The sequence below is a fragment of the Canis lupus genome, chromosome 1 (assembly GCF_011100685.1).
Source record: "Canis lupus familiaris isolate Mischka breed German Shepherd chromosome 1, alternate assembly UU_Cfam_GSD_1.0, whole genome shotgun sequence".
NCBI classification, from domain to species: domain Eukaryota; kingdom Metazoa; phylum Chordata; class Mammalia; order Carnivora; family Canidae; genus Canis; species Canis lupus.
In genome coordinates, this window is record NC_049222.1 from 17,147,192 (window position 1) to 17,424,966 (window position 277,775).

At 45.6% G+C, this 277,775-nt stretch overlaps 2 protein-coding genes across 10 annotated transcripts; both read right to left on the reverse strand.

Annotated features, from left to right (window-relative positions):
- Positions 1-21,758: 21,758 nt before the first annotated feature.
- LOC610160 (O-acyltransferase like protein) lies at positions 21,759-98,149 on the reverse strand. Of its 2 annotated transcripts, none has more exons than XM_038525884.1 (15): positions 97,949-98,148; positions 79,324-79,463; positions 77,915-77,993; positions 67,729-67,870; positions 66,356-66,564; positions 62,177-62,356; positions 61,098-61,200; positions 54,401-54,502; positions 48,373-48,538; positions 46,675-46,754; positions 32,651-32,764; positions 30,582-30,714; positions 27,486-27,672; positions 22,878-23,020; positions 21,759-22,597 (listed from the first exon to the last, which is right to left on the reverse strand). In XM_038525884.1, the coding sequence occupies exons 1-15, from the start codon at positions 98,103-98,105 to the stop codon at positions 22,472-22,474; spliced, it is 2,061 nt and encodes a 686-aa protein (XP_038381812.1). In that variant the 5' UTR covers positions 98,106-98,148; the 3' UTR covers positions 21,759-22,471. The 2 variants fall into 2 exon arrangements, with proteins under 2 accessions (XP_038381812.1, XP_038381813.1); XM_038525885.1 differs by having other exon boundaries at positions 22,457-22,663; positions 97,949-98,149.
- An 8,852-nt stretch (positions 98,150-107,001) lies between these two features.
- ZNF532 (zinc finger protein 532) lies at positions 107,002-213,580 on the reverse strand. 8 transcript variants are annotated; one of them, XM_038525889.1, is made up of 10 exons: positions 213,224-213,580; positions 212,549-212,616; positions 163,023-165,385; positions 150,115-150,296; positions 145,801-145,977; positions 139,239-139,401; positions 135,323-135,604; positions 112,809-112,921; positions 110,587-110,734; positions 107,002-109,070 (listed from the first exon to the last, which is right to left on the reverse strand). In XM_038525889.1, exons 3-10 carry the CDS (start codon positions 165,366-165,368, stop codon positions 108,576-108,578), a joined length of 3,906 nt encoding a protein of 1,301 aa, XP_038381817.1. In that variant the 5' UTR covers positions 165,369-165,385; positions 212,549-212,616; positions 213,224-213,580; the 3' UTR covers positions 107,002-108,575. The 8 variants fall into 8 exon arrangements, with proteins under 8 accessions (XP_038381817.1, XP_038381815.1, XP_038381816.1 ...); XM_038525887.1 differs by having other exon boundaries at positions 212,549-212,658; positions 212,743-213,580; XM_038525888.1 differs by lacking the exons at positions 212,549-212,616; positions 213,224-213,580 and adding an exon at positions 187,749-187,890.
- Between the last annotated feature and the right edge of the window lie 64,195 nt (positions 213,581-277,775).

The window sequence follows — 277,775 nt, forward strand, 5'->3', positions numbered from 1 at the left end:
CCAGGGGGCAGAATTAGGTGACTTGTGTCCTGTGTATGCAGAGAGAGCATTTGTCCGCTTTAAGAGGACATGGTATAGAAGTAATGTGAGCAAGCCCGACAGCCGGGGAAGCACTGGGAATTTGCCTTCTCTCGGAGCTGGTTTGCATCTGAATTCAGTCCAGTAACTGAGAGGAGATGAGATCAATATTGCTGAATTCATAAGCAGCCAGCAAGTCTCTGCCTACAGGGCCAGCCATCAGGGAGCCTCTGCCTGGATTTTTTAGGGCAAACACGTCTGTCTCTAATTGTTGAGTCAGGAATACAAAATAGGGATATTGGCACGTATATTAAATAAACAGACATGAATTTCCAGTAAACTATATTAAAGGGCTTTTTTTAGATAGCAACTTTTTCTTATATGCATGCCATTACTGAGGGATTTTTTTTTCTTTTTTAGGTGAACTCATAGGCATCTTTTTCCCAAATGCCAAAGCAAAAATTTTTATCATGTGCTTTCAGGGTTATCATCGGTAACGTAAAAATCAACAATGGCAACATGGATATATTGAGACACAAAATGATAAAGCTACTTTGGAAGCCAATTTAAATAGGTATTTAAACTTCTGTAGAGGGAAAAGTGAATGTGTACTTAGGAAAAAAAAAATTCTGGAAGTTTATACCCTATAATGTGAACATTTTCTTCCCTGCTTGGGGAAGTAGAATCTGGAGTGATTTTCCTTCTTTGTTTCATTTCTTTTTCTTTCCCCTGTTGGTCTAAGTTGTCCGAGTTGAGAATGTGTGTTGCTTCTTTTAGAGGACTTTATGAGGGCAGTTTCGGATTCACAGCAACGTTGAGTGAAGCTACAGAGACTTCCCATGTGCTTCTTCCCCTACACATGTATAACCTCCGCCATCAGGAATGCCCCCCACCAGGGGGGAGCACTGGTTCGTTGATGAACCTGCAGCAACACATCATTAGCACCCAAAGTCCATGGTTTGGATGATGGTTCACTCTTGGTGTTGTGCATTCTCTGGGTTTAACAAATGTGTAATGACATTTTTCTACCATTAAGGCATCATATAGGGTAGATTCACCTCTCAAAAAAAAAAAAAAAATCCTCTGTGATCCACCTATCCATCCTTCCCTGCCCAATAACTCCTGGAAACTACTGACCTTTTTGCTGTCTCCATAGCCTTGCCTTTTCCAGAATGTCATATAGTTGGAATCATACAGTCTGTAGCCTTTTCGGATTGGCTTCTTTGACTTTGCAACATGCATTTAAGATTTCTCCATGTCGTTTCATAGCTTGATAGCTCATTTCTTTTTGGCACTGAGTAATTTCCATTGTCTGGATGGGCCACAATTTATCCATTCATCCACTGAAAGACATCTTGCACGCTTCCAAATTTTGGCAATTATGAATAAAGTGGCTATAAACACCCATGTGCAGGTTTTGTGTGGGCATAAGTTTTCAGCTCTGTTGGGTAAATACCAAGGAGCTCAATTGCTGGAATGTATGATAAGAGTGTGTTTAGTTTTATAAGAAACCATTGTAGTTATACTGTTATGCCATTTTGCTTTCCCACCTGCAATGAATGAGAGTTCCTATGGCTCCAAATTCTCCCCAGCAGTTGGCGTTGTCAGCATTCCAGATTTCAGCCGTTCTGATACGCATGTAGTGGTATCTCACTGTTGTTTTAATTTGCATTTCCCTGGTGACATAAGCTGTGGGGCATCTCTTCCTCTGCTTATTTGCTCTCTGCATATCTTCTTTGGTAAGGTGTCTCTTAAGTCTTTGGCCTATTTTTTAATCATATTGTTTTCTTCTTATTGAGTTTTTAAAAAGATTTTGTTTGTTTGTTTATTTATTTATTTGGGGCAGCGGGGAGGGGCAGAGGGAGAGGCAGAGAATCTCGAGCAGACTTTGTGTGGACCCTGCTGTGGGGCTCCATCATACAAGCCTGAGATCATGACCTGAGCTGAAACCAAGAGTTGGACACTTAACTGACTGACCCACTCAGGCACCCCTCTTCTTATTGAGTTTTAAGACTTCTTTGTATAGTTTAGATAATAGTCCTTTATCAGATGTGTGTTTTGCAAATATTGAGTCTCCTTCTGTGGCTTGACTTCTCATTCTCTTGACAGTATCTTTCATAGAGCAGGAATTTTTCATTTCAATGAAGTCCAGTTTATCAACTATTTCTTTCATGGGTTGTGCCTTTGGTGTTGTATCTAAAAAGTCATCACTAGGAGCACCTGGGTGGCTCAGTTGGTTAAGCCTCTGACTCTTGGTTTCAGCTCAGGTCATGATCTTGTGGCATCAAGCCCTGTATTGGGCTCCATGCTCAGCTCAGAGTCTGCTTGAGGATTCTCTCTCCTTCTGCCCCTTCCTGTGAGCATGCCAGTGCTTGCTCTCTCTCTTTCTCTAAAATAAATAAGTAAATCTTAAAAGTCATCACTGAACTTAAAGTCAGATTTTTTACTATGTTATCTTCTGGGAGGTTTATAGTTTTGTACTTTACATTTAGGTCTGTGATTCACTTTGAGATAATTTTTATAAAGTGTATAAGGTTTATCTAGATTCACTTTTTTACCAGTGGAAATCCAGGTGTTCCAGCACCATTTGCTGAAGAGACCGTCTTTGCTCCATTGTAGTGCCTCTGCTCCTTTGTCAAACATCAGTTGACTATATTTACATGGATCTATTTCTGGACTCTCTATTCTGTCCCAATGATCTATTTATCTAATCTTTCACCAATATCATGGTCTTGATTACTGCAGATTTATAGAAAGTCTCAGAGAGCATCAGTGCTCCAACTTTGTTCTCCTTCAAAACAGTGCTGGTTAGGGGCGCCTGGGTGGCTCAGCAGTTGAGCATCTGCCTTTGGCTCAGGGCATGACCCGGGGGTCCTGGGAATGAGTCCCACAAGGAGTTCCCTGCAGGGAGCCTGCTTCTCCCTCTGCCTATGTCTCTGCCTCTTTCTCTATGTCTCTCATGAATAAATAAATAAAATCTTTAAATATAAAACTGCTGGCTCTTCTGGATCTTTTACCTCTCCATGTGAACTTTAGAATCTATTTGTCAGTTATGTCTGTGAGGAGCTGTGAACGGTAGTGATTTCTCAGCCCCCAGCCCTCAAACTGCAGGCCTGGACTCCCCAGCCCAAGAGGAGTAGAAAGGGCAAGAGAGAAAGAGGTGATTTGAGCACAGGGCATGGAGAGACCTAACGTAAGTGATCAGTAAATACCTCCAATCATTAATAGTCCTCTTCTAGCACGGTGAAATCAATAAGTAAATAATAGTGCAAACAACACACACACACATATGTCAGTGTGTTCTTACCCACAAAATAACTTACTGGGATTCGGGGAGTTGTGTTGAAGCTATAGATCAAGTTGGGAAGAACTGACACCTCAAAAATACCAGAATCTTCCTATGCACAGACATGGAATACCTCTCCATTTATTTACTTCTTTGATTTCCTTCACCAAAGTTTTATAGTTTTCCTCATATAGATCTTGCACATACTTGGTTAGATTTACACCTAAGTATTTCATTTTTCTGGATGCTAACATAAGTGGTTTGGTGTTTTTAATTTTAAATTTCATTTGCCCATTGTCGCTACACTGGAAAATAATTTAATTTTGTATATTAACCTTATATCCCGCAACCCCATTAGAATTGCTTATTAAAAAAAAAAGAATTGCTTATTAATTCCAGTGTTTCTTTTATAATTAGAAAAAAATTATTTTTAACAGTTCTTTGAGAATGATCTTCTGAGAGGGAAATAACGAGGCTCACAGTCTCTGACCTTTCTGTTAATTAAGGGAAAGAGAATCCCCGTGTGTATGTGATTGTCAAGAAGTCCCAAGTAGAGTTGCTTATAGAACCTTGCAGGGGGATGGAAGGTGAAAATGGAAAAGAGAGAAGAGTGTGAAGAGGTAAGAGGACATGACGAGGGGGACAGCTGTACTCACTAGGACTATGCAAGGCTACTGTAGCAGAGACTCAGCAATAGAATATTTTATTTTATTTTTTAAGAGATTTTATTTATTCACAAGAGACACAGAGGTAGAGGGAGAAGCAGCTCCCTGTGGGGATCCTGGTGCAGGACTCAATCCCAGGACCCTGGGGGGTCACAACCTGAGCCAAAGGCAGACGCTGCTCAACCACTGAGTCACCTGGGTGCCCAGTGATGGAATGTTCTAAAGGACAGAAAAGTTTCTCTCGCTTTCATGTGAATGGCTGCAGGAAGGCTCCCCTCTGTATCTCCGACGGTCCTGTCATTCCACGGATAGTCAAGGGTGGGTCTTCGCTAAGTCCGGGTTCCAGGTTACAGGAAGAAGGAAGAGCCCAGGAAACAAGCACACCAGATGTGACACACACCTCGTGGCGGCACTTGGCACCTCTACTCATCTACTGGTGGGAGCGTGGTCACTCGGCTCTACCTGCAAGGGAGGCTGGAAATGGCCTCCACATGGGCAGCCACGTGCCTAGCTATTAAGTGTCTGCTATTACGAACACAGGAGAAAGTGGATGTGGACAAATAGCAGGCTCTCTCATAAAGAGGAGGGAAAAAGTGTGTAGATAGGGGCACCTGGGTGGCTCAGTCGGTTGGGCGTCTGCCTCTTGATTTTGGCTCAGGTCATGATCTCAGTGTCATGACCTCGAGGCCCGTGTGGGGTTCTGCTCAGTTGCCGCTGTGTGGCATCGGGCTCTGGTTGTTGCTCTGCTATTGGGGTTTTGGGGGTCTGTGACTCAGCGGGGAAGGGGCAGCCCGTCCGATTGCTCTGTCTCACCAGCCTGCACTTGCAGCTCATCCTGTGGCCGCTGTCTGTGAGCTGGTGCATCAGACTTTTAAAAATCATCTTCCTCTTGTTCCCTCCTATTAGACCACTTTGATGCAGTCATCTGATGAGACAACTTGAACGGTACGAGTGGCTGGACAGGGAGGATGGGATGTGGGGTTTCCTACCAGCTTTGAAAAAAACACAGCACGCTTCCTTCCCTTTTCATAAGGTTTAACAAAGTTTCTCACAGATGCTGTCTCATGTCCTTCTTATAACGAAACTGCAAGGTGGGAAGAGCCAGTGTTAATAATGACACTCGCTGAGGGCACAGCCTCAGGGTCAGATGCCTGAGATGAACCCCAGCTTGGTCATTTGCTAGCTGTGTGATCTTGGGGAGCTCACTCAACTCCTCTGAACCTCACTTCCACCAACTAGGATGGATATTAGGAGTGTCTACTTCAAAGGGATGTCTACTACCTAGGTCAAAGGGTTGTTGTGAGGATTAGGGAGGTAATCCTGTCCGGCAGGTGGTAAACACTTTACAGATGGGGAAACTGAGGCTCAACTCAGGTGGCTTGCTTAGGGATTGAAACCCGGGTCTTCTGACTTCCAAATCTGTACCTCAAGGCATAGATTTCATGGGGTTCAAACAAGTGGGGCAAGTAGCTCGCTGGATTGAAAATTAAGGTTGTGAAACACAACACATGTGGATTAGAGCAGGAAGTTCAAGGAGTGGAGGTGACCGTGACACAGGACAGAGCAAGGGGGGCGATGAGAGAAGAGAGAAGGAACAGAGACGAGCAGAATGGCAGAGGCAACTGAGGCCCTGAGGTTCTCATTGTTCAGAAAGGGAAACTGAGGCCCGATGAAGTAACGCGCACCTCCCGCAGCTGGAGCTGCAGAAGTCTGGAAGGGATCACTCCGTGCGGGAGACCTTTCTCATTCTGGGGAGAACTGCTGAGCAACCATCTGCATCAGCTTCAGCCTCCTGGGCTCATGGTGATATTTTCTGGAATGATCTGATTCTTCCCCCCGGCTGCCCACGCCGTGGTCGGACGGGCACGGCGCACTGAGGGACGACAGCACACAACACACATCACGATGTGTTCTTCTCTCTTTTGTCTTAGTCTAATCCCTCTAGGAACAGGACCCAGATAACCTTTCAATAATCCGAAAAACCAATAAAAAGAGACTCTCTCTGAAAAGCACACAGTGTTTGGGAGGCTTTAGTACTGAGTAGACTTTAAGGATTTTCATCTTTTCTGCAATTTCTCTGTGTGCTTTGCAGGCAGCAAGGGGAGTAATATTAGCCGAATAAAAGGTCACTCCCACAAAAGTCGTTTTTAGCCACATCAGTTTGACATAGTAGAGTGGAAAGCTCTAGACAGACACCTGACAATACCCTGCGGCAGGTGGGACTAGCGTTCCTCACCCACCCCGGAGGGTAGGAGAAGCCCTGCCATTCCACGTGTGCTTGGAACTGTTTTTTTTCTTCTTCTTCTTTTTTTTTTTTTTTAAGATTTTATTTATTTATTCATGAGAAACAGAGACAGAAGCAGAGACACAGGCGGAGGGAGAAGCAGGCCACATGCAGGGAGCCCGACGTAGGACTTGATCCCCGGACCCCAGGATCACACCTGGGCCAAAGGCAGATGCTCAACAGCTGAGCCACCCAGGGATCCCCTCTTCTGTTTTTCTTCTTGTTCTATGTTTTCTCTCGGTTTCCTCCATAATTTACTTCAAGCGTCACCTGGCTTTGCAACCATGAACATCACCACTGAAATACTGCTCTGCTGGCTCTCAAAGTTGAGTGTGCATCAGAACTCTCTGGAAGCCCTGCTAAAGCCCTGCGGGCTGAGGCCCATCCCCCAAGTCTCTGATGCTGCTGGTCTGGGTGGACACTGAGAATTTGCATTTCTAGTAAGTCCCCAGGTGCAGTCGCTGCTGCTGGTCTGGGCTCAGCCTCCCCTGGGGTCTGCACTCAGACCTTCCCTCGCTCCCAAGGGGGCTCCAGGTGTGTCCTTAGGTTCCTGCTATCTCTGGGCTGGCCCCACAGTCAGATGAGATCACAGGTCCTAAAACCCTGAGAGCAGCTTGGGGCTGAGCAGTCCTCCCAGCTGCCCTTTCCATCACCAAAGAGCCAGCGTGGGTGCAGGAGAGGAGAGGGCACCTCTGAGTGTTTGATGTGCTGCGTATCAAAGATCCAGGAACTCCAGGGGCACCTGGGTGGCCCAGCAGTTGAGCATCTGCCTTCAGCCCAGGGTGTGATCCTGGGGTTCTGGGATCGAGTCCCGTATCGGGTTCCCTGCAGGGAGCCTGCTTCTCCCTCTACCTGTGTCTCTGCCTCTCTCTGTGTGTCTCACACGAATAAATAAATAAAATCTTAAAAAAAAAAAAAAGATCCAGGAACTCTGAGGTCAGGTGTGACAGGCCGTCCTCATCTTAACAACTGAAAAAAAATACATGAAACATCAGCTTCATTTCAACTTCTTCAGAAAAAAAGGCAGTGGAAATCACTGAGAAGATTAGAAGTTGTTTTCAGTTGAAAAATAACAGATTAGATTAGAAATGACAGATGCATTTCCAAAAGGATTCAGTGGGAACCTTACTCCGGCCCTTGCGATGATGATCTAAGTTTCCCAGTAAACTGGCCATTTGAGAGGCGACCATGGATCCTCTGACCCCTCTAAGGAGTGGTGGGCAAGGCTAGTTTTCCTAGGAAGCTTCTGGTTCATTCCCCCAAGGCAGAGGGACCCGCACGGCTGTTCAGGCGCTGCCCTCTGGTGGCCGCCCGGACACACGCAGACGGAGGCTTGGGGCCCGGCCCCTCCAAGTGGGGGAGCCCAGACCAGGCCTGACCTCTCTCTCCAAGGGGGGAGGGTGGCAGAAGCCTGCCACCCACAGAGGTTTCCAGAAGTCTGAAACTCTTGCCATGGCTGTGGCTTCCTGATGTTTTGTGCACCAAGGAGGTGCCAGAGCATCCTCCAGGCAGCGCCCACCGATTTCCCTGGACTTTGTTAACAGGACATTTGCAAGGTAGGGAGGGGACGTGAAGGTGTGCTGCTGTGCATCCGTGGGGGAGCAGGTGCAGGGAGACAGGGAGACACCGAGGGGTTTGTCTGGCCCTCGGGGCCCCTCCTACAGGGAGCAGGATGACTGCTGTGTGAACCGGGTGGGTCCCAACCTCTCTGGGCCTCAGCCGCCTCGCTGGCAGCTGCCATCGGAGAGTGGCCAAAGCCCCTTCCTCTTCCAGATTCCGAAATGACTTAAAAGAAAATGGAAGAGAAACCCCTGGTCTTCGCTCAAGTTCAGACGCCCCAGCTGTTGCGCGTTGTGTCCCCTTTGCCTTGCTTCCTTGCCGCCTCTCCCCACGTCCCCCAGCCACACGCTCCTGCTGCTGTCATTCTGGCTTAGTAAAGTGCCGTCCTCTTTCTGAGATTTTCAGTATTATATAGGAAAGTTCCATTTTTTCTTGTTTGAATCTCACTTAAGGGTATTCCGATGGTCTTGTCTCTGCTTTTCTCTTCCCTCTTTTCACACTCCCCTAAAACTTCCATGTGGGCCTCACCGCGCCCTGCCCTTCCTTAGAAATTCCTGCAGGAGCTGCTGGGGTCAGGCTTCACCTAGGAGCTTCTCCGTTAGGCAGGTGATACTCCAGGCCTTTGCTTTAATTTACATACTACCTTAGGGCAGTGATCCTCAAAGTATAATTAGGGTACCCCCCTTCCCAATACCCCAAAGTCCCCAAGAGCCTCCCAGGGAACCCACAAGGTCAAAACTATTTTCATAATACTGAGACATTATTCCCCCCACCTTTTTTTTTTTTTTTACCCTCTCATTCCTTCATGGGTATACGCTGGAGATTTCCAGAATCCACGTGATGTGTAATATTGCAGCAGGCTGAAAGCAGCAGCAGATATAAGAAGCAGATATAGCAAGCTGGACATTAAAAAGATTTCAAAACTGTAACACAATGACATCCCTCTTACTATGATTCTTTGGTTTTGGAAATATATTTTCCATTAAAATATGCTACACTAGCATGTAATAGATTTAGTTATGTTCAAATACATTAAAATGTGTTTATGGACAGCCCCGGTAGCACAGCGGTTTAGCACCGCCTGCAGCCCAGGGTGTGATCCTGGAGACCTGGGATCGAGTCCCACATCGGGCTCCCTGTGTGGAGCCTGCCTCTCCCTCTGCCTGTGTCTCAGCCTCTCTCTCTGTGTCTCTCATGAATAAATAAATAATTTTTTAAAATTAAAGAAAACATTAATACGTGTTTAAAATTTCCTTCAGTTTTATCTCACACTGTAAACGCACACGAAGGCTCTGTGGGGGTCGCAAATAGTTTGGAAGGTGTAAAGGGGTCCTGAGACCAAAAACCAGGAGAGTAATAGTATCAACTTCGAAGAGAAGAGAAGTTTGAGGGACCTTGGGACGGGGGATGCGCCTGGAGCCCGGTCAGTGCAATCTCACATGTGAGGGGAGGCTAACAGTGGTTACCAAGCCACCGGCCTAGTTCCAAAGGGTGGAGAAGGAAGATTGACTTCAACACCTTTAAGCCAGAAGGATTTTCTTAGGTGGCATTAAACTTTCCCTGAGCCCAGGAAGAATGAGGCTGCTTTGCATTACATCTGTGCGGATCTGAAAAAGCTGAGGCTCCGGGGAAGATGCACACGTGCGAGGCTGCACAAGGTGTCCTGGTGCGACTGCAGGGCTCTCTGGCTGAGGGCCCCTGACAGAGCGCCTCCTGCCAGCAGCTGCAGGTGGGATGCGGGGGATTGGCCCAGAATTATCCCTCTCCTCCTCCAACCACTGCTCTGTAGAGTCTAGGAAGCCAAACGTTACCTTCCTCAGATTCATTTGCAGCTAGTGTCCTTGTAGGGGCTGAATTATGCTCCCAAGAATTCACAGGTTGAAGCCCTAACCCCCTAGTGTGACTGTATTGGAGGACAGGGCTTTAAGGAGGTAATTAAGCTTGCATGGGGTCCTCAGGGCGGGGCCCCCATCCAATAGAATTAGTGTCCTTATCAGAAGAGGGAGACAGGCCAGAGGCCCAGAGGGGAGCACACACAGAGAAAGGCCAGGTGGCACAGCAAGGTGGCCACTGATAAGCCATAGCGGGAGAGAGGCCCCGGGAGAAAGCAGACCTGCTGGCCCTTCCATCTTGAATTTCCAGCTTCCAGAACTGTGAGAAAATACATGTCTGTTACTATATTGAATAGTTGAGAATTGCTAAGCGAGGAGATCCTTAAAATAAAAAGTTCTCTCCACCAGGGGAGCGCCCAGGTGGCTCAGTCGGTTAAGCATCCAACTCTTGGTTTCGGCTCAGGTCCCAGTCTTGGAGGTCATGAGATCGAGCCTGGCATCCGGCTTTGTGCTCGGCATGGAGTCTGCTTGAAATTCTCTCTCCCTCTCCCCACCCACCTCCCGTTCTCTAAATAAATAAATAAATAAATAAATAAATAAATAAATACATCTTTAAAAACAAGTTCTCACCACAAGAAAAAATATGTAACTATGTGAGGAGGTAGTTGTTAACTAGGTTCATTGCGGTGATCATTTCACAATATAGACAAATATCGAATCTCTATGTGGTACACCTGAAACTAATATTCCTCAATTTAAAAAAAATAAGTAAAAAATAAACGTCTGTTGTTAACCCTACCCCCAACCCCCGCCCCAGTCTTTGGTATTTAGTTATGGCAGCCCTCGCAGACTAACACAGGTAGTGACTGAGATTTAGATTCGGTCAAATAGGCATTCCTGTGAGGTTTGGAAGGCAGAAGGGAGGTAGACACAAAACCTCTGCTGAGTCTGTAGTATCTGCTGGAAACCCTCTTGGACGTGCCTGGTTCTTCTGCGAAGCTTCCTGGCCATGGCTGTTTCTGATGTCTTGGTTTCCTGATCACGGCAGGTTCCTAGCTACGCTGGCTTCCAAAATATGGCGACAGAAGCATGGCATTGGGATTAGCAGCTGCTAGGCTGAGTACCCATACTGACAGGTGACTTTCTGGTCACAGAAGAGGAAGTAGCTCTCATGGTACCGAAGTGTGTCTTTGAGAACTATTCCTGAATGTTCTGAGCAAGAGAAGGCTCTCCAGGGATCTGGCTTGCCAATTGGCGCCCGTCACCCAGCTGACATGATGGTATTCCAAGGGCCTGGGGCAGCTCAAGGTGCTCTGTGGAGCCCGTGACAAGCCCTCATGGGACCCAGAGGTCAAGGATCAAAGCCAAGCTCTCTCTGGCTCTGCATCTTCTCCTCTTGAGAAACAGCTCCTAACTTACTACCGGTGAAGATAGAGTCCCTGGCCATGGGACGTCGGTGGCCACGTGCTTTAAGCCATCCATCATGAATTGCCTGTGCCTGACCCAGTACGTCATAAGGTTGGGTGCTTGCAGAGGCACCCCATCACTGAGTGGAAATGGAATAAATGAGCAGGTCCTGGGGCAGAGTTAAGTTGCTGGCACACCTTCTGCCGCATTGCGACCTGCCTTCTACCCTTGGCTACGACCTCATGGGCCAATGGTGGGATCCCTTGGACCAGCTGACTAAGAGGTTGAGTCTGGTCTTCAGAAGGTTCTGCACAATAGTCTGTGAGGCAGAAGACTATACCCACTGAGGAGCAGCCCATAGGGCAGAGGAATCCTTGCAACGAGCAGGACTTTGGGTTCCTGAAGGGAGATGTGGCCAGACACCTGGCTCTTCACTAGGTCTTGGGTGGAGCTAATGATCTGGCTGGGTGGCTAGAAGCTCGGAAGGAGTGAGACTAAGGGAGCTATTGACACTTCTGGGGAAAAGTTCTACGGAAGGTCCTCGCAGAATGAGTCCCAAGGGTGACAATAATTGCATCCCATGTGACTGTCCCCAAACAGCACATATGAAGCTCTTAATGGTCAGGGGAGCAAGATGGCACATTCTGTGGATGTCAGCCAGCCTCTCGCTGGGCAGCCAGCACGCCACCTTGCTGTTGACTTTGTTGCTGAGCCAGCACCGAGCGGCTAGAGAAAGAGGTGGAAGCAAGGCAACCTCGAGCTTTTGGTCCTGCTGCGGCTCGGGTAGCAGGTGCCATTGGTGGAGGTACCTGGCTGTGACCTCTGCTTCGGGCCGGTAGCCCCACCACCCGCAAGGAGAGCCATATGCCGGGTGAGCGTGGCCTCAGGCTTCCTATGGGAAAGAGTCCCAAGAACAGACTGGGCTGTGCCCTCAGAGCATCCTCTCTATCATCCCAGAAGTTATCACGCTGATGAAGAAGGCAGGCAGCTGGGGAACAGAAGGCTGGAGGAGATCTCGTATTAGCAGGCGCTCCTCCCCGAGGAGACAGAGGGGCCGCGGCTCCTAGACTCCCAGCCGGGAAGGCGCAGTGGGGGGAGAGAAGGCCTCCACTGCAAACCCTCTTCCAAAGTGGAGAAAGCGTCCACCTGTTCCCTCCGGTCTCAGCCAACTGCACGGCTTCCTGCAGCCACGCAGGCAGACGCTGCTGCCGCCCTTCCCATCTGGTCCCTCTGTCACCACCTTCCACCTCCCCCCACCCCCGCCCCGAGGAAACTGCTGATACCTGCCTGTACCTAGATATGCTCCATCTCTTTATCCTCCTCCATGCGATCACTACACCTGCTTACCTGCCTTGCACCAAATAGTAACTCGCGAATCACATTTCAGGAACTGGGGATAGTTAACTTCACCAACCAAGTGTCTCTCCATCAGGCCTGTGATGGAGCACAATATTTGGGATTTTTTTAAAAGAGATTTTATTTATTTATTTATTCATGAGAGACAGAGAGAGAGAGAGAGGCAGAGACACAGGCAGAGGGAGAAGCAGGCTCCATGCAGGGAGCCCGATATGGGACCCGATCCCAGGTCTCCAGGATCATGCCCTGGGCCTGAGCCACTCAGGCATCCCAATATTTGGGATTTTTAAAATTTAGCTAATGACTGATGTATTTCTCCCACATTCCCAAGAGCAAGCACCAAAGGGTAAAATATCGAGACACTTCACAGGCTCCTTGTAACATCTCTCCTAGAGGTTTTAGGAAGTGAAATCGTGGAGTGTGATTTCCTTTCCAATGCAGAGATGGTAATAGGCATCCATTCAGAATAAAGATGCTCCCTCATAAGACTTGGTTGGATCACTCATGTGGGACACTGATTTGCTGTGTGACCTGAAGCACGTTTGTCTCGGGTCATTCTCTGGAAATTAAGACATTTCCCAAGAAGGGGCATCTCCATGTTTCAGAAGGCTTCATGAGGCCAAGAGCTTCATTTGATGCCACGGGAAGAATTAGCGGCTCTCCTTGTACAGGTCCATTCCATTCCCAGCGTGTATCTGGAAATCACAGGCCACCAACCTCTGGAAGGGTCTCCATGGCTTCTGGCCCAGATCTGTGAAGCCCCTGAGCATGTCTGCAGAATGTGGAGGGAGCAAGGGAGCCCTCCAGGGAGACGTAGGGAGCCTGAGCTGCGGAGAAGCAGCACATTAGAAAGAGGAACTTCCTCTCCTCATCCTGAAAGCCCCAGAATGTTGTAGCTGAGAGTGTGGGCTCTGGACTCCAATCTTTCGGGCTTATATCTTGGTGGCCCCACCTGGCTGTGGCCTTGGGCAAATGACTTATTCTGTGCCTCAGTGTCTTTGTAAGTGAGGATGAGAACAGTCCTCCCCTCAGAGCGCTGAGGTTTCTACAAAGTGCCCAGAACAGTCTGTGGCATGTTATAGCCCTTGAGAAACACAGTTGTTATTGTCTTTCAAATCCTAGCTTGAGGCTAGTTTCCCAGAAATGCCTTCCGTGGCCTCCCAGTTAGTCAGGCTTTCATAGGTCTCACCTAAGTTGTAATTAGGGAATTGTGGTGGTGTTTATTATTACCCTCACCTGGGATACCATAAGATCAAAGAGTGGACGTTGCTTCTGTGTTTGTCAACACTGTATTCCCACTGTTTAGCACAGTGCCTGACACATGACAGGAGCAAATAAACATTTGTTGAACATATAATTCCCAAAGGAATGGGTGAGTGAATGAGTGAGTGCCCACTTGCATCTGAGCATGAATGGAGGCTGCCTCAGGGAGCCAGTGCCCCAGATCCCTTGCTAAACTCACTATAGAAGACATCTTTTGGCCAAAGGATACCTGATAGCCTGATGGATTGACTATGACTCCATGGGGAGCCTTGTAGAGTGTCCCCTTGGGCACGAGAAAGCTAACTTTGAGCCAAAGATTGTGCATGCCTTGGAGAAGTTGCTATTTGCACATGAGTGTCATTAATTCAGACTCTGTGGCATAGAACAAATCCCATCACTCATTGAGTCTGATGGTTCAGAAACACAGTTGGCTACTTACTAGAATCATTTAGGAATTTTCGAGAGTATAGATTTCTGAGTCCGACCCCCCACCCCCACCCCGGCAAATCCCCCAGAGTTTGTCCTGGGGGCCTGCATTTGTTCAAAGCTCCTCAGGTGTTTCTGCAGCCTGCACAGACCAGCATTTGAGAACTTCTCATCTTGCCAAATGTCATCATTGTACAGAGAAAGAAACAGAGACACACTGACACCATGCCAAGATTGATAGCATGATTTTTTTTAATGAACTACAAAGAAAACATAATTTAGTTGGGACCAGAAAATATGGGGTGCCTTTTGAAACAGAGCATGATGCAAATAGTGCTCGTTGGGGTTCATCAGCATGGCAATAAGGCCCTGAGGAGAAAGCCTGGGCAGCACCCTTTCTCCCTCCTATTGTGATCTGAGCAAGGATATCAGGTTGTCTGGCAGACTCGGTCAAGTTTCCTCCAGTAGACTTGGTACACTTGGCTGGGGTGTATTTGCCAAGTTCAACACAGAATGACCCAGTGTTACCTGGCTAAGTGTTGGTGGCCCCGGACACCATGCCAAGTCCCTCCATGTAGGGACTCTGCACCTGAGAGTTCCTGGTTTTGAGAACATAGCAATCAAAGCAATCATTCCAAACTCAGAGTTTTGCAACCTGCGCACTATTGACTTTTATCAGATAATTCTTTAACGAGGGAAGAAGTAGCTATCCCATGCATTGTAGTATGTTTGGTTTTTCTGGAGTTTGTTTTGTTGTGGGTTTTTTTGTTTGTTTTGTTGTGGGTTTTTTTGTTTGTTTTTTATTTAAATTCAATTTGTCAACATATAGTACATCATTAGTTTCAGATGTAGTTTTCAATAATTCATCAGTTGTGTATAACACTCGGTGCTCATCACATCACATGCCCTCCTTAATGCTGGTCAACTAGTTACCCTATCTCCCCCCACCTCCATGTCTGTTTGGTTTTTTTAAGTAGGCTCCACACCCATTGTAAAGCCCATTGTGGGGCTTGAACTCACAACCCTGAGATAGAGACCCGAGCTGACATCAAGAATTGGACACTTAACTGACTGAGCCAACCAGCTGCATCTGCATTATAGTATATTGAACAACATCCATGGCTTCTGCCCACTAAATAACAACAAGAACGTCTGCAGACATTGCCATATCTCCCCTGGAAAGACAAAATCATCCCCTCTGCCCCACTAAGCACTATTTATTTATTTAACCTTACGAATGTATTACATTATATACCTAACCTTACAATGAATCAAAGGACTTGTAGCATGAGATCAGGAATTTTTACTGGAGCCTTTTTCCCCATGGAGAAAATATTTTTAAAAATATTTCTGTGAAAAAAAAATATTTCTGTGGATTTCATGAACAAAACCCAAAAATGTACAAGCCAAAAGGAAAAGAAGAGGCAGCCCAGGTAGCTCAGCAGTTTAGCGCCTGCCTTTTAGTCCAGGGCATGATCCTGGAGATCCGGGATCGAGTCCCAAGTCAGGCTCCCTGCATGGAGCCTGCTTCTCCCTCTGCCTGTGTCTGTCCCCCCACCCCTCATGAATAAATAAGTAAAATCTTTAAAAAACAAAACAAAAAACAAAAGGAAAAGGGGTAATTTTGCCTGCATTAAGAGGTAAAGTTCTTCTCATTTACAATGTTGCCACAGATTGGGAGAAAGTATTTGCAGCACAATTAATCCACAAAAGATTAGTCTCTGGGATGAATAAAGGACATCTTAGAATCAATAATAAGAAAAACACTCAGTAGAAGAACAGGCAAAGGATATGGCAGGCAGTCTCTGAAAGAGAAGCTCCAAAGGGCCATTACACACATGGAAACACTCAACCCCGCTAGTAAACAGGGAAATGCAAATTGAAGTAATCAGACGCCACCCCACATTCCTCAGGGATTTAATAGTAAATTAACAGGTGGATAGAACCGAGCCTTGGGGAGGGTCTTGACTAATGGCATCCACTCCCCTCCTCCACTAGTGGCAGCTTAAATTGGCAAAATCACTTTGGAAAGCTGTGTAGTGTGATCAGGAAAGGTTGAATGTACATATACCTTTTCACCCTGCAATTACTCTCCTGACACTACACCCTGGACAACTAACATATCTCCATTAAGAAACACATGTGAGGAGTTTGTTACAACTCTGTATGCAAAAATAAAGAACTGGAAACAGCAAATGCCTACCTACTATCTGGTGAATGGATAAATATGTAAATATGTAAGGCACACGTGCACTCCGTAAAACCCTATGAACATGAGAAATGAATTGCCAGCTAGACGGACCATGTTTAATGGGGAAAAATCATATTTCAAAAGGATATTACAGTATAGATCCAATTATATCGTGCTTAAAAACAACATACTGTATAACATTTATAGACATATGTGTGTTATTAGTAAAAATATAAAAACATGGATGAAACTTGGATAAGAAGGGAGGAAGGAAATGGGATGCAGGAGGTCTACAGTTGCGTTTTATTTTTTAAATAAAAAGAAACACATTTAAAAGAAAAATGGCAAAATGTTAAGCCTGTGTTTATTAGGGATGATGGATGTGTGGGCTGTCAACTGTTTCACTTCTTTAGACTTGTTGGAATGTTTGAAATATTTATTTTTTAAAATTAAACTTCAAAAGATAAATATATCTGGAAAAGGCAGAACTACAGGGATGGGAAATAGATATTGTGAAGGGCTGGGGGTGAGTATAGATGTTGACTCTAAAGGAGCCCCAGAAATTTTGAGAGGTGATGGAATTCTATATCCTGCCTATGGTGGTGACAATATATGGATTTGTCAAAACTCAGAAAAGTGTACACTTTTTAAAAAGTGGATTTTATTGTATATAAATCATACTTTAATTTTAAAAAAGAAAAAGAGGGACACCTGGGTGGCTCAGCCATTGAGCACCTGCCTTCAGCCCAGGGCATGATCCTGGGGTCCCGGGATCAAGTCACGCATCAGGCTTCCTGCATGGAGCCTGCTTCTCCCTCTGTTTGTGTCTCTGCCTCTCTCTCTGCGTGTCTCTCATGAATAGGTAAATAAAATCTTTAAAAAAAATTTTTAAAAATATTTATTTATTCATGAGAGACAGAGAGAGAGAGAGAGGCAGAAACACAGGCAGAGGGAGAAGCAGGCTCCATGCAGGGAGCCCGACGTGGGACTCGATCCCGGGTCTCCAGGATCATGCCCTGAGCCGAAGGCAGGCACCAAACCGCTGAGCCACCCAGGGATCCCCTTAAAAATTTTTTAAAAAGAAAAAATTAATCTAATAAATGTAGGAACAAAAAGGTGAAGAATTCGACATTTTGTGAGCTGATCTAATAAAAACAAAATACTACATAAAATTCCATTGTTACTTGAAAGCCTATATTAATACATTCCTAATCATAATCAATAAATTCTTAAAATTTAATTGACATTTTTAGTAATAAAAACATACAGACCTATCTTGACTGTACTGCACAGTATGCTAAAATACCCAGCACTTTGTCCTTTCCTTAATCCAAAGCAAAATGCAGCCCCAGGCCATTCTTCCCTGCTCTGGCCGGCCTAGGAGATGAAAGTTCCTTCAAAACAGGATTTCTGATATTCACATGAATAGTCTTAAAGTCCTTATAAAGACGTGGTTATTAGAAATATTTGGTTTTGGGGGCACCTGGGTGGCTTGGTGGTTGAGTGTGTTCAGCTCAGGTCATGAACCTGGAGTCCTGGGATCGAGTCCCGCATCAGACTCCCTGCATGGAGCCTGCTTCTCCCTCTGCCTATGTCTCTGCCTCTCTCTCTCTCTCTCTCTCTCTCTCTCTGTGTTTCATGAATAAATAAATAAAACTTAAAATAAAAAAAAAGAAATATTTGGTCATTGACTGAATGACTAAATAAAAGAAAGAAGGATCACGTCTTTGTCTCCACATCTTTACTGGAGGCAGTATCTTCTCTCATCTCTTCTCATCTCTTCAAGGACAGTGATGGTTCTGGTAGCTTTTCTTTTTTCCTATGTAACCTCTTCCCTCCAAATTCTTTTGCTTTGTGTGTGTTCATTTTAGACTCAGTCTTCCAGATGTTAAAGACTTTTCGTAGGTTCGTGGGAACCTTGTTTGTTCCGCTCATGGTTAAGAGTGAGGAGCTAACAAGCTGACAGAGGGCCACCTGGGTGGTTCATTCAGCTAAGCGTGCAGCTCTGGATTTTGCTCAGGCCACGATCTCAGGGTGGAGTGATGGGAACCCGCCTGGGGCTCTGCATCAGCACAGAGTCTGCTTGGGATTCTCTGCCTCTCCTTCTCCCTCTACCCCTCCCTCCTCTCTCTTGCTCATTCTCTCCCTCTCTCTCTCTCTGGAGTAAATAAAATCTTAAAAATAAATAAATCAGGGCAGCCCCTGTGGCTCAGTGGTTTAGTGCCTGCCTTTGGCCCAGGGTGTGACCCTGGAGTCCCAGAATCAAGTCCCACATCGGGCTCCCTGCAGGGAACCTGCTTCTCCCTCTCCCTATGTCTCTGCCTCTCTCTCTCTCTCTTTCTCTGTGTCTCTCATAAATTAAATTAAATAAAAACAAAAAAAAAAACAAAAAAAAAACACTGACTGCATCCAAGACCTGGTGGAGAGGTGCCTGCCTGTATGCATGAGAAGCCTCCTGTGCAAGAATTCACTCCCCAAAAAAGAAGTAGTTGATTCCACACTGTGCCAGCTGCCATTTATCAAACACCTACTGGGTGCCGGCCATGGTGGTCAGGGCTAGTGGTGAACAGGATGCAAATGTAAAGAGGAAGCAATTGTCACTCTGAGCGCCCATAAACTCGCAGTGCACCCAAGGGAGAATGACCTCTATTAGAATAAGGCAAATCTGCAAGAGCAGTTTCTATAAAAATGTGCTGAGCAGCTGAGCACTTAGCAGCACTGCATCAAAGCCTGAATGAGAAAGCACAGGTGGCATAAGGGGGGACAGAGGGGACTTAACAGCTTGTGGTATTTGTGGAGATCATTTGTGCTCTGAATGGACACAGTGGCCTGAGCACCAAACTAGCCCAGCCCACCAGCTGCCCAGAGAAGTCAGAGGAGGAGGTGGCATGCTTTGGAGAGTGGAGTGGGGATAGCAGGTGTAGGGGGCACTGACCCCACTGGCAGGTCTCAGCAATCCAAGGGCAGGACTTGGGGAGGGGACAGCTCTGAGGAGACCCAGCCCCATTAAAAAAGGAACTAGGAGGGATCCCTGGGTGGCGCAGCGGTTTGGCGCCTGCCTTTGGCTCAGGGCGCGATCCTGGAGACCCGGGATCGAATCCCACGTCGGGCTCCCGGTGCATGGAGCCTGCGTCTCCCTCTGCCTGTGTCTCTGCCTCTCTCTCTCTCTCTCTCTGTGACTATCATGAATAAATAAAAATTTAAAAAAAAAAAAAAAAAGGAACTAGGAGGGTCCAGGTGTTTATAAGACAAGCAAGATATCTCTAGATGCTCCCAAGACCAGCCGGAAGGAACTTAAGGAGGACTGGAGTTCCTTTAGATCTGCTGGGAACGACTATACTGTCAGTGTGACCTGTTCTATCCATGGGTTGGTACCTGGGGACGAACATGGATTTCAAAATTTAGGAAGAATTAGAGGAGGCACCTATCAATTGAGTCTTACTCTATGCTGATGTTGCTGCCTCTATAAATTTGCTCTAGTTTATTATTTGCTTGAGTTTATTATATACAAAATTAGAAAAAAAACAGTATAATAAGGTCCCACGTACCCATCACCCAACTTCAAAAATTATCACGACATGCCCAGTCTTGTTTCGTCTATCCCACTTCCTCCCGATATTATTTTGAGGTAAATACGAAATTTTTATCATTTTGTCCATAAATATTTCACTATGCATCTAAAACATAAGAGCTGTTAAACATGACCGCAATACCAATATCAGATTAAAAAATTAATAAGTCCTTAATATGATCAAATATACAGGCAGTGTTCAAATTTCCAGCTGTCTCATAAATGTCATGTGCTTTTTTACAGCTTGTTTTGGAATCCAAAGAAGGTCCCCCTATTCTATAAATCTTAAACTCCTAGGGATTTCCCCGATCGAAACAAAAGCCAGAGCAAAATTGGATTTCTCTGTCCCTACTTTATATTTTATGAAATTGCAGTAGTGGAGAGGGTATTTTTTTTTTCCTTATTAAGAAAACTTACAGAGGCGATGTTGCTAGCAGTTATGAAAGCTATTTCTACGGGCCCCAGGTTTCTAGCCTCATAACTAGAAGCACTTGGCAATTTGACTGCCCAGCAGTGTTGGTAGGCCAGTCATTTCCCACGGGGTCCGTCCAGATTGCAGTGTTCCTCCTGTAAATGCCACGGGCCCTCCTCTGAGGCCTAATGAAGTCGGAGGGGTCAGGTGCCACATCAGCCACCAGGGGGCTCCCAAGGAACTCCATGAACCTTGGGGTTCCCCAAAGAGCCCACGTGGTGTGTTCTATCTAATACAGATACTGAACCTGGCAGCAGGGACCTGCCTCCTCGCTTACCTCAGGTTCTTTCAGCAGAATAGATCAGGCCTCTGGGAGATATGGCTCCCCAAGGCGAGCTAGAAAAGGACAAGATTAGCTGTCAAGTGCTCTTTCAAAGGATTGGAAGTTAGCAGCCCCCCCTACCCCCAATGGTCCTCTTAGCAGATCCACTTGGAGAGAAGTAGTGCCTAAGAGATGGGGAGCATTCCGTGCTAATTAGCTCCTTGTAGCCTCATGATTGTTAATAAATCCTTTGATTCTTAAGTACACAAAGAGAGTGTTGTTGTAAGTGATGTTAAGCATATGTGAGTAGGGATTTTTTTTTTTTTTTTAGATTTTATTTATTTATTCCTGAGAGACACACAGAGAGAGAGAGGCAGAGACACAGGCAGAGGGAGAAGCAGGCTCCATGCAGGGAGCCCGATGCAGGACTCGATCCCAGGACTCCGGGGTCACGCCCTGGGCCGAAGGCAGCCGCTCAGCCGTGGAGCCACCCAAGCGTCCCATGAGTAGGGATGGTTAATGTGAAATCACACACCCAGGAAGGAATACAAGCCTGAAAGCCTGGACAGCCTGGCTTTATAAATCTCTCCGTTTCTAGGCCTCGCTGCTGGAAATCAAGGGGCGGGATGGAAGCCACTCACTAGGGTCTCATCCTTCTCCACTGGGAGTTTTGTTGACCAACTGTATTCCTTTGCCGGGGCTGCTATAACAAAGCAACACAAACTAGCTGATTTACAACCACAGATATGCACCATCTCACTGTTCTGGAAGGCTGGAAGTCCTAACTCAAGGTGTCGGCAGGCCTATGCTCCCTCAGAGGGCTCCAGGGGAGGGTCCTTCCTCGCCTCGTCTAGCTCTGTGTCTGCTGGCAATCCTTGGTGTTCCTTGGCTGGCAGGTGGCTTCCTTATTCCTGTACATTTTCACATCTTCCATCTGTGCAAATCTGTCTCTATGTTCAGATTTTCCCTTCTTATGAGGATACCAGTCATATTGGATTAGGGCCACCTCCCCCCATGAACTCACATTAACTTGATTACCTCTGGGGCACCTGGGTGGCTCAGTGGGTTAAGTGTCTACCTTCAGCTCAGGTCATGATCAGAGTCCTGGGATCAAGCCCTGCATTGGGCTTCTTGCTCAGTGTGGGGTCTGCTTCTCCTCCCTTTGCTCCTCCCCCTGCTCATGCTCTCTTTCTCAAATAAATAAATACAATCTTTAAAAATAATAATAACTTGATTACCTCTGTAAAACCCTGACCCCCAAAGAGGTCACATTCTAAGGTACTATAGGATTAGGACTTTATATCTTTTTCAGTGACACATTCAACCCCTCCCAGGGACCACGCCGTAAAACAGATAATGTTTGGAAGGCCTGTAACAACGCACCCGTGAATTGTACACGCCAATGGGTCATAGGATCCTAGGCTCCAGGATAAAGTTACAGGTCTACAAATAATAACACAAAGACAATTATGATGTGAAAAACTGCATGCTGTGATTTTTACCAAGAGAAGTGAACACTGTAACCTAAATTTCATTCAATTTGCTAAGTTTGATGTTTTCCTATGATCATTGGTATAGAAAATACATGTAGGATGAGACCCCAGAAATCCAGGTTGGTTTTTCTTTTTCCTGAAAAGGTTCATCAGAGGTGATTATTGTGCTACTACAATAGGCTGTCACAGAATTCTTTTATATAGTAAACACTCAACACTCTTATATATTGAGCACAGAGAAGTTGTGTATCTTAAACATTCACAAAATTGGATTCACACCCCTTGTCAGAGGAGCACACATTCATTACAGAAATGAAGCCATGCTGGCTTTTACTCATCACCGACAGAACAAACCCATCCATTCTTGCAGGTTTTACCAGAACCTTCATGGCCCCGCAGGCAACGGTCCCAGCAGGTACCGCTTCAGTTCCTGACATGGTTTCTCAATGCACAGCGTCAGGGCCAGCCCAGTGACGAAGGTCAGCAAACAGTGTCCAAAGAAAAGATAGAACTGGAGAGAAACAGGGGCAGAGTGGACACGATCTTGCTACCGGATTCCTGGCTATAGGATATCGATCTGCAAGACCAACAGCCCCAAACATTAAATATAAGATAAATAAAATCAAAGAAAGCTACTATCCCGAAGTCTTCCCTCAAATAAGGCAAAGGACAGTAGGCTCCTAGCCACACCAACGCAACAAGCTTCTCGCCAGGCCGGTGGGCGGCTTGGTGGCTCCAGCAGAGAAGGGACAGTAGAGGCACAGCAGAGCCAAGAGCGGGGACTCACTCACCATGTTGGTGTCGGTGTAGTGAATGGGCGTTTCCTGCAGCCCGTTGTAGAGCAGGATGAGGATGGGATGTACCAAGTAGCAGGCGTAACTGATGCTGGCCGGGAAGGTCCAGATACGGCAAGAAAGCAGCCGGTTCACCGGGCCTGGAGGGAACAGGCAGTGTGGTTCCTGGGGGCACGGGGTCCTCCCTGGCTCCCCGGGCCCGTCACTGCGGCCTCTGGGCCCCACTGCCTAAGTGTGTAAACTTCCCCTAGGAAGATCTTTATTCCAATTTTTAAGAGAATGTGCCAAAAAAGAAAAAAATAATAAATAAACAGAAAGCGCTTCCCTTTGCAGGAGTAGGGAAAAAATAAGAGAGGCTAACAGGAGTCTACAGTCGGTTTACTTAGCACATGGCAAGCCCGGAGCGCGAAACATGCCACAGGTAAAACCAGGTGCACAGGCCCGGTGCCAGCTGCAGTTCCGGCTCTGGGTGCAGCACAGGGGCTGCTCACTGGGCCTCAGGATGAGGTGGTGGCATGGCCAGGCTGCTGACTTGTCATCTGCTAGGGACCGGCTTGCACTGGGGCTTCTAGGTCCCTTTCAGGACAAAAATTCTGTAACTTGGTGTAACTTCTAGAACTGTGCTGTCCCACATGATAGCCACAGCCCACTTCAGGCTGTTTAATTAATGAAAAGAGGGGTGCCTGGGTGGCTCAGCGGTTGGGCATCTGCCTTTAGCTCAGAACGTGATCCCAGGGTCCTGGGATCGAGTCCCACATTGGGCTCCTCTCCCCGCAGGGAGCTTGTTTCTCCCTCTGTCTGTGTCTTTGCCTTTCTCTCTGTCTCTGTCTCTCACAAATAGGTAAATAAAATCTTTTTTAAAAATTAAAAAAGAAAAAATTCATTTAATAAATGTAAGAACAAAAAGTGCAGAATTCGATTTTTTATGAGCTGATCTAAAAAACACAAAATACTACATAAAAAATTCCATTGTTACTTGAAAGCCTATATTAATACATTCTTAATCATAATCAATAAATTTTTAAAATTTAATTGACATTTTTAGTAATAAAAACATACAGATCTACCCAAACTGCCCTGCACAATATGCTAAAATATCCAGCACTTTGTCCTTTCCTTAATCCAAAGCAAAATGCAGCCCCAGGCCATTCTTCCCTGCTCTGGCCGGCCTAGGAGATGAAAGTTCCTTCAAAACAGGATTTCTGATATTCACATGAATAGTCTTAAAGTCCTTATAAAGACATGGTTATTAGAAATATTTGGTTTTGGGGGCACCTGGGTGGTTTGGTTGTTGAGTGTGTTCAGCCCTGTCAGGTCATGATCCTGGAGTCCTGGGATTGAGTCCCGCATCAGACTCCCTGCATGGAGCCTGCTTCTCCCTCTGCCTGTGTCTCTGCCTCTCTCTCTGTGCGTGTCTCTCATGAATAAATAAATAAAATCTTTTAAAAATAAACTAAAAATTAATTAAAATAAAGCACGGTGAGAAATCCCTCTCTGCACAGGACTTTCTGCTGATCTCTGTAGTGGGTGGAATAGGGCCCTCCCAAAAGCTGTGTCCGCCTAGAACCCTGCTCTATTTGGAATGAGGGTCTCTGCAGATGGAATGAAGGTAAGGAACTCGAGATGAGATTATCCAGGGTTACAGTGGGCCTCAAATCCAAAAATGAGGGTCCTTATAAGAGACAGAAAAAGAGACACAGACACACGGAGGAGACACATGGGACGAAGGCCATGTGGAGACGGAGACAGAGATTGGAGAGATGCACGCACGGGCCAGGAAAGTCGGGTCTTGCTGGCAGTCACGGGGTGGGGGTGGGAGGGTGGGCAGGAGAGAGCTCGGAACAGATCCCCCCAGGGCTTCTAGAAGGACCTTGCCAACACTTTGATTTTGGGTTTCTTCAGAATGATGAGAGAATCAATTTCTGTTGTCTTAAGCCACAAAAGAAAGAAAGAAGAGAAAGAGAGAGGGAAAAAAAAAAGTAAAAAACTTCCGTCTCTCCTTTCCAAGAGTCCCAGCTCAGGTATCATGTTGTTTCAGTTGCTCAGGACAAAAATCTTTGGCGCCATCCCTGATTCTGTTCTTCCTCCCGTATCCCACAGAGTGCTGCCAATCTATCCTTAAAAATATCTATCGCAAATCAGACCATTTCTCCCCATCTCCTCCACTAACCCCCCACCCCATTGATTCCACCATGGGTTCCTCCTCCATGGGCCTGTACCGTAGCTTCCTCGCAGATCTGTTGGACTCTCTGTTTCGTCCTTGTCACCCTATAGACCCCATGCAAAATCCAGAGCAATCTTTTTTAACCATAGGTCAAATTATGTTACGTGACATTTAAAATAAGATTGTATTTTTAACTAATCTCCACACCCAACCTGGGACTCAAACTTCAAAACCCCAAGAACAAGAGTCACATGCTTTACTGACTGAGCCAGCCAGGTGCTCCATTTATATGGTTACTTTATAAATTTGTTTTGGCTTTATAAATTCATGTGTTATAAACATAAAAATTTGTGTCTAGGCTTATGCTTTCTCATGCTTAGGTAAAATTAGAATTAAAATTTAATTTAAGCCAATAATACTAAAGATCTAAAACACTTCTTGTTCCTTTGGAATGGGTCCATATGGTATTAAAGCTTGAGGATTGCTGTAGGAGAGTGGGCCCAGCACTGAAAGGTTTTAACTGGAGGAGTAACATGCCCGAAGATGCCTCTGGCAACTCAACAGAACACGACTTTGCACAGACCCAGACCCACATGGTCTACACTGGTCCCGATTGAGATGACGACAGAGGATTCGAGCCATGGGGATCCCTTCTCTCCCTGAGAGCCTCCATGAAACACTTCTTCTTCAAGTGTTCCTTTATAGATGTACTTTTCTGAAGGTCATCAGGTAGACACATATTTTCTAGAATTGTATCTTGTACATTCATTCACTTACTACCCAATCTTGATACCTGAAAATAGTGTTGGAGATGCAAACCTAGAACATCAGTCACACCTAGATAATTGTGATTGGCTAATGACAACACATTTAGAAAAGCTGTATCACTCAAGAACAACCAAAGGGCTGGTCTGTCGCCTGGATTAATAGAGGTCTCATCCATACTCAGCCTGATGATTGATAGCACTGACTAGCTCCACTGTAACAGTAATGCCGCAAATTCGATTAGTCTTCTAACTTGACCGAAGTCACTCCCTCTAGCAGGTTAGTTCTTCATTTAGCATGACTCTCCACATCAGACGGGAGTACTGTGGTGTTTGCCACCCCATCGTGGGCCAGGGGGAGTAGCTGTTTATATTCTGAGGCTCTAGGGACAGTTTAGAGTCATTGTCACCGTGTGGAAGCAGTGTTGGGGTGTGGTCATGTGATTCAACAGCTGCCCAGAAATGCAAATACCTCAGTCAGAGAGAATGCAGCTCATTTCTTCCTTAATGTCATTTCTCCATATAAAGAAAAGCTTATAAATTTGAAATATTAAAGAACAAATCGTTCATCACCAAATTCAAAAACAACTTTACCAATCAAATGTCTGAGAAGGGTACTGTTGCACAGAAATGAAGATCATGGGCTTTGGGCATCGCTTTGCGCTTGGTCTGGGATTCATTTTCTAGCTCAGTGACTACTGCACTGCGTGACCTTCACACGTTACCTCATCTCCAGGCACCATCTTTCTCACAGAGAAACAGCTCCTGATAGCTCTACCCATGGGGGCTGTGGCCAGTGTCACCCGGGATCCTCTGGGTGAAGTTCTCCATGGGGCCTGGCATAAGCCTGCGCTCAGTCAACAGGAATTGTGATCATTTTTATCATTTTTCTCTTTAAACCATGATTTCCAAACACCTTCGCTGAGGCTACCTGGGTGGCGTTCACAGGCCCAGGTGTAAACTCACCCTGATTATTTCCCTAGGGTCTCAAGGTGTCATGGCTGCACCTGGCTGTACAGCCATCACTTCGGAGCTTCTGGGCACTGTGGGGCCAGAACTTTTTCTAGATGATTCTTGCCAGGCTTTCTCCTGTCATTTTCTGACACCTCAAGTACCCAGTTCTTACCTCATGCCAAGTGGGAAAGAAAAGGAAAGAGTGTCAGGTGACTTGGATAGACATTTCTAATCTGGAGAAAATTCCTTCCTTTCCATTTCAGCTCTTTTCTTGACCTTTCCACACACTGAAAACCAGCTCAATAGAAATGGTTTTTCCCAGATCAAAGGGCCAAAGGGGATCTTGGGAACTACTCTGTCTACACCCTCAGATAAGGAAACCGAGGCCCAGGCTGAGTGTGACCAGAATTCTGTCCCTGGCACTGGTATTTTGTTTTTACCATAAGCCCCTGCCTGTTCTCCTCCAGCTTCTGAACTAGCTTCACTGGAGAGACTGCAGATTTTTCTTTCAGAACCTGCATTTGTACGTAAACCAGGGTAAAAAATCTTAAACAGAATATGTGGCCAGTTCCCACCCACCCCCAAGATAGAAGCAAATTGATGTCATTCACCAAACACTCCAGCAAACAAAAAAGCCCCTCTGTGTACACCGTGTTCTCACATTCTTTGCCCTTAAAGGGACACAGTGTGAGCCCATGAGCAGCACCCCGTGCTGCGCCGTACCTCCGTAGCCCTCCTGACACGCTAGCATGATCCAGCCCACGCCTGCCGCCCACAGGGTCCGGTGGAGAGCCTGGTACAGAGCCACAGCAGGTGAAGAGGTGGCAAAGGTGTCATCCACCACGTACGCCAGAGCGACCACTGTGAACAGGGTAGACAGGCAGCAAATCCACCCCAGCACAGCCTGCGCCTACAGGGAGAGGAGAGACCTGGGTCAAGCCCATTTTGGACATCTACTTTCTTTTACAGTAATTCACTTTTCTGTGTTACTATTGTCACTTTAGGTATCGATTTGTAAACCCCAATTGGCGCCCAAGTTTGACTAAAATAGAAGGTTCAGACTAGTGGTTATGAGAGGTTAGGGCGGGGTAGGAGGGGGGGGAGTGTGGCCAACAAGAGGTAGCACAAGGGAGCTCTTTGCTGTGACAGCAGAGCTCTGTGCCTCATTTTTGGTGGTGGTTATGCAAATCTCCACGTGCTGAAATTACACAAAACTATATACACGCACGAATGAGTGCACATAAAACTAGTGGACCTGAGGCCTGTGGATTGTGCCAGTGTCAATGTCTTGGCTGTGATCATTTGCCATAGTTCTGTAGCATGTTGCCAGCGAAAGAACCTGGGTCATGGGCACACAAGACCTTCTGTGCTGTTTTTGCAACTTGCCGTGAACCTCGAATACTTATGAAATGAAAGTTAAAAGGGAAGAAAGAAAGATAATGTTCTAACCCACTCCTGACCTCCCATTCTGTTCCTTGACCTAATAAGGCTCCTTGACTGGTTCTGTGTCTCCCAACAACGCACACGGTCTCTACCTGGGCTGAACCCTTGTCCTTGGGGTCATAAAATAGTGGAAGAGCGAGAGAATGGAGAACTCTTCAGCTCAGAGAACAGCCCCGTGGGTTGAATTCTATTATGGGCTCAGTTCAAGATCTTAGATCTTTATGTCACCTAATTGACCGTTTAGACCCAGACCTGTCTTCCAAGAATCTTTCTAGCTTGTTCCAATTTCAAAGTTGCTATGATGACCTCTCCATTGAACTGAATTAGCATCTTATCAGTCCACCATCTAGTCTCCAGAGAGAAGCTCTCTCCTCCTTGGCCTCAGATTCCTGCACTAAGCTCTGGCTGTATGAGAAGAAAGGTCTGTCCTCGGGAGCTCCCCACAAGCCCTCTCTTTTAGGCTAGGGTCCCCTTCACTCTTTCACTGAGCATGCCCCGTCTCATCTCATTCCTAGCATATGGCATAGGCCCCAGCTGCCTCCAGCGTGGTCTCTGTGTCCATCTTTCCTGGCTTCTAGAGGTTTGACTTTGGTCTACCCATCCCTTCTACCTTGTATCTCCAGCTCAGCCTGACTTGTGTTCTGGCTCCAAACTCCCTGATCCTGACTCAACCCCTGGAAGATTCGCAAATGCTCTGTCCACGTCTTAAGTCCCCCCACTGTTCCCTGGGTACCATGGAGCCCGGGTGACACTGAAGCATGTCTTTAATGGCATTCTGTTTTAATCTACAACTGGATTATGCGACTTCAGGGGATCAGCATAACTCCAGCCTACAGGAAAAGTCACGCAGCCTTTGTGTATCCATTCTGTCTTGTGAAGCTCTATCTCCTGTTCCTGCCATGAGCAACACAAGATTTTCCAAGGACAGAGGCCTCTTCACTGGAGCATCTAGGTGAGGCACACACAAGACTAGGTAAACAAAGGTAGGGCCTAGCAGAGGAGATTTGGGGCTATCACTGTACTCTAATAGTGCAAAGAAATTTTTGGCCTTTTGCCCATTGAAAAGCAAATTAACCTTCATTCATTCATTTATTAAGTGCTTTCAGTGATTTCAGAATCAGATGTTGGTAATTCAGTGGTAAGTCAGACCTCAAGGTCTTAAGGGTCAATGAAAGCCACATGAAGAGCTTTTGTACAGTTCAAGAGCAACACCAAAGTAGAGTTTTAAATAGGTTGGCCCAAGGGTGGATTATGAGAGGGACAAGACAAGAAGTCAAGGCAAGAGATGAGAAGAGCTTCAGCGAGGTTAGTTAGGCCAAGAGAGGACAGCAGAAGAAACAATAACGGGGGGCCTGGTGGACATTTGCATGGGAGGAGTGGTCAATGAGGAGGACATGTCCAAGATAAACCCAGGCTTCTGGCTTGAGTAATAAGCCTGAGTGGCAAACCAGAACAATTACCCATTTTTTACCTGGGAAGCAATTTTACCTGGAAGACAAAGCAACAGCTTGTTTCCCCTTAGACATCTTGATTCCCAGATGGAACCATTGAATTTGACCAAGAATCCTATCTATAGAAACCAAGGAGTTTGTGCTACTAAAAGGTAACTATGCCCTTCCAGGGACGCCTGGGTGGCTCAGCAGTTAAGCATCTGACTTGGGCTCAGGTCCTGATCCTGGAGTCCCCGGATCGAGTCCCACATCGGGCTCCCTGCATGGAGCCTGCTTCTCCCTCTGCCTATGTCTGTGCCTCTCTGTGTGTGTGTCTCTCATGAATAAATAAATAAAATCTTTAAAAAAAAAAATAACTAGGGATGCCTGGGTGGCTCAGTGGTTGAGAGCCTGCCTTGGGCCCAGGGCATGATCCTGGAGACCCGGGATCGAGTCCCACGTCGGGCTCCCTGCATGGAGCCTGCTTCTCCCTCTGCCTGTGTCTCTGCCCCTCTCTCTCTCTCTCTCTCTGTCTCTCATGATTAAATAAATAAAAATCTAAAAAATAATAATAATAATAATAATAAAAAAAATAACTATGCCTATCCAGAAGAGAGCCTTGCCACTGCAAATTCACTAGGTGTGTTTTTCCTATAGCAGTGAGTTCTCCGGGTCTGTACTAAGGCTCCAATGGGTGAAACACCACAGGGGGTCAATTTTGGAGCTTTCTTAAAGGAACTCAGTGAGGAAAGCAGAGAATCAGGATCCGGCAGGAAGATAAGGTCTCTCTTATTCTCTAGAGCCAAGAAACATTGCTAACATACCACAGCACAATAAAGTACTGAGCAGTCTGATTCCTGCCCATGGCTTGTGACGAGCCTGGCCAAATGGGCCACTCCAGTCCCAAGCCGACCCCGCCTTACAGCGAGGTAGGGGGCAGGCTTACCTTGGTTTTAAGAATGTTTGCCTGGTGGTTTTGGTGCATGAAAATGCTCAGAAAGAGGCCCACGAGGAATGGCCCATATCTGCAGTAGGGCTTAGTGTAGTACTCCGAGAAATACAACACGGTCGCATTTTCACTGAAAAACACAAAAACGGAAGGCAAAAGTTTCTTTTTGATCTGGACCTGAGAAAGGGAATCTCTCAGATGTCCATTGGTACAGTCAGCAAATCCAAAGGAAAATTTGGGGTACATTTGTTCATTTCCTCAGTAATGATCCCCAAACAATAATCTCATGATCTTGCCTTAGAGACACAGCTGACTTGCTAAAATTCCAGATTTCCCTGGGCAACCCCACCTTGGCTCCCAAGGAAATATGAAGACTGCATCCATTTTTTAGGGAGTTGTTTCTGGTAGCTGGTATGCCAGGCTAGCTCTAGAAACGTGGTTCTCAGGACTGCACCTCTTCGTGGAAGCTCTTACAGAATTTGGTTGCTTGGGCCACACCCCTGGAGATTGCGATTCAGGTGGTCTGAGGCGGCGCTGGCTGGAAGCAGCGGTGGATTTCAAATCTCCCCAGGTGACTCTCTGTGCTTCCAGAGTTGAGAACCCCTGGGCAGGTGGGAATGAGCCTCTTCCTCAGTCACCTGGCAATGCCCACAGAGGCTGGTGACGTGAGGAGAAGGGCATGGTGCTCCCAGGTCACAAAACCTGGGATGTCTTCCTTCCTTCCTTCCCTCCTTCCCTCCTCCTTCCTTCCTCTTTCTTCTTCTTTCTTTTTGTCGGGAGGGAGGGAGGGGGTGTGGGAGGTGTGGGATTAGGTAGGGGAAGGGAAGGAAGGAAGGAAGGAAGGAGGAGAGGGCGAGGAGGTAGGGGGGCGGGAGATGTTAGGGAGGAGCGTGTGTGTTATGTGAGTGGTGGATTGTGATACTCAGCATACGACGACATACCTCCTCTCCTCCTTCTTCGCTTCTTCTTCTTCTTCTTCTTCTTCTTCTTTGTTTCTTCTTCTTCTTCTCTTCTTCTTCTCTTATTCTTCTTTCTTCTTCTTCCTCCTTCCTTCCTTCCTTCCTTCCTTCCTTCCTTCCTTCCTTCCTTCCTTCCTTCCCCTCACAAACAGAGTGCACACTGTGCACAGAATGCCAGATAAGGTTCAGGGCTATTTTACATCGGGAGGTCAGTGAAGGCCGCTCTGAGAACCGCTGTTTGCACCGACACCTACAGGAAATGAAGGCGCAAGCCCTGCCACGATCTGGATTCTAAAGGAAAGGCATTCTGTGTGGGAGAACAGCAGGTGCAAGGGCCTGTGGAGGAAGGAACATGCTTGGCGTGTGGACGTTAAAAGGCTAGTCTGACTGGTCCAGAGCCAGCAGGTGGGGGAGTGACAGGTGAGGTCAAGCAGGAATTCCACTTTCGAGAGCAACCGGCGCCGTGGGAGGAATTGGAGCAGGTGACTGAGAAGATGGGGGCTCCATCTGCCCCACTCGGCTGCTCGGAGAGCAGATCCGCGAGGAATGGTCCCACGTTCCCCATGTGACAGGCAGGCTGGTTATAAGGGAGAAGGGCTGCACGTCCCCCCCCCCGGGGGGGGAGCACAATGGCACAGCGGGTAGGGCCGCGGGTTCCACTCCCTCGTCCTTGCGTGGCAGCCTCTCCATCCCCAGCGGGCCGCGGAGGAGAACCCCCGGCAGCCACGTGGGGGCGCTCTCTTCCACCGAGAAGCACTCGCACGGGGCGGCCCCTTTCAGGCGGGACAGCCCCCCACCCCCCACCCCCATCCCCGTCCCCATCCCCATCCCCGTCCCCGTCCCCATCCCCACCCTCATCCCCATCCCCCATCCCCGTCCCCATCCCCGTCCCCATCTCCCCCATCCCCATCCCCCCATCCCCACCCCCATCCCCATCCCCCCTAGTGCACGTGGGAAGGCTCTCGAGTTTGGCCGCAAGGCCGTCTGCGGGCTGGGCCGCTCCGGGGCTGCCCGGTGCCGCCTCCGCCCGGCCGCCGCCCGCCGCCCCCTGCGAGCCCCGCCCCCCGGCCGCCCGGCCCCCGCCCGCGCTCACCTGCCCGCGCTCACCTGGCTTCGCTGACCGCCGCGACCGGGAGGCTGTGCGCGCGAGTGAGCAGGGCCGCGGCGGCGGCAGGTGCCAGGAGGAGCGCGGCCCCGAGGAGCGCGAGGACCCGCCTACTTCTGCGGAGACAGGGACGGGAAGGTGCGCGGCCGCCAGGCACCTGCCGCCTGTGGGCCCCGGGCCGCGCACCTGGCCCTTTGCAGGCCTGGGACCCGAGGCTGCATCTCCTGGCTCGCCCCGGAAATTCCCGCTGCAGCCCCAAGGGACGCCAGGCGTGGAGGTCCCCTGCCGCCCACCAGGCACTACAGGGACGTCGTGGGGGGTGACCTGGGGAGAGGTGACTGCCAGGCACAGGGGGACAAGGGGCAGCGCAAGAGGGGGGTCCCGGGGTTCTTCCCCCACCCGGATGCAATCTGAGACAAATATCCGGGTGCTGGTAGTCGATAGGGGGTTGGGAATGAGGGATGGGGTGTGAAGCGGGAGGCAGGGCAAGCTAATACAAGGATGCTGCCCGTCCAGGTGGCTGATGCTCAGCTCTTCCAGAATGCTCTATGGAGCCTCAGGCAATGTGCCCGAATACTGTTCTTGAGAGACGAAAGAAAGAAGCCTTTTCTAGTGTCTTCTATCCATCCCCTGTGAGTCAAGGGTGGCCCCACAAAAACTCATTCTCCCTCACTTTTGTGACTAAAGACAAAAGGAGTCCTGAAGGAGTCTCAGCTGTAGGAGGTTCTGGGGCAGGAAATGAGACTTAGAGACACAGGCTCAGAGCGAGGCAATGTCTGGTTGTACCTGCTCAGAATCATGAGGGCCCGAACCCAAGTGATCTGCAGTGGCACAGGTGCAATGTGAAGCACAGGTGCGAGGCTGTCCAGGCACAGCCCGGCAGGGAGGATGCCTCTGACAATCCCATGCCGCTGCTTGAAGCTGCCCTTGGTTATTCACGCAGAGGGGATAAGGTACCATCCCTATATGGTGAGGGAAGCAGGGAGCAAACCATCTTCCTCCAGAGTCCCAGTCCTGCTTGGAACGGAGGAGTGGTAGCTCGGTGGTGCTGTGATGGATTAGTCATGTCTGCTGTGAGCGTGGGCTTGGAAGTTATGACAACAATGCTGTCCACTCACTGTGCCTTTTTGCCAGACCATCTAGCACTGCCCTCCTTGAATTACTGGCATTCCATACGAGTGGGTTCTCCAAAGAAAAAAGCCCTACCTTTCATACCTCCCACCATTTATTTTATTTTTATTTTTATTTTTATTATTTTTTTAAATTTATGATAGTCACACACAGAGAGAGAGAGAGAGGCAGAGACACAGGCAGGGGGAGAAGCAGGCTCCATGCAGGGAGCCCGATATGGGACTCAATCCCAGGTCTCCAGGATCACACCCTGGGCTGAAGGCAGTACTAAACTGCTGAGCCACCCGGGCTGCCCACCTCCCACCATTTAGAAGCTTAAATGTAGTTGTACGGCCACAAGCTTGGAGAGTGCTGGTTTTTTCTTTTCTTTTCTTTTCTTTTCTTTTTTTAAGATTTTATTTATTCATGAAAGACACAGAGAGAGAGAGAGAGAGAGAGAGGCAGAGACACAGGCAGAGGGAGAAGCGGGCTCTACACAGGGAGCCCAACGTGGGACTCGATCCCGAGTCTCCAGGATCACACCCCAGGCCCAAGGCAGTGCTAAACCGCTGAGCCACCAGGGCTGCCCGAGAGTGCTGGTTTCTAGCTGAGGGATTGAAATCTGCCTTCCAGGACAGCCTCCAGGGAAGATGCTGATATTGGGGCCAGGGCTCCTGAGTCACAAGGCCACTCAAGTAGGTCCCCACCAGGTCTAGAGTTGGGAGGTACTAAGACCTCATTGTCTCAGGTGGGTGGTAAACCATCCAGTCAGGCCATCCAATAAAAACCCACATTCACCCAAGTAAATATTTGTCTAACTCCCCAGGGGACTTGAGCCCAGTGCACAGCACCTCCTCTCAGGAGTCCGACGGGTCTCCACTGGCCAGCCGCTGCTATAATAAAACTAATAAAGCCTCCTAAACAGACTATTATGGCTGGATGGTGTACCCCCCAAATTCTAACATCCAGAACCTCCGAATGTGAGTCTAAATGTGAGTCTATCCGGAGACAACATCTTTAAAGAGATAATTAAGGTGAAATGAGCTCATTGGGATGGGCCCTCATCCAATCTGAATGATACCTTCCTTTTTTTTTTTTTTTTTTTTTTTTTTTTTTTTTTTTTATTTTATTTTATTTTATTTTATTTTTTTTTATTGGTGTTCAATTTACTAACATACAGAATAATACCCAGTGCCCGTCACCCATTCACTCCCACCCCCCGCCCTCCTCCCCTTCTACCACCCCTAGTTCGTTTCCCAGAGTTAGCAGTCTTTACGTTCTGTCTCCCTTTCTGATATTTCCCACACATTTCTTCTCCCTTCCCTTATTTTCCCTTTCACTATTATTTATATTCCCCAAATGAATGAGAACATATAATGTTTGTCCTTCTCCGACTGACTTACTTCACTCAGCATAATACCCTCCAGTTCCATCCACGTTGAAGCAAATGGTGGGTATTTGTCATTTCTAATAGCTGAGTAATATTCCATTGTATACATAAACCACATCTTCTTTATCCATTCATCTTTCGTTGGACACCGAGGCTCCTTCCACAGTTTGGCTATAGTGGCCATTGCTGCTAGAAACATCGGGGTGCAGGTGTCCCGGCGTTTCATTGCATTTGTATCTTTGGGGTAAATCCCCAACAGTGCAATTGCTGGGTCGTAGGGCAGGTATATTTTTAACTGTTTGAGGAACCTCCACACAGTTTTCCAGAGTGGCTGCACCAGTTCACATTCCCACCAACAGTGGAAGAGGGTTCCCTTTTCTCCGCATCCTCTCCAACATTTGTGGTTTCCTGCCTTGTTAATTTTCCCCATTCTCACTGGTGTGAGGTGGTATCTCATTGTAGTTTTGATTTGTATTTCCCTGATGGCAAGTGATGCAGAGCATTTTCTCATATGCATGTTGGCCATGTCTATGTCTTCCTCTGTGAGATTTCTGTTCATGTCTTTTGCCCATTTCATGATTGGATTGTTTGTTTCTTTGGTGTTGAGTTTAATAAGTTCTTTATAGATCTTGGAAACTAGCCCTTTATCTGATATGTCATTTGCAAATATCTTCTCCCATTCTGTAGGTTGTCTTTGAGTTTTGTTGACTGTATCCTTTGCTGTGCAAAAGCTTCTTATCTTGATGAAGTCCCAATAGTTCATTTTTGCTTTTGTTTCTTTTGCCTTCGTGGATGTATCTTGCAAGAAGTTACTATGGCCGAGTTCAAAAAGGGTGTTGCCTGTGTTCTTCTCTAGGATTTTGATGGAATCTTGTCTCACATTTAGATCTTTCATCCATTTTGAGTTTATCTTTGTGTATGGTGAAAGAGAGTGGTCTAGTTTCATTCTTCTGCATGTGGATGTCCAATTTTCCCAGCACCATTTATTGAAGAGACTGTCTTTCTTCCAATGGATAGTCTTTCCTCCTTTATCGAATATTAGTTGCCCATAAAGTTCAGGGTCCACTTCTGGATTCTCTATTCTGTTCCACTGATCTATGTGTCTGTTTTTGTGCCAGTACCACACTGTCTTGATGACCACAGCTTTGTAGTACAACCTGAAATCTGGCATTGTGATGCCCCCAGATATGGTTTTCTTTTTTAAAATTCCCCTGGCTATTCGGGGTCTTTTCTGATTCCACACAAATCTTAAAATAATTTGTTCTAACTCTCTGAAGAAAGTCCATGGTATTTTGATAGGGATTGCATTAAACGTGTATATTGCCCTGGGTAACATTGACATTTTCACAATATTAATTCTGCCAATCCATGAGCATGGAATATTTTTCCATCTCTTTGTGTCTTCCTCAATTTCTTTCAGAAGTGTTCTATAGTTTTGAGGGTATAGATCCTTTACATCTTTGGTGAGGTTTATTCCTAGGTATCTTATGCTTTTGGGTGCAATTGTGAATGGGATTGACTCCTTAATTTCTCTTTCTTCAGTCTCATTGTTAGTGTATAGAAATGCCACTGACTTCTGGGCATTGATTTTGTATCCTGCCACGCTACCGAATTGCTGTATGAGTTCTAGCAATCTTGGGGTGGAGACTTTTGGGTTTTCTATGTAGAGTATCATGTCATCGGCGAAGAGAGAGAGTTTGACTTCTTCTTTGCCAATTTGAATGCCTTTAATGTCTTTTTGTTGTCTGATTGCTGAGGCTAGGACTTCCAGTACTATGTTGAATAGCAGTGGTGAGAGTGGACATCCCTGTCTTGTTCCTGATCTTAGGGGAAAGGCTCCCAGTGCTTCCCCATTGAGAATGATATTTGCTGTGGGCTTTTCATAGATGGCTTTTAAGATGTCGAGGAATGTTCCCTCTATCCCTACACTCTGAAGAGTTTTAATCAGGAATGGATGCTGTATTTTGTCAAATGCTTTCTCTGCATCCAATGAGAGGATCATATGGTTCTTGGTTTTTCTCTTGCTGATATGATGAATCACATTGATTGTTTTACGGGTGTTGAACCAGCCTTGTGTCCCAGGGATAAATCCTACTTGGTCATGGTGAATAATTTTCTTAATGTACTGTTGGATCCTATTGGCCAGTATCTTGTTGAGAATTTTTGCATCCATGTTCATCAGGGATATTGGTCTGTAATTCTCCTTTTTGGCGGGGTCTTTGTCTGGCTTTGGAATTAAGGTGATGCTGGCTTCATAGAACGAATTTGGAAGTACTCCATCTCTTTCTATCTTTCCAAACAGCTTTAGGAGAATAGGTATGATTTCTTCTTTAAACGTTTGATAAAATTCTCCTGGGAAGCCATCTGGCCCTGGACTCTTGTGTCTTGGGAGGTTTTTGATGACTGCTTCAATTTCCTCCCTGGTTATTGGCCTGTTTAGGTTTTCTATTTCTTCCTGTTCCAGTTTTGGTAGTTTGTGGCTTTCCAGGAATGCGTCCATTTCTTCTAGATTGCCTAATTTATTGGCGTATAGCTGTTCATAATATGTTTTTAAAATCGTTTGTATTTCCTTGGTGTTGGTAGTGATCTCTCCTTTCTCATTCATGATTTTATTAATTTGAGTCTTCTCTCTCTTCTTTTTAATAAGGCTGGCTAATGGTTTATCTATCTTATTAATTCTTTCAAAGAACCAACTCCTGGTTCTGTTGATCTGTTCCACAGTTCTTCTGGTCTCGATTTCGTTGAGTTCTGCTCGAATCTTTATTAACTCCCTTCTTCTCTTGGGTGTAGGATCTATTTGCTGTTTTTTCTCTAGCTCCTTTATGTGTAAGGTTAGCTTTTGTATTTGAGTTCTTTCCAGTTTTTGAATGGATGCTTGTATTGCGATGTATTTCCCCCTTAGGACTGCTTTTGCTGCATCCCAAAGATTTTGAACGGTTGTATCTTCATTCTCATTAGTTTCCATGAATCTTTTTAATTCTTCCTTAATTTCCTGGTTGACCCTTTTATCTTTTAGCAGGATGGTCCTTAACCTCCACGTGTTTGAGGTCCTTCCAAACTTCTTGTTGTGATTTAGTTCTAATTTCAAGGCATTATGGTCCGAGAATATGCAGGGGACAATCCCAATCTTTTGGTATCGGTTCAGACCCGATTTGTGACCCAATATGTGGTCTATTCTGGAGAAAGTTCCATGTGCGCTTGAGAAGAATGTGTATTCAGTTGAGTTTGGATGTAAAGTTCTGTAGATATCTGTGAAATCCATCTGGTCCAGTGTATCATTTAAAGCTCTCGTTTCTTTGGAGATGTTTTGCTTAGAAGACCTATCGAGTATAGAAAGAGCTAGATTGAAGTCACCAAGTATAAGTGTATTATTATCTAAGTATTTCTTCACTTTGGTTAATAATTGATTTATATATTTGGCAGCTCCCACATTCGGAGCATATATATTGAGGATTGTTAAGTCCTCTTGTTGAATAGATCCTTTAAGTATGATATAGTGTCCCTCTTCATCTCTCACTACAGTCTTCAGGGTAAATTTTAGTTTATCTGATATAAGGATGGCTACCCCTGCTTTCTTTTGAGGACCATTCGAATGGTAAATGGTTCTCCAACCTTTTATTTTCAGGCTGTAGGTGTCCTTCTGTCTAAAATGAGTCTCTTGTAGACAGCAAATAGATGGGTCCTGCTTTTTTATCCAGTCTGAAACCCTGCGCCTTTTGATGGGGTCATTAAGCCCGTTCACATTCAGAGTTACTATTGAGAGATACGAGTTTAGTGTCATCATGATATCTATTCAGTCTTTGTTTTTGTGGACTGTTCCACTGAACTTCTTCTTAAAGGGGAATTTTAAGAGGCCCCCTTAAAATTTCTTGCAGAGCTGGTTTGGAGGTCACATATTCTTTTAGTTGCTGCCTGTCTCGGAAGCTCTTTATCTCTCCTTCCATTTTGAATGAGAGCCTTGCTGGATAAAGTATTCTTGGTTGCATGTTCTTCTCATTTAGGACCCTGAATATATCCTGCCAGCCCTTTCTGGCGTGCCAGGTCTCTGTGGAGAGGTCTGCTGTTACCCTAATATTCCTCCCCATAAAAGTCAGGGATTTCTTGTCTCTTGCTGCTTTAAGGATCTTCTCCTTATCTTTGGAATTTGCAAGCTTCACAATTAAATGTCGAGGTGTTGAACGGTTTTTATTGATTTTAGGGGGGGATCTCTCTATTTCCTGGATCTGAATGCCTGTTTCCCTTCCCAGATTAGGAAAGTTTTCAGCTAGAATTTGTTCAAATACATATTCTGGCCCTCTGTCCCTTTCGGCGCCCTCGGGAACCCCAATTAAACGTAGGTTTTTCTTCCTCAGGCTGTCGTTTATTTCCCTTAATCTATCTTCATGGTCTTTTAATTGTTTGTCTCTTTTTTCCTCAGTTTCCCTCTTTGCTATCAACTTGTCTTCTAGGTCACTCACTCGTTCTTCCACCTCGTTAACCCTCGTCGTTAGGACTTCTAGTTTGGATTGCATCTCATTCAATTGATTTTTAATTTCTGCCTGATTAGCTCTAAATTCTGCAGTCATGAAGTCTCTTGAGTCCTTTATACTTTTTTCTAGAGCCACCAGTAGCTGTATAATAGTGCTTCTGAATTGGCTTTCTGACATTGAATTGTAATCCAGATTTTGTAACTCTGTGGGAGAGGGGACTGTTTCTGATTCTTTCTTTTGAGGTGAGGTTTTCCTTCTAGTCATTTTGCTCAGTGCAGAGTGGCCAAAAGCAAGTTGTATTGGGAAAAAGAGAAAAAGAGAGGAGAGAAAGAAGGAAAGAAAAGAGAAAGAGAGAAAAAAAAAGGGAAGAAAAAGAAAAAAAAAACGAAAAAAAAAAAAAGAAGAAAAAGAGAAAGAAAAAGAAAGGAGAAAAAAAAGGGGGTGGGGGAAGGAAACAAATCAAAAAGCAAAACAAAACAAAAACAAAAACAAAAACAAACAAACAAAAAAAGAACCACCGGGGAGTATCTTCTGATTCTGTGTACTTTAAGTCCCTTGGCTTCTCCTGGAAGTTGTCCGTCTAGCTGGTGTTCTGGGGGAGGGGCCTGTTGTGCTGATTTTCAGGTGTTAGCACTTGGGGGAGCTGCTGTGCCCCTGCCTGGTGCAGGGCTCGGTGGGGGTTGTTTACCCCGTGAGGCCGCAGGAGGAACAGCCCCAGTGGCGGGGCAGCTCTGGAAACCTGGATTCAGCTCCGGCAGGAACTCCGTCTGCAGGGCCTGGAGGCTCCGGGGCGGGGCCGCTGATGTGCTCAGCTGGGGCAGGAGCGTCCTTGCTGTCCTGGGCCCTCCCGGCCTCTGCCTGTCCCGGGGGAGGCGGGATCCTGGGCTGTGTCCCGGCGCCCTGTGCTCCGGAGCCTGCGCTGTTGGATTCGCGCTCTCGGGCCGCAGCCCCCTCCGCGGAGCCGCCGCCCGAGCCCCTCCGAGCTGCTCCTGGAACCGCGCAGCCCCCTCCGCACGGAGCCTCTTCCTCTGCCCGAGCCCCTCCGAGCTGCTCCCGGGGCCGCGCAGCCCCCTCCGCGGAGCCGCCGCCCGAGCCCCTTCAGCTGCTCCGGGTCCCGCCGGGTTCCGCCGTGCGCGCTGCAGCCCTTAGGGAGCTCGGCGCACTCTCCTGGGTGCGCAGTTGCTGTTACTGTCCCCGGGAGCCTGAGGGCATCCCCGCCCTCCTGGGTCCTGCTCCACCTCCCCGCGAGCCCCTCTCCGCCCGGTAAGGTCGGTGCAGCTCCTGCTCCTCCGGGACGGGGCTCTCCTGTCCTGGGGACACTCGCCCCGGCCTCAGCCCGGCTCCTCGCGGGGCCCCTCCCCCTTGGAGGCCTTTGTTTCTTTACTTCTTTTTCCCCGTCTTCCTACCTTGATAGAAGCGCGAACTCTTCTCACTGTAGCATTCCAGCTGGTCTTTCTTTAAATCTCAGGCCGAATTCATAGATTTTCAGGATAATTTGAAGGTTTTCTAGGTAGTTTGGTGGAGACAGGTGATTTGGAGACCCTACTCTTCCGCCATCTTGCTCCTCCCCCGCCTGAATGATACCTTCCTGAGAAGAGGAGATTAAGCTCGGACAGCCCGGACGCCTGGGTGGCTCAGTGGTTGAGCATCTGCCTTTGGCTCAGGGCATGATTCTGGGGGCCTGGGATCAAGTCCCGCATCAGGCTCCCCGTGGGGAACCTGTTTCTCTCTCTGCCTTTCTCTCTGTGTCTCTCATGAATAAAAAAAAAAAAAAAAAAGACTCGGACAACCACACGGGGAAGACCATGTGAAGGCATGGGGAGAACCTCAGAAGAAACCAAACCTACTGACACCTTGATCTTAGACGTTTACTCTCCAGAGCCACGAGGAAATGAATTTCTGTTGTGTCAGCCCCTTCATGTATGGCACCTTGTCACGCAGCCCGAGCCAGCGAATGCACGTAGGTACCAGGACAGACAGACAGGGACACGGTGCCCTGTGCCCCGCCTTACGTCCTGTGAGTCCCGTCCTCCTGGGCCCCTGAGCCCACAGCACAAATGGCCCAGTGCCAAAGGGCTCCCCTGCCACCTCAGGTCAGCAGTTATATTTTCTGGCTTTTTGAGGGAACTAGTCCTGTGACCATGGGATGGAGAAAACCCCAGAGCTTCAGGCGCCGACCACCATCCTCATTCTCTCCAGAGGTTGGTCCCTCAACAAGGTCCATTGAGGGGCCATAGCCCAAGAGGAAGGAATAGCGTAGTGTCTCCTGAAAAGTAGTTGTGTCTGAGAAGATCCCAGTCTTCCTTGCAAGCTGTCAGCCCCCAGCGTCCTGGCCAGGATCCCCTACAGGATTTCTCTCGCTCTTTCTTCACAAATACCTGGAGCAGCAATCAGCACGTCCTGCTGCAAATGCCACCTCCGAGGAAACCTGCAGAGGCTTGCCCTTCCTCCCCTGCCAGGGCTGCCGGGCCTGCTGAGGCCTCGCACCTCACGCACCTGTTCCCACAGGCACTTGCCAAGGTCTCCAGAGCCCTTGGAGCAGCCGTAACCCTCAGGGAGCCGATGCCTGTGACAGCTCCCCAGAACTGGTCCGCCTGGCTCTGCTGGGCCCAGCAGCTCCCCCTCCCCTAGAGAGCTCTCAGGGTTCACTGTCTTGTAGGAGGGAGAATCCACCTCTGTGGGCCTGAGGCCTCTCTGCTCCTGTTCAGGCAGCAGGAGAGATCAGCGACTCAGGAGCACCCCAGGAATCAGCCTGCCCTCTCAAAGGGGCCTGGGGGCGGGGGGTTGGTCAGCATCCCAGAGCTATCTCTACCACCTATCTTGAATTTCCTTGTCCATCCTTGTGAGGGTGAGGGTAGGAGATCACACTAATCCCTAATTCCCAGCACTCTTGGGGATTTCATCCTGGGACGTGTGAGTATAAATTAAGCAGGCATCCAGTGGTAGGTCTTTCTTCTACCAAAGGATGTTCAGAGCTATTTTTTTTAAATCTCTGTTTCCAAAATAAATAGCAGTGTAATTATTAGATCTCATTTCCATCTTATTACCAGATTTTCTTTCTCTCCTCTTTTCTTTTCTTTTCTTTTTTTTCTTTTCTTTTCTTTTCTTTTCTTTTCTTTTCTTTTTTTTCTTTTCTTTTCTTTTCTTTTCTTTCTTTTTAAAAGATTTTATTTATTTGAGAGAGAGAGAGCACAAGCAGTGGGGGAGGCAGAGGGAAAGGGAGAAGCAGAGTCTCCACCGAGCAGGGAGCCATAAGACTCGATCCCAGGACCCTGAGATCATGACCTGTGCCAAAGGCAGATGCTCAACCAACTGAGCCACTCAGGTGCCTCTCTTTTATTTTAAGATTTTATTTATTTATTCATGAGAGACACAGAGAAAGAGGCAGAGACACAGGCAGAGGGAGAAGCAGGCTCCCCACAGGGAGCCTGATGTGGGACTCGATCCCAGGATCCCAGGATCACACCCTGAGCCAAAGGCAGATGCTCAACCACTGAACCACCCAGGCGTCCCTACCAGGTTTTATTTCAGTCTCATATGCTTTTCTCAGTTCTGTTATGCTATCAAAAAGTATACTCCCTGCCCCTGAACCTCCCCTCTGAGAAAATAAACCATTTGAATTCAGATGCTTTTGTTTCAGGAGACTGGGTAAGGGAGAACTTGGACCTCCTCGCTCTCCCCACAGCAATCACACAGAGGCCGACACCCCCCAGCACCGGGCACTGGTTCGGGTCTCCACACAGGCTCACCTACCTCAGAGGAGTGGAATGAAAAAGGGGTGAAGCGGCAAGTGTATGGGAAGGGGTGAGGCTGAGAAGAGGAATGCAGACCTTTCAATCTGGGAAGCCTTCATTAAGAACTGCTCCACATCAGCACCTTCTGGAAAGGGTGTTTTGAGAAAAAGCCAAGGAAGGGGACCAATTGCCCAGATAAGGCGACCCTTTGTGGAATAGGGATGGTGCAGAGAAAATAGGGAGATGGCCACTCCTGAATGGGTTTAGTGAAGCAGATGCTCACAGTGGCTTATCCAGCCACCCTTCCCCCACCTCCCTGTGCGACTGGGAGGGGCAAAGGGCTGCCCCAGCTTGGGGACAGCAGCTGGGGACAATGGTGATCACATGGAATCTCAAATAATAGGTAGCTGAGTGACATGTGGTTGCACATTACTGACAGGCAAGCCCTGTGCTGGTTCCCATGTGTATGATTTGCTTTGTCCTCCAACCCCGACCTGAAGCACCACCATCTCCATTTTATGGACATGAAAGCTGAAGATGAGAGTCTCACAACTTACCCCGGGGTCCCCTCGCCAGTGATTTACCAGTCATAATTTGAACCCATGTCTTCTGACTTAAACTCACTATACCAGCAAACTGCCTTTGTGCTTAGTGGGAGCCATGGAACTTTTTTTTTTTTTAATTTATTTTTTAATTTATTTTTTTTAAATTTTTTTCTTTTTTTTTCTTTTTTTTTTTCATGGAACTTTTTTTAATGACTTAGTAAACAAACAAACAAAACACCTCTTTACATTGAAAGTTAGAAAGCATTGTGTGTCTAAGATATGTGAAGAAGCAGATTTTCCTTTTTTTTTTTTAGGTGTTTAATTCTTAGATTAAATGAAAATTAGGATGCTCTAAAATAAATAAAATCTTTTTTAAAAAAGATTTTATTTATTTATTCATGAGAGACACAGAGAGAGAGGCAGAGACACAGGCAGAGGGAGAAGCAGGCTCCATGCAGGGACCCTGATGTGGGACTCGATCCCAGGACTCCAGAATCATGCCCTGGGCCGAAGGCAGCTGCTCAATCACTGAGCCCCCGAGGCATCCCATAAATAAATAAATCTTTAAAAAAATTAGGATGCATTTCCCTTGCCCAGGATGCTTGAATGTTTGCATGTGGCTGGAATGGGCAACATCGTGGGTCAGCCTGTGATTTAAAAATCTGTCCTGCAGGGGCAGCCTGGGTGGCTCAGCAGTTTAGCACTGCTAAACCCGGGATCGAGTCCCACGTCAGGCTCCTTGCATGGCACCTGCTTCTCCCTCTGCCTGTGTCTCTGCTTCTCTCTCTCCTCTCTGTATATTCTCAGAAATAAATAAATGAAGTCTTTTTTAAAAAAAAAAAAGTCTCTCCTTCAAAGAGCATTAACAGGTAACCGTGATGCAGAGCTGGTCAACACATATTTGGAACTTAGCTGCACCGCTACTAAGTGAAGACTTGGAAGTCAGATGTGAAAAATGACTGTTTCTTACATATCAAAATAGCAAGGTTTGTATTTTGTTTTGTATTAGTATTGACATTCCATACTGGCAACAGTGTAATTAGATGGCCAGAGGACTGAATATTGATAGACCTTTAAGGGAAGTGATTTGTCTTTATGCTTCAAGAGCCTAGAAGCCATTCATGCTCCTTTGACCCAGTAATTCCCCTTAAAGATATGCATTCTAAAGAAATACCAGAATTGGAGACAAACCATTACCATGAAAATATTTATCAGACTATTATTGATAAAAGCATAAAATTGGAAATAATCCAAGTATTTAATGATAGGGGAAGATTTGACTAAATTAGAGTTCATTCATGGAATGGAGTGTTATGCAGACATTAAAATTATGTTTACTTAGAAGTAAAATAATCTAGGAAATTGCTTATGTCATAAAACTATTAAAAGAAAGATATTAGTTGAAAAAAAAAGAAAAGAAAGATATTAGTGTAGAGATACAGATTCCTTTCACGTATAAGAAGTTGTGCAGGAGGTGGGGGTGACTGGGTGGCGGGCACTGAGGTGGGCACTTGACGGGATGAGCACTGGGTGTTATTCTGTATGTTGACAAATTGAACACCAATAAAAAATAAGTTTATTAAAAAAAAAAAGAAGTTACTATATCCTAATTGCAACCAATAATAGTGTTATTGAAACTTACCCCAGTGTCTTGGGACTTCTGAGGTGACCTGCCACAGTGAGGCCAGTGCATATCTCCAAGTTCACATAGAGCTTGTTCTTTAAAATTAATTTTTTTATACACTACTAGTGGTATTTCCCTTGGAATACTGATCTTGGTTTTCTATATCCTAAAAATACTGGGGACCACTACTTACTAACCATGATTTTCATATTGTTAAGTCCGTTTTTACCCCTCCATTTCAATTATTTAAAAACAGTTCTTTTTGGGTTTTGTTTTTTAAACCATGAAATAAAGGCTTTTTCTCCCTAAAAAAAAAAAATAAATAAGTTGTGCAGGAAAAGATCAGAAAGATAAACACAAAGATATTTACAGAGAGTCCTTTCCTTGCGTGAGGAACGGATCAAGGGTGATAGGGTTTTCCCCTCTCTTCATCCCATTCTCTTCCCGTGTTTCTTAAATTGAACAAGTATTTGAACAACAACAAAAAAGAGATATCTTTTAAAATATGGCATGGGTAACTCATAAGCTAGAAGTCTCCTTGTGTATTATTGAGGCCTTAGAGCTTTTCTAGAACTAACAAAAATTAAGCTAATAAATATCGGATATGGGGAACAGGTACACTGATGCATTGCTTGGGGCGCTATAAATGACCTCATTCTTTCTGGAGAATAACCACACAATTTGTCACAAGTGCCACAAAATCGTTCCTACCCTTTGACCTAGTAATTCCCCTTGGAAATAGGACCCCAAGGAAATGAATGAGGGAAAAGTAGCACAAAGACAGTATTGGGGTGTCGTTTGGAGTCACGAAAAATTGGAACTAATCTAGATGGCCAACCACAAAAATGGCACAGAACTCCTAAAATTGAGAAGTAGGCAGATGGCTATGTGGAAATGTTTACAAGGACCATTAAGTGGGAAAAGCAGAGGCTATTAGTGCCCACTGGTGATAACTCTGCAAGAACACAGAGGCAGTTGTGTAGGACAAAGATCAGAGGAGGATGCAGAGAAAGGTAAACAGGAGCATTCGGTGTCTGAACTGTTCTAAAAGGTTCGTCTCCTACATCATAAAAGCTGCCCTTTTACTGCAGCGCTTGCTGAGAGGTCAGGTCAGACATCCCACGGGGTGACACACCTGTCGCAGGGACACTCACTTTCTGTGGATGAGGACGATCGCCGGCGTGGTGAGATGGAACTGAAAGTCATTGGCGAGGTACCACGTCCAACCATTACACTGAAATGAGAGGAGCCGAGGTTACTCCTGCCCCTGGCGCCCGGGGCCGCCCCACATTGTCTCACCTGTCGGGAGCTGGTTGGAGGAGGAATCCACAGGGCACCTGTGGGTGGAGGGTGGGGTGCTTCCATGGAAAGACAAAGGAATTTGGGGTTACAGGTATTTCACGTACCTCACTCATTTACTCATTTAACAAGCCTGCGTGGTGGGGATGATCATTGCCAGCTTACAGGATGGAAATGCAGACAAGTTTTTCCTCTTGTTGGAAAAAGCAGTAATAGCTAAGCTCCCAGGATGGTTGTGGGAGCTCAGTGCTCTCCCATGACACGAATGTTAGGAGCAGTCATCGTTTTGGTGCCATCGGGGTGGGAAGGGTCCATGCTGCTCCCTCTTCCCGGCCTTGCCAGCCCTCCCCAACTGCAGGGGAGAGGCATGCTCATTTAGGATGGAGGCCTGGCCCCATCCAGCTTTCTGTGGGAAGCCCCAGGGTGCCCACGCATGCCTGACAGGTGATCCGCTGGCTGAAGCCCCATCGGTCCGCTGGCTGCCTGTGTTTGTGTGAAGCGAGGCAGTTACCTGTATTTCTTCAATCTCTCCAGGGCTTCAGAGATAAAAGGCTCCTTTTGCATCCGATCCACCCCCACCCCCCCACTCCAAGGGAGACCAGACTCATCTGCTGGAAGGGACAGCTTTCCTTGTCCCAGTTAGGAAGAAGTTCTCTTGAAGGGGAAATTTGTGAATACTCAAGGCCTGACGGCCCTCACATCCACTCTCAGGGGCCCACGGTGGGCTGGCTCACATCCTTGCCACCGATTCCCACCTATGGGCCAAGCCAGTGTGCATCTGGGCCAACAGCCAGCCTGTCCTCCCGGGGCCCTGTCGCAGACCCACCCGAAGGCAGTTAGACTGTGATGTGCGCCCTGCCCGAGCTGCTGGGCACCTGCTCACGGAAGGCAGCCACCTGCTTGGTAAGTTGTCACGTGCAGGGATTAGCCACACTTTAGTGGTTCTCTCTGCAGCCTTGCTTTCAAGGCATATGCAAAAGTCAGTGACGTGATCTAATCAGAATGATTTCCCTTCCGTTTACTCCAGCGTCATCACGAGGCTGGGAGGGCCCTGGGGAAGCCACAACCAACGTGCGCAGATGTGGTGGCCCTGCCACATCTGGCTGGAAGCGGAAAAGAACTCATCACAGGGAAGGTGCAGTGCGACGTTCCGTCCCAGTGACAGGCCATCTGCATGGAGGTGGAGAAAGTGTCCTATCTCGACGGGGTGACACAAACTGGAACCCAGCGGAGCCAGGCCGCTGCATCCGGGACGTGCACCCAGAGGGCTGGGCCCTAGATGCCCACTGCTCTGCTCCGTCCCTCTCTCCCGCTGCTTTTCACAGCAGCTGCACCTGCCCAGACGGTTTGGTTGCAGTCACCCATCCTGGGAGGCTAGTCTCCCTGCCCGCAGCCCACCCTCCCGTGGCTTCACTGTTACTCCAGAGAATGTGCCAGAAGAAAGGGCATCAGACTAGGGCTGGCCCCGGGAAAGCTCACCAAACCGGGTGAAGTGAGGCTCCGGGCTTGCTCACGGCCCCCGGCCTGGCCCCAGCCGAGAACCTGGGACTCACCGCATTCCCGACGGACAGGAAATTGTTGAGCAGCAGCAGATTTGTCCACCATGCGTGCCGGCAGTTATCCAGGTGGGACTTGGGCACCTCCCAGACGGGCCCCCAGGGGGCCAGAGAGAACAATCCAACCAACAAGCACACGGAATACATGTGCAGAGGCTGTAACCTGGCAGGGGAGAGCGGGGGTGGGGGCCGGGGAGGGTGACTCTCCGCGCTGGTCCCACTCCGTCCCCTGGGTGAGCCACAGAGAGGCTCCAAAGCACATTGTGCGGGTGGGAGGCCAGCAACCCACCCACGCCTCGAGGCTCCTCCGTTCATGGGTAAAGCATCGTGGGCTCACACATGAGCCACCTCTGGGGCCGCGATGCAAAAAATACTCTCAATCATTGAGCAAGGGGCCACCGCACTAGGGCTTCTCAGATGCCTCTACGCCTCGGAAGGCTCCTGGCAGGGACATAGTACCTCTGCTCTACTGATGGGGACACTAGAGCTCTGAGAACTGTGGCCACTTGGCCAAGGTGGCCCGGCCATACAGCAGAGCTGAGATGGGACATGCGGTCCTCTCTGCCCCGGCGCCAGGACAATACCTTTCCTCCCTCCCTCTGTCTTTTCCTCTCTCCCTTCATTGCTTTATTTCTCCCTCCCTTCCTTCATACCCTACCCCCTTCCAAGCAGGACTTGAAGCAGCTACAAAGATGATGGGGGGGAAAAAAAGCACAGGTGTCCTTTAGAAACAGAAGAGCCACACCTGCCACCTGGTTTTTACTTTCTAGCAGCCGCATTTGTCAGTGGAAAAAAATAGCTACAACGAATTTTAATAATATACTTTATGTGGCCCAATGAATCCAAAATATTGTCATTTCAATAAGTAATCAATCTAAAAAATTACTGAGCTGCTTTATATCCTTTCTTCTTTGATTAAGAATCCGGTGTGTAAACTGCATTCTCGCCGCACGTTGCCATGGGCCACGTGTCTGGTGGGTACTTACTGGACAACACTGGTGTCCAGTTTAGAAGTGAGGTTGGGACACAGTCCTGGCATTCTGGGTGAGCTATGATCCCAGCCATCTTGTAAAAGAACACATGTCAAAATTCAGGGTACAGCATGTGGCCCAGCAGCATCTCCGAACATCTCAGGGGGCGCGTCAGGGCCTAGGGTGGGTGGTGACAGATGGGAAGGGCAGGACTGCTGCAGGCGCACCCCCCAGCAGAGTCATAGGGCAGCACCCAGCCTCCACTTGGTCCCAGGCCCCAGACCTGGTGGCCTCCTGTCCTCCCCACAACGATAACATCCTGGCATGTGTTTGGTAGGCCGGAGGGCTGGGGGCATGCAGGGAGCAGGCTGGAGTTGCAGATCACAGTCAGACAGAAAGGGCCACCGACTGTGCCAAGACGCGTCTCCCCAGATCGGCTCAGACAGCGACCTCAGAGCCCTCCCTGGGCCTGGGCCCTGCCACATTAGCCATCTGACCGTGCTGCCCCGCAGCTGCTCCTACAGGCCTGGGCTCCGCTTCCCAAGCCTCTCTCCCCACCATCTGTCACCTCCCTCGGGGAGAGTAAGTCAACCCCCTGCTCCCCTCAGAGCCAGAGTTCAGGTCAGATGCCCTCGGGAAGGAACAGGGTAGGGGCACTGGCCTCCCTGACGGGCAGCCTCTGGAGTGGGGCCTGTGCAGGCAGGAGAGCTGCTGGGGTGGGCCCCATCTTGAGGAGCAAGGCTCCAGAGATGTGTGCTCTAGTTTTGTCTAAATTTTCACATTGAGAAAATTACAGGACTTCTCTCTTTCACCTGGAGAGGAAATGGGGGGATGATAATCCTTCAGATTGGGGGGATCCCTGGGTGGCTCGGCGGTTTAGCGCCGCCTTCGGCCCAGGGCGTGACCCTGGAGACCCAGGATCGAGTCCCATGTCGGGCTCCCTGCGAGGAGCCTGCTTCTCCCTCTGCTTGTGTCTCTGCCTCTCTTTCTCTCTGTGTCTCTCATGAATAAATAAATAAAATCTTTAAAAAAAAACACTTTCAGAAAAGTGCACAAAAATGTATAGACATTGTATTATTGTCTAAGATAGCAAAAAACTTGGAAGTTCCGCCATGCCCATTAATAGTGACAGGTGGAGCTCCCAATGGCCCACCCACATGGCACCTTCCCAAGCAACCTTTCAAGTCAGTAAGGTGGGTCCTTTCTTTCTTCTTCTTCTTCTTTTTTTTTTTTTTTGGTGGGTCCTCTCATGCAGAGACATACCAACAACCAACTTTCAATTATTAAGTGAAAAAAAAAAAGCTACATACAAAATAGAACAGCATATAATGAGAAAAAAAACCAATGTATATAAATACATGGAAAGCATCTGCAAGAATTCACAAGAAGCTGTTAACAGAGGTGGCCTGCGGGGAGTGAGACGGGATTGGGTGTCCTTACTTTTAGTGCATAACCTTCTGTTACAGACATTTTTATCAGAAATTTTTTACTTACATAAAAAAAAAGAACCTCCTGACTTTTATTTTATTTTATTTTATTTTATTTTATTTTACCTCCTGACTTTTAAAATGTGGCTCCTGGTTGGAATAATCACACAGTTTTAAGGGTCAGGAACATCTACTTCCCTCATTTCCAGTTACATAATCTTTGTTCTCATTTGCCCCTGGAAGCTGGGTTTTGCATTTTCTTATAGCTGCAAAAGCTCCCAGCTGCCTCCCCTCCCTGCCTCTGTCCCTCACTATCTAGTCTCAGAGTGATTCTTGGAAAATGTAAATCTGACCGTGCCACTCCCCTCCTGGAACCCTCCAAAGCCTTCTTGTCTCCAAATAAAATAGAAAGTCCTTAAGGCAGCTAAGAGGTCCGGAATGACCCAACCCGGGCCCTGGAGCCCACGCCCACCTTCCTGACCCCACTTCCTTCTGTTCTCCAAGTGCTGCTCGCTCCACTCTGGTGGGCTCTCTGGGGTTGTGTGTTTCTTTTTTTTTTTTTTTTTTTTAGATTATTTATTTATTTATTCATGAGACACACAGAGAGAGGCAGAGACACAGGCAGAGGGAGAAGCAGGCTCCCTGCAGGGAGCCCGACAGGGGACTCAATTCTGGGACTCCAAGATCATGCCCTGGGTCAAAGGCAGATGCTCAACTGCTGAGTCACCCAGGCGTCCCCTCTCAAAGACATCAACCGTGTTCCCTTCTCTGCACCCACTCCTCACATAGGCCCTTCTTCCATCACAGCCTTCTCTTTGCATAGAACCTTCTTTTAAGGGATCCCTGGGTGGCTCAGCGGTTGAGCGCCTGCCTTCAGCCCACAGGGCGTGATCCTGGAGTCCCAGGATCGAGCCCACGTTGGGCTCCCTACATGGCCCGCAGGGAGACGAGTTCAAATTTGACTCCGTTGCCTCTGCCTGTGTCTCTGCCTCTCTCTGTGTGTCTCTCATGAATAAATAAATAAAATATTAAAAAAAAAGAACCTTCTTTTATTTCCTTTGACAAATGTCACCTTCCCTGACTACCCTTCCAGAGGAAGACCGCATCATGCCTCCCTCTCCACATTAGCCCTGTGTGACACTTCTCATCACTGACCTGTAATAAATGTATTTGCACGTTGCAACTTAATGTTGCCTGTTTATTTGTTGACTGCCTGTCTCTATTCACTAGAATGTAACCCTCAGGCTGCTGAGTCCCCAGGGCTTACAACAGCGCCTGGCACACGGTGTGGGGCCTCAAATACAGAGGAGAGAGTGAACAAATGATCTTACTTCCAGTCCTCTTGGAGGTAAGTAGGCAAGCAATCCATCGTAAGTGAATAATAACAAGAATGAGAATATCAAACAGGCTAGGAGCGTGGCTGCTTTCTCACTGGGTTTACCTCACAGAGTGAGTTCAAACTCAGTTGGTGGTGCTTCTTCTAATTTTTCTTTTCTTTTCTTTTTTTGGTTTTTAAAGATTTTACTTATTTATTCATGAGAGACACAGAGAGAGGCAGAGACGCAGGCAGAGGCAGAGATACAGGCAGAGGGAGAAACAGGGCCCATGCAGGGAGCCCGATTAGGACCTATCCCGAGACTCCAGGATCACCCTGAGCCAAAGGCAGACGCTCAACCACTGAGACACCCAGGCATCCCTACTTCCTCTAATTTTTCAACAAAATTTTGTCCTAGGTTGAACTCTTTCTTCCTGGCTCCTGTCTGCTACCTTCCCAGAGCTCCCTATCTCAAGAGCATCACCACCATCCACCACGTTGTTCAGGCTAGAAAATTTGAGTGTTCCTGACTTGCCCTCTCTCCATTCCCAATGCCAACACCAGTCCAGATCTGCTGTCCAGCCCAGATATGGCAACAATTTAATTATGGGATCCTCACCGCCATCTTGCCCCATGAGGCCTCACACACACACACACACACACACACACACTCTCTCTCTCTCTTTCTCTCTCTGCCCCCACTACTGCTGTATCTGCCGGCTAAAACACTTCCCACTCTTCAGTCCCCCGCTCTAGGACTTTCCTTCTGATGCAGGTTTCCCAGCCAGAACCCAGTGTGCCATTGGATCCCACGCCCCACCCCTAACAACCCATCAACATCCCCCACTAAGAAACTCCAGTCTGAATGCCGGTCCCTCTACAGAAGACCCCAGGGTAGAATAAGCTAAACCCAGTGCCAAGGACCCAAAAGATATTGAAAGACTAAGCACTCTGCCAAGTGTCCAGGTCAAGGGGCTGGATTTAATAGCATTTGGAAGAAACCACAAAGGTCATAGTGAAAAGAAATCAGTAGAGGTCTATTCTTAGCTCAGACTCATTCTTACCTCATTTACCAGAAAAGTTACAAGGTGCAAGTAGCAACCACAATAATGATGGCAGCTTGTACTTATGGAAGGCTTACTGGGTGTCACACATTTTTTCTAAGTTCTTAGCACACGTTCTCTCATTTAATCCTCACGAGAATCCAATGGCATGAATGCCATTATTCTTCCCATTTTTTGAGATGAGAAAACTCCAACACAGAAAGGTGGAGCCACTTTCTCGAGGTCACACAGCTGGTGGGGGATTGAGCAGAGTCAGATCTTACCTACTGCATTTTACTAGGTCAGAAGACTGTCCCCCCTTCCTGTTTCGTGACAGTGAAGCGTAGCAGGAGAGGCATGGACCATAAGTAACGAGAGCTGGTCCAGCTCGGCCGGCAACATCCCATGACTTAGAGAATGTACAAAAGGGTTGAGTTGAAGTCTCCTCTTCTCCCTACACTCTGTGGGTCTGATTGCATCACTACCTGTCTGCCACCCAGGGACTCCATCCTCCGTCCTGATATCGCATCCCCTCCCGCCCCAACCACCCACACATTGGTGAAGAGGACCATGTCCTCCCTGCCTCGCTCCAAGCAGAAGGACCACCGTCTCAAGCTTCACCTGCCCCTCTCCTTGTTCGATCTTATTTTATTTTTTATCATTACCATTAGTACTCTGACTTATAGGACCCATTACTACCAATTTAGAGGAGCCATGCACATTCCCCTGTTGAATACACATTCCAGGGAAAACTGACAGTACATTTATTGAAATCTGCTGCCCGTCAGCTGAGGAATAAGGCTGTTTTAATATAGCTCAAATTCTCCTAGGACAAATAGCAGGAAAATTGGAATCTTCCACTGGCAAAAGCCATTAAGCCAGCAAAAATCAATTTTATGAAGAAAACTATGTCTCTCGGTTTCTCTTTGAAAATTATTTCAAAAGAGGGCTAAATACCAAAAAGTAATAAATTGTTACACAGTAATAATGAATTAAGAGATTATACAGGGTGCCTGGGTGACTCAGTCGGTTGAGCGTCTGCCTTCGGCTCAGGTCATGACCCCAGGGTCGTGGGATCGAGTCCTGCATCGGGGTCCCTGCTCTTCGGGGGGCCTACTTCTCCCTCTCCCTCTGCCTGCAGCTCCCCCTGCTTACACTCTCTCTCTCTCTCTCTCTCTCTCTCTCTCTCTCAAATAAATAAATAAATAAATAAATAAATAAATAAATAAATAATCTTTTTTTAAAAAGAGATTATACAAAGAGACCTACCTTGTAAGGCGGCTGAGGACATATCTGAGTATGACGCTGAGGGTTCTTCCTTGGTCTGAATCCTGGTGTATCTTTAAAAATGACCTTGCACTTAACCAGCCACTGAGAGAGAGAGAGAAGACCAGTCACAGAAGGAACTTACCAGTGATGCAGTTCACCGGATGGTTAACTTGGCTCTCTATCAGGGTACAGTAAGTTATGCTGTAGTAACAAGATACCTCCAATACTAAAACCATAGGTTTTTATCGTGCTTAGGCCGCATGCCCATGGCCAGATGCTTGAGGTCAGCATCTTCCTCACCAGGAGACCCAGGCTGAGGGAGCAGTCACTATCCAAAAGGTCACCAGCAACCAGGGCAGAGAACAAGAGCGTGCGAGAGGGCTTCAAACCAGCAATGGAAGCTTCTAGCCCAGGGACACCTGGGTGGCTCAACTCTTGAGCATCTGCCTTCAGCTCAGGTCGTGATCCTATGGTCCTGGGATCAAGTCCCATGTCAGGTACCCTGCATGGAGCTTGCTTCTCCCTCTGCCTGTGTCTCTGCTTCTCTGTGTGCCTCTCATGAATAAATAAATAAATCTTTAAAAAAATAAAAATAAATAAATGTTCTAGCCCAGAAGTGACATGTTTAAAGCCCTTTAGCATACTGGCAACACCAGGTACCCATCATCGGCCAGACCTCATTCCCACCCAACTGCAGTGGGACCGGGAGTAGTAGACTGTTATCAAGGGCCTAGAAGAAAGAGAACCAGAAATATTTGGTGAACCACTCTAAGAGCTACCACATTAGCCTTTTGAAGTAATAACATCCAAAGCCCTCTACTTCTATAGTGCCACATCGTTTGTTTGTTTTTTTTAAGATTTTATTTATTTATTCATGAGAGGCACAGAGAGAGAGAGAAGAGGCAGAGACACAGGCAGAGGGAGAAGCAGGCTCCCTGCAGGGAGCCCAGTGCTGGACTCCATCCCAGGACCCGGGGATCACGCCCTGAGCTGAAGGCGGATGCTCACCCGCTGAGCCACCCAGGCGTCCCAGTGCCACTCATTTTCAAAGTACTTTCACTAATGGTGTTGCTTTTGCTTCTAGGGCAATACCAAACTACTTGGCAATAAATGTTTGTTGAGTGAGTGATTGGTAAAAGGGAAGATATTACGATCCCTGCTTACCTTGTAGGGCAATAGAGGCTCAAAGACTCAGTGAGGTTGCCCAAGATTCTCAACCAACACATCCTGATGACAAATGTGTTCCCCAGAATGTTCAGCTAAAGAAACAGGCTATGTCTCTTGAGTGCCAACTTGATGACAAGCAAGTTTGTGAGTGAGTTTCCTGACCTTTCGACATTCATGCCAATGATCCTTGTGGGTGTTTCCCTAAGGAACGAATGCATTTCCTATTGCGAAAGAAGGCTGTGTGTGTGTGTTGGAAGGGATCAGGGAGGGTGAGAGAATGTTTTTGTTCTCTGCCAGCATGATTTTCTTTTGAAACGCAGCAAGTTGGGTTCACTATAATAGGAACACAATTGATAGAGACATGTTGAAGGGAGCACTGGGATGTGGAAGTAGGACAGCCAATTCCAATTCTGGCCTCCTCTTCATTTCAGGAAAGAATGAATCGGGGTCCCTCTCTGCGGGCATGCACCATCCAGCCGTTCAGTTCATCCGGAGGACAAAGAGGAAGGCTGGCAGGAAACAGGCTGTGAGCAGAAGTCGCTATAGGATGCCGGGAAGACCCAGAGACCTGACCCCACTGGGGAAGAGTACAATCCCGCAGTAGAGATGCGCGAAGTCAGCTCGAGGGCTAGAAAGGGTCCCCCCAGCTGTCACCAGGGAGAGTCAGAAGTCTTTAGTTGTACTACGTAAACATATGAGTGACATGGTGGGTAAGACACGCTTCGGACACAAAACAGACATTATGCTTCCGTTCTGACTCTCGCTTTCCTAGCTGGGGGGACTGGGGCAAGTTATTTCATCTCTGCACATCAACTTTCCCAGCTGTAAAAACGGGCATGATATTCATTCCAACCTCCTGGGTTTAGTAAATGGAATAAAAAAAAAAAATCGTAGGCTCTTAGCGTGATGGCAATACGAGGAATCACTCAGTAATATGTCCATTGTCCAAATGAAAATTTTATTTAAGAGAATATGTGCACTTTCTTTTTTACTTTCTATTTGTTAAAGTTTATTTATTTAAGTCATCTCTACCCGCCCCCCAATGTGGGGCTTGAACTCACGACCCTGAGATCAAGAGTCACCTGCTCTTCCGATTGAGCCACACTGGCACCTCCAATGTGCACTTTCTAAGTAAAAAAAAAAAAAAAAAAAGAATACTGAAGGGGGGAAAAAACAGTTCCTGAGCCAGGCTATGAGAAAGAGAAAAGGGAAAAGAGACAGTTGCCTTGATCTCTTAGGCTGGGTCAGGAGCTGCTGGTTTCCACTCTGCCTTCCTCAGCTCCTCACACCATGGTTCGCAGACTTGAGCAGATGGCAGCAGCACCCCAAGGGCTTCTTACAGCCCAGACTGTATGATTCAGTGGGTCTGGGACGGGGCCCGAGAATCTGCATTTCTAACAGCCTTCCAGACGATGCTGGAACAACTGCATTGGGGCTATATTCTGAGAACCAATAAAAGGCCCGGCACTTCCCAGGCCCCAGAGCGAGCCAGGAGTCAGATATGTAGTCTTTACAATAAAGGGGTGCATATTTGTCATTTTCTTGAACATCTGAAATTTCAGGGCCCTGGCCTGTGTTTTGGGATTCTCAGGGCTGACCCAATGGCGTCCCTGTCGTCTCAGAGATTCGCACCATAGTCCAGGCATGACCAGTGGCTTTTCAGGCCTTCATTCTTCCCTCCTGGTGGCAGTCCTCCAGCTTGAGTTTTGGCTTTGCTTCCAGCCATCCCGATCCGTCCTTGCCAGCCTCCCTCCCACGGCTTGGAGCTGTGCCACTCAGTCCCATCCAGCATTTGGTGTCTTGTTTTGCCTTGTTCTTACAGTCGTCTTGCAGGGAACAGAGGTCCAGACTTTGAAAGCTGTCTCCGGGGCAGACCTCCCCACCCACCAGGTCCCTGCAGTTGGGTTTTGCCTGCCTGGTTAGACTCAGCTGTGCCCCCTTGGAAAGTCTGGTGCCTAGTGGTTCCCATATCACTGCAGACAGTGGCCTCTGACCCTTGCCTGTGTGGGCCATTCTACTGTCACCCTGGCCACCTCCTAGCATGAGCTGCTGCCCTGGTGGCCCGGTCTCAGCTCGTTCTGTACCCTACTTTTTCTCCATTAACCCCAAGAAACTATCACACCAGAATCTAGGGCTAAAACAATTAAGAAATCATTTCCAAAACAAAAAAGGAAAGAAGGAAAATAATTTTAACAGCTACTTATTGAGCAATACACTTGACACTGATTTAAGGCACCAATGTCAGCAGGACACAAAGCAGAAAAAGTCCTACCTTATGTTCCAGTGGGGAGACACGGATGATTAATACGAAGTAATAAGTAAGTGGCATCTCTGAGCATGTATGATAAAGAGAAAAAATAAATCAGGCAAAATGAAGCTAAGAGTGCTGGTGGGTCCGTTTCCAACAAGGAGGACAATCAAGGCGTCGTTGGGAAGGGAACGTTTGGGCGAACGTCTGGAGGAGGACAGGGAGCAAGCCACCCAGTAGGTAAGTGCTGCAGAAACTGGTGGTCAGTAGGCCCCCTCCTGACGCTCCGCCCTGTTTGTGGGCTAGCTCCCTCCTAGTCTGGTGGCTCGTACACTTTGGAATTTCATAGACCTTTTTTTTTTTTAAGATTTTATTTATTTATTCATGAGACACACACACACAGAGGCAGAGACACAGGCAGAGGGAGAAGCAGGCTCCATGCAGGGAGCACGACATGGGACTCGATCCCGGGACTCCAGGATCATGCCCTGCGCCAAAGGCAGAGACTCAACTGCTGAGCCACCCAGGCGTCCCAAGAATATCATAGACTAAAATTTTTAAACTTTTTTTTTAATTAAAAAAAAAAAAAGCCAACTACGAGGCCCTTACCAGAAGCTGGCTGCGAGACCCTCTGGCCAGCACCACTGTGCAGCTGCGCGGTGCTTCCCTTGGGTCCTTCCCAGCATGTGATGCAGGTATGTGGTGGGGTCCCCTGTCTTTCCTGGGACCCTCCCCACACACGGCGCGACACCCCTGCCACGGTCAGTGCCTCCACGCCACGCCGTCCTTGCTGCACCTGCCAGGCGGCCACCCCTGGGCCCCATACGGGGACCCCAGCAGCCTCCACCCCAGAGCCATACACAGAGGTCGCCTCTGTGCACAGTCAATGCCTGTCCTGCGGGCCTGTTGATGACGCCCATCCTTCGTGAACCACTTTCCTGTCTTGGCTCCCTGGTGCCTGCAGCGTCGCACTTGTCCTCACATTTCACCGGTCACTCCTTCTCAGACTCCCTAGGGAGCCTGCAGGCCGGGCGGCAGAGGCCTTGGCACCCAGGCCTGACCCGCCGTTCCGCTCTCCATCCGGCACAATCTGCCCAGCTCTGTGGCCTCCACGCTGCCCGTAACCCAAGGGCTCCAAGGTCGCCCTCTCCGGCCTCGACATTCCCACTGAGCTCCAGGTTGCAGAGCCCTGCCGACACCTCGACGTGGACTCCCTTTATCTTCACTTGGTCGGGACCGTTCGATTCCAGCAGAAAGCCTGAGTCTCCTTCCAGACCCGGCTTCTCCTCCAGGCTCTCCACTCAGGGAGTGTCACCTCCGTGACCTCGGTCACCCAGCCACACCAGAAATCCCTCTCCAGTCCCCTTTGTCTCACACATCTTGTCCGATGAGCAATAGGCCTGCTTCTGCCTCTAGAGCCTATCTTGACCGTGACCTTCTCCCTCTGTCCCTCACCCCTCCTCCGTCCCCTTATTGTTTCTCATCCAAAGCACAGCCAAGGTCACCCAATTGACCTCCCTACTTCCATCCCGGCCTTTATCCTTAGGCCTGTGACTAACACAGGAGCCAGAGTGATCGCTTTTCAAATGTCAGATGATACGGCTTCTCAAAGGAGACTGTCCAACCACTTCTTGTCCCACCAAGTCAAAGCCCAAACTCCTGAGTCTCACTACACGGTCCCCTGGGGTCTGGCCCTGCCTGGCTTGCTCTTCCCTCTCCTCCCTCTCTCCCCACCTTCGCTATGCTTCAGCCTTCTTTCTGCTCCTTTAACAAGACACACATGTTCTCTCTCTCTCTCCCTCCTTAGCCCTTCTGCACTAGTGGCTCCCTTTGCCTGAAACCTTCTCATCCTGGATTTTCCCGTGTCCAGCTCCCCTTGCCACTTAGATCCAGTAGCCCCTTCTCTGATGAGTCGAAATAGTTACTCTACAACCATTGTTCTATTCTTTCCTAGTATTTATTACTAAAACATTTTTTCTTGTTTATTTGCTTGCTTATTGCTGGACACACACACACACACACACACACACACACACATTACTGGAAACCCCATAAGAAGTCCCTGTTTGTTTTATCCATTGTTGTCTCCCTGAGCGGCTAGAACGATGCCCCGCAAACAGGGACTCAGAAGATCATGGTTGATGGATGAATGCTTAGCATTTGATAAAAACAGCTGCCACCTACTATCACCATCTCCCTGTGAAGGAAGAGGCATTTATTCCCAAAGAGATCAAGGCACATCAGCGTGGGGACTAAGAATATGGACTCTAGAGTCAGATTGCCTGGGTTTGGATAGCGAGTCCACACCAGGACCATCTCCCTCAGTCTCAGAGGTCTTACCTTGGAGGTAGAGATTTTGTAGTCTATCCATACAATGGAATATTATTTGGTCGTGAAAAGGAATGAAGTGTTGATACGTGCCACGATGTACCTGAGTGTCCGGAACATCATGCTAAATAAAGGAAGCCAGGCACAGAAAGGCCAAGCATTACGTGGCCCATTGGTACAAAATATCTAGAAGAGGTAAATGCACGGATTCAGAGAGCATATTTCTAGGAACTGGGGTGGGGAGTGGGTTAGGAAGTAACTGCTGAATGGGTTTGAGGTTTCCTTTGGGGATGTTGAAAGTGTGTTGGAACGAGTTAGAAGGGGTGGTTGTGCAATCCTGGAGATGTACAAGATGCCACTGAATTGTTCACTTGAGGAGCTTAATTTTGTTATGTGAATTTCACCTTGGCAACAAAAAGAGAAGAAAATGGGGATTTTAACAGTGGCCCCCACCCCCCCACTGTATGGGGACATCGTTAGGATTAAGCGAGGTAACGCTGCAGCCCTCAACACGGTGCCTGATATTTATCACACAATTAAGAAGATGTACCTCCTAGTAGTTAAATTAAATAAAGATAGCTTCATGAAATGTCACATCATCTTTGTTCACACTTCACTCTAGTGAGAACTGTCAACTTTATCACGGATTTTCATCAGTCCACGGGCCGGAATTTGAGAACCACTGAAATAATCAATTTTGATTCAAATAAAACCACCTTTTGGAAAAAAAAAATTCAGAGAGCCATTCTAACTCATTTAATAAACTGAAGATACAAAAGAGAGGAGCTTATGACAGCAGTACTATCCACAGTGGGACAGAAGCAAAGGCCAGGTGAGGAAATAAATAGGAGTCATTCCGTTTTTCTCACTAAAGTGATAATGGCATCCCAGACATGCACCTGTCCCCCGACAAACAGAGACACGTACAGTAGCAGAGAAAACACCCTAGTTTACCTGATCAGGAAAAACGTGTCAACCCCAAGATAGAACGGGCCACTCCGAGAATAAAGGTACAGTGGGTTTTTAAGCACTCTGGTCTTCCACTCGAGCACATTATCTGCAACAAACATAAAAACAGTGTCTTGGTTTCACGGAAGAAAGTCATGTGATTTATGTTTTCAAAAAACCAAGAGGAATGCCTTCAGCTTTCACAGCATCAAGGGGATTTTGGGCAACCCCACAACTTAAGAGGATAAGGTAGGGGCACCTGAGTGGCCAGTTGGTTAGACAGTTGCCTTCGGCTTGGGTCGTGATCCCGGGGTCCTGGGATCGAGGCCCGAGTCGGGCTCCCTGCTCAGTGGGGAGTCGCCTGCTTCTCCCTCTCCCTCTGCCTGCAGCTCCCCCTACTAGTGCTCCCTCTTGTCAAATAAGTAAATAAAATCTTATAAAAAAAAAAAAAAAAAGAGGAGGAGAAGGTAGATTGGCATTGGAGGTGGTGACAGGGGCACCGTGGAACCGTGACCAAGGCTTCAAGCTGCTTCCTGCTCTCACGGTGCCCACGGCCACTCGGGGGCCCCAGCTGCATCGCCTGCCCACAGACTGGGTGCCGATCCCCCACGGGGTCCTTCGAGCCCCCCCAGGCTGGCCTTCCCCTCAACGCTGACCACGCTTACGCAGGGTTGCTGCTGCTGGCGGCCTTCCACCAGGGAGGCAACTGGCAGAGGGCCGAGAAACGCTCGTGTAACACCAGCGCACAATCCTTATTTATGCCTATTTTTCCAGGAGAAGGAAGCGTTCGTTTCTGGCCTCGTTAATCATCACTAGAAGGAACCCAGCTCTCTGGACAACGAACCTACAATCCTCAGGCATCACTGCTCACCTGGTAATCAGGTGCCTGGTTCACACTCGGGGGGAGGTAATGCAACCACGGGCACCGGCCTGTTGGCCTGGAAAACTCACTCGTGGGCGGGCACGGCTCTGTCTCTAAAACCGGGGAAGGCTGCAGCCTCGCGTCCCGTGGCCCAACGTGCTCCCCTCACTTGAGAGCGTCTCTCTTCCTCGACTGCTCACAAAGACCCATCAGTCCTCCTCACCCAAAGACAGCCACGCAGTCATCTGACTGGTGTGCCCCGACATGATCCAGAGGAGGCTCAGAACTCGGATGCCATTCAGTGCGGAGCACGTGCTTCCTGGCGTCCTTGCGGTCCAGATGGCCAGCACGTTCTTCTGCCAAGAAAAGCATGTCAGCGCACGCCCCGTGGCTCCTAAAAACCCTGGACAAGAGCACAGGTGTTACAGGCCACGCTGAGAGCCAGCCCAGCCCACACGCTGGCCCGCAAACAGGAGTCCAAACACACACACACCAGTGATCCTGGCTGTCACACGGACACTCCTTTGCTGTGACCCTGGACTGCTCCACCCCATTCTCCACGGCCCCCTCTTGATGTATCTGTGCACCTTTGGGTGTGTTCTCCCTCCTTTTCCCTAACGTGCCCGATTTGACGTTGGTGTCCACGCTGCCACGCACAGAATATGCTAACCGAGCTCAGGCCCCCGGGATGCCAACACCTGACCCCAGTCCTGTTGGACAAAAGTGGCGGGTTGGAGGAGGGTGGGGAAGAGAACGTAGGCATCCTTCAGAAACCACATGCTCCATAAAGCCAGCATTTCACTTGACAATGGCATTTCTTCCATCCTCTCAAGAACGCACTACTTGCAAACAGCATCCCTACCTGTCAAGTACAGGTGTGAGAACAGGGGCAGGTGGTGCAGCAGCTAAGGATGCTGGCTTTATAGTTGGCTGCTCGTGGCTCTGACTCTGGCTGTCCTTTGTTGGATGCTCTGTAACCTCTGGCAAGTGAGTCAAATTCTCCAGCCTATGTTTCCACATCTACAAAACGGGAATCGACGTAGATCTTACAACCGTAGGAATATCGTGAAGAACAAACGAGATGCTAGCACACCTGCTCGGCTCACTACATTAAGCCCTGCTGCTCTAATCCCTTCTCCTTAACTCATGTCTTCTCATTTAAAAAAATTTAATTGGATGCATTTAGATCAATTCCAAATAGCTGGAATCATGAGCCAGCACCTCCGAAGGAAGGCTTGAGTGAGCTGCTCCGAGAGACTCCTATTTTCCTCTTGGATGTAGCTTTGGTGCTTAAACATTGCAGGTGCAAGGGTGTAGAATTGAGACTTCTTTACAAATGAGATCTGGCTTGTCACGGGGCGCCAATTTCTTAAATGGGAGGATGAAATTGCCCAGTTCTGCCCATTTCTGAGGTTCCAGCTGTCCGTAGGAGTCTCTCCACTGGGGTCACTCCCACCATGGGCCTGCCCGGAGGCTCGGAGCTCACCCCGTCGGCTGGAGGCATTTGCGCTCACTGGCACCTGGCCCGGCCCTGAGAAGCCACCTGCCACAGCGGAGAGACGTGGTCGGGCTCTCTCTGCCCGGCCCCACCTCACTCTTCACCTCTCAGGACCCCTTCCCTCACCTTTAAGCTGAGCGCGCTCTTTGGCGGTGCTGCTGTGAGCCTTTGAGCACGTCTGTCAAACATCTGGCCTGATGCCCACCTTGGCAAGCAAGCACTGAATACGTTTTGCTACCATTTGACTTTTTTCTATCTAAATTCTACTTGTGGGTGAACTTAACTAGTAGCAGCTTCTAACATTGTCTGAAAATAACTGGTCCTGTGGGGAGGATGGCCTCTGGGCCCCATGTACCCATTCGTAGATGGAAAGGATGAGCCAAAGGGGCGTGGGGAGAATGTGGTCGGTGGTTCTCAAAGTGAGGGCTCGCCAGTCCAGCAGCTTCAGCATCACCTGGGGACCTGTTAGAAAGGCACAGTCCCAGGTCTCATCCCAGACCTACTGTCTCAGAATCTTCGAGGACCAGGCCCAGCAATCTGTGCTGTGATGTGCTGAAGCCCTCCAGGTGCTTCCGATGCTCCCCAAAGTTTGAGAACCGTGGGGTGTGCCGGTGCTTTGGGAAGCCTGGTGGCCCTTTTGGATTTTCTCAGTGATTATTACTTGAGGTGAGCCCACCTCAAGCAAAGGACCACAGACCAAGAGCCCTGTTCCAAGGGCTGAAATCCACAGCTATTTACTTCATGGAAACTTCCTCAAACACGAACTCATATTTTTGTCATCTAAGTAGGAAAGGACAGGCTCATGTAACAGGAAACCGCCCTAAGCGAATGCAATGATTATTTGGAGGATAAAGAACCAGGAATCTGAAATACCCAATTTAGCTCTGAACTTCGAGAAGACACGGTAGTCTTACGTTGATTTGACTCGCTGGTGAGTGTAAACGTGGAGAGGGAAAATGATGCCGACCCTAGGGCTCTCTCTGCCTTGATTTTTATTTCCAACCGTTCAAGATGTGATATTTTACTCTGATGGTATTAAATACAAAAAAAAAAAAATTGCTACAGCAACAGAACACAGAAGACACCGCCCCCCAATATGCCTTTTTGAAGCCACACTTAAATGTGGCTGCTGAAAAAGCTAACATGACCCTCCTGCCCCCATCACAGACAGTCCTATTTTGGATTAAAACCCTAACGTCTCAGAGGCTCATTCCTGACACCATACCAGGTGTGCCTGCCTGAAATCCTGCAATCTGGCCTTAGAACATCAGGTTCTGAGGCTCAGCCTTCCCCTGAATATTAGCCGAGGGTGAATCTTGGTGACTGTAGGCTCACCCCCAGTCTGACAACCAGAAGCATGTGGCAGGTGCCCGGGACCCAGCTGACCTCAGCAAGGTCAGTGTTAGTGAGAGGTCTTGGCCAATTAAAGCTGCTACCCTTTCCTCCTTCTGGCTTAAGGGAAGAGAATGAAGAAATGAGCAATGAATCAGGAGGAGGACAGCTCACATTATCTCATTTACTTCCTTCAGCAAATCCCAGCGTATGCCCCTGTTTTATGCACGTGGACACTGAGTTCCTAGAGGTCAAACAACCTGACCAAGGGCAGAGTTAGAAACCAAGGCAGGTTTGACCAAGGGGTGGGGGGGTCACTCAGCATGTGCTGGTTGTGCCATGCCCATGGAACCTTCTAGGTGGCAGCCGGGGAGCCGAGTTCTTGAGCCATGTCACATGAGGAGTGAGCAGGGAACTCTGAGACGTGGCGGGGGCCCATCATATCAGTCCCCGGTATCTGATGTGATGGAGTAAAAATAGGGCAAAACGAGGGCCGGTGGGTAGGAATTACGAAGCAGCCCAGGGACTGACCCCCGTGCAGGAGCCGAACAATGAACACTTCCCTTGAGGACAATGGGTGCCGGGGACCCACCAGGCCCCTGGGCGCCCTCGGACACGCGAAGGAGGGCGAGCATTCTCAGCTCTTCTATTATGTCATCCTGACACAAAGCGTGCTTTGTGTTGCTTTCCTTGTTGGGAGTTTGTGGTGGTGTTAACATTCGCTTTTGTCTTTGCCTGAAGATCCAAAGGATCTGATCAAATCATCACTGTGCCCTCCATTGTGCAGGTGGACATGCTGCCTGAAGCTGCTCGATCACATAGTCATAATCTGTTGGCCTGGTCACTGAAGTTGTGTCTTTTTTATCCTCTTAGTTGGAGTAAGGGAAGGTCAGCTACGTGCCCCTCCAGGGGCTCTGCTGGACGTGATTCCCCATATTCTAAAGATGTTCGCACGGGGACGCTATTCTTATTTCAGAGGGGGGGTGTGGTCTCTGCCTCGCCATATGGGCAGGCAGAAATGAAGGAAATGCACTTGACTTTTAACCTCAACCCAACGCAAGGCGGCCACCTGCTCACTGGGGTCCAGCTCACCCTTCGTTAAGTGGGTTGGTTATCTTGTCCTGGCTCAGCTGCCCCTGCCAGGCTCTAACCGGTTGCACAATGACTCCCTGGCTTCGATTGACACGTAAATCCTTTACCTTAGTGATGCCAGGAAGGTTCTGTGAGTCATCTGCGTAGCTGTGACACTGCAAATAGGCACTGGGATCATGGGATTGTCCTTTAAAGGATTACTCCAGTGAAACCCAAGCTCTGTTCCGACCTAGTCGTTGGGGAGCACAAAGGACACTGGATAATTGTACCCAAGAAAGAAAGCAGCATTTTTAGTGACCTCGCCTCAACACTTTGACAGCAAACAAAGATGGGATTGTAAAGAGCAGAGACCCAACCTCCACACTGGCATTTGGAAGCTGCTGGGCTTTCACTAGATTCCAGCACCGAAGGATTTATTTTCTGACTGCAACTCGTCTGAGTCACCTCTCGTGAGTGGCCTTAGGTTCTTAGAATGCCTACCTTTTCCTCTGCTTGGGGTTCCTGATAGTGAGAGCTGGGCTAGGCACCCCGCTCCGTGTCTCGGTTCAGTCCTCTGCATCTCTCTCAAAGGCAGACTCGGGTCGGTGGCCGGAGGCAGTGGGGAGGCCCGGCCGTCAGACCCCCTCCGCCTGGCTGCCTCGTAGACAGTCCCGGCCAGGGGCAGGGCCAGGCCCAGCGCGGTGAGGCATCTGCAGGGAGAAGACTCGTGTGAGCAAAGCCTCATCACGCCAGCACCAAGGAACATGCAGAGAAAACAGCCCAGTGACACCCAAACCACTACACCCTCACTAAAATACAGATAAATACCTAACAGTTTTAAGGGGGGGGGGGTGGCATTCGAGAATAAATAATGAAAAATGATAAAGTCAAAGATGAATGGATTTAACTAAATTCTGTATTATAATTGTAAAGAAAGATCATAAGCCAAAGCACCCTAAACACCGGGGAAGATACTTGCAGCTGAGAGGACTAAGGATTCCTATCTTTAATCTACATTATATGGGTTCAAAATCAGTAGGAACCCAACTCATACACACATGGGGAAAGAGGAATGAAAGGTAGGAATCAGATAAACTTGGGGGAGAAAACTCTTTGTTATCATTTTTTTAAATGTTAGTTAAACCAATTTATTTAACCTACCTAATTGGTAACCAGTTGTAATAAAGGTGGCTTTTTTGTGTTTTGTTTTGTTTTGTTTTGAGATTTTTCTTATTTATTCATGAGGGACACACAGAGAGAGGTAGAGACATATGCAGAGGGAGAAGCAGCTCCCCATCGAGACTCGATCCCAGGACCCCGGGATCACACCCTGAGCCAAAGGCAGATGCTTAGCCACTGGGCCCTCCAGGGGCCCCTAAAGGTAACTTTTGATGCGGGTGATGGGGTGGTGGTATAGACGTGGATGTCTCCGAGGGGGCAGTCACATAAGTGAGGTTTTCTTACCAACAATTCCAGCTACGGGCCAATTCTATCCATGTATCCTGAGGACCAAGGTGTGATGCAAACAAAAAGTAACAGGCGGGACGGGGGAGGGCTTGTGGGAGAAGCCCTGCCTCAGACAAAAGAAATTAATCTTCAGAGGTCACATGACAGGAGCAGGAGTATTTTGGGACGGGAGACATTTCTCAGTGACTCTGAAATTCAATCACATATGGGTGTGGCCAGCCTTCCCCTCCGACACTTCCAAATTTTCTGGGTTAAGGTACAAGGTGACCTGCCACGGAGCACGTGGCCAGACATCAATCAGGAATAAAAAGTAAAGGACTCCACGTAGTTGGCAAGTGGCAGTTGATGACACGGCCCGGACACAAACCTCCCAACCAGGTACCTCGGATGCACGTGACTATACTCACAGACACACGGCAGCAAAGGTGTCGAGGGGGAACATTCCAGCAGCACATCTAGCCACACCGGTGCCAGATGAGGAGGAAGGCTTTCTTGTGAAGAGGGAGAGAGAAGGGGCCAAAAATGAAGTGTTTCTGATTCTTAAAATATCTACGAAGGGGGGAGAAAAAGAGAGATCGTGTTAATAATACGATAAATAGACTTTTCCAAGAGCCTTAAGTCTATTATTTCAAAACAAAACTTTGATATTAAAAGGGCAGTTGGCTTTTCATAAATCTAATGTACAGATGGGGAAAATAAGGCACGAAAATGCTGAGATTCACAGAAGGAGGAACCCAGCCCAGCACTTGGTGTGGCCCGAGCCCCCCAGAATTCTTAGCCCAGACTCCCGCATCCTCCCCCGGCACAGCGCTGGGAAGGATGATCCAAAAGGCACCATTGCCAGCTCAAATCTGTTTGTAAACAAGCTCCTACAAGAGGGAGAGAAATGCAATAGGAGATGAAAAAAATGCAATGGGAGCCCCCAGGCCGGTGAAAGGTGCTCCCTAAAACTGAAGCTTAGAAGCACCAACCCAGGGCATGTCTAATTGTCATTGCAAGTAGTACGGAGGGACATTAGTGGTAAAAGGAGGGCAGTGGTCCCAAACTTTCGAGTGCTCCAGAATCATGTGGATGATTTGGAGTGCTCCAAATCATCCATTTGCCGCTCCATCCAGGGCTCCCTGTCTCCCCTCCCCTGTAGGCTGATGCAGTAGGTCTGGGGTGGGGCCTGAGAATTTTCTAAGCAGACACCCAGGTGCTCATGTTGCTGACCAGGGCGCACACACTGAGAACTGCACGACCAGCAAACTTGCGAAGCTTCAGCAAAGGTTGGGGGGACACAGTGTGGCTTCATCAAACAGCTAATCTGATTATAAATAGCAACAAAAAATAAAATAAAATATTAAGCGCCCACTGGGTATGAAACGTGTTTCAGTCATTACCTTTAATCCATCAAAAACCTACAAGGATCTATTATTTACCTTATCTTACAGACGGGGAAAGTTCTCCTCGGGTTAAGTTCACGCACTTAAGCATAGTAGCTGAGAATACAGGTTCTGCAGTTTTGCGAGCCTGCATCTACCCTTTATAATATGACCATGGACAAGTTACTTCGTTGCTCTGTGCCTCAGTTTCCCCCTTTGCAAAACAGAGATAACGGTTCCTTACAAGGTCGTTGCGAAAACCAAATGTAGCAATAACTGTAAAGCACTTAGCAAACGCCTGGTACAGTCAGAGCTCAATAAACGTCAGCTGTCTCTCTTATTGCTGCTACGTGGCCGGGACAAAACTCACCCAGGTCTGTATGAACCTGAAGAGCGTGGTCCTCAGGCTACCTCGGTTCACCACAACGCATTGCCTAGACTGGCACTCAGGAGGCTCGGGTTTGAGCCAGCTTGCTGTGTGACCCTGGGTAAGTTACTTCACCTCTCTGGGTCTCGAGTCCCCCTCTGGGTAATGAGGAAGTGTAGGTGGGACACACTGTCTTCTAATGTCCCTTCTACCTCCAACACCCATCGTTGCCATGAGTGTGACCAGAGGGTTTCTGAATTGTGCCAATAGGTCACTACAAGATTAATAATATGTATTAACCGTGATTCTTAATTGTAACCTGCTAAGGGTGAAGGTAGGAAGGAAGGCGGAGCTGTCCAGGTGTCCCCGGCACTGGCCAAGGGGGGGTGCTCCATCACGCAGGTCCCCAGAGGGGGACACAGCAGCAGACTCCTCGGTATCTGATTCCATTTGCTCGGAGTCCACGCCCCCGCCCAGCTGCTGCCTGGCTGTACTTGAATTTACCAGACTCTTCCACTGACACACAAGCGTGCGCACCAGCCGCCCTGTCTGTCCCCGTTGGAAGCTTTCTGTCTAATTTTAAAAGGAATCAACTGGCAATCTGTTCGATCCATGAAGCACTCGGGAGCCTCTGGGGAGGCTGTAGCAGGCCCTCCGGCCTGACTCCGGACGCACTGGGAGCCTCCTGGACCTACAAAGCAAAGCCCTGCTCCGTCCCTGTGGTGACCAGCAAGCATCCTCGGAGGCCACAACAACCAGAACCTTCCTTTGTCAGCTCGAACTGCGCAGCACGTGCTGGAGGCCACAGAGAAATCCAAAACCGAGGTGTTACAAAGCCTTGTAGCTCATACTCTTAAAAATCTTTTAAAAAAAATTTTTTTTTTAATCCAGGAGGCCCTGGACATAATGAGAACCACAAGACCACGGAATTAGGAATTAAATGATAAAGTGTACATCTGTCTGGGCTGCCAGACTAAACTTCCTTCCTTCGTCTTCCATTGTTTTTAAAACTCTGCTTCTCGGGGATCCCTGGTGGCTCAGCAGTTTAGCGCCTGCCTTTGGCCCAGGGCATGATCCTGGAGTCCCAGGATCGAGTCCTGCATTGGGCTCCCGGCATGGAGCCTGCTTCTCCCTCCTCCTGTGTCTCTGCCTCTCTCTCTCTCTGTCTATCATAAATAAATAAAATAAATAAATAAATCTTTTTTTAAAAAAATAAAAGTCTGCTTCTCCTGAGACCTGCAGCTTCCCGTCTCCAGGGGCACAGGCTGCAGGAGGCTGGAACACGCTTGCGTCATCTCAGATGATGGTCTTCCTTTTTTTTTTTTTACAAATTTATTTTTTATTGGTGTTCAATTTGCCAACATATAGAATAACACCCAGTGCTCATCCCATCTAGTGCCCCCCTCAGTGCCCATCACCCAATCACCCTGTCACCCCATCCCCCTACCCACTTCCCCTTCCATCACCCCTAGTTCATTTCCCAGAGTTAGGAGTCTCTCATGTTCTGTCTCCCTCACTGATATTTCCCACTAATTTTTTCTCCTTTCCCCTTTATTCCCTTTCACTATTATTTATATTCCCCAAATGAATGAGAACATACAATGTTTGTCCTTCTCCGATTGACTTACTTCACTCAGCATAATACCCTCCAGGTCCATCCACGTCGAAGTAAATGGTGGGTATTTGTCATTTCTAATGGCTGAGGAATATCCCATTGTGTACATAGACTACATCTTCTTCATCCATTAGATGATGGTCTCCCTGCATCCCCGTCATGGGGAGTCTGCACAGGCCCCGAGGCCCATGAAAGCCGCTTACAACCCACGTTGCCTCAGTCTCCCCGGGGGAATCTCTCCCGGAGGTCAGCAGTCGCCCCTGGATGAAATCTAAAGGGCTGAGCAACAGTGTCCAGACCTGGACAGCCAGAAGCGGGATGACCCTGCCCACCACCGTGACCCCAAACATACTCCAGGCTGTTGGACACCAACCATTAGAGCACTAGGCATCCCTGGGCCAGCCCAAGAAGCCAGAACAATGTGGCGTGTGTGTGTGTGTTGGGGGACGTAGCAGAAAGGGTTGACCTGGGTCGCACTGAAATGGTCATCAGCTTTGGCCTCCAGACACTCGGGCCCCTCCTCATTCCCACGGGGCAAGAACACAAGTGGGGGGCTCTGCGGGACGCCCCCACCAGCTCCCACCCCACCACTTTTCTCTTCCCACCTTCTCCCTGTTCCAAACCACTAAGTTCCTTACCTGTGGAGTGTGGACAACCTAAGCCCCATCTCCCTACCCACCACCCATAGCCCCCCCCCTACTTAAGCAGGGGCTGGAAGCCAGCTGGGCAGGGAATTCTGGGGTTCCAGATGCCCAGAGTGTGACTAGAAGAGGAGAGAAGGTGGGCATGGCCCCGCAGACACCTCATCCCATGGGGAGGACACAGCGAGAGGAAGGCCGGAGGGGTGGCCCTTAAAGTGTGGGGTCGAGGGCCGAGGGCTGCACTGCAGACAGCACCCCTCTCCCAGCCTCCAAGGCACTCACCCTCCTCTCAGGCCAATCCCAGGGCATCAGGGAGCCCAAGGGTCAGGAGAGGAAGAGAGTGAGTAGAACAGAATGGAAGGGACCCTAAAATCAAAGGGACTCCCAGAAGAGACTGTTACAGACTGAATCGTGTCCCCCCCTGTGCCCCCAAATTCCTGCTGTAGCCCTAACCACCAGGACCTCAGATTGCGGCTGGAGGTAGGGCCTCTGGAGAGGGGACTGGGTGAAAGGGATCTGGTCCAGCTGGGGTCCTTATATGAGACGAAGCTTGGACACACGCGCGCACACACACACACACACACACACACACACACGTGGGCACACATGCAGCCAGCGAGCCCGGCAGAGAGGCCTCAGGAGAAGCCAACCCTGCCGACACCCGGGCCCTGGACCCCGGATCCCCAGAACCCGAGAGGTGCATTTCTGTTGCTGAGTGCCCCGGCCTGTGGTATTTTGTCGGGGCAGCTCTGGCCAACAATCCGGAGACTCGCCCCATATCTACACTCGATTAGTGGACACTCGGGCCAGGGTGGGTGGACAGTTGGTTTTCCTGGGCTCGCCCACCCTCCCCAAGGGTCCGGAGTCAACGTCCTCAGTCCTAGCAGCATTGAGAAGAAGCGCCAAGTCCCGTGCTAAACCCTGCCGCCAGAATAAGCCCAACCGGCGGCCTGTGCACCTCCAGTGGAAGTGTCTACACTGCCAGATTCTAGGTCTCTACAGGGGGAACAGGAGAGCTCTGTTTGCTCTGTTTCCCACCAATATCTCTCCACGCACCATCTGCAGCCCCTTCAGGAACACAGGGCAGCTCTGCCCCACACGCCCCTTCACCCTAACCACCCTGGTTCTCTCCCGGCAGCCCCGCGGCACCCCAGAGCACCCCAGAGCACCCCAGAGCCCCTCTGCTCGGCTGCCCGACCCGAGCCCTCGGTGGGAGCTCCAGCGCCGACTGCCCCGCAGCCTTCTGCTCCAGGCACACACCTCCCCCACTACCTAGATTGTAGGGTCCCCCAAATGAGCGCCTCCCAAGTCCTTTGATTCTCCCTCTCCCGGTGCACACAGGTGACAGCACACAAAGGCCAGACGGGAAGAGGCCAAGGAATATTTTCTGGATTAAACTGAGAAACTGGTATTCCGAGAAACGTTTCGGATGCCTTTTGAGTCCTACTGAGGCGCTCGTGTGGGTGATGCCGGAGACGCTATTAAAATAGCTCCATTTTCTCAATCAGAGCTCAGGGACTCCCTGAGAGACAGTGGGGGCAGGGGGAGAAGTCACCCCTCGACGTGCCAGCGCCGTCGGTCTATAGAGGCTCCTAGTCTTGATTACACGAGGCAGGGAGGGATAAACCAGCCTAAGGGAGCCCGGGAGAGAGGACGCGTGTCAGGGACGGTCACACATTGAGGGTCGGCAGCCCGGTTCTCATTGCTTTGGGCCACTGACAACAGAGACGCAGTGGCCACCATATAATGTCATAAAGTTTCCGTGAAGGGGGCACCTGGGTGGCTCCATGGGTCAGGCCTCTGCCTTCGGCTCAGGCCAGGATCCCAGGGTCCCGGGATCGGGCCCCGCATCGGGCTCCCTGCTCAGTGGGGAGCCTGCTTCTCCCTCTGCCTGCCTCTCGCCCTGCTTGTGCTCTCTAGCAAATAAATAAATAAAATCTTTTAAAAAATAATAATAAAATAGGGGCACCTGGGCGGCTCAGTGGTTAAGCATCTGCCTTCGGCTCAGGGCGTGATCCTGGAGACCCGGAATCGAGTCCTGCATGGGGCTCCCTGCATGGAGCCTGCGTCTCCCTCTGCCTGTGTCTCTGCCTCTCTGTGTCTCATGAATAAAAAAACAAAACCTTTAAAAATAAAGTAAAATAAAATAAAATTTCCATGAGACAGGAGACTGAGAGTGAGTCCCCAAGAATGGAAATATGTAGCCCTTCAAAGTGGAGTCTGGATAAAATTTGCTAACTCGAGCTTACAGACCCTTCCCCCAAGGCCCCTGCTTCTCCAGCTCTGTGCTCCCCCGTTACACTCCAGGCCGATTTGCCCACCTTGTATCAAGCACCTTCTAAGTGCAGGGCCCCAGGGTTTGTGGCTGTGAGTCACTGTGTTCCCGACAACCTGTGGCATTTAAGGGACCTCAGGGATGGAGGCAAACTAGGAACTAGGCATTGGGTAGCCTTCTGGGTTGAAAATAGTCCTGCTTGAATTGTGTTTCTCCCCCCCCCCCCCCCCCGCCCCCTCCCAGCTCCCTAACCCCTCGGGGCTATGACTGTGGCCTTGGGGGAAACAGGGTCTTTGTGGATACCATCAACTTAAGATGTGGTCCTCCCTGGTTAGGATGTGAGTGGTCCCTAAATCCTGGGCCCTCAGACACAGAGGGGAATTTGGTAGCAGAGAGACAGGGAGGAAAGCCATGTAACCAGGGAGGTAAAGACAGGAGGGATGTGCCACCTGGCCTGTGGCACTTTGTTCCAGGACCCAAGCGGGCCAGGCCGGGGGCGCTCAGGGGGCTGAGCCATCACCCGGGCCATCACCGGGTTTGAGCTCCTCACCCCCAAATTCTATCTGGACCCTCGTGCCGGAGGTGACTGTCAGCCTCCTCGACCCTCTCCAGCGACTTCTAGGAGATGCCAGAACCGGAAAGCCAGTTTAGCGGAGGCACCCAGGCTCTATTTTGGAACAGATATGATAGAAATAGAATGTATTTTTTTTTTAAGATTTTATTTATTTGAGAGAGAGCAGGTGAGCGAGAGAGCAGGTGAGCGAGCATGAGCAGGAGGGAGCAGCAGAGGGAGAGGGAGAAGCCGGCTCCCCACTGAGCAGGGGGCCCACCCTGGGACTCGATCCCAGTGAGTTAGGGACAAGTGGGGCAAGGCAGGGCTAGGCAGGGGGGCACGGAAGCAGGCTCACAAAAACCCCAAAAATGCTGAGGTATAAGGAAACTGGAGATAGAGGAACAAGCCAGGCCACCCTGCCCAAAGGGGTGGGTGGGGAGGGTGCCCTGTTAGAACAGCTACTTGCGACCAACAAGGAGTAACCCAGACCCCAAAGAAGAAGTGAGCCATTAAAGATGGTGTCACTAGTCCTTACTCAGTGGTGATGCCAACAGATAACGTTAAAGGGATTTAGGTTCCCCGATTAGGCTCTCATAAAAGGCCAACCCTACAAACCCTCAGGGGCAGCCCTGCGAGGACCCCGCTCACTTCTGAGAGCTTTCCCTGGACCTTGACTTAATAAACCTCTAACCCTTCACTCACTCCCCCGTGTCCGCAAGATTCATTCCTCGACTCCGTGAGACCAGAGCCAAGCTCTCCCGGGTCACCAGGACCAGAGATCATGACCGGAGCCGAAGGCAGACACCCAGCCGACTGAGCCACCCAGGTGCCCCAGAAATCGAGTAAGACGACTTAAGGGTCTTTCACGTGTCTGCGTGGAAATGAGAAAACCTTTACTTTTATGACCAAACAAATCATGCCTTGTGACTCACACATATTTGGGGAACCGCTTGCGGGCGTGGGTCCCCCTTTTACTGCCTGTATAGACTCCCCTGCAGCTACAGGCTTCGGAGCTGCTCTTCAGGACAACCTGGGCCACAGTCCTCAGGGAGACCACGAACAAAGGGTTTGCTAACCCACTTGGCTTGGCCTTCTGTGGGTCCACACGCTCAGCACCCTGGTGTGACATACTTTCCTTCTCCAGAGCTCGCACAAAGTCAGGTAGCTGAAATGTTAGAATATCCTACGCCAACCACGCTGTGCAGTTTTTTGTTTTTGTTTTTGTTTTTTTGCCTGGAAGCAATACACTGTGCCCTGTCCAGAACCTTCTTCCCTCTCTCTGCAGTCTCGGGCTCATTTCTTCTTGGCTTGTCCATATGGTCCCCACACGTGAACTCCCTGCTCTCCTGCTCTGGGTGAGCGAGGCCTGCGTAGACAGCTACCTACGGGCGCCACTGCTCAGCTGGCTGCCCCCACATCTGTAAAGGGAATATTGGCTACTCCAGCAAAAAGCTTTGAGGGACAGCCAACGAATCCTTTCCGGACAGAGACCGTTTTTTCCTGGGCAAAAAAAGCTCCCATTTCTACCTGTTGCCTCTGTGCAGAAGCTGGCGACCCCCTCGGTGGTAAGAGGAAGCTCCCCGTTATATCCACCACCCTCCCCCCAACCACCCCAGAGCAGGGCCCTTCCTCTGCCCAGTTCCTCAAAAGGTAATCATCAAGGTATCTTTGTATTGATAATAGCGGCTCACCTTCCACTTGATTCTAATGTCAACTCCAGCTAATCAGCTAAGCATTTGCCAGAAAAACTAGGCTAATTGATAAATCTCTTAAATAATAATGAACATTAACTCAGACTTAGTGAGCCATTTATTCACTTGAAATGCTAATCTAATAACAACCCCCTGTGCATTCATCTTCGTTGCTAGGATATTGATGGCCTCGCCAACCAGAACTGAAATTGAAATTTAATTCTTCACAATTGGTTTTCTTTTTAACAGCACATAAAATATTGGCCTAGATAGACAGATACTCGACCTGAATCTGTAGGGAAGATCATAAATTCAGAGGACGGTGTCAGGTCATTGAAAACTAACTGCAGGATGAACACTTAAAAGAAGATGTTTAATAAGCGTGCGATATTGTGATATAATAAGAAATCTATATTCGGTCTTCGTGCCGGGTCTACATGCTCTGGCCCAGAGCTCGTAAAGCCCTTGGAATTTCCTGAGCAGCAGGGGTGGGAGGAGTGCGTCCTCTTATGCACAATAAGGCCCTTTCAACCAGACTTGAGTTGATGCTAACAAGATGACTCCAGGAGGAAGGGGCTGTGATTACAGGATTGGAACCTTCCAGCCCATCTCCCACTTCCGGGAGGGATGGAGGCTGAGTTCATCACTAATGGCCTGTGACTTAATCAAGTGTGTCTACATAATGGGACTTCCATGAAAACCCCACACAAAAGGGCTCGGAGAGCTTCAAGGTTGGTGAACACATGGGTACCGGGTTGGGGGGTACCCTGTGAGGGCGGGGAAGCTCCACACCCCTTTCCCAATGCCTTGCCCTGGGCATCTCTTCCATCTGGTTATTCCTTTATAATAAGCCAGTTGTAGTAAAGCGTCTGAGCCATGAGAGCAAATGATCAAACCTGAGGAGGACACCATGGGAACCCCGGATTTGTAGGCACATCAGACAGGAGTGTGGGTAACCCCGGGACCCCCTCCTTGGCACTGGTGACTGAAGCTGGGGGGATAGTCTTGTGGGAGAGAACGAGCCCTTCACCTGTGGGATCAGCACTGTCTCCAGGTAGGTAGCGTCAGGGTTGTGCAAGGTGACTGGGGAAACACACGCATTTGGGGTCAGAAGTGTTCCGTGAATAGAGAAAGAGGGTCTTCCTTTGAATGTGTTGTGTGAGCTCCTATTTGTAAAACCGTAATAAATACAGAAGACCCTAGCAATCAAAGCCCTGGGCTTTAAAACTCTCCATTTGAAAATTCTAGAAGAGTTGGAACTGAAATATGTTCATCCCAAGAGGCTAAGGCCAGAAGAGCCTGTGAGGCTGCAGCGAGATGGAGCCTCACTGAGCTTCGTTGGCTCCCTTCTCCCTGCAGAGGAAGTGGCTGGAACCCCAGGAGATTAAGTGATTTGCCCCAGACCGGATCGCACAGCTGGGGAGGCCACCCCGGGACCAGACTGGGGCCTCCTAGTGCTAATCCATCACAACACAGCGGCTCCCCAGCATCCGGGTCCGGAATGGCCTGGATCTGCCAGGGGACAGATTCCCACCCCTGGGCCCCGGCACAGAAGGCTCACCACAGAGAACCAGGCCCAACCGGGCGCTGTGGGGGACGGGAGATCGTTTACATTAAAAATTTCATTGTGTCGGGGCACTTGGGGGGCTCAGTGGTTGCGCATCTGGCTTCGGCCCAGGTAGTGATCCTGGAGACTTGGGATCGAGTCCCACGTCGGGCTCCCTGCATGGAGCCTGCTTCTCCCTCAGCCTGTGTCTCTGCCTCTCTCTCTCTCTCTCTCTCTCTCTCATGAATAAATAAAGAAAATCTTTTTAAAAATCAAATAAAATTTGATTGTGTCAAATTTTAGCCTTTGCCTTCTCATTATTCTTTCTCCCCCTTCCTACCTACTCCCTTCCCCTCCCACCACCTCCATTCCCAAATCCCCCAAAAGCCATTATTCTCCATTTCTTGGACTGAACAGGATGAAAGGTTGGCACATTCCTGAAGGAATGGCCTTTCCTGGCTCCAAGGAGTTGGGGGGCGGGGGGTGCCTTTCAAACTTTAACGCTGCGACCATAGTTTCCCCGGTTATCTTTCAGACCTACCCAACTGGGACATCACGGTCACATCCTCTTCAGTGCAAGAATCAGGGACACACACGCCCACGCTGTATTCGGTTCCATCCTGGAAAACGCAATGTCACAACGTGCTCAGCCTACGTGCACCGTCACCTCTAAGGCCGCTGTTGAGCGCTGCCCGAGAATTAAGATTGGGGTGAGGAGAGAAGGGGACTGAAGGAAGTTTGCTGACATCTGGGAGATGGCTTTCCCATCACAGAGTGGTTTGAGTAAATTCACAGAGGATCAGATGCTGCGCTCATATTTAAATCAAAGTACGCAGATTACCTAAAAAGCCACCCCCCTGCTTCGTGGGACAATCTGCCCGGGAGAACCTGTCCCCCACAGGACAGGTCACGGTAAGGTCCGACAGTCCTACAGTTTTCAACAGAATCGCCAAGTTGCAATTTCTTTGGACACAACATACCAAGCAAAGATTTTGCTAATCAATCAAGCCCATGACTTGAAGGCCCGTCCCAATCAAGAAAAGATCAAATCACAACTAAAGCATTTCCAGAATGCTTCTTCTAAACGTGTAACTTATATGACTGCCTATGCCTGACCTTTTGGCCTGACATCAAAACCATTAATCTGCTTCAAAAATAAGATATGACATTTGTACCCTCTGATCAAACCCTCAAGTCATCACCCTCAGTGGGATAAGGGGAGCTGGGTGCTAATTTCTTTCTCTCTAATTAGTAACCAGTGCAAGACCGTTCTACAGCATTAGAGCTTGGATTTCTTATAGCTCTTTTATATGGCTGTTTTTAGCCAGCCTGTTATTTTTTTGTTTGTGTCGTGTGACATCATAAAATCTATTTTTGTATTTGACAGGAGGCCATGTTGTTCCCGGTTTTATTTTTCAGCAGCAGAAGAATTAACGTGCTTTGGAGCTGGTGAGCCCTGTGACCTCAGTCACAGACCTCAGTCAGATGTAGGGATGTTTTCATAGAAGTTCTGGCCCATCTGCTAAAATAACCTCAAATTCTTAGCTCAGAGCTCTGTTTCTGGGACAAGATTTTAGGTAATGGGAAGGCCGGCCTCCTTTTGGTATTTCCAAAAACAGATGGTGAGTCAGGAGTTAATGCCCAGAGACATGGGCTGGGACTTGCCCTTGGATTCCGCATGAAGGTTGTCCAGAAGTCTTGCCCCATACACTGTGGCGGGAAGAATGTCTGAAGGCCTATGCGGTTTGTGGACAACTGCCCCTTAGAATGTTCCACACTCAGAACATGCAAGTGCAGCTGTTTGCAATTTAGTTTTAACTTTCTGCAAAACATCTTAATAGTTTTGGGGCTTTTTTTATTAAGAAAAGCAACTGATGGTGTTGTATGGGGCTCCCTATCATGAAGTTCAGTTGTCCTCCGAGAGCATGCGTGCAGACCCCCCAAGCTCACCTGCAGGAAACGAAGCTTGCAGTACTGCCCTTGGAAACTCCCCGAGGGAGCCCGGCTGGAGAGGCATTCACTGTAGGATCCCAGCCTGTCCACATTTCCGTTAAGAACATTGCTCCCAAGCTTCCCAGCGGAGTCATACACTGAATTTCAAAGCAAAAGAAGTAGGCGAGGTTAGCTTTGTGGTGTTACTTTCAGATGAATTTATAGGCCCTCGGTTCCACCTTCGCAAGCAATCGGTCTGAGCTGACCGCAGAGAGGCAGGTGCATTCAGAGGCCATCCTTAGAGGCTGCATCTTGGATCCGCAGCCCCTGTCGTCACTGAGGGAGAACGATGATGTATGTTCTCGATTCGGTTGCATGGTCTGTTGCTGGGGGAAAAACTTAGGAATTTGAATTCTTTTAAATAATAAATGTGGGCGCCTGGGTGGCTCAGGGGGTCTAAGTGTCAGCCTTCAGCTCAGGTCATGATCCCGGGACCCTGGGGTCAAGTCCCACATCAGGCTCCCTGCTCCATGGGGGAGTCTGCTTCTCCCTCTCCCTCTGCTGCTCCCCCTCCTGATGCTCTCTGTCTCTCTCTTTCTGTCAAGAAAATAAATAAAACCTTTTTAAAAAAGAAAAAAACGAATTTATTAAAAAAATAAATAAATGCTTTGAGGGAGTAAAAAAAAGATGCAGGAATAAAACTTGGTAGATTTTCTTTCTCCTCCATATAGCCAGGAGAAAATACACAGTCTTTAACATTTTTTTTATCCAGTTTTATGGGAACTTATTTTAGACTATTTATTTGTTTATTTATTTATTTATTTGAGAGAGAGAGAGAAAGAAAGCACAAGCAGGGGGAGGAGGAGAGGGAGAGGGAGAAGCAGACTCCCCCCTGAGCTGGGAGCCCAATGTAGGGCTCGATCCCAGGACCCCAGGGTGTGACCTGAGCCAAAGGCAGACACTTAACCAACTGAGCCACCGGGGCACCCCTACTTTTTTTAAAACCCTCAAGAGCAGAGCAGTCATCAGGCTCTACTGCTAATGGCACTTTTCACTCTGGTCCAGCAAATCCCTTCTTGTTTGCTTTGTGCTCATTTATGTCCTTGTACCCTTCGGTTTAAATAATTCATTTCCTTTCATTTTTCTTCATCTCTCCCTTCCTCTCTCCCTTCATCACTACCCCCACCCCATACATTTGACGTCCGTCCTCTCATTCATAGGTGTTCTTGTTTTGTGTAAGTGAATTTACAATTCATATAAAGGATTTTGTGCTTCAAATCTCCTGTTTCTATACAAGTCACTCAGTGCTATGTTTGTAGTATTATTCATGTTATATTTATGGTGTTACTGTGCTCTCACAGTCCAGACCTTCTAACTACCTGTACTAATTCATCAGAATCTTAGACTTAGGGGATCCCTAGGTGGCTCAGCGGTTTGGCACCTGCCTTTGGCCCAGGGCGCGATCCTGGAGTCCCAGGATCGAGTCCCACATCAGGCTCCCGGCATGGAGCCTGCTTCTCCCTCCTCCTGTGTCTCTGCCTCTCTCTCTCTCTCTGTGTCTATCATATAAATAAATAAATAAATAAATAAATAAATAAATAAATAAATCTTAAAAAAAAAAAGAATCTTAGACTTAGCTATTCCCTGGGTGACAGAGATGATCTCTAACCCACAGAAACACCCAGAGTGTCCCCATACAGACCTATGCGAGGCTTTAGCTCTTGAGCATATGATTCTTGATCTCAGGGTCATGAGTTAAAGATCCATGTTGAGTGTAGAGTGTGTTGGTGGGGCGGGGGGGAAGATAGCTAAAATGTTATCCGGGGGTACCTGGGTGGCTCAGGCAGTTAAGCATCTGATTTCATCTCAGGTCATGATCTCAGGGTCCTGGGATCAATTCCTGCATCACATTGGGCTGCCTGCTCAGTGGGGAATCTGCTTCTCCTTCTCCCTCTGCCTCTGCCCCTCCCTCCACTGATGCTCCCTCTAATAAAAAAATAAAATCATTCTAAAAAATTAAAATTAAATGCTATCCAGTTGTTGTTTTGATTTTCATGTCTCTAATATAAAGAAATTGGGATATTTTTGTCAGCCGCCCATTTAAGTCTTGTCTTCTGTGAAGTACTATTTGTATCCTTGGCCCATTTTTAATAGATTTGCTCTTTGATGTGTAAGAGCTCCTTCTTACTCTATCTACTTGTCCTTGTCTACACGAGTCACTGAAAACATTCAGACTCATCTGCAGGTTCCTTACCCATGGCGTCCTCTGTTGGACAGAAATCCATTCTTCCAAGTCTGCACTCTCTGTTCCAGGCTTTCAACAATCTTTGTTCTGCTCAAGTCTGGCTACGTAATTGTTAGGGCTAATGCAGAATGAAAATGCAGGGCTTCCGGTTTAAAAATTATTAAGAATGTTGAGATGGTGACAACAAATTATACCTAAAGCAAGCATGGGACTCTTTTACACGTGGGGCCTTGTGTAACTGCAAAGGTCACCTGTCTTGGACACCAGTCCTGGTTCCAAAACCAGAACCATATGGTTTTTGTTAATATGGATTTGTAGTATGTTACGTATCTGCCTTTAGTCTTCTTTTCAAAGTTGAGCTAATTTGTAGGCCATTAAGCATTCATACAAATTTCGGAAACTTTGTATTCAGAAAATATCAGAAAAAGTGTATTGAGCTCCTTGAAACATCTAACTAGAATACTGATTGAAATTGCTTCAAATTTATAGATGATGTGGGGGTAAGTTGACACCATTTTTGTATTAAGGCATCATTGGGTGTCATGCAATTTACTCCAGTCCTCTTATGTGTTCTAACATGAAATTTTACATCTTTCCTTGGTAATCTTAAAACAGATTGTATAAACAATTCCTAGATGGTGTATAGTTGGTTGTTTTCCTTGATGTTCTATTTTCTTTTTTTTTTTTTTTAATTTTTTATTTATTTATGATAGTCACACAGAGAGAGAGAGAGAGAGAGAGGCAGAGACACAGGCAGAGGGAGAAGCAGGCTCCATGCACCAGGAGCCCGACATGGGATTCGATCCCGGGTCTCCAGGATCGCACCCTGGGCCAAAGGCAGGCGCCAAACCGCTGCGCCACCCAGGGATCCCTGATGTTCTATTTTCAATTATATTTTCCAATCGATTGTCGCTGGTGTGGAAAAATGCCATTGATTTTTGTAATGGGTTCTGGCATCTGGCACATTTGCTGAACATTCTTATTAGTTTCACAATCTTATTTCTTCCTCGTCAATTCTTATACCACTTCCCCCCCCCCTTTTCTAGTTTTGGAATTGAAATTATAATCAAATTTATAAAGTGCATTGGGCAGCTTTCATACTTCGTAGTTTCTGGAACAACCATAATTAATACTGGTTGCTAAGAGTTGGTAATAGTAGAAGGAGGGGTTACACACATCAGCAACATGAAGGAGATCTTCGTGGTGATAGATAGTTCGGTGCCCTGACTGTGGTGTGGGTCACACAATCTGCACATGTGCTCAAATGACAGAGCTATCCACACACATGGTTCCCGTGGCAATTTTTTTTATATTGTACTATAATAACGTTCGAAGCAACCATTGGGAAGAACTGGAGGAAAGACATGGGGCCCCTCTTATTCCATGTTTTCCTAGATTCTGTATTTTTTCCCTTGGCATCCTTTTATCACGGGGCCAGTTTTTGAATTAACCACATTTTCTTATTTTTTGTATTTGTGATGCTCTGACATTTGTTGCCTCCCTGGCTGGGGAGAGACTACCCTTCCTACGGTTACCCAATTCTTAGAGCAAATGCTTCCCCACATGGTCCCTCGACACGCATGGCATGCCCCCACCTTGGGAAATAGAAGTAATAAAAATCTTCCAATGGCATTGACCTCTTCATGTTGTCACTCAGTCACCTCCAAAAATTAAAGCCTAAAATAAATCAAGGCACAACTGATATTCTTCTATACGATTTTTGCAACTTCCTGTAAATCTATCATTCTTTAAAAATAAAAAGGTAGGGCAGCCCTGGTGGCGCGGCGGTTTAGCGCCGCCTGCAGCTCAGGGCGTGATCTGGGGACCCTGGATCAAGTCCCACGTCGAGCTCTCTGCATGGAGCCTGCTTCTCCCTCTGCCTGTGTCTCTGCCTCTTTCTCTCTCTCTCTGCATCTCTATGAATAAATAAAATCTTTTAAAAATAAATAAATAAATAAATAAATAAATAAATAAATAAATAAATAAATAAATAAAAAGGTATTTTAGGGATCCCTGGGTGGCACAGCGGTTTGGCACCCGTCTTTGGCCCAGGGCGCGATCCTGGAGACCCAGGATCGAATCCCACATCGGGCTCCCGGTGCATGGAGCCTGCTTCTCCCTCTGCCTGTGTCTCTGCCTCTCTCTCTCTCTGTGACTATCATAAATAAATAAAAATTAAAAAAAATAAAAAATAAAAAAAATAAAAAGGTATTTTAAAAAGTAAGTGTTGAGCGGCTTTTACCTTTTCAGAGTTTTTAATTTTGAAACCTGGGGTTTTCATGGTCATTCAGTGTTCTAAGTGTTTTGTAAACATGTTTGTTTTTAATCTTCCACTACGGTGTCTTTTTGTGACCCAAGGGCTCTCTAGTAACATGTTACTCGGTTTCCATACATGTAGGGTTTCTCTTTTAGCTCTGCTTTTGTCATTTCAAAGTCAAGTAACTGATTATCTTTCTTTCTGGAAATTTTCACAATTTCCTCATTGTTTCTCATGTTCTCAATTCTAGGTCTGTCCTGATGTGTACGCTGATGTGAATTTTCCTTATCAGTCTGGTTTGGCGATCTGTAAACCATTACAGTCTGACATTTTTTATCTTCTAATTCTGGAGAAAATATTGCTATTATTTGTTAAACATTTCCTTCCTTCTGCTTGTTTTGTTACATTTCTCCTTCTGATGGCATTTCTGACCTCAAAATCTCTTAGTGTTTTGTTTCCCAACTCATTATCCCCTCTGGCTACATTTTGAGAGTCGTCTTAAATGGATCATCCAGCTCCTGGTGTTCCTTGGCCTCAATGTACCTTACTATTTATCCCATCTATTGTGCTATTTATCTATTTCAACTATTGTTACTCTAATAGTCCCTCTTGATTTTAGGATCCTTTTTTTTAAAAAAAGATCGATTTATTTATTTATTTATTTATTTATTTGAGAGAATTTGCACGTGAGTGGGGGAAGGAGCAGATGGCCAGGGAGAGAATCTTAAAGGAGGCTCCCCATTGAGCAGGGAGCCCCATGCAGGGCTCGATCCCAGCACCCTGAGATCATGACCTGCACTGAAATCAAGAGTCAGATACTTAACCAGCTGAGCCACCCAGGCAGCCCTTGACTTTATGATTTCTTATTCATATTTTATATTACCAGTATTCTTCATTAGCTCTGATTATATTTATTGTGTTCGTTTTTTTTTTTAAGATTTATTTATTTATTTGAGAAAGAAAGAAGAGGGAGGCAGAGGGAGAAGGAGATGAAGAGAATCCCAAGCAGACTCCCCTCTGAGCACAGAGCTCAATGCGGGGCTCAATCTCTTGATCATGAGATCATGACCAGAGTGGAAATCAAGAGTAAGATGCTCAACTGACTGAGCCATCCAGGTGCCCCTACTGTGTTTATTTTAAATCTTTGATGACATATCTGTTCCAATAATTCAGCTTCATATTTGTTCAATTCATAGTCATTAGCTTCAAGAATATAGTAAATATGATATAGTTGGATTTTCTTTTAAGCTTGATTAATAGGATTCAGTTAATCACTTTCCCTTAAAATTACTTGGTATTTTATAATCCTCACATTATGCCAACAATAATCAACATATGGAGCCTATTATGTGCCAGGCGCTGTTTTGAATGCCTTCTATGCATTTTCTCATTTACCCTGCACACAATCCAATGAGATTATGAGTAATCATTTTCCTGTCCATTTTACAGATTTATAAACTGAGGCAAAAGATGTAAACAACAACATGAATCTGCCCCTTCTTAACTGCTCACAAGAATTAGAGCTGGGTGTTTAGCTAGTAAGGATCAGAGCCGTGTATTCAAATCCATCTTGACCTGAACCCATAGACTCTCGCCCTCCGAAGTACCCCAAAATACTCTGTTTTTGTCAATTATATAAGTTCTTATATATATAACTGAAGATAATGATATTCCTTAGGATGAGTGGGGAATAAAACCCCACCTACAGCTTGGCAAATTATGCACCTCTTCTTGCATTTCTGCCTTTGTCTTTACTAATAATTGGGTTTCTGAGAGTTAACCTAAGAATCAAATTGAAGGAACTCTATCTTGCTTACCATGCTGTGCTTTAAAAAAAAAAAAAAAAAAAAAAAAAAAAAAAAAAAAAACAACCTATACATTACTTTAAAAATCTCCTAGCCAGAACTGGGCAAATAGTCCTTGATGAGCAATCCAGGCTTTCGCCAGGAGCTCAAGCCACTTGGGCTGAGCCAGCAGGTGTCTGTTATCACTGGCCTCTTTAAATGATTCTAACTATTCCAGGTTGTTGCTATAATGACAATAGCTGACCCTCCCTTATTCCCCCCTCTCTAATCTCTGACCACTCCGAATTTTAGAGCTGGCATCCATCTGGTCATCTGTAGCCAGCAATCATCTTTTAAGCTAAACTGTCTGAATTACAAGACTGACCATGTCCCGCCCCTCGTCACAATTGTTTCCAGACACTATGAATAAAGTTAAAAGGTAACTTTCAGAAAAGAGGACATATTTACCGTATCAATAACTTGGACAAAGTGTTGTATTCAGATTATATAAAGAACCCTTACAAATCAATTATTTTTTAAAAGTCAAAGAAGCTAACTTAAAATCTGCAAAGGATATGAACAGGCAACTCTTGGAGAAGGAAATCCCAGTGACCAAAAAACATGAGAAAATTGTTCAGTCTCACCAGCAAACCACAATTAGACACCATTCTTTTCTACCCATCTGATGGCTTAAAAATTTATAAGGTTGACGGAATTAAATGTTAGTAATAATATGAAGAATTAGTTCTATCAGTTTGGCCTCCTAGAAGCTATTCTCCCCGCTAACAGCAACTAGGTGCTTGGACAATTACCACTCCCCTACTGTGTACACTTTTTTTTTTTTTTTTTTAGTTTATTTATGATAGTCACAGAGAGAGAGAGAGAGAGGCAGAGACATAGGCAGAGAGAGAAGCAGGCTCCATGCACTGGGAGTCCAATGTGGGATTCGACCCCGGGTCTCCAGGATCGCGCCCTGGGCCAAAGGCAGGCGCCAAACCGCTGCGCCACCCAGGGATTCCCTGTGTACAGTCTTGACAATCAAAGTGCTCTTTCCTGTCACTAGTAGCCAGTGGGGTCCCTGGTAGCTGCTGTCACTCTACCCTCCCATTCCCTGTGACATGAGGTCAACCGGCGCTAGTGTGGAGTAAAGTCAAGGCCCAAGGCAAAGCTTGGGCTTTGTTCATCTACCAGTGGTCGGCTGGGAGGCTGCAGACTGGGCACGGCCATGGTAAGTATTGGCACAGTTCTGAGCTCAGCAGGTCATTGGGCTTCCTCACCATCCTGTGAGCTGCCTCGTGGTCTGCCAATAAACTCCCCTTTTTGCTGACACTTCTCAGAGTTGGCATCTGTGGTTGAACCAAAGACTCCTTCCTAACTGATAGCCCCAGTGATCCAGCAAGCTGATCCAGCAAATGATTCAGCAGCTCAGGATCTGCCCCAGGGAAACACATACGAGCATGCAACTGCAAGATGGTTGTGGCAGTAATGTCCATAAAGGCAAAGAAAAGATAGACACAAACTATTAGGTTGGACCATATGAAAAGTCCATTTTGTGGGACAAGAACTGTTTAATGTCAGAAATTTCAAATTTCAATTTGCTCTGTCAAGCAAAGGTGCAATGAACTATGTATGGTACTTTCATATTTTATAATGCTCTGCAACAACTAAAATAAGATAGATCTCTATTTGTTGCTATAGGAAATGCTCCAAGAGATACTATTCTGATGGGAAAAAGTTCAGGAACAATAAATGTAGGGGCACCTGGGTGGCTTAGTTGGTTAAGTGGTCAACTCCTGATTTCACCTCTCTCTGGTCATGATCTTAGGGTCATGAGATGGAGTCCCATGTTGGGCTCTATGCTCAGTGGAGAGTCTGCTTGAGGATTCTCTCTCTACCCTTCTTCCTTTGCCCCACTCCCTGCTCGCATGCTCTCTCTCTCAAATAATCTCATCTTTTAAAAAATACTTTTTAATTTTACAAAACAATATGATATCTTCCTAGTAGATATATAGACCCAAAAATACAAGGAGAAGGTTCTAGAAAGTTCTAGAAGGATAGATACCTATTGATAACAGCTGGGGACTGAGAATTAAATAAGGAAACAAGAAACTGCTTAAACTTGGTCTGTACTAGGGGTACCTGGGTGGCTCAGTCAGTTAAGTATCTGCCTTTGGCTCAGGCCATTTTCTCAGAGTCCTGGGATCGAGCCCCACCTCAGGCTCCCTACTGAGGGGGGAGTCTGTTTCTCCCCCTCCTTCTCCCTTTGCCTTTCCCCCTGCTCGTGCTTTCTATCTCAAATAAATAAATAAAAATCTTAAAAAAAAAAAGGTCTGTATTTTTTTGATTCCTTTACAGCGAGAATAGATACATATATTATTTAGTAAATATGATATATAAACAATAAAATATGTTTTAAAAATTTTAATCAATATATATATATATTAAATTCTTCAGTGGTATTTCATTATGTAGAGTTAGGAGCTGGCACACTGTGGCCCTGTTTTTTGTAAGTAAACTTTTATAGGAATACAGCATCTCGCATGTTTCCACGTTGTTAACACTGCTTTCTAGAGATACAGGCAGGGTTCAGTAGCTGCAACAAAGGCTTCCCACAAAAGGGAAATATTTACTATCTGGTCATTCAGGGGGATACTGCAGACCTCTTCTCCAGAGCTGGGATTCTGAAGCCTGCATAGACACTGGAATCTCCTGCGGTATCTTTAAAAAATACTAAGACCCAGGCTTCACCCTCACAAAGAATGAGCTCCGAGTGTGGCTTGGGCATTAACTGGGCATTAATTTTTAAATTTTCCCAGGTGATACTCTGTGCAGCCAGGCTGGATGGCTCTGATCTTTAGGATTAATTCTAGACTCCTCAGGGTGGTTTAAAAGGCCCTTCATGACCTAACCTGCCTCTCCAGGCTCATCCTCCCACACCCACACCCATTTCCTCTGCTCCATTATACAGAACTCACCAGGCCTGCACTTGTCTGTTTTTCTGCCTGGAATGCCCTTCCTTCCTGTCTGCCTGGCAAATGCTGAATCATCCTTTGGGTCTTGGCAGAAAGGTGGTCTCCCCTGGGATGGAGTCTAGACCCTTGCTTGGTGTATCACACTAAAAGGCGTGTAATGGTTCACCTGTCTGTCTCCCATGTGAGGGAAGGGTTGTGTTTCCACTAATGGATATCTCAGAGGAGGAGTTCAAAAAAACATTTGCTGAGATGAATTAAACTTTCAAAAAATAAAATTTAAATGCCAAAAATCCAGCTCCATGAATATATTTTGAAGTCCTCCATGTGTCAAGAAAACCAGCAATAATTTTTTAATATTGGATATATTTATTAGAGATAAGCTAAATGATTCCCTGGTTTCATTCTCTATCACTGAGTATCTCAAACACTGTAGCTGGAAGTTTAAGGAACTGGAACTAATAAGAGTCCAAGGAGATTAAAACAAGAGAGATGCCGATACCAAGCCTGACTTTACCCTTACATAAAACTCTAAAGGATTAATAGAGAGGGGTACCTAATTATTCAGTTGAAAAGATCAAATTCCGCCTTTTTTTTTCTTGTTGGGGTTCTGCTTTGTAAACTCATTGGATTTATGGCTTTCTGGCTGAGGTTATTTTGAATGCTATGCAAATTTCCAATTGCATTTGCTTCCTTTCTGATTATGAACTCAATCGGACAAGTTGCCCTTTCCCTGCCTCCTGCTTAATTGGTTTTTGTCAGGAAGCTGAGATGCTGGGCCATAGGCACCATCCAAATAAAAATACAAAGTGATTGTCTTGGGAGGGAGGCAAAGGATAAACTAATGATTAATCCCACCTGCTACTTCAAATCACATGGCAGTTGTTTCAAATTTTCATCTCCAAAAGATGAAAAACAACTCGTTTCCATTCTGCCAGAATGGAAATGCTAATTGGCAGACAGATTTGCTTTCTCACATGGTGGTGATGATATGCAGATATTAAAATATAGAGCTGATTAATTTCTGAGTTTGAAAGGAGGAAAGAAAGACCCTGGTCCAGTGGTCTTATATTTTAAAATATGAATGCACTTATACCATGAAGCTGAAGGCAGCAGAAGCTTCTAGAATGCCAAACCACAAATAAATTCTGAAATTATCATCTACAGCATTAACAGCAAATATTTATTATGCACCCACCAGATCACTGTGTTACACTGGAGAATTTTAAAAACTAGAATTGAATAGTCCTTGCACTATAGAGGATGATACAAGGCATACACATAAAATACTAGCCCTCTGTTGCCAGAGACCTCCTTGGTAGTAAGAAAGAGATCTGAAGGTGTTAATCAATTTGATATCCAAAGTTCCTAAAGCAGCTTTTTACAAACACCTTCTGGTAGTCCCCCTTGTGTCTGGTCACTATTAATCTTGGACTTGGAGAATACAAATAGCAGGTATATTCGTTTTCTGTGACTATTACAAATTCCTACAAAATTGGTGGCTTAAAACCACAGGTATTTGTTCTCTCACAATTTTGGAGGCCAGAAGTCCAAAATCAGTATCACTGGGCAGAAATCGAGATGTCAGCAGAGTCGCACTCCTTCTGGAGGATCCCCGAGAAAACCCATTTTTTGCCCTTTCCAGCCTTTTTTTTTTTTTTTTTTTAAGATTTTATCCATTTATTCATGAAGAGACACACAGAGAGGGAGGAAGAGACACAGGCAGAGGGAGAAGCAGGCTCCATGCAGGGAGTCTGATGTGGGACTCAATTCCGGGATTCCAGGATAACGCCCTGAGGTAAAGGCAGATGCTCAACCGCTGAGCCACCCAGGCGTCCCTGTCCCTTCCAGCTTCTAACGACTGCTGGCACCCCTTGGCTTGTGGCCACATCACTCTAATGTCTGCCTCTGTGGCTGTATCACCTACTCCTCTGTGTGTCAAATCTCCCTGTGCCTCCCACTTCTAAGGGTACATGTGATTGCATTTAGGGCCCATCTGGATAATCCAGGATAATCTCTCCTCAAGATCTCAAGATCTTTAACTTAATCTCACGGGCAAAATCTTGTTTCCATATGAGGTAACATTCACAGGTCTCAGGAATGAGAATGTTGAAATCACTTGCGTGGCTGTGTTTCAACCTACCACAGCATGGATGTGTCTGAAATTCAGCTAATCCAGAGATGTCAGTGGATGCCACTGTGTCACCCTTTCTCTATTAAAAGATTTTATTTGTTTAAGCATTTTTTCTATTCCTAGTTCCAGCATGAGTGGAGGGGCTGGCCTTGAGTAAAACAGCCTCCAGACTGACAGTCAGATGGGAAAAGAGGCAACGTCTGAGAATCCAAACCAAGTTGATGGTCAGTCCTCCAATGATAACAAGAGAACAAAGGCTCAGCTGGGATCAGTGACCAGCTAGCCCAGTGAGCACCTACCTACAGCTTGCCTCCTGAAACAGGGTATAAACCATGGGCCTTCCCTTCCAGGAAAGAAGATGAGACACACAGGGAGGAGAGAGGAAATAATCATTCCAAGAGATGAAAGATAAAGGAAGGAAGGAAGGAAAGAAAGAAAGAGAGAGATGAAGCCTAAGCGAGTAAGTTATCAAAGAAGGAAGCTCAGTAACCCTCCCCCCACCCCCACCCCCCGGGTCAGGGAGGGCTGAGAAACTTGACACAGGGACCAGGGACTTAAAGGGTTAAAGATTTTTAAAGCACAAATAGCTTCTTGGGGAAGATTTCAAGGATGTTATGAGATTAGAGAAAACAGGAAATGAAAAGCCCTGCAGACTACTTGGGAACCAGAGGCCCCCCCGCCCCGATTCCATCCCTGAGGAATAAAGCGCAGGAACATGCAGACGTCGTGTGAACCCACGGGGCCTCGCTATGCTCAGCACAGTTCTAATTCCACATAAACAGCATCCCCTGAAAGGCCTCTACTGCAGATGGGGGTATAAATGGTCCGAGTGGATTTTATGAAATGGGCGTGGGTGAGCCCAGTACATCCCAAAGAAAATGAGTTCCAGGACCTACCTGAGACTGCATATTTTGTTTGTTTTGTTTTTCATCTCAGAAATAGAGGCAAATGTTTTTTACTCTGGAGGGTGTGTTTGGGAGCCCATAGTTTTCTGGGTTTTTCATGGTGCTCTCCTAATTTCCACAAACTGGGTGGCTTATAACAAGAGAAATGTATTGTGCCACAGTTCTGGAGATCAGAAGTCTGAAATCAAGAGGTCAGCAGGGTTGGTTCCTTTTGGAGACTCTGAGGGAGAATCTGTTTATGCCTCTCCCCTAAATTCTGGTGGTTGCTGGCAATCATTGGCGTTCCTTAGCTTGTAGATGCATCACTCTGATCTCTGTCTCTATCCTTATATGGCAATTCTCCCTGTGGGTCTCTGTGTATAAATTTCCCTCTTACAAAAACACCAGCCATTGTCTTAGGGTTCCCCGTGACCCAGCATGATCTCATCCTCACTTGAGCCCATCCGTGAAGATCCTATTTCCAAATAGGATCACCTTCACGGGTACCAGGGTTAGGGGATCAGCATATCTTTTTGGAGGACACAATTAAACCCACAGCACTTCCCAGTTGGGTATTCTAATCCAAACCAAAGATGTTTGTGTGACTTGGTTGGGGATGCTGAGGGCCTGGAGGCAAGAAGCAGCCATGTGCTCAGGGTAGGTGTGATAAGTTTATAAAGAGATACGATCCCAGGATAATGGATGTTGGAGAACCTGGTGGGCCATGGGAAAAGATCTGCAGAAACAGCCAATCAGGTGTCTCCTAGGACCAAAGAAACATAACACAACTTCAACATCTCCTTTTAGTAGTTTCTATCATGCATTCTGGTCATCTGCTCATTAAATTATGTAAATATGGGGATCCCTGGGTGGCTCAGAAGTTTAGCGCCTGCCTTCTGATCCTGGAATCCGGGGATCAAGTCCCATGTCGGGCTCCCTGCATGAAGCCTGCTTCTCCCTCTGCCTCTCTCTCTCTCTCTCTCTCTCTCTCTCTCTCATGAATAAATAAATAAATAAATTTTTTTTTTTTTTTTTTTTTATTTATTTACGATAGTCACAGAGAGAGAGAGAGAGAGAGGCAGAGACACAGGCAGAGGGAGAAGCAGGCTCCATGCACCGGGAGCCCGACGTGGGATTCGATCCCGGGTCTCCAGGATCGCGCCCTGGGCCAAAGGCAGGCGCCAAACCGCTGCGCCACCCAGGGATCCCAATAAATAAATTTTTTAAAACTATGTACATATATACCAAGTGCCTATGGAGATATAGCTCAGGGGTAGAACATATAACTGCATTTATTGCCAAATGCCTATATATAAGGGCATAAACTACAGGCCTTTGCTTCCAGGAGCCCTTTCTCCAGAGAAAAGACAAGACAGAACAAAACCCATGAAATCACTATTTTAGAACATATACAAAGCCCAAAGGAGTAAGTCCCCAAATAGAACAACCCAATGGGATATATGGATGTATGGATATATCTCCATCCTTATCTATAAATTAATAAGGATTTATTCACTAAATGCTACAGTTAGGACATAGTCACTAAATTCTATAAATTTATCATTCCACATTATGGCCAATATTCAAAACACAGCAAGAAAAACAACATGTGGGAGCATAGAATGGAAGGTGGTCATAGAACAAAAGGATAGGCATGTGGTCACTGAGCTGTGTGGCCAAAATCATAAAAGTGAGCTTCCTGTGTAAATCTGTAGGAGTTTCCTACAGCTGCTATAACAAATTATCAGAACTCTGTGGCTTAGAACAACATAAATTTATTACCTTATAGTTCTGGAGTTTAGAAGTCTAACATGGGCTTTACAGGGTGTTATGGGCTGAACTGAATATTTCCTCCAATATTTATTTGGTACCCTAACCTTCAGTATCTCAGCCTGTGACTCTCCTTGGAGTTAGGGTCTTGAAAAAAGGTGAAGGCCACCTCGGTGACTCAGTCAGTTAAGGTTTGACTCTTGATTTTGGTTCAGGTCATGATCCCAGGTCATGGGATCGAGCCCCATGTCAGGGTCTGAGCTGAACGTGGAGCCTGCTTCAGATTCTCTCTTTGAGTCCCTCTGCACCTCCAATCTCTCTCTCTCTCTCAAAATCATAATGAAATTAAAAAGGTGATTAAGTGAAAACAAGTCTGTTAGGATGGGGCCTAATCCCCTCTGACTGGTGTCCATAGACAAGCATATTTGTACATACAGAGTGACACCAAGGACAAGGTGTCATCAGCCATCTGCAAGCAAGGACGGAAGTCTCAGAGGAAACCAGCCTTTCCAGCACCTTGGTCCTCAACTTCCAGCCTCCAGAACTGTGAGAAAATTGATTTCTCTTGCTTAAGTCCCCCAACTATGACAGCAGCCCCAACAAGCTAATATGAAGGGGTTGGGTTTTGTGTCTACTTTTGGTAACTTGTCTGACTTATATTTTTACCAGTAACTACCAGAAAATGTCCCTATTTTCATCTAACCATCACAATTATCAAAATTCACAAGAGGCTGAAATTGAAATTCAGATTCTTAGGTCCAGCTCCTAAGGGCTCAGCTAGCAGCTGGATGGGGCTTTGGCAGTGGTGGTCCATGTCTCGTAAGCTGCTCTCTACCCAAATTGAGAATATATATATATTCCGAATATATATATATTCCACATCATCATTCCACATTATGTTTTATATTTCCACATTATTATATATTTTATATATATATAAAAAACTTTATATATATATAAAATAGGAAGATTATCATTAGTTATACTGATATAAAAGATGTATAGCACACTATATTAATGTGCTCAGGCTGCCATGACAAAACACCACAGATGAGGTGGCTTAAAACAATGGAGATGGATTTTCTCCCAGTCCTGGAGTTGAAGTCCAAGATTTAGGTGTCAACAGGGTTGATTTCTTCTGTGTCCTCTCTCCTTGATTATAGATAGCCATCATCTCCCTGTGTCTTCATCTGGTCCTTCTCGTGAGTATCATGTCCTCATCTCTTCTTCCCATAAGGGCACCAGTCAGATGGGATTAGGACCCATTCTCATCACCTCATTTTACCTCATTTAGGATCTCCTGAAAGACCTACCTCCAAATAGAGTCACATTCTGAAATAAAGTACTAGGGTTAGAACCTCAACAAGTGAATTTTGGAGAACACAATTCAGCCCATAAACCACACAAATTACAAATAATAATGAAATCAACAAAACTTATTATAAATTCCACATATAACCAACTGATTCTCACAGAAGGAGTCCCGGGACCGAGTCCAACATCGGGCTCCATACTTGGAACCTGCTTCTCCCTTGGCCTATGTCTCTGCCTCTCTCTCTGTGTCTCTCATGAATAAAAAAAAATAAAATCATTAAAAAGAAAAGAGAGAAATAGATGCATTTAAGGAGGAAGGCAGATAATGCCATAGTGGTCATGGAAAAAGGTAATTGAGAGGCAGAAAAATGATTATCCAGGAGGGAGGAGGCCAGAGGTCTTTGAGGGGGCCACGTTTGTATGTGATGTGAAACTGAATGTAGATTGCAGTGGATCATGGAGTTTAAAAGCAGAACAAGAAACAAAAAACCAAGAACTTTAGCAACAAAGGAGGCATAAAAACCAGATGGTGACCCGAGAGGGTGGCAAAATCAAGGCACACAAATAGTGTTTGATTGCTTTTGTTCCCTTTGAGATGATGGATGTGTGTTGGAAAGCAACTGGAAAGAGATGGTGCAAAGAAAGAAATGGAACTCCAGTTTGGAGTCCCAGCACCATACTCGTCCCTCTAGTCATGTCTATACTCCTTAATGCATTCTCCATTCCACCCCCCACCCTCTGCTCCCCCTGACCCCCCTCACCCTCCACACCCTGACCTACCCCCTCACCCACCCCCACCCCACCCCCCACCGCAGCTGGCTGGTATCTGGCTCTAATGTCAGTCTCTCCCCGCCCCAACCAACCACGACTCCAGCTCCCTCCTGCAAGACCATTCCTGCCTGGGTTTCCCCTGAACTCTCACGAACCCTCTTTCCCCACTGTGTTCCTCAGACCCTCGCCCATTATCAGAGATCCTGCTGCTGTCATCTCAGTGCTTTGGCTTGGGGATGGAGCTTTAACACATGATTATGTGACATTTAATATGTTAAAAGGCATAAAGACGAAAATAAGAAACACCTATGTTCCTACTGCCCAAGTTAAGAAATGAAACATGACTCATCATTTGACATCTGAGGGGACCTCAGTCACACCCTTGGCCTGAGCAGCTCTCACTCCGAGGCCACGTCTAACTCAGTTTGGAGATCATCATCCTCATGCATCTCTTCCACTGTCTGTCTGACACATACATGTCTCCCTGAGCCACACAGCACCTTATTTTGCATGTTTGGCACCTTTACATCCCCTCATTCTTCTACAACTTTCTTTCTTGCTGTTCCTTCTGCATATTCCCCTTACATGTGGTTCTGCTGTATTCCTTTTTGCCATGTTTTTTCTCGTCTCTCTCATTGCTTATTTTAGGCAGAGATTGAAAGTGCAAGCTTGGGGGGCTCAGTCAGTTGAGGATCTGCCTTCGGCTCAGGTCATGATCCCAGGGTATTGGGATCAAGCCCCACATTGGGCTCCCTGCTCCACAGGGAGCCTGCTTCTCCCTCTCTCTCTCTGCCTCTCCCCTCTGCTCTCGTTCTCTCTCTCTCTCTCAAATGAATAAATAAAATCTTAAAAAAAAAATAAAGCGGAAGCTTGGGAATCTGATGACCTGGGCTCAAATCCTATCTCTACCACTTATTTCCGGCAAGATACTTTACATCTCTGCAGCTACATTTTCTCGTTTATAAAACAGAGAAAACTCCCTGCTCGTGGTGGGGCAGGTAGGACTCTGTAGGACAACCCTCTCACAGGCTGGGAACTGTCCTCCATGTAAAAGTGCTCTCTAAATACTGAACACATCATTTTTCCATCCACATGACTGTCAGGAAAACCATATCGAGAAGGAAGGTCAGAACCATGCTCTGTGCTCAAAACTCTCAGACAACATGTCAAAGCAACAATGTCAAGTATTCTCTGGTACGGTAGACAGCAAATCAATTAAAACAACTACAGATGGTATTCCTCTAGTAAATTAAGTAATGGTCATCTATCACCATGTATACAAATCATCCGATTCTTTCTTGGACCATTCACCTTGGGAAACTTTTTTTTAGTGAAAGAATTTCCAGGCCCCTACAGATGGAATATTGTTGGAACGTGACCAGGAGTAACTTGTAAGGCAAAGAAAGTGTCAACACAGCTGGGTGACTAACAATGACAACATGTGCCACCACCTCATCACCGCCGGTCTCAGCCAATCCCTGTACCTTCCGGGATTTTCTTGGCGAGCGTGTTTGGCCCAGGTTTGTCAGAATGTTCCCTGTTGGTTTCAGTAAGTGTTGTAACAATTCTAAAATGGGATTTGAAGATGGCCCTTGAATTAGTTAGATTTATATATTTTCCAATGTTTTATTAAATATCAGGACATACAATCCAGTGTAGAATGGCAACTGCTTCCAATCGTGTGCTACTCTGAATTCCCCAATACTAGAGAAAAACTTTTATCTTTACGATGTGTATTTGCTACTGTTTTCCAATACAAAATAAATCAGTCGTGTTTAAATGCAAATGGAAATTGCCATGATAGTTTTGGAGAGAATGGAGTTTCTATGTTTCTCCTTGTTAGTGGTTTCCTTTAGCATCAACAATGAATCATTCTCCAGGAGGTGACCCCACTGAAAAAGAATCGGATTTCCTGCCCCTTTCTGGCAGGAAGGTATGTGTCCCTTTACTTGTGAGAATAATTTTGAGAAACTAACAAAAAATAAATGACGGTGGCCTGAGTCTGCCCCTACCACATGCAAAGAGCTTTGGCTACAGTCAATCTTCTCCCAGCATGGGTCAGTCCAGCCTTCACCAACAAGCTCCTCAGAATTTATTGTCACATACATAATGGGCAAAACTGGTTCCCTAAGCAATGAGGTAATTCATGATCAAAAACAGACTAAATGTCTAGAAAAACAAAGTTTCTCATATGACAGTAAAATGCTACCAACTTCAATATTAGTAAACAGCACCTTACAGTTCATAAACAGTTCTCATCTTATTAAGAGGCTGGTCCTCATGAGATTCCTTCTGGCTAGAATTAAATACCACTTCCTCTATTGCCCTTATGCAATAAAAAAAAATTCCTCCTCCCTCCTTGGTTCCTGGAGCAATTCGTAAATGGAGGCTCATCTTGCCTTCCATCTATGGTTCTGTGTTTTTAATTATCAAGTTTTTCCAGAATCCTCCCAGCACAAACCTCAGATTGCCCTGTGTTCACCTACCCAACAGGACAGAAAAAAACCCTACTTACTTCTTAGAGCGTATTCTTTGGGCTCCACTGAATTCAAATCAGAAAGGAATTCATCAGTGTCTTGCCTGCATTTGAGAGAGATGTTTCCTGCAGGAAACACAAAAGGTAATTGAAACAGAAAAGAGAAAAGACAAAATAATAAAGTCGGGACCATCATTGTCCCTTAACTGGTCAGGATAAAACTCCCCTCTTGGACAAAGAGTCTTATATGTATGAAACCCCAGTCTCTAATATGGTGGGGGGAAATGTGACATTGTCATATTGCTCACTCCTTAACATGCAGAGACAAGCTGTGTGTCCTCAGCCACCTGCAAAGCAGCTGAGATGAACAAACCATGGAAACCGATTTATACACAACTTGTTATTGTTCACTAAACTCAGCGCTGTGGATGTGGGGGCCGCTGACCACCTGGCTCCCTTTAGCGACGCAGATTAACACTGCCAGCTAACATGGATAGGCCAGATTTCCCCCAGCCAGATGCTCTTGTAAATGTCTCTGGGTTTAAAAAAAAAAAATCTATGGCGGATGTTAAGTGGCAATATTTGTGTTTTTTTTTTTTTACCCCAGGAATGATTATGAATCCGACCTCTAAGACACTGAGATTAAGTCACAAGCGAAGAAGGGCTTCTTCATGATCATCTGGATATCTCATGCATCTGTGAATGTGTCTGCCGGACTTGAGAGCGATGTAGGTGTGGGAGGAATAAACTCCCCCACGGAAAGAGACGGCCCTGCAGTAGGACAAATAAGCTCCTGCTTCCTCATGTGGGGGCTCAGACACACATCCTGGGGAGGAAATGATGCTGACAAAAGGCCATGGTAATGATGTTCATCTACTTTAGGAAAACATCAAATGTGTGAATCTGGATTTCTCATGCTGTCAATATTCTCTTTCCAGAAAGGCTTTCTTTAAATAGTAACCTCCCTAACTACATTTAAAATGTGATGCAAACCTTGTTTACACAGCCAGAACACATCCACCCGTGTGGGTGGCCGTGACTCAGTTGTACTTTCAGCTCGTTGGCTTCAGGGCAGCCTCTAGCATCCCAGACCGCTACCCTTTGTCTGAGTCTGTTGGGGCCATTCTAACAAAACACCCCAGACTGGGTGGCTTATAAACAGCAAAAATTCATCTCTCACAGTTCTCCAGGCTGGGAAGTCCAAGATCAAGGCTCTAACCCGATCACATCCTGGTGAAGAACTTCTTCCAGGGCCACGGCCATGTGCCCTCACAGGGTGAAGCAGGGGAAGGAGCTTTCTGGAGTCTCTTCTATAAAGACACAAATTGCATTCATGAAGCCTCCACCCTCTGACCCTAATCACTTCCACAAAACCCCACCCCCAAATACCACCATCTTTGGGGCTTAGGATTTCAACATATGGATGTGGGGGTAGACGCAAACATTCAGACCAGAGCACTCTCCCTCACACATGCTCCACTGTCTTTCACCTCTGTTCCTTTGCTCATGCTATGCCCTAGGTCCCTGGTACGCCTCTCCAAGCCCACCACCTCCTAGGCATTACCTTACCACTCCTAAGGTATTGGCTCTTCCAGGAGTCCTCCTGGGCTTCTCCGTAGGTGAGGAGAGGTGCCTGTTCTCTGTGCTGCCCCATTGCCTTTGTAGACTCCCTTCACTCCCTCACACTGGAGTATGTCTTCCTCTGTGTTCCCCTCTCCCATAGCCTGGAAGCTCCATGTAGGCAGAGACTGCGCTCTTTTCGTTCCCCTGTGCCTTTCTGAGAGGGGATTTATATCACAGCTAAGAGCAAAGTTAACATTTGTGTCCAGGGCAGTCTCTGCTCATTTACTTCCCCTGGAAAATTAAGATCACAATAGTCTCAACCTCTTGGAGTTATTTTGCAATTTAAATAAAACATTTAAGATACTAAGAGAACATCTGGCCTATCATGAATACTTGAGATGTATTAGCTATTATGTTTATATTCTAAATGCCCCTTGCACACATGGCAGATGATAGTATATACACCAGACACCCAGATAATGTATACACAAGGGGACTTTACAGTGGCTGACCCATAGTAGACCCTTAATAGACAATAACTATTGTGACAACTTACTATTATTCTTTGTCATTGTTATTGGACTAAAGAAAAAAGGATTCAGGTACACAGGCCAAGTAGTTCCTTGAAAAAATAGATCATCAGATCTAATACTACAAAGGGACAGTCTTTTTTTTTTTTTTTAAGATTTTATTTATTTATTTGAGAGAGAGAGAGAGCATGAGCAGAGGAGAGAGAGGAAGAAGCAGACTCCCTGGTAAGCAGGGAGTCCGATGAGGGGCTAGATCCCAGGACCCTGAGATCATGACCTGAGCCAAAGGCAGATACTCAAATGACTGAGCCCTTTAGGCACCCTGGGACTTAAAACAATAAAAAAGAACTTTCTAGTAGCCAAAACTACCCAAAGATGAACTGGTCTCTTTCAAATGGCACAGAACTCTCCAACCTTGGAAGTGCTCAAGTAGTGGAGGAACACTGGATCGTGGTGTTAGAGAAGAGATCCAGCATCAAATGGTTCTTATACAAACAACCTTGAAAGTCTTCTCTGACCTTGAAACCCTTGGAGTCTTCCTTCAAAATTATTTCCCGCCATTAATGCATTAGTTTGTCACCACACACTCTACAGTTGTACTTAAATTGATGCAGAAATGGAAAGTTCAATGCAAAAAAAAAAAAAAAATGAAAGATTAAGATCCAACCTGGAGCTATATAGAGAATGCAGCAATGTCCACTAAAAAGGAGATTTAATTTAGCACCAGAAACAAGGGTTAAGTGGTTGACTTCTTCAGTTTCCCCATCTGTGAAATTATAAAACCATCCTCCCTCACACAGTTGTTTCTTAAGATTAAATGAGAGCTCTTGAGTCCTAAACGAATAGGATTCAACTGAGAGTTTTTGAGCTCTCAGTTCCAAATGTATCTCCTGGGCTTAACTATCTTCCTATGTTAAAAAAAAGGGGGGGGGGGTCCCCACATTAGAGGTGTAGATGATTTGCATATTTAGGAATAACTAAACAGGGGTGCCTGGCTGGCTCAGTTCATGGAGCATGCGACTCTTGATCTCAGGGCTGTAGGTTCAAGCCCCACATTGGGTGTAGAGATTACTTAAAAAAAAAAAAAGAATGAGCAAAAAAACCTCTGATTCCTGCATCAATTTCCAACTCCATTGTCAATGGGTCTATAGTCACTGAAACTAGGACTGGTACAGCTCTTAGAATTCAGTGTTAAATACTCCCATCTTTTGTTATCTGGGGGAAAATACATAATGAGCGGAACACACATCCACGTTTCAATCATTAGTAATAAAAATAATCTAAAATGATTTTTAAAATACCACCCATGTAAAAGGAAAAAGAGAATCTTACTTTTGGGCAATTAATAGCTCAGGACCCTTCTAGTGTTTGTCCCAAACCCTGAGAAATAAAATCATGACCGGTGGAGGTTCACGGAGACTTGGTTGTTTAACGAAGACATTGTAGGCACCTGCTTCATGCAAGGCAATGCGTTGGGCATAAAAATAGGACGTGAAAGTAAATTATGCATTCCCTTCCTGAAAGCAGGGCTTCATCATTTCCCGAGGCAGCAGCAATCAGCTGATGCTGTTATTAATGCCACGGTCATTTTGTTCAAGTAAGTAGCTCTCCAGGAAAGAGCACTCAGCCGCTCTTCCTCTGGCACTGACTTTGAGGGAACAAGCATTTGTCTTTGCCAACAAGAGTAAGGATCAACCTGATGAGGAAAAAGAGAACGTTCTAGAACCTGCTGCTTTCAGGCTGTGCCTCTTCTGATGAGAGGGAATGGCAACCACAGATTACAAAGCAGGTAGAGCTCATGCAGAAGCTCAGCACATGTATCCAGAGGACAGACAGCTGACAAGTGAGCATGTACCGGGGCTGCTAAATACCACAAGGGGTGTGTGCTGCTAGCAGAGGGGGACCTGGTCCCGCAAGGGGACCTGGAAAGGCTCTCCGAGAAGGTGACTTTGGAACCAACCAGAAAAAAAGGAAGAGGCCCATGTGGGAATAACAACTGAGCAAAGAGCATTCCGGGCGGAGGTAACAGCCAGTGCCAGGCCCTGGGAAGGGAATGGGAACAGGGTGTGACAGGAACAACTCGGGTTGGGGGGGCAGGATGTGGGGACAGGTCTGCTGGGGTCTACATGGCTATTGATGGCACACATTTGTTTACCTTGGTTGAGTCTCTTCTAAAATAACCAATACCGGGGCATCTGGGTGGCTCAGATGGTTAAGCATCTGCCTTCTGCTCAGGTCATGTTCCCAGGGTCCTGGGACCGACCCCCACGTCAGGCTCTCTGCTTGGCGAGGAGTCTGTTCTCCCTCTTTCTCTGCCTCTCCCCCTGCTTGTGCTCTCTCAAATGAACAAATAAAAAATCATTAAAAAAAATAACCAATACTGTCATGCTGCTTCCATGGTGTCTTACACAGAGGGAAGCGGGAGCCTAAGCTTTGAATGTCCCACCATGATGTTGGCACCGTCTGGATCCCGAACGGTTCAGTGGTTCCTTGAAGGCCGACCGATGGCCTGCTAACAGAGATGCTGAGCAATGTCATTGCCACCATGCCACCGGAATGAGTGAATTCAAAGCGTCCCATCTTTTTTATGTCTTGCACTTGAAAGTCAAAGCAGAAGCATCATTTTGGCCAAGTGGTGGCCAACCCATGCCTGAGGTTCGGCTGCTGGGGGTTAGAGTGACCTTCTGGTTTCAGGAGGAGGAGGCAAGACCCATCTCCTGCTGAGATTCAAGCCATGGCACATTCCCCAACCCCGGGAAGGGGTCCGATGCAGAACTGACAAGAGCAAGGATAGATGTCCATTATCCCTACTGAGAGACACTCTTCTGCCCTAAGACACATGCAGCTCTGCCTTCTCCCGACTTGTCAACATCACACCATCCTCTCCAGTCAGCGGATCTCTGTTTTCCTTGTTCTTTAAAAAAAAAAAAAAAAAAAAAGTTTATTCTTCAGAAATAACCAATCCAACTTGACTTGACCTGGAGGTCAGAAAATTACTCTTGGACTAAACCCACACTTTCTGGAACTGAGTTGGAAGTGTGATAGTGGACTGTAATTATAGAGCTCCCCTAAATACATAGTCTTGCAAAGGACTGTTTTAGAAACAGAACTGCCACAGTAGTGTGATTTACAATTATAAGAAAAGCTCCAGGATAAGCAGCTCGCAATAAAATAGCAAAGCAAATTGAATAATCAGTTCCTTTGAATGCTGCGAAACATTATAAATAGTACTGTTTGGAGTCAGAACTAACCTCGCAAATTGAATTGGAAACTAGCAAAGAATATTTTCTGGGAAACGCTATTCTGTTTCCTTAGGTAAAAATAACCACTAAGGAAAGGGTATAATTCCAGGATAAACCTGGAGAAGTAATTAGAAAGAAAAAGCCAATGTGGAACCCAAAGTACCCTGACGCAGCTAACAGCAAGCCTATAGGGGATAAACTGCATGTGGACAATAAAACAAGTATATGGCAGGTGCTTCCAAAAGTACATGCTCGGTGTCTCCAATTATTAGGTCTCTCCACCCAGATCCTTCATGTGTCCTTCTCTGTCCTGCTCTGTGCCCAGCACACTGATATAAGAGATTACGGAGCCTTGCTTGTTCTCTTGCTTTTATTTGGCTTTGACCAATGGGAGCAGAAGACAGATCCTTAAGTGTCTCAGCAGCCTCCCTATAATTTCCATCCTACACTCTTCTAGCTTTGCCAGGGCTCTGATCAAGGCCCTGTTCCATGGCTCTAGACCCACCCCGGCTCAGCAGGCCTGAAGGAGGTGAGGGCTCCCCACCATTGCTAAGTCCCCGAGTGCCTTGCTATCTATCACCTGTTCCAGCCCGCACTTCTGTAATAGTCCCTTCCTTAATTTCTTTAAAGTGAAACTTTTCTCTGTGCGCTGGCTGTGTCCTGCTAAGACCCTATTCATAAAGGATCTAATGCTGGGGACTCCCAGATCTACCTTTCCAATGAAGGCAGTGAATATAAATGAACACATTCCTAGAAAAACAGGCTAATATGATGAAACTTTTATCATCCAGTATTTTGAGTCCACTAAAGTGTTCATCAAAATCTACTGGGACAGTAGAAGGCAAAAATGGATATGAAAAGACAATGTTCTGTTTTATAGGGAAGACTGGCAGTAGCCAAGTTTCAGATTGAGCTTCAAAGCCGACTCATGTGGACCAAGGCGGGGCTACTCAATCAAGATCAGAGGCTTGGGAGTACTGCTAACGATAGAATTACAACTGGCTAGTCTAGAAGCTCCTAGGTCTCTCCTTTGCAGAGACCTAAGTTCACACTGTCCTATCCCAAAGGTTTACAATAAACGCTGGAGGGACAGGAGGTTTGTTAACTGCAAGAAGAAACTTAAAGTAAAGAAGAGTCAAGGGTCCATTTAGGCAAGGAGAGAATTGTATAGATTAGGAGCCACGTATTTAAGGTAACGACACCTACGTTCCTTGTGTAGGAAATGTACGTTAGGCTGAAGAGCTCCAACAGGGGACCCTTTCATCATGTTTCCCAAGTGACTGTGGTTTTTTTGTGTGTAACATTTATAAATGCCACAAGCAGCTCTCCACATTTAGCACATCCCTCATCATTCTCAGACCATTTGGGATAGACGAATGGTTCCATTAAGTCCTATTTTACTTAATTCTTCAAACACATTTTCCTTTTTCCCCCCTTCCACTTCGGCATTAAAAGAAAAAAAGTCACAGTGCTCACAGGATGATGAACACATTAACATGAAATGATATATTAATCTTGGCCAAAGATTCCAACAGTCAATTTTCCTGTTGGTCAAAGATCCTGGGACATAAATCACTAGCCCGCTGACCCAGAGAGACGCCCACCGGAGCTTTGGATGGAACAGTTGTTCTTTGGAATACTTACTGGAGTAGGAGCCAAGAATTGGCAGGAAATGTGTCTGGGAGGAAGTGGTCTACACCATGTAGTCTAAGCCAACATCTTCCTTCTCATTTTCTTAATCTTCATCCCCTTGTTGGTGTTCTTCTTTATGCATTACTGTTACTCAATTATTGATAAAATAAAATCATCCAACCACACCTTCAGCAAAAACGTATCTTGTATTGTCGAAAGTGCCAACTTCCCCATATCTAGCTATCATTTTGACTTTCATATTTCTATTTATGTCATCTAAACCTTGCAAAAAAAAAAAAAATCTAAGAAGTCACCCAAGTAAGTCAGACTTCTCTTCCCTTCCTCTGTGCCCCACAGCATGGAATCCTCTTGGTACTACCTCTGAAATGCCGCCTGCAACCACAGCCTCTTTCCAGGCCTACTCTCACCACCTCGGGTTAAGTCCTCATGACCATGGCTGGGCTAGCACCATGCCTATGCCAATTACTGTGATGGCCATTTATGGTGTTCAAACGTGTGCAGCCTTCTGCCTTCTGGGCACACAGGATCGTACTTCCAGCCTCCTTGTGAGGAGGTAGGATCACGGGACCAGTTTTGGCCAGTGAACCTTGAAGAATGACATCTCTCACTTCTGGGCCAGAACATTGGCACTTTCCCTTTGTCAAAGGGGATTTGGAGCTATGTCCCTAGTCAACCAACAACGAACATCAAATGTGACCAAGAACAAGCCTTGCTGTTTTAAGACACTAAGATTTAGGACTGTTAACCATTGCATAATCTAACCTATCCTTATTGATAAGCTCCTCCATCTTCCACCCTAAATGCAGCCACTGACTAGTCTGGCTCTATCACTCCTCTGTCCAAAAAACTCATCTCTGTCGGAGTACAAATTCTAGTCCATCATTCAAGGCTTTTTACATGTTGGCCTGAACCTACGCTATAAGCCTCAGCTCCACTTCCCCAACCAACAGAGGACATGGGCTTCCTAAGAATTCATGGAGCACGCCTCAGTTTCTGCCTTTGGCCTGAACATACCGTTTCTCAAGTGCTCACATCCACAACTTCATCCAAATCCGCCACTAATGACAAACGGGTAGAGCTCACAAGTTTCACTCTGGATTTCTGCTCAGTGTTCGCTGTGTTAACTCAAGTATTCTTGTCTTTAATGGCTAAAAATTTTCCACACAGGTCCTTCCCAATTCTGTTCCCTCTTTCTGGAACTCCTACCAACTATGTAATTTTGTCCTTTTGGCTTCTAATCTCTTCTATAGATTTCATCTCCTTACCTCGGTGTATTCCAGGTAATTTCATCATGACTGATCTTCCGGTTCACCAATTCTCTTTTCAGTTGAGCCATCTGGGTTCCCTCCCAGGGCTCCAGGCTTCTGTGCTGTTTTTCTACTCTGGATTTCAATTTCGTCTTCATTTCGGATCTCAGGGCATTTTTTTTAAAACTTTCTTGGATGCTCAACTAGGCATTTATAGATGCTTACTTTACAGCTGCAAGCACTTCTGGGTATTGAAGAGTAGAGACTTCCACTTTCTTATAAGAGCCATAGTGCCACAAACAAAAATTCTAGTATCGTGTTTTGCACATACTTTTTATTTGTTGAATAAGTGAATATTTGTCAATATGTACCATAAACACAGAGAGCGAGCACTAAGATTTAGAGCAAGAATATCTGGGTTCTAATATGCAAAGCCACTTACCAGCTGTGAGGGCTTAGGCAAAGAACGGAATCTGAGCTCAGCTTCCTCAAACTGTAAAACTAGATTATTAGGACCCGTGCAGCCCACCACACAGGTTTATTGCAAGGTTCAAATGCAGAAACACATGAAAAGTGCTATGAATACAACTTAGAGCAATACAAGTATAAATATAACAAGTAACAGCAATTGAATTTCAAGTGTAGGAATACTTAATCCCGCCCTGGCATTATACCCATGAGTTGATGGAGTCAACGAGGAAGTGACAAAAGAGCTGATTGCTAATGAGAACGAATATGCCACTCCTCTGAGGGGGAAGAAATCTACAATATCCTGTAGTCTGTCCCTGCAATTAATCACTTCCTAACCTTCATGAAGATGTCAGAGACCCACCATCAATAACTCTCTCACAGAAGCACAAGGGCCAATGTCCCACGTTTATTTACATATGAAATGTGTTTAATACAGTTATGATGGATGTAGTGCATAACACCTGACAGCAGCAAGACCTTTTGAGGAACCGAACGTTGACTACAGTATATCATGCAAGTATCTATATATACACAAACGCATTTCTTTTCTTTAAAAAAAAAAAAAAAAGGTACAAAACATGTTTAGGGATAAATACAAGATATAAAATGCAAAAGAAAACACAGAAACAAAAACTGAAAAATAGAACTCTCCCAGAGAACTATAAACGGAAGGGACAGAGGAATACCCCTGCTGCACTTCGATGAAGCGGAACTGCTGATATTGTAAAGACGCCTATCGAAACGACCGAACTGAAGCCCAGTGGCTCCGGTGCGTAACCGCAAGGCCAATCGCGACACGCACTTCGCTGCATTGATAGGTCGGTGGTGGAAGTTGTACATCCCAACTCCAAGTACCAGAACATTTGGCAGTAGCACCCAGAACAGGAAATGCCAACTCTTTAGATAGCAAAGGGTTAAGTCGACTGTGATTTGTTTTTTTCCTGTCAAGAGCCAGAGAAATACTTGATATTTTTAGTTGTGTCTTTGTAATAGTTAATAAATTACATGACAAAAAACTCGACTATATAAATCTATTGGTCTAACTACATGTGTGTAACTTTTACAGTAGTCCAGCCCTTTTGTGACGTGACCTCCTTGTGCTCTTCCAGCCAGCCGTGCAAACCTAGATGCCCAGAGAACCGCCAGCCTCTGGTGCTCCCTTGCTTCTGCATTCTACAGTGGAATTAAGGAAATCCACGCTCCTACGGGAGTTCTGGCTCAAGTTTGGTTTTTTTTGTTTGTTTTTGTTTTTTTAATCCGCCACTGGGGAAGAAGCTACCGGCAGGGCTGCTTTAGACACCGTGTGGCGTGGCCTGGAAGACGATGCCACACGCCAGAGTGCAGTTACACGCGAAAAGGTGCACTCGCTGACTCAGAGCAGGCACGTTGAGGGTAGTGCTAAGACACTTAAAAGTCTCTAGTGTTTTTGAGACCCACAATACCTACAATTTATGTAGTGAATTCTAAAAATTAAAAACACTAAAAAAGGCCTTATCTTAGCCTGTAATTAGTTAACCCATTCAAATCGGTAACATACAAAATGGTTTATTTGAATTCAGGAACTGCCCCTGTTACTAAGAACTCTGTGTCAAAGGAACAGTACAAAAAAAAGAAAAAAATTCTAACCCAAAATAAAAACCCAAAAGAACAAAAACAAGAACAAAAACAAAAAAGAAAACAATAAAACCTCAAAACATTTTCCACTAAATACTGATACAAACATGTAACAAAGAGTATAAAAAGTTATTCATTTAAATATATACAAACTCTTTTAAACTCAAATACTGTTTTAATACTTATCGAGGATATACACGACGAGGTGAGGAAGGTACACTCAAAGAGAATATATTGCAACAGCCTAGACAGTACTGTTAACTCTATTATACTGCAAACTTTTTGTAACAAAAATGTCTCTTTTATTCCAATGTGGACAGGGATTTTCCTTACGGAAGGGCTGTGGCTATTTCTCAGCTGAATTCACTCTTTTGGATTTAATGAAGGCCATGCCGTGTGTCCGCATGTGAGCATTTAAGGCAGCTTCAGTTTCGAACGTTTTTGCGCACACCTTGCACTTTCGGTCTGACACAGCGCCGTCGGGCGACTCGTCCTCGTGGCTGGGCTTGTTCTCCTGCTGGTTCTCCTCCCCGGCCCCGTTCTGTTTGGACACGGGCTGCGGTTCCTTCAGCTTGTGCACGATGAACAGGTGCCTGGACAGGGAGACGTGCGACGTGTAGCAGAGGCCGCACTCCCGGCACTGGTAGGAGGAGCCGTCCGACTTGTGCTGAGGGATGTGTTCGTGGAACTGCAGCAGATTCTCGGTGGTGAAGCCGCACACGGCACATTTGTGGACCTTAAAAACATTTATCTTTAGCTTTTTCAGTGGTTGGGTAATGGCCCCTCTGGGAGGTCTGAACTCTAAAACTGGCTCTTCCAACTTCCGCTTGGGACTGGGAACCTTTGAGAAAAAACAAAGTGGATGACACGAGTGAAAATCGTTCTGCCCCACACGTTCTGACAAATGCCCCATTCTCCAGGCCCTCCGAGTTGCGAGGGCAACCAGTACTATGGGTTTCGGGATTCGGAGTTTCCTACAGCGGTGTGTCTGCACCCCCTCCCCAACCCCTGCTCCCCACAAGTCTAGCGCCTTTCATCCACTCCACACGGGGGACCCGAGCTCCTATGTCACCAGGCACCACCCCAGCCACTGGGCCCAACAAGTCCCTGCCTCCACGGAATGGGGGCTCCCGTAGAGCAGGACAGAAAACCACAAGCCAGGAGGTCGACAGTGTGTCAGACCCCAGGGAAACAAAGCAGGGCATGGGATGGGGATGGGAAGCAGGGGAGCAGGAGGGGTGGCCCAGTGACAGGGATACTTGAAGGCAAGGGTCCAGGCACGGGGAACCGAGGCAGGAGGTACAGAGAGGAGGCCAGGGGCAGGCTGAGAAAACATCAAGGCTTTGCCTTTTCTGTGACTGGCATAGAGGCCCTGGAGGCCCCAGCTGGTCTAGCACTCGAGCTTCCCTGCACACTCACCTTCCCTGCACGTTCACCTTCGCCTCACGGCTGACCCTTGGCCCATGCTTTTCTCCTTCCTTTCGGCTTTCTAAATCCCACCCACATTCAACCCCCTCACTTCCAGCTCCCCAAAAGTCCAAGCCAGAGGGCCATTCCCTGCTCAGTGGCCCGTCTTTTCTGCCGTGTGGACAAGGCACCACTCACATACACCGTTGACCTGAAGCTGCCCCTGCACGTAGATTCATTCCATCCCAACCTCCACCAACCCCATCACTTGAGGGGAGAAAAGATTACCACTGAATGCGACTCTTGTCTGACTTGTATTCTGATTAGGATTTACTCAATGATTAACTCCCTGAACGCACACACAGGCTGTTACCCAGGTACATTCCAGACGCAGCCCAGTGCCAAAGACAGCAGAACCTCCCTAATGTCTGCCGAACTGCTCCGTCCTCGAACAGCACTTTGGCACACACATGCCTGATGCACAGATTAGTATATATGCTGATTCAAGTTCACTATCCGCTGAACTAAGGACAACGCAGAGATGTGTGATTTTTTCCCTTTACTATTACAAAGTAAAACTAAAAACAAAACAAAACAAAAAAACCTCTTCCTTCTTACCAGGTACCTTTCACAACCGATAGATTGCCAACGAGAAGGAATCTAGCTCCCTACATTCCTCCTGGCTAAGAGACCGTGTATGTGAGTCCGCACAAAATTCTGTAGCTTCTATTCGTAAGTGGGTCCCTAAAGCTGTTGCTGGACAGATGCAGAAGGAACTTAATACCTTTTTGGAACAAGATGAAAGATCAGAATGGGTGTACAGGGAGATGACCTATCACTTTATACCTTCGTGCAGAGTCTTGGATTTAGAAAAATTTAAATGAAGACAATGAATGGAAAGAGCAAGTCAACACAACGTCACTGTAAAGAGAACATCTGCAATGTTTGACCTTGGTATCTTCTTTTATTTCTGTTTCCTCCTCATTGGTGGCTTCTGTCATTTCTTTCAAGTCAGGATCCTTAATACCGTGCATGAGTTGGATATGTTTCTCCAGCATCAACCGTTTCGTAAAGGTACGCCTGGAGTCTGGGCAGTGCCTGTGGAGCAAAGACAAGGAGGTAACCTGCCTGCTGGAACGTAACCCACGCTGAAGAGCATACTCACTGATGAAAGACCTCCACCAGCCAACAGTACGCTCCGTGGGGTCAAGGCCATCTGCATGAATACCAATGGTCCGAAACAAAAGAGCAAATTCGCTCTGAATCGCAGTTTCCAATTTGCGAGTAAAATTTTTGTACTTTTTGTAAAAAGGCATTCTGTTGCTCTTTGTGCCCTTATGGGACCAGCCTAATTCGGTTCAGATGGAGGATTTATTTTCTAGGTTTGGCTGAGGTATTACTTCATTTATAATTCTAGACGGCTTTAATTTTTAAATAGAGTATCAAATTTCAAAAGTTTTCTTTACAATGACTCAGTGTTCTCTCAGAGTTTATGTCTTAAGAGATATTTTAATATGAAAAAAGTCCCTCCCTGATTCCTTCATGTGGATGTTAATTACGCCTGCCCACTCTGCCGTAAGCCAGGGTGTCTGGCCTTGCCAAATTCCTCACCAAGGCACAAACACAGTAGCACAGGGCTCAGAATCATGTGTTCATTCAGGAGATTAAAATGTAGGAAAATGAACAGATATCCAAATAGGCCAATCTTTTAAGTTTTCACTTCACCTTGTGTGGGAAAAAAAAACCCAAACCTGTAGATCATGAATAGTTTTTCCTTTAGAAGATATGAATTCACCATTTTCTTAATGAAATGGACAAAAAAAAAAAAAAAAAAAAAAAGTTAATGACCGTGGTGACTATGGATGCTGTAAGGTGGACATCAAGAATATCGCTGCAGTGAGAGGGAAAAACGCCTCTTGGTCATATGCAGAATCAAATGTGCTGCCTTCAAAAAAGGCTTCTGGAGATTTTGTTAGTGTCTGGCCCCCCACCCTGATGATTTCGTGTTAGAGATCCGTTACCAGGGCAGCCTTGGGAGCCAGCACCAACACCAAAGAATAAAGGAAATTGGCCGGACAATCTGAGCATCTCGCTGCCTTACAGGGACTCCAAAGAGAGATACACAAGCCTATCCGAGGAAGGACAAAGCCAGGCCAGGGGCCAGAAAGCTCCCTTTCTACCTTCTTCTCAGCCAGGGCTTCCTTCTCATTCTCTGAACCTCTCAGTGCAGTCTCAAACATGTAGGCCTCGTTCACAGAACGTTCTCATCTCATCAAAATCACTTCGAGCTTCTGTTTCACTGAAGGAAAGTCTATGTCTCAGTTTTCCCGCCCGAGAAACTCTCCCTAGCTAACCCAGAACAGTGAAGCCCCCGCCACACTTACAGCCAACCTTCATGAGCATCCTGAGCCACACAGTACGCTGTGCCCTGCTTTGATCACACACTACACGCTGGCTACATGGCTTCTGTGTCTGTTAGTCCTCTCTTTTACAAATGTCTCAAAGCAAGTAACCCTGTTCTATCAAGTCACTTGAGGCATGTTCTGGTTGAGTGGGTGATAAAGCTCTTTCACTAATGATATAATGAGTTCTGATTCTCATATACAAAGAAGTAGCTCATGACTGTCCAGAGTAGCACCACCAACTCGTCAGCGTACTAGTCCACTCAATTTCCTGAATTTGGTCTCTTAGCCAAAAGTGAGTGTTGAGGAAAGGCTGTCCTGCATTAGACAAATAGTCCAGCCTTGGACTAACTCCATGACCAGGCCCTACTAAGGTCTGCTCTGAACCAAGCAAAGAGCCAGTCAACCTGCCAACAAACCTGGCAACTCCCTGTGTGTTCAGAGACCAAGGAGTATCTCATTCAAATGTGTGCCTGCCAATCAATCACTTCTCCAAAATGCTCAGGTAAAGAAAATATATGCTTCTGGACAACAGGTAAGAACCCAGGAATGTACACAGGGTATGCAAGGGGCTTGTTCATTTTACTATTTTTAAGTGTTACAACCCCGCCAAGGAGCTGTATTGTCCAAACAACAGAATATAACTAAAAACTGAAATCTATAAACTGCAGCCAAGAAATGGAAAATTAATGGCAAAATATGAAAAACCTTAGAGAGATTCCAGCTTTTAGCCTTTCACTGTACTTCCCACAGTAGAAATTACAACTTACGAGCAGGTATAAACTTTCCTGATGCCTTTGTGCTTGATCCGATTGTGACGGCACAGGCTGTGTGAGGAGCTGAAAGATTTGTCACACTGGCGGCAAGGGTGTTTTTTCATTTGCTTTATTAGAAGAAAAGAGATAGAAAGTCACTTAAGAGAACAAAACCAGAATTGCTTTAAAAACTAAGAACATCTTCATAATAGTTTAAGTTATATAACCATATTGTTTAAGCAATACAAAGACAAAACTAAAATATGCTTCTTAAAATGCAATAAAAAGGAAGGACAGGGTTGGGGTAACCACAAAGGGTCTAATCTAGAGAATGGGAGGATCACTGTCCTAAGAGTAAAATTTTTACATTTTTTTCTCAAAACACTTATGGTTTTAATTCAACACAAACCCCCAGATATTTGAAAATACTAAATTTTCTTTGTAAAAGAGATAGAAACATTATTTTTAATCTTTCATACAGCAAACACTAGATGAAAACATAATTCTTCAATAAATACCAAATAAAACCATTACTTAGTTTGCAATATCCAGAAAGAATTTATCTAGTGTGCCATTTTAAATTAAATCACTAGCTGATTTTAGACATTTTGACTTTCCCCCCTGATGATTAATTATTCCTTACATAAGAGTAAAGTTTTCCAAAAGGCCTTTTGAAGAATACCATTTAGTTACTCAAGAACACAAAAGTCTGAAACCACTTTATGGAGGCTGCCGTTAGTATATGTATGCATGGGTGCTAGCGAACAGTGACAGAGTGAGAGAAATAAAAATAAACTTAAAAGTTTCCACTTTGGCTATGACATACTTATGTTAATTCAACAGATCCTCATGTGGAACCTTTGAAGTAAAATTAGTGGCTTCACCTTAAAACACATTCTTTGGGTACAATATGCACTGCAGCCTGGAATCAAACAATGTCACATCAAAAGGAAATTAGATCAAGAAATAACCGTCAGCCTCGTGCATGGAATAAATTTTGGCTAAATCCTCCTTAAAAATAGGGGCTGAAGTAGAAACAAGTTCTCGTGTGAAAGAACATTACTATTTTTGGCATAAGAAGAGATAAGCAAGCAATTGTGCATAAAGTGATTAAAGAAATGATAAATATTTTTAAACAATGTTTTTATACTAATCACCTGATAAACATGCCCTTATTCAAACTGGTAAGCACAGCTATTTAAGTGATGGGAGTCTGGCTCTAGAGACCTACAAATGGGTTGGTGCCTTGTCTCTACAGCTCACGAATTGAACGGTGTGATCCTGGGGAAGTTTCTCCATAAACATCCACTCCTCAAACTGAGAGTTGGGGATCACTACAGTCCCTTCCTCAGAGGGCGTGGGGGAAGGAGGGATGATGGGCAGGGAATGAGAGAGTCAGCACAGTCCTCGGGACACAGAGAAATCCTCAAAAAATATTCTTTAGTTAATAATAATAAAGTTGTATATCCAGTTGTGTCTCAAGAGTGGAAAATACTGTCTTTTAAATAAAACACATGGCTGTTCAAGTATTCAAAAACCTAGACAGAGGCAAAGAAGGACGTTTCTTCTCTATACTCAAGGTGAAAGTCATACTATTGCTTTTATCATTTTCCTAAGCATATAATCTGGGATATTATGAGAATAATCTTGGGGGGCCGAGAGAGAGAAAACAAAGCAAATAACCAACTAATGCCTCTGAGCCACAATCTTTTCCCAAAGGTATTCCTTCATAAACATCTTGATCACATGACCTAGACAATCCCTAGTATCTTGGATTAACATTTATGTAGCCAGAGAATGAGTAAGAAGTTTCTCCAGAATAAAGATTTAAGAACAGTCAGTCATGAATAGTCCTATGTTTCAAAAAAAAGGTATTTAAGTATTAATATCTAATTCTTGAATTCTGTACCTATAAGATGGACAGTGTTATGATCACCTGAGAGAGTCAAAACACAAGACATTTTTCTAAAAGCAAGACAGTGATAGCAAATAACTATAAAACATGTAGAGAACTGCCATGTATCTTCCTAACCATACAACAGGGCAAGAGGCCTCAGAGGAATGCAGACCGGATTCTCCATTAAGATGAAGGGTTTGAAATTCCACTTCTTGTTATAGTGTCATTATATTAATATCAAACGAAACTTTAATAGAGAAATATCAGTAAAGAAATCCTCAGTAGGTAAAAAATTAAACGAAGAGCACCTTAGCTGAATCAATAATTAGTATTTTCAGAAAGAGTTGACAATGTGTGAGACACTCTTCTTCTCCAACGTCTTTATGAAAAAATGCAGAAATGAGCCATGCAATCCCCAAACAATGGAGCAGGGCTTCAAAATCACTGGTGACAAGAAAATCACAGGCTTAAACACCAGTCTCCGGATCAGACCTGCCGTTTTCCCATTACCTAAGAAAACAAATGACTTCCTTCTTTGTTAAATTTTAAATACTAACTTATTCAAAGGTGCTTTACCTAATTTATTTTCCTAACTTCTATCTTCAGTATTATAATAGTTTATAGTGCTGTTTTATGACACAGAAAGCAATTTTTTATCAACCAAACAAAATTGGGAAAAAAGAAACTATTGAAAAGGCATAAGGTCTGCTGTCATTCTGTTTTCAAGACTGCTAAGGTCATTTATTTCCTCCTGGCTCCAATGTGGTACAAGCTGATACAGCGGGAACTGGGGCCTCGAGTGGACTCCTTATAATTAGTCATATTCAATTATGAATTATTGTTTGTTTCTAAATAGAACTATCTAAGGAAATCGTGAACAGGGGACACCTCGGTGGCTCAGTGGTTGAGCGTCTGCCTTTGGCTCAGGTCATGATACTGGGGTCCTGGGATCTAGTCCCATATCACGCTCCCCATGGGGAGCCTGCTTCTCCCTCTGCCTGTGTCTCTGCCTCTGTGTCTCTCGTGGAATAATAAATAAAATCTTTTTAAAAGTTTTTTTTTAAATAAATTTAAAAAATAAAAATAAAATTTTAAAGTAAGAAAGAAAGAAGGAGTGAACAAATAAGCTAGCAGGGTCTGAAAGTTTTTGAAAACTTTGTATTTTTTTTAAAATTTTTTTTTTAAATTTATTTGTGATAGGCACACAGTGAGAGAGAGAGAGGCAGAGACACAGGCAGAGGGAGAAGCAGGCTCCATGCACCGGGAGCCCGACGTGGGACTCGATCCAGGGTCTCCAGGATCGCGCCCTGGGCCAAAGGCAGGCGCCAAACCGCTGCGCCACCCAGGGATCCCTGAAAACTTTAAATACCAAATAAAACAAACACTTGGGTACATTTCCTAAAATTTCTCCCTAATCTCTAGTTTTTGACTCTTTTACCTTCACATTCTTTAGGAAAGAAAGCATCAGCTCCTCTTAACAAACTCCTTTGCCCTAAGTGCCCTAGCCTTGGGCTCAAGGTCTGAGCTCTGGGATTTGCAATGCCTCTGAAGGCCATTCTTTCTGGAGGGCACTGGGTGAATGTGTCCTGAATTGCCATGGGCACATACACCAGACACGTCCCATTCTGATAACCAGCCCTTCTCCTGTCTTGGCTTGAAGCCTTCTTTCTGTTTCAGGCGATTCTGAAGAAGTAGAAGGAAAAAAGTCTCAACTTCAGACATCCATCTAGCCAGACATCCATTCTGGTCTTTTCCTGAGATTCCTGCCTTCATGAGGTTATCTGCCTCCCCCTGACATGCAAAGGGTTATCTGCCTCCCTCAACTACCATCATACATCCAGAACCACCCCCAGATTTAAGATGAAAGGGAGAATTATTCCCATGCTGACACACACCCTTCAGCTCTACCATAAACACTTTCTATGAAAAAGGAAAACCCAAGCCACCTGCATAAACTTCAACCTATCACAGCAGTAATCCCGCAGGATAGAACTCCTCTAAACTCTGGACCTTTCCACTTGGAAATCTACTCTACAGATACGCCCACACACGGTACAGTCCGTTCAAATCACATGATTCATATATATCACAGGTCATAAATCACTGCACTGTACAAAATCATGCAATAAAAATCACAGGGCTTCTGGCAAAAATGAAGTAGGGACATAACACTTGACACTTGTCCGTGTCACACTTAATAAAAACAGTGGCACGGTGTTACGCAGGGTACCTGTGGAAGTGGGCAAGGGAGGGTTGAGGCTTATTAAGATTTTGTGAAGTGGAGGAAGGAGGGTCACCTGAGATCAGAGCATGGAAGGGAAAGTGTAATACCAGGTGCGGACCAGTGTGACCCAATGGGAAGATGATGTCCTGGACGGCAATCTGAGGTGAGCGCACGCTGTGAGTTTTGTGTATTCCTACACAACTCCATTCCACGATTTTCTGTGCTCGCCTAGTGTTTCCCAGGGATGTAATCACACATGAGCAAACTCGGAATTCATGTTAGGCTCCAACTGTTCCCTGATAGATCAACTGCATGTGAACAAATCTGTTTTCAACACAGGCATGATAGCAGAACTGACTGTATATACGAGGTTATTTGGGGCAGCACTGCATATAATGGGAAAAGATGGGGGGAAATCTGGCTCCATCAAGGGAGAACTGGTAAAATAAATCATATGCACTCATACAACAACATTCTTGTCATGCAGCTGTGGAAAAGAATGGAAGATCTTGATGTACTGATATGAATAGAACATACACTATATGGAGAAGGAATCAGTGCAGATAATTATATTCATAAGCTGTGTTCTGCATGAGAAAGAAGTAAAATAAAGAACCTATATGCATATATGATGATACTTGCCTAGAGACATTTTAAGATACATAAGGAACTTAGCGATGATGGGTGGCAAGGGTAGGAATGAAGCTTTTCACCTTATTCCTTCATATGGTTTGCAAAGTCAAAAAATGTGAACATAGTCCAAATTAAAAAAAAAAAAAAAAACCTTCTTCTGGTGCCTCAAAAATCAGGGACACAGAGGTATAATTTACAAAACGTACAATTCACTCTCTTTCATGTACAGTTCTATGAATTTTGGTAAAGTCATACAGTGGAGACAAAGAGCCGTTCCGTCTCCCCTAAAATTGCCGACATCCCTTTATAGCTCCTACATCCAGCTCTTGGCAAGCACTGATCTGTCTTCTCTATCCCCTTGTTCTGTCTCCTGCATTTGTCACAGAAATGGAACCATGTGGTACAGCACGTAGCTTTCGGGATCTGGCTCCTTTCACGGGCCTGTACCTGCACCATTCATCCATTCATCCGCGCTGCTGAGCGCGTCGGCAACCCATCCCCTTTCACCGTGGAGCAGCATGCTGTGCTACGGATCTGCTCCGCTTCGTTTATCTGCTTCCCAGATGAAGGACATCTAGGTTGTTTCCAGCTTTTGGAAGCTAGGGATTAAAGCCCCTACAAACACACACGTACAATTGTGGCGTGAACATATGATCTTATTTCTCTCGGGTGAATACCCAGGAACGAGACTGTGGAGTCATATGTAAAATAAATAAACTGTCAACCTGTTTCCCAGAATGGCTGTACTTTGCGTTTCCGCCAGCAATGCAGGAGTGCTCCCGCTGCTCCTCCTCTGCCGATAGCGCCATTTCACTGTGGCCATTCTACACGGTGCCTAGGAGTATTCCACTGTGCTTTTAATTTGCATTTCTCTGATGACTAACGGTATTAAGGTAAAAGATTTTCTGGAGACAAGACAAGACATCTACTCATATAGTGTACCTCTTCCTCCAAAGAAAAACCTGGAACTCTACAAGTTTCTAGTCTTTAATTTCTATTTCAGGAGGAATTTTAGTGCCCTGTAAATGTCTTGACAACAGAAGCCAGACATCACTAACCCTTATACCCCCGGCGTTCAGCTACAGAAAATACTCAGCAAATGTTTATTGTGTCAATGAATAAAGGAAAGAATCACTGAAAACACAATTATCTACTGGAAAAATATGGACAGGTTCTACAAAGTTAATGCTAGACTAGCAAATTTCGGGTAACGTGCTAAACACAGAGAAAGCACGGCTTGTTTCTGGAAGATGGGACAGACGTGAATGTGGTTAAGTACGGATAATCAGAGCCTGTGGACAAACGAAGCTACTGAGGACAGAGGCCAGACAGGAGCCAGACAGGAGGGGTACTTCAGACAGAAGGAAGAACAAGTCTTCCTGTGGGACTGGAAAGAAGGTGCCATCAATAGACAGGTGGAATGCTCATTATGGTCAGGGGGGCAGGTGGAGAAAGGACCAGGATATAGAAGGGAACTCCTGGCCGGCAGCTTCCATTTCAAAGTGAAGTACATGTGGTGCATCCAGGTAATACAGCCTTCATTTTCTCTTACTGTTTCCGATTATAAAAATAACTTACTATAAAATAAATGAGAAAACAGACTGCTTTGAATCTCAGCGATCGCAATAAGCACTGTCAAATTCCAGTTTCCTATTTCTCCTCTGAATCCATGTTCATGTGCACTTCTAAGAATGAGTCTGCGTTATACATCTTAGTTTGTAACCGGTTTTTTTTTTTTTAAGATTTTATTTATTTATTTGAGAGAGAGAGAGAGAGAGAGTGTACAAGCAGGGGGAGCAGCGGGCAGAGGGAGAAGCAACTTCCCGAAAAGCAGGGAGCCCAATGTGGGGCTCGATCCCAGGACCCTGGATCATGACCTGAGCTGCAGGCGGATGCTTAACCAACTGAGCCACCCAGGGATCCCAGGAGCATGACTTTAAATGCATCTATAATCAATTCATGGAGTTCTGTCTATGGCCTAGACCGCTCCCCCACAAGTTGCAGACTTGAATCTAACCACTTAGTTAGCATCTCTACATAGGTCTCCATTTGGCTTCTTAAATTTAATGTATCCAAAATGCAATTCTTGACTCCTCTCCATCCCTAAACCTGCTTCTCTCCTACTTTCCCAGTTAGTAACTGGTAACTATTCTACTAAGTGCCCAGCCAAGGAATTTGGAGTGATACTTTGTGGAGTGATACACAGATTCCCTTTTCTCTCTCTTTTGTCACCCACATTCAGCCCATCCACAGATCTACCTTTGAGGTATATACCAGATCCAGTCATTTCTCATCACCTCTACTTTCCAAACCCATAGCACTTCTTCTGTCCCCTGGATTGTTACAGACAGCAACCACACTGGTTCTTCACTTCCACACTTGGCAGCCAGGCTGACCCGTATAAAATACATTGATCATATTAGTCCTCTGCTCAAACCCACTGCTGTCTTCCCATCACTCTCGTAGATGATGGAGAGTCCTGGGATGGAGCCTCACCTCGGGCTCCCTGCTCAGCAAGGAGTCTGCTTCTCCCTCTCCCTCTGCTCCTTCCTCCTGCTCCTGCTCTCTCTCACTCTCTTGCTTGCTCTCTCAAATAAATAAGTAAATAAATACAATCTCTTAAAAAAGTAAATAAAAAGAAAGTCATGGACCTGTATAAGAAATTTTTGAGACTAAAGGGCACACCAACATTTACAGGCTGGGAAGAGGAGAAAGACAGAGAGGACCCATCAGTGAGGCAAGAGGAGAACCAAGAGGCCTAGCACAGAAAGCACTTCCACAAGGACCTGGCCTGCCACTGCTTCAGATCAAATGACTCCACTGAGAACGCCAAAACCCCTCTGCACAAGTCCCTGGACACGCAGAACTCGACGAGCAGCTTCTGTGGAGCAGCTACAGGAACACCTAAACAGGAGGGGAGGACGTGGGGAGCACAGGGACACAAAGTGATCTCAGGGACGTTCGCTGTAGAGGGAAGCATAGGGAAGCAGAGGAAAGGTGGCAGTAGGCGAGTGGGTGAGGAAGGCTGTTCAGTCAGAAGAGGTACCATGGCGAAACTGAGGATTTTGAGAACGATCCAGGAAAAGCTGGAGATGCAGAGGAGAGTGGACGAGCAGGGTTGTGAGGTCCCCCAGTGGCCCAAGAAGGGGGCTGGTTGCAGTGCAGAGGGGTGGGCCTCACGGGGACACAGAGCCACCCTGGTGACAGGTCAGGGAGGAGTACGCACGTGCAGATACAAGGGGCTTCTCATCACCTGTCTCTCCTCAGGTGTGAGGCAAAATCCAAACTTCTTGGCTTTCAAGACTGTCCGCAATCTAATCCTCAGTCCACCATTGACTACATCTCTTAGGACTTCATAAATGGTACATTCAAAGTCACTCAAATTCACATCTTCTGAAGACCAATGACGCATTCCTCCCTTGCCCTTCAGAGACCGCCTTCCCTCTCCCTCGAGAAGCATTCGAACCCTTTGGCCCCTTTGGCCGGCTCACCTCTCAGCCCCTGGTGGCCTTCCTCACCTCTCTGGCCACAAGCCTCTCCTTCCCTCGCCCGTACCCCAACACAGTTACCAGAGGAAACCACTGGAAAACACATATCAATGTTTCGCTTCCTGCCTAAAACTCATCTCCTGTTCTCTGTACCTTCCAGGGCTCAAGTCTTTGGACTTGCCTGCCTGGCCAATCCTAACCTCCCTCCGCACCTTCCAGAACCTCACACTCCAGAACTACTTGTTGGCAGTCACTTGGAATGTCACGCTGGTTTGTACCGCACGTACTCCGTTTGCTGCTCATACACTGGCTGTTCTTCCTGTGTGTCTTCCAGTTACCTACTTAGGTAGCATTTCTTCTGGGACGCCTTCCCTGGCATCTCCCAAACCCTGCCAATTCCCCAGGAAACAGGGATGCTCAAATCCCTGCGTCCTTGTACCTCAGACATGACTCTAATTCTTCTCTTCCATGTATCTGCACAACTTTAATTTTTAATTTCACTCTGTCCTCCTTTGACTTCTTTTAAGCCTGGACTGTATTTTATCACTCGCTCCATTCACAGAACCTCAGCAAGTATTGAGCAGAAATCTGAACTGGAAGCACCCATTGCTTAGTTTTAATTACATACTGCGTTGTGATTCCTCTAAGCCTCATATTAAGTTGCAGCTTTTAAAATATTTATGTTTTCTTTTTCTACCCAATTGTAAGCATCTGCAGGGCAAGAATTATATCATTTGTTCTCTGCCATAACAAATGCTGTGCAACTTGGTAAATATTTATAGATTTTTTTTTTAAAAAAGGTACACAGAGAATAAACATGATTAAAAGTTAAACATGCCCAAAGTACAGATGAATGGCCCATTCTAAACAGTTTCAAAATTGTGCATTATTCTGTAATATGCAAGTGCCCAGACAAACCAAAGACCGAACAAGAGAAATAAACAGTACAGATTAATTTGAACAGGTTACAAAAATCTAGTCTATGTTGCCTGTAAAATAAATTAGCTTTTCTACAGAATAGAAATGTACTGAGGTTACATATAAATTACAACCCAATAAAGTCGCTTTTAAAAAAGAAGAAATTCACTGAAGAAATATGTAATATCCTTAGCATATGTATTAAATGAATAAAGGTATAATTTTCACTCTGAGAGGTCCTGAAACTTTTCACCAGGGTATATAAAATATAACGCTTCATAAGGATTTCGGGTCTTCATCTATTCATCTGAGATCGGGGTATTGTCAGTATGTGCCCACAAAATTGGGCACTCTCATTCTGTTTGCACAAATTACACCTATAGTTATAGAGGGTAACGTAAGAAACAAACCCACCTACCCAAGCCACCCACATCTCCTAGAAAATGGTCTTTTACACAGACAGGTAGCCTTCCCCTAAGTATGGAATACTGTGAGTCATAAATGCTAAAGTCTTTTCTGAGAATTTAATATCTAGGACACAAGCGAGATCTGGTCTCACTACATCCAAGAATACACAAATAAATTGGTAGTCAGCTGAGCACAGCATAGGAAACTCAGACTGCGTATGTCTGAAAGCATTTTAAAAAAAAACCCAACAAGCTCTGAGTACTAAACCATCCAAGTTTCTACAAATTGGAACAGAGTGGTTTTGGGGAAATATTTAAACACAGAGTATAAATTTAGACCAGAGGTTGGCAGACGTTTTCTGTAAAGGGCCAGACAGTAAATATTTTAAGCTTTGCAGGCCATAAAGTCTGTTGCAACTACTCAACTATGCCTTGCAGTTCAAAAGCAGCCACAACGATACATAAATGAGTGGGTGTGACTGTGTTTCAATAAATTGTTTACAAAAATGGGTGGCCAGCCTGTGAACCATAGTTTGAGAGCCCTGACTTAGATCACTGTCTCACACTCTTCTAAAAACCAGAGCCAAGTCTCAGTAAGTCAGAACCAAATCTATTTAACAGAGTAGGTAATCAATCTAGGAAAAAAACAAGTCATAGCTATGAAGTAAGGAGAAGGGTTTGTTTTTCTGAGGACAGACTCAGAATATGTCCTGAGTACCACCAGGATCACGGTGCTGTGTCTAGATCGCTGAGGTAACAGCCTTGAAAATATGTTCCTAAGGACAAGTATGTGCTAGTTGCTATGCTTGCTTAAAACAACAACAAACAAGGGGCACCTGGGTGGCTCAGTCATTTAAACCTGAGACTCATGCTCAGGTCATGATCTCAGGGTCGAGAGATGAAGCCTTGCTTCAGGCTTGCACTAGGCATGGAGCCTGATTAAGATCTTCAATAAATAAATAAATAAATAAAGTAAGTAAGTAAGCCTTTACTTAATAAAAAAATAAATAAATTTTAAAAAATAGATAAATCTTTTCTTGTAACTTTCTGGTTATAAGACTATCTGGTTTGCTGATGACATCATACAACCAAAAAAGGAAGACACAGCACTGTGATTGACACCTAATACTGAAAGGCCAAACCACAAACCCATGGCAGACCGGAAAGAAACGTGTCCCACCAGTTTCTGTGTCCAGAGGTAAGTCAGGCACATGGGCAGGGGATAGGAAGGTGCTGAAAGAAAGGCTGACGTTATAGCAAAGCTGCCAGGATCACAGCAACGAAATTCAGAAATGCCTGCTGGGGTGTCGGGGCGGGGGGGGGGGGGGGGGGGGGGGGGTGTGTCACCATGGGCGTGTCAGCCTGGGACTTCTGTCATCCATCTCCACGACCGGCGGGGACACGTAGTAGAGCTTTGGGGGTCCTGTGTACAGACCCTAAACAGACCTGGGCCCCTTCCCCGTGAGGAGACTGGCTCACCTCATCATGCTATACCCATTTCATTAGAGGTCCTCACACAGAAAATCCTATTATTTCCTGTGACTCTCACAATGAGACAAATGGTACTGACCGGTGCTATGCACTGTGCACGGCCACATTTCACCAACGCTAAGACATCCAGGAATCAAAGACTACATGAGTATGGAAAACTCTTTGCTGCCAGTGTCTTCTGGGTCTGGTCTAGCTTGGCTCCCCTTCTTCTACATAAAAGGGTCTGTCCCTTCTTCTCAGCCGCTGCATAAGACACATTATTTCTCTACTGCTTCTGTTCTCAGAGAACCCAGTCCTTCAGAGGGGACCACGGGAAAGAATACGTGGAATGTTTTCTTCTTCTGATCACATTTTTCGTACAATCTTTCAACCCTTTTTAATTAAAAAGCAATCTAATTAGGGTAGGGGCGCCTGGGTAGGTCAGTGGTTGAGAATCTGTCTTCAGCTCAAGTCCTGATCCCAGGATCTGGGATCGAGTCCTGCATCGGGCTCCCTGCACGGAGCCTGTTCTCCCTCTGCCCGTGTCTCTGCCTCTGTCTCTCATGAAAAAGGAAAATCTTTTTTTTTAATCTAATTAATTTCTCTAATTAGAGAAAACGTCACTATGAAAGATTTTTTTCCCAACACTCTTTTACAAAAGTACAAAAAAATAAAAAAAAGAAACTCAACATTTCTTTTAAAGATAATCACTGTTTTTTATCAGATGATCTGCAAGACATCTGTAAATAAGCTCAAAAAGTAAACACGCAAGGACAGAGATCAAAATAAGGTACCACTAAAACTGACCCATGACAGGTTCCACAGTCCTACGTCATAGGTTAATCTGTCCAGCTGTTGGATTAAACCGCATTGATGAGGTCCTGCTGGTAGGTCCCATTGACTGCGAAGGCTCAAGGTTTGAGGCCGCAGGGTCCCGGGAAGCCACCCTGTGCCACGACATGAGGACAGAGCATCACGCAGCCACTCAAAGGCCCTTCTGTGTGCCTGGCTGGTGCTGGTTCAAGGCCTGCCGTTCCTAGACTCTGAGTGGCTATGAAGGAAAAAGCAAAACAAAACAAAAAAAGGACTCTGTGGAGTCCGTCTTTCTATCCTGATAGTGCTTCCAGGTTCACAGCTGCGGCAGCATGGGCAGCACACACTGGGCAGTGACGCGGACTTGATGAATTAATGAACTCAAGAGCAGGACAGACTCTTCCTCCTTGCTCCAGGCTTCCCTGGGCTCTGGTGCCTCTGCCAAACAGGAATCTGGGCTCACTCGTAACCTGGAAACCCATCCCCTGACCTTGAAGTGGAGGGAAGGACTCCTCAGTTCCAGCCCTTGGCACAAGTGACAAACGTCCAGCAGTCCTTCTGGGTCTGAAGTTTTCCCATCCATAAACTGAGCTGAGTGGGAATTCGTGAGTTGTGTTACCTTCTAGTGCTACTTTACGACTCCTTACTAAGTCAAATAATGACTAGAATGAATTTGCCATCCCCACTTAAGGCATGTAAAATTGTTTGCTCATTACTCTGGGCTTCAAGGTAGTACCGACATAGAATACTACGCTGAGTTCTTAAAAATCTAAACGTTGGGTCTGCCAACTGGATTTAGGGATGTACTTTCCTAACGAAATTACAGCAGGCATGCTGTATTCCTGGGCAGGCACATAAACGTCTACCCGCGTGATGCAGCAGAGCCACAGTACTGTAATGTTCTAAAGCCTAACACCCGTGTTCAGCACCAATGAAGAAACCTAATCCCAGAGCAAATCTGGGAACAAGTCACACATGAAACCACTCTCCTCCCCCAGCCCCATGGGCCCAGACGGGACTTAGCTTCGGCAGATGCCTAGAGGACAGGCTGTGGGGGACACGGCTCTGGGGCGGTGGAAGCAGACAGAATGGAAACTGCTGATCTGTGGCAGTCGGGGAATTAAGTCCCTGGCTGCAGGCGATGTTTTCCGTAAGAGATGCTCTTGAGTCGGCAAGGCCGGTAACATTCCCCCAGAGCAGACAGGCCAGAGTCTTGGGTTTCTCCCCAGGTCTGGCAGGAGCACCAGCGGGCATCAAGGGAGCCTTTACCTCCTGAGCCTCAAGAGATAAACAGGAAAAGCCCGAGGAGGAAGTGTCTTCCTCAGACTCCAAAATAAGAGCAGCCCTCGCAGGCAATGCACCACAAAGGTCCGGAAACATCTTAGTCACCATGCTGGTGGGCGGCACCGGCACTGGCTCGCACGGTTCCTGCTCGCACGCCTTGCTGGGGGCTGACTTCTCGCAGGAGCTGGACTGCGAGCACAAACATGCAACTTGGTACCTGTAGCACCCATGCTTTACGTGATGCCCCAGCACCTGTTCACCGAGCCCACACCAGTCCGTTCCCTTGGGCCAGCAGTTCCGGCCAAAGGCCTACACCTACCAGGGGGCATGGTGACATCAAAGGTGCAATCTGTGGCTGCAAAACGCAGTGAGGGTAACTGGCCACACTGAAGATCCCAACAGCCTAGGGAATCAGCACACCATGGGGGTGGGGGTGGGCCTGCTATGCACTTTCCTCAGGCCACAGTACTGACCCAGCTTCTATGTTTACTCACTGGGATTTCCTTGCCCTGAAGGAGATCACAGTGTGTTGAAGGCAGAAAGAAAAGAAAAAAAAGAAAGGAAAGGAGAGAGGAGAGAGGAGAGAGGGGAGAGGGGAGAGGGGAGAGGGGGGAGGGGAGGGGAGGGGGGAGGGGAGGTAGGTTGTGTGGGGGGGAGGGCGTTGATTATCAGGGTCGAGTTTCTCTTCTCTTATCTATCGTATTCGTCTAGCTTCTCTCTAGGTGCTCGTCCTCTCTCTCTTGCACTTCTCTCACTTCCCTGCCTCCCCCCGCCCCCCTCCCCCCCCCCCCCACCCCCCCGCCCCTCCCCTCCCTCCGACCCCCCCCTCCCCCACCCTCCCCCCAGCCCCCCCCCCCCTCTCCTCTCCCCCCGTCTCCTCCCTCCCCCTCCCCTCCGCCTCCCCTCCCCTCCCGCCCCCCCCGCCCACCTCCCACCACCCTCCCTGGACTGCGTTTTTTCCTTTTCTTTTCTTTTCTGTTCTTTTCTTTTTTTCTGCTTTTTTTCTACTCTTATCGCTGACTCTCGACGGACGTGGAGCGCCGCCGGCGCGGCGACGCTCCGGTTGCGAGGCCGCGTTCATCGGCGCGCGAGCGTGAGCAGGAGGCCGGCTCGAGCGCGAGTTCAGAGGCTCAAGCTAGCAGAGATGAGAATAGAGGAGAAGAGAGGAGAAGGAGGAGAGAGAGAGAGCGAAGAGAGGAGAAGAGAAGAGAAGAGAAGAGAAGAGAAGAGAAGAGAAGAGAAGAGAAGAGAAGAGATTCCCACAACAGGTGGTAGGAGACCATTAGCAGCAGTCACAGGTGTGTGGAGGCACACAGAGGGGGCACAGTAGGCACGCGGCACTTCTGCTGGCCACAACTAGCTGAATCCAAACGGGAGCGAATCAGGCAAGGAGTCGAGGAAGAAAACAGTGCTCGTGAGGGACCATGGGCAGCTCTCTTCCCCTGGAACCACCAAAAAGGCACATAGGAGAAGGTATGGAGAAGGTTCCAGACTCTACCTCTAACCCACAGGGAGAGTCCACTCAGGACAGATGAACCTGTACTCCTAAGAGATCGCTCCAGCAGCTGTGTGAAGATCCACCCGAAAACTCTTATCCACCCATGGGTCTGATCTCCTGGGCTCTGATCACGGAGCAGTTGGTTTTGTCGGGGACCCTCCACCAGGGGCCCCAGCAGCTCCAGATCTGGCCCCACCAGCACCTAAATCCTAACAGACCTTTGGAGGCAAGCCCACTGGTCTGGGTACTGGGACTTTAAGACATTTATGCATCTGCCTACCACTTTGCATTATTAATTTTATTTTACACCCCTTGATTGGGGGTTTTACACTTAATATCCAATGGAATGTGTAAAAACATGCTCTGTGCACAGCATAATCAGAAAAAACACACGCCGCAGCAATAAAAGAAATTAAGAGAGAAGGCCGGGTCTTTTTCTTTAGACTACACAAGCAAGCATATACAAGTAAGTATTGGCAGCCTTCAACCTTGTTTGAAGAAATTGCCCATGAGTTTATAGAAAAATGCCTTCTAAATGGCTGTAACAGACATCTGACCAGATATAAACATTTCACACCTAAAAGCAAATCTTCCTAAGAATCTGAAAAAACATCTCTTCTGGCCATACACCAAATTTGGAATAACAAATTCTTACTTGGGATCCCTGGGTAGCGCAGCGGTTTGGCGCCTGCCTTTGGCCCAGGGCGCGATCCTGGAGACCCGGGATCGAGTCCCACATCGGGCTCCCGGTGCATGGAGCCTGCTTCTCCCTCTGCCTGTGTCTCTACCTCTCTCTCTCTCTCTCTCTGATGACTATCATAAAAAAAAAAAAAAAAAAAAAATTCTTACTTGAGTCACATTTTCCAAATAACTTATTAATCTTCCTCAAAAATGTTTTATTTTTCTTCATTTTCTGTCCCTCACGGCAACAGTTAGTAAATTTCAGACAGAAATTAGTTGCCCACTTGGCATTTCATCTTAAATTCAGAGTGCCAAATCTCCTACTTCCTTCTCTGCATCTTTGACTTTACTTTCCATTCAGGGAAATAAGGTCAGTATGTATCCGTCTTAAGTAGGTGCAGTGGACATCTGAGCACACCAGTTCATTCAACCAGCAGCCACTGTGCAGGAGTGATGAACATTACTTGTCCTTCCCTCCCCTTTGGGGCACAAAGGAGCACACACTTCTCAGTCTGCTACAATTGGGTCTGGTCACACAACTCATTTTGGCCAATGATGCACTGTGCATCACACACCCAGAACAAGGGTGTGTAAAGGCCAGTGGGATTCTCCGCCTTCCCCCCCTCCTCCAACCCCTTGCAGTGACACCTACGTGGAGATGGTGGGGGTGAAAGAAACTGCCTTGATCACTGAGTCATCAGTGGAAGAACGGCTGCCCCACTATGAGTGGAAACGTCTGAACTCACAGCAAACTCTGCATGTGCAAGAAATACATTTTTATTGTATAAATCAATGGGCTTTAAGGGATTTTACTGCCACACAGGATAGACTAGGGGGGTTCTCAAAGGGTAGACTTACATGATGCAGATTATCAGGTTCCATCCCAAACCCACTGAATCAGAAACTATTGGGGTGTAGCCCAATAATCAGCCTTTTACCAAGCCTTCTAGGAGACCGTGATGCACAGTCAAGTGAGAACCACCAACTAGAATATGGTACCAAATCAAAGGCCATTACCTTCCTTAATATGAACGCTGTATCTCTGCAGCTGCAAAGAGGGATGGATTGTATTAAGATAGTCAAAGCAAAGGGCATCTGGGTGGCATAGTCAGTTAAGTGTCAGACTCTTGGTTTTGTCTCAGCTCGGGTCATCATCTCTGGGTTGTGAGACCAAGCCCCATGTTGGTCCCCAGAGCCTGCTTAAGATTCTGTCTCCCTCTCCCTCTGCCCCTTCTTCCCCACATGCGTTCTCTCTCTCAAATAAATCTTAAAAAAAAAAAAAAGTCAAAAGCCAGAATGATTTTATATATACAGTAGCTAAATCCTATCTGCCCCACATAATATTCGTGTACTTGATTTTTTTAAAACCTAAATAAAGAGCTCTTTACTTGTTAGGATTTACCTTGCAAAATCCCTCCCAGCTTCTTGCCCTACAATCAGGTCACTGATAGAAATGCCAGGTAAAATCTCATCCAGAAATAGAAGGTTTCTCCCAACACAGCAGTGAGCCTAGAGGCAGCTATAAATTCAGTATTTTATCCAGGCCCTTTCGTGCTACACTATGTAAAACAGTGGTAAGCGAGAGACCCTCACAAGCTGTGCTGGAATCTGGTTACCCTCCCTGTGGAGATTATTCCACCAAGTACATTGGGAACAAAAGGAAAGTTAAATTAGTAAGATATATCTGGAATCACCTTTTCTTAGCCGTCAACGAGTTCCTTTTCTTGGTGCTCAGAACATAGCTACGCAACAATCTGGTCTCTGAAATGCTTAGGCTCAATAAGGTAGAATGAACTATGGCCTGCCATTTTCAGAATCTACCTGCAAGCTTCTTTAGCCCCACGCAGAGCTTGTTTACAAGAGCCAGACCTTTCCTCAGGGCCTAGTTCCTTCTTCGGCATCCATTTCTCCCTCAATGATACTGGTTCTGTTTTCCCTAAAGAAGCAAAACAGGGAAGCCCAGGTAGCTCAGCGGTTTAGTGCCCCCTTCAGCCCAGGGCGTGATCCTGGAGACCCAGGATCGAGTCCCACATCGGGCTCCCTGCATGGAGCCTGCTTCTCCCTCTGCCTGTGTCTCTGCCTCTCTCTCTCTCTGTGTGTGACTATCATAAATAAATAAAAATTAAAAAAAAAAATTTTTTTTGAAAAAAAATGTAAACATACTTTCCCAGACAACAGTGGGCTTTACCTGTCCTTTCCCTTTGTATTCTATAAAACGTCTTCTAAGTATTCCCTCCAACAATTGGATATATTTTACAAGTTTTGGCTTATTACAATTCCAGAAGTACTTGATAAAAATCCACGAATTGCCAAGTACATTATTGGCTCACATTAAATAACGAAGAAGCCACTCTGAGGCTTCCCGGTTTTTTCTACCCTCTCTTTCCCAATTATAATTTCCCATGCCAAGTGATCATCAAAATACACATGTGGATAGTCTCTTGAAAATATACGCTTCTTGTTCTCAGTAAAGAAACCAGAGGCCTCTGGCTGGCTCAGTTGGGTCAGGAGTTGAACCGCCACATTGGGCATGGAGCCTACTATTAAAAAAAAAGAAAAGAAACCAAATCTCCTTGAAGAAATGGTTGGCTGTAGGGCTAGAGCGGGGAAAGCACAGAATGAACCAGGAATATACCAACAGAAGAAGTAAGGAAATCTCAATGACGAGACCTTGTAATTTTCAAGATCTGAACAAGTACCGACAACTTTTACTTTTTTATATACTATAAGGTTACAAAAGTACAGAATGTGTGATCTGACCTCAGATACCATCTCACTGAGGGGATCCTATTTTGAGGTTCCAGAAGACCCCTAAAGCAACAGAGAAAGAATGTCAGGAGGTATATGAGCCATAAAAATGTACATAAAATTCTCTGTATTTGTACATTTATGTGGGAAAGGGCTCACCGCTGGGATGCGATCGTCAGGATAATGATACTGACAAGCTCATCTTCCTGTTTTCGTATTTGAGAGTAGGGACACAGGAAAGATGAGAAGATGTCTGTGGTCAAAAAACTATTTAATGCCCAAACCTAGACGTGGCTAACACAATACCTCTTTCCAAATGGGCAACATCACAAACCACGGAAGTTACAATAACAAACAGATTTAGAACTTGTCCTCAAAGAGCTTTATGATTTAAAAAGACAGCTAAAACCTGCCCATAACAGAACAATAATATCAACGTTAGAAATTATCAATTTTATACTGGTTTCTCTGTATGGAAGTTAACAATCCTTTCTAAATGTGGCTGCTCTGGGGCTCCTGGTGGCTCAGTCACTTAAGCCTCCGACTCTTGGTTTTGGTTCAGGTCATGATTTCAGGGTCATGGGATCAAGCCCCATGTTGCACTCACGCTCAGCGAGGGGTCTGTTTGTCCCTCTCCCTCGCTCCTCCCCTTACTTGCATGCTCTCTCTCAAATAGATCAATAAATAAAATCTTAAGAAATAAATAAGTAAACACGGCTGCTTTTGCTCTAAAAAGAATGATCTGGTAAATTATTTTTAAGTTATTACATCTCTATCAATTTTTGTGGATTACCTACTCCAGATTTTTTTAATTATTTGACTTAATACTGGATTACAACAAATTACTTAAAAAAAAAACTCAAAAACCACTGAAAGTGGATACTGGATTTGTATTTGTAAAAATATATACATGCATTAGAGAAATAAAGACACTAAGCTACTAAATAAATACCTAGCATAGCTGGAACTATGTTTTTGGGTTTTGTTTTTGTTGTTGTTTTTGTCTTAAATATTTTATTTACTCATGAGAGACACAGAGAGAGAAGCAGAGACACAGGCAGGGGGAGAAACAGGTTCCCTGCAGGGAGCCTGATGTGAGACTTGATCCCAGGACCCCAGAATCACGCCCTGAGCCAAAGGCTAATGCTCAACCACTGAGCCACCCAGGTGTCCCTGGAACTATGTTTCTGAATCTTGAAGACAAAAGATCTTTGTTTTGATGAAGAACCCCATACAAAATATTTTTTTGTAAAAATTTTTTGGATGGGAATTCAGAAAAAAAAAATCAGAAACAATTATTGAAACCGAAACAGGCCATTTTAAAAGAAACAGCAGTGAATTATCCTGACATAAATTTTTAATTCATGCCAGGTGGGCTTGCTCCTAACTCCACATCTTTTCTCCAGAATAACTGTACTAGTAGGAATAACACTAAAGCAAACTGGTGTATTGCGGTTGGCAGAATGTGTTACATTATCCTCAAAATTATCTCCCCTCCCCCCCCATGTGCATTCACTCTCAAATAAGTAAAAGCTTATAAATAAATAAATAAATACATACATACATACATGCATGCATACATGCATGCAGGTGGCATAGCAGCGTTTGTGCAGCATGCCCCACGTGAGATACAGCTAGCTGGAGGAAGGGGGTTCAGAGAAATCTCAGGAGCTGCCCGACAACCGAGGCTGGTGCGGATGCAGCTCTGCACATGAGAGTAATCATCAAGCTAAACGGAGAATTGCCTAAACAAAGATAAACAGGTGGGCTAGAAGGTATGAAATGCATGGTGAGGGGGCAGGCTCGGGAGAAGGAAGGAGGCGTCAAGTCAGGTCGGACACCAAGCTTTTGGTGGCAGCAGAGGCTGGGGACAGGCTCCGGTCTCCCCATCACACAGCCCCAGAGCATCTGTGAGTTATCCGAGAAGCTGAAACACTTGAGAAGGGGCTGGGTTTGGTGGACTGGAATGCAGGCAAGAAACCACAGCTAGAGACAAAGATGTGGAAGTTAGCTGCACATGTATATGGGAAGTGAAGCCACAGAGTAATTGAAGTTTCCCAGAGAGACGGGGGGGGGGGGGGCCGGGCAGAGCAGACTGTTCCCAGAACACAAGCCCAATGGCTGCTCCAGCAGTCGGGAGAAAACTGAGGAGAGTGAGCAATATTCAACACTTAGGGTAGAAAATGCTTTTGTAGGAAGACCTGCCAATCGTGTGAAATGCTGCAGGGAGGAAGGGTGGAGGGGTCAGTCAAGGTAACGACCGCAAAATGTCCAGTTGCTCCGACAGTAAGGAGGGGGGCGTGATGAGCGGACACTCCAAGGTGGCCCAGGGAGGAGGACACGACCCCGAAGTGCCACCAGCAAGTGCCTGCTCGGCCATCAGAAAGGCAGGGACAGAAATGGGCAGAGGGTGGGAGATTCGAAGTTTGGGGGTTAAACAGAAGGGAGGAGGTGAAGAGAATTCTCAACAGGAGGGAAGAAGAAAGGAATGGGAAGAGATGAGAAGCCTGCAGGTGGGTGGTCTGCAAGCGCAGGGTGCCCGTCCAGGTCAGAAGGGCACACACACGGGCTTCGGGTGCACGCTCAGCCCTCTGTTCATTTTGCTGCTTTATGAAGAGACTTCTTTCCTTCCCTTCTCCACCTCCCTTTAGTTCTCCTCCAGAGGCTGAGTGAGCAGCACTGCAACTGCAATTTAATCTGATCTGCCTCATTCCAAAAGGCAGCGCCTCAACTTCTTCAATGCTAATCCTAAAATCCTACTAAGCCCAACATTTCCTCTGGATGAATGGCCGCCTCTAATGGAAGTACACGCGCTGCACACAGCCCACCTGCACGCTCGACAGGCTCAGGGCGGGGCTTTACGCTTCCCTCCTCAAGCAAATAGTGTGAGTGTTACATTTCATTCCACCAAATCTGTCTTGGAGCTGTCCCTTTATCTTATATTCTAGACCAATCACTGTCGGATGTGCAAGGTAAAGATAGTTAAAAAAGAAGAAGAAGAAAAAAAAAGATTTTTAATATGTTCTAAGATGGTTACAAAAACCTCAAATGTGTAAGAAATGAAAGCACTGGAACTAGACTGAAGTATGCTCCTGTTTTAGCATTTGTAAAACCCAGTTTGGGTGCCAAGAAAAAAAGGCTTTTCCTAAAATCACCACCTGAGGCTTGGAAAGATAACTACAGGTAATGTATTTATATAGTAGATTAACCAAGTACTGCCCCTTAAGAACCACCCAATATTTGCAATGACTACTGTAAGACGCCATGGCCCCCTTGGGGAGCCTAAAATTGAGATGATCACATACACAATGTGCTACTAGAGCCACGTGTGTTCTGTAGGTAATTTTTACGTGAAGAGACACTGAATTAAGTGTTGTCAGACCAAATAAAGCATCTTTTTGCATCGGGATCAATGCTCGACGATAAGTTCGTACCTTCTGGATGCCAGTGAGGTAAAACAAGTTACTCAAATAAATAGTAACAAGATCATCAAGGAATGCTTAGAACACTTAATTTAACAAACTTTTCAAGGATCTGATGTCTATTAATTACAAGCCAATTCTTAGGTACTTTATACACAAATTCCCCAAGAAAAACGACTCAGTTTTATTGCCTTAAGTTAAAGCAATTAAGATGGTCTTTCTGAAAGCATGCTGTATCTGAACTGAATGACGGATCGAAGTGGCCCGAAGAGACACAGCTGGTATTAGGTGCCTCAGAATGCAATACAAAAAGGATATATCACCTATTTGTATCTAAAAATTCAACCTGGATCTAATCAAACTCCTAGGAATTATGAAATAAAGAGAAGCAAATTAAATAATGTCAAAAGGAAGCAATTACCCACATCCAGAGCTGTGGATGACAAACTACAGGACATGTAACCCAATTATTTCCAAACAAAACAATATCAAGTTAAAAAATAAAATAAAATGGAGAGAAGGCTACTATAGAGTAAGAGATTTAAGTTATACAAAAGCCAAATGCGATGCAGATTCTTTCCGGATCCTGACTGGAACAAACCAACTTTGAGACTGCCGAAATAATATTACAAAATCGTCTTGCTATTTTCATGAGGTCTAATAATAGCCATGTAAAAAAATAATCCCGATTAGTTGATGTGTACTTATTATTTTTTTTTTTTTTGTACTTATTATTTTAAAAAGAGAAAGATTTTTGTCTGTATAAATACTGCAACTCAGATTTTTCAGTGACTGAGTTACAGAGCTTCTTCTGGATCGTTTAAGGAAGGATGAGGTAGGCATCCTTCCCACTACCAAACTCAGGAAAAGAATCACATTAAGTCATACAAATACTCCTAACAGTTTCCAGAAACATCACTTTTTTTTTCTCCTCCTTTCTTCTTTATTTGTTAATTACTGGCAGAGCTGAGTCAAACACACAAGAGCTGGAGGTCCGCCAGTCCTGTGCTCTTCCTTGCACTAACGGGGTGGCCCTCTGCTCTTACCTTCCCGTGCTCCTTCCTCACGTGAGAAATGTAAACATCCCTCTGCGTGAACAAGCGGTCACACTCCCAACACGTCCACCCGGGACTGGCCACTTTCTTGGGTTCCATGGATTTTTTCACAGGTGATGGAGATTTCTTTTCCAATTTCTCTTTCCCGTTCATGGATCTGGTATCCTCTTTGTTTTGATTTGCTGAATTTTGAGTTGCAGGCTTAATGCTCAAAGGCAAGTTTATACCCAAGTTGGGAGGCCCTTCAATACTTTTCAATGTTCCATGCATAGACTATGTTACAAAAAGAAAAGAAATATATCTATCACAAATGGTTACCACTGAGAGAAGCACATGTGGACTATCTTAACACTTTACAGATATTCCAGTATGATTTTATTTTCATTCAGAGACATTGCTTATTAGAGCAAGAAGAAAACCTAAGCAAAATATACACTTAAAAAAAGATAGAGGGGAATTATCCTTTACCGTTGCTCTAAATTATCTGTTTCTGGTTTCAAAGAACTTCTGAAAGCTTATTTGCTTGTGCCATTTTTAAATTCTTAAAAGGGGGAGGGGGAGACGCCTTCTGTATGGAGTCCAAATTATTCCTGGCTGTCTATCCTTCCCCAGTGAAGGAGTGAGTCCTCTCTGTAACAGACTCTTTCTGGGAAAGAAAACTCTTTCTTTCCAGCTCCCCAGAAACGTGTGACTAGGCTGATGCACAAGTAGGTATTCAAGACCCCCAGCCAATCACCTCTGACAAACACCTGACACAAGAGCCAAGCTTTATCCCTCCCTTTCGTACCTTCCATGTTCTTGGGATACTTGCAAAAGTTTGGGTTTTTGTTGGGTTTTTGGGGGGTGATATCAATTATCAATATCCCTACATCCTATCCCAGTCTAGCCCTTCTTACCAATGCCACCCAGGCTTATGGACTGTACACAGTAGATACTCAAAAAGCCTCTTATAGCTAATTCAACCGTTTATCATCATAAACGTAACAGCCACAATAGCTGTCCCACTTAAGCTTACAGGATTCCAAATTCTACTGGGGCAAAATTGGTGCCATCTGATTCTAAAGGTCAGCGTGCTTTGCTTTGTGTTCTAGAAGCAGAGTCAAAAAAGGGGGCAGCGGGGGAGGAAGCAAGGAGTCTGTGCCTCGATGTAGAATTTATCTTTGAACAAAGCCTTCTCATGGGGTCAGACTTCAGGCTTAGTCCTGAACCTACAACCTACGGAAAGGCACATTTCCTCAAGGGCTCTATGTGAATCCCATAGATTCACACTGAAGAGGTCTCGATTCCATATTCTTTCCTAAGTGAGTATTTCTTTCCTAAGTGAGTCAGAAGTGGTTCCCTCATGGTACTCTCCCCATCATACCTTCTCAGTCACGGTCACTTCTACCCAGAAGATCCTTAAAATGGTCTTTTAAGAAGGGCCTGGGAGAATGTCTAATGTTCTTTGGCAAGATGTGATCGTGTGACAGCCAAAACGCCACACGCGGGATTCTCTGCCACCTTGCAGGGCAGAGGCTTTTGGGTTTCAAACGGCCTTTTTCAAAACAGAAGCCAAGTTTTAACCTTTTTAACCATTTAAAACCCAAAGAAAACAAAACCCAAAATCTCTTAGTAAACTTTTCCTATGTTTTCGGCAAATACATTTTTACTAACTAAAAAGTTGAGGAGAGAGTAATGGATTATTCTTCTGTGGGATGACCTTATAGTGCAACACAAAGGCAGCAAAAAAGTTCTCTGCCTTGACAAGAAGGCCACATATGCTAAAATGGGAATTTCTAATTTGCTCGTTCCATCTTCACATCATGAAGTAAAAATAACATCGTTTATTAAAAACAAAGATCTTTTTTTAAATAAAAGAAATACAACTTAATTCTTCTTAATTCTTCTAGAACTGATTTTTCCTTAGGTCCTGTAACAACAAATAATTTAAACGTTTGTAACTTGAAGCTCTGCTTTAAATGTAAATGCCAACATGCATATAGGGATCCTACACAGTGAATAAACCTGCATTTTGGCAGAAGAAATGATACAAATTGGATTAAATTAGACAAATAATGATCTACCTTTAAATGAATATGTATGGGAGGGAAACACTGTTCCTTGCCCTGCTTTATCCTAACTTTCTCCTTGGGAAGCACAGGTATTAGGTCATATAAATAAAACTCACAAGAACTAGTACAGATCTTAAAAATAAAAACAAAAATAGGGTGCTCCTAAAACGTTATCTTTACTCTTACCCATCTCCCAAACACGTAAAGGCAGGAAATTTTAAATGTATAGAACATACGTGAAATGAGAACATAAGTGAATATTCCCACTGTTTTTTGTATCAGTAGTCTCATAAAGGTTCAGATGAATAAAAACAATTCTTTCGTCCTGTGGCCACATGATTTTGCCACTCCTCTTCAGTCTCTATTCTTGGAACCTTGTATTCCTCCAAATTCACTATTAACACAAGGAAGAACCTAACCACAAGGTCGATGACCCCACTTCCAGGTGTAAAAAGGAGTTCCAGAAAGCAAATACCTTAAAAGCCTCTTAAGAAGTAACTTTTTTTTCTTTTCTCTTTTCCCCCCTGTATGAAATATGTTAAAATATTTGGGTCTAATTCCAAAGTCACTACATTTTTATGAGCGGTATTAGGGTTGGTTTTTTTCTTCTTTTTTTCCTGATTGTTCACTAAAGAAGTATTTGTTGTCCGGATAGTTTTATAGTGTTAGTGAAAACCTTTAAAATATCTTAAGAGGATTTTACTGTACTTCAAGCGATAATGATGAAGTGTATCTCTCATGCAATGATTCATCCTAGTAATGCCACAGAGCCACTACCTCAGCCCGGCCACCAATGAGCAGACCCTCCAATGAGCAGACATCAGGTACTCTGCAATAGGTAGCTGTGCTACGTGAGCTCACATATGTTTAACACAGGAAATTTCAAGGATTAACAGTCTATTCATTTTTAACTAAGATGAGACTAGACTAATTCAGAGACCTGATTTGCTGTTGAAATTGACCTTTCTTAGATCCTTTATTAAAAAAGAGAAGAACTACAAGAAAGAAAGATGGAGTTCATGATATCGGGCCCGCTGGTGCTTTCTCTTTTTAAAAAAGTCAAGTCTTTTTAAGCTGAGAGCTGATGGATATTACCTCTTAATCACAAAGGAATAAAATTGCTTAACCTTTCACAGTGGGCACTTAGGAGGCTAGGACTAAGCACTGTCCTTCATGAGCTTACAAGGCTGTAAAGAGAGTTAGGTGCTCCTTTTGGGGGCTGGAGGGCGAGGGTTATCCAAACTGGACATTTACTCATTTCACTAACTGAACACATGCCAGGGACCAGACACTGTGCTGTAGCCAGCACATTTTACTGTCAATTTACATGCAACCTTGATAGGAAGAAAAGACGGGGGGGGGGGGGGGGGGGGGGAGGGGGGGGATCTAGGGACATCAATTATAAAGTAAATTTAGCCACTTAAATAATTTCAAGGGAAAGCCTTCATTTTTCTAAATACACTGATATTTACAAGGAATTAAAACATAATTCATCAGAGTTGGCTGGCTATTTCTAAATCCTATACAACATGGACTGCTCAAAAAAAGTAAACTTCACAGTCGTCATTTTCACATGTACAAAAAAAAGAACCCTACCACTTTCTTTTTCTTTTGGAATAAGGGCATTCATTTGTTGCTCTACATTGATTTTCACGGTATGCACATCAGGGCTCAGGAATAAAAAGCACCAGTCAAGTGAGCATATGATGGCAGTAAATTGCTCTGTACCAACAACCAGCTTCCATCCCTTCCCTTGACAGCATGCATGCTTTCTCCTCATCCGCAGCTCGGCCTTGACTTGTGATCAATGAATGGCTCTGAGATTTACTTAAAGGACACAAGAGATGCGCACACACCTTGATATGATCCATCATGAGTTGCTTCTGTGCATATAAAAGAGAACAGTCTGGACACTTGAAAACAGACACCTTCTGGTTTTCGATGTGTTGGTCAAAGTGGCGATACAGCAGGGTTTGCAGGGTAAATACAGTGTCGCACATGGAACACTTATATATTATTCTAAAACAGAAGAAGTGCGTGGAAATGTCAGTCAGCCCTCATGTCTGAAGCCAAAGGAACCGCTACTTTTACATCGCATCTCAAGAATTCAGGCGGCAGAAGCAAGGAGGACACATAAACATGGTTAAAAAAATAATAATAAAAAATAAAAACAGTTTAGCTTTGAAATAAACTTTGGGAGGCAAATGGCATCACTTGAGTGCCAATCCACCTTAACATTTTGAGTAAAGATGCATTCCACCACATTTGCATTGAAGTCTAAATTAATGACCATTTTACCACTTATAGATCTATCACTGACACTTGTTTGTGCAAGATCTTCACTGGTTACTGTAACAGAGAGCAAAAGCGCTCTTGATTTCTTTCTTTCTTTTTTAAGTATTCTTTAAAAGAGCAAACAAGGACTGCAGCTGGACAGTGGTCCCCGAACTTGCAAAAGAATCTGCTAATGAACTAAGTGGGCCTGTTCAGCTCTGACTCCTGCACAACCTCTTACTTGTCCCAAGTTTTCTAAGTTAGGAGCGACTTTACACTTAAACTGCAGTATTTCTCATATGTCCTCAATACGGAAAGCCATACACCAGTAAACAATTCTACACCCCACCCCCCAAAAAAAAGAAAGAAGAGAAAAAAAGAAAAATTCACAGCACTGTTGCTTAAATACTTGAATGTCTATTGTGCTTAAAATGCTTAAAATGGGTGTACACTGTCTACTACAGATCATTTTTGTACCTGCCTTGCTGCTAGGCAGCTTTCTAAACTAACTCAGGAGACCTGAGCCTTTTGCACATAATCTCTTCTATCCAGCCATCAACACCTTCCATTGAAGCCCAGGCAGCAGGGAGAGTCCCTGGGACTGACCTCCACCTACAAGGTCTTCCCTGGTTGCTCAATATGCCATAGTAGGTCCCCTTCCTTCTGTGACTATCCTCCGGGGAGGCCTAGGGACACCTGTGCCTCCCCCTGAAGAACAGCTAAGAACCCACATAAAGAATCCTAGGGAGCAGCTCAGGAAAATGGCAGAGAAACACAGACTGAAGGGACAAGTCACAGATGGAAAAAAGCAGAGCTGAGATTCCATTTGCTATTTGCACAGCAAAGCCAAAGAAAGGAATGCCTCCTGAAATTGCAGGTCTTTCTTCCCAGAGTCTTTTCAAGAAAGCACTTCTCACTTTGTAGCTCTCGGTCAAAAACTCACAGATTTAGCTTTCTTTTCCTTTTTCCACATAAAATTATATGTTTAATTGGACCAAACAGCACATGTTTTTACAAGGTCTTGACATATTGGTAATGTAGCGCCGATCACAAGCACGCTTGGGCACGAAGGGTATTTTGGAGGACTTCCCTGTATGGCTAGCTCAGAGGAGGCACCCAGAGGATGCATCATCATTAACTGTACCAAGTGTGACAAGGATGTCCATTTGTTCACTATTATAAATAGCTTCGAATTGAAAATAGCCCAAACATCCAGTAATAGGAGTCGTTAAGTAAGCGCAACTATGTCTTTTTTTTTAAACAAATTATGCTACAGATAAGCACCAATGAATGGAAAGAGTCTCGTGGAAATTAAAACAACAGGGGAAAAGACAGTAAATACGATACGTCCACATTTTTTTCAAGGTGAGAAAAGATACAGAAGCTCACACAACTGTCATCGTCACTGCCGGATGATCCTACAAGTATTCTTACTGTTTTGCTTGTCCATAGTTCTTGATTTTTCTGTAATTAGCAGAGAGCAATAAGAAAAAAAGAACAGCCTCAGGAAAACAACAAAGATTTACTAGCTAGGCTAAGAATTTTTCTCAGGCTTCTATGCTTACATATTTAGAAATAACTATTTCATGAAAAATGGCTTGGCCCATTTTATTCATGCTACATTCCTTTGGGGAGGGGTTTTGTTTGCTTTGATTTTGTTTTTTTTCCTTTTGCTGTCCACTGACTAACAAATTAAGTATAAAAAAGGAGATAAACTATTTACTCAAGCATTTTTCTGAGAACAGTTTGCTGGTATGAGATTGGAACACCGCCCCGCCAACTGCTAATGAATATAAAGGGGGAGGGGGTGGCTTCATAGCGGAGAGGCCTGGCCGACACCAGTCTGTCTACATGGTGGAGGTCAGCATTGCCATTAGAAGCTCAGGTAGGCACTACGTGTCCCTGATGGGACACGAGGAGCCTCCTGCCAAGAGTGCATGTCCTGTGTCCAGCTACGAGAAAGCAGTGACAGATGAGGGTCACCCTGAGAACGAGGGGCCGGTAGCCTCTTTCGGATGGCCAAAGACATAAGAGGCGGAGGCGGGGGAAGAGCCAGCAACTGTTCCAGGCGAAAGAACCCTGATGAGACAGGATGATTAAATGCAAACCTGCTCCTGGATAGGACTTTGAATCCGAAAGGAAAAAAAAAAAAAAACAAAACCACTTTTTCACCTCTTAGAAAAATTTTAATGGGACCCTACCCATTGGGCAGTAAGGTAATCAGCACCAACTTCTGCCTGGGAGGGGTGAATGGGGGTGACGTACGTGGGTGACCTTTTTGGGAGGAGAAACAGAACATACTCTAATATTTATGTCGTGCTGCCCCATGATTCCTAAACATGAAAGAGAAAAGGAGAGACAGAGAAAGAAACAGTGGGAGGAAATGTCAGGAATAGAGACAACTGGGGAATCTGGGTGAAGGGATGTCAGAGTCTCTCTCAATTTTTCTGTAGGATAGAAACTATTGAGAAATGTTAAAACGGTGCTCATGTTAAAAAAACAAAGAAAACAAAGCCTGAATAAATGAACCTCACAGACATAAGAGATAGAACATGAAGATGGAGCAAAGTCCCTGACTACAAGGGAAGAAAACCACAAGAAGCATCCAGGCAGGGGACGGAAGACGTGCAGGAAAGGCTCGGGCACGGTGTGGCAAGAGAACAGAGAGAAACACGGTGTGGCTGGATCCCCAGGCTGTGGGAACACTGGGGGAGGTCCTGTCGAGTTGTAAAGAATTCTGAAAGCCAAACCTGTACATTTGATTGAATCCTACCCTAGTTGCAAGACTGAGGGAATGGTTAGATACGCAGACTAAGGGGAGAGGGGAAATGGGATGAGGAGGGGACTAGAGAGAAGAGGGGAGGGGAAGAGGTTAAAAAGAAAAAGGGGGGCAGTGGATAGAAAGCTAAGACCAGGGATCCCTGGGTGGCGCAGCGGTTTGGCGCCTGCCTTTGGCCCAGGGCGCGATCCTGGAGACCCGGGATCGAATCCCACATCGGGCTCCCGGTGCATGGAGCCTGCTTCTCCCTCGGCCTATGTCTCTGCCTCTCTCTCTCTCTCTGTGACTATCATAAATAAATAAAAATTGAAAAAAAAAATATTAAAAAAAAAAAAAAAAAAAAGAAAGCTAAGACCAGGGTATCTGGGTGGCTCAGTCAGTTGAGCATCTGACTCTTGATCTCAGCTCGGGTCTTGATCTCAAGATCATGAGTTCAAGTCCCGTGTTAGGCTCCATGTTGTGCCCAATTTAAAACCCTGAATACAAGAGCCTACTTAGTAAAAATAATAAAAGAAAGAAAGAAGAAAGCTACAAACAAATACCCACACTCAGGTCCAACTTAAAGTCACCTAACCTCTCCAGAATAGTGTGCAACCCTTGAAACAAACGTAAAAAAGAATGGAATCAAAGATTCTAAGCTCTGAAATCACTGCCACAAACCTTTGTTACCACTGACTGAATCCAGCTAAGTGCCAAGCACTGTCCTGAACAAGCCGCACATCTCCAGAAGGTGAACCATTTCACAGCCAGGCTCAGAAACGAGAGACTCTACTTCAAGTTGCACAGAACCCAGGGCCATGGTTCAACCTTTCAACCTCATCTTCATGTGACTCCAAAGCCCTTCACTGTGCCGCCGTTGTAATTCTGTACACACTTTACTTCTTAGAGGCAGGTTCAAAAACTGTGTGTCTTATATAATTCTAGACTCTGGAGTTCTCTCTTTTCCATTTATATGCATTTAGAGTGGCAAATAAAAGGCAGGCACAAAACAGCAAAAACACCTGCTGTTCATCAATTGTCAAGGAAAAGATGAAAATAGACACAAACCTCCATCACCTCAAAATCCAGGAATGGGTGTTTAAAATGATCTGGGATTACCCAGAAAAGATTAAAGAATGTTCACCATTTTAAGACAGCAGGGTAACAAGCCTGACCACATGCTGAAACACAGCACTGCAACAGTGCCTGGCACTTAAGAAACACCATAGATGTTAAATAAAAATCTTTAAAAGAAAAAAAAAAACGGAAGTAAAATCTTGCGCTGTGCTTTTTTTCATTTTGAGGTGCTGGGACTATGGGACTTTATGGCTATATTTTTAGACCTCCATGTAGTCTCTACAGAAAATGGGAGAGGGTTATTTTTCTATTCATCTTTAAAAATCAATACACATCGTGTGCATAATGATAAGGCATTTATTTGCATAACCACCTATTAACCAAATTCTGCTAGGAGATTCCTATACCTGCGTCTCCACTGTCATCAGGGCTACTGATTTGGGGGGCTAACATAAAATAGAGCAGAGTCAAAAGGAAGCTTCTGAATCAAGTGTAAGCCAGCACAGCACAGGAAGGCAGGCTTTACGGGAACCTGAACAGGGAAAGGGGGTGGGAAGAGCGATCCCAAGGCACGCTGCAGTACAGTCGTGACACATGGAGCCGGACAAGCAGCACCTGGTGTCCCAGCCAGGCTGCAGGTGAGGAAGGACTCGCTTCAGCCAAGCACCGTCATCACACTGAATTAGTACAGTTGAGTTCAAGTTCACTGGTTTGGCAGTTTTGTTGTATTTCACCTATATATTTTTTTTAAGTTTTATAGTTTAAAACATAGTAGTTGATGAGTATCTTCAAAGGTGGTATTTATTAAAGAATCACTGCAGTAAAAATAATTTTAGGAAAATACTGGAATAATTTTTCCTATGTGTTATTCAAACCAGGAAAATAATGTTTTACGGTCTTAATCATTTGCTGCCCTGTATTCATTCCCAGGTAACACCTACTATTCCAGATTTCAGTAAAGTTTTATTTATGTATGTATGTATGTATGTATGTATGTAAGTAAAGAACCAAATTAAAAACTGTACTAACTAGAGGCAAGATACTGCTTTGGTGTCTAGAAGTCTTGTCTACTACCTTGAATAGTGAAGACCTTAGAATTGACTGAAGTCCATCTTCAAGGTCAAGATACCAAGTTACATATGGGGTGACCTAACCTGCACTGTGTTTCATTTTGAGGATCCAGAGTTCACAGTTAAGGTCTTTCTAGAACAGAATCCCATTTTAGCCTTGTTTTTCAGTAAACAGGGTCACACCTATAGTGTTCAGTCATTACTATTTCCCCAAACTAAATGTTACCACAAAAGCCAGATATATATATAACATGGGCCATCTACATGTCTTCCCTCTGATACTTCCTTGATTATGGGATTATGGGCAAACAACCAATAGCTTTGGGCAGGAAATCTAACCTCTCACAACAACCAAATTCCACATTGCCATAAATAATATGGGAATGAAATGAGCTTAACCACGAGTACCTAATCCCGTACTGGGTACACAACAAAGAGGAAGTATGGAAAGGACCAGAGGTACTGACCCCCTCTGTGTACCAGACACATTTTCATTGTCACCTCCTTTAGCCTCACAAAGCCTGGGACATAAGGACTACTCTCACTTTATGCCGGGGGCGGGGGGGGGGGGATCATCTTGAAACAGAGCACATGATGGTCCCAGACCTCACAGCCGGTGGGTGGATGGTGGGACTTGGAACCCAAAGCCCATGCTCCCACTTCTCTGCTAAGCTGCCTGTAACGCAGGCAGGCAGCCCTGTCTGCTCAAGTACCACTTCATTATTAAAGACTCGACAAAGGAGAAATTGACAAAATTAAGAACAAGAATAAGACAAAAATGAAATCTGCCCTTGCTAATCAAGGACTTATACTGGCTAGGAAGTTAAATTCAGTAACCAGTGTTTTAAACTGACTTAGTATTAAGGCTATGACGAAAAGCGTATCCTATAAGAAACCATATTAAAAAAAAAAAAAAAGATGACAGTATTTTACAGTTCTCCTAGAACTTTTTTGTTAAAATCATCTTAAGAAAAAGAACAGAAATTGATAAATATTCACTCGCTTCATAAAAACTGAAGATAAGAGCATAAATAATAAGTGACATTTTTGGACAGAGGCTTCACCTGCAAAGATCGAACAGTTTAGGTAGTGATGAGCTAGCAGCTGTACTTCATGGAACATCAAAGTCTGCGTGGTGGCATAATTCTTTTTATCTTCAGTTTTATTCCATAGAACTACTCCCTCCTCTAAATCACTAACAAAGCAGTGGCATAAAAGTCAGAAGGCAGCAGGACTTACTTTGGCTCTCCTATCTTGACGCCAGGATGCTGTGTGTAGGCATGGGAATGTGTGCTTGGGGCAGACTTAAACGCCATGGGACAAATAGGACACTTGTAGAAGACTTCACAGTGAGAGCCCTGGATGTGAGACTTCAGAGCGGCCACGTCAGAGTACACGACATTGCAATGGACACACCTGCCAGGAAAACAAACACGCGGTCGTCAGCACGGGGCCCTCACGCACGTGCACCGTAACCGTAAAAGTCACGTAGAATGAGCATGTTTCAATGGCCTCTAGGAAGTAGGTCTTTTTTTTTTCTATTTATAACAGATTAAATTATTTTTATATATTTAAGAAGGAAGATCATGAAGAAGAAAAAACTAAAATGGTCTACTTCTTGGGCATCTTTAAAGCTGCCAGGTTCCAGATGGTGGGGAGACCAATGGATTGTGGGAGCTGTGTCAAGGCCAGGGAACTCGGCAAGACTCTATGGCTTGTGACTCTGGAGAACACTCCCAAGTGCTGGATTCTAACCCCAGGCTCTGAGGTTCCTCACCACTCCCTCTAACCAATGGCATTTTCAATGGAAGAAATCTTCCCTATCTCAATCTACATGTGAGAACAAATCAGTATGGCTTCGAAGCCATGGCCACGGTCTCCTTGGACACACTGATGTGGTCAATGTACCTGGAGTTAAGGGGGCCTAGAGAGTAGAGAAGGTTAACTACCTAGACTGTCTCCCGGAAAATAAGCTCAAGTACACTTACATTTAAGAAATAACATGAATAACTTCTGAAAATCAACATCACTAAATAGTCTTTCCAGTTAACTTCTTTACTTCTTGAATGTGTAATAATTTGATTAGTTCATGAGCTAACCAAATCTAGTCCTTCAGAAACAAGCTCTGACACTTAGATGCAATGCTCCCCAAATCTCCTCTTTCTCATGTAGGGATTCTCAGCAACACTGGTAACACATCCGTTTGATGACCTTGTTTGTTGTTTCTTGTTCACACCTGAAAACTACCTGAGGGCGGTCTCTGTAGATTCCTAAGAGTCTGTGGAGGTAAATCTTTCATGCACCTAAGCAGACATACTCCTGGATATGAAGGTGGGAGCTGACATGGGAAGGGACACTGCAGACAGAGCCTGCCTTCCAGCAGGCAGTGCTCCATTACTTCTGCATGAATTTAAGGTACTTTGGTTCCTAGAACCTCCCTTCCAAATTCATGGAGATGCTTCCAAAGTCACACAGGAGGGGCATTCTCCAAAGTGTAAGGGTTCCATAGAGCATGCATGTTAAGCTTTGCAAGCATTCCATAAAAATCATAATTCGTGCATTAACTTTTTAAATGACTTAAGACATAATGTTCAGCAGCATATACATTAAAAACACTAACAGTAACAGAATAAGGAAAGCCCTTCTATCTTACCTACTTGAACTATTATTTTAGGTGATAAAGCCACCCAAGCACACTGAAATTATTTTGGGTTAATATGAACTTGTGTTGTCTTAAACACGTTACTGATCCTCCCTGGGTCAGTTTCTCGTTTGTAAAAGGAGAAGAGCCAAACTCAGTCACTTTTTAGTCCTTCCCAACCCCACAGGCCTATGATTGCTCCGTAAGAGGAAGATCACAGAAGACAAAAATGGATTACTAACGAAACAGAAGGACCCTCTCCACCAGCATCATCAACAGGAAAATTTTCTCATCAAGGGCAGAAAGGTGGTGTTCAAAGGGCAAAGACCTAGGTAGGGCAAAAAGAAACAAAGAACTAATTCTCTCGAGTCGCCTGGACTGGGAGGAAGATTTAATCTCAAGGAAAATAAACAGGAAGTGAAAGCATTGAGACAGTAGCTGAAGGAGGAGGTGGCAAAGGTGTGGCCCAGAGAGCACCATGGAAGCCAAGGGAAAACCCTCCTTAGCGTTGAGGACAGAAAGCAGAGAATTTAAAAACCAGTTAAGAAAAGAGAGAGTGTTAAATATCTGCTCACAGGTGGAAGAAAAAGGTTCAGGGACAACAGAGGCCAACAAAGCCTGGAAACAAGATAAATATATAAGATGACAGAATTTGAAGGGTTCATATGATATCTTAATGCTACTAAAATCCTGTCTATTAATAAATATCTCGTGTACCTGAGGTCCTTTGTGTTCTGGGTACCAATCAAGTTTCTCTTCATGTTAAAAAAATACGTATTTTTTTAATGTTTATAGTATGCAACCCTATATACCCCCCCCCCCTTTCTAAATGCAGATCTAATCGATCAAGAAGTAGGAAAATTCATAGAAACATATGACATTTACCAAATCAACCAGGAGCTACGAGTGACCCCTTCGGTATCTGGGAGATGCTCTTGATCAAGAGGAGAAAGAACAAAGCACGATGAGTCATAAGAAACAAGTAAGGCATGGGAACTATGTTAGAGAGACTTCTCTGGCCAAAGAAAACAACAAGTTGAAATTGATTAAATATAGAGCCAAAAAGGAGCATGGTAGGAATAACAAGGCCAAGGGACTACTAAGTCCCTGTCAAGTATTAGGCTGGATCATTATTTGAAAATTAAGGTCAAACATTTTTTTCTCCCACCTAAAGAGGTAAACATGAACTAAGCAGAATGCACACATAGTAGTATTTTTACAGCTCTTCTAAGCCTCAACTCCAAGAAAAAAAAAAAAAAAACTATACTAAACACAAATTTTTTAAATTCCAAATGCCAAATTTAAGTAACTTTGTGGGGGGGGGGGGGAGGGATAAGCTTTTCCAACGGCGTTGATTACTTTTAGCTTGACTGTAGAGCTTGTTTTAATTTAGGAAAGACACCAGGAATAGCGAGAATTGCAGAAGTCCTGCCTCCTTTATTCATTCCAGCCTAAGTTTACTTTCATTATACTCAAAAAATAAACATTTGAGCAAAGTTTGGCATCTGTTAAAAGAAGAGCACAAGAGAAAATGTTTCAGAACTGCTTTCCATTATTAAACAAAGAACCCAGTAATAACAGTTTCAAAACATGGGATAAGAACCAACGTATCGGTGGTATATGGGTTTTGTGGAAGGAGGGCACCTTCAATGTGTGGCTTTCCTCTGCACACAGAGCATGCGTTTTGATCATCCTGTTTTACTCTGTAACATCCCAGGCACCACACCAATTTTACAGACAGAGGCACCATGGCATAGGAAAGAATACATGAATTACCACAAAACTAGTGGCAAAAAACTCTAGCTCCTTAATCTCCAAACCAAACATTTCCTACTAGGGTGGATCCCCACGCATTAAGCATTTGCCCATCACAGGTTTGGAGGCATGAGATAAAAATGTGAATGAAGTCTCTCTAAGTGTTAGAAAAATGGACAGAGCCACCAAGGAGTTGATGATGCTGTCACCTAAATTTAACTGAAATAAAAGCATCCAATTATGCCAACTAGACTTCATTTTTATAAAATATCATAACTGTATAACTAGAAGACATCACTGTATTAACAGGCTAACATTCAAGTTACAGGCAACCAAACACTTAATTTTAAGATAAACACACAGTACAGTAATACCTCTATTAACAAAGACACTGTGTATCAACGACATAATTTCTTGGCTGACCTCCGTGGAGTCAAAATATAAAAGGCACAGGAATGCATTTCAGAAGGTCACAAAGTAGAAGGCCAAGTTCAAATACATTATCACTCAATGATAGCTAAATGAACATTAGATTCGCCAGATGTTGTAGAAGACGTTATCTGAGATTCTTGGGTGGGCAGTGAGAGGGGCCATAGCTAAGATGTACAGAGACGAGGGAAATGCCCGGACCTGGGTAATGGGGAAGAAGGGATAGAGGAAGGTTATCTGAGGTGGAAGGTTCTTCCACAAAGAGCGATGTTAGGAAAAGACAAACACCCAATCCTTCGACAGGAAGAAGTAAAAGGAAGGGACCATGCACCTTTTCTGTTTGGATCAGAGGAGACATATTAAGGGGTACAGAGATGCACGGTGTTCTTATAGGAGTTAAAATGCAGAGAGCGTGACAAGAGAAGGGTGCTGGAAAGGGTGCAGAAAGAAAAGGCTCTAGTGGTTCATCAAAGCCGAACGTGGCTGCATGCACAGTCTTGGAGGATGACGGGCTCCGTTTACCCTCAGCTCTGTAGGGACCAGAGGGCCAACACCACAAGGGCTCACACAGACCAACTCTACCGCAAATGAACTCGGTTCCCAAAGGATCTGTTAATTGAGGTATCACTGTATGACCCTGAAAACGGTGTGCACAGACCGCGCGAAACGCTGTGCGGTTTACGAGAGAACAGGCTTTACTTGCACGTTTAAGCGAACAATATACTGACCGAAAACCAACTCTCCGCGTGTAGTGCAGACAGTTCTTGGTGACGTGGCTCTGGAAGTGCACCGACCTGCAGATGGCCCCGCACTCGGGGCAGGTGTAGGGAGATTTGTGCTGATGGATTCTCTGGTGAGATGCATAACTGCACTGGTTAGGAAGCAGCATCTGGCAGATAGTGCAAGTCTTCTAGATAAACCAGAGGGGGAAACAGGGTTGGTCCTACGAAGTTGTTTCTAATATGCAAAGAAGCGTGGTTAAACCCCAAAATAATTGCACATCGCTAATTTCAAATACTGCTAGCACAGATTCTAAACCCAAGGAAACATCAAACTTGAAAGTTAAACGTTTAATGTAAAAACCCCTTGCCCTGGAAAATAAAAACAGTATGTACCACTACGTTGTCAGGGTCATCCCAAAACATGAGGTCAAGAGAATGTCGGCTTCAGGCCGACTTCCAATTTTGTTACTTTTACATTTTGTTCAGTGCAGAGGAGGGGCATTAGAGGAGGTCATCTTACAAATTACATTAGCAAGTCAGCTTTAATGTGTAATTACAAGTTTACAGGCATCTGTCTCAACGGTAGCCAGTTCCCATAACTCATAAAAAACTTTCTTCAGAATATTAAAATTAATCAGACTAATCCAGCTTCTTTCTTTCTTTTCCCAGTCACTTCAGTTACCTGAAATCTAAAATACAGAAATGCAAAAGAATGACCACAGCAATTAATTGTTTCTCTTCCCCTTGAAATCATCTTTCAATGGATGAGCTAGAGTTTATAGAATTTATAAGATAACCAATGAACTCAAATTCAGATACATAAATTTCAATATTAAACTGAAACCTTATAAAGCTTAAAATCTAGTCACATATAAAGACAGAAACGCTCTCTGGAAAAGGCTCTACACTTCACTAATCAGGAAAAACTGAAACACACTAAAACCTGAAAACACATTTTTTTTTTATCCCCTTAGATATAAACAGTAATCATGGCATATTTTTAAAACTCAAAAACTGATAACTTAAGGTAAATACAAAGTGAAGACTTACTGTGTCCACTCCCAAAGCAAACCTAACACAGCACGAGATACAACGTATTCCAATTCTAGTTAGCCATTCATGCAACAAGTATCTACTACCTTCTAAAATGTCTAATTTGTACTAAAGTCAGTTAAAGAAATTCTCAAAATACAGACGCTGGCTAAGATTTAAAATGACCTTTTATAACAAGAGGCGTAACACTTTTAAAACATTTTTTTTCTTTTAGCATTTAAATCAAGCCCCCAAAATTAAGGTTTTAAATTTCTGAGCAACTAAACTATGGAAAACCAGAAACTTGCTTGAAAATCTGTCCAACTTTCCTTCTGAAAGGACTAAAAATACAAATGTTTTCCCACAAAATGTTTATTATAATCACAAAATAAGAACATCACAGGCAGCTTTGATGAGGCCAGCATCATTAAAAAAAAAAAAAAAATTCCTCTTCTAACAACGCATACAGCCAGGGTTAAAACAAGCTACAACAAGGAAAAGTCATCTGCACCTTCATGCATTAGAAGATCCCGTTGATGTCTACACTAATCACTGGTTCCTTTGAACTCAGGTCTTCTATTTGCTTTCCCTACATGGTCATTAATCCCAGGCAGTGAATCATAACATCTGCGTTTCCACGCGCAACTGAGATAGGGACCCCATTCTACTATAGGCCAAGTCATGAACTGAGTACTTTAAATACATGTAAATGCAACATCTCATTCAATTCTCATAACAATCTAGGACATAGGTAAGTGAAATCATTGGGAAGCTGCATACATTGCTGGACCTAGGAGCTCACTACTTAACCTATCAGAAGTGCCTGACCATCATGTTAGGATTCGAGGGGATCTACAGCTGCCTCTATAGCCCCTCTTTTATCTACAGCAATATTGTTATGCTATTTGATAATGGGGAAAAACAGCAACGTAAGTCAAAGAAAACCTAAAAAAAAAAAAAGGAAAAAAACCTGAAAATAGCTTTCACATGATCTCTTGTCAAGGTATATCAACAAATACCCTTTGTGATACACATAAAATTCACAAAAAATTATTTACTCTGCCCTGCTGGGCATTTGCTTGTTTATAATACCTCTCTAAATATATAAAACAGTCACGGAAATATTGGCAAGTGAAAAGGCTTTGTTGCTAGCAGGTTAGATTATCGAAATGATTCAAGAGATTTTATGAACTGCAGAGTGTTCTTTACAACAGAATTCTCGAAATGCAAAGGCCATGGAAAACGTGGTAAGAGTAACAGCAACAACAAATGCCACCATTTCAATACCGACCTTGCTCAGACCTGTTTCCTGGAGAGGGGAAGCATTCCCTTGGTGATGCACCTGTGTGGTGGGGAGGTCCGGCTGGGGGAGCTCTGTGAGGGCTGCTGGCGGCTGTCCCACCCCTCTCCCTTCCTGGCCACTGACTAGCTCTGAGTATTTGCACTCACCCATTTCCCCTGGCTGGGGCTTCTCACCCACTCTAGACACAGAAGTTCCAGAAAGTGGGAGCTAGTACACACTACTGCCCCAAGTGAAAATGCATCCATATTTTGCAATTACTGAAATGGGAGACTCCATCACTGGGGAATCACACTGGGTAAAGACCTTATCTATAACTTATACACACACACATGTATATATGTTCATACACATACACTGTATTTACTTCCACATTTCTCTCTAGGTACCTGCTTCGACTTCTTGCCTCTATTCCATTTTGAGAAAAAGCATGGTATTTTTGTTGTAGATATTCTCTTCCTTGATACTTGTGTGGTACCAATAGTTTTAAATTCATATGACTCGTGCCTAACTGTACTCCCTGAAGGTGTTTAGCTTCACTGTACCTGTTATAATGCTGTGAATACGCCCTGCTTCCTGAGACAGTGCTACAGCATTTTCACAGCACTAAAGAGAATATCCCATTAGCTTCTCTGAGACACTCTGAATTTGTGGCAATAACACCCATTCTCCAGATTTGGGGGGATATACTAGTATAGGGTCAGACCAGGATTCTTTGTGGTATAAAAGAATCTGACTTTCCTTCCTTTTTTGTAATTCAAAGGAACTACAACATATCTTAAAACTCTAATTCTCTACTATATAAGTTGAGGTTATTTACAAGAAGATAAAGCAGTTTAATGGGGCAGTACTTACTGTTTGAATAGAAAAAAGTATACCTTGAACAACATGGTTTGAACTGCACGGGTCCACGTACATGAGGATTTTTTACAGTACTGCAAAGTAATTTATCTTCCTTGTGATTTTAACATTTTTTCTCTAGCTTACATGATAAGGATATGATATATAATACACACAACATACAAAATATGTTAATCAACTGTTTATGTTATTGGAAGACTTCCACTCAATAGTAGGCTATTAGGTGGGCAGGTGGACAGGGGATGGGCTAAATGGGTGACAGGTGTGGAGGACACTTGTGATGAGCACTGGGTGTTATATATAAATGATGAATCACTAAATTCTAATATTACACTCTATGTCAGCTAACTAAAATTTAAATTAAAACTTAAATTTCCTACTCTGGGGCAGACTCCTTTGCTCAGAGAACTGTGACTTTTTAAAGTAAGATACTACTTTTCGAAAGTCAAGTAACATGAGAAAGAGACAGGAAGATAAAGCTGAAAAGTAATCACATTCCATATGTGACAATTACTCATATTGTGCCTTCTCCGCCCGGTCCTGGCACTGCCACGGGCAGCTGGCGCGCAGACACAGCTGGCAGGAAGGGGAATGGGACACATCACGGTCCTACTGAGGACTCGGGGATGCTAGGGCTTGGCATCCTCCTTGCATGCAAGAGGAATTATCTGAGTAACCAGGGAAAGAATTCTGTGTTTCAGTTCTTCTTTTAAGGAGAAAAACTGCCTGGGAAGGGTGAGAAAAGCCAGAGAAGTATGAGTAAATAAACCATGTACTGGGCTTACATACCAAGACACCAAAGTTGACAGCAGCCTGAAACAATGGGTCTCAAGGTCAAAACACCACCGGCTTAATAGTCAGCCCCTAAGCTACGTAAACTACTTCTGTCCCATTGACGGCAGTTTTGAGGTCTTCTGGCTACAGCAAAATTGCCCCAAAAATAATACCAGTAATAATAAAGTACCCCGGCTTGCTTTCTGGCTCTTGCTTTCATCCCTATTCACGATGAGAACACAAAGCATTTCATTTCAGATCGCACTTAAGTGAGAAATAACACAAAGCAAGATTTACAAACAGAAAGGACTATACCTACACTTTGGTTTCCAAGCTGGTGAGTTGTGGTGGTTTTGTCCTCAAATCATTCTGTTGCACTAAAAATTTCTAATAAGAGTTGACAGTTGAAAGAGCAGATTTGCAGAAAGCGGTATGGTCAGCACATATAATCTACTCAGATGATAATCACGGGAGAAAAGGTTGATGATGCCGAAATGCAAACTGGGATGGGAGTGGTCCGACTAGAATTTAATGAGTCACTTAGAAGAAGAGCAGGACCAAGTAAGAGTGGAGAGTCTCCGGCTAGTAATATTTTGGGTGGGCGAGGGCACTGAGGTGGGCTCCAGGGTTTCCAGAGCAGGTGCCTGGACAGAGTATGCCTCGGAAGAGCAGACTGGGGCTGCTTACGATAATTTCATATACGCCTTGTGCTGGGTTAATGATGCTCAGAAACTAAACTGAATCAGCGATCCCTGAAAATGAGGACCACTGCAGGAAAAGTCACCTCTAACTGTACTTTTGGAACTGACCTGACTAGAACCCAAGATTCCATTCTCTTATAATTCTTATGGTCTCTGCCCCTGTAAAATGCTTCTAGATTCTAGGTTATCGGCGTGACGAAGCGGAAATAATAATGAATTGGCTATAAAAAAAATCTTGCCTTGAGTCCCCATTCTGCTACTCACTGGGCATTTGTTTCTTCAACTGTAAAACAAAAGAGTTGACCAAAGGACCTGTAACATTTTCTGATTCTATGTCCATTCTACAGGAAGAAAACATTCTACCAATTAAGAGGTTATATAGTAGGCACTTCCAGTCTGTACTTGGCTAAATTTAGTCATGGTTTTACCAGAGGTGAAGCAAAGACATTCCATTCAGATACATTTTAGTATCAATTATTAACAGTACAGTTGTCAGCTCTTAAATACTTCATGGAGAATAAGGAAGCTTCTCCACCCCTCCACCCACTCCTTTTCTCAATGTGCCCCAGAACAGGGATTATTATAGGTCAGAATAAAGACCTCCAAACAGGGCAGATTTACTGGTGTTACAAAGTCAAGGGCCCGCAGGACTCCATTTTCACTGTACTGCTTGGTTCCACGTGGTTGGGCAGGAAAATGACCCACCCAAGATTCTTTGCCATCCCACCCTCTCTCCTTCAGCTGCTTGCTCCTCCGGGAGATCAGCAGACACAGGCAGGGCAGTCAGGACATGGGTTAAGCATGCCTGGAGCCCTGCCCCTATCACATAGCAGAGTGGGACGGAATTCCATGACTTGAATTCTGGCTTGGGGAATGTAGGGCCGGTGGGCCAGGAGCTAAACCCTACATTCCAACCCAGCTCCTAGTAGAGGCCTCTACCAGCAGGTGTGTGGAGCAAGAGGCCAGTGATTTATAAAGTGGCACTCTGATGGTCTGTGGCAATCGCTACTTTTGTATAGACTGGCCACAGAACATTTGAGAGAGGAGGAGTAACTGGCACAGCAGAAATCAGCACAAGCCACCAAAACCCTCCTTCATCCCACGACCTTCTCGAAAGGTCTCAAAAGGGTGAATGCGCACGCCTGGGGAGACGGCAGGAGGAGATCCAGCACATGTGGCCACAGTCGGTGTTAACAGAAAAAGAGACCCTTTGCTGAGTTCCAACAAGCATCCCTGGGAAACTCCTCGAAGGACCCATTCCAACAGCAATGGGAGTCAACATCTAAATGGGAAGAAAACTGAGTGATGAAAAGGTAATGGTGATTGTGCTCAACCAAGAAAACGTGGTTCCCAAGAGAAACGCTGGGTTCTACAGACAACAAAGGGAAAAGAAGAGATTTGCCTCCTTATCCCTAATTGCTTTCATGGGTAGGCTAAGAGCCAAGGATGCATGGAAATGTCTGAACTGGAGAGAAGAGAGGAATCCGGGAGAGTCAAGTAGGATGTTTGCTTCCAGGACACCTAGTTCCAAAAAACAACTGAGAATCACAAGCTGGAAGGCTCAGACTGAGCCTAACAATGTAATTATGGGATCTCTCTTTAAAGCCACACCAGCTCTAAAGGATAAAGGATGTTTAAACAGATTGAAATGTCTATTTCCAGGAGAGGGGAAAAGAAATAGCTTTCCCTATTCCTTCCACCATGCACAGGTGAAACTTCTGGGCATTATGTATAAAATAGACATTAAAAGACTCTGAAAAACAGAGAGAAGAAGTCAGGCTGGCTAGAGACCTCAGAACCCTAGGAATGACACAGTGATGAGTTCTCTCGGTTTCTTTTTTGCCTCACGTGCCCACATTTGGAGCTGAAGAAATTGGCAACCCAGAAACACCAAGACCCCAAAAAAAAAAATCCCCCAAAAAAGTCTCCTCTCACGAGTCAAAGGACCAGAGAAAGATCAGGCTAACTAAATAGAAAACTTTTGGGGATCCCTGGGTGGCTCAGCGGTTTAGCGCCTGTCTTTGGCCCAGGGTGTGATCCTGGAGTCCCGGGATTGAGTTCCACATCAGGATCCCTGCATGGAGCCTGCTTCTCCCTCTCCCTGTGTCTCTGCCTCTCTGTTTCTCTCTGTGTCTCTCATGAATAAATAAATAAAATCTTAAAAAAAAAAATAGAAAACTTTTTAGACAATGACTGCTCTACTCCAGCCAAATACCACATTAAACACTGTGGCTGCACACCCACCATACCAAGTCCAGGTGCAACACAGACTTCTACGCTCTTGCAAATGTAGTATATTGTCCCAACACCTCTGCCCAGATGGTATCGGAGAAAGCCAGCAGGGAAGAAGGACTTTCATCCCTACACCAAGTGATGGAGCCCTTCTACCAGCACAGAAGGTATTTTTTAAAAATCCCAAAAGAAATCTCTAGACCCAGAAAGTTTCACTGAAGAATTCTACCAAATATTGAAAAAAGAATGAACCCTAATTGTACAGTCCCTTTCAGAAAATAGAACACTTCTCAGTGCATTATATAAAACTAATACTGACCTGTCCAAAACCAATCAAAGACAGTACCAAAAAATAAAAATAAAAACCTGATGAATATACATGTAAAACACTAATAAAATATTAATAGATAAACTTCACAATATGTAAAAAGAATCAGGGGCACCGGGGTGTCTCAGTGGTTGAGCATCTGCCTTTGCTCAGGTTGTGATCCCAGGGTCCTGGGATCAAGTCCCGCATTGGGCTCCATGCAGGGAGCCTGCTTCTCCCTCCGCCAGTGTCTCTGCCTCTCAGGAATGAATAAATAAAATCTTTAAAAAATTTTTTTCACTACAGCCTGACCAAGGGGGATTCATTCCAGGGATGCAAGGCTGGTTCAATACCTGAAAACTCAATGTAAGCTATCCTCCCAATACTGAATCCAATAAACGAGTACAACAAAGTCAGGAAGTACATGATATATATAGAAAAATTAGCTGTATTTCATATCAGCAATGAACATATGAACACAGAAAAATACAATACCATTTACAATTGTTAGGAAGGAAACAAGGAAAGAGCAGGATAAGACATTTAGAAGACTTGTATGATGAAAAGCACAAAATAATAAAAGAAAATCAAAGATCTAGATAAATGGAGAGAGGAGCTTGGGTTCTGTTGAGTGTCTGACTCAATTTAGGCTCAAGTCACGCTCTCAGAGTTGTGGGATTGAGCATGGCGTATGCTTGTCCCTCTCCCTCTACCGCTCCCCTTGATCATATGCACACTTCCTCTCTCTCTCAAATAAATTTTAAAAACTCTTATAAATAAATAAATAAAGACATTCCATGTTCATGAACTGAAAGACTCAACATAGTAAAGATACTGATTCTCCCCAAACTCATATACAGGTTTAAATTTAATTCCTTTCAAAATCTCATATTTTGTAGATATAGACAAGACTATTCTAAAATTTATATGGAAAAGCAAAAGAACTAGAATAGCTAAAAACAAGTCTGAGTGTCAACTATACTTCAATTAGAAAAAATAACTATTTTGAGAAAAAAGAATAAAGTTGGGCATATCACGTACTGGATTTCAAGACACTTTATAGTTACTATAATCAAGACTGTGTAGAACCGGTACAGGGACAGACATGTAAATAAACGGAACAGAACCCAGAACCCAGAAATAGCCACATACAAATATGCCCAATGAGGAGCACCTGGCTGGATTAGTCCACACAGCGTACAACTCTTGATCTTGGGGTTGTTGAGTTTTAGCCCCACATTGGGCATAGAGCTGACTTAAAAACATATACATATGCCCAACTGATACTCAACAAAGATGCCAAGGAATTCAACGGAGGAAAGACAAATGGTCTTAGAAGAAGACGACATGCATGGAGAAAACAAACAATAAAAGAACTCAGCATACGTCTCATATCTTATACAAAAACTAACCCCAATGGATCATGGGCTTAAAAAACCTAAAACTACAGAACTTTTAGGAAAAATATTTTCAGGATCTAGAGCAAAAAACAGATTTGACACCAAAAGTATGAGCTATAAAAGGGAAAACAGATACACTGGACTTCATCAGAACTGAAAGCATTTGCTCTTCCGAAGACCTATTTTAAAGATGCAGAGGTTTAATAGTACTTCAAAAAAAAGTTTTTAAAAACCGGAAAGACAAGCCACAACTGGGAGAAAAGACTTGCAACCACACACCCAACAAAGGACTAGTGTCTAGAATACAAGAGCTCCTAAAACTAAAACTCAACAGTTTAAAAACACACATGCGATCTAATTAGAAAAATGGGCAAAAGACACAAGGAGACATTTCACCATAAAGGATGTAAGAGGACACATAAACATATGGAAAGAGATGTTCTACATCCTTTGTTACTGGAGAACTGCAAATGAAGACCACAAGCAGCTACCACACACCTACCAAAATGGCTAAAATGGAAAATACCACCAACAAAAGCCAGCGAAGACGCAGAGAAACCGGGTCACCCATACACTGCCCATGCAATATAAAATGGTTCGGCCACTCTAGCAAAGTGTCTCTTAAAAACATAAACATGCAACTATCATATGACCCAGCAACTGTCCATTTGGGCATTTATCCCAGCAAACTTAAACGTGGGTTCACACAAAAACCTGTACACAAATGTTTAGAGCAGCTTTATTCATAATTACCCCAAGCTGGAAACAGTGCAGACTGTCCTCCAAAGGCTGAAAGGTAAATACCCCGTGGAACCAGCTCACATGGAACACTACTCAGTGATCTGAAAGAACAGACTACTGGTACATGCCACAGCCTGGATGAGTCTCCAGGGAATCCCGCGGAGTACAAAAGCCAATTCCCATAGGTTACATATGGTATGGCTCCATTTACAAAGCATTCCTGAAATAACAACAGTCCATAAAAATGGAGAACAGACTAGTGGCTGCTGGGGGGTTCAGAAGCGGGTAGGGGTGGCTAAGCAATCGGAGAGATCCCTGCGGTTGTAGAAATATTCCGTAGACTCAGTACACCGGTGTCAATATCCTGGTTATGATACTGTTCTAGTTTTGCAAAGTGTAGTACTGGGGGAAATGAAAAAAAAGGGTACCCAGGATCTCTGTATTATGTCTTACATGAATCTAAAATTACCTCAAAATAAAGTCTTAATTTTAAAAATTCAGTGATTTGATAAGGAGGACCCAGAACACTGCGGCATTATCAGGAAAAGTTTTTACATGATTATGGTGATTCCAAGTAGAGGCGGGCAGGAAGGAGGAAGGGAGGGACGCTGGGAGGAAAGCAGGCAGGAAGAATAGCCCGTTGCCAGGAGGCCTAGTCCTTTCTCTGGGCCTGGTACAGTCCAAAGCTGGCAGGCAATGAGCGACTGCCCTGCTGGGGTCCCGACATCACACTCTTTAACCTTCAGAACCAACAGTGGCAGCAGGGTCCGTGCAGGCATCCGCTGTGGACGGTTCCCTAACTTAACTAACACTACTCTGCACACCTAGGGACCCTGCCAGAGGAGAGCTCAGCAAAGCTCAGGAAAGCTCAGGAAACCTAAGGAAAGCTCAGGAAAGGTCGAGCGGGAGGCCACAGGGGGTGGTGACAAAGGGGAGGGAGTCCACTCTCTCGGTTCACCGATGTCTTACCAAGAATGGGGAGGTCCACAGAGCAATGGAAAGTAAGGTCTTAACTACCTGACTGTGCTAGACCAAAGGAAAGATGGGTCCGAGAAAGACTGGTGCTTGAGAGGCCACCGGTCCGGCTTCTACAGTTTGTTGGAAGACGGGAGGGTTTTAAGTGCCACCCGCAGGGAGGTAACAGTTCACGTAGGTAGATTTTCTTCCCAATTGGATTTAAGTCCACAAACTGTAAGGTGTGTGACGGCCACGTGAACGGCAAACTGGAGAAGATGAACAGTTCTCCCTTTCTCTCTTCTGCTCTCCCGGTCTTCGGCTCCACCTCCACCACCCACCATTACCTGATGCCACACCCAGTGACTGCAATGGGGGAGGACGCCCCCCCTCAGCTTCCACAACAGCCCAGGCTGGTAGGGCAAGAGCCACACCGATCCTACCAACGTCCTGGACAGGGGGAGAGACTTGGGGTTGGTGTGATTAAAGTGCGTGCTGGCGAAGTGGCAGCCCTCCCACTGAGAGCCATGCAGGCTGGGCTGCTGGGCGAGGGGCCAGGCTGCCCGCTGGTCTGCAAGAGAACCCTCCTCTGGCCCAGTCTGAGAAGAAGGGAAATTACGGGAGGTGGTGGGCAGCGTTCTGGGCAAGGACTCCAGTAAGACAAGGAGAAGTGGGGAACAGGGAGGGCACAGCAGGGGGCACGTTTGTGTTGCCATCCGGCCGTGCCTGGGAGGCAGGGCGAGGTGTCTGGCTCGACGTCCAGTTGGCCCTAGAGTCAACGTTACTCTGCCGTGAACCACTCCTAAGCGTTCCAGGTGAAACGGGCGAGCCACACTGTACACTCATCCCAGCAAAAGGCGAAAGTCAAGGCAAAGCAGCCACACACACGAGAAATGATGCTACGCTCCTTCCCTGAGGGCAACCTCCACCTTAATCCGACTCTGGTTTGGCTGTTGAGCCTGGACGGTCGACAAAGAACCAAAGCTAGGGAATCCGTGGAGGAAGGAAATATCCTGTGTGCCCATGTCCTTTCTCCTTCCTGGACAAGAAGAGAACCCAAAGAGAACAGACTATGGGCGGGCAGCTCAAAATGCCAGCTAGTGAGCAGCGCACACGACACAGAGGCGGGGAGGGCCCCCCGAAGCCAGGACCTGGTCCACCATCCCACGCGGAACACCAGCAGATGGAGAAACCAGGCCACACAACAAACTGAATGGAAGAAATAGCTTTTCTTTTAACTGCATCCTTTGGAGATGAGAAGAAATAATACCTTTCTGATGAAGCCGTGACAAGGTTAAGAGGGCACCTGAAAGAACCCAAGCCCTGTCACCAGGATACACTAGAAGAGCATGCCAATCTCCACCTTCCTGAACTAGCTGGCCACTCTGCTCAGTGTTCCACTGTCCCAGCCAATGAAACATTTAGCATCCAATGCTGCAAGAATGCTCTCAGAACTATCGTTTCCATCGCCACTAAACTGAAAACCCAAAGAAAAAAAAATATCGAGGTATTCTTGATTTTTTGGTCCCCAAACTCAAGATCCCACCAAAAACTGTTCGCGCTTGAGGAACTGATCCTGGCAATACTACCAGACATCTGGACTGCAGCTAACCCCCTGGTTAGCAAGGTACAGAGGCAAATAAAGCAAAGATTGGCTCACTGCTGGGTCTTCACAAACAGAAACTTGAACCAGAGTATACTAGCTCAAACTAGCAACCCCCCTTCCAATTTCACAAGTTATCTACTTTAGACAATAAATCATATGGTCTCTCTAGCTTGAATCTGGTTCCTTCGACATGTCCAGTTTCTTCCAAATGATAAGTATCATATATCTGTAAAACACGCTGATCTATTGGCCAAATGGTGCCTCCTGGACAACAGCAAATGAGAGAAGATAGAAGGACTGACACGAACTTCACCAGCATTAACCCATTGTGACATATACTTGACCAGCATCAACCTACACTTCACTCAAAAAACAAACAAACAAAAAAAAACCCCTGCAAAGAAATGCAAAGGTATTCTATTCAAATGGAGGTGGTTTTCCATTTGTAGCATAAATTCATTGCACTGAGGACTATTACTGAACATACTTCCAGACCAACATCGTGAAGTAGGCACAACACATAACTGAGTACCAATGAAGTCTGTTTAACTATACAAGACAGTAATTCTAAATAACAACAGGAATTTTTTTTTTTTAAATCCCAAAACTGTTGTAGACAGCTTAGGAATACTGGTGATGTGACCTGATGTGAACACCTAATACAATGGCATTAGCCAGATCTCAGACTGCCCACATATGGACACCAATGACCCAATCACCTACTAACTCGTTTATCTAAGTCTAAGGCTCCATAACTCAACTGGTACATAGAGTTTGTCTAAAAAAGAAAAAGGAAACAAAAGCACCTTCCAAAAAAAATGTTTTTAAAATAAGACTCCTATTTCAACATTGTTCATTCAAGTCTATGAAAACAATCCTTTCTTTCACACATCATGCACACACACCCATTTAGCTGAGCTCCCACCCCTGAGACAGAGGGCTTTGTATAGAGCACTCATGTCTACAGATTCATCACCGAAACACCAAAACGTAAGTGATACTCTACTTGTCCACTCGTATCTGCAGCCTGCTGGAAGTGTGTAGCCAGCGACGTCTCATCCTGGAAAACTTCGTTACACTCCAAACATTTCAGACTATGCCTACAGAGCTTGGATGGGTCTTCATCTAGAGGCATAGCTGGAATGATGGGTGTGCTGGAGGGAGCGGATATGACTGTCCCCGTTATGCCAGACTGAATTTTCGTTACAGTGTGTGTGCTGGCGCCCACGGAGCTTGGAAGAGCAGACGACGACGTGGAAGTATTGCTTGATGGAGAGACAATCATTTGATCAGCTGGGACTGGCTTTAAGATCAAGTGGGAGCACTGCATCACAACCCCCTTTTCCTTATGCCCGCGGGCATGGGAAAGGAGACTGCACTTGTTGTAAAAAACGAGGTTCTTTGTACAGTGGTTACACGTTACTTCGATGCGCACGCTGCGTCGGTCGTAGTGTTGGGTCAGGCTCTTTTCAAGGGCAAAGGAGTCCCCGCACTCCAAGCACTTGTACCCGCGGGTCGGTAACGTGATGCCTGCGTTGGCAGGAGGACTGAGGTTGGGGATGTAAACTGGGACTGGGTTGACGCTGCTCAGCACCTTGTTGAAAGCTTCCACCACGGAACTCTGCAAGGAGGACACCACCTGGACTCGAGACACCTTTTTGGGTGGTTGCGAGGCTGCTGCATTGATTATTGCCTGCTTTATTTGCTGCTGAGGTTTGGTTAGCACTTGGCGGAGCTCAGAGGTGGCCTGGGCGCCCTGAGGCAGAAGGTTAAGGTTGGCGAGGTGCACAGTCTTTGGCACGAGTTTGGCGTTGGCCAGGCTGGATGCCGGCACCACAACGGTTTGCTGCTGGATGGCGTTGGCGGCTTTGATGATGGCGCTGCTGGCGCTCTGAACCGAGGCAGCAGATATGACCGTGGCTTTGACCGTCGTGTTGTTGGCGAGCTTCAAATTGATGACCTGCGATCCCGCCGTCTTGACGGCGGACACCGGGAGGAAGGCAGTTGCCACGGGCTTAATGGTGACCTGTTTGGGGGTCAGCTCCGCAGGGGCGACTGCGTTGGTGACCACCGCCGACTGCAGAGGTGCTCTGGGCGGGGAGGAGAGGACGGCAGCCGAAGCCGGCGAGGACAAGAGGGACGTCACAGACGCCATCACGGAGCCTGCCTGCTCGGAAGGCTTTTTTCCAGAGTCGAGATCGACCTCCGGCAACACCCTCGTCACTGTTCGCTTTATTTCCCCAGAAGATGTCTTAATGGTCTTGATGCGGACTTTGGGGATTGCTGGTGTCGACCCTGCGGGAGAGGACGGCGATCCCTTGCTGCTGTTCTCACTGGAGATGCTCCGGGGGCTATCCGGCTGCTTCAGGGTCACCTTCTTCGTCCCGTCGATGAGGCTCTGGGATTCAGGAGACTTTTCCATGGCCCTGGGACTGTCGTTCGCTTCCTTAGGTAACGGCGAGGATCCCCGGGAGTCGGCCACCGGTTCTTTGCAGGAGTCGGAGGCAGCCTTCTTAGCACTCAGGGCTGCGATCGCGGCTATACACGAGGACAACTTGGACGACGGCTTGGACCTCGACAGTGCGAGGCCGCCGAGGCCGGGCTCACTCTTCTCCGAGCTCGGCTTCCCGTCGTGCGCCCGGTTTTCAAGCACCTTTTCAGAGTTTTCCTTTAGCTTATCCTCTGCTTTTCTGGCTTTAAAGGGTTCGTAAACACTCAGATTTATGGAATTTGTTTCCGTTTCCCTCTTAACAGCTCTGTTTTTCTCCAGGTTGCCCGCAGGAGAGATTCCAGTTTTGCTCACGCCGTCCCCTCCGAGCGCCTTGGGCTTGTCGTAGTCCTGCGGGGCGGACGACCCCGTCAACACGTTCGACCGGAAGCCGGAACGCACGTCCTCCTTGTCCGGGGGGTCGTCCACTTCTATCTTCTCGTCGTCGTCAAACTCCTCAGCGCTGGAGATGGGGCTAAACTGGCTGAACGTGGAGTCTTTCAAAGTCACCTCTGAGGTAGGCGCCTCTCCTTTCGAGGACTTGGCTCCGTCTTTGCCGTAACTGTCCAGAGAGGACGCGGTGAGAAAGCCGTTGTGTAGGCCGTTGCCGGTGGGATTGTGGCCGTCCTTCTCCGCGCCCTCGGAGGAATCGATGTTCCGAACGTTCTTCACGATGACACTGACGCCCACGTCGGAAGAGGAGGGTGTGTGGGAGTCCTCGTCTCCGTGCGCGTTCTGCTTGATGTGGCTTTCCTGCTCATCGTGCGCAGACTCAATAGCCGCTTTCGGATCGACCATATCTGGGATGTCAAATGCTGCCAGGAGGTCATCGAAGTCCGGGGTCTTCATATCCCCCATGGTCATGGATTTGGTCAGATGTTCTGTCAAACGAACACAAACACTTCCATCAGCAACGAGCACTCTGTCAGGATGGGATACACACCCCTCTGGGACTTACACGAACACGGTGATGACGAGCAAGAAAGAGCAGGTTGGTAAGTGTACGCGTCTTACAACCAGGAAACTCTGAGCGAACACACACACCAGGCCACACGTATAGCAGCTTCGAGCTAAGTTTCCCCCAAGTGCTGTAGAGCACCAGCAGCAGGACACCTCTTTTTTTTTTAAGATTTTATTTATTTATTCATGAGAGACACAGAGAGAGAGAGAGAAAAGTAGACACAGGCAGGGGGAGAAGCAGGCTCCATGCAGGGAGCCCGACGTGAGACTTGATCCCGGGACTCCAGGACCACGCCCTGGGCCGAAGGCGGCGCTAAACTGCTGAGCCACCCAGGGATCCCCAGCAGGACACCTTTCTAACAAGAATGAAGTGGACTGGAACCAGCACGGCAGGAAAAACAGGCTTTGGTGTAACGGCCAGAACATCTGTCATATATCAACTGGATTCATCGCACGGTTTTCACAAAAAGTGACTCCCAAACCTCTTTTAACCTCTACAGCATTCAATTCTACTGGCAAAATTAGCGTTATTATGGTCGCCATCACATTCGGCCTATCACATTAAAAGGAATATGTGACAATCAAAAAACCAATTAGATTTCAGTTCACCCACATCATAAATGAGCATCCCAACCCATCACGGGGTATCTACTGCTAGTAAAGTTGCACCTGAGGTTTTTTTTTTAGATTTTTTTTTAGATTTTTTTTTTTTAGATTTTTATTTATTTATTCATGAGAGACACAGAGAGAAGGAGAGAAGCAGAGATACAGGCAGAGGGAGAAGCAGGCTCCATACAAGGAGTCTGATATGGGATTCAATCCTGGGACTCCAGGACCAAACTCTGGGCCAAGGGCAGGCGCTAAACTGCTGAGCCACCCAGGGATCCCATACACCTGAGATTTAAAAAAGAAAAAAAGAAAAAACAAATTCCTAAGAAGCTTACACTATCAGTTTTTATTTAACCCTAACTTTCTCTATTATGTCAGGGAAAAAAATACTCTCCTGGTAGAAACGTACAGCATCGCTTCCTTCTCCCTCCCTGGTTCAGTTGCTTTAAGTGGTTAAGGTGACACGCGGACATTTCCTAATTGCCACTCATCCAACACACTTGTTGTCCAAGTGGCTGTGGCAGCTGAGAACGGCCCTGCCATTGACACAGCTCTCAGCATGTAGCAACGTGGGCTCGAGGGCACAGCAGAGCCTGGGAGAAGGCAGGGCTTCCCTGCACCGGGGCCGGATCGGGGTGGGGAACGTTTTGTGAGGGGCCCCCATTAATGTCAGCAAAACCCGAGGAGGACAGAGAGTTTTGGGAAAATAGACAGTCACAGCTATTACTAAAGATGAAGGATTATAAACACATGAAATGCTTGGGGTCTCTAGAGGGCACCCTTGGCCCCACCTGCAGAGGACACGGGATTGTGGCCATCAGGTGAAACTCCACCACAGGGGAGATCTTTCACCTGCACGAACCCCAAAGCACGCCACCTGCATTCCTATTATATTCTGGAATGCAGCACCGCACGTGTGTGTACCTGTCTCCTCGTACCTACTAGCCCGTCAGCTGACTGAATGGCAATGTCTCAATCACCTTTGTGCCATAAACGCCACATGGCTAACACACCATGAGTCAGGGGCCAGCACCCTGGCCTTCTCAGAAGGACGGGCCTAGGCCTCACTCTGTCGCTCACTATCTCTGGGACCCTCAGAAGGTGAGGGAGGATCTCTCTGGGCCTATTCCTTCTTTCTGCAGTGGAGGGAGGCAAGCAGTCAGGAAGACAAGGAAAATAGCAAGCAAAAAATCAATGTTGGAAGGCAAGAGGGTTACAGCTGACTTTAGGCAACTTTCAGGGCAAGAACCAGCCTCGCTGATTTGTAGATATGGATTCCTAAGACTCTTTCATCTCCAGGACTTACTACTGTTCCTTCTTTAAATCTGCTTTAAATCACTGGAAAATTATCTCCCACATTTTACAAAAGTATAAAATGATTTTTCATTTCGTACAATCTGTCAAGGTAAGGGTTTCTACTGAGGCGACAACATGCATACTTGTGGAAATGCACGTAACTCCAATCCACCAGCAGGTGCTCACACACCCTCCTCAGCTTGGTCACCAACTGCAGGACACAGTCAAACACTTCTAATTGCACTTCTAATTATTTGGATGGGGAAAACTAGCATTAAAGATGAAAGGAGGGCAGCCCACGTGGCTCAGTGCTTTAGTGCCGCCTTTGGCTCAGGGCGTGATCCTGGAGACCCGGGATCGAGTCCCACATCGGGCTCCCTGCATAGAGCCTGCTTCTCCCTCTGCCTGTGTCTCTGCCTGCCTCTCTCTCTCTCTCTCTCTCTCTCTCTCATGAATAAATAAATAAAATTAAAAAAAAGAAAGATGAAATAGGGATGCTTGGTTTAATAGGACCTTCCGTTCACCTATGGCTCGGTTAGTATAGAACTACAGAAGTCACATATGCTTTTCCCTAGATGGTTTGCCTAGCATCAAGAGACTATACCTGGGGCCACCATTCCCTCAGCCAGGTGCCTGAGGGATCCCACAGGGAATAACGTACCCCCAGCATCAAACCACAGCCCAGAAAAGCTCCATGTGGAGCAAAGAAAACATCAGCACTTCGAAGTGGATATTGTTGTGAAAATATCCCTGATGAGTTATACTCAGTGCCAAGTCCCTGATTAGGATTTTCTTTTTAGAATGAAATCTAACATCTAAACTTCAAAATATGAGGAATGAAAAATCCATCTGTCAGATGGTACCCATGCAAGAGTCCACCCCATTAGGAACAATCCCTGAATGTCACTACTTTTATTAAGCAGCATATGGCAGTTATAAGTGAAACCTCACAATAAAGTCACCATTAACAGGGGCACCTGGGGGACTCAGTCGGTTAAGCATCTGCCTTCAGCTCAGGTCATGATCTCGAGGTCCTGGGATCGAGTCCCGCATCAGGCTCCCTGCTCAGTGTGGAGTCTGCTTCTCTCTCCCTCTGCTCCTGCCCCTGCTTGTGCACGCATGCTCGCTCTCTCTCAAATAAATAAATAAGATTCTAAAAAATAAATAGGTAAAAACTAAGAAAATAAAATCGCCATTTGCAAAGCATCCAGCCCCTGTGGTCAATCTCTACCAACTGTGTTGATCCAAGTGTGTAGATCGTGGTTTTTAGAGAGCTCAAGACACAGAATCACAAACTACTGCCCGACTCCCACCAGAGTTGAAAAAGTCTGAAAAGAGTTGAAACGCTGAAAGTTTTTTTGTTTAAGCCCCCACCTATCCAAAGCTTGAACCCAGGCTCTAAATGTTCCTGGGGGAAAGATGGGCTCTGCCTAAGTCTCTCCATCCTTTCTTTGCAGTGACACCGGATATATGTCATGTGCCCTTTTCCTTGCCATGTGAGTGAGCAAAAGACATCATCCAGTTTCACATCACTCATTCCAGAGGGCACTGGGTTCAGGAACAAAAAGAACATAAAAGGCCATTCAAAGACTCATGGGTGGTAGGCCCAGGACACACAACCACAAGAAATGATAAAAGATCTCACATAAAACAAAGCCTGTTGAGCAACTGACAGCCCGGATCCGCAGTGCAACTGGCACGTACTCTTATGAATACGTGGAAGATTAATAAATGAATCTTATCAGCTTCCTCTCCTGGTGACACGACAGGGACCCGCCTGACTTATCAACCCACAGGGACTCACGCACTGTAGCAGTAGCATCAAATCACTGGCAGCGGCAGGACAGTGCCCACCACGCCGCCCACATCTTTTCCAATCTGCCCAACTAGAGCAGAGAGTAAAAGCTTGGAAAACCCCAACCCTGCAAATGCCCCAAAGGGCTGAGAAAATATTCCCGATGCTGGAATAAGTAATGTGGCCACACACACCCCACCCCTCTCCTGTTCCTCTGGGTCAACCTCAGGTTGACACTTTCTCTCGTGGGAAGAGGGCAGACTTGCTGGTGAAATGATGGGACATTTCTGGGTGCCTGAGTGGCTCAGTCACTTAAGTGTCTGCCTTCGGCTCAGGTCATGATCCAAGAGTCCTGGGATTGAGCCCTGGCATCAGGCATCGGGTTCCCTGCTGCTTCTCCCACTCCCTCTGCCCCTCCCCCATTGCGCACACACTCACTCTCTCTCAAATAAATAAAATATATTTTTTAATTTTTTAAGTGGGACATTTGAAGAGGGTTAAGGTCAGCAGTGATTTTGAAAACTATGAGTCACACTCCCCGTTCACCTGAAGGAATTCAAATGGAAAGTGGAAGATGCAAGACAGGCATGAAAGCCTGAGTGCAAAGCCCATGCAGAGGACACCGCATGGCTGGGCCTGAAACCTAGCATCGCTGGGCAGGTGGACCCGCCTCTGCAGGGCTGTGGAACCAATGTAATGAATACTGCTCTCTGTAACTCCACACTTCTTTTTCTGGTTTCCAGAAATGTTTTTCATACCCACAATCACACTGTCCTATTACACGTTCCCTTACCGCATTCTGGAAGGCAAGGGCAAATTCTCCTCTTGGGGGGAGGGGGCGGAGCGTGTTTAACACCCATTCCCCAGTTATATCAAGTATAAAGAGAAATGTTTACGTTTGAAAGTTTTCTGTCCATTTTTCACCCCAATCTCAAAGTACTGTTTTGAAAACATTACAAACATAAATTTCAGTCTTCTTCTTTAAAAGATAATAGAGAGCTCACTTTAGCTGCTCTTTCCCTGGACGGCTTGATCTTCAGGCACAATTAGCTTTAGTTGTAACAGTGTCTTCCATTTCATTTGTACTCCATAAAATATACCTTCCTTCAAAGGCACTAACAGTCTTTTAATTTAAAACTAAACCCCACATAAATAAACTATGATTCACTAACAGCATTTGTGCTTAATGCAGAAGGTCCTTTCACCCAGAGACATTGGAAATATGGGGGGTGGGGGGTGCTAGGCCCGTTTACAGAACAGCAGTGAAAAGAACGCGAGTCTGTCACGTGATCACTTTGTTCTCTCCTATGACACAGACAAAACATTTCCTTTCTTACCAAAGCCTCTTAAAATTACAGAAAGCTATTTCGTCTTTGTTGGCAAAAGTCAAAAGTTATCGAGTCCAAAGAAAAACTTAAGAAAAAACTATTCACCTCCCTTAATCATACCTCTTATACTTTGCAATAAAACAAACTGCTTTTCGTGGATTGTTTCCCAATTTTAAACTAGAGGCCGGCAGCATAAAGGGCTCAGGTGTCACTCACCCGGCAAATGCTAACTTCAGACCTTCCCCCAGACGTGCCTGCCCTGCTTAACCAGCCTAACTCCAGGCCTGACCCCACCAAGGTTCTGCCTCCGAAATGAACATGCGAAGGTCAATGTGAGTAGTAAACACACATCAGATTCGCCATTTAAATGGAGAAACTAACATTTTCTTACGTGAAAAATCAATACACTCTAAATCCTACTAATCCTAAAGAAAAACGTAGTATATATTGACCACTTCGACAGTCTTACACAAACTTTTCAGTAAACAACCGTAAATGATACAAGGTCTGTTCTTCTCTGGGGGGCACTGTATTTGTCACTATTTTCTAGAACTATCTGGACGCTGAAGTCCTTTTTGAAGAAATAATTCAACAGTCATGAATCTAACTCATATTTCTAACTTTCTTCTCTTTCCTTCCAATATAAAATGTCCCCCCCCCCTTTTTTTTAAGTAAGCTCTAAGCCCAGCATGGAGCCCAATGCAGGCTTGAACTCATGACCCTGAGATCACAACCTGAGCTGAGATCAAGAGATGAGGCTTGGGGTATATGCATGGCTCAGTCATTTAAGTGTCCAACTCTTGATTTCGGCTCAGGTCATGATCTCAGGGTCGTAAGATCAAGCCCTGCGTTGTATTCTGCACTGAGCATGGAGTCGGCTTAAGATTCTTTCCCCCCTCCCTCTCTCTCTGTGAGGAGGAGGAGGAGAAGGAAGAAAAAGAGGAGGAGGAGGAGGAAGAAAAGAAGGAGGAGGAGGAGAAGAAAAAGGAGAAGGAGAAGAAGAAGAAAAAAAAAGGGAAAGAAAAAAGAAAAGAAAGGGTTGGAGGTTAAATGAACCGAGCAACCCAGGTACCCTCAGATATAAAAAATCATTATAACATGCTAATATTAAGCAGTGTTTCATATTTAATTTGTTCCTCAGAAAAAATTAATCTAGCAACCCCAGTTTTTACAAGTCTTCAAAGACATAAAGGGGCCTTGGTTTCTGCTGGCTGTCTACATTTCCCCCATTATACTAGTATGCAAACCTTCAGCTCTTCCTCTATCACCAATCTCTCTCTCACCTTTAGCATTCTCAGGGCTCTCCATCATTACATCTCTCAACCACAAAAAGAAAAGAAGAGACAGGGGAAAAAAGGAAGGGAGGGGGAGAAAGAAAAAAAGAAAGAAATCACATCTCTTTTGCCTCTGGCTTCTAACCCATTTCAATCTGGATTGCTTATAAGACAAAAAATACTTTCTCAGCGCAATTTCATTCCAAATACCAAACCGGTTCAGTTACACAGGTCCGCCTCATGTATCTTCACTTTTCCTAAACCAGCTGGGAACAGATGTCCATTTATTAGAGTTTCGAAAAAAAGAACAAAAATAATCTGATGGCTCTGTCCCTGGAGTAGCTGTGAAGAGCCTCTGTCTCAGTGCTTCTCTAGGAAGGGGCACCAGGCCAGCAAGACTGGACCCCCAAATTGGCAAACACTTAGGTTTCAAATTAACAGTAAACAAACACACGCACACACATACACATACATGCACACATCTGCAAGTGTGCGCAGCTTTGAGGAATGCTAAGCAATGATAAGTGGATCTATGGAAGAATCTCCTAAGAATTTGTCATTTGAAGGCTCCATGCAAGTGACAAAATGCTAAAGAAAAGTGCTCACTTTTTATCTTTTTCCTCCACATTAAACGGACTCTGAATGAATCTAGCATTATCTGGATACTGAAGCCCTTATTTTTAAAGAGGAATTCAACAAAGTAATGAAGGTGCACAGGTTCCTTTTCTGCCACATCGCATCACCACCTCCTACTTTTTTGCACTGGCTGGGGTCCTGATCATGTTGCCCAATGAGGGCAGAAGAATTTAATGTTCTACACAGCCTACACCAGGGTGGCATGGGGTGTGTGAGAAGACCCTTCAGGGGCGCAAGGAGGGCTCAGTCAGTTAAGCGGCCAAATCTTGATTTCAGCTCAGGTCATGATCTCAGAGTGGTGGGATCGAGCCCCACGTGGGCTCCATACTCAGCAGAGTCTGCCGGAGATCCTCTCTCTCTTTCTCTATGATAAATAAATCTTTAATTTCACATACAAGGTGACAAGAACAGGATATACATTGTGCTAATTCTGTATGAATTAATAAGAAAAAACAGCTGCTATTTATCCAGAATATTCACTTGTTTCACTAAATCCTCCTATCCATCTCAGTAGGATCCTTGTATCAATTCTCAATATGCAGATACTTTGGCCAAGTTAGTGTTTCCTTCTTCAGTCAATACTCAGTGTTCCTGATTTGAAATACAATTGATGGGAAAGTTCAAACCCCTTCTGGAAACATAAACACAGCACCACCTAACCAGGGCACAACCTTGAGAGATACAAGAATAAAATCCACCCGCCCTTCCCTGTGGCTCTCTGCACTGCCCTCAAAGGCAATACACACAGGTGCCTCCCTGCCCTCCTAGGCCCATCCACTCTCCCCAGCCCTGCAGAGAAGCCAGGGAAACATCCTGACACATGAGCAAAAAAGGTCCCCACAAACCTCAGCCCTTCCAGAAGCTCAACTTGCAATCTTTGGCATACATCCTGTGTCATCCCTGCTAAGGAAGGTCACCCTTAGATCCAAGATCTCAAAGCTCAGCCATAAAGAGCTCCTTGGCTTTTCCCGCTAAGGCTCTCTAGCAGCCCACAGAACTTCTAGAGAAGACTGCAGATCCCTGCTCTTGATCCCCCGCCCCCGGAGCCCCAGTCTCACTTGGCTCCACAATGCTCTCTTCCACATGGTTGACTCCCACGCTGCCAGTGGTCAGAGGCTGTTCCTAACCTTCCCTCTCAGCTGCTCTGTGCTTTCCTCTCCCTGCAGTCAGCTTCAGAGACAGTGAGCATCAGGTGAGACCTCTCCCTGAGCCCTTCCTGCCTTCTGACCTTTCTCACTCCTGCACGACTGGCGGTTGCAAGCCGATCCTCCAAATCCACTGTGAGCTTGCCGCCTTGTCCTGCACTCTCGGGCCTGCCTGTCATCTCTATCTACTGGCACAAAGAGACCTCCCCCTAATCTTAGCCTTTGGACCACCCTCAGTGCCCTGTATCACGGGCACGCTGCCTTCACTCAAGGGCTTGATCGCTGGGACAAATTATGCATCTCTAGCTCCCTCCCAGTGCCTCTGCAATCCACTCGCCTGATGCCACTTCTAAAATCCAGGCTGTAGGAAGGAATCTGGGAATGAAGAAACTGTTCTGTATCACAATTCTGGGGGTGGATACATACTTTATTGTATTTGTCGAAACCTAGAGAACTTTACTGTATGTAATGGGGGGGGGGGGGGGGGGGGGATATGACCAGGAATAGTGAGAGGCCCAAAATGAAGGAGCAACTTTAACAAAGAACCTAACTGCATCACAGTCGATAATATCAGCATGCAGAAGTGGGAGGGAAGAAAAGAACCTGCTGAAGTCCCAGGAAGACACAGTTCTGACTGCAGGCTATAAGGCCGCAGAGAGAGGAAACTTGCATATACTCTCCTCTAGTTGGTACAAAAACTGCTGAAATCTGAATAAGGTCTGTAATCTACTTAACAGTATTACACCGGTGATAGCTGTTTTGTTTTGATGACTGCTATGATGATGCAAGGTGGTCAGGGTAAAACGGGTACCTGGAAACTCTGCTTTTTTGCAACTTTTCTGTAAGTTATAATCATTTCAAAATATAGTTAAATGAAAATACATGCCATCATTTAATAGTGTACAGCTACTAAATGAAATCGAGCCAGCGCCTGTACCACGGCCCCGTCCTGCGGGCTGTGCCCTCTCCCACTGTCCATGGTCTTGCAGCAAGAATTCCGTGCCCCACCATCCTTCCCTCCCGTAGACTCCACAGCACCACCAGGAGCCCACCAGGAGCCCACCAGGCTCCTCCCAACGCTCCGCCTTTCCCTCCTCCCCACTGGGTCCCATCAAACTGTGTATCTATCTTGGTTCAAGGGGAGCTGCGGCAACTCCCGTGATCACAACCATCGTGCACATTCACAGAACTCCTGTATTTCACATTCAGTCCTAATTCTACTGTTAAGAGCCACCTTTCCAACTGCCAGTTTAAGATTCCACTTGGGCTCCCCCAACCGCCTGTCAAAGTTAACCTAAATCCCTCACGTTCCAACCTGTTTCTCCTGAGTCCTGTCTGTGTTATGCCAATGACATTCACCTTCTCTGCGAAAACATTAAAAACCCTCAGGCAGCATTTCACATGCTATGAAACAGACATGACTTCTGTAGGATCTTATTAGGCTTTTCACAAACACAAGGCTAAAATACACATAGTAAATGCTGGATTTTTCTACACTGAACAGATTCCTTTCAGCAGGACGACTAATTATCATGCTAACAAATATTCTAAATCTCTGAAAAGAGGAATGCAGTAGTCTCCAAATTCTGCAAAGGTCCTTTTTTCCCCTGATCCATAATATAAATGCCAAAATGATTTCCCAAAAGGTTATACCAATTTTTGTTGCTGCCATTATGCATTAGAGCTATTTTAAGTGCATCCTGTCCCTCAACTTTATAAATATTTATTAGCAAATGTCTTGAGGCAGCAAAAAGATAACTTATTATATACCAATTTCTACATTATTGATTATTAGAAAGTCTGAACTTTTTCCCATACGGTTTGCTTACCAGTTGTAAGAGAAGTATTTGTTCACTGAATAATGAATGGACGCACAGAGGGAGATGATGAATATCCTATTTACTTCTTTCTGCCGCTACATGAGCTAACTTACCAACCTACTCTCTGGTCTCTTAGCTAATAGTACTAAGCAAAAGCATACAGAACCCATCCATACAGTTCCCTAAAATAAATTCGTTTCTATGGACAAACCCTGGTGAAGACAGCATTTAACGTCCCAGCTACACAAAACGCAGACAACAAGTAGGAGGACAAAACACCCGCTCTGCCAGCACTGGTCCATTCCAGCACCAACGTTCCCTTTGCTAAGACTTCTTTGTGTCAGAAAATTTTCCACTTAGGGGCGCCTGGGTGGCTCAGCTGGTTACGCGTCTAAGGCTCAGGTCATGATCCCAGGGTCCCCAGCGGGTTGCCTGCTTCTCCCTCTCCTCTCCACTTGTGCTCTCTCTCTCTCTCTCTCTCTCTTAAATAAATAAATAAATAAAACATTTTAAAAATTTTTTTAAAAAGAAAATTTTCAGACAGCTGGGTGGCCCAGCGGTTTAGTGCCACCTTCAGCCCAGGATCAGGCCCTAGAGACCCGGGATCAACTCCTGCGTCAGGCTCCCTGCATGGAGCCGGTGTCTCCCTCTGCCTGTGTCTCTGCCTCTCTCTCTCTCTCTCTCTCCCTGTGTGTGTGTCTCTCTCATGAATAAATAAAATCTTTAAAAAAAAAAAAAAGAAAAAATTTTCCACCTAAAAAATGAGGTTAACAGGGACATGGGGAGGACTGGTACTTAGCTAGATATTTAGAAAGAGTGTTGTCAAAATCAAACACACAGCACAAAAAGCACAGAAAATATCCAAGTCAAACAAGGAGTGGCCTCTGGTCAGAAAATTTCAAGGAATGTTCCTATTCTTTTCATCCCACAACCAAATGGAAATCCTATAACTAGAGCCAGGACACCTACCTGGCTGAGCATTCAAGATTACAGTGTGTGGAGAACAGTTTGGGATTATTAACCTTCCTCGTCACAGGGCAGCTGTACTTGAGCAAGAAAAGGAAAGCAGCTAAGTGGACAGCACTCTCAAGTGGGGAGGCTGATCCTGAGGGGCCGGGGGATGGAAGGTCCCTACATGGAGCTGTGAGCCTCAGTCAGAATCAGGGTTAAAGCTGGGGCACAAATCAAACCCACCAGGTCAGAACCAGGGGGGTGGATGGAAGAGATGCCCAGACAGAGGCGCAGTGGCACCCTCATCTAACTCCACTGGATCCCTACAGCTTCCAAACCACAGCAGAACTACATTGACACAGACACAGCACTTCAGAGTTTGCACAACTTCCCACAAACAGCAGCTCTCTCCTCTGCAGATGAGTGGAACGTAAGAGAAGATGAAGGCACTGAAAGATGTGCCTTCTCCAAATCCCCAGAGCCCCTGCGAGTAAGGTTTTCCTAGGGGAGCTCTAAGAATTTATATAAAACTCTTAAGTTTTGAGTTTTAGTTATTTTTTTTTAAAAAAAAAAAAATAAAAATCAATCAATAATTAATGTTAATTTGAGGAAGAGAAAATAATGTATACCTCCATCCGTTTCGAGATTTTCACACTCACAAAGTGATTCTCATATAGGGTTTCCCATGAAGGATAAATATAGAAGAAATTACATCCTGAAGATGTGAATTTTCATACTGTTCCAGTCGCCTACACTTTGCTTTTAATCTCCCTCATTTAACTCTGTCACTACCCTTGGCATTCCCTATCATCGAAGCTACACTGTAAATTGGGAAAGACAAACGCAAACCTCCAGTTCCCAAGTCCATTTTATTTCATCTATTTATTTTGCCTTCATAAAACCAAATGCTCAAAATTTAATGTTAATGAGTTTTTAACTATCTCCCTAAGGCTCACAAATCTGTAAAAATTCTTGGGAGCCGTAATAAAAGATATAAATCAGAGACCAAAAATATCATCAACCCAAATTCAATCATATTGCCAGATTCCTGTGTAGTATCGATACCGGAACTCAGACCACATAAAAAAGCAGCTTACCTCCTCATCCAAGGAATAATAATTTTTTTAAAGATTTTATTTATTTTTTTTGAGACAGAGGGAGAGAGATGGCATGCATGTGAGCAGGAGGAGAGGCAGAGGGAGCCGGAGAAAGAATCCCAAGCAGGCTCCAAGATCATGACCTAAGCCAAAATCAAGACTTGGATACTCAGCTGACTGAGCCACCCAGGCACCCCAGAATAATAATTTTGTACTGATGTAGTCTTCTAAAAATCTGACAGCTACACAGAAACCAACCCGGGCAGTATTATGGAAAGATTGGATGAGAGAAAGAAGAAAGTGAGTCATGCGAGAAGGTGAGCCCATCTGGTGCAGATGCCTGGCAAAGACCAAGAGTGGGGACAGCCGGCACAAGGATGCAGTTTCCTCTGAAAAGGCAAGGATCTTGGTTTTGACACCATTCTTCACAAAAGGGAACTAGGGTTCCTTGGAGAAATGGCTGATTCCAGGATCAGGCAGGAAATGCACAAAATGACCCGGAGCATGTTGGTTGTGCCAGTAAATGAGTAAGTGTCCCCAAAACAACACACCTACACTGACAGGGTCATGTCAAAGGAATGCAAAGGTCAGCTGAAAGAGCTCCCTGTGGCATAAGCTTGCACAATGTGAGCAACAAATAAAGTAGTATTGGATCATAACCCAAAGTATAAAATAAAAACCAGTGAGTCTATGATATGAAACTGAAAATATAAATGAGATAAAGCAGAAAAATCTCCTGTGCAGAAGAATTCCAATTAACTTATGTAGATGCCCTGCTCTTATGGAGGTGAATCAACCCCTAACTCCTTCAAGTGACTTTCTTCCAAAGAGGACAGTACAGAAAGGGGAGGGGGAAAAAAGTAACTTTAAGTGGAGACGTCTGACAACCACTCTCCAAGCCAGATGACCAAGGTCAACATCCGCAGTGGTAACTCACCTGTACAGCCATGTCCCAGAAACATGCAACCTCAGCCTAACCACGAGAAAGGCACAGAACAAATCCCAGTTGCTGGACATTCTATAAAATACCCTGCCCACTACTCATCAAACCTGGAGGGTCATGAAAAACAAAGGAACTCTGAGAAAGCATCACAGCCAAGAGAGGAGAGGAGTAAGGAGACGGGATAACGAAATATAATGTGACATCCTGGATGGGATGCTAGGACAGGATAGGGCATCGGGTAAAAACTGAAGAAATTGGAGACCTCAGGCCAACAGCATTACAAACAAGGCATTACTAAAATGTTTACCTAACAGCTCTGTATATATGGAGATTAATTTTCCCTTTTATCCTCTTACCAATAAGCTGCCTCAAGGTCAGCCACTGACTAATCAAAATGACTTAACAATTTTTAAACCAAAGTTGATTAGAAATAGAATTTCCCGGGGCACCTTGGCTGGCGCAGCCAGTGAAACGTGCGACCCTTGATCTCAGGGTTGTGAGTTCAAGTCTCACACTGGGTGCAGAGATTACTTAAAAAATAAAATCTTTAAAACAAAACATAACAAACGGAGAAAAGGAAAGAAAAAAAAGACAAACAAAACAAAGAAATAGAATTTCCCAAAGTTTGCATATTCCATGCTTTCTGCATCCCAGTATGACTGGGATGATCTTCTGCTACCACAGATAGCCACAGACTATAAAGATGATAAATGACTTATTTGGTGTCTCTTTTTGCCTAATGGCAGACAATGTGACAAGTGGATCGCTGATAATTTAAGATATAAAACAACAGCCTAGGGGGCAGCCCAGGTGGTTCGGCAGTTTAGCACCACCTTCAGCCCAGGGCCTGATCCTGGAGACTCGGGATCGAGTCCCATGTCAGGCTCCCTGCATGGAGCCCGCTTCTTCCTCTGTATCTCTGCTTCTCCCTCTCTCTCTCTGTGTCTCCATGAATAAATAAAATCTTTAAAAATAATAATAATAAAATAAAATAGCCTATAAAACAAATTAGGTTCCTCCGGGGGCACCTGGAGGGCTCCGTTGGTTAAGCACCCAACTCGATTTCGGCTCAGGGTGCTGGGATCCAGCCTGGCATCCGGCTCTGCACTGGGCATGGAGCCTGCTTGAGATACTCTCTCTCCCTCTGCCCCTACCCACCTTGAAAAAAAAAATTCCTCCAAAATAAAGATTTGGTTGTGCAGGTCACATGGAAATAAATGAATTGTTTACACCTCTCACCATGATGTAGGTATCTTCTAATAAAGTCAGTCTTTCCTTCCATGATAGCATTGTAAATGGAATCTGCTGTTCCAAACTTTAGCAGCCATAAATAGAAATTGCTGCTTCCCTTTAAATAAATTATATGCAAAATAATTTCCCAATCATATACTAAAATCCACATATATCACAAAGCCAATGTAATTAACGGCCCATATGCAGAAAACAGAACAAGGTGTACATCTAAGTTTTTCTAATTGTGATAAAATACACACACCACAAAATTTACCATCTTAACTAAATAATTTTTTTAAAGTAGGCTCCACACTCAGTGTAGAGCCCAATGCAGGGCTTTAACTCACAACCCTGAGACCAAGCCCTGAGCTGAGATCAAGAATCAGAGACCTAACCAACTGAGCCATCTATGCACCCTCTTTTTTTAAAGATTTTATTTACTTACTTATTAATTAATTTATTTATTTATTTATGACACAGGCAGAGAGAGAAGCAGGCTCCATGCAAGAAGCCCAAGTGGGACTCAATCCCATGACTCCAAGATCGCACCCTGGGCCGAAGGCAGGTGCTCAACCATTGAGCCACCCAGGAGTCCCTGCACCCCTTAACTATATAATTTTTTATAAGAAGAGTATATAAAAATAATAAAATCAAAAAATACTACCATTACTAGCTGAAGACCTGCAGAGGAATAAAAAACAAATAGTTGAACTTTCCCCCAAACATAGGCTAAATATGTCTTAAAAACCTCTACATGGCGATTTCTAAATGCACATTCTCCAAGGTTTGGACTTCAGACTTGATACATATACTCTCTCTCCCTCTCTCTCACATACAACTGACTCACGAAACACTTGCACATCATCCAAAAGTCACTCACTTCAGAGAGTTCAAAACTAATTTTTGGGATCCCTGGGTGGTGCAGCGGTTTAGCGCCTGCCTCTGGCTCAGGGCGCGATCCTGGAGGCCCGGGATCGAATCCCACATCGGGCTCCTGGCGCATGGAGCCTGCTTCTCCCTCTGCCTGTGTCTCTGCCTCTCTCTCCCCCTCTCTCTGTGACTATCATAAATAAATAAAAAATTAAAAAAAATAAAAAATTAAAAAAATAAAAATAAAAACTAATTTTTGTTTTTTTGTTTTTTTTTCTGAGATATCCAGTTAAAGGGCCCGGGGGGATATTTACAATCCTATGTCATTTCAGGTCTCTTCCACTGGGTTCTCCATCTATTCCTCAAAATCAGACTTCCCTCTCCCTACACTGTTTTTCTCTCAGCCACTCAAATTAAGAATATCACCTCTAGGGCAGCCTTGGTGGCTCAGCGGTTTATGAGTTCGGCCCAGGATGTGATCCTGGAGACCCGGGATCGAGTCCCACATCAGGCTCCCTGCATGGAGCCTGCTTCTCCCTCTGCCTGTGTCTCTGCCCCTCTCTCTCTCTCTCTCTCTGTCTCTCATGAATAAATAAAATCTTTAAAAAAAAAAAAAAAAAAAGAATATCACCTCTACTTCTCTCCCACCAAGTCCTGCACATTCTCCTCAGTCCCATCACATGCATGCTCTCTAGAACACCTTCCCTGCTCTACTTGTGGACCATGTCACCTTACCCTAGACAAAGACAACACCCATTTCAACATTGTCTCATTCAGAACAGCCAGATTCACCTTTCTAAATTCTATTTTAACCCTATTAATCAATCCCCTCTATACAAAATCCTCAAATCACTTTCTAAACTACAGCCAAACTCCTTGGCCTGACACCGAAGACTATCCAGCTGGGCGAGGGCCACACACTTCCCTGGGGCAGCCCAGCAAGTATCTCCTACAGATGCACCTTTCCTTTTCAGGCCACACTATTTTCTGGCCCAGAATCCCCCCAACACACACCCTGCTCCATCAGCCATGCATAGGAACCCATTCCTCAGGTTTCTCTCACAGAAGAGTCTCAACTTCATCATCTTCATAATGGAAACCAACAGTAAACAGCCACCGCACAGGACTGCTGCATAAGTCAAAATAAGTAATATATATGGAGAGCACCAAACACATCAGCATCAACCCGCTCTTTTCTTCTTCTCTTTGTTGATCTGTTAGAACAGTAAAACAAAAGAGGAAAAAAAAGAAAAATGTGTTTTTGAGGCAAGAAGGTGAAGTAGCTTGGAGGTAATGATGGTTTGGCTGGAGAAAAAGGACGACATTTTACAGAGCGATGGCACTAGTTCCTTACTAAGTCTCCTCTCACTTCACAGTATATGGCCTCTCTCCCACTGCAGAGGTGCCCCCAGTCCAAGCATCGGCCATCGTTAGGGTGGCCTGGAGTTTATACGTGGACAAAGAATGCAGTTTCCTCTGAAAAGGCAGCAGAATTTCAACTCACAAAGCAAAATCCCTCAATAGGTCTGTCTCTCTGACTGTCCCATAACCCTTTGTCCTCATTTCAAAACTCTGTCTTCCCGGTCAAGCATGCCCAAGAACTAGATGCAATCTCAACAACTCCTTGCCCAACCTTAGCCCAACCCACACCACTAGACCACATTCACACACTGACTGGACACAACAGCAGGCCATGGCTCATAGACTGAGCCCCATGAGAGGCCAAGCACCAGCAGGAGCAGCCACAACACGTCAAGGCAAATGAAAGCCAGGCCAAGAGCCCTCAGTATAATCCTCCAGCCAGGAGCCCCACTCAGAGGAGCAGTCCCCAAGTCCCACACCAATGAATCAACACTCCAAGAGAAGTCAGAGAAGGGGATGGACAAAGTGGGCTCAGAGAAAAGTCAAAGCAAAGGGGGCCAAGAAGACCCCATCACATTGCAGAATTATCTACCAGAGTCACCTAGTTCTCTGGAAAGTTGAATGGCTGCCCTTTCTTCATGGAAAGAGGAAGGGAGGCGGCCATGGGGGTGGGAAAGAAGATCAGGATCTGGCGGCTATGAAGGCAGGGTGACACAGGGAAAGGGCTCCCTGGCAGCCACCCCAAGAAGAGTTTAGCATCTGCCCAGGATGACCTCTGAGGTCATGCTAAGTTGTGACCCCACTCTAGCGGGTGTGCTGGTCATCACTTCTAACAGGTGAGCATTTGTGCGTGTGTCCTCTCTCCCCAACTCATTCAGTCCATGCTCTACAACCGCCAACAGCAATGCTCTCCTGAGAGCAAGTGTTGACTGAGCAGGGACGTATGAGAGTAAAAACTACTAAGCGACTGAGGGGTGCCTGGCTGGCTCAGTTGGTGGAGCATGCAACTCTTGATCTTGAGATCAGGAGTTTGAGCCCTGTGCTGGGTGTAGAGATTACTTTAAAAAAAAAAATCTTAAAAAAATATTATTAAGCAACTGAAAGTAGACCACTTTCACAAGCACACAGCCTCTACCTCCTCCACCCACAAAATAACCTGGGGACCTGGATTCGAAGGCTGACCCTCCAGTTCCGTGTCAGCTCCCCTGTACAACCACTCCTCAGACACCTGAAAACTGCTGGAAGCCAAGAAGACAGGAAGGCAACTGATCTAGGCTTGGCAATTTCCAGCTTCCAGCTTCCAAAAGATCCAGGTTCGGGTCAAGCAAAGACATTAAACAAGGGAATAAAAAAGAGGGAAAGGAGAGAGAGGAGAGAGAGAGAGAGAGAGGGAATGTGGAAGAAAATTGCCATGTCTATCGGGGGCACGCCAGTCAATCCTTGGAATGCAGAAGTAGAGAAACAGGCAGGGCGTTTTTTGTGTATTAATATTTTGTACCAGGCAAGAGCTTCCTGCGAAAGATTTTGACTGAATTCATGGGTTTCTTTCCTTCCCTCCTGAAATCCTACAAAGATGATATTAGAGTATTTTTAAAAAGCTAAAAAATAGCAAATACAGAGACAGAAAGTATCTGGTACTGCTCAGGACTGGGGGCGCTTGAGAGCAGTGAGGAAGGACAGAGCTTCTCTCTGGGGGATCAAAAGTGCTCCAAGTGACCATGAAGACAGCTACCCAACTCTGTGTGTACAATGCAGAACCACTGTACCGTGCACATGGGTGAACTGTATCTCTAAATAAAGTCCTTACCAAAAACTACCTGGATCATATACCCACACAAGGCAAGGACAGCAAGAAGGGAGTCAAATCAACTTAAGACACCAACAAAGTTTTAGGAAAAGGAGGAGGACAGAGGGGTGGCAGCTGGCTTAGTAGGGTCATGAAGTTACAACCCAAGGTCATGCAGGAGGCTGCCACGGAGACGGGACAGTTGGTCCTAGGGAACACCAATTTTTTTTTAAGACTTTATTTATTCATGAGAGACACAGAAGAGAGGCAGAGACACAGGCAGAGGGAGAAGCAGGCTCCATGCAGAGAGCCCGATGTGGGACTCGATCTCAGGACCCTGGGATCAGGATCTGAGCTGAAGGCAGACACTCAACTGCTGAGCCACCCAGGTGCCCTGGTCCTAGGGAACTTCAAAGAAGCTCAGGCCTTGGACTCAGCAAAGGAGACACCATGTATGGCAGGAGGAGGAGGCTAGGGCTCAAATAGGGAGTGGATAAAGAGCCCGTGTACAACTTCCTGGCCCCCTGCAAGCTAGCACAGCCAGGGGAGGGCAAGGAGAAAATTCTGCAGGTCATCTGAGCCACAGAGGCTTGGGATTCAGAGCCGCAGGTATGAAGTAGCAGACAGAAAGCCAGGCCTGTGGCCTTCCGTATGGACAAATCTCCAAAGAAATGAAAGCTCCGAAGAAATGAAAGCTCCAATGAGAATATCCCAGATGCTGACTTGTGGGATCCTGCAATGAGGGGTCCAGCTCTGTGAGTAATCACAGAAACACCACCCCTCCCGAAGGGCAGTCTCATGGGGAAGCGAGAGCTTCCAATCAGCTCTTCATGGCCTCATCCTTAACTCAAGACTGTCACATCTGAGGAAATGCCTCCAACAGGAAAGAGACCAGAATAAATAAAGAATTAAAAAACAGAAAGAGGACAGAAGTGCTGCAAAGAGTGGAAGAATGTATACACAAATAGTATCCTCGGAGGAAACAGAATAGGACGTTATGGAAAACAAGCACCCAGAGAAGAAGGAGGAACTTCTAGAAATAATAAATAACTGAAATAAAAGATAAAATGGGTAAAAATAAATAAGTAAAGTCAAGGAATGCAGACTTGAAAAGAGATCCAGACAATGAAAGGGAAAAGGCATGAATATTAAAAGTTCAATCCAGTTGGTCCAACATCTGACTTAATAAGAGTGTTTCAGAAAGAAAAAATAAAGACTGAGCGTTATCAAAGAGAAAATACAGGAATATCTCCCAAGACTAAAGGGGCCAAGTCTTGGGACGCTGGGGACTGTACAGGGCTGCCAGATAAAATAGAGGATGCCCAGTTCAATCTGAATTTCAGATAAACAATGATTTGTCTTTTCGTAGAAGTACGTTCCATTGTTTATCTGGGCATCTTGTTATTTTCTATTTGCTAAATCTAGCAAACCCTCTACTTCTCATGGCCTAGCACATCAAACAGTCTGTGGCACGGCAAAATTAAACAACCACCCCAAAATTTAAGAAATACAAAAACAACTGTGCGCTGCTTCCGTGCCGCGGGCTTACTCCCCCATCGGCCCCTGGAGTACTCAGCACCCTTGTCTCCAGACAGAAGGGGGCCCTGCCCTGGGCTTGGGCTTTAGACAGCTATTTATCTCAAGTACTAAACAAGAAATTTGTTGTTGTTGTTGTTGTTTTTCTCTTCGGTCTCTTATGAGTTTCATTTTGTTTTTTTTTTCTTTTATTTTGGAAAGTGGCTGAGTAAATATGAATTACACCAGAGACAGGGCAGTAGGGGAGGGGTGTGTGGATATGGAGACCACAGCCTCCACCCTGGGGTACCAGAGCTCCCTGACTCCCAGGGGCACCAAGGCCCAAGTTTACAAATGCCTGCATGTTTTCAATCACAAGGGTTAAGTGGGAGAGAAGTTCTAGAAAATTATGCTGGATGGAGACTCCACCCATCCGGGCTCCCTGGGAAGCAGCTGGGTCCCAGGGGCTCCGGCCCAGCTGCCACCTGCTCCCTCACTCCCAGGGCTGCTGGGAGGATGAGGGCACCTTCAGACTTTGGGACCTGAGGGGCAGACTCCCAGGCCACGGATGGGAATGGGGACCGGGCCCCAGATACAGCTGTATTTAAACCTTTTAAATATTTAGACATATGGTATATACCTTTTAAATATTTAAATATGTCTTTTAAATATTTCATTATACCTTTTAAAAATTTAGCCAGCTGGTCTTCTATAGTTTTGCCCCAGGCTCTACTCTGCAACAGCAAGGCCTGGCCTGGGGCCCATTATTACTATTATTATTATTATTCTTACTTTATAGGCCAGGCAGAGAAAGTTTCAGGATCTTGCTCAAGGACACATGGCCAGTAAATGTTAAGAGGATGGACAAAAACCCACACCTTTGGCCTCCATAGCCCAGGCTTGTGACCTCCATCAGGATAGTCAGGAGGTAACATCTAAAATGAAGTCCAAAGTTAGCACTGTGAAGTATTATTCAGAAACCAGAGAGTCAATTAACAGAAGATCAAAAAGGTGAAATTAACCGTCCACAGGGCTGAGGACTGGAAGACACTGTTGGGATTCCTCTAAAGCTGTATCCGTGTTTTCACAAAAAATTGAAACGGTTAGAAATTGTGAGGTTATGATCTTAATTTCACATCTCCTCCTTCAATAGAAACAACTAAAAAAAAAAATCACTCTGCTCCTCAAAGCATTTCTCAAAAAAAAAAAAAAAAATGCATAAAATCTACTCATGGCTTTACCTAATGCAAATGCAAATCTGTCACAATTAAAAGGCAGTTCACTAATTGTAACCCTTAGGGCATGACTGCATTTAGTGTGGTCTCAAAAGCTGTTTACAGTGAAATATGGCATATTCCATTACTTGTCGGAAAAAATGTTACATAACTGAAAACCCAGAAATAGTCATTTTTTATGGCAAAATTAGGTTTCATGAATATTCAGGAAGAATTTTTAAATGTATTTTTCTTTTTTAGGTCTCTCTTCCCCCAACCTCAGTGCATTGAGAAGACCCTTCCCCAGTGAGAATTTAAAAAAAAAGAAAAAAAAAAGGAAGGAAGGAAAGAAAGGTGCGGGGGAGGGCTCAGCCTGCAACTACTTTTGGATCACGTATTCTAGAAAACCACACAGCTCATAAAAAAGTATTTGTTTAATTCGGAAGCAGCTGAACCGTTCTGTCAAACCTACCAAACCTAAGAGCACATGTAATGAAATGTTAATGACAATCCCCCCCTTACACCGGGTGAGTATCAAAGAGAAATTCCAACCCGGAGAATTTTTTTGTGTGTTTCTGTTCAAGCCCTGGGGAGGGAGAAACAGAGAAAAAAGAAAAAGGCTTACAACCTAAGACTTGACCCCAGAACAAAACCATGGCCCTTTGAAGAATGCAGTCGTGTAGCCTTTTATGTCTCTAGCTAACCAGGCCGCCCGATTGAAAATGTGAGGTCACACGGGGCTCCGGTCTCATCTCCCAGCTTGTTCTCTTGCTGGTTTACCTCCGTTCGCTCCATTCCTGAGCCTCATCTGACTTTCAACCCGTCAAAGCCTCCTGAAGGCTCCTCGAAATGAGCAATCCCGACCTGCTTCAACCTGTTCAGTTGTTTTGATCTTTCTAACATTTATCGACATCGCCCATCATTGTTTTATTTATATAACACCTTTAAAGAGGGACCGGAAATGGTTTATAGTAAGAGGTACATAAGGACCAAAAATTCTGCAGAGGAAGAAAGGCATCCCTCTTCGACACCAGTGTCTGAAAGGCGTGTGCTGCAACCTTCCTTCCTCAGTTTCCACCCCAGACACCAGGGATGGCTCCACGGGATCCCAGCACACAGGCCGGATGAAAACTGCTGCATTTCCACTCAGGGGAGGTACCTGCAACAGGCCAATACACAGAGGCGCAAAGCAGAGCAGAGCCTACCAGTGTGGGGGAAGGTGGGAAGGAAAGTTATCATTTAACCGGTACGGAGTTTTTGTTGGGGGTGATGAAAAGGTTTTGCAGACAGTGATGTATTTAATGCCACTAGGCTGTATACTTACGGATGGTTAGAAGAAAACCCATGATGTTACACAGATGTTACCCACAATTACCAAAAACAAAAAACAAAAAGAAAATCTGCACTGACCAGAGAGGAACGGGGAGGACAAGTAATGATGGATTTTAAAATGAAGATTTTAGAGGGGCGTCTAGTTGGCTCAGTTGGTTAAACGTCTGACTCTTGATCTCATCTCAGGTCCTCATCCCAAGGTCCTAAGTTCAAGCCCCACATTGGGCTCCACGCTGGGCACAGAGACTACGAAAGAAAGAAAGATAGAAAAACAGACAGACAGAAAGAAAGAAAATGAAGATTTTGGAAATGCATTCCAATGTCCAGTACCCTTTTTGTGACCATCTTCAGGGAAATAGCCTGATAAATATCAGCAAAGGACCCATAACCCCTAGCAAACAGCAGTCTGAGGGGCACAGGGCCCTGATTTCGAGCATTCATCCATTTCTGTGTTTAGGTACTCCTACCACGATATGTTTCAGATTACTAATACGTCGCTGATGTGCCTAAGAGGAGGTACATGCAGTGGGCGAGCGAGCCAGTGAGGGGCAGCTCCAACACACAGCCACATCTCTGTTCCCCAAAGGAAGGAAGGAAGATTCTGGAGTAAAATGGTTAAATAACATTTAAACTGGTTTCCTTACCACAAGGTTTCCTTAAATCTTCATCCCCCCACCATCTTTTGAGATTTTTTTTTTTTTTTAAAGATTTATTAGAGAGAGAGAACACTCGAGGGAGCACAAACAGGTGGAGGGACAGATTGAGAGGGAGAAGCAGACTCCCTGCTGAGCAGGGAACCCAATGTGGGACTCGATCCCAGGACCAGGACAGTGGGATCATGACCCAAGCCAAAGGCAGACATTTAACAGACTGAGCCATCCAGGCACCCTCATTAATATACATTTTTGAATCAGAAAGAGGTGTTTACCAAATCTATTTGACTCTCTTGTTCTTCTAAGAGCAACTCAGAGGTACCCCATTACCCCATGTCTTTTGGGAAACATGACTATAAAGAAGTGAGTCTACTCGTTGGCAGCCCGCAAGCAGACACCACTCCACAAAGCACAGATGGCAGGGTGTCCAGAAGATGCCTACTGCTCTGTAGAGTGCCACCGATACTAGGAGTGACCAGGGCACCCTAATAGACAATCCATGTGGGGCAAGCCAATTTGGATCAAACTTACAGAACAATTTATATAGAATAGCCCAAATTGAGCCTCTGCTCATCGGCCCTATGCCACAAGGTTTGAGGGAAGAAAGGGCAAGTTTGGGTAGCTGCCTTTGGTCTTTCCTGTGGAATGGAATATCAACTTCTCTCCAGGACCCAGAACACATCTCTTATGATTCCAATTACCCCCAAGGCCTTAATATAGGTTAACTTCTAAAATACTCCAGGTAGGGTGCAGTATGAATCTAGATAAAGCTGCCAAGATACCTACAGAAAACTGATAAACCAGCTCGGTTCACAGAATGCCAAGGAGTGCCTAAACACAGAGGAAGACCAAGTCTAATGGAAATGAAGCTGGTAAAAGGAGGATCAGAACTGCAGAAAAGGCAAATGATTAATTAATTCCTTAGGGAAGGATAAGGAGGTCAATAATCTTAAAGCCTCGCAAATTAACACCCAAAAAAAGCCACGGTTTATTGGATTTGATTAGTAAGAATATTATTTTCACTTATTATTTCAACCCCTCCTAAACAGAGGAAAGGCCTTCTGTGATGAAAATCACGTATTTATGCTTCTTGGCAAAAGTGCTGAGAATGACAAGGCCATTACCGCCCATTGATGGGCAGTAAGAAGAGACAGAAGCAATCTGTCACAAAGGGACCGGCAAGACGCAGGGGGGCCACAGAGTCACTCCTCCTCGAGTCTAGAATCAGAGGAGGGGATCCCTGGGTGGCTCAGCGGTTTAGTGCCACCTTCAGCCCAGAGCACGATCCTGGGGTCCCCAGATCGAGTCCCACATCGGGCTCCCTGCATGGAGCCTGCTTTGCCCTCTGCCTGTGTCTCTGCCTCTCTCTCTCTCTCTCTGTCTCTCATGAATAAATAAAATCTTAAAAAAAAAAAAAATAGAATCAGAGGAAATGGTTGTCCCACCTCGCAACCAAAGACAGTACACACAGGACAAGGAAAAAGCCATAGTGACCCTGGTGAACATGTTGGGAGCTTTTCTGAAGGATCAGGCTACTCTGGAACCACTCAGCTAGAAGTAAAAACAAGCCTACCAAGGCGCCACGCAATCACTACTCTCTCGGTTACACACACAAGAAGCAGGAGAGAGGGGGGAATATTTAGAGAGAAAGAGAAGATTAAGGCCAACCATTTCATGGGTAAGCCAGGTCTTCGGACAATTCTAACAGATCGAGTAATAAGCACTTAGGTCCAGAAACGTATACAGCTTCCCAATTAGCTCATTTCTAAGAACGAAGGGTTATCCATACTCTATGATAGAAAAAGATTCAGGGATCCCTGGGTGGCTCAGCGGTTTGGCGCCTGCCTTTGGCCCAGGGCGCGATCCTGGAGACGCGGGATCGAATCCCACGTCAGGCTCCCGGTGCATGGAGCCTGCTCCTCCCTCTGCCTGTGTCTCTGCCCCCTCTCTCTCTCTGTGACTATCATAAATAAATAAAATCTTTAAAAAAAAAGAAAAAAAAAAAAAGAAAAAGATTCATTGAGGTCTGAAATAACGCAAAGAAACTTCCAATTATTCTTTTTTTTAACCTTTGAAGTACAGATCAGAAAGTGCTGATCTGATAAGCTGGATTAGCCAACCTGCTGTCTTTATTGACAAGCATTCCTTAAGACTTTCTGTCCACCGGGGCGCCTGGGTGGCTCAGTTGGGTGAGCATCTGCCTCCTGGTTTCTTTTTTTTTTTTTTTTTTTTTTTTTATGTGACTCCTGGTTTCAGATCAGGTCATGATCTCATGGTCTTGAGATCCGGCCACATGTCGTCAGGCTCCACACTAGGCACGGAGTCTGCTTAAGATTCTCTCTCCCTCTCCCAACGTTCCGCCCCTCTCTTCCTCCCTCCCTTCTGCTGACTGGATGCTGCTGAAACTACAGGTTGAGAACTCCACCAACTCATCCACCAGCCAGAGAACCTGGAGTTCTTTCATGTCATTGTTACAGTAATGGCATCTCACTGCCTACAGCTCAATCACCTCCTGCTCCAGGGAGGTTCTAGCCAATGTAACCTCTCAGATTCAAAAATCTCCATGTAAACACTGCCACTCCATTAGAAGCACCTCTTAACCGAAATGCTAAGGTAGCATCTTTGAAAAAAAGCTCTATTTAGCCAACAGGCTGCCATTTACTCAAAATAATACTTTTCTTTCATCCCTAGATTTTGAGACCATTTTTATTGTAAGAGTAGTATATGCTCTTCGTCAATCCTCTAAAACCCAAAAATAGAAGCAAAAGTCTTTAGGAAGCCCACTAGTCAGAGGTAAGCTCTGATAACATTTGAGATATACAGACTTCTAAATGCATACATATGCATAAATATAAATACACATATACATTTTTAACATAATAGGCTTTGTCACATTCAACAATATCTTTCCGTGTCTATGCATGTTTCTATCATGCCGGACATATGTTCATGTTAATTCAGTGCATACATTTGTTCAAGAATACCCTTTTAAATTTAGATTTTGATATTTTCCAAAAAGATTTTGCCAAGGCAAGGAACCACGAGAGAGACCTTTCTTGGAGAATTCTTGCAAAAATAAGAACACTTCAAAAAATAACCTTTAAGATATACAGTGTTGAGTTTCACCCATTTGCTTTAAAATTCTGAAGATGTATTTTTAACTCATGTGGTAAAATGAAAGATGAAGGAAACAGACATTAAAGTCATTTACTCTCACTCTTAAATCATAACCCTTATGTTTAACTTCTGTCGTTCTATCCATCGAGAGACGACAAATTCTTGACTTCACAGTAAACTAGGCTTCTCTGTGGATAAGCATTTATTCATAAATGTGCAATATATTTATCTGTATTTATCCATATCTGGTATCTCAGTACGCTTTCACTTCCACTTTCCGAGGGGATCTTAGCCTGAAGGAAGCCTTATCAAAATAAGCTACTTCCCCCAGTTCAAGGAGAGGATGAATCCAGAAGCTCGCCAAGCTTCAAGAGAAAAGGCAAACATTGGTTGAGGATGCGAAAGAAAATCATGAGTCAGCAATTTAAAAAAAAAAGAACTGGTCAGAAAGACATATTACGGTAGCTAGTCAACTCTCTAAGGTACCTTGAGTCAAACTTATAAGTCAAATCCCTATTTTAAGTTAAGAGGCTTCTTACATATGCAAAACCACAGACCAAAACCCAAGTATAAGAAAACTTTTTAACCCCATTTATAAAGCACAACCCATTTATCTGCTGATTTTTAAATGTTCCTAAGTACAAGGGTCCCAGGTCCCAGGACACCTGAATGGCTCAGCAGTTGAGCTTCTGCCACAGTCCCCAGATCGGGCTCCCTGCATGGAGCCTGCTTCTCCCTCTGCCTGTGTCTCTGCCTCTGTGTGTCTCTCATGAATAAATAAATTAAATCTTTAAAAAACAAAAGGGGTGGGGGGAGTCCCAGGTCCCTCTAAAAAAGAAGGAGCAATCTGCCTAAGAGATCCAAGGGATGAGGAAGAGGAAGAGAGGCAGGGAAAGGGGAGGGGAGGCGGGTGAGGAGGGGGAAGGGAAAGGGAGGAGGTGGGAGGAGGGACAGGGAGAGGAATAGGGTGTAGATACAGAGAGACATACACAATTAAAATAGTGGCTGGTAAAAAAAAAAATAAAATAAAATAAAATAAAATAAAATAAAATAAAATAGTGGCTGGTGATGATGCAGGTCATACTTGAAATGCAATTAATATTATACTTTTTGTTACATTTTTCTATTTCTCAAAAAAGAGAGGAAGAGAGAGAGAAAAGAATTCTTTTACCAGAGCAACTGAGGCTGATAAGAATTTTAGCAAGCAGATAACAGATACCATTAAAAGTTTAAAAAAAAGAAATACCTAGAAGTCGTTAAACAGGTAATAACCACCCTTCCAGGGAAGAAATGGGGCCCTGGGCACAGTAACTGCCCTCTGGGTAGAAGAAAAGCAAATGTTTGGATAAGCCCAGGTTATAACAGTTAAAGTACTGACAAGAGTACTTAATTTTATTTAGGAGTTTTTTTTTTTTTAATTTTTATTTATTTATGATAGTTACACACAGAGAGAGAGAGAGAGGCGCAGAGACACAGGCAGAGGGAGAAGCAGGCTCCATGCACCAGGAGCCCGATGTGGGATTCGATCCCGGGTCTCCAGGATCACGCCCTGGGCCAAAGGCAGGCGCTAAACCGCTGCGCCACCCAGGGATCCCTTATTTAGGAGTTTATATTTCTTAAGCACCTGCTCTACGTCTGGAAAAATGTCCTTTTAAATCGAATGTTCAAGTTAATGTGACTGCTATTCTCTTAATAACTGTATATTATAGAAAATGTAAAATATGTATGAAGAGCCAAGTAAAAGTACTATGAAGAAAAAGTAAAATACATAACATATAGATATATACGTTCCACGGCTCAAGAAAGACAATCCAATGGCTTTCAGGTAAAGCCCGAACAAGCACCCTTTATTTGTGCCAGCTACCTGGGAACAGGGAACTTCAGGGCTTCTCTACCTCTACCTAGATAACTTCAGAGCTTTTAACTCTTGCATGTTACCTAAATGCCTGGGGAGAAGAACGAAGAAAATCAAGAAAAGAGAAATATAGTCCATCCTAGGCTGAAAGAGGGGCCAGGAGAGGCAAACATTCAGATACATTCTCACTTAAAAACAAAACAAAACAGGGATCCTGGGTGGCGCAGCGGTTTGGCGCCTGCCTTTGGCCCAGGGCGCGATCCTGGAGACCCGGGATCGAATCCCACATCGGGCTCCCGGTGCATGGAGCCTGCTTCTCCCTCTGCCTGTGTCTCTGCCTCTCTCTCTCTCTGTAACTATCATAAATAAATAAAAATTAAGAAAAATTTAAAAATAAATAAAAATAAATAAAAATAAAAAAAAAACGAAACAGGGCAGCCCAGGTGGCTCAGGGGTTTAGCGCCGCCTTTGGCCCAGGGCGTTGGGGACCCGGGATCAAGTCCCACATCAGGCTCCCTGCATGGAGCCTGCTTCTCCCTCTGCCTGTGTCTCTGCCTCTCTCTCTGTGTCTCTCATGAATGAATAAAACCTTTTAAAACTATATAAATAAAACCAAAAAACCTCGAAATGAAAATATCAGATTTCCTATTCACAAAATTAGAAAACACATGATGTTGAGCCACAATAGGATATGTTCAAAACGGCCCTTTCATGTGGAATTAAGAGATTTAATATTTAGTTTATGTACTTTGCTAAAATCACATACAAATTCCAAAACACTCAGTTTCCCACATTTTCCTCTATAAAAAAAACTATCTAACTGACTGAGTGGCTCAGTCAGTTAAGCGCCTGACTCTCTTCTGCTCAGGTGGTGATCTCAGGATCATGAGATCAAGTCCCACGTGGGGCTCTGTGCTCAGAGCGGAGTCTACTCCGGAACCTTTTCCCCTGCCTCCCCACTCGCACACACATACACACACTCTCTCTCTCTCTCAAATTTTAAGTATTTAAAAAAAAAAAAAAAAACTAAGAATTCCATCCTGAGTATGCCCTTATAAAATTAAAAGTTCCATAAAGATTGTGTTTTATTTTTATTTTTTGTGTGTGTTTTATTATTCAAATGATTAAAGTCCTTTAAAATACATAGGTTTAAAAACAAATAAAATGAAATACATGGGTTTCTTCTTTTTTTTTTTTTTTTTACGTGGGGTTTCTTAACCTAGACTAGGACATAATCCCAGAAAACCCTTACAGACTACATTCTGCTCCTTCGATGTTCTGATTTCCTCCTTGATGTTCTGATTTCCCAGAATATAGGACATCCCCAGCAAGACAACTACAATAGCAGAGCAGGGAAATAATTTTTGAAAGCAAAGCGCTAACCTAACAGAAACTTCTGCGGAGGGCTCCTTTCATTTCAAAGCCCCTGCTCAAAGGAAAATCAATGTGCACGTGATTTAACTCCTCTTGGCTCCCCGGGGGGGGGGGGGGGGGGGGGGGGTTGCAGGGTGAAGCAGCTTTAAAAAGCTGGCCACCTCAGTCACTTCCTCAGGAAGTGGGATTGACCACAGCTCACCCCCAGCTCAGCATGGTCTCTGGCATTCAGAGAGGGTCTAGGATTTGGAAGACGACACGTTCACCACCTCTAGCAATACTGGCCAGTCTCACATGACCCAGACGCTCCTGCACACTCACACGTGGGGGGCTTCTGCTTTGCTCTGTGGCTCTCGTGGGGGCCCAGGTGGACGGTGACAAGTCCCTCCCTGCTTGCTGCAGCTGATCAGACCCTTTCTCTATCTCCGCTCTTCTCCCACCAGTCCATCTCAGCCACCCAAGAGGCACAGGACACAGGGTGCTGGATTCAGCACCCTGTGATGAAACCTGTACCAAACATACCCAAATTCAGCACCTCCAGTCAATCCACATGACCACTGTTTTTCTTTTGCTTGCTCAAGAGTCAAAAATAGAATTGCGCTGACTTGCCCAGAGCGCTGAGGTTCTTGAGCAGTGGAATATCTACTTACTGAACATACAAAGCTTCCAAAAATACCTGTCTCAGGTTTTTCTTTAGAAAGCAGAATGTAAATTTAAAGGGCAGGGCTGCCCTCAGGTTAGCATTTCAAAGCAATGGCTCTGGCTTGAAAAACTCCAGCACAGAAGTAAGAGTGTGCTGAATACCAAACCACTGCTGGGACCTGAACAGTGAGCTCAGTTCTCAGGCCGCACAACCCAGGCTGCCGGGCTAGCCAAACCTGCCTATAGAAACGTCCTCCCCAGGGCTGTCCTTCATTTCACCTCCAGGAATCCCTCTGGAAACCAGGTAATCCACCTGACGTCTCTGCAGATATCTAGTGTATGACAATAAAAAGGTGCTTGGGGCAAGGGCTTGCCCAGACAGACACCCACTGAGCTAGCGAATAATGAAAGAGAACCTTCAGCTAAGGAGATTACCATGGGATTCTCACTCTCCCAGCAGCGCGCCCACAGCCAATAAATCCTTAAAGTTCAGAAAGAAGGAAGAAAACAAAAACTGCTCTTATCCTTTCTTTTTACCCCCCAAAGAAAAAAGGGCAAGGATCCTATTTCCTATCTCTGGATGACATGTCATTGATCTTATGGCACATGGGGCAATGCTTTATTTTAAGAGTTTATTTATTTATTCATGAGAGATAGAGATTGAGAGAGAGAGAGAGAGAGGCAGAGACACAGGCAGAGGGAGAAGCAGGCTCCATTCAGGGATCCTGATGGGACTCGATCCCGGGAATCCAGGATCACGCCCTGGGCTGCAGGCGCAGGCGGTGCTAAACCACTGAGCCACCCAGGCTGCCCCCCCCCCCGGGGGGGGGGGGCGGGGAGCATGATTTAAACCAAAAAAAATATATCTCCCCAAATGGGAGGTGTCAGTCTAAAAAATGTATGGTGAAGCAAAACTCTGGAAAAAATGTAAATGTCCATCAGCAGGGAAATGATTAAATCAACTGCGGTATGTCCTCTTAAGAAAACTGCAGTAAAATACATATAATGTGAAACTTACCATACTAACCATTTTCAAGTACGGAGTTCAATAGCGTTAAATACATTCACATTATTTATAATATATTCTTTATTATGGAAAATTATGCAGTCATTAAAGTCAGGTAGATGCGGAGCACCTGGGTGGCCCAGTCAGTTGAGCCTATGACTCTCGGTTTCAGCCTCAGCTTATGATCTCACCAGTCGTGGGATCCAGCCCCAAGCTGGGCTCTGGGCTAAGTGGGGCATTCACTTGAAGACTCTCTCCCTCAACCCCTCCCTCACTTCGAAAAATATTTCGCTCTTGCTCTCTCTCTATAGTAAATAAATAAATCTTAAACAAAAAAAAAAAAAGCAAGGTAGATGTGTCATAGGTACTGATGCAGAACAATCAAGATACACCATTTAGTAGGGGGGGAAAATCAGGTCATAAAACAGTATCTAAATTACATTAAAACTAAAAAAAAAAAAAGCATACTGCATTTTATTTTTCATACAGAAATGTATACATACATACAGAAATGTAAAATGAATAGATATGTCAAGTTCACAGAAAGGTGTAGGATGCACACCAAACACTCTGACACTCAAATCCAGAAAGAGCAGGGGATAGGAAGGCAGGGGGGAAATATTTTTCAAAGTTCATCCGCCAGGCTAGGTGTGCATTTTCAAAATCTCATACCTACAGGGAAATGGATGCAAGTTTCTATTTCCTGTGAACTTTGGGATCAAGTTATCAATCTTGGTAAGTTCTGTGAAAGGTACTTTTGCTATAACCCCATTTCCCACTGGATTTATGTTCTTTTAACTAAAAGACCCTGGTGCTGGCAATTTACTAATTCATCAATGAGTTTACAGAAATACTGAAAGGGTCTAGGCTAAACCGGTCACCATCAATAAGCTTCAGGAAAGTTCATTACAGCCTCTGCTCAAATAGTTTCGTGACAAAGTAAGGGAAAAAAATCGTAAATTTCTTCACTACTAGTTAGATGTAAAGCACCTTTTTTTTTTTTTTAAATGAAACATGTTTGGTGAATTCCAGTATATCAAACTTAAGAAATCACCTGCCCATTTAAGCGCTAAAACAAAGGATTCCTCGTTCAAGAGAAAAACCCATAAAAGCTTTAGCATTCCTCTGGCATCTTATAAATACCACATTTTTTAGCAGCATCTCAGCAAATTCTATCTTGAAGCAAAGTATAGATTTTCTAAATCAGAATTGATAGTTTGGGTATACAATGGAGAACTTCAAAGTAATTTCCCTTTGTCACCTGAATAAGCCTTCTCCGTTTTCACATATATACCCTAAATCCTGCATGGAACCCTTTGTCCCTGAAATGCTACAATCAAACCAGCAGGTCCGTTTTCTGTGGTTTCTTACTCATCTTACCAGCAATTTTTTTCTGATCTTAAATACTAAATTTAAAATATTTGCAAATGTTTTTGAGGCCTCTAGCACTAGACAATACGGAAGAGAAAACCAGTAGCTCGAGGTTATCATGCACTTCTCGGGGGATTTGTACAGTTTCAAATGCTTGCTTGCTTCCCTTGGAGGTCTTTGGAATTCTTAACTACCCGAAGTTCTGAAGTATTGCTCCGGCTCTAAGGCAAAAGTCCATGGTTCTCAAGTGGGGTGATTTCGCCCCTTCTCCTCCACCGCCAACACTGATCTCTAGCGAGGTCCTGAGATTCTTGGTTATCACAATTTGGCAGGGGGTGAGGGGTGCGCGCTCGGTATCAGGGATGCTGCCAAACATCCTGCAAAGCACAGGGCAGTCCCACAACACAGCACTGTGAATCCCCAAATGTCTGTTGCGCTAAAATTGAAAAATCTGGCTCCAAGTAAACAAGAGATTTTCCCTTCATGACCCTGTCCTGCTCGCACCAAGATCTAATCCTCTTAAAGTCACCATAAACCTGCCTTCCTCCCATCCCCCAGGTCATCCACACCAGACTTCTAGGTGGGGATGGTGGCAGGTCACTGCTCTGGCTCAGCTCAGCTCACCCAGGCCCCCTTCCTCTCCACCAGCTGAGGAAGGGCGTGCACAAAAAGCTCCCTGCCTCCTTATCACAACTGCTCTCACGTTCCAGAGTGAGGCCCTCACTTGAGCATCAAACGACTTTCACCAGACACCAGTTTCACTTAAAACGTGTTTGGAATTATGAAAGGTACTACGCCATACAACTAAGAGAGCATCGCCCCGAAGTTATCACTCGCAGCAGGCCTACTGGCTGTTGACTTTACAAATAAACTCGCTCACAAATTCTCTTCCTGGAGTAGACAGAAAGCAGAAAAACACAGTATGAATCACATCGTTTCACCAATCATTATATTAAAAGGAAGAGATCGGAGGAAGCTCTTGCCCTAACTCCTCTCAAGGCCCTCCCATTTTTCACTAAGTTCATCAGTGACAACTGACAGCGGGAAGGATGTTCACCCAGGAATGTTCCACCAGAAAGAAGGGATTACACAGTCCAGCAATGTGGGAAAAGCTGGGTTAAACACATGTGTGCTTCACACAGATACACGCACACACAGCTTTCTTCCCTGAACTTTCAAGTGCTGCTGTGAACACCCAGTGAGAACAATCTTCACTCTGGGGACCCAAGCTGGGAGCATCACCCAAGAGTACTGGAGGCCATAAGCTTTTGAGCGAGCCATCTTGGGGACACGTTGGAAACAAGGCATAAGCAACTGTTCTCCCTGGGAGATGGTAGGAGCAAAAGGGAACACGTTCTGGAGTGGAGTGTGGGGGAGATGCTTCCGGTCCATTTTCCCAGAACGACTTTTAAGTCCGTGTTTCTCCAGGTAGCTCTACTCCGCGGGCACCTCCACATCAACCCCAAGACAACTCAAGAGAAAGCAAGGGAACACATCTTCAAATACGAAGGAAGAATAAAAAGGTAATTCTAAAGGGGCTCTGCCTTAACTTTAACGCCACAGAAGTGATGATCAAAACCTCGTTCAGCTGGGTCTACAATTACTGCCAAAAGGAGGCTATCTGTGTTGTAGGATGCACAGGCACTCAAGGAGGTACACATAGATGTGGTCAAGGAAGAAAATTTAAGGCAAGGGAGCAAGGTATCTCTCAATGTTTACCTACTTGCAGTAGCCAGAGCCACATCAGTGTCGTGGAGCGAGCCAGAAATACCTCATGGATCTTGACAACAGGAGAAATACTGGTTGACCCAGAAGCAGTGGCTTTGAACCTCAAAGATATTTGAGCCTGCCACCGACTGGCTGTAGAAATGACACCTATAAACCACAGTATGCTGCAGTGGTTAAAAGCACGGGCTTTGGAGTTAGACAAATTAGAGCAAGTCCTGGCTCTTCCCTTTACAAGTTACAAGATTCTGGGCAAGTTACTTAACCTCTTCAAGCTTCTGTTTTCTCATGTGTAAAACGGAAAAAAATAAGATCCACTTCACAGTTACTGTGAAGGTTAAATAAAAGAGTCCAGGGGAGCCTGGGTTGCTCAGTCGACTGAACGTCTGACTCTTGGTTTCGGCTCAGGCCACGATCTCAGGGTTGTGAGATCGAGCCCCATGTTAGGCTCTGTCCTCAGTGTGGAGTCTGCTCCTCTCCACTCTACTCACTCACTCTCTCTCTCTCTGTCTAAAATAAATAAGTAAAATCTTAAAAAAAAAAAAAATCCAGGTAGGCACTTATTCCTATCTGGAATATCTGGAATATGGTTAAGTACTAATTACTTTGAGTTATCATAACATCAAAACAAGGTCTGCGAGAGTCTAGCATAGAGAAAGTCCTAGAAGGAATGAAGCCACAACTCCAGTGCTCTCAGATAGAGGATAATAAGATTGATGCCATTAGAATTCCCAACCACTACCTGCGATATAATGAGCATCCTTAAGTGCCTCTTGCAGATAGGCAGCCTCACAAGGTCTTGTGAGAAGCACAACAGGCGTAGAACAAATGTTTCCTATCCTCAATGACCTGAATTAAGAGCACCGTGTAACCAAAGAGGTTAGAGGTACATGTGAAATTCCAGCGGAGGTCGACAATGTCCTAACGCTTCAGACGGGAGGAACAGAGAGGTTTCACAATTCTATGAATCACCTAAATCAAAACAATCAAAGCCTAATTATTACTACTCAAGTGCTAAACTGTGTGTTTCATCTTTCCCAAAATTAACATTGGCCCGATAAACCAGATTTGCCAAACAGATATTACCTATGAGGGGCCCCAAACGTGTGCACACGCATACGTGCACGCACGCACGTACTCACACCCCTACCTAGGAGAGGCCTCAAATATACATCTATGTACCCGTGAGACCCTAAACATTAGCCTTGAACAATTCCTCCAGCCATTTACCCAAATTTCCTACCTCCAGCGTCTCAGTCTGATGCTTAACTCAGACAACGGCTGCTGCTATACATTTACGGAGCAAACGCTGAAAGCTAAACATCATTGTTTTTTGTGATTTTGAGTAAACAAGAAACTGACAAAGATTCCAGCTCGTACGCCTTAGCTACTATACTGAAGAGTGATAAAGGGTGCAAAATTGGGGTCAGAAAGACCCAGGTATGCATGCCAACTCCCAACAGCTTAGCCTCAAATTTCTCAGCCATAAAATAAGACCAACCCTTGGGGGTGTCTCATTAGCCCAATGAAAACTACCACCCATTTAGGGTTAGCAGCAACCCCGCCCTCCAAGCTACACCTGATTAGACCTGGACCAATTAGCTTGTGGCCTGAAGAATCAGAAGGGGCCTGAGAAATACGGGCAGTGTTACTAGTAGTTTTGATGAAGACGTGGAGACACAGGGGCTGTGGGACAGCCACATTTGTCAAGCACACCAGAAAGAGAACGCAATGCAGTTAGTTCTACCAAGGAAGAGACACAGAGAGACAGCAGAGAATATGTGGCCCCGAAAAGAATGCAGAGTAATCTTAGCACAAGAAGACACGGGACCTCCTCCTGGCAGCAGCCATGGCCTTATAATCAGCTCCTTTTCTTCTGGTGTTAGTTTGAAATGTGATGTCTTGATCACGTGTCCTGTGAGGTTACATAAACTCCAAACAGTCTGGCATGTTTTCTCATGCCTTTCCATGCGAGTCTTGTGTATAAAGAGTTACTGTCGTCCCAATCCATTCTCCTAACTTCGGCCTCCTGAGCAACAAGCGTCCTCACTCACCGCATCACATGAAGGCTGCCGTGTGAGGTCGGTTCTGATTCAGCTCTACCCAGTGATCACCGGCACTGGTAGCTCACACTACCCTCACTGGGTCACCTGCTCATGCACCCCACAATCACCCCATGGCCTTCCCCATGAGCACACACAGTTCCTACCACCTGACTGCTGCTGGCCTATACTTTTACAGACCCACTTTTTCTGCTGGTTCTTGCATGATCCTTAGACATGTGACCATCCATTTTTGCTTTGCCTTCTGACATCCTCTAAGCGTCTATCTAATCTTTTTTTTTTTAAGATTTTATTTATTTATTCATGAGAGACACACAGAGAGACAGAGAGACAGAGAGAGAGAGGCAGAGACACAGGCAGAGGGAGAAGCAGGCTCCATGCAGGGAGCCTGATGTGGCACTCGATCCTGGGTCTCCAAGGATCAGGCCCTGAGCTGAAGGCAGCACTAAACCGCCGAGCCACCCAGGCTGCCCTCTATCTAATTTTTGACTCCGAACTTAGCCTGACACGTTTCATGCTCCAGGAAGGCTCTGGACTGCATTCCAACCTCACCCCCAACTCAGATGAACTTCCACAGTGCCAACCCCTCTCTTCAAGGCTGGCCCCACGGCCTTGCCCATCCTGAACACCCGGCATTTCTGCTATTCCTCCAACTCCACCCCATTCCCCGCTGCCAGCAATCTGTGATTCCTCAGCAGCTGCGCTCACAGGCCAGGGAGACACCCCCACCACACCAGGCACAGGATTCTTCGCCAAACGGGGAGCCGACAGATTCAGCCAACAACTAAAAATCCTATTTGGTGTGCCAGATTCGTATATCATAGAACTCGGAGTCCAGATTTCCAATAAATCTGAGATTCAACTAGAATTCCTGTGAAATGGAGTTTTCTTATAGAGATAGGGATGGTAAGCTAGCTCGAGTAACACACATCATTTTATCATTCGTTTATCCAATCAGTGCATATCCCCAAGTCTAAAAAATACCCTGGGGGCACCTGGGGTGGCTCAGTATGAAGAACATGCAACTCTTGATCTCAGGGTTATGAGTTCAGGCCCCACATTGGGTGTAGAGATTACTTAATTTTTTTTTATTTAAAAAATTACAGGGCACCTGGGCGGCTCAGTCAGTTGAATGCCCAGCTCCTGATCTCAGCTCAGGTCATGATCTCAGGGTCCTGGGATCGAGCCCCATGTCAGGCTCTCTACTCTGCAAGGAGTCTGTTTGAGGACTCTCCTTTTGCCCCTTTCCCTGCTCGTGTGCTCTCTCTCAAAAAAATAATTATTTAGAGATTGAAAATTTTTTAATGTTTAAAAAAACTTTTAAATTAAAAATACACTCAAGTTTTGCAGTCTCAGGACACCTGGGTGGCTCATTGGTTGAGCATCTGCCTTTAGCTCAGGGTATGGTCCCGGAGTCCCAGGATCGAGTCGCATTGGGCTCCCTGCACGGAGCCTGCTTCTCCCTCTGCCTGTGTCTCTGCTTCTCTCTCTCCCTCTGTGTCTCTCGTGAATAAATAAATAAAATCTTTAAAAAAAAAAAATTTGCAGTCTCTTATAGTTCAAACACATAATACACCAAAAGCTAGCTCCTGAAACTCAATTCCTTGTCTGGCCAAAGATCAAGAGCTTCCCACAAGACCTCCTGATCCAAGGACTCCAGGGTGGTTGTCTTTATCATGTGCCGGAGAAGCAGGTGGTGTTGATGAACAACCATCCTTCAACACTTCTGCGTGAGGTGGCTCACCATAACTCCTATTCTAAGGAAAAGTCACAAGTTACCTCGATTCCTTGTCAGGCACAAAAGCAGAAATAGTGGCAGGCCAACTGCTGAGTCCTCCTCTCTCATCAGATACTCTGAACCAAACATGGCACAGTCACCCTCAAGTGTCAATTTAAGGCCAGTCTTCATCACAAAGACTGAACATAAATACCTCTGCCACATATCTCAATATTAAAATTATCTTCTGTTTTATCAGACCACAGGTGTCAAGGAGTTAAGATAATAAAGAAATGATGCAGTTATGTACGAACAGGAATAAACTGATCTGGTCAGATCATGTATACGTGGAAATCATGCCAGTCTCAGCACCTATGACCAAAAACCAGTTCTGACACCATTTGTACTCACTGGTATCATATACAAAGACAGGGTGAGCCCCTGCAGAGTCATGCAAGTTCTGGAGAATCAGATCACTCTGGAAGCAAAGGAAGCAGGTCCAAAACCAAGGGAAACAGTGGAGAGTCTTGCTACCCAACGTGTAGTCCAGGGACCAGCAGATGACCATGACCTGTGAGCTAGTTAGATATGCAGAATCTTGGGCCCACTCAGTCCAACTGCATCATTATCTGCATCATCTAACAAATCCCAAGGTGATTTGCATGCAAATTAAAGTGTGAGAAATGCTATCTAAATGAGGGTACCCAGGGACTCTGAGCAAGAGGTCCAAGACACCAGCACCAAGCAGGTACTGTTATTTGGAAAAGTGGTATGACTTCAGAGCCAGCTCATCCCTGGTCCAAATCCAAGGCCACTCACTCACTAGTGGTACCACCTTGGGCCAGTCTCTGGAGTCTCACCAGAGATTTTTTTTTTTTTAAGATTTTATTTATTTGAGAAAGAGAGAGCAGGAGCAGGGGGAGAGAGAGAAGGTGACTCCCTGCTGAGCAGGGAGCCCAACATGGGGCTCAATCCCAGGATCATGACCTGAGTCGAAGGCAGATGTTTAACCAACTGAGCCACCCAAGGTGCCCCCAGAAATGCTAATTATACTTCACAGGGGACGTTAAGTGTAAGCATCTAACACACGGTAAACTTGGGATAAACACTGGTTCCCTCTCCATTCAGAAGCAGACACCAGCCTGGCATGGCTGTCTAGATCCAGTAATGCAGAGAGATAAACTACGAATATCTGGGAGACAAAAGAAGTCCAAACCAAGGGAACACAAATTTCTGTAACCAGAAGACATTGCATCATTTTCACACTATCTTTTCCAGCCAAAAGGGGAACTCAACATCAATGAACATGAACACATTAGGGCACCAGGGAAATTTCACTGCTAAATTTCTTTAGATGTCCATCCAACATTCCAGACCAGCTCTGTCCAACAGAAAAAGAATGAAAGCCACATATATAGTTTTAAGTTTTCTAAGTCACACTTAAAAAGGGGGGGGGGGGATAAAATTTTAATTTTAATTTAGTAATATATTTTATTCAACTAAAATAGCCTCATTTCAACACATAATCAACATGAAAAAGTATTAGTGAAATATTTTACATTCTTTTTTTTATCCTTTGGTGTTAAGTTTTCAAAACCTGGTATATAGTCTATGCTTACAGCTCATCCCAGTTAGGACTAGCCACACTGCAAGCACTTAGCAGCAGTATGAGGCTAGCACCCACTATACTGACAGAGAAGTTTTAGACATGAAAATATTACCCATCGATTCCTTCTACACTCAATCTTCTATCACCACCAAATCCCACGGTGCAAGATAATGAATATCTGGTCGCTGTCAAGCAATGTAGAAAGCAAAGTGTCATGGGAAAAAGGGATGGAACAGAGGTGGGGGCTAACCTGCCATATTTTCACAATCAAGTTTTGTTGCTTTGTAACTCTGGTTAACATAAATTACATCAACTAGACTATAACCATCACTGACTAGGGTGGATTTTTCTGGAAACAAAGACAGTTGAAGTAGGAGACCTTACTGACAAAATTTACCCAACATGTTCCAACTACAAATAAACGTACAGCCCAGTGAGAACAAGGACACTACCTTCTTGCCTCTATTCCCCCACTTTAAACCAGATATAGGGCAGCTATCACTGAAGACCTCACAGACAACGCAGAAGACACACTGTGTCTTTTCATGGGCCAAAACAAAGTTACTTATAAACTAGGTAAAAGGCAGGACAGAAGAAACAACACCCTCCAAGCTGAAAAAAGAATGTCAGAGCAAAGGCCCTTCCCCTAATCCAGGGAAGCTGAGGAACACAGAATACCTAAGATTTGAGGAAGGACTTACCATGTACCAGGCACTCTGCTAAGCACTTTATATGCACTTAATCTTCATTAACAACCCTCAAGAAAAGTATGGCCTAAAAACTTAAGGAACTTGCTCAAGGTCCCACGGTGGCAGGATGCAGCTTGAGGTCATCAAGGGCTCGGCAGACAGGTGTAGGGCACTGAGAGCCAGGCAAAGGCCACTGAAGATCTCCGTGGCTGAGCCCCCAGATTTAACTAGAACACGAGACATGATCACTTCTCAAACTAAAGACCTCAAACTACCTCTTCCACTCTTGCTATGTTAAATCAGCAAAACTGCTAAAGACCAGCTTACCAATGAGTACCTGTGTGGTTCGCATGATGTAATAAGGACTGTAACTTCTGAGCTGCCTCATACACCACCCAACACATAATAAGCTCTGGAAGGCAGAGAGACAGTAATGACGCAAGCTATCTTAGACTGGAGTCCAGGGTGCTGGGTTCTAGTTCCACCTACTGACCCTTCCCCTCTGCCCAATTTGGGCTCACTCCAGAAAAGGAGGAGGTAAGTGTAAATATTTGAACTATTTCCAGCTCGGGGATCTTTAAAAACAAATGCAAAACAAACCAACCAAAAAAAAACCCAGAGGGCTTTGAATTTTCTGATGTGGTACGTTTTTCAACCATCTAATTACGATTCAGATCCCTAGAAAGAATCTGCTCCTCACAGAGGCAAATTATCAAAATCAATACCCATAATGAGACCAATGAGTCAGCCTTTGGAAAATAAGAGTTTTGTGTCCCAAAAAGAAAAGGCTAGGTTGAGAAAACATTCAAGAACTACACCTTGATTTTATCTTCAGGCCTCTCTATGTCCTGCAAGATGCCTGGAATCTCTAATTACGTAAAGTTGTACTGAGACCTCACTGAAAACATTACCAAAAAACCTGCATTTCCTGTCCCTAACGACCACCGACCAAGGGCTACTTAGGAGGGACGACAGAACAGCTAAAAAGGCCACTGTGAGTCTGTCTAAAAATTACTTATTTCAGTCTCCAGATTTAGATCAAGTAGGATTTGCTCTCGCCCTCTCATTCTAAAAGAGGAAAAATTCAGAACTTCCTGTCTGCAGAAGATGATTCAAGGAATTCTTTAACTGTGTTTATTATTGAACAAAAGATTCTTCTCGGCACTACTTTGAATTTATCCTTTTCAAAGAACAAATAACAACAAAAACCTCTCTGTTCCTTCTCCCTTCCAATTTGTATCTTCACCCTATAGTGCCCAGTAAAACTGTACTTTTTTCAACCACTATTTCTTGCACCATCTCTGATGTACATACTGTCCTCTCTCCATGAGTGAGGTCAATGGAGAAAACAGAGCTAATTACAAGGGAACCTCGACTGTGTCCCAAACTTCTCCATTTCATGTTCTCACCTCAGTCATCATAAACCACAATCTCTAATGTGAACCTTATCAGTGTCTGTCTAGCACCTACCCATGCCCTCTCTCAGGCTCCACCTCCTAGCCTCCATACCCTTAAACACCTTTCATGGTTTCCTCATCCCCACCAATTCTGGTCCCCAAAGCAGAACAGCCTAGTGGTGAGGAACAGGCTTCAAATTCTGCCTCTAGTCTCCTTTGAGATGGCGGGCCTTGGCCAAGGTCTTCATCTGTTTCCCACCTACACCACGGGAAGGAATAAAGGCACCCAGCTCCTCTCACTGTTTCCGTATCACATGAGACAACAAGCGCAAAGGCCCACCAGACAGGCTGCAGTATCTGCAGAAGTCAGCTACTGCGATTACTTTCTGTCTCTCTGGAAATGCTTTACCCTCCAATTTTCCAAAGCATGCATCATTTAGTTAAGTTCCTCAGCTCCTCCTTCTTTCAGGCTTTGACTATACAAAGCTTCCTATCTTATGGAACCTCAAACTCAACCTTTTCTACATCTTTCTTCTCTATCATCTCTGTTCTAGGCCAATTCATCCCAGTCCAGACCAGCCCAAAGAGATCCTGGTGAGGAAGGGCATCTCTATGGGCAACTCAACCCAACTTGAACTCACTGTATCAAGCCCCTTCACATCCACCCTCCAAATCTATCCTGCCTGCTGAACACAGCAGCTCACAGGCAAAAGCCACCAGTAGCAAGGAGCCTCAAGGAGCAAACCTGGTGCCATCCTCTGCTCCTCCCTCTCCAGAAGGGCCCACCTTCTCATCGGGTACACACACCTCCCCCATCTACTGCCCCATCCCACTGTTATCGCCTCGGGTCAGGTTCTCCTCTCTCCTGGATCTGCTGTGGTGGTAACCTCATTTGACCTCCCTGCCTCCAGCCTAGAGTGTCTCCATTCCAGCCTCGGACACTGCCTCGAGACCAGCTTTCTGCTAATACCGCCCACATGAGGAAGTTCCCACTTGGAATGCACTGTCAGAACGACCTTCAGAAGTCTGGCCCCTGCCTGCCTCCAAATGTCATCTCCTACTCAACCACTCTCCACCCCACCCTCCCACCCCCGCTCACACCACCAGGCTTGTTCAGTGCCTTTCCATAAACTGCTCCATCCGACTCTTGTACTCCTTCCCTAGTCTTTGCCTGCTATACCTACTCTTGTCTTTCCCAGTTCAGCACAGAAGCCACCTCTTCAGGGGCTCCTCCCTCTTGACACTGGACATTAGGTGGCCCATTCACATTCCTAACATAGCATACCTAGGCTACTTCCTGCTAGAGTTTTCTCTCTGGGTTCTTTTACCCCCCATACTCCCAGCGCCTAGCACAATGTCTGGTGCATAGTAAACATTCAGTACCTCTAAAAGGGATGAAATAATCCCCAAATTAAGATCAGTCCCACTTCTAGGGCTCTCCTCTGTCCACAGCACCATAACCTTGGGTCTGTTTGTTCTTACCATTCCTGAATGCTATTTTATCCTCTAAAAAATGTTGGAAATTAAAAAAAAAAAAGAGGGTAGCCTGGATGGCTCAGAGGTTTAGCGCTGCCTTCAGCCCAGGGCATGATCTTAGAGACCTGGGATCGAGACCCACATCAGGTTCCTTGCATGAAGCCTCTCTCTCTCTCTCTCATGAATAAATAAAATCTTTTAAAAAAAAAAAAAAAAAAGGAAGTTAAAAAAAGAAAAAAAAAATCACGCTTCCCAAATCTCCCCAATTCACTGCCTAGATTTTGCTTAAATATTTCCACTTCCTTAAAAGGATATAACCTGAACAGTAACTTCAAATAATAAAGCCACCCCGTATTTTGGCAGTCAGAAACTCAGACAAATTAGAATCAATAATACGTTGTTTACGCAATTCAGATTTCAACAAAGATCTTCGGTACCACTTTCCAAAACTGTGATTCTGTTATTGTTTGGCGTGGTATTGAACCTGAAGACAAATGTAAAAATTAAACTGCCAAATGTTTCTGAAGAGATTAAAAATAATTGCTGTAGGAAATAAAGGATATTTTACCACTGGCAGTTTTTTGTTTCCACTTTTGGCTAATTCTGATTAGTTCTGGGTTATAAAGCATGTCATCCCGTTAGTGAGTGGTCTATTATCATAATCATCTCTCGTGTGTCTTCAGATAAGGCTCCCTGCAATCTCGTACTGGGGAAGTCTTCACTGCAGCTGACAAGGCCAGAGCTCTCTCATGAGCTGCGAAGAGCTCAATGTGTCTTCATTCAGACTTCTAATTCTTGCATACTTACCATATGACCCGGCCATGCCCCTACCTCGAAATATTTAGGGAAGAGACATAAAAACTTCCGTTCAGACAAAAGCCTATATGCAAATGTTTACAGCAGCTTTATTCTAACGCAACCCAAACCTGGAAACAACCCACAGATCCTGGGGAGCGGATAAACAAACTGTGGTACGTCCATATAGCGGTCTACAACTTGATAATGGAAAAGCAGCACGTACAAATAGACACGACATCATGGATGAGTCTCAAATACTCTGCTAAGTGAAAGAAGCTGTTTGCATGGCATTCTGGAGAAGACCAAATACGGGGCCAGAACAGATCGGTGGTCGCCAGGGGTTGGGGTGGGAAGTATCTGACGACCGATGTACGGCAGGAAGTCGTGGGGTTGATGGAACCATTCCCCGCGGACCGTGGTGGTGGATACACACAGCATTACGCTTGTGTCCAAACCCATAAAACTATATACCACAGAGGAAATTTTACCGTAAGTCCGTTTTAAAGTTTAAAAAGTTAATTATTTAACCATGACTTGGTTAAAGATCATCCCTCGAAGAGAATGAACACACAGGTGTAGGTTTCCTTAATGTTTACCGTGGATGTGGTTACTGTACCGATTAGGAAGGGATGTTGGGGGACTGAGGAGGGAGCCACCCCAAATCTTTTCCATATACTTTCGGTTTCCCTCGCACTGGCATCTGTCCTGCGGTCCCACATCAGGGCGACCTCTTCTCCAGCCGTGGACAGCTAGATGGAGCTCAGCAAGGACAGGAGGAAGGTTACTCAAACCCAACAGAAGACAGACCCAAGAAAGCATTTCAAGGGAAGAGCTGAAGGGGCACAGGAGCGACAATTCTCTACCTCATCCTCTTCAAAGGTACAGGCAGGAAATACCATCGACATGTAGGCTGCCTCCCTCCTAAACCCTTCCTTAGAGAGGTCAAGGTGGGTGGGGCGGGGAATCTCTTTAGGAGAAAAGAAGTAGGGGGGTGAGGGGGGAAACAAGCCTCCCCTCCAGGACCAGGCAGGAGGCCCAAGAGTCCTAAAAGCCCCGGCTCTAAGGTTTCTCAACACGGAAAAAAATAATTCTAAGTAAGCAAGGGATGAAAACAAAGGTTCAACACCCAGTGACACTCTTTCCAGAGTATCCTCCTCAGCCAAACCCACACATTCCTCCTGCAGAGGGGATGGCGGGTCTGTCATTCCTGGAGACAGCCGCAGGCGCTCTCTGGCTGGCTCCAGGTGTGGCGAGTCTGCATGGCGACGGTGACAGCAAGGGCACAGGCCCGGCCCCTAGTGTGGGTGCCACCCTGTTTCTCTCCTGGCTCTTCCAGGAAGCAGAATGCTGTTGCTCATTCTCCACACTCACTTCCCATTCCCATTCCCAAGCCCAGAAAACTGTCGGTTTGTCTCCCCCGCCCAGAGACCTGGGCCTGCTACATTGTTATACCTCAGCAGGAGATCGCCACCTGAGACAAACCTCGGCCCACAGATGAGCTCCTTGATTGCAGCCCTGGAGAACCAGCTCTCCAAGCTTAAACAGCACTTGCAGCTGGAAAGACTGGCCGAAATGCAAAACAAATGCGATTTTCCAGGAGCCTTGGGGGGGGCGGGGGGGAGTAACAAAGCTAAAAACCACAGAGAGAGCAAACCAGAACATTCTGTGACATGCAATGCCTTACAAAGAGGGCTCTTGAAACATGCTACCAAGAAACATTCATTGCAAGGGGTTAGCTGTCAGAGTTAAAAATCACTGACTTTCTAAAGACAGGAGTGAAGGACTAAATTATAAAACAGCTTATTGTATTAAGCTAATTAAGGTTTATCATATTAGCCATCTGAGTTTTAGTTGGCACCAGAAAAGCAGGAGCAGCATATCATGCAACGTGGATTGCGATCTGCTATGCAAGCAGATTTCTACCACACTCAGACACAGAACCTCTGGCAGTCGAAAATGATGTAGAATTGAAAACCAATTTTAGCACAGTGATTTGTAAAGAATTTTGTTCCATCGTGTGAGCTATTTACTGGTATATCGGGCCGAGATTACATTTATCTTTATTAAATACTACACAAAGTATTCTGAGCTAACCATGCACTCGTTTCCCTTCTGCCAGTTTTATCTCACACTGGATGCTCTGCAATCCCATGAAGAAAAAAAAAAAAATCCGTAACAATAAAAACCCTTGCATACTTGACACCCTTCACTGCAGACACTCTGCCCACCAACTGCCAGCACACAACTTAACATATTCTAAGATCCTCGGCATCTCTGAAAAGGCTCTACTCTGCGCACATCAGAAGAGGAACAACATACCCTCTTCAAAGTAGGGGACAAATGTATTTTCAATCCTGTCCTCTATGGGCTCCTCTTGACTGTCCTTCTACCAAACCAGGACAACAGAACTAGTTCTCTCTGTTGTTGAGATCCTACTGGATAGGATTCTGGAGCTGCTGGCTTCCTGTTTGGGGAAGTTGCAGCTCTTTTCACGAGGAACCCCAAGGCAAAATGTTCAGTGTTCCCCCTGTAAGCGCTCACAGCCTTTGTTCTTCACTTTGTTAGACTCATTACTGCTTTCTTCTCTCTGCTCCTCGAAAACCTCTGGCTTTGGGGGTACACAGAAAACGCCAGCTCGAATCTAACTGCAAGCTCTTAAGGCATCAGACATTTTCCACCATCTCCTGCTACAAAGCTCTGAGTTAACAGGCATCTTTTCACAGATGAAGCCAGACTAGCCGGTTTCCTCCTGGTACTGCATTAGCATTCCACATTAAAATGTATGCCACAAATAATCCAATGGCAAACTCACCGTCAACAGCCCCCAAAATCAATAAAAGCCATTCCACCACTTGACTCGGAGTGAAAAACCTTTCAGGTTAACACAGAGCGCAAGGTAAAAAGGAAGGTGATGAATGAACAAAAGGCAGATCTACCTTCAGACGCCTCAAATCCTAAAAAAAAGGAGGCTAGGCTGCCTCGATTTGGCCAAGTCCTTCCTTTTTTTTTTTCCTTTTCTTTTTTTTTTTTTTTTGTCATCATCGGGATAATGCTACATGTGTGCTGCCTCAGTCTTATGCAAAACAAGTGCATTCTCCACAAGGCCCTGGTGCCTACTATTCTCTAAACTTGCCTCTTTCCAGGCCTGCCTCTTCTAAAGGACCAGCCACATGCGAGTTAATGGAGTCATTCTGATTTTTGTCTTGATAGCAACACCATCATAAAGTCACTCTAATCCCATTAAATGTGGATAACATTAAGAGTATTTTCTTCTCCACTCTGAACCCAAAAACCATCTCCAGGGTACCAAGCCACTACTGTCTGCCTGTCTCTGCATGGATCTTCAAATAAACACTTAAATTCATGCTCAAAATATCATCTCTCACCTTGTGAACCTTGACCTTTTGGAAAGACTTTGGCCCAATGTTCAGTTACTGTCACACGGTTGCATTCTCTGCAAATATGAAAGGGTTAAAAGCAGCCCCAGTCAACAGGCCTACAAGGAAAAAAAAGACAGCATGTATGCCTTACAGCATCACTGGAACGCATTTATGCTCATTTCCTAGAACAATATTGTTACCTTTTGGCCTTCATAATAGTCAGAAGTATCCCCAACACCCTTTAGTAGCTTCTAAAAGGAAAAGCACAAAACAGAACATCCCCTGCAAGAGAAAAAAATTTAAAAAAAAAAAGCATGCAAAGTAGCATTCTCCAGCAACAAACAAACTACCATCACAAACCCATCAGTTCATTTTGGTTTTGTTTTGTTAAAAACACAGAGAAAGAGAGAGAGAGAGAGAGAGAGAGAGAGACTGCATAAACCAAGTGTCCCCACCCTAGCAAGGCACATTTTTTCTTTAATAAGGGTCATAAATCTCAGCTCCTTGTCCATCCCTTAAGCAAAAGAAAAAGGCAGGAAAAGCCCAAGTAATCTCAGACCTTGCAAACCTGCACCTTTTTTTCCATCTTCTCTACACAGAATCTTTTAAGGGCTCCATTAGTCACGTACCAGTGCTGTGTGGTGTCTAAGTGTGCATTCACATACTGTGTTGGGATGGTACCTTCCTGCAAGCTCCTCTGCTTTTGGCTGCCATGAAGGGAGGAAGCTGCTATCCCACTGTAGTAGCTCAGTGACTGCATTGTGTTCAGGAGCTGATCTGCCTCAAACCAGTTTCAGCCGGTTCTGGTCACCCTACATAAAAAAGCTATGGCAACCCTCGCTGAGTTGCCAACAAGTCCCTGAAAATCATCAGCACGGAGGGGATCTCGCTGGGGGTTGCTTTTTCCCTTTTAGGTCTTCGTGAGGAGGGGCAGGTCATCGTGTGTCCCCCCCCACACACACACACCCTCCCCCTGCGCACAAGCACACAGCCCTGGAAAGGCTCACCTCACCAGCACCCCAGAGCCCCTGAGGGCCCATCCCCCCCGGCCCCTCCACCCCAAAAGCCCACCGCAGACACTGTTTCCCCCTCCTTCTCCTTCCCCCACTTACCTCCCACAACCTGGCTCCCATCTTTGTGTACGTGTGTGTCAGTGTGTGTTCTCTGTGTTGGTGGCTGACAAAGAGCCCCCAAGAAAGCAAGCTTATGTGTGTCTCCTCACACTGGATGCGTCGGCTGCAGGAGCGGCCTCGGCCTCCTAGCAGAGTGGTGCTGGCTTGTTGACCAGGCTCCTCTCTGCCTGTCACCCCCACCCCACCCAGCCCCCTCCTCCCGTCCCTCTCTCTCTCCCAGCCCTGTCACCACCACCACCACCACCACCACCGGCAGCAGCAGCAGCCCCCCCAAGTCTCCTCCTCCTCCTCCTCCAACCTTCTCTTCTTTCAAGCACCTGGGGGTGGGGGGGAGGTGAAAGAGGAGGGGGGAGTCCAAACCCCTTCACCTCGGGGTAGTGAGGGCGGGGTGCCTGGAGGTGGGGCGCACGAGGAGGGCCCCCCCGCCCCAGCCCATGCACCCGCGCGAGTCAAGGGGCAGGAGGCAGAGGGCCTCGGAGGGCTGGCAGGAGCCCTGGGGGCAGAGCGGGCGCCCACGTGGCCCCCTCGGGGCAGCTGCGGGGCCTAGCGAGCCCGCTCGACCTCGGGGCCCCCACGGAGGCCGGCGGGGCGCGAGGCCGGGGCGCCCACGGCCAGGGCGCGCCAGGCCCGGGCAGCCAGGCCGAGGGGCCCGCGGGGCCGCGCTCGAGGCCCCGGCGCCGCCGCCCCCGCCTCCCCGCGCCCGCGCCCGCGCCCGCCCGCCGCCCCGCGCGCCCCGCGCCCCCCGGCCCGCGGGCGCGCACCCACCCCCTGCCCGGGGCCGGCCCCGCGCGGTCAAGCCCGGGCGCCTGGGCCGCGGCGCGGACGACCTCCGGAGAGCGCGGCGCCGCCGGCGGCTGCTGCTGCGGCTGCGGCTGCGGCTGCGGCTGCTGCTGTCGTCGTCGCGGCGGCGGCGGCGGCGGCTCCCATGCTACGGGCGTGTCCGCGGCATCCCCGCCGCCGGGGGCTGCGTGTGCGTGTGCGGAGCCGCGGCCCGGGCCGCCCCGCCGCCGCCCCGCCGCCCCGCCGCCCCGCCGCCCCGCCGCGCGCCCGGGCCCCGCGCCTCCCCGGCCGGCCGGGCGGGCGGCGCGCTCTAGGCCGCGGGGCGGCGGGCAGCCTCGCCGGGGCCTACGGGGCGCTGCGGGCCGGCGGCGGCGGCGGCGGCGGCGGCGGGGCCCGAGCGGCAGCGAACAAAAGGGAGCGGCGGAGGGGGAGGGGGCGGCCGGGGGAGGCCGGCGGGGGAGGGAGGGCGCGGGCCGGGAGGCCGGGAGGCGAGAGCGCGAGGCCCCGAGCGCTGGGGCCGCGGGGGTGCGCGGAGGCTGCTCGTGGGCTTGCTTTGTTTTTCTTCTTTCTTTCTTTCCTTTTTCTTTTTCTTTCTTTCTCTTTTTTTTTTTTTTTTCAAACGACATTTCGGGCTCTCACCCAGCCCTTTGCCGTGGCCCCAAGCCGCAACTTACTCGAGTGGAAGGATGCAAGGCCTCGCCAAAGATGGTAGAGAGAGCCCGCGAGCCTCTGCCCAGGATCTTGAAGCCAAGGTGGTGTTTTGTGATCCTCGTAATGGTGGCAAACCAGTAAGCAGAGAGCTCGCTACCTTCATTTCACATTAAATCTGAACTCCTCCCTGGAGGTGGAATGGAAGCAGGGGCTTCTCCCTCTGTGTACTTGCGCTTTGGAGCCCTTTTCGCCTTAAACTGGAGCCACAAAAGAATGGAAGACACCCCCTGGGGTGGGGTGGGGGGGAGCCCTGGTTGGTGTAAAAGACACACGTTTTGCTTTCAGAGAAAAAAGCCACTGGGGCCAGATTGGAACATGGCATGTTCAGTTCTTGTAGGGCTGTGTGGGTTTTGTTGTGTTTTTGTTGTTTTGTTTTTTGGGGGTTTTTTGCTTTTTTTTTTTTTTCTTTTTTTTTTTTCCCTAATGGAATGATACTGAGTAAACAAGATGTAATAGCCAGGCCTTTAAATTCAAGGAGGGAGACGGTGTGCGAACCTAGCAAGCACATATTGTACATACAGCAGGTGGTCATAGCCCACAGAAAGCAGAAAGATACATCTGTACACCCCGCACAGAGGTGTGCAAAACCGTTTCACACGTCCAAGAAGGAGACAGTGCATCCCCAACACATCAGGTATGCTCTTTATCCGGGCCCCGTGTCCCAGGTCCTGCCTCTTTCACAGACGTGCACTCAGTTGAAAGGTATTTTAAAAGGAGAGAGAAACCCCACGTCAAGCTGATCGTGCTTGCCCTGGAACTAGGACAAAATGGAAGGATCTGAAAAAAAAAAAAAAATGTCACCAGAAGCTCTTAAAAAGGCTCACTTGTGTGTGAATGGACGGCCTCTAGAGATAACGAATATTACCCAAATAGCAGGGAAGACTCCCTGTGTGGGAAGCTGTGGCTGTGTATTATGTTTTAAACTAGATTAATTGGTTAATATTTGCAAAGTATGCTGGAAAGTTGTTGTTTTTGTTTTTGTTTTTGAATCTCAGTATGCCTCTCCCTTTGCATGAACTTCCATTGAGGGAGCCATTGTTCTCTATTATGGGGACACTGTGATGTAAATTGAAAGTAGCATTTTTGCTATTTAAGACTTTTCATGTAAATGAACCGAATGATTGCCTCGCGGAAGAGTGGTTGGGTCTTTCATTTCAAACAGCAAATTGTTTGGAGTTGCACGTAAATGGGCACACATATTTACACGTGTTTAGAAAGACCTTTGTAATCTGCAAATTTTGTCAGCCGGGTCATCACGTTTATCAGTGTTACAAGATGATGAAATTGAAACTCTCATCTTCTTTTAGCCTGAAAACGGTGCCTGAGCTCCGTGGGTTGAGTTTCAACTTTACCTGGGCTTCATTTCATTTGAAAGGAGGCCTTTTTTTTGCTTCTCCCAAAGGTGGGCCTCTATTAGGCATGCATGTAAAAACACTCCATGCATTGAAAAGCACACAAGGACCTACTTATCTGAAACCTTGATACACTGTACATATTCCAATATACGAAATTTCATAATGCACATATCCTAGTAAATCCTAGGCTCCCTAGATTTGGGATCTTTGTTTACTTAACATACTCCCTTGCCCCTCCCCCATTCCTTCTCCTAAGAGTTAAAAAGCACAGCACAGCAGTGTTCGGATGGTCACAAGAACTGTATTGCCAAAACTGAAGTCTGGACTTCGCATTTTTATCATAAAGAGTCTTCAGTTGTACCACTGCCTCGTGGCTTCGTAACGCCAAATACTTTTGGAGCAGAGCTTTTTACAAAGCCCAGCGTTTGGGTCAGACTCGCTGGAGGAAATTAGTTTGAAAGCACAATTCATCATTTGCGCAAACGGCAACAGATAGTACTGCATCTGCTTTTAAAAACCATAAACAGCCAAAAATAAAAAAATAAAATAATGATTTCTTGCACGTTGCCTTCAATTCTATTTTTACCAAGAGGATTTCAGAGAAACCCTCTTGCCAGGTAGACCAATAGTTAAAAGCAAAGCACCCACATTCTATAAAACTACTGAGTTTCACAGCAGAAAAAGACACTCCCTGGTGTAAGTTTTTTTAAAAAATGACACCACCCCACGACCAAAAAGACCAACACAAAGGTTCGTTCTATTATCTACATATGTAAGGCTATCTTGGGCACCATTCTGCTTTGGGCAACAATAGAAGTAACTTGACTGCACGAATGAAATAAACGCTTATTTGAGTGCTGGAGATAAGAAAGAACAGAACAAAGAAATCATATTATTCTTATGCCAAACAGAAACTAAAGGAATTCCAAATCCTTCGGGATTTTGTTTGTTGCTGTTTTTATTGCTAACTCTCAATGTCTTAGCTTTTCTTCCAATCGGTATATTGCAAAATCCCGGCTTTTTTTTTTTTTTTTTAAATCCTTTTGTGGTTTGAAACCGGCTTTGCAAGCACATATAGATATCAGTCTACACATAATACTTCACCTCCAAATTCCACTATGAATTCGGAAATTCCTTTGTTAGACAAAGCACACAAAAGGTGTGTTCCTTGAGGAAAAGGAGACCAAAAGACGAGAAGAAAAAGCCTTTTCTTTATCTCACCATCGAAAGGCCTTGCAAACCACTCCTAAACTGACAGCCTCCTGACCTGAGCTACACATTTTTTGTCTCCAAACTAAGGTCAGCCTAGGCGGTTATAGAGTTTAATAGGTTACATTTGCTGCCTTGTTTTTAAAGGAATGATTACACTCTTCAACACTAGCGTTATAATTTAAAGATCTGTAGCTGAGTGACCAGCCAAGAAAAGAAAATCCATCTTTTTAACATCAAAATATTGATAGAATCGGGATTTTTTTTTGTATTTTCCAAAAATATACCCTTGACGGAAGCCATAATCAGATTTAAATTATTACTAGCCTACCAGAAATAGACTGAGGGGAGGTCTGGGAAAGGATTCCCCTTATCCATTGTTAGTGATTTTATAAATAGATTTTCTGTGGCAAAGCCACATCCCCTCTCTTGAACCTTAGTTTGGAAATGCCCGCAAAGTCCTTTCACTCAGAGACCTCAATGTGGGGGAAGAGGGGTCTGGGTCTGCAAAAAAGATAAACTGGGGCATATTAAACATTTTAAGAGTTTATTGGAGCAAAAATCAACTCAGATTGGGCAGTACCAAACCGGAAGTGGTTAGGAGCGGTCCACCCACAGGAGCCCAGGGAGACAGAGAAGGTGCAGAAACAAAGAAAAGAAATTATTTGATTGGCTACAGCTTGCAGCCCAATGGACTGTTTTGTGATTGGACGTCTTTAGCTTTTCCACTATGTAGCCTTGAGGTATTTACAGGCTTAGATTTTGATTTGCCTACACGGGCGCCACTGTGTCATTCGAGCCACTTCAGTCTCTTGGCCTCATTGTTTAATTAATTTAACAGTTCAAAGTTGGGCTTTATGTAGGAGGCCCCCAGATAGCTGAATGACTTCCTGAGCCCTGGCCACTAGACCGATCCACTAAGGCTTATCTCCTACTTTAGGGCCTAACTGCTGGAAAGCCAACCTTGCCCAAGGAAAGGGAAGGATAGAGACAAAGGAAAGTGTTGTTTGATGAACTCTAGAGAATCAAAGAAAAGCCAGGCGCGTGGAGTTTGGTACACCAGCATAGAATCATCTTCAGGAACGTTGGGCCAAAGGGCAAGGCCTGCTGAAAATTCTGTAAGATTTCCTTATGCTTTGTAATTCTCACATTGTCTGAGATTCTTTGAAAGGAACTGGTGTTTGGGCCTTTTTCCTACACTCTGATCCTAAGAGAAGGGAAGGGAAGCTATCTGAGAAAGGTATCTGAGAAAAAGAAGGGCAATCAGGATTAATCCTTTAAAGAGGAGAAGGGAACAGGCAGGCAATGAGGACTCGGTTCCACCAGGGAAGAACTGGTCCTCTCCGGTACAGACAGACGCTCCCTGGGCACTGTGCTATTTGAATCTTCATCTTTGCCTCTGCCCCCAACATCCCCACCATCCTCACCAGTTAGCATAATATCACGTACATCCCACAGTTGGAAGTGAACGAGTTATTGGGGCGCCTGGCTGGCTCACTTGCTAGAGCATGCGACTCTTGGTGTGTTTGAGCCCCATGTGGGGTGTAGAGATTGGGAAGGAAGGAAGGAAGATAGGAAGGAATTCACTAGTTGGGGCAGCCCTGGTGGCTCAGCGGTTTAGTGCCGCCTTTGGCCCAGGGCGTGATCCTGGGGTCCCGGGATCCAGTCACACGACAGGCTCCCTGCAGGGAGCCTGCTTCTCCCTCTGCCTGTGTCTCTGTGTCTATCTCTCTGTGTGTCTCTTGTGAATAAATAAATAAAATCTTTTTAAAAATTAAATTTTAAAAAAAGGAATTAACTAGTTACTTGTGAACTAAGGCATGGATAATAAGTTCACAGGCACCTAAAAGTAAACATGTCCCATAGTAAATGTTAGAACTTTTGCCCCTGTAGTGGGTCCTCCAGTGTCCAGCAACTCTCTTCGGGATGTATCCCCCCCATCCCCTAGCTGCTAAGAATATTGGCTGTCGACCATTCACAGCTGAGTTTCTCCCTGCAAACTGCCTTGGGACTGACTTGTGCCAGCTCCTGGGAAGTGTCTCCACTAAGATTACTGCACCCCATTTACCCCCTCAACCCCCAAACCCCTCCCACCTCCAGCCCCCAGTCCCAGGTAGCAAGCAACCCATGTCTGGCTGACATACTGATACAAGGGCTTAGGGGGGTCTCTGGGTGGCTCAGCGGTTTGGGTGCCTGCCTTCAGCCCAGGGCGTGATCCTGGGGTCCCAGGATCGAGTCCCGCATTGAGCTCCCTGCAGGGAGCCTGCTTCTCCCTCTGCCTGTGTCTCTGCCCCTCTCTGTGTGTCTCTCGTGAATAAATAAAATCTTTAAAAAAGAGAGAGATACAAGGGCTTAGTAGCCCTCTTGCCTAATCTGGGCTGATTCTGAAAAGCGACCTAGTTCCAGAGCTCCCTGTGAACCCTAGGAGCTCCTTGGTCTCATGGCACTGTGGCTCAACTCCTCATTCAGCCTAATCCTGCCTTCCTCACTCCCTCACATGTGTATCTTGTGAACTTGCTTCCAGGACACTCGGCCCCAGACTCCCACCAAACCAGACCCATCTCCCCACTGACTCCACTCTCTGATGACACTCATTGACTCCACTCTCTGATGACACCGTTCCCTCTCATCTACTCCATCATGGTGTGCTGTGGATTCAGCCTCCCGTATCTCTTAATTCTAGTCACTTCTCCCCACACCTCGCCCATAGCTTCGGTTCCCTTTCCCTAACTGATCTTCGTGCCTCCAACCTGGCCACCTTCCAGTACATTCTCCAGGAAATTTTCTAAAGATCTCACCTTGCCGCCCCTCCCCTCAAAACTTTTCACGTCTCTCCATCCTATCCTTAGAATAAATAAGGTGCAGGCTCAGTAAATAATGCAACCCCGTTGCCAGTCCACCTCCCTTGCCCCTCCCTCCTCCATTCCAAGAAGCAGCCTCCTTGAACTTTTTGTGATTTGAATGAGACCTGATGGCTCCCACAGTCAGGCCTTCACCCTGCTGTTTCCCCTTTCTGGGAGATCTCCCACCCTGCCCAACCCCCTTGGTCTACCTAACTCCCAGGAGCTAACTTTACACCTAAGCCTAACTTATGTCACTCATTGAAGAAGTTTTCCCTGACCTGTCCTCCCCATACACAAGCTGAGTCTGGGTGCCTGTGATGTGTGTCCCTAAATTGTCTGTTTCACCCCATATTTAAGGTGTATTTGGCTCTCTAATGAGACAAGAAACTTGCGAGATCAGGAACACATAACTTTGGCTCACTGAGGTCTCCCCAATGCCACCACACACAGAAAGACATGTAAAACTGAGGGGTTCAAGGGCATCTGGGTGGCTCAGTCAGTTAAGCATCTGTCTTTCCCTCTGGTCCTGATCCCGGGGTCCTGGATGGAGCCCAGCCTCAGCTCCCTGCTCAGCGGGGAGTCTGCTTCTCCGTCTCCCTCTGCCCCCTGCCTCCTTGTGTGCTCTCTCTCTCACTCTCTCTGTCTCTCTCTCAAATAATTAAATAAAACCCTTAAGTTATGAGTTCAAGGATGCCTGGGTGGCTCAGTGGTTGAGCATCTGCCCTTGGCTCAGGTTGTAATCCCGGGGTCCCAGGATCAAGTCCCGCATCAGGCTCCCCACAAGGAGCCTGCTTCTCCCTCTACCTGTGTCTCTCTGCCTCTCTCTGTATCTCATAAATAAATAAATAAATAAATAAATAAATAAATAAATAAATAAATAAATAAATATCAGGGGTTCAGAACATCAAGATTGATTAAACACCAATGGGGTTGGGTTTTTTTTTTTAAATGACATTTAGAGATAAGAGATGATCAAGTACTTTACAATTTTTGCTAAACTTAATGATACATTTATTTGATGCCAAAAGACCCAAAGCCACAACTCACTAGGGAAACTACTGGTTATTCCTGGAAAGGTAGAAAATACAAACAAATGTTCAAAGATGAAAATAATAACTAGAAAATATGACTACAAAATAAAATACATTCATTTGTCAGCAAACAGTTGGAAGACGCTTAGAAAATATTGCTGTAGATTTGAAGAAACACGTATTAGAATAAATTACACAGTGTGGGAGGATTGCTCTACTGTTGAAGAAAAGTGCCGCTATTTCTAACATGCCGCTGCTCAGGGTATATGTTTGATCCTGTTCCATGAGGACATTTCCGAAAAAGCTTATTTTTTTACGAACCACTCAATAAAAAGTTTAGCAGGGATGGTATATTCTTAACAGTAAATGACTTCTTTAGCCAGAATAATATGGGCATATAATTTTTTTAAGTTTTTGTTTGTTTGTTTTTAGTACTCTACACCCAACGTGGGGCTTGAACCCAACATGGGGCTCGAACTCAACGCTAAGATCGAGTCACATGCCCTTCTGACTGCGACAGCCAGGCACCCCATGTATATAATTTTTTTTTAACTGTGTAACAGTAACAACTAAAAAAGCAGCTTCCTTACAGGAATCTAAACATTCTGGGATTATATTACAAAAATTCCAACCCACAAAATTCAGCACCGAACCATTCACAGATAAGTTACTGAAGCCAAGAAATTGAAGCCAGAAGTTTATAGATCAAGGTCCTTCTAGCTGGACTAAGAATAAAAAAGGCTGGAGACAGATTAACAGGAGAAAATCAAATCTAATAGCATATGTAAGAGGAATCCATGCAGACATGGAAGTTCCAAACAGTTTGGCCACGAGTTACTTAAAAGGAGCTAAAGAGACGGGTAGGGTCTGAGGACACAAACGGGAGAAAAGACCATTGGCAGGAAGGTGAGAGAAGATGTTTGGAAAACAAAGCTTGCTCTGTTATGTAGATAAATTTCTTAGGTAAAGAGGAATCTCTCTGAATACCTCGCTTCCTGGTACAGCCAGGCAGTTGAGGGGGAGGCAAAGAGCTTTTTCTGAATCTGCTTGGTTTGGATTGCTTTTAACTCGAAATAATGTCCAAGCCAGCATGGTCCATCTTGGAGTGGCCTGCCCTTGGCCCTGTACTACAGTATATTGTATATTATCAGTGAAGTCAATTTCATTTTTAAAAGGGGGGTAAGAAGGACTTTGCAACTGTCTCTTTATAAGGGACTCTTTACCACCCTTTGAAAGAGAAGGCCTGACTACTGGAATATTTTGTATCACACAGTGGTTTTGCAATGTCATGGCAAAGAACTTAAAGATGAATTATTCACTGTCCTTTTAAAAAAAGGAGTTTCAAATTTGCTGATCTTTTCTTTGGTAAATGCTGTCTATAATATGCTATCTGGCAGAAAGTTATTTGTTAGAACAAAAAATGTTTAATCTGTCACTTTATGGTAAAGAGAACATTTTAGCCATGAAAAAGAAAGTGATTGCTTTCAGGAAAAAAACTCATGCTATGGAGAAAGCATTTTAGAAACAGATGTTTGGAAATCATTCATAGTTTGGTGCTAAAAATTATGTATGAATATTACCTTTGACAACCATCAGATATGTACACTTAAAATGTCAAAGACAATTTTCTAAACCATTAGCAACAGTTCGCACATTAAGACTTTCAGGGTGCTTGAGTCTATATTTGTTTAAAATATAAAAATGCAAATGCAATTTACATTGCAGGAGCAATGGGCTAACTTTGGGAAACAGGGATTCATCAACTAAATTTCAACTAAATCTTTTGCTTAGCTGGTAGGTGGGATTGAAAAATTAGCATTATGGGGCGGCTGGCTAGCTCTGTCAGAAGAGCATGCGATTCTTGATCTTGGAGTTGTGAGGTTGAACCCCACTTAAGGTATAGATTACTTTAAAATCTATTTTTAAAAAAAGAAAAGCAAAATGAGCATGATCATTAAGATGAAAATAATCAACCTCTTCCAATAGTACATAACTTTGTGAAGCATCTTTTCCCACCAGGACAATGTTTAAAACAAGTAAAGTTGAAATAAACTGAATTTAGAACAAGGTCTTCAAATTGCTTTATCATAATGTGTTATTCCAAGATTTCCAAAACAGAAGAATGTTCGGTATTCAGAATTTTAATGAGAGCAAAATACTTCATACTGCTACTAAAGAAAAGTAAAATTTTAAAAAAGATTTTATTTGAGAAAGAGAGAGAGAGACAGAACACAAACTGGGGTGAGGAGCAGAAGCAGAGGGAGATGCAGACTCCCTGTTCCATAGGGGACTCTGTCCCAGGACCCTGGGATCATGACCTGACCCGAAGACAGATGTTTAACCAACTGAGCCACTCAGTCGCCCATAAAGAAAACTAAATTTTAATGACATTGTTTAGTTCGTCATCATTTCAACCTCCTCTGACTTCTATTTTTGTGTGTAATTTGTAATGTAATGACATATTAACCATAGTACTCCCTGTTTTGAATTTATGAGTGAACATATAGGTGTCACTGAGCAGGAGTTTAAAAGCCAGGGGAGGCGGATCCCTGGGTGGTGCAGCAGTTTAGCACTGCCTTCAGCTCAGGGTGTGATCCTGGAGACCCGGGAGTCCCATCGAGTCCCACATGGGGGCTCCCTGCATGGAGCCCGTTTCTCCCTTGGCCTGTGTCTCTGCCTCTCTCTCTCTATGTCTCTCATGAATAAATAAATACAATCTTAAAAAAAAAAAAAAAAAAGCCAGTGGGTTCAAAACATTCCCTGAGTGGGCAAGCTCAACTTTTTCAAGCATCAGATAAATAACATCATCACACTCTTTTTGAGTTTCCACCTCAGCCTCTCACCAAATTGTAAAAAGCTGCCTGGATTGCAACACTCACAGAGAGTTCCTGGCCCATCTCTCTCGGGCTGCGCCTCTTCCCTGATGGTCTCTCCCATCTTGTCCATCCCAGTGCATGACACAGTGTTGTCAACTCAGCTGTAGCCGTGGAAAAGTCAGAGCATAAACCACAACCAGGGAAGCTTCGTCAGGCACTAGATACCGTGCACAAAGCTCAGTAGCTTTGCGGAGGAAGCAATAAATATGCCCCTCCAGGTGCTACCCATCTGTCTAGATTCTTTTAACTAGCACATCCTACTCTTACCTTCTAAACACAACTCAAGTCAAGGGGAATAACAAATGACACATTCTCTTGGGGCATAAAGTAAACCCTCTGACCCCTTTTTGTCTGTCTCCCTTAATGAAAGGATAGTCTGAAAGATTTTCTCTACTTTGGGAATTCTGCATGGGACACCTCTCTCACCAGCCCCTTCTGGAACTTCTCTCTTCCCCTAACTTCCATGATGTTTTTCTCCTTTCCATAAAGATCATTCCCTTTTTTTTTTTTAAGATCATTCCTTCAAAGGATTTCTTCTTAGCTGATTTTTCTGCATTCCTACATTAGATACAAATTTCCTCAAGGTTTTATCTTTGGAGTTTGTTTGTTAAGATTTATTTATTTTAGAGAGAGACAGAGAGAGAGAGAACGCACGAGCAAGAGGGGCAGAGGGAGAGGGAGAGAGAATCTCAGACTTGGCACTGCGTGAGCTCAGAACCCTGAGATAAAGACCTGAGCCAAAACCAAGAGTCAGGCACTTAATCGACTATACTACCCAGGCACCCCAGTTTTTTAAGTAAGCTCTAAACCCCCAAAGTGGGGCTTGAATTCATGACCCTGAAATCAAGAGTCACATGCTCTATGGACTGAGCCAGCCAGGCGCACCCTGAACCTCTCCTTTTCTAAATCTGCACCTGTCGGGTAAACACATTTGCACTCACAGTTTCAAATATCTATTCTGACGCTCCCCCCAAATCTATGTGTCTAGCACTAATCTCTCCTCTAACTCCAGATCACAATGAATTGCCAAGCAAATTACAGAAATCACTGACAACTGTCTTCAACTCAAGAAGTTCAAAAATGTACCTCCTCCTCGTCCATCCTCCACCACCAGCATATTATTCAATGGGACCACATTCATTTCTCCACCCCTTGTACTACCACTCGTCCCTCCCCAACCCCGAGGTGATTGGGGCCAATTCTTCCGGCAGCCTTCACAGCACTCACCTGCTCCTGTCTAAGTTGGTGCCTGGTTTTAAGCAGCTGTCACCTGGTCTCTTACAGAGACTCAACTAATCACCAACCTCTTTTTCTCACCAACGCCCTTAAGCAACTAGAGTATTACACTGAATGCATAGCACCATGTTATTCCTCTCTAAAAGAAAAAGGTCCCTCTTGGGGCACCTGGGTGGCTCAGTCAGTTAAGCGTCTGCCTTCAGTTCAGGTCATGATCCCAGGGTCCTGGGATGGAGCCCCCTGGCATCAGGCGCCCTGCTCAGCAGGGAGTCTGCTTCTCCCTCTCCCTCTGTGATCTCTCAGGTTCTCACTCTTTCTCAAATAAATAAATAAATAAAAATCTTTAAAAAGGAAAGAAAAAGGTCCCTCTTGTCAGAAGCTGGCTCCCCAAACATAACCAACACAACCTGTTGACAAGGCAAAGCCAAGTTCAAGGTTTACCATGGCAAGTAAGAGAGCAAAGCTGTGAAAGCTTAGGCAGTGTCTGGAGATGGAGAGAGGATAGATGTCAGGTCAGAATTTATTGAGAAATGGAAGCCTGGCTTAAGGTGGGTCCCTCAATGCAGGACCTTGTCTAAGAGGTGTAAGAGTCCGGGATTGGTGGGAACAACAAAGACAAGGATTTGAAGAATTTAGGAGCACAAACACTTGTGTTCTTTCCATTGAAAGAATGATGAGGGCAGCCTGGGTGGTTCAGTGGTTTGGTGCCGCCTTCAGCCCAGTGCGGGATCCTGGAGACCCGGGATCGAGTCCCATATCTCCCATATCGGGCTCCCTGCATGGAGCCTGCTCCTGTCTCTCCCTCTCTCTCTCTGTCTTTCGTGAATAATTAAATAAAATATTAAAAAAAAAGAAAGAGTGATGAGTCTTTGAAGAATTTCCTCTAAGAAACAATCAAAGGGCTTGCTTGGGCAAGAAAGTTTTGGAAGAAAGAAATGGTAATTAAGACAATGAAATAGCAAAGTAATGGTAATGCAGATAGCAGGTGTAGCTTAAGTTCTCAATGTACCGGATTGGGGTTGGGGTAGCCAGTTGTCTTATCCTTCATGTCTGAGGTCAGAAGGCCAGGTGGCCAGAGAGGAAAGGGACCATTTGCAGCAGTATTCCCCAGGCCTTCCGCTCTGGAATCTACCAAATAACAAAACATTTGGACAAATAAGAAAAATCTCAATGAAAAGGTCTGATCCTTTTATCCTTAGTAAATCCAGTGTCTTGCCATAAGAGAGGGGCAAATCTTGCTATCTGTAAATCCAAGACGATCATAGGACTCCTGCATGATCAGGTGAGTAGGATCTGAGGGCGTGCTGGGCAGATCTGGGAAAAGAATTATGTTTCGACTTTTAGTCTCTTAACCTCTTTATTATTTTCTTATTTTGTTTATTTATTTTTGTTAAGATTTTCTTTATTCATGAGAGACACACAGAGAGAGGCAGAAACACAGGCAAAGGAAGAAGCAGGCCCCATGCAGGGAGCCTGATGCGGGACCCAATCCCGGGACTCCAGGATCACGCCCTGAGCATGAAGGCAGACGTTCAACCGCTGAGTCATCCAGGCATCCCGCTTTATTATTTTTTTAAAGATTTTTTATTTTTTTAAGGATTATTTATTTATTTATTCATGAGAGATACACACAGAGACAGAGAGAGGCAGAGACACAGGCAGAGGGAGAAGCAGGCCCCACGCAGGGAGCCCAACATGGGACCGGATCCTGGGTCTCCAGGATCACACCCTGGGCCGAAGGCGGCGCTGAACCACTGAGCCACCTGGGCTGCCCAGATTTTTTTATTTTTAAGTAATCTCTACACCCAATGTGGGGCTTGAACTCACAAACCCGAGATCAAGAGTCAACTGAGCTCCTCCAACTGAGCCAGCCAGACACCCCTCTTAACCTCCTTATTTTGTGCTAAAATATTTCTGTTGTTCCTGCTAGAAAGCTTATTACAGAAGGAAAAAAACCTTCCTTTTGTATTACTGTTCCTAGCAAAGATGTAAATAAGCACTTAGAATTAAACAGCAAAAGCCCATGAACAAATACAAGGCCAGAGAAGGCCTCCCTTCATTCTGAGCTGTGCCTCTCTATGTAGCATTTGGAAAACCATCCTTGATCTGTCATCCAGGGCATTTTCCCGACAATGGATGCTACATGGCTGAAGCGTGCATGACGGTGGAGAAACACCTGGGGCACTCAGACTCCTGCCAAACTCTGATGCCTGCAGAATGGGATTTCAAGCAGTCCTTCCATCTGACGACTGACCTACCTTCGGAGACCCCAGCAGGCCTCTCCAGCGTGGAGCGACGTACCTAGCATAAGGTCACAAAGGTGCCCTCCCAGCGGTGCCCAGTGTGGAGCTTTGAGCCTGAATTCCATCCTCAGGCCATGCTCAACAATCCCCCACACCATCCTACTTCATTTTCCCTCCTTGTCCTTTCCCACTCAACCACTTGGACTTTGATAAGCATATGGCAGCATTAGCCAATGAGAGGTTAATCCAACTGTGAGCAGACCCCAGGTCGACCAGCACACTTGAGGTAAGTGCCTGCTGGGCCAGAGCCCAAGTCCTGAAGCTAGACTCACGAGGCTTCCTCATACAACTCCTGTTCCCTTGGATGATCTTTCCAAAGGCCACCTACCTGCCTGGCTCCATCCCTCACCTCTGCTCGGTTGTCACTTGCTCAAAGGGGACTTCTCTGACCCCCCTAACTACCATGGCACCCCTACATCTCCAGCTGGCCATTTACTCTGCTTTATTTGCCCTATAGCATTACCATGACCCGGCTTTATTTTTAAGACTGCCAAATAAAATTCATGTCATCCTCAGAACCTACTTAGACTCAAAGATCATCATCAGAAATTAAAATTTAACTGAGTATCTTGTATTTTTTTTTATAAAATTATTTTTTATTGGTGTTCAATTTGCCAACATATAGAATAACACCCAGTGCTCATCCCATCAAGTGCCCTCCTCAGTGCGCGTCTCCCAGTCACCCCCACCCCCCAGTGTCTTATATTCTTATTTACTAAATAAGCTAATGGCCCTACTTGTATTACATCTTTCCCGCCCACTCCAATATAGACTCCATGAGGCAAAGACGTGTCTGTTGGATTCGCTGCTCTAAATCCCCAGCCTCTAGTGTTCAGGCTCAGCACAAAGTAGGCACTCGCGAGTGTTACGGAATGGAGGAGGGACGGCACCGACCGAGGACTTAGTGCTAACAGGGCAATGCACAGCACATTCCCATCTGGCTTCCGCTGTCTCCTTGGAAAATTTTCAATTGTAACGGGGATTCCAAGGATGTAAACTTTTGCTTTCTGGTCCAGATACTGGATTAAGACCACCAGTACATACCAACCTGCCAAACCCCAGGCAAAGGACAGCTTACAAATCCTACTGACACAAATCTGAATTGAGCCATAAATGGGGCAGTAAAAACAATCCTTTTTTTTCTTTTATACATACCCCCTCCCTATCCATTCCTTGTCCTGCCAAGCATCCCCCCCACCATCGACAATCACCGGATTTCCTTCCCAACCGCATTCACTCTGTTATTCCTCCATTGAGCTCTGGTTCCCATAAGCTAGAAAACAAAACTACATCCATCAAATACTGTCCTCAACAGCTAGTCTTTAAAATGCCTGGACGTGTCTAGGGTGATAGTTTGGGCAGCTTCATTTGATGTTCTGACAACCGAGCATTGTTAGCTTTGACTCGGTTACTTAGAGGAGACTTTGTAATTCCCCCCCAATCACTCATGTGTATTTACTCAGCTAAGTAACTCTTGTGACCCGTGGCATTCCTCTTATGGGTCTTTTCCAGAGGCAGGAAGCCAGAGAGGCCAAGGAAGCTCCAAAAGCACACCTTTTCTACCCCAGCGACAGAAAATGAGCGCTTCTGGCCACGGTTTGAACTTGAAGACTTTCCAACCGGAAGGAAACCAGGATTTGTTTTCTTCCTCCTGTTCCATACCCCACCCATCTGGAGAAAAAAGAAAAAAAGAGAAGAAAACAAAACAAAAAGAACCCACGGGAAAACAGCTACCTATATATACAAAATGCCGTGCATGTTTTTTTTTTTTGCTAATTCCTCTAAGCATTGCTGGGCCTCAACCCTCCAGGGTTGTCATGCCTGGTGCACATACATCTCAGGGCCTCTTGGAGGGAATGAATGACCAAGTACCAGGACCACAGCGGTGGGACACAGGAAGAAAGGGAGGCGGGCGATCTACACCGATCCTATTGAAAACCTGCCCGGGAAATTGTAAAGATCCAAGAAGCAATCCCCAGAAAGAAAAAGCTAAACAGGTGCCAGACCTAGACCTAGACAGCCAGGCCCGCCGGGGCCATAGTGCAGAATAGGAACACCAGAGATCGTGCACTGGGCTGCTTTGCGTTAGACCTCTAGTGAATGGGGCAGCCCGGTGGCTTAGGGGTTTAGCACCGCCTTCAGCCCAGGGTGTGATCCTGGAGACCCCGGATCGAGTCCCACGTCGGGCTCCCTGCATGGAGCCTGCTTCTCCCTCTGCCTGTGTCTCTGCCTCTCTCTCTTCTCTCTCTGTGTGTCTCTCATGAATAAATAAATAAAATCTTAAAAAAAAAAAAAAAGGAAAAAAAAGACCTCTGGTGAATGAATCTATTACGGTCTGTCCCACATAAGATTTCTGAAGTTCATAAAACGTTCTCCTGTTTCATCGGGCAAACGCTCGCTATTCCGCACGGCACCTTTGTGCTCTCGGTAGTTGTACGAGGACAGAGTGAAGGCTTCGGTGTGCTTTGGGTGGACAGGAGTCCCCCTGTGCTCAAAATGACCGGTTTGCTCCACTTCTGTGGTTCTTGCATCCGTGTCTCCTAGGACCTCTTGGATTTTTCCTTGAGCTGCCCGGGGTTCCTTCAGCCTTTCCTAGGGGATCTGGAGCTTCCAGAGGCTCTTTCTTTTCTAATCAGCTCTGGAAACCTAGTAACTGAGTTGGTAAGGAAGCAGGACTAACCTGAGAGGAGGAGCTCCAAGTTCCTGGAGTCCCCATCTTCTGGCAGCTTGTAAGCTTCCCTCCCCTGCATCCCTCAGGTGTGCTCTACAGAGCCAGCCTTGCCTCTGACCTGGCCGACTTCTTGGTGTGTGAGCCGTCTTAGCAAAGACCACACCCAACACCTCTGCGGCACCTACTCTATGGCAGGTCCTGTCAAAGTCCTTTGCTCTGTGCCTATTATCTCATTTAACCCACGTTCTCTCACGAGAACCTGGGATTATTATCTCAGTTTACAAACAAGGCCCCTCCAACACACATCTTTCAACAATGGAGTCAGCACTCAATCCCAGATGGTCTGGCGCCACATTCTGTTGATCACTGCTCAACATGGAGTCCAAGCTTGAAAGCCCTGAGTCATCCAAAGCCCTCCTTTAGCCTTCCCTCCACACTCTTAATTTCTGTGGAGCCTGTGGAACCCTGTCTCCTAACACTCCCCGTCTCTTAGGACAAAGTCCAACTCCTTTATGTGGTTTACTCAACCCCTCCCAAATCCAACCCTTGCTTACCTTCCCAGCCTCTTCTCAGGCCCAAATCCTCTGGCAAGAAACACTCCCGTTGTTCTTCGGGGTCTTTATGTTGGAAGAGGGTCTTTCTTGCCTTGAGAACTCTGGACCTGGACACTCCAATTCTCTACCTCTGCTGGGCTAACTCTTACTCACTATTCATGTCACAGCGTGGAGGCCACTTCCTCCTGGGAACCTTAGCGACCCTGTCAGTGACTTAGGTCCTCCAGCTAGGAGCTCCAATAATAACACCCTTATGTCCCCAGTCGTTGCCTTTATTCCACATCACCAGGGTTCTTATTTGCCTTTCTCCCTTGTAGACTGCAGGCTCAGTAAGGGTAGGACCCCTGGCTGATCCACCCCTGTATTCCCAAAGAGGGGCAAAGTGCCTGGCACTTGGCAAGAGTACCCATAACCATGATACAGTCAACAAAGTTATGGAGGACCCACCGTACAGCAAGCTCTATGACACCCAAGATTTTCTCATTTAAATCCTTCTTCAAGGATTACTTCCCTCACTCTTCCTAACAACTCACTAGACAATCCAGTTTATGGACTGGGAAAGTGAGATACAGTTCCCCGTTTAAAAAGAAACCAATCTGGGTCTCAGTAGATATAAAAAAAATACGTGTATCTTTGTTTAATGGGTACCTGGAGGCCCCAGTGGGCCGTGGTTCTGGCCGTATCCAGACGGGGATCCTCCTGAAGCAACGCAGAGAAATAAGGTTAAGAGTGAACTATTTGGGGTGAACTATTAAAAAGAATCTCGTATGAAAAGTCCCGAAATAGGCCAAGTTGTCTAAGAGACCCAGCCTGCCACGCAAGACTAGACTGTACTCTAATTGAGGGCATTAGCATATCTAAAGAAAGAATGTGTCAATCACTCGAGGGGGGTGGTTAGCTTAGAACCAGGGGGAAAACAGACTCGCGTCCTGGTGTCCTCCTCTGACAGCGCCCACCCAGGGCCTCTGGGCCGCAGGTGCCCGCTCCCGCGGTGGGGGAGCCGCTGGCAGTGAGTCAGCTACTCCCTCCCGCGCACTAGTCCCCGCCTACGGCCCGGGCCGGGCACCTCCAGGATGCTCCTGGCCATATCGCAGCCCAGGCCTCCGAGAGCCCCCAGGGCCAGCCCAAGGTCACCTCGCGGCTGCCAGGACCAGGTCAGGGTTCGCATCCAGGCTCCCCCGGGGCACCCTGCCCATGCGAGCAAGCCTGCACCCAGGGGAGCTCAGGTTCTCTTGGTTGGTAATAACCGAGTTGGCCTCCTGCTTGATGCATGGCTGGCTTCATGCGTGTCCTCCCTGAGAAGCAAATCCACCTCCATATGCTGATCTTGAACCATCTACACTGCGGCAGCCCTTCCTCTACCTCTGCTCCTCCCTGCCACCCAGCAACTCAGGAGAACACAGAAGGGCTGCCCTCTCTCCATGCTTCTCCTGTCTCCCTCCACCTGCCCTCCTGCCACCGTCCTTCATGGGCCCTTGCCATCATCCCACCAGGGCCGGAACCTAGAATAAATAAATGGATGCCTTCCTCAAACCGCTTAACCAAAGGAACCATTTATCATCCCAAGTGTTAACACATTTACCAGTGAAAAGCATAATCCCGTAATGATTGTGGCAGGACGGTAGGCATAACCTGGACGGGGATATTAATTCACCCCATGCACTTGGAGGTGCTGTGGGACACGTATCAGAAGCCTTGGTTCAGCCATTACATAGCTGTGTGACCTTGGAAAAGTCACTCAACCCTTTAGCTTATGCACCAATGGGCCCCCAATTCATGATTTTCAACATCCTTTCCTCAGACCTATCCAGGCAGGGCTGCAATGATAAGAGAGCAATGCAGTGAGAAAACCATGGGCTGAAACCCAGTGACCTGTTTTGTTCATTCCCTGCTTTCTGCTCCCACTCCCCTCTCCCAGGCTCTTCAAACACGCGCCAGTGCCTCATTAAAGACGGAAAACCATCCCATTAGGTCCAAATGCATGGAAACATATTCATGATTATTCAAATGATCTCCCGTAATACAGTATAATCAACGCGGGCTTCATAAATATTCATTTCCACTGTGCTAATCACTATGTAATCTCACAAAAGGGTGTACCTCTGTAATCCTCTTCCCTTTTGCCCTCTCCTCCCTCCTCCCTTTGTCTGATACTCTCCTCCGCTCATCAACCTCCCAAGGCCTTCCTAGGTCTCTGCGATCTCATTCAGGGTAAAGATATTTCTGGTTCTGATCTAAAGCTTTCTTTCTTCATCTCTATCTGTGGCTTATTCTAGCAGAAGGTTATCTTTGTTCTGTAAAGTATGTCGGGCCAAGGCCCCACAAGTCTAGATTCAAGGGCCTCAGTGCATCCTTGGTATTCCCCGTGGGTAAGAGAGGTTCTCTTCACATTCGTAAAAGGGCATCCGGGGCAGAGCAGTGTGCCGGCTGGAGGACCACCCAAAATAATAACACCTTGGGGTCTGGTGCAGGATAAACACAAAGGAAACAATGCTGTGTAATAACAGGCAGGATGAAATAGGCACAGGAGACTTCCGGCAGCGGCCTGGCCAGGGAGCAGCTGTGGGTGGGGTGGGGGGGGCAGAGCCTGGAGACACGGAGAGGGGCCGCTCAGGCCTGAGTGTGGCCTCCGGAGTCTCTCTTCCAGCTAGTACCTGAATGGGCACACTCAGGATATTTTATCCTCTTCCCACCTGGTGTCTGTCCCTCCTGAGTTGACATATCGGTCACTGATTGCAGCAACCATGTACTAAGTGAGCAAATACGTGTGAATTGGAGCAAGGCCTAGCATGGGGAAGATCCCTACATAAGACTCAAGAATCGGGGCGCCTGGGTGGCTCAGTGGTTGCGCATCTGCCTTTGGCTCAGGGTGTGATCCCCGGGTCCTGGGGTCTAGTCCTGCACCAGGCTCCCTGCATGGAGCCTGCTTCTCCCTCTGCCTGTGTCTCTGCCTCTGTCTCTGTCTCTCTCTCTCTCTGTGTGTCTCTCATGAATAAATAAATAAAATCTTAAAAAAAAAAAAAAGAAGGACCCATGAATTAGTGGAAGTTAATCCTTTAAATGAAGTCCCCAAGGGGCACCTGGGTGGCTCAGTCTGTTGAGCAGCCGACTTTGGCTCAGGTTGTGATCCCAGGGTCCTGGGATCAAACCCCATATCATGGTCCACACTCAGCGGGGAGTCTGTTCCTCCCTGCGCTCCCTGCCCCCCGCATGCTCTCTCTCTCTGTCTCTCAAACAAATAAATAAAATCTTTGAAAAAATAAAAATAAATGAAGTCCCTGAGGAGCCGGTTTCCAGTCCCTGGGACCTGGCACAGTGGCAAGGAAGAACCGTAATTCACACGAGGAAAGGCATTTGCATACGTAAACCCACAGGGAGCAGAACAGGGAGCTGTGGTGCCTGGAACAAGGCCTGATACAGTCTGTGCATTTGAGGGTAAGGCAGTCTGGGCTATTTATATCTTCTGATGGAAAAAGTCAAAGGGCAAGAGGAATGTTTTTACAACTAAGGACTTGGGAAATTCTAGAATGGGATGAGAAAGAGGAAAATTAAGGGAGAAACGCATCGTAGCCCAGAGAGAAAGTGTAAGTTTTCTACGTTGTGTGCTACTCTGTAAGATATAGGGAAATTTCACTGTTGGCTTTGATTTTCTATGAGACCCACTTTTCGTTGCAAGCTTTTCAAGGTATAAGGAAAACCCACTGCCGCTTCCAGCTTGAATAGGAATCATTCTTTTCACATGAGAAGCCAGTTTCTCCTAAGCACTGAAAATGTATAGGATGAAAATGGATGGAACATTTTAGAGCAATATTTTCAATGATTTCATTTGTCTTCTCAAAGGCCTAAAAATAAGCTAGCTTGTCAGAGAAAGCTGCCTTCTACAGGAGAGGGAACCGTAAGAACACTGCCATGGTAGAGAAAGCACGTGGAGGGACAAAAACCATGATCAATTTTTCATGGCTGATTTGTCAGTGGTTTCAGAATGATAAATAATATTATCTTCGAATTCAGAGGGGTCTCATACCTGAGATTTGCCACATGATTTCTAAAATCAACGTAGTTTTTTCTTCCCGAGAATGGCCCCAAAAAATCAGGAGTCCCTGGTTTGATTTAATGAGATTTACACAAAAGGGAGTTGTCAGTAACCACAGAAACAGAGCAGGGTTTTCATAATGATTGTGCTTGAATTGTATTCCAGCCTGAAAAGAGCCTTTTTAATTATAGGGTTTTGGGGTGGGGGGAGCAGGGTGTAGGAGAGGCAAAGGGGGGGTGGGGAGTGTCTATAGTTTTTCATGGCTAGAGACTGAAATGCCTTTTATCTATTTAAAAGGTTAGCAGGTGGGCTCCACTAACAAGTCTTAACCCCAGGACTTGGTTGAACCCTGGAGAAAATGTTTTTCATTTCAACCCTATGTATTTGCTGGTTCTTCACTTCTTCAAATTGCAAGCACTTCAAATACAGTTGAGAAGGGCTGGGGGAGTGAGGGAGGTGCAGCCAAGGACAGTCCAGAGGGTTCAGGAATACCTGTGCCTCTCGGGATTCCTGGCGGTCTCAGTTGAGTTCTGCAGGCGGCCAGGCCCAGAATCAGGGGCTCCCAGACCACGAGAGGTAAGCCGCTTTGGAGCCCACACGGAAGCCCGAGATTTGGCCTCTCAATTTTACAGTCCAGGTGCTGGGGTTTTTTGAACCATGTAAAGTAATTCCAGCCCATCTGCATCGCTCTAGTCTAGATTTTCACTTTAAGCCTGATGACATCTGGGGAGAAGCACAATTTCGTTACTATTACAAATGTTCGATATAGGACTAAATCCTATCATGAAAACTCAGGGCCCAGAGCCCTGTCCACCTGTTAGTCCTGGGTGGGCAGGGTCCAGGGTCAGCTCAGCAACCCTTTGAGTTCCTGTCTTCTCAGGAGCAACCCCTCCTCCACCATTTCTTTTATTTTTTTAAAATTAAGTGTATGGAGGTATAATTTAATATATGGTTTAGGGATGCCCGGGTGGCTCAGTGGTTGAGCTTCTGCCTTAGGCCCAGGGCATGACCCCGGGGTCCTGGGATTGAGTCCCACATCAGGCTTTCTGCAGGGAGCCTGCTTCTCCCTCTGCCTGTGTCTCTGCCTCTCTCTCTGTGTCTCTTATGAATAAATAAAATCTTTAAAAAAATAACATACAGTTTAGCTCTCTTTTTTTTTTAAGATTTTATTTATTTGACAGAGAGAGAGCATGAGCAGGGGAAGCAGCAGGTAGAGGGAGAGGGAGAAGCAGGCTCCCCACCGAGCAGGGAGCCCGACTCAGGGCTCTATCCCAGAACCCTGGCTGAGCCGCCTGGGCGCCCCATAGCTTATTTCTTGAAGCAAATAGGATGGCATGTCAGTGGATTCACAAAACAGAAGTTTCTTTCTCATTCACCTTACAGCTTGTGCTGCTCGGATGGTTCTCCTCCAAGCCGTGATAGAGGGATCCTGGCTGCCCCCATCCCGTGGTTTTGCCATCTTGACCAAAAAAGATACCCAAATGGCCATTGAACACGTGAAAAAAGTGCCCAACACCATGAGTCATCAGGGAAATGCAAGGTAAAATCACAATAAGATATCATTATATGCCCTCCAGAGAGCTAAGATTTAAAAGGCGGGAGAGGGTGCCTGGGTGGCTCAGTAGGTCAAGTGTCTGCCTTTGGCTTAGGTCATGATGCCAGGACCTGCTCAGTGGGGAGTCTGCTTTTCCCTCTCCCTCTGCCCTTCTGCATCCCCAGCCTCGTGCTGGCTCTCACACGTGCACGCTGTCTCATTCTCTCTCTCAAATAAATGAATAAAATCTTTAAATAAAACAAAATGCAGTGTAGAAGGCTTACCACACCAAATATTGATGAGGATGTAGAGGACCTGAAATGCTCATACATTACTGAGAAAATGAATCACACACCTAATCTGTGACCCAACACTTCTGCCCCCATCTATCTACCCAAGGAAAAGGAAAACATATCTATATTGGGGACACCTGGGTGGCTCAACGGTTGAGCATCTGTCTTCGACTCAGGTCGTGATCCCGGGATCCGGGATCAAGCCCCACATTAGGCTCCTGAGAGGAGCCTGCTTCTCCCTCTGCCTATGTCTCTGCTTCTCTCTCTGTGTGTGTCTCTCATGAATAAATAAATACTTCTTTTAAAAAAACATATCTAGGGATCCCTGGGTGGCGCAGCGGTTTAGCGCCTGCCTTTGGCCCGGGGCACGATCCTGGAGACCCGGGATCGAATCCCACGTCCGGCTCCCGGTGCATGGAGCCTGCTTCTCCCTCTGCCTGTGTCTCTGCCTCTCTCTCTCTCTCTCTCTCTCTGTGACTATCATTAAAAAAAAACAAAAAAAAAAAACATTTCTACAAAGACTTGCAGAATTGTGTTCATAACAGCTTTATTCATAACAGTTAAAACCCAGACACAGCCCAAATGTTCATCAACAGGAGAATGGATAAACTATGGTACATCTGTAGAATGGAATATTACTCAGCAATAAAAGGGAACATACTACAGGTACATTCAACGATACGCTTGAATCTCAAAAACATTTTTCCTGAGGGAAAGAAAGCTTGCACAAAAGAGCACTTCCCATGTGATTCCGTTTATGTGAAGTTTCGGAATAGGCAAAGCTAATCTATGATAGAAAAAAAATCAAAACTGTGATTGCCCCTGTGTGGGTGAAACAGTGGAAAGTGACACGAGGGAACTTTCTGGAAGAATGGCAAGATTTTATATCTTGATGAGGATTTAAGTTACAAGGTTGTGTGCATTCACCAAGACCACAGAATGATACCTTTAAGATATGTGCACTTCATTATGTATTTTTAAGATACAATATTAAGGCAAAAATTTGAAGTGAGGGGATGCCCAATTACATAGAGCATGCAATTCTTTTTTTTTTTTTTAAAGATTTTATTTATTTATTCATGAAAGACACAGAGAGAGGGGCAGAGACACAGGCAGAGGGAGAAGCAGGCTCCATGCAGGTAGCCCGATGTGGGACTTGATCCTGGCACTCCGGGATCATGCCCTGGGCCGAAGGCAGCGCTAAACTGCTGAGCCACCCAGGGATCCCCTAGAGCATGCAATTCTTGATCTCAGGATATTGAGCTCAAGGCCCACATTGGGTGTAGAAATTATTTTAAAAATTATTTTAAAAAACATTAAAGTTATGTAAGGTTGATTTAAGAGAAATGACGCACAGAAACTAGTATCTTGATGGCAGTAATGGGTGCATGACCCTGAACAGATATTAAATTGTATAAAATGTGATGCACATGCGAACACACACACACGCACAAATAAGTACAAGTAAATAGGGAAAACCTTAGTAAGATCAGTGGATTGTATGTATCCATGCCCATATCTTGATGGCCATCTACCATAGTTTTGCAAAATGTTATCATTAGGGGGAATGAGACAACGTGTATAAGAATCTCCCTGAATTATTTCTTACAACTATATACAAATCTGTAATTATCTCAGTAAAACATTCAGTTAAAAAAAGGATTGTAAACAAATAGTCTACTTAATGACATACATACTGAAATGTACGGGGGCAGTATTCTCAGAAATGCATTTATTTTTTTTTAATATTGTATTTATTTATTCATGAAAGACCCGGGCAGAGGAAGAAGCAGGCTCCCTGCGGGGAGCCCGATGCAGGATTCGATCCCAGGACCCGAGGATCATGACCTGATTCAAAGGGAGATGCTCAACTGCTGAGCCACCCAGGCGCCCCTCAGAACTGTATTTAGAGGGCAGCCCAGGTGGCTCAGCAGTTTAGTGCCGCCTTCAGCCCAGGGTGTGATCCTGGAGACCCGGGATTGAGTCCCATGTCGGGCTCCCTGCATGGAGCCTGCTTCTCCCTCTGCCTAGGTCTCTGCCTCTCTCTCTCTCTCTATCATAAATAAATAAATAAATAAATAAATAAATAAATAAATAAATAAATAAAATCTTTAAAAAAAAGCTAAAAAAGAAAGAATTGTATTTAGAAGAAACAACTGAGGGATGGTGGGAAGGACATGTGATGGGCACACACACACACAATTAAGCAAATCTAATAAAATGAAGACAGGTGGTAGGTGTTCACTGTACAATTCCTTCAACTTCTCTGGATGTTTAAATTTTTTCATAATGAGTACATGGCTGGAGACCCTGCAAACTGTTCTGCCCAATATCTCAAACAATTTGGGTGGGATCCCTGGGTGGTGCAGTGGTTTGGCACCTGCCTTTGGCCCAGGGCGCGATCCTGGAGACCTGGGACAAATCCCACATCGGGTTCCTGGTACATGGAGCCTGCTTCTCCTTCTGCCTGCGTCTCTGTCTCTCTCTCTCTCTCTCTCTCTCTCTCTGTGACTATCATAAATAAATAAAAAATTTAAAAAAATTTAAAATTCAAACAACTTGGGGCTTGTGGTGGTGTCATGAATCACATAGCTGAAAATGGATTTTAACCAGGCAGGAAATTCAGCAATATCCCAGAAAGGAGATGCCTTAAATCTCTTCTATTTTGAGATGACATTCATAGACCACATTAGAAAATCAGAGATACATCTGCATTCTTTTTGCGTGTAAAACATCAATCTGAAAACTCCGAAGGTACCGTTCAGTATGACCAACACATCTGTGTGTATCACACGGAACTAACTGATGGGGATGACCTCGGGTCTGAGATACATTAGCCACTTGCAGGTCTGCTAGTTCAGTACGAGCAGGTGTTTTATTAACTTGGAATTTTACCTATCGTGAGGCTCAACACTCCTCTTCCTCTACCATAGCTAATTTGTGATTAGGTGAAGCCCTTATATTTTTAGATCCAAAGTAAAACAGAGGGATCTAAAAATCCCTGCATGGTTCAGTGGTTTAGCATCTGCCTTCAGCATGGGGCATGATCCCGAAGTTTCAGGATCGAGTCCCACATCGGGCTCCTCAAGAGGAGCCTACCTCTCCCTCTGCCTCTGTCTCTGCCTCTGTCTCTGTGTCTCTCATGAACACATGAATAAAATCTTTAAAACACACACACACAAAGTAAAACACATACCTTAGAACAAGATAAGATCATTATTCAACTGTTAACCATCACCAACGAACACAAACAAACATTTTAAGTAATCCCTACAATCAACGTAGGGCTCGAACTCATGACCTGGAGATCGAGTCACATGCTCTATTGACTGAGCCAGCCAGGTGTCCCAAACATTTCTTTTTTCTGAATGTCCTAAGAAAAGGAAATTACCACTTAGCCAGTTCATTTGGACAGTCTCTCTTCTTGGCCACTATGACATTACAGATTCCTAATCTCTGTTTTAGGAGTTTCTGTTTCTCCTCCTCCCCTAATCCTGTGTTCTCCAAGTTCAGACTCAAATTCAGTTTCCATATACACCACTTACTCAGTGGCATTGGGCAAGTAGTTAACTTCTCTGGGCCTCAGGTTCCTTATCTATAAAAAAAGAAACTAATGATAACTAGACAGGATGGATGCGAAGAGTCAGTGGAAAGCAGTACTGAGAACCAGCATGGCACAGGGCCCAATACCATCAAGCTTAATAAATGTTAGCCTCTTTCCTTTATTACACCGATGTTGCTGCTCTTGCCATCTAAAAATTTTAAAAAGCGGCAACTGAACCTCTCAGTCAAGTAGCTGACTCTTGACTTAAGGCTCAAGTCAAGATCTCAGGGTGCTGGGGTTGAGCAGGTTCCGGGCTAAGCAGGGAGTCTGCTGGAGGATTCTCTCTCTCCCTCTTCCTCTGCCTCTCCCCCAACTTCTTTTTTAAAAGAAGAATAAATGAGGACACCTGGATGGTTCAGTCGGTTAAGCACTGGTTCTTGATTTTCACTTAGGTCATGATCTCATGGTGATGGGATCAAGCCCCACATCAGGCTCTTTGCTTTACCATGGAGTCTGCTTGAGATTCCCTCTCTCCCTTCCCCCCATTCATGTGCACATTCTCTTTGTCTCTCAAGATAAATAAGATAAATAAATATTTATATTAAAGAATAAATAAATAATAAAAACAGTAACAATTTTCTAAAAGCAGGGCTGTCCATTGTCTTAAAATATAGTGTATCAATAGAGAAAATTTGAAGTTTAGTAAGGTCAACGGATCAGGAAATGATTACCATTGAAAAAAACAGTTTGTTACAGCTCCCAAGATGGGGAACACCAAACCATAGTTGGCGGGACGCACATAGAAGAGCGAGGGCAGGTCCAGAGGCAGACATAGAGGGGAAAACTGGGCAAGAGCCATTATGAGACGCCTGGGTGGTTCAGTGGTGGAGCGTCTGCTTTTGGCTCAGGTCGTGATCCTGGTGTCCTGGGATTGAGTCGCACATCAGGCTCCCCACGGGGAGCATTCTTCTCCCTCTGCCTGTGTCTCTGCCTCTCTCTGTATGTCTCAAATAAATAAATAAATAAATAATAAACAAACAAACAAATAAATAAATAAAATATTTTTTAAAAAGAGGCTTTACGGTGGCTTCTATAGGAAGAAATGGGTGAAGCAGGGTTATCAGGTTCAGGATTGGTTAGTTTAAGTAATGTCAGCACGGTCAGGGTGGTGTGGACAGGTGGTGCCCTTGGCTGCCTGGGACCTGCCTTGGGGTGGTTAGGGCAGGTAGATAGTAACACAGATCATGAGAGCCCAATAAAAGAGGTGGTTGACTTTGGATAGGTTGGTTTGTATTTGACAAGTGTGCTCATGGGTGAGTTGCTTACTCTCTCTGGGAAAAGGCTAACCCTGGGAAGGATGGTCCTCCCAGGGTCAGCAAGACCCCAGCATCAGAATGCAGAAAATAAGACACGTGGTTAATACACCAAGGTTTAGATAGTGAGATATTTCACATAAGAATTTGGACTTATGACTTCTATGTATGAGGTAGGAGAGTCTTTTAACACCTAAACTGTGTCTGGGTATGGCCACAGTAGGCAAGAGCCGAGCTCCTGCCTCCTTAGGGGAGGTCTGAGAGTTCTGAGGCGCCACAGTCCTCAGCACTCCCTACTGCCTTAGCCTGTTTCACTTCTTTTTTTTTAAGGTTTTATTTATTTATTTGAGTGAGAGAGAGAGCAAGTGAGCACAAGTGGGAGAAAGGGGTAGAGGGAGAAGAAGAAGCAGACTCCCCACTGAGCAAGGAGCCCGATGCAGGGCTCCGGGATCATGACCTGAACCTAAGGCAGATGTTTAACTGACAGCTGCCCAGGTGCTCCTGCTTCACTTCTTTATGAGCCTTTCTCCCTCAATCTTTTTAGTCTGAAACCCATCCCTCTGGAACTTGGATTTAAATGATCCTGTGAAAAAAATAAAATAAACGATCCTGTGGGGTGCAAGTCACTGGGAGGGATGCACACAGCTGCAGAGGTCTCTTATGCTCATGGAGTTTGGTAGCAGCTTTGCCTGTGGAGGCCCAGGCGATTCCGTCCTCAGGCCAAGGTGCCCCTTATAGGCAGCATGCAGCATAGATACCTGTGCGATCTGTCTCAAGGAAAAATGGCTTAGTCCACATGTGTCTAGCACTCAGCCACACTAAAGACTTGACAGGAGACTGTTTATGGCAGTCTGCTTAACTACTACTCAAGGTATTACCAGACACGAATATTACATTGTGGTTTAAAAATTGGTTTTACAATGGAATATTATTACTCAGCCATGAGAAGGGACAAATACCTACAATTTACATTGGCAAGAATGGAACTGGAGGGTATTATGTTGAGTGAAATAAGTCAATGGGAGAAAGACAATCATCATATGGAATCACTCATATGTGGAATATAAGAAATAGTGAAAGGACCATAAGGGAAGGAAGGGAAACTGAGTGGGGAAAAATCAGAGAGGAAGATAAACCATGAGAGACTCTTGACTCTGGGAAACAAACAGAGGGTCACAAGAAGGGGCGGTTGGGGGGGATGGAGTAACTGGGTGATGGGCACTTGGTGTGATGAGGACTGGGTGGTATACTATATGTTGGCAAATTGAATTTAAATTTTAAAAATTGGTTTTACAAGATCTGACTGGGGTCAATCTGGTCATCTTTGGATAAGATGATAAAAGTCCTCAACTTACAAAGGTTGAGCACTCCATAGGCTTTGGAGGATATCCCCCAACCCTGATCCCCTCATCCTGAGATCAAGCCTTGCATCCAGCTCCCTGCTCAATGGAGAGCCTACTTCTCCCTCTCCCTCTGCCTGTTGCACCCCCTGCTTGTACTCTGTGTGTGTGTGTCAAATAAATAAATAAAATCTTTAAAAATAGCTAAATAAAATCTTTTTAAAACATTCTTTTTTTTTTTTAATGTAGGCTCCAGAACCCAATGTGGAGCCCAATGCAGGCCTTGAACTCACGACCCTGAGATCAAGACTTGAGATAAGATTGAGTCAGATGCTTAACTGACTGAACCACCCAAGTGCCCACCCAAAATAAAAAGTCTTAACAATGACGAAAGAATATTATGACTTTTAAAGGCTGAATATATGTATACACCATATTTTGTTTATCCATTAATCTGTCAGTGGAATATTTGTGTTATTTCCACCTTTTGGCTATTGTGAATAATGCTACTATGAACATGGATACTGATTTCAATTCTTTTGGATACATACTTGGCAGTGGAATTGCTGGATCATGTGGTCGCTCTATGTTGGACTTCTTCAGAATCTTCCATACTGTTTTCCATAGTTGCCATTTTATATTCCCACCAGCAATACCCAGTGTTCCAATGTCTCTGTATCTTCATCAACACTTGTTATTTTCTGTTTTTTGTTCTTATTTTAGTCATCCGTTCTTATTTAGTCCACCATCATAATAGGTGTGAAGTCGTATTTCATCATGATTTCAATTTGCATTTCCTTAATGTGGAAATATATATATTTCTTCTTAAGACAATTCCATGAGATAGATGGTATTCCCATTTTACAGATAAAGAAATTTAGGTTTATAGGAATCACACCGCTTTTTTTTTTTTAGTATTTTTTTCAACTTTATTCAGGTGTACTCAATATACAAAGAATTGCACAAATTTAATATATATGTTTTGATGAGTTTGGAAATATGCACACACCTGTGATATCATCACCACAAACAGACACATGAAAAGTTATTCAACATCACTAATTATCAGAGAAAAGCAAAGCAAAACCACAATGAGATATCTCATGTACTCTATTTCTAAGAAGGGTTCTTGGGAAGTGAGGAATCACACTGCTTTTAAGTGAGGGACCCTGATCTAATTCAAGATGTGTTGATTTAATTCCAACTCTACTATGTTGATTCCCCATGTGTTTTATAGTGTAATAGGTGCTTTGACTTTCAAAAAGCATGAATTAAATTAAATACTGAATCCAGCAATGTGACTGATGTTCAGAAAAGTGATGCTTTAACTTAGTGTATGAAAAACATTTTACAACCCAAAGCGGGTTCACTGTCTCATTCTTGTCTTCTGCTAAATGCAGAATATTCCAGCTAAATGCTGTGCTTACTTTGAAAATGAACAAATGTAGGAAAACCTCCTGACCATTTTTAAAAAATATATTTTTTTATTTAGAGAGAAGGGGAGAAAAAATGAGAGAGAGAACTTGGAGCATAGGGGCAGAGAGAAGGACAGGGAGAGAGAGTCTTTTTTTTGTTTGTTTAAGATTTTTACTTATTTAGGGATCCCTGGGTGGCACAGTGGTTTGGCACCTGCCTTTGGCCCAGGGCGCGATCCTGGAGACCCGGAATCGAATCCCACGTCGGGCTCCCGGTGCATGGAGCCTGCTTCTCCCTCTGCCTGTGTCTCTGCCTCTCTCTCTCTCTCTCTCTCTGTGACTATCATAAATAAATAAATAAATAAATAAATTAATTAATTAATTAATTAATTTAAAAAAATTTTTTACTTATTTATTCATGAGAGACACACACAGAGATAGAGAGAGACAGGCAGAGGGAGAAGCAGGTTCCCTGCAGGGAGCCTGACGTGGGACTCGATCCCGGGACTCCGGGGTCACGCCCTGGGCTGAAGGCGGCACTAACTGCTGAGCCACCCGGGCTGCCCAGGGAGAGAGATTCTTAAGCAGATTCTGCACTCAGCATGGAGCCCTATGTGGGGCTCAATCTCATGACCCTGAGATCATGACTTGAGCCAAAATCAAAAGTTGAGCCTAAAGACTGTGCCATGCAGGTGCCCTTTGGCAATTTTCTTCTTAATAAAAAGAAATGGAATATTGGAATGTCCCAGAGTCTTCAATAAGACAAAAGATTTCAAAATATTGATGTTTCCTCCATATTGGTGGGTACATAGCTAATAGCATCATAACTGGATCCTGTAAGAGTTTTTGACAGGTGAAGACATTTCCTGGAGGGTAAACACAACAGGCCTTTTTCCGACACAGAGAAATAGTCTCCATTCAAAAAGGAAATCACCTCTATGGATGCCTAAAATTCACCTCACTAGCATGAAATAATTATTATAAAAGTAAACAGTGCAAGTGTTAAAAACATAGCAGGTACAATTATCCTTCCTATCACCCCCTCCCATTCCCCAGGGATCACTACTATTTCTTGGGTCACCTTTCATATAGTTTCTATTCAAGTCAAGCGCCTGCACACAAGTGTACACACTGACCCACTTGATGGACCCACACTATATATACTGTTCTACTACTTGCTTTTATATTTTATTTCCATCAGTGCTGTTTTTAAAAAGATTTTTATTTATTTGAGAGAGAGAGAATGAGAGAGTGCGGAGGGGCAGAGAGAGAAATAATCTGAAGACTCCCCACTGCAAGCGGAGCCTGATGAGGAGCTTGATCTCATGACAGCAAGATCATAACCTGAGTCAAAACCAAGAGTCCAAAAACAAACAAACAAAAAAAAAAAAAACAAGAGTCAGAAGTTTAACCAACCTGGCCACCTAGGTGCCCCTCTTATCAGTGACATCTTTCTATGTCATTATATCAGAAGTGTGGAGTATCCATAGCATGAATATAGCATAGTTTATTTAGGTATTACCATGTTTATAGAATTTTAGGCTTTTAGCTTTTTTTTTTTTTTTAATTTTTATTTATTTATGATAGTCACAGAGAGAGAGAGAGAGAGAGAGGCAGAGACACAGGCAGAGGGAGAAGCAGGCTCCATGCACTGGGAGCCCGACGTGGGATTCGATCCCGGGTCTCCAGGATCGCGCCCTGTGCCAAAGGCAGGCGCCAAACCGCTGCGCCACCCAGGGATCCCGGCTTTTAGCTTTTTAAATTACAAATAGTACATGCAGTTAAAGATATGTCTGTTTACTTATGCTATTATATTTCTGTGCTTATCATATTTCTTTTTTTTTTTAATTTTTATTTATTTATTCATGATAGACACACACAGAGAGAGGCAGAGACACAGGCAGAGGGAGAAGCAGGCTCCATGCACCGGGAGCCCGACGTGGGATTCGATCCCGGGTCTCCAGGATCGCGCCCTGGGTCGAAGGCAGGCGCCAAACCGCTGCGCCACCCAGGGATCCCAATGTGCTTATCATATTTCGTTAAGCTTTGCCTCCCTTTTAAACATATGTCTTCAAATTCATTCCACAAATATTGCTAAGTACCTGTCGTATACCAGGTAGGCTCTGAGCTCAGTGTCAGAGGATATGGTGAGAATGTAAAAATGAAAGGGATGCTCTGTCATCATGGGGGAGACAAACAATTCATTGCAAAATACCTGTGACATTATGATTGCGATACGTGCTAACAAGCAGAGCCATCTGGTGCTATGACAACATAGGATATTGGAGCTGACCTAGCCTTAGAGTTGAGGGAAAACTTCTCTGAAGAACTTCTCACTGAGCTGAGGCACTGTGAAAAAGCTGCGGGTTTGGGGAAAGCTTTCCAGGAAAAGGGGACAGTTTGTGCAAAGGCCCTGTGGAAAGAGGAAACACAACATATCAAAGAAACATGGTGGAAAATAGGAAGCTGTTTTTCCTGTGCTTAATAGAGCTGGAGGGCAGGTCAGGGCCAACCCTTGTAGGGTCTCCCAGGTTTTGATCTTTATTGGAGGAGCTATGAGAAGATCCTAGCATTTTAAGCAAGAAGGTGGTATGAATAGGTTTGAATTTGGAAATGATCTCTTTGGTTGTGGGGTGAAGAACAAACTGGCAAGAGGGAAACGTGGATGATGAGAGACTGACAAGTGGAGAAGAGAGATGGTGGCTGGGTCCAGGGTGGTGGTGGTGGAAAGAAATGGACCGATTCCATATGGGTGAAAAAGTCACGGGATGAAAAGCACAGCATAGGGAATATAGTCAATGATATTGTAATAGTGTTATATGGTGACAGGTGATGGTAGCTACACCCGTGGTGAGCGTAGCATAATCTATGGAGCTGTGGCATTCCTATGTTGTACACCTAAAACTAATACAACATTGTGTGTCAACTATTCTGAAGAAAAAGAAAAAAAGCAAGCAAGCAAGCAAGCAAGCAAGCAAATGGACAGATTCCACTGACAACTTTATTTTTTAAAGTCTTTTTAAAGGTTTCATTTATTTATTCATGAGAGACACAGAAAGGGAGAGAGAGGCAGAGACACAGGCAGAGGGAGAGGCAGGCTCCATGCACTGGGAGCCCAACGTGGGACTCAATCCCGGGACTCCAGGATCACGCCCTGGGCCGAAGGCAGGTGCTCAACTGCTGAGCCACCCAGGCATCCCTAATTTATTAATTCATGAGAGACACAGAGAAAAGAGGCAGAGACACAGGTAGAGGGTGAAGCAGGCTCCTCTCAGGGAACCTGATGCAAGACTTGATTCCTGGACCCCGGGATCACGACCTGAGCTGAAGGCAGACGTTCAACCGCTGAGCCACCCAGGCATCCCTACCTATTTATTTTAGATAGAGAGCACAGGCAAGAGGAGGAGGAGGGCACTAGAGGAAGAAGAGGGACAAGCCGACTCCATGTTGAGCTCGGACCCTGTAGTGGGGCTTGATCTCATGACGGCTAGATCAGAACCTGAGCTGAAATCAAGAGTTGGATGCTCAACAGACTGAGCTACCTGGGTTCCCCTATTTTATTTTATTTATTTATTTATTTATTTATTTATTTATTTATTTATTTATTTATGATAGAGAGAGAGAGAGAGAAAGAGACACAGGCAGAGGGAGAAGCAGGCTCCAAGCACCAGGAGCCCGACGTGGGATTCGATCCCGGGTCTCCAGGATCGCGCCCTGGGCCAAAGGCAGGCGCCAAACCGCTGCGCCACCCAGGGATCCCCAGGGTTCCCCTATTTTAAAAAATTGTTTTTAAACATTTTTATTTATGGGTGCCTGGGTGGCTCAGTCGGTTATGCATCTGCCTTCAGCTCGGGTCCTGATCTCAGGGTCCTGGGATCGAGCCCCACATCAGGCTTTCTACTCAGCCCTCTCACTCTCCCTCTGTACTCGCGCTCTCTCTCTCTCTCTCTCAAATAAATAAAATATTTTTTTAAATAAATAAACATTTTTATTTATTTATTTATTTTTAAAGCAATCTCTACACTCAACATGAATACAGAACTCGTCAAGATCAAGAGTCGCACGCTGCACCAATTGGGCCAGCCAGACACCCCAATGACACCTCAGCTTTAGGCCTGTGAACAGGAAAGGTAGTGGTGGCATCCCGTGAGCTGGGGATGCTGAAGGAGGGCCAGTTTAGGGTGCGGACCTCAAGTATGCTAATATTCCTTGTAGAACCTAGCACTGTGCCTCTTTTCCATCACCTGATGTTTGATGCTCCGTTAAGCTATATGTAGGCGTAATTGGCTACATAATTTGTGGGGCCCATGCAGAATGATAACGAGGGACCCTTGTTTAAAAACGATTACAAATTTCAAGGTGATAGAACATTAAGCCAAGTAGGGGACCCACCCCGCCTTCTGAGCTGCAGGGTCCTGTGCAAATGCATGGGTCACGCACCCATGAAGCCAGCCCCGGCTCTGGCTCTTGGAAAGCAACAAGGGAGACAGTGAAGTCTGGCTCTCACAGAGCTCGTAAACTGTGGAGGTCAGAGAGATGTAAAGAGATAGTTATAAAAATTATCCTTATCTTTGAAGATACACGCTAAATATTTGCTGATGAAATGATATGATATCTGGGTTTGGTTCTAAAATAATCCTGAGGGAAGGCGGAAGTGGGTGGAGGACGTATTTAAAACATCATTGTCGTATGTTAATAATTTCTGAAGCCAATGATGGATACATGAAGATTCAACAGAAAATTCTTCATATTTTTGTATGTGTTTGCTATTTTCTACAATCTGAAACAATTTTGAAGGAGAAGCAAGTAGTAAGGGTATCACATGAAAAATGCTGGTATAGAGGCGCCTGGGTGGCTCAGTGGTTGAGCATCTGCCTTTAGCTCAGGTCATGATCCCAGGGGTCCTGGGTCAAGTCCCACATCAGGCTTCTCGCGGGGGGCCTGCTTCTCCCTCTGCCTGTGTCTCTGCCTCTCTCTCTCTCTGTGTCTCTCATAAATAAATAAATAAAATCTTAAAAAAAAAAGAAAAGAAAAATAGATGTTGGAATCTGGAGATGATTTACAAACTATATGCAGTCCAGTCCTGCTCCAGACTAAAAGCATTTTTGAAATTCATATATTCCAATTCGGAATTTATGTGTATTATCCAGTCTCAAAAAAGAGCAGAATGAGGTGCTCAACCGCAGAGCCACCCCGGTGCCCCTCTGTGTGGTTCTAACAGGGGCTGCGGTCAAAGTCCTGGCCGGCCTGGCCTTCTCCAAGAACCGTGCAGGGGAAAGGGCCTGCTTCTCCAAATGAGTAGCCACTCAGCTCTGAACCAGTTAATAGCCCCGAACACCCTCAGCTAAGCGCTCAGGACAAGGGGCCTCAAAACCGGAGACCCTGGAGCCCAGCCCAGCGGCTTCATTAGGCCGCTACTTAAGGGCAGAGCTCCTGTCGCCGTGTGACGTGCTGTCCCCGAACCCCTTTCTGTCCCGGCTTTTGCTGGTGGGAGGCTCCGCCGTCGGGGCCCGGGAGCTGCCCAACGCTGCTGGCTGGGCCACCCCCTCCCCGGGTCCTGGCCCTCCTGGGTGGCTGCTGGGCCGCGCTGGGCAGGAGAGGAGAGGGCCACGCGGAGACACGGCCACCCCTGCACCGGGCCAGCAGGTCCACGGGGCGCTGTGCCTAAGTGCCAGCTTGCTCCAAGTCTGGGGGTCCCCCGAAGATGGGAGTCATACAGGAATCAGGTAACTCTCCAGAATCTAGGTCCCCGAGAGGAGACCGAGGTAAGCACCCCACGTTGCAGAAGGCAGGGCCCCTCTCCGGAGAGCAGAGCGTGGGCCTGGCCGTGGCCTGTGGATGAAGCCCCCTTCATCCCTGAGCACGCTTGACGATGCCATCTACCTGGCCCACCGCTCTGAGCATCACCTGGAACCGTGTGGATGCAAGTTCTTGGTAAAGAGCGCTAAGTATCCCGCTGTTGGTCTCCCCCCCTCTCAAGAAACCAGGACCAGCTGGAGGGCAGAGTCGTGCTCTCATTCTCCTTCCTCTATTTTTTTTTTTATCATGGTTAAATACACATACCATAAAACAGACCATCTTCGTGTCCATCATTTTAGTGTACAGTTCAGTAGAGAAACAGATCTCCAGAACTTTTTCATTTCGCAAAACTGGAACTCTGTATTTTTTTTTTAAGATTTTATTTATTTATTCATGAGAGACACAGAGAGAGGCAGGGACACGGGCAGAGGGAGAAGCAGGCTCCCTGCAGGGAGCCCGATGCAGGACTCCATCCCAGGACCCCAGGATCATGCCCTGAACCAAAGGCAGATGCTCAACCACTGAGCCCCCCAGGAGCCCCTGGAACTCTGTATCTATTAAATAGCAAGTGCCCTTTTGCCCTGACCCCAGCCCGGGACAACCACCATTCAACTTTCTGTCTCTATGAATGTCTCTAGATACCTCATGTAAATGGAATCATACAGTACTTTTATTCAGTTTTTTTTTTAAGATTTTATTTATTTATTCATGAGACACACAGAGAGAGAGGCAGAGACACAGGCAGAGAGAGGAGAAGCAGGCTCCCTGCAGGGACCCCGACGCGGGACTAGATCCCAGGACTCCAGGATCATGCCCTGAGCTGAAGGCAGACACTCAACCACTGAGCCACCCAGGCGTCCCTTTCATTCAGTTTTAAAGAACCAGTGCTCCGCAGAGCATCTGGTCCCTTAAAAGACCCTCACTAAATTGCCACTGGAGGGCATGAATGGTGGTTACCATCCTGTCTACCCCCGAGGTGTTCAGACTTCTCACCTTCATGAGAGTGAGTATGCCCCAAACTCCCACATAGAGGAGTTTTAGGGCAATGAAAATACTATGTATAATATTATAGTCATGTGTATATGCCATTATACATTTGCCCAAAGCCATAAATATACAACAAGAGCAAAACCTAAAGTAAACCATGAGTTTTCAGTAACTATGATCTGTCAATGTAGGTTCATCCTTGGTTTAAAAAAAAAAAAATAAAGAAAAAATACCATTCTGGTGAAGGATGTTAATAATGGGGGAAGCTATGGGTTGCCTGGGACTTGCCATGTAGCACTGAAAATCCTGCATCCTGGGCAACCTCTCAGGCCCAAACAACCTGAGACAACTGGTCACCCTACCTTAGCTAGCTGGCTCTGCCAAAGAATGGAGCTTGACCCAGAGATTCAGGGGGAGGTAGAATTAGGAGGCTTCTTGCTGAGGTGAGTTGATGCTTCCCAATGAAAAATGTTTCTGAGGGACTTGGGCTTATTTTCAGAGCCTTTGGGTCCAAGGATCAGTCTTTTTGCTCAGAATTGGGCTTCCCTCCTCCCTAAGGCCTCCAAAGAGATCTGAGTAGACAGTAGGTGAAACTGACTTGTATCCCTCGGCCATCTGTAGGGCTCTGATCCTGCCTTGGGGCAGAGCCAGGTTCTGCGGGGTCTGGAACTTAAACAATTTGGGGTCCTCTTCAAGAAAATCCTGGATATATATAGCCATGGGAACCTGTTACTAAGGTTCCTCTCAGGGCCCCAGAGGGTTCAGGCAATCAAGAGCCTTGAAGGCTAAGTTCCCTTAGCTTTGTAGTATATCTCTCTTCTAGCTCATGCTTTTTTTTTTTTTTTAAGAAATTGATGTAAAATACACACATAATAAAATTAACCATTTTAAAGTGTACAATTCAGTGGCATTGAGAACCTTTACAATGTTGTGCAACCACAGCATTTATCAAGTTCCTAAACATTTTTATCACACTGACAGATAACTCCGTACCCAATGAGCAGTTTGCTGCCATTCCCCACTCCTGCTGGCCTCCAGCAACCATGAAGCTGCATCTTGGTGGATTAACCTATTCTGGACGTCACATACACGTGGAATCATACACTATGTGGCCTGACTTTCACTTGGCCTACGTCTTCAAGTCTTGTCTGCATTGCCACATGCATCCAGACTTCATTCCCTTTTGAGGAGTAAATCATATTCCACCGTAGAGCTAGAACACACTTCAAATTCTAGTTTCTCGGGGATCCCTGGGTGGTGCAGCGGTTTAGCGCCTGCCTCTGGCCCAGGGCACGATCCTGGAGACCCGGGATCGAATCCCACGTCGGGCTCCTGGTGCATGGAGCCTGCTTCTCCCTCTGCCTGTGTCTCTGCCTCTCTCTCTCTCTGTGTGACTATCATAAATAAATAAAACTTAAAAAAAAAATTAAAAAAAAAAAAACAAAAAAAACAAATTCTAGTTTCTCCATATTCTCGCCAATGCTTATAATGTTCCATTTTTGCTTTTATTTTTAAAGACTTTCTTTATTCATTTGCTGAGAGAGAGCAAGCACAGGTAGGCAGAGCAGCAGACGAGGAAGGGGAAGCCAACTCCCCGCTGAGCAGAGAGCCCAACTCGGGGCTCGATCCCAAGACCCCAGGGACCATGACCCGAGCTGAAGGCAGACCAACTGAGACTTAACCAACTGAGCCAGCGATGCACTCCTTGTTCCGTTTTTTTTTTTTCAATTGTAGTCATCCCAGTGGGCATGAAGTGATCTCTCAGAGTACTTCCCCTCATGCTCTTTTTGTTTTCCATTCAATTTGACATTTTCTCTGATTTACAAAAACATCTTGAAAACGGCCATTTATGAAGAAAATTTTGTTTCTGATAAGTAGTCGTCAACAATAAAGCATTTCCTTGTGTACTCACAGCTGTGCCCTCAGCCCCCAAACATCTAAATGCCAGGACACGGATATGGGCTAGGCCGGTCTATCTTCCCAGGGATGAGCTAGGATCTGGGAGTCCCAGATACTCTCCAATCCTGGATTCAAAGTTGACACACTTGGATTCCATCTTTACTCTGACACCGGGAGAACTATTGGGTCCTCATATTAGTTTCCCAAGGTTGCCAGAATACCATAGACTGGGTGGCTTTAGCAACAGACATTTTTATTTTTTTTAATTTTTAAAGATTTTCTTTATTTATTCATGATAGATACAGAGAGAGAGAGAGAGAGAGAGAGAGAGAGAGGCAGAGACACAGGCAGAGGGAGAAGCAGGCTCCATGCAGGGAGCCCAACGTGGGACTCGATCCGGGGACTCCAGGATCACACCCTGAGCTGAAGGCGGTGCTAAACCGCTGAGCCACCCAGGCTGCTCCCAGACCTTTATTTTTTTCACAGTTCTGAGATCAAGGTGCTGACAGGTGTGGTTTCCATCTCTCCTTGGTTTGTCGATGGTCATCTTCACATGGCCTCTCCTCCTCTGTGTGTGCATCCTTGGTGTTTCTTCCTCTTCTCCTAAGGACACTGGCCATATTGGATTAGGACCCCACCTGCAGGACCTCATTTAATTGTCCCTCTTCAAAGGCTCTTTCTCCAAATACAGCCACAATGAGCATTAGGGCCTCAACCTATGAATTCGTGGCGGATGCAATTCTGACCCTCAAAGCATGGGCCTTATCACTATAAAAATAATTGAAATCCATTTGAGAAGTTTAAAAAAACTGAAAAGTAAAATATCAGCCCTCTACGTGCCATTCATTGTATTGTCGAGTCAGACCAGATGGTGAGACACGACAGGAAAAGCTGTGCCCTCTGGGCCAGGAGAGGATGGCTTTCCATTTAGAGGCTACCCCCGCAAGTCCTTTTATTTCTCTGGCCCAGGAGTTTATGATGAGGATCAAAAGGGAAAATATGTTTGAAATAATAAAGCACTATAAAAAGCAAGTCGTCATCATTACCACTTTTCTTGTCCCCAGGATGCAATCTCAGCTCAGCTATGTAGTTATCAATTCTGTCACTAAATGCCACCTCCTCGAGTGCTTGACTTACAACATTTGCCACTGAATTAGTAATGAATCAGCTTGTCTGTGTGATAGAAAACCCCAAATAACAGTTGCTTAACAAGATAGACAAATTGAAGAAGAAAGCAATCTGCTTCAAGAAGTCTTCAGGGACCAATCCTTATGGGCCAACACGGTGGCATCAGTATTCCCAACATCAGGACACGAAAGGGATGATGAGGAAGAGAGAAGAGAAGGGTGGGGAGCCACGCAACCTCATAGCTTCATCCATCCCATTGGCCAGAACTTCGTCACTTGGCTACACCTGGCTGCTAGGGAGGTCAGCAAATGTAATCATTACAGATGGCCATGTCCTCCGATAAAGGTTTTATTACGAGGAAAGATGCAAAAAATACATATTGCAGGAAACTAGGAGTCTCTGCTTTATAATAGCTCCTCAGATTTTCTGAACTTTGGCAGTTACACAAATCCATCAACAGGAAGTTGCTGAAAAAGCCAAGAAACATACAGAGTCTCCCCTCCATATCTAAGACCCGCAGTGGATTCCTGTAACTATGGATAGTACCCAACCCTATGTATACTAAGGTTTCATATATATATATATATACCAATGACAAAATTTAATTTATAAATTAGGCACTGTAAGAGATCAGCAAAAAACTAATAAAAAACTATTCATTGGCTATAGCCTATTGTCTGTGATTTTTTTAGTTGTAAGTTTCAATTTTGTAAGCTTGAGGCACTTAGAGGCGAAGATTTTGGTTTGCTTATGGGGGGCCCATAACATTAGAGCGAGCTCAGTCTAATGGTCTCCTTGTTTAATTAATTCAGCAGTTATTATTATTCGTCTTATTATTAACAACAGGTTGTTTATAGTGATATAGAAGTCAAGAAAAATGGGTCCTTTATTTATTCAGCACCAATTCTGGGTCCTGGAAATCTTAAAAAAAAAAAAAACCAAACAGGGCAGCCCAGGTGGCTCAGTGGTTTAGCGCCGCCTTCAGCCCAGGGTGTGATCCTGGAGACCCGGGATCGAGTCCCATGTCGGGATCCCTGCATGGAGCCTGTTTCTCCCTCTGCCTGTGTCTTTGCCTCTCTCTCTCTCTCTCTCTCTCTCTGTTTTCCATGAATAAATAAATAAAATCTTTAAAAAAAAACAACAAACAAACCCAAACAGGTTCCTGCTGGTCTGGAGTTTGAATTCTGGTGAGGGAATCAGGCGAGAAACTCATGGATGAAGGAAAAGGAAGGAGGATATAGGAAAATGGTCATGAGGGATCCCTGAGTGGCTCAGTGGTTGAGCACCTGCCTTCAGCCCAGGGCGTGATCCTGGAGTCCCGGGATCGGGTCCTGTGTCGGGCTTCCTGCATGGAGCCTGCTTCTCCCTCTGCCTATGTCTCTGCCTCTGTGTGTGTGTGTGTGTCTCATGAATAAATAAATAAATCTTAAAAAAAAAAAAAGGAAAATGGTCATGAAAACAGTTCTCATTATCTCACTGTGTGATGGGCACTGTGCCAAGGGTTTTCCATGCTTTTTCCTACTCAATCCTCAGAACAACCCCAGAGGCAGATTTTTATTATCCCCATTTTACAGAGGAGGAAAACAGAGACTCAGGGAAAGGACGGTGGCAGGAAATGGCAGAAACAAGACCCTGACTTCCTAGTGGCTACATTTAGCTGCCTGCCCTTTCTGCTGTTGTTTTGCTATTTAAAATACAGCCTCCAGTGGTTGGGAGGAAAATTGTATAAATCAAGGAATCTTTAAAATACACTCTTTATAGTAATTTATTGTACTCATGCTCTTAAAGAATATTCCTGGAAGTGTACTTTATCTAAATGAGGCCTCTTCCTGGGATAACCACTTCATCAGCTTCCGTGTCCCTGAGGTCAAACGCTCTGAGTCAGCCTGCACTAATGACTGCTTTAATCGGAGGCCTGTTTAATTTATTTTTCTCCGGAACTGAGTTCTTTGGCAGAGAACTTGAGAAATCTCATAGCTCACAACTTGGGAACTTCTACGCTAGGCGCTGGAAAATACCAAGAAGCACAGCTGACCTCTGAGGTTTTAGGAGAATACATCCAGAGACCTTCAGAAGGCTACAAATATGCACACCTTCATGCCAGCAAAACATTCTCCAGTAAATATACTTATGCATTGGGCGGTGTACTTGCTGAAATATCATTTAAATTTAAAAAAAAATTTATTTAGGGACCCTTGGGTGGCTCAGCGGTCTTCAGCCCAGGGTGTGGTCCTGGAGTCCCTGGATCGAGCCATATCAGGCTTCCTGCATGGAGCCTACTTCTCCCTCTGCCTGTGTCTCTGCCTCTCTCTCTGTATCTCTCATGAATAAATAAATAAAAAAAATATTTTAAAAATTTTATTTAAGTAATCTCTACACCCAGCGTGGGGCTCAAACTCATGACCCCGAGATCAAGAGTCGTATACTCTTCCGACTGAGCCAGCCAGGTGTCCCTGAAATATCATCATCTAAACATCATGGTGGACAAGCCCATGTCACATCTCATCTGACTTCCAGTGAATTTTACTCTATAGCTTAATCCAAACTTTCTGTTTCTTTTTAGCCAGAAATCATTACTTCTGGGGAACCTGGGTAGTTCAGCCGGTTAAGCAACTGTCTTTGGCTCAGGTCATGATCCCAGAGTCCTGGGACCCTTGGCAGGGACTTGCCAGTCCCTTTGCTTGTGCTCTCTCCCTCAGTGTCAAATAAATAAATACAATCTTAAAAAAATATATATCATTACTACTTTTAACATGCCCAATTTCTCTCCACCACCTGGATAAACACTGGCTTTTTTCTTTTTCAGGGCTCTGAGTATTTATCTCTTCACATGAGTCATGGCACATCCAGTTACAAATAGGAACCAACAGAGTGCCTGAGTAACTCCATTAAGCATGGGACTCTTTTTTTTTTTTTTTTTAAGATTTTATTTATTTATTCATGAGAGACACACAGAGAGAGAGAGGCAGAAACACAGGCAGAGGGAGAAGCAGGTTCCATGTAGGGAGCCCGACGTGGGACTCGATGGAGGTGTGGCTTTCTTTGGAACATATAATCTGACACAGATATAGGTGGATCTCAAAAAATACTTTTTGAGTAAATCTATAAGTGCTGAACACCTGCTCTCAAAGAAGCTACAATCCAACTGATGAAATAAAGCGTAGAATCATAGAACCCTTTGCTTAATGTCACCTAAGACCAACTAGCTCTATGGCTCTTGGCTGTTTGTGTATCACCGGTGGTGCTTTGGAGAAGTGCTGTGTTATGGTCAAGCAGACTTAGTTTCAAGCTCCAGCTCAGCTTCTCGCCAGGTGTGATCTTGGACAAGTTAGCTAATCTCTCCAGACTTCTGTTTCCTCTTATACAGTGGAGTGAACCACCTGGGTGGCTCAGAGGTTGAGTGTCTGCCTTTGGCTCAGGGCGTCATCCAGGGGTCCTGGAATTGAGTTCTGCATTGGGCTCCCTGCATGGAGCCTGCTTCTCCCTCTGCCTGTGTCTTTGCCTCTCTTTCTCTCTCTCTGTGTCTCAAATACATACATACATACATACATAAGAGTGATTGACCTGGCCAGGAAATTTCTTTTTTTTTTTTAAGATTTTATTTATTTATTCATGAGAGAGGCACACACACACACACACACAGAGAGAGAGAGAGAGAGAGAGGAGAGAGGAGAGAGAGAGGCAGAGACACAGGCAGAGGGAGAAGCAGGTTCCATGCAGGGAGCCCGACGTGGGACTCGATCCCGGGCCTCCAGGACCACACCCTAGGCTGAAGGCAGGCGCTAAACCTCTGAACCATCCAGGGATCCCTGGCCAGGAGAATTCATTCAAAATATTTGGTATAAGGCAAACGGATGACCTTGTGTCCTTTCAATATCATATGGGAGCACTGTCCAGCCCAAGGACATCCCAAATTTTATTTAATTCTTTAGGAGATGTACTTTTGTCTTGCCATGTACTAATGACCAATGGCCAAATTCTCTGATGTTACATGTTAACTAGTAGATTTCCAAGACTAGGGCAGATAACCCCACAGCTTATAGTTTTCTTGTTCCATAGGACACTAACGGTAGCTTAGAAAACTTATTTTAGGATGTCTTTCCTGACCTCTGTTCATCAAATTCTCCTTTGAACCAGCTTTATCACCCTCCTGGCACCCTCATGAATTAGCTACATAAATAATTGACATGTTTTCATTCTATATTTGTCTGAGAGTCGGGTTTTTTGCTTTTTTTGTTTGTTTTTTGCTTTTTGAAAATTATGCTTTCATAACCCACAGTCCTATGCACTAGGAGAAAAAAAAAAAGTTATTAGTGTTCTAGCTATTCACCGGAGCTGACGAGGGCCAGGATGACTTTAAAGGAATGACTTTTTATAGAAAGACTTTTGAGAAGATCTTGATAGATGTGAATATTTTTCAGAACAGGGAGGGCGTTTGAGAGCTGGGGGATCCTCGGTGCAGAAGAGCCAAGTAAGTGGGGAAGTCAGTGAACAAACCAGAAGGCCACCGTCTGAAGAGCGTAATAAATAACATTTTGAAACTAACCACAGGCTATTGATAACCTCACCATTTCATCAATTGTGAATTATTAAGATGAAATCCAGAAGTTGTTAAAAAAAAAAGAAGAAAAAGAAAACCAGCAATTTTTATGTATTTAAATTGTATTCAGTTTTGTTTTGCACTTTTGTTCTTTGGCTTTTTTCAACATAGAAGGAGTAGCAATATGGTTGCTCCGGCAGGCAATATGCTTGCTCTTTCTACACAAGCCTGCATGGGTGGCCTTTCCTGGGCTTACTTTAGAAAGGAAATGAAATAGTGCTCTTGGTCATGAAGTTTTAATCTTTTCTCCTGGGCTCTGCAGAGCCATCCAGTGAGAAAAGCCTGTGCCAATGCAGGGGGTTTGGATTACCAGCTAGATGAGTAACGTATAGAAGAAAGAAGTCATTTTCTGCCTTTGAAATCTTTCTTTAAAACTCATGAATTTTTTATTCTGTAAATTAAAGAATGATCAAGGACAATGCTTGGAAGCAAGCAGCCAAGGGAACCCCTTGCAGAAAGCCACGCCCAAGGGAGCCCTGTTTGGAAACAGACTTGAATTTCACTCCCTTTTATACCCTCCTGACTTGTGCAGTTGGCATCTCGGCTTTCAGACACTGCTTCTTTCCTTCTTCAGATTGTAGTGAGCTGAATAAAACGCAAAATTTACTATTTTTACTCTTTTTTAAAAAAAGATTTTATTTACTTGACACAGAGAGAGAGAGCATAAGCAGGGGGAGCAGGAGAAGTAGGTTCCCCACTGAGCAGAGGGCCTGACGTGGGGCTGGGTCCCAGGGTCCTGGGATCACCACCTGAGCTGAAGGCAGATGCTCAACTACTAAGCCACCCAGGTGCCCCTATTTTAACCTTCTTTAAGTGCACGGATAATGGCGTGAAGCACACGTGTGGCATTTCCATTGTAGTGCAACTGGCACCACCATCCTCCCTCCGGCTCCAGGACTCCTTTTACCCTGCAAACCTGAAACTCTGGCCGTGTTAATCAAGACGTCCCCATCCCTGGTAACCACCATTCTGCTTGCCATCTCTGTAAATCTGAGCATTGTAGGTACTTCACGTGAGTAGAATCAGACAATATTTGTCCTTTTGTAAGTGGCTTATTTCACTGAGCATAATGTCCTCAAGGTTCATCCATGTTGTAGCATCTGCTAGAATTTCCTTCCTTTTTTAAGGCTGGATAATATTCTACTGTATGTGAATGCCACACTTTGTTTATCCCTTCATCCGTCCACGGGCCCTTGAGTTGTTTTCACCTTCTGGCTGTTGTGAAGAATGCTACTGTGAACAGGGTGTACAAATATCAGCATGCTACTTTTTATGCCCACTTATTTATTTTATTTTATTTTATTTTATTTTATTTTATTTTATTTTATTTTATTTTATTTTATTTTATTTTATTTTATTTTTTTTAAGATTTTATTTATTCATTCATGAGAGACACAGAGAGGCAGAGTCAGAGGGAGAAGCAGGCTCCTCGCAGGGAGCCTGACGTGGAACTCGATCCCAGGACTCCAGGATCACGCCCTGAGCCAAAGGCAGACACTCAACCATTGAGCCACACAGGCGTCCCTGTTATTTTATTTTTATTATTATTATTTTTTTAATAATAAATTTATTTTTTATTGGTGTTCAATTTGTCAACATACAGAATAACACCCAGTGCTCATCCCGTCAAGTGCCCCCCTCAGTGCCCATCACCCATTCACCCCCAACCCCCGCCCTCCTCCCTATTTTTATTTTTATTTTTATTTTTATCTTTATCTTTTTAAAGTAGGCTCCACGCCTAGTGTGGAGCCCAATGTGGAGCTTGAACTCATGACCCTGAGATCAAGACTTGAGCTGAGATCCAGAGTTGGACACTTGACCAACAGAGCCACCCAGGCACCCCTGTGCACCCACTTTTAAAGAAATGATCAGGGATGCCTGGGTGGCTTAGCAGTTGAGTGTCTGCCTTCAGCTCAGGACATGATCCCATGATCCTGGGATTGAGTCCCACATCAGGCTCCCTGCATGGAGCCTGCTTCTCCCTCTGCCCCTGTCCCTGCCTCTCTCTCTCTCTCTCTCTCTGTGTGTGTATGTGTGTCTCATGAATAAATAAATAAAAAATCTTTAAAAAGATAAAGAAATGATCAGGATGGTACAGAAGACTAAGGTATGTTATCACACCCTCAGCCTCATGAAGGGCATTTGGAAATGTTTTGTCCAGTCCTACTCCTGATGCATTTCCAGGAAGAGTTAAGTCATAAGCTGTGATAGCAATTCAGTGTTGACTCGCTATTACCCCCAGACCAAATATTCATGGGAATAAGGGACTGAGTGTTTGGGGATAGCTATTGGCAACCCTCCTGACATAGACCCCAATTTCCCACCCCCTCTCCAGTACGAGACCAAGCAGCCCCTGACCGCAGGAAGTGGGCAGGTGATGAAGCCAAGCTAGCCAGATTATGTTCCTAGGAATCTGAAAAATTCATCTGATGGCAAGGTCTCCAACAGAAGCTCATTATGAGCCTCTGCTGCCGTGGTCCCCAGATCTGTCCTGGTTCCCGCTTTCAACGCTGTGAGCAGCTCAGTATCATTCAAGCAACCTTCTCCTTTTGGCTTTCAGTTCATGAGCCAATTTCTAGTGCTTTCTATCAAAGAACTTCAACTGATAGACTATTCAAAGACTAGTGATGCTTGAATTTCTTCAGGAAATATAGGAGTGGCATGGAATCCAATTTGATATGAACATGACCTATTTTATTATGGTCCATTTCTTTGAGCACTGTCCTGCTAGCTATTTTATTTTATTTATTTTTTTTTTCTGCTAGCTATTTTAAAAACATGTCCTGGGGCACCTGGGTGGCTCAGTGGTTGAGCGTCTGCCTTCGGCTCAGGTCGTGATCTCGGGGATCTGGGATCGAGTCCAGCACTGGGCTCCCTGCAGGGAGCCTGCTTCTCCCTCTCTGTCTCTGCATTCCTCTCTGTATCTATCATGAATAAATAAAAAATCCTAAAAAAATCAAATAAAATAAAAACATGTCCTAACCGAAGGAAAATCTTTCTCTGTTTCCCTCTGTGTCTGCACATCCTTTTCTTTGTGTTTATCTCCGGCTCCCTCTGTGCCTGTCTGTCTGTCTCTCAGAGGAAAAGCAGAAAGGAAGACTAAGGAAGGAAGCAGGAGGGACTGAGGTTACAGGGCAGACTCCTCAACTGAAGAAGACCGTGGAAAGTTCCAGAAGGGTGCTGTTCTCTGCTCCTAGGAACACATGCTTTTAGATAAGAGTGTGTTTCTGATTCAAGGCTTCATTTACTGTTTTCGGCTTCTGGCAGCAACTCAAAGTAAAGATCCACCGGGGCTGGAAAGTTATTCCTGTTAGAGAGAGAATGAAAAAAAATTTTTTTTTAGAGGGAGAATAATTGTGCCTGAGTTTTCCGTTATTGGCTTTTGTGATGTGTGTGTGTGTGTGTGTGTGTGTGTGTGTTTAATGAGTGAATTCCTCTGGAGTCAGAACTTCTTCAAGTGCTCTAAAAACTTCTCTTCTTTGAGCCATAGCTCTGTGAGCTGCTTCAGAAGAGCCGCTTCTGGATGCTCTTCCACCAAGCATTCTAAAATGTGGTGTTGGCCTCTTTTCTCTGAGCCACATCAAAGAGCACATATTGTTTCCTTTCTGAGAACAAAACTCTTTAATGGCAAGAAAGAACAAGAACCTGAGCAGCCGACCATCCCTCTCAGGAAAGACACTGGTAACCCTAACTACTACAACAACAAAAAGATCTGCTTCCCTCAGTCTCTACTCACTTTATGAAATGGAAACCCAAGTACAGTAGGTATGCCCTGGTGTATACAGCTCTAAAATGCAATCACGCTTTTCCACTTTAAAAACTCTTTGTGAACCTGGTTCAATGATTAATCCTCACAGGGCAGTTGGTAACACCTATCAAATTTTTAGGACAAAATGTTCAGTAAAATGGCGAAGAGCAAAATCACAAATATTTAGCAAAATTGCAAATGTCCTTGTTTTTTTACCCACTGATGTCACTTGCAGAACTCTATCCAACACGTATCAGGATCCATCACTGGCGATATATATGACATATAGGTCTACGCGCGAAATGACAGATGTAAGATGTTATTTGTTATAACACTTGGAAGAGCAAAATATTGGAAACAAGCTGAACCTCATAAACGCCCTTGTCTTTCAGTGAAACGCTACGTAGCAGTTAAAAAGAAAAGAAAAGGCATTTTTACGTATCGGTGTGAAAGGATCTTGAAGACAGACATATTGTTAGGGAACAAAAAGTAGTCTGCAGAGCAATGTGTATGTGGCGCTCCTTGACTCAGGATGCACATCAGAATCACCCGGGGAATTTTTAAAAATCCTGATGGCTGGGTCCCTCCCCTAGAGATTCTGATTTAAGCTTTCTGAAAAGCTTCCCCAGATGATTTTAATGTACAGCCAAGGTTGAGACAAGCTGGTATGTGGTGCACTTCCATTTGCTTAAAGAAGAAAAAAAAAATGGGTTTCCTTTCATAAGCTACGATGATCTCTGGAAGGCCACCCAAGAGAGTTGTCCGTGTTTACGTTGAGGATGGGAACCGGGTAGAAATTTTCAGTTGCATGTCTTTCAACCATATAATTTTATTAAATCAATTTTATATCTTCTGAGCATATTACCTATTTAAAAATATATAAATGAAATTACACTTTAGAAATACGCTTACAAATACTACTTTGGAAAGAACAGGTGGAAATATTGAGCAAATCTCCTCCTCGCCTTTTTCTTTACCCGCAAAGGCTGATGTCTTTTAAGAGGAAGATATACTTAGGGAGGCAGAAAATAAAATACTTGTCCATCCATCCATCCATCCATCCATCCATCCATCCATCCATGTGATTCTTCACTGAAATGTTGAGCACTTATCATGTGGTAGGCACAATGCCCTGCTCTTAGGGAGTTTAGTTAGGCTGGGGAGAAAGAAAATTCAACTGAGAATAATAATAGTAGTAATAATCCAAGGTGATGAGGGCTACATTAGAGATACATGCAGAATATTTTGCTTTCAAAATACTTTGGATCCCCTGCACTTTATGAAGATAGGAGAGTGGAAAAACTCATGGGTAGGGAGTTTCAAGTCTACAGACTCCATGTGTGTTCCTATTTGGGACGGGTACAAAGGGCTTGGACGTGTGGGAAGGGGCATGCCGACAAAGGCAAGGGCCATGGGTGTTACTTCTGCCTCAAAATATCTTTCCATTAGACTTTCACACACTGACGGGATCTCTAAGTTCATAAATATGAATTTGATTACATTTCTCATTGATTCCAATAAAATCTCCTCTTATCTATCTCCTTTTCTCTGTTCATCTAAATGTAGGTGCTTAATCTGTAATGTGTTCTCCGTAATTCATTCCAGTTTAGCAAACAGTTAATGAATGTCTCCCTTTTCAAGGCTCTGGGATACAAAACCAAGACACTGTCTTGTAGCAGGGGAGTCAGGCAGTTCACCAGAATTCAGTGCTCTGAGAATGGCCTTCTATATGCCTGCACTGCCCACAGCCTCCTTCTGAGAAAGCAGCCAGTTATTATTTTTTTAATAAGATTTTATTTATTTATTCATGAGACACACACACACACACACACACGCACACACAGAGGCAGAGACACAGGCAGAGGGAGAAGCAGGCTCCATGCAGGGAGCATGATGTAGGACTCAGTCCCGGGACCCCAGGATCAGGCCCTGGGCCAAAGGCAGACGCTCAACCACTGAGCCACCCAGGTGTCCTGCAGCCAGTTCTTAATGTAAAAATCACCTGACATATGAGCAAATACATTGGAGGTCCTGAGGAGGGAGTGATTGATTTTAGGATGGGGGGAGAGGTTGGGGTGGAGGTTAGCGTAGGGCCAACCCTGGTGATATTTGAATTTGGTCTCGAGGAGTGCATTGTTTCATAAAGACATACTACAAAGAACGAGAAACCTTTGTGAGAATTTGGAGATATGCCAGTAGCTGGAGTATTGGGGTCACGCAAGTGACCATGAATATCACGTAAGGGTCTGGAGGGCAGGAGGATGGGCAGGCGGTGATTTGGCCCAATAGTTTGGGGTCAGACCGTGAGGTGAATTTGGACTTGCTCCATGGCAGTGAGGAGCCACCCGTGCTGTGCCGTCACGGGGCGTGGGTTTGCAGCCGTCGTGCCTGCACAGCACCCAGGCTGGTCCGGGGCCTGAACGGGAGCTCCCACCCACTTGGTGAGGAGCCCGCTAATGCTTAGATCGCACTTCATTGGAACACACCCGCCTCTCTGCTTTCTCAGCTCACTGTAGATCTAAAACATAAAAAGTCAAGTGTGAAAGGAAGTGCTGACCTGCTAGATGCAGGCAACCGGGAAGGAGACGGGGAAAGTGGCAAACAGTCCAAGCAGCAGACAGCCAGGCAGTGCCAGAGAGTTTCGTAACTCGTCCAACCGACTGTCCGCAACCACGTCGGAGATCGGCTGGTGTCCGTCCTGCCCACAGTGGACCAACCTCAGGGGATGTTTAGGTCACAATTGCTCTGCTCTGTTTAAGAGAGCAGGGGCATGTGCCATCTGAGAAAATTTTTATTGAAAACAAATGTTTTCAAGGTTTGACACTTAAAAGGGTAGAGCAAATATTTTTTTTTAAAGATTTTATTTATTTATTCATGATAGTCACAGAGAGAGAGAGAGAGAGAGAGAGAGAGAGAGAGAGGCAGAGACACAGGCAGAGGGAGAAGCAGGCTCCATGCACCAGGAGCCCGATGTGGGATTCGATCCCGGGTCTCCAGGATCACGCCCTGGGCCAAAGGCAGGCGCCAAACCGCTGCGCCACCCAGGGATCCCTAGAGCAAATATTTTTTAAAATTAATTTTTTGGGGGCGACTGAGTGGCTCAGTCAGTGAAGCATGGAGTCTTGATTTCAGCTCAGGTCATGAGCTCAGGGTCGTGGGATCGAGCCCCACATGGGGCTCAGTGCTGGACCCGGAGCCTCTTGAGGTTCTCCCTCTCCCTCTGCAATCCTACCCCCCACTCACGCCTCCCTCTCTCAAAAATTAACAAAAATAAATTAATCTTTTTATTGTGGTAAAATATATATAACATGAAATTTACCATTTTCACCATTTTAAGTGTACAGTTCAGTGGCAGTTGGTACAGTCACAATGTTGGGGATGCATCAGCAGTATCTGTTTCAGAACTTTTTTGTCACCCCAAATAGACACTCTGAACCTATTAAACAATAAATTTCCCCTTTTTCTTTCTTTCTTTCTTTCTTTCTTTCTTTCTTTCTTTCTTTCTTTCTTTCTTTCTTTCTTTCTTTCTTTCTTCTTTCTTTCCTTTCTCTTTCTTTCTTTCTTTCTTTCTTTCTTCTTTCTTTCCTTTCTCTTTCTTTCTTTCTTTCTTTCTTTCTTTCTTTCTTTCTTTCTTTCTTTCTTTCTAAAAAGATTTTCTTATTTATTTGAGAGATACAGAGATAGCCATAGACATAGAGGGAGAGAAGATGAGCAGGGAGGAGAGGGAGAAGCAGGCTCCCCATGGAGCAGGGAGCCCAACATGGGGCTCGATCCCAGGACCCTGAGATCATGCCCTGAGCTGAAAGCAGACGTGTAACCAACAGAGCCACCCAGGTGCCCCTAAATTTCCATTTTCTTCTCTCCTCTGCCCCTGACAACCCAGCATTCCACTTCCAACCTTTATGAATTTGACTATTTTATATAAATGAAATCACACAGTATTTGTCCTTTTGTGGCTGGCTTATTTCACTTGGCATAATGTCCTTAAGGTTCCCCCACGTGTCAGACTTTCCTCCCTTTGGAAAGCTGAGTGATAGTATACGCCACACTTACCATTCCTCCATCCATGGACACCTGGGTTGCTTTCACCTCTTGGCGATTGTGAACGATGCTGCTATGAATGAATATTCTTTGTGTCTCTACTTCTGATTCCTGTGGGGACATACCCCGAGGTGGGATCGCTGGCTATGTGATAATGCTATTTCTAATGTTCTAGGAACTGCCATACTGTCTAAAAAATAATCCTTTTATCTTTTTCTTTACCCAACTGCTCCCCATCCTTCAAGGTCCTAATCAAGTTTTACCCACTTCAAGAAGTCCTCAATTTCTCCTGCACTCCGTGTGCCACACAATCTGGCAGCTGACTATCCCCTGTGCTGTCTGGTCAGTCCCTGTGTTAGCTGTGTATCCCAGGTTAGATTGTAAATTGCCCAGGTGGAGATCACATCATGCTCAGGATTGTCCTCTATTGCATAGAGCTCAGAGAAGAGGGTAGGCAGATACTCAGAAATATCCCTGGCTGGTTGCTTGAAGTACCTTCAGAAGGAAGCACGGTGCCATAAATCTTCATCCTCGTATTTCAGGGGATTTGGTGAACAGAGAAGTTATTTGGGGATAGAACCCCAAAGAAGCTCCCACACAAGGTGGGGAGCGTGAATGGTAGGGGCCGAGACAAAAAGCTCGGGGTTGAGTTGGCAATGGCATTGAGAATTAATGAAACAAAAATGAGTTAGTCGTGGCCTCGTTGCCTACGAGAGTGGCTTCGTGGCCTTGGACAGATTATTTACCTTCTCTGAGTCTTAGTTACCCATTAGCAAAATGAGTTTACAAGTTCTTGATGAAGCTGACCCAGACCATGACCAGAGCCAGAAAACACTGGTCACCTTCCCTCTCCTCCTGCACAGATTCCCCTCATCTCTGGCCTTCTGGGTCGAAGTGGTTGTTAGGGGTCTTGCCTGTACTTCTCTTTCTTTCTTACTTTGTGCGAGTGGGTCTGAGAGCACTGCTGGTGTTTTAAAAATGTGGATTGTGTGACTATTAGGGAGGATGAGACCAGAAGATGAGGAGACAATGGCCGTTGAAGAGACAGCGTGTCACTTGCTGTTCCCTAGAAGTAGGAGGGATACCACGCCACACGGGGCCACATGGGGCCACACGGGAGGCCCCAGAGGTGGTCAGGAGCCAGAAAGGGCAGGGGAAAGCATGGATGAGAGCCTGTACTGTGGTTTTCTGGGAAGGAACGGTGAAGGCCGTGTAAGCATGGTAGGCGGGTTTAGGATTGGTTCGTTTGAACATTTCCATGGGCTCTGGAGCACTGGGGTTGTCATTAGTGGTTTGGTCCCTAGGCCCTGAGATACTTGGGGCAGAGGAATGCCACCTTCTGGACTGTAAGGACCATATAGAAGGTGCTTTGAAGTACAGGCTCTGGGTGTTCCTGGGTGGGCTCAGTGGGTTAAGTGGCTACGTTGGGTTCGGGTCATGATCCCAGGGTCCTGGGATCCAGACCCACATCAGGCTCCCTGCTCTGTGGGCAACATGCTTCTCCCTCTGCCTGCCACTCCCCCTGCTTGTGCGCTCTCTCTCTTTCTGTCAAATAAATGGATAAAAATACAAAACAAAACAAAACAAAAAACTACAGGCTCTGGTTTGGGTAGCTTGCACATTGAATGAGTGCTCCCAGGAGAGTAGTTTGCTATCTTTCAGGGTTGGCTAGACCGGGGGGGGGGGGGGGGCAGTCTCTCCCCAGTCAGCAAGTCCCTAGTACTAGAACATTAAGAATATGGAAAATTAGAACATTATACTGCAATACAGTGGGCGAGTGGCAAAGATTGGCTCTCAAATACAAAAGCTCCCAGGACCGTTGGCCCAAACCTGTCCTTGTAGCTAAGGAAACACTTAATCTATGGAGCTGAGAATAATAGTCATTAAGAAAATAATCTTTCTTTCCCCAAATTCCCCAAGGATTCTGACTTTCCTAGGCCCTATCAGCTGTCTCCCCTCTGCTCTCCTTACACAGAAAGGTTTTAAACTCCTGAAGATAAATATCTCCCAGAGGTTAAGAAAATGACCTCGATGGGAAGAAAGTGAAAGCCTCGCTGGAAAATCTCAATGCAGGGGTGGCTCTCTTTCGGAGAGGAACCTTAAAAAAAAAAAATTAACAAGAACACTAACAAATATCATAATAAAGCCTATTTTCAAATGAGAGTTGTAACTCAGCTATAAAACTTCACTGAAGCTTAATCTTGAACAAAGACTTTGAAAAAATAAACCTCACTCCAAATTAGGAACGCCTGCAAATGTAGTAATTTCTACCTAAGAGGCTTTGTGTCCAAACATGTCATTTGAGAGCCCAGGCAGACAAAGGAGAATGCCCTTGGAAACAAGGCTGCCATTCAGCCCGGCGGCCCCAGGGCATTGGATTTCCTCCCTGGGCTCAATAACATTTTCAGCCACATTAGCCACCAGCTTCAAACCTGGTGGGAAGCAAATTTAAAGTGTCTCTTTTAGTGGAAAACAATACGAATGCTGTATTTCACAAAAGAATGGAATCCTATCACTTTCGCCTTGGCAGACCTGAAATCTTAATGATTACATTTGACAGTGGCTTGTACTCCTAGATGCTGAATTTATAGACACCTTTGGGCCAGCAAAGCTTATCCCAAAGGGGAAATGCCCCAGATCCTCTACTGAGCACAAATTCTTCCAATAGTCTCAGAGCAAATGTTTATTCTGTTCCTCTTTGTATCCCTGGGGTTAAGTAATGAATAAATGAATGATCCCATAACCAGAGGGTAGCCCCAAGGTACTGATGGTAAAGAACAGTAGGAGATTAGAAATGCATTCACTGAAAAAAAAAAAAAAGAAATGCATTCACTGGCTCATTCATTCATTCATTCTTCAGTCATTCATTCATTCGATGAACAGATGGCTACTGATTGCTACCCCTACCAGGCACCTGAGATGCAGAGGGGACAGAGAGCAGGGTGAGAAACAGAAATGGTAGCTTCTAGAGGAGGAGTGGGAGATTCCCACATCTTCACGTGGAGGGGAAGAAAGACCTGCAGGAGGTGCAGAAGGGCTGGGATGGAGGCCTGGTGCAGGATAGGGAACATGACACTGGGTAAAAGAACATCAGATCAGGATGCTGGGAGAGCTCTGGTCAAAAACAAGCAAGGAACAGACCTAAGAAAAGTTTTACTATCAAGCAAAGACCCCAATCCAGCCCAGGTCCAAGCGCTTAGGGGATGTGGTCGGTGGAGGAGAAATGGGCATCTTTTTTTTAGTTTTTAATTTTTTTTCAAGTGAGCTCCATGCCCAATGTGGGGTCCTCCTCAAGACCCTGAGATCAAGAGTTGTGTGCTCTACCGATTGAGCTAGCCAGATGCCCCTAAAATGGGCATTTTTAAAGCTGAAAGACCCTTGACCAGCCTGTCCCAATTTAGGAGAGCAAAATCTCTGAGTGTGGCTGGTGGGCATTTGTGGGTTAATTAAGTAAGCTCAGGATTTGTACACATGATCAACTGTGGTCTGGGAGACGTTCAGCTCCTGCCACCATGTACGTGAGGTGCCCCAACGAGGATCATGGTGCCCAGTTAGGTCTACAGTGGTCAGGTGGTCAGGAGGCCAGGTCAGGGCTTGTCCTGCCAAGGGGGGTGGTAGCAGTCAGAGCTGCGCAGGTGGAGGCTCTGCTGCCTCAATGGTTCTTGCTCTTGCATATATTCTGAGACCGTTGTGGTAGGAAGAAGTATAAAGCAACTCCCACTCCATTCCTTTTCCTAATTTCAAGGTCAGGAAATAAGATGAGATTCTGTACCCTGACTATGTTACGTTACATGGGAAAAGGGGACTTGGCAGGTGTCATGAAGGTTACTAATCAGTTGACTTAGAGTAACTCAAAAGGGAGACAGCCTGGGTGGGCCTATTTGAATCACAGGAGCCCCCTAAGAGCAGAGAGTCTGAAAGCATAAGAACGATTTGCTGCCCCTTTGCTAGCTTGAAGATGGAGAGGGTCAAGTGCAAGGAACAGAGGAGCCTCCAGGAGCTCAGACTGACCCCATATAGATAGTAAACAAGCTAATGGGGACTTGAGTCCTGCAGCTGCTTGGGGCTGAATTTTGCCAACAACCTCAATGAACTTGGAAACTGTTTCTTCCCCAGAACCCAGCCCAGCCAACATCTTGTTTTCAGCCAAGTGAGACCCAGAGCAGAGAACCCAGCTAAGTCTAACCTACAGGACTGAGTTTATAAATAGGTGCTGTTTTAACTGGCTTCCTTTGTGACATTTGTTACCCAGTAATAGAAACTAATACAGCCTGTCAAACCCTGGGCTGGATACTAGGGAGACATGGGTGCTGCCTTCAAAAACGTTCAGCTTGCAGGAACAATAAATGCAGACTCCTGCGGGGAAATGCAGGGTTAAAGGCCAAAGGAGTCGGGTCTGGAAAATCCCTGAAGAATCACTAGTGACGTGGTCTGAGAAGAGAGGGGTGCATGAGTGGTAGTGATGGGCCATGGTGTCGGGGATGAGCTGGGTGGCTCCAGCTGTAACATCACCCCCAACGGTTAGGTGATGCTGGAGCCCCCGAGGTGCTTTATGGAAGGATGGGTATACACTCCCCACCTCCTCTCTCTCTCTTTCTCTCTCTCTCTCTCTCTTTTTTTTTTTTTTTTATTAGGTAGGCTCCATGCCCAGCAGGGAGCCCAACGCGGGGCTTGAACTCAGGACCGTGACATGCAGTCTTGAGCTGAGATCATGAGTCAGATGCTTAACTGACTGAGCCACTCCTCCCCTCTCTTTTTGACATCAGAATCAATAGAAGAAGAATCAAGAAGTGAGAATTTCGTTAAGGACAGGATACAGGGCTACAATGCCCCTTTGCTGCTGAGAACCCCCGGGCTCTCCCCTGTGGTGTTTGTCACAGACACTATTAACAGGCGATATGTGTTTTGCTGTAAAAGATGCTGCTACTGCCCAATTACCCAAAATTCAGTTTCTTTACAACAATACTTAATAAAGAGGCAGCACATTAAAATAAAAGGAATGTTTAGGAACCCAGGGGAGATGAAGCTGTCAGACAGCTAAGGCAGGCCCTCTCTCGGGAGCAGACTTCCCTGCTCTGGTTCTCTGATAGAAGAGAAAGCTTCTCTTTCTATCTCTGCAGACTCTCCCTCAGCTCCCTGTGGATGCAGATGTCAGAGAGGGAAATACGCCTACTGCAGACTTCTCCTCCTGAAGGGTGAGAGGCAGGGAGGGTGGAGATGGGTGGGGGGCAGGCAGAGGGAGATGGGGAAGGGTAGGGACTTAGTGAAGTGTGCCCTGCGAGGTCCCTGGAGACATTTTCCGGGGTGGGGGTCATCTGCATCCTGCCAGTTTGCTTCTCCAAAGACCTGGAGACAAGGATGGCAAGGGCATCTGTTGGCTTCTGGCCATGTTGACAGTTTACTTTGCCATGACAGTGTTGGCCTCCTTCTGGTTCATGGGACATTCGCCTTCTTCCTTCCCAACTTAAAATATCGTGATAAAGGATTGGAGACCTCAGACCAAGAAGAGAGAATCCGGTGACAGAAAGTACTTAGGACTACACCAACCAACTGCCCATTCACTTGAGTATCCCTCTTGAGAACCACTCTGGTCTGAATGTGCACGCACCCCCCCCCCGGAATTTGTAGGTTGGAATCTTAACTCCTGAGGAGATGTTATCGGGGATGGGGCCTTTGGGAGGCGATTAGGTCAGGAGGGTGGAGTCCTCAGGAATAGGATCAGTGGCCTTCCAAGAAAGGCCCGAGAGAGCTTCCTTGCCCCTTCTGCCACGGGTGCGGGGGGGCACACATATGGTTGTCTATGAGGAAAGAGGCTCTTGCCATTGAGCCTGCCACTGCCTTGCCCTTGGGCTTCCCAGCCTCTAGAACTGTGAGAAATGAATTTTTGTTGTTTACAGGCCACCCTGTTTGTAGTATTTTGCTATAAGAGCCCAAACAGCCCAAAAGACTAGCAAATATAATAGTCCTAATAATTGTCCCAAAAGACAAGTGCCATGGAAGGTATTTGGGGATTTGGACAGGGGTGGGACATTCGGGTGTTGATTCATTTTTTTTTTTCTTTTTTCTTTTTTTCGGGTGTTGATTCAATCAGTGGGGGTATGACTGTCTGCCTGCTGGAGCCCTTGCCTTCTGTTGGAGGTCTCCTGTGGGTACTTCTGTGCAGGACGTGTGCTCAGCCCTTGCTGGCTGCAATGACTCAGTTACGGCCTGCAGGCAAGTTTCCACATCCTGGTCTGCCATGACTTGTTCTGGCCCACCTGTCTGGTTTCATATTTGGAATTCTTCCCTACATACTGATTGCTACAACCACCCTGGACTGTTTTCTGCCTCCTAGATACCCTGTGTTCTCCGTTCCCCTTTGTTACTGCACTGCTCTCTGTCTAGAAGCTTCTGGGCACCTCCTCCTCTCTCTTCCAGGCAAATTCCTGCTGCTTCTTCCAGTCTCAGTGCAAATTCTAGCACCATTAAACTTTGCACGATTCTCTCAAACACGCAGGGGCAGGTTTCTCCGTGCGCACACCAACTCCTGATTGGCATGTTGTGTTGCAATGGTCTGTTTGCCTGAAAGTCTCTCCCTTAGACCTCCCTACCGAGGCGGAGATCCAGTTTTGTTTTGTTGTCATATTTGCGTTGCTAACCTTATTATACCTCTCTGCTGAACATTTGCTGATTGAGCGACTGCAGAGCTTGCGGATGGTGACGTTACGTAGGGAACATTTGTCAAGTGCCCTGTAAATGTCTAGCTCATCCACCATCGGCGTTCATGAAAAGTTGGACTTCTCGTGGAACACAAGTGATCATGCTGAGAAAAATGCAGAATGTGTCAGAGTGAAATCACCTGAAACGCTGACATATGGAGGAGGGTTGGGGGGGCATATATTTGTGGCAGAAACAAAACAATAAGACTTTGGAAGGGACTTGTGAGACATTCAGCTATTGAGAATTTTGGTTTGATGATCTGTCAGGGGAGCAAAGAGTAAGTGGAGACCCATTTCCTCCTGGTGACGGTCCTCAGCCACAATCCTATTGGTTTCAAATGTTGTCTCCTCTTGGCAGGGCAAGTGGTTGTGCTGTTGGGGCTTCTTTCCCAGCATTTGCACATGAACCATCATGTACTCAAGAATGCCAGGCCCGTTTGCTTGCTAAGTCACAGCTCCTGTGCTCCTCAATGACGAGCAAATGAATAATGTGATGGGCTGCCAAGTTTTTTGTTTTTGTTTTTTTTAGTTTTTGTCAAGTTTTTTTTTTTCTTTAACTCAGCTGTGGAAAGAATAGGAGATTTGAAGTCAGAAGAAGACGGGATCCCTGGATGGCGCAGCGGTTTGGCGCCTGCCTTTGGCCCAGGGCGCGATCCTGGAGACCCGGGATCGAATCCCACGTCGGGCTCCCGGTGCATGGAGCCTGCTTCTCCCTCTGCCTGTGTCTCTGCCTCTCTCTCTCTCTGTGACTATCACAAATAAATAAATAAATACCTTAAAAAAAAAATTTAAAAAAAAAAAAAAGAAGAAGACCCCCAAGGTCCCTGCCTTGACTCGGCCACTCCCTGCCAGCGTATAAATAAGCTTTGAATTTCTCAGTGATGTCATCCTCCAAATGGGGGTGTAACATTGACAGCAGGGATGGTCTCACAGGGCTGTGGTGACTGCCAGGTGACATCCCTTAGATAACGCTAAAAGCAAAATTTTTTTAATGGTAAAATTATGACTTTCATCCAGCTATGAAATAGACACGTGCCAAAGATTGTATTTAACTCGTCTGTCAATGCGGAAATCAGTAAGATGGTAAAACTGGTTCGGGTGAGAGTTTGACTCACAGAGATGGTTGTTCTCCGGGGTGCACAATTCCTTTGCGCTGCCATGAATGGGAGGCTGTGCTGTCCCGTGGACCCGGAGAGCCGGTGGTGTCAGTTTTCTATGACTTAATTTCTCTCCCCATAGATCTCTCTCTTTTTTTTTTTTAATTTTTATTTATTTATGATAGGCACACAGTGAGAGAGAGAGAGGCAGAGACACAGGCAGAGGGAGAAGCAGGCTCCATGCACCGGGAGCCCGACGTGGGATTCGATCCTGGGTCTTCAGGATCATGCCCTGGGCCAAAGGCAGGCGCCAAACCGCTGCGCCACCCAGGGATCCCTCTCCCCATAGATCTCTTAAATAGCGTAGGCAGTCAAAAATAATCCAAGGTGCACATCCCCACAGTCTGGTAATTCCTGGAAGGTCCCCTAGAAAACCCCGAGCCCTCCACTCCTAGGACACCAGTACCCTCTTCTGCTGATTTTCCCTGCCACTCAGTAGCTGGGTATTCCTGGACCCACATAATCCTGTCTTGTCCTCTTTCTCCTTGACAACTGCATCACTCCTCAATCCTACCCCTCCCAGCCACCCCCTCTTCTCCACTTGACCAGATTCCAACATATTTTCACCACTGTCCCTTCCTCCTTAAGGACACTTCTCTTCCAAGACCCGTTCTCCTTTCCTTAACTTTCTGCTCCTTCTCCATCATTCCTGCTTCGTGGCTTAGAACCATTTGTGTGTGTGTGTGTGTGTGTGTGTGTGTGTGTGTGTGTGTGTGTTTAAGATTCATTTATTTTAGGAGACCCCTGGGTGGTGCAGAGGTTTAGTGCCTGCCTTCGGCCCAGGGCATGATCCTGGAGTCCTGGGATCGAGTTCCACCTTCCAGCATGGAGCCTGCTTCTCCCTCTGCCTGTGTCTCTGCCTCTCTCTCTCTCTCTCTCTCTCTGTCTCTCTGTCTCTCATGAATAAATAAATAAAATCTTAAAAAAAAGATTTATTCATTTTAGAGAGAGACAGATAGAGAGGGCATGAGTGGGACAGAAAGAGGGAGAGGGAGAGAGACTTCCAAGCAGACTCCACACTGAGCGCGGAGCTGGATGCGGGGCTTCATCTCACAATCCTGAGATCACAACTGAGCTGAAACTAAGAGTCGGATGCATAACCAACCGTGCCACCCCGGTGCCTCGTCTTAGAAACATTTTTAAATCCTTCTTACTAAACTGATAGCTGTAGTAGTTTTTTTCTTAAATGTAATTTCTATACCCAATGTGGGGCTCAAACTCATGACCCCAAGATCAAAAGTGGGATGAAATCCTTCTTAATTTAAAAACAAACAAAAATATGTAATTACTCATCTTTATTTGTGCAGCAATGCTGTGTAACAAAAAAAAGAAAAAAAGACTTGACATTTTGATGATTTGTGGTAGAAATCAACTAACATTTTCCTTAAAGGGCCAGATAGTAAACTTTAGACTTCATGCGCCACATATGGTTTCTGTTCCTATTCATTTTGTTTTACTTTACAACTCCTTTTAAAAAAATTTTTTTTTTAATTTATTTATTCATGAGAGACACAGAGAGAGAGAGAGAGGCAGAGACACAGGCAGAGGGAGAAGCAGGCTCCATGCAGGGAGCCCAATGCGGGACTCGATCCCAGAACTCCAGGATCACTTCCTGAGCTGAAGGCAGATGTTTAACCACTGAGCCACCCAGGTGTCCCCCCTCCTTTTTTTTTAAAGATTCCATTCACTTATCTGAGGGAGAGAGAGAGAGAGAGATAGTGAGAGAGAGCATGAGCAGGGAGGAAGGGGGAGCAGGCTCCCCATGAGCAGGGAACCCTTGATGCGGGGCTCGATCCCAGGATCAGGGCAGAAGCTGAAGGCAGATGCTTAACCAACTGAGCCACCAGGCGCCTTCTTTACAAATCCTAAAACTTAAACAAATCATTCTTGTACCGGCTGGAGGCCAATTTGACCTGCAGGTGATAGTTTGTTGATTCCTGGCGTATAGAGATACGGCTTTATGTTTCACTCATGTCTCTGGGGCAAAGTACAGGATCTGTCCCTCTCCTCACTGATGCTGGGAGTCATGTGCTTGCTTGGCCAATGGAATGTTGGCAAGTGTGGCATGAAAAGGACATGCCTGGCGTATCCGTTGGTCCAGGAAGGATGAAAGACTTGTGGAGCAGACCTGGACCCAGACCCCAGCCTGGAACCACGGCCAGCTGGGCCCAGCTCAGATCCACCAAACGCCAGCCAACCTGTGAAGTTTGGGGATGGTTGACTGCTTAAGCGTGAACTGCCTCAATAGGGGGACCGGTCATTGTAGTTATTTCTGTTTTGTTGATGAAAATCTAGACTAGTGTCCCTTTGGGTGTGATCAGGGACCTGCAAGGTGTGATCAGAATCACCTGGCCTACTTGCTAAGTGTCAGTTTCCTGGGGCCTCCCCTTAGAGGGACGAATCTGGAATATCTGGGAGGGAGACTTACTAATGTGCATTATCTCTAAACTCACTGACGAGTTTGGGAAGCCTGTCTCCGACTTTGTACAAGAGTTTTTGGTGCAGGTTGGTAATAGCAACTTTTGTCAGACACCTGCCACGCACCAGATCCTCTGCGTATACACGTGAGCTTCTTTCAGCCTCATAGCAGCCACTCTGTGCTCCACGTGGGGAGGACTGCCCCCATGTTACAACAGAGGAAACGGAGACATGGAGAGGTTCAGGACCCACCCCACTATCAAATGTCTATCAAGGAGCTGGGTCAGGCCCACCTGCCATGCTGCTGCCCCTCGGCCGGCTGGCGGACACATTGTGCTTTACAGTTGCAGTTTCACTTGACTTAGGTAATTATGAAACAGCGTGTGCAGTCAGTCCTTCTGGTCCGAAAAGGGAAGTGAGGCCAAGAGAAGAGTACATCAAGGAAAGTAGGGGAGGGTGATGCTCTGTCTGCGGACTGTTGGTCAGGGGCAAGCGGAGGAGCAGGGCCTGGTCGATGTTGTCAGGGCTGACGGGCTATTTCTGGTTCCTGAGGATGCACAGAAAGGAGGCAGGAAGGGCGGAGG

What these genes read in the sequence shown, in the direction of transcription:
- LOC610160 (XM_038525884.1), bottom strand. Translation starts at nt 98,105, where the DNA reads ATGATGGTCCCGACTTTATTATTTTGTCTTTTCTCTTTTCTGTTTCAA. An exon ending in GACCGTGATGTCCCAGTTGG is followed by an intron (nt 67,871 to 77,914) that starts GTAGGTCTGAAA and finishes CCCCCTTCGTAG; the next exon opens with ATATTTTAAGAATCAGAAAC. An exon ending in ACTACACCGACACCAACATG is followed by an intron (nt 22,598 to 22,877) that starts GTGAGTGAGTCC and finishes GTTTCTCTCCAG; the next exon opens with TTCTATCTTTTCTTTGGACA.
- ZNF532 (XM_038525889.1), bottom strand. Translation starts at nt 165,368, where the DNA reads ATGACCATGGGGGATATGAAGACCCCGGACTTCGATGACCTCCTGGCA. An exon ending in CTGCAGATACGAGTGGACAA is followed by an intron (nt 150,297 to 163,022) that starts GTAGAGTATCAC and finishes TGGTTTATCTAG; the next exon opens with AAGACTTGCACTATCTGCCA. An exon ending in AAATAAAAGAAGATACCAAG is followed by an intron (nt 109,071 to 110,586) that starts GTCAAACATTGC and finishes TTTTTCTCAAAG; the next exon opens with GTTCCCAGTCCCAAGCGGAA.